Here is a 288358-nt window from a genome sequence, read left to right as displayed (position 1 = left end):
TAAGTTCATTTGAAACAATCTACATCACCAGTCTTTTGAAGAAAGCAAAACTTTACTGACCAACCAGCATGGAAACAAGGGTATACCCAAAAATCTGTCTCCTTGAATAAGGGTCTGGGAAAACTTTTTTTTTAGACTTATTTATTTTTATTGTAAAGGCAGATTTACTGAGAGAGGGAGATACAGAGAGAAAGATCTTCGATCTGCTGGCTAACTCCACAAAGGGCCACAATGGACAGAGTTGAGCCAATCCGAAGCCAGTAGCTAGGAGCTTCTTTCAGGTCGCTCATGCAGGAGCAAGGTACCAAGGCTTTGGGCTGGCCTCTGCTGCTCCCCCAGGTCACAGCAGGAAGCTGGATGGGGAAATGGGGAAGCCAGGACACAAACCGGTGTCCATATGGGATCCTGATGCATTCAAGGTGAGGATTTAGCCACCGAGTGATCACATGGGCCCTGGGGAGACTCTAATGGAATCGTCAAAGAAAAGTTAGGGCATCAATCACTGAATGGCAATTTGCTTGCTGGGGCGTCCTGCAGGATCCTATATGTGATGGCATGAGCAAGTGTGCAGATAATGAGTGCTTTCCCAAAGCTGTCCAGCTCAGGTTCCAATTTTTTGTTTTGTGGATCTATGGGCACAATTTTTCTTTCCTGTGATATCTGCAGGCCACAGTCGTCCTTGGTGTGCATGTGTGACTCCATTGATTAGCCTCTGTTTGTCTAACACTGATATAGATCAGTGTGGTGGTAAAGTTCATGAAAACAACTTACTTAACAGTAATAAACTTTATTAGCTAGAGTTACAGAGAGAAAGGGAGATACAGAAAGAAAGATTTTCTATCAGCTGTTTCATTCCCCAAATGGCTGGAAGAGCTGGGACTAGGCCAAAGCCAGGAATCCAGATCTCCATCCATGTGTTCCACAGGGCAGGCAAGGGTCGAAGGACCTGGGCCGTCCTCTGATACTTCCCCAGATGCACTAGCAGGGAGCTAGATCAGAAGTAGAGAAGCTGGGACTCAACCTGGCACTCATAAAACGATGCCAGCACCACAGGTGGCAGCTTAGCCTGTAATGCCAAAACACTTATACCCAGTTAACTTTTTTGGGGGGGGGGGCTGGAATCTGTCATTAAAGAATAGAGTAAGAGAGCCAACCTGGTAGTGAGCCTACTCCTATGATACTAGCATCCTATATGGGTATTGAATCTAGTCCTGGCTGCTCCACTATGATCCAATTCCCTGCTTAAGGCCCAGGAAAGAAGCAGAAGTTGACTCAAATCCTTGGAATCCTGCACTTATCTGAAAGATCCAAAAGAAGCTCCAGGCTCCTGACCTCAAATCAGCTCAGCTCAAACCAATGCAACTATTTAAGGACTGAATCAGTGGATGGAAGGCCTCTCTTTCTCTCCTTTCTCTCTCTCTCTGTCTCTTTCTCTCTGTAACTTTACCTTTCAAATAAAAGTCAATACATAGTTAGATAAAACGAATCTTTAAAAAAACAGAATAGTATAAGGAGGTTTGTGGGAAGGAATGAGAAGATGCAAGCAAGAAGCATTCTGAGTCTTGAGGGTGCCAGGAAGAGCCATGACTAAAGGGTAAACAGCAGTTTCAAAGCTCATCTTTACAGCAAGCTATTGTTTTCAAAGTCTAGAGGCCTTATTAGCTATGATTAGAAGACTAAAACCAACCCCATTTTAAGATATTTCCTGGCAAAGCCAAACTTCTTTGAAAGGGAAACATTTTTTTCTGCAGTCATCCATTCAAAGTGGTTCCATCCACTGGAATCAAATTTATAGCTCCTTATTAGCCTAATAGTTCTTGCCACAATTTCCTCATCCAGAAGGTGGGATAAGTAATAATAGCACCTAACCTCAGGGTTTGAGAAACAGCAGGATTTGCATCTGGCACGTGAATCATTAATCGGAGCAGAGACAACTTCGTTTATGTCCAGGATGCTCTGTTAGAACAGACTACAGTTTCTAACTGCTTCTCGCCTCCCATGTGAGTCCGAGGGTACTCATGCCAGTGAAAAGCAAGTAAACAAAAATGCAAAAGGAGAAAATGAGAGTAAAACCTGTAACAAAGAAATCTAAGGATGATGCACATGAAAGCTGGTCTTTCGAAGGCGTTTCACTGATCATGTCCATTAGCTCCTCCATCCCTAAAACCTGAAGCTTGAATGTGCCTTATTCTAGTTGAGAACAGGAAAGGAGGGGAATGGCTTTCTCTCTCTAGGTGAAGTCCTCTTACACCCAGCCCCCTGACAGTCCACACAGCTGCAAAAGTAATGTAATTCTCCCAGGCATCACGGACACTTTTCTTTGTACATCTCTATTTTTAAAAATGTTTTTGCCTTTAAGTTTTTATCTTTTCATTTTTTAAATATATTTAATTTTGAATTTTAAATTATGTGGTACAATTTCATATAGGCTGGGGTTCCTCCCCACAACCTCCCACACCCCGTCAGATTTTTCCCATTTTGTTACAATAGTGTAGTCTTTCGTAAGGAATCATAATTCTATTGTTCTCTTATTTGAAACTTCAAATAAGAGATCTTTTCGTTTTTTATAAAACAATATTCATGGAGAAGCATATCATTTCACTAATGATCAGGCAAAAAAATCTTTAAATGTATTTCCATTCCCCAGAGATGCTCTTTACTAATACTTCAATGCATGCCCACATATCTGTCTGTCTATCTATCTATCTATCTATCTACCTATTTATATTATACCTTAATAGAAGAAATTGAAATTGTTACTCTACTTGAATTCATATAGTCACTTTTTCTGTAGTAATTTAACATCATGGTACCCTGCCATATTGTACTTTACTACTTTGGTACATTAAATCTACTACATGATTCCTACCAGATTTATTGTTTGAGATAGCCTATATATTTTAATGTTATATTGATTGTCATTTATTGCTATTTTTAAAATATTTTGTCAGGCACATTAGTGCATATGAGTGGACTGTCATGTGATGTTTCCATATGTATGCCTGGTGTAATGTCCATATCAGAGTAAAACAAGGCTTGTATTGTTCACAGACAATAAGGCACTTGAAAGGAAGCAAGCATACAAAGTCAGCTTCACTGGGAGCCTTTAATGATAATGATTAAGTGTAACTTATACTTTCTGAGAACACTGCTTTTATATACCCTTCACAAGCCAATGCTAGTATGACCATTTCAGAAAACTTCCTGTTAATTACTGCTAATTCATTCCCAATTAATGTCGACTGTGCAAAAATTTCACCCAAACCTTGACTTCCAGGATGTTTTGATGAACAGTTTGCTGCCCTGTCTGAACAGCAGCCTCCTTATCTCATTCCTTACATCTGCATTAAAAAAAAAAACACCACGCCACGGGACCAGCCAGTCTTTATGTGTGAGTCATGAATTGCAGAGCAGGCACACAGGACTTTTGTGCGAGAAGCTGGTGCTTCTGCCTGCTGCAGCTCTCAACTTCGTCTGAGCTAAGGCATCCCCCACAGCCAGTCTATTTTTTCTCTACTTTTCTCACACACCCCAATATGGGGGTACCTGCAGCAATGCCATGAGGGGTCTTCTTTTCACAGCAATTTGGATTCAAGTAAACAATCAAGAAAAATAAAGGTGTCAAGAAGGCCTGTTTTGGTCTCTCCTCCCACACACAGGCTAGGATCCATCACCTGCCGGGGGCTTTGACGTTCCCAGGAGAAGCAACTGATGCTGCATGCGACACAGAAGACAAATTTCCAAGAAGAGCCTAGTGGCCTGAGTCTCTTTTCTGTTTGGCTCTGTGCAGCCTGCAAGTGGAAAGGCAGGGGCTAGTCCTAGGGGACAACAAAGGTCACTATTGAAAGGAGTTTGCCTGTCAGTGACTCTCATAGCTTTCACGGGCCCTGGCCCTCTCATTCCCCTTTGCACCACTTGGTTTGGTGGATAATGCTGCAGTTCTTCTCTTCACAATGTCAACCTTGCTTGCTTCCTTCTCTTTTGATCAGCCACACTTGGTACACACTGAACTTTTTTCTCTTCCCTCAAAGTTGCCAGCTGCCAAACCAATGTCTGCAAAGTAGTGCAAGGCATGCAATTTTTTATGCACCAGAAGTATCAAAGTAAGACTATCATGCCTATTCCTCTGTATATTTTCAGGATCTCACACAAACAAAAATTTCTGAGGAAGAGCTGTCCCTCCTTTTTTAAGCTCTTCTTTATTTTAACAAATAATACCTTTGCCCTCTTACCAGCTGTCACTCCCCAGGAGATCATCCCCAAAGCCACATTTCTGATTTTAAGGGAATTATTTTTACTTAAGACTGGTCCGTATGCAACAATAAAAGCTGTTAAGAATCTAATTTTGACATTGTTTAAAAGTTTCCCTTACAGTTTTTCCAAAAAAAAAAAAAAAAAACCCAAACTTGCTTGTAAATGCCAGTAACTTGTAAATGCCAGGTTACAAGATTGCTTGCCTGAACGTGCTGCTAATCCACTTCACAATCTTAAGGAGCCCAAATTCCTGTGGGGTCCTCGGGACTATCCCACATCACGGAGCCACTGCGGTAGACCAACCTTTGAAAGCACCAGCAGAAAGCAATGAAACAAGATATAATTGCCTCACCTAGATATAGGTAAACAAGATAGATTATTGTAGGTTTTTTTCTTGATTATTTGCATAATCGCAGTACTCTTTTGATGCAGTTTGCCAGCAGTGTTTGGCTTCTGGCCATCTAAGTTGCTGTTATAAAAATCTAGAAACAGTAAAACACATTGGTCCAGTTATTTTAAAATCCAACCTTAGTTACTATTGGCCTAAAAGAGAACTTTCTGAATAAACATTAAATCCATTCCTATCATTTTCATCTCTGTATCCTAGAAAAGAAAATAGTTTGATTTGCTATGCTCCTTCTAGCTGAGAGAGAAACGAAACCATTCTCATTCAAGGTCATTGCTTATGCTATCCTTCAGAGATATTGCAAAACAGACTAGGAAAGGTGAGCTGGTGAAAGATGAGAAGAGTACAACTACATTATTGCTATAGCCCCCTCAGCACCAGCTGGAGGTCAGGAGGGTGCAGAGAGGCAAAGCTTACCTGCGCCAGGGGAAGGGTGGAGGTGGTAGAGGCCGACTTCTCCCCACAGCAAAGTGTGTGTATTGGAGGAGGAACACGAACTCTGTTGTATGTCAGTGATTGCTCAATTTGTTTACTTGGTAACTCTCTTATTTCTGCTGCTGCTGCTGCTCTTTGTTCTTTGGTAAAGATGGATGATCCAGCAGAACAAATCTTTGTCTCTTATGAGCTCATCTGCTCCTGCAGCCTGGGCCACACCTGTAATTATAATTGAGGCCCACTGCTTGGGATGCTGTAATCCTTTCTAGTGAAACCGATTGTGCTCACAAACTAAGTTGCTCACCTAAGAGACAAAGCCTGAATTAATAGAATCAGCTTCATTAGTCAATTTCATAATCGATTGCAATCCCTTTCATTGGTGATTGAGATGCAGGAGGTTAAGAATGTCAGTAATATGGAGGCATCTCTGCATGTTCAAGGGAACAGTGACATTAATAAACTGTAACTGGGACACTCTTGGCAAGTATAATGAGGTAAGACTTTCTGCAGAAGATAGTTGGAGAGATAAAAAGATTGCAGAAGTTAGACTGCTGAAGTACTCTGTGGATGTGGCAAAGAGAATCCACATGGAAACACAACAAATAACTCCTAAGAGATGGCCTTAACAAATAATTGGGTGTTGACTTTCTTTTGACGACATCTTTCTTATCAGATGTGTTTGTTTCAGCCTTAATAGACTGTGCTGCTAAAATAACTCAGCAAGATAAATAGTCTGCCATGAAGGAGAAATCCAAAGGTTTTACAAAACACTGTCGTTTAGATGAGAAGCTATAACACAGAACTGTCTTATTTCAATTATACTGAGGTGTAGTGACACATAGACCTTAAAAAGTAGCAGAATGCCTTCCCCTGTTCCTCCAAGGAGGCATTTTTCTCTTTGATGCAATGTTCTGTCTTAGATACTTAATAAAGAGAAGGAATTTTGATGACTGGGTTTACATGCAATTCAGTTATCTATCCCCTACTTCTGCTCTCCAACTAGGAGGAATATGCTTTTTAATCCCCAGGAAGCAGATAAGATTCCCAATCACCACCAACATGGTTTAACATCTAAAATCTGAGACCACACACCAGAGTCATCAATTCATCAATTGTATTTCAGTCAGACAAATAATATAGTCCATTTTAGTGGCAGGTCAGCTTGTAATCCTACTGTAAGTTTTAAGATAAACCGCAAGTTTTGCTCTATTAAATCAAATAAAAAAGTTCAACTTGAAAAGTAAAATAAACTAGAAAGAATAAGTTTGCACAAAATGTTTTTAGGCCTTGGATACAAAAGTGGCACGTACTGATTTGATTTTTCTTTGGAAAGTCCTCTTTTAGTCCAACAGTGAATTATGATGGATTTTAGGCTAATTGGAAAAACATGCTCTACTTTTTGACTTCCTGATTTTTATAAAAAACAATTTATAGGACTTTTATAAAAACAAAATTGAAATAAATGAGAAACTAAACAAGAATAAAAAACAATAAAGGCTTCAGTGTATCAGTGGGCCCATATTCATCTTAGGAAAAACACTTCTGGATGGAGTGAGTACATTTCACAAAGTATGTATTCAAGAAAGGGAAGTTGTTGTTAACACAAGGCCTGAAAATCCCTGGGAAAGGATCCAAGCAAGAATTTTACATTTAGCAGTCAACATTGCATCATAGCTTCAAACAGTGACTCTCCAGGTGTTGTCACTGGACAAGCAGCATCACTTGAGAGCTTAATGGAAATGCACATTTTGGGGCCACACTTAAGGATGTCTACTCATGCAAGCTGTAACCCTGCAATCTCTGTCTTAACAAGTGCTTTAGACAATTCCATTGCTCACTACAGTTCAAGGACCACTGGCATAGGTTAGTAAAATAGCCTCCTGTCTCACTATTTCTTCCATGTGTATTTCCCACAAATCAACTATCCCATAGGCTCTGGAATGCCCTTTAAAAATACTGCTGTATAAAAGATGTCAACTAACTTCCTTACAGTGCTTGAAATTCCCCACATCTGTTGAACCAGGATATTTATTATGTTCAAACCCTTCACCCACTGGTCCCTGATTAGCTAGATCCACAGCTGTATCTCTCGTTAATACTCCTGATCACTTCACTTTCCCTTACCCAACAACCTATTTTCATGCGCAGGTGCACAGACAACTTACACATCCGTGTAGCTCAAGTCATTCTGAGATCCTTGCACTTCTGCCCATTCACTGTGGTCTCCTTTTTAAGTCTAGGCTCTACAAGTTGTTCTCCAAAATGCCTTCTCCCTTCCTACCCACTCACTCTTTCCCACCTATGTTGTTCTGAATGACTTCTCCTCCTTCCAATATTCATGTCTGTTCTCATTTCTTCTATTCGAAAAAGCTTTCCCCTTGAGCCTGGACCAAGATCCTTTTTCAGGTGTTTCTGCAGAATAGTCTGTTTCTGTCATTGTAGTCATCATCCAAAGTTATAATTACTTCCTTATATTTTACCCCTACTGAACTATAATCCTTTGGATGGGAGTGACTGTGCCTTATAGTCTTGAAACCCCAACATCTAACATAGGCCTTGGTGCACAAGGAGATTTTAGTACATCTGTGTTGAGTGAATGAGTCCCTTGGTACTACAACTACAAACGAGCATAATTGGGTCCAGACAGGAAAAAGTGGCCAGTTCTTCAGACTCAAGGACAATTTAATCCAGATAGTCTTATTTCCAGTAGTTCTGGAGATTTTGCCAACCTGACTCTGATCATATGTCATTTATCTTAAGACAGTGTGGCATATCACTCAGCACATTGCTGCATGATTTTTTTTATTCCTCAATGGCCTGCATGGTTCTTGTGATTCTGGTTAGATGTCAACTTTGTTGGCCTGAAAAGACTAATGAGGGCACTAAATCAGGGCCCCCAAATAGAAAGATCATCTCCTAGTGACTGAGAATGTGGGCTCTGGTCTCAAGTGTCAACAAATGTTGCCTTCCCCATGCTGTGACATGGAAGCCTCAATTTCTTCATGCACAATGCAGTAGAAAATAATGCTCCTTAACTCACAGCCCAGCTGCGGAGACTACAGAAAGGCATGGGTTAGCACAATGGACCGTAGATTGCTTGCCACTCAGCAAAAAAACAAAAGAATAGTGTAATTCAGCAACCTGTTCCAGCAGGAACCAGGCATACAAAAAGTCAAAGTGCAAGCTATTAGCTGCATTTAGCTATGATTTGACGAAAGGGCATTGTTTCTCAAATATGCTGTATTGATTTCATATAAAAACACACATGGTAAAGTATAGATCCAATAATTCAATTTTAGCCTAGTGACCCTTTAATCTAAGTTGTCTTTAACAATAACACATCAGTATATTTTAAATCCTCCCCCTTCCCTTTGCTTTTTTTGGGAACATTGGGCCCCCTATTTTCATTTTGGATTCTTAAATGCCTTAAGAACCTTTTTCTTTTTAGCATACAAATATTTTTAAGAGAATATGACAGGCATTTTCAATTAATATTAAAGCTCTTCCTGCTTAATTAACTTGTGTTCAGCTCTGTATCTCACTCTGCAAACTTTGGAATGATGTATATATTAAGGCCTCCTTTAGAATCATTCAAAGTGCTACATCCAGTCAGCTTTGTGAGGCAGAGTGAGAAAAGAACAGTCATTCAATGAAGAATGAAGTTGAATTTTTCAATTTTTCTTAGATGATCATGTTAGGTATGTTGTTTAAAAGGAAAGCAAAGGGGCATCATTGAGCTAGGGCTGGACACATGGAGCTTAAGCGACCATTTATACAATGACCTTTCCTACAGATGACACTTTGCTTTTTTTAAATTTTCCTTGACTTCTAAAATATAGTTTGTACAAAGCTCAGGAAAGGTAATGAAATCCATGGATTTCAGGAAGGTGAAAATATGAAAAAATTCTGAGTCAATTAAGACATGATCATTGAGTAAATAAAATCCAGCTCCTTTCAAACAGCAAACAGTTGGCCAATTGGATTATAAAATGTGTTAAGCATTTGTTGACTGTACTTCATTGATGTTGAAAAACAAAACGAAAGCTAGAGTGACAGAGAGGGTGCTCCCTTCCACAGATTCACTCCCCATCTGGCTATTTGTGGGCACAATAGTCAAGGAGAACTGAAGCAGAATCCAGAAGCTAGGACCCCAATCCTAGTCTCCTGCATGAGTGGCAAGAACACAATCTCTTCAGCTGTCATCTGCTGCCTCCCACAGTGCACATTAACAGAAAGCTAGAAAACAGAGCCAGAACTAACACTCAGGTACTCCATTCTGGGCTGTAGGCCTCCCAGTAGCATCCTAACTGCTGTACCAAATATTAACACAGCTATACCTCATCCCTAAGGCTATTCAGGGTGTAGATAGAAATCAGTTCAAAACATTCTTTATTGAGTTCACATTTTAAGGTACAAAATATGATTCTAACGGTTAACAGCTGGAAGAAGTTATTTCACCTCTCTCTAAGCCTTAGTTTCATGGTCTGTGAAATTGTACATCTTCCCTGGGGTCTGCAAATGAAATGAGATGCTAGTAAAAAAAATTTTTTTTAAAAAAAGAAAGGGTTATTTAGTACCTGATTCTCAGGGCTCAGTAAAATTAGCTGCTGTCTTGCAAAGCCAGTGTAGCACGTCTTGCTTTTTTGGGGGGCGGGAGGTGGGCGGGTAGAAGTTGACTGTTCCCATTGCATTGTGTGGCCCTCAAAGAATTGAGAAAATACGGACATGCCCCTGTGAGCGCGCACACACACACCTTTTCACCTGCTCTTAAAATTCTGGCAGAAGCTAAATACAAGAGGCTGTAATTATTTGTAGTTAGCAGTGGTTCTTTTCACACAGGAAGTGCCTTGATCCATTCTGGAGACAATTGGGTCTGAACTCAGTTGAGATGGGGCAGCAATTAAGGTTCTGTGAAACATACTATGCCCTTGAGAGAAGAATGATTGAAGATGTGTTTTTCTCTTACATCACACATTGCTGTAAAACCACAGCACGCCTCTTCATCTCCCCATTTTCTTTACCCTTTCCTTTCTGTCTCCATTGCACACCCCGTGCTCCTGGCCAAAACATCTCTGTATCTGAGTCTTTGCTGTTCTCCCTCACAGCATTCCAAGCCACTTATTTCTCCTTTTCATGTTTTGCTTCCTTCCCATTTCACTACTAGCATCTCATTCTCAGAAACCATTCCTATAAAATGTTTTTAAGAAATCCCAGTGATGTGTATTTTATGTTCCACATACATTGAACTGATTTGGCCAATTAAACTGTCACCAGCACAGTGCTATAAGCTGATGCACAGCAAGAGTGAAGCTAGAGAAGGATTAACTCAGTTCTTTGCGAAGCAGAGGGATTTGAGGAAGGCTGTTTAGAACATGAAAATGAGCTTGAAGGTGAGATTATCGAAGTCTCAAAAAAAATGAAGGATAAGAGCAGATAGAAAATAGATTTGTTCATTCTGTCCTGGAAATTGAGTATTAATGCATTTTCCTTTGTGCCTGAAGGGAATAGTCTTAATAAAAACTAAAGAAGGCATACTGTTGTAAACTTATGTGACAAATTGTCCTACAGGGTTCTATAGACTAGATATAAAAGTCCTCCAAGAAAGGATTGGATATGCTATGGGTGGTGGATTACATTAAATTATCCTTCTTTGCTCAGTCTCTGTGTTGCTCTGAGGAGTAAGTTGTAGATCACTCTTCCTTCAGAGTTGTGTTATCAGCTCCAGGAATACATGGAGCTGTGCATTTTTTGTTTCATGCATTTCTTTGGAAATATAAACATTGTGAGTCCAAAGTTACACAGTTATGTTACTTCATGTAGAGTAGTGATAGGCTAAAAGCTGTGTTACTTCATGTAGAATAATGATAAGATAGGAAATAATCGTAGAGGTGTGTACTCTAAGCTGTTGTCATCACTACTGTGTAGATGTCATTCAACTTGACTCATCATGCCAGAATTCTGTATGCTTTACATTGCTTCTTTGAAAGTCATAACCAATGTGTTGTCTGGTCAGATTCTCTGCAGAAAGTTCTTCTGTCTTTAAGAAAGGGCACATTTCAAAGTGACAATCATATGAATGTAACGAATCCAGGTATGACTCCTGATACAGCAGGAATTATAAACAACAGCAGTTCAACAGCGAACGTACCCACATGTGAATGCTTCTGAATGTGCCACTCTCTGTAGAATTTTCTTCCTTAAAGATTTATTTATTTGAAAGTTGGAGTGACAAAGAGAGGGAGAAACAGAGGAAAAAAAACAAAAGATCTTCTGCCCACTGGTGCATTCCCCAAGCCTTTCAGGTCTCCCACGTTGGTGGCAGAAGCAGAGGTGCTAGGCCAGCTTCCAGTTCCTTCCAGGGCACATTATCAGGAGACTGGAACAAAAGTGGAGCAGCCAGAACTCAACTGGCACTTTGATAGGAGATGCCAGCATCGCAGACGAAGGTTTAACCCAGTGCTAGTCCCAGCTGTTTTTTCTCTTATGCACACACATATATTCAAACATGCCAGACCAAAGGAAGATTGTACAGTGCTGATTTATTTTTTAATCATAATTTTTGAAATCAGCACTCTTTATATGTGGATTTAAAGAAAAAGCCTGGGTCAATGTTTAGGAAGTTAAGTGAACCCTGATCTTTGCTTCTATTTCCTTCCTCATATTAGATGAACCAGACTTGCATCCTTGAGTACACAAAACAGCAGAATTAGGGGAGGATTACTAAAATTGGTTGCTAGTCTACATGTCTTATATGTTTATTAGACTTCAGAAATTTTCACATATCTATTATAATTTCCCCCTGATGATATCAAGTTTGACATATAATTTTTAAACCACAAATGTCTTATTTGGGTTTTGGCATTTTTCCCCCAGGGAAAAAATAAATTTTTCTGTGTTTTTCTTGAATAAGATATGGGGTAGTTGATTTGTGAGTGCAGAACAAATAGACCATCAGAAGGATTTAAAGCTCTCTTACAAAGATAATATGGACATGGGAAAGAACTTCAAGCTTTTTTGGGTTTATTTAGAACCTTTTGTCCAAAGACCCAAGATAAAATGCTAGCTATGTTTATTTGAAAGAAACCAAATTGTGTGCTAAGCAGTTATTCTTTACTTTTTTGAATTATTGAATTAGATACTTTTTTCCTCCTTAAAAGTATATAAAAATCAACTGCTATATAATTTTCTTTGTATAAAGGATCCAAAAGTAGGAAAAACGTTAACGTTTGTAGCCTGTGCCCAGGAACAAGATTGTGTCTCTTAGGAAAAAACACCCCTTTCAAATGAAACATGAGTCAGGTCATGCTCACCTGATTAGGACTGCCCCTAGCATGGTAAGAGTTCACATTTCTGCCTCCAGAAGTTGAGGCTTTGAAGCACTACAAGATAGGGTAAGTCAGCCCTGAAGCAGGTTAAGTGTTCAGAGACTTTCAGCAACCCAATTTACAGGCTCATAAGTTGATATCAGCATTTGTATTCACCAGTCATTGCATATAGCACACACAATTTTGGTGAACATTTTTGAATGATAGAGAGATCAGGAAAGACAATTGTTTGAAAGAGAACTATACTTTTGGCAGAAATTACAGAATCTGACTGGAGCCTGAATTAATGAATTCAGACATTTGTCTTCCAAATGCCTGGGACAGTGGAGCCAACAAAAAGCATTCTCAGAAAACAGAAGAGTTTCCTGGTCCCCACAATTACAACCATCCAGACCACTGTGGCTCATCTGGCTGCACTTAATGGGACAAGGAAGCTATTTAGCAATGACACAAAGAAGTCAATATTAGCATGTCTTCTAAGGTCCCATGGCTCAGGTTAGGGATTGTGCTGTCTTTCTGTCTGGATTCATTTTCTGGAGCTATTATCAAGATGATTTCAGCTACCTTCATTTGGTTTCCAGGTTTCTTCCCTGACAACTCTTTTCTTACCTGAATTCTGACCAACTCACAGCTGCGGTTCTCATCTGTAGGTGCTACATTTTCTTCTGATTCAAGACTGGGTATTCAATCCCAGCAAAGGAGGAGTAGATCAAGTTTCTGAGTACTGAAAGAACTAAATCTTGACTGTTCTGCTTCTCATCTTCTTTCCTGGCTTTTAGTATTACAACTAATGATTCCAATAAATTACACATGATACAAAAACCAAACTAAACAAAATTAGTGAAAACTAAAGCACAGACATTAATATATAGTGATTATTAGTAATTTTTGTGGAAAGGGACCAGTTTTTTTTTAAGATTTTTTAATTGACAAGTTGGATATACAGAGAGGAGGAGAGACAGAGAGGAAGATCTTCCATCCACCGATTCACTCCCCAAGTGACTGCAATGATTGGAGCTGAACCAATCAGAAGCCAGGATCCAGGAGCCTCTTCCAGGTCTCCCTTGCAAGTGCAGGGTACCAAGCCACTGGGCCATCCTTAACTGCTTTCCCAGGGTACAGGCAGGAAGCTGGATGGGAAGCAGGGCTGCCAGGATTAAAACTGGTGCCCATATTGGATCCTGGCATGTGCAAGGCATGACTTTAACTGCTAGGCTACTGCACTGAGCCCCTAAGGAACAGTTCCAATGCCTTTATTTTTCTGCCAATGTGTTTCAATAGTTTCCTATGGGATCCTTCTGGAGTCAATATATTCCCAAAATAGCTCAAAAGATGCGTCTTTGGAGGTGACAATTTAATCAATGGATTGTATATCACCTTCTTTATGTAAATATTTAGATAGCCTGGTGTCCATAAACAATTAGAGTCCATATGTGGTATCTTACCAAAGTACCATGAAACAAGGAAGAGTTTAATAAAGATCCAAAATGATGACTTATTTTTGAAGAAATATGAGAATCCACGTACCTCTGAAGTCTCATGGAAGTGTACTCTCCTGTTCAGTTTCTGAAGATAGCCTTGTCAGTGAGCTTTTGTCTGTTTTACCCTTGCAGAATTGTATAAGAAATAAAACCTAATCCACCACAATCAAAAGCAACTACTGATATTTTCAGAGCTGTTTTATCTCTGTTGTGTCAGTAACTGCATTTGAATCTCAGTAGCCTGCCAAAACTGAGAACAGTTGATTCTCAGACCACTTTATCTGCTGAAACACATCATTAAAGAGAGTGTATTTGGTCATTTATCTATGTTTTTGCATCGCTTCCTTCTCAACCCTCAAGGAGAAATAAAGTGAAGTATTTAAGAGCAGTATTGAACAATATTTGAGATTCTCTTCACATCTTACGCAATACTAAGTTTGAGTCAAAACTCTGAACTAACTTGGTCTTGACCATATGTGACTGAGTCCTTACAATGCTTCAATTGATAACCTACGATGTGAATCAGCGGAGCAGTTGCAGGGGTGGTGTCATTATCAATATGGTTTTCCAAATCACATGTTCAGTGAGGCAAAAGAAGTCTAAATGACATGTCGTAGTGGAAGAAAGCATGTGGGTGTGATAAGACCAAGGGAAGCAGTTAGATGCCATTTTGTGATCTGGAAATGACAGAGAAAATTACACAAAGTTAGCACTTTGGAAAGACAAGTAGTGTTGGGGCTGAATCTTTTGGAGAAAGGAATGTTGTTCTCTTACATAAGGCAGAAATACCAAGGAATGAAGGTGCAAGCTCTGTCATGTGACTTGGCAGGAAGAAAAAGCTATCATTTAATATTCATTCTGCAGTGCACACAATTTAAACACAAGGCATTATCATCTTCATCAGTAGTACATTTTCACACAGTTCACATGACCCATGAAAGTTTCCCTAATTAAGGAACAGGCCTTCCATCCTACACATCCTGTCTGAAACAGATATTACAGTCTGAGATAGAGAGGTTTCCACAAACACAGTCATCTCTGAGTGCACACGTTCTTATTTTTAACTCTTAAATTCCTGAGAACAGGGTGAGATCACCCATGGTAATATGATCACAAACTGGAAAAAAAATACTGAAGTCAAAAGAAACGTCAACTTTAGGAGATTCCAGTGAAATAGGCACAAAAAGTGACTGGCTAACTTCCAAGGACAGCAGTGCTTGTGTCCCCTGGCTCCAGAACACTGCCCCTGGCCATCACCACAGCTATTCCCAAGACACAGATGTTAACATCAATTTATCTAACAAATGTTAATTATATGTCTGCAATATAATCTTTGGGTCAGGGTTTGGCTTAGTGTATTCTCTGGTCCCATATCTGAGTTCTTCAGTTTGAGTCCTTGCTCCAGTGCCAACTCCATCTCCCTGCTAAAGCAGAACCTGGACGGCAGCAATGATGGTTCAGTGAATTGATCTCTGCCACCGCTGTAAGATTCCCAACTGATTTCTCAGCTCCAGACTCTTGTCCAGGTGCAGTCCCAACCATCGCAGGTAATGAAGAATGAACCAGCAAACGGGAACTTTGTCCATGTATTTTCCTTCTCCCTCTTGTGTCAAGTGAGTAAATAAGTAAATTACAAAATTTTAAAAATGCAGTTCCTGCCAGGAGGTTGCTTATTTCCAGCTGGGGGTGGGGTGGGGCATGCAAGCAGAGAAGCAATTACAGCAGAGGATGGAGCAGTGTCGGTGGTGACCCTTCTTAGTTATAACTGCTGAAGGCCCAAACTCAGTGCTGAGTTTTTCAGGTGAGGGATGAAAAGAGCGGGGGCCATCCCAGATAGTGGAGGAACAGGCTGTGCAAAAGGGCAGACAGTACGGAAACTCTGGAAATGAAAACAGTGCTATGTAGGAGGACACTGGGAGACTCCCTCAGAGGGGCAAGGGAATAAGGCTGCTCTGGTAGGACTAGTCGTTTAAAGACGAGTTACATAGATTGAAACAACACCCTCATTTCATGATTAGGGAGACTCACTAATGTAAAAATGACAGCTATTCACAAATTAACCTGGAGGTGTAATGCAAATTCAATTAAAACTGATTTTTGTTGTTGTTCTTTATTGTTAGGTTGCACTGTGGAAGTGATGAGTTGACTCTGATGTCCAGTGGCAAACGTGGTCCAGCATAGCTTAAACACAATAGGAAAGTACACAGGCAACAAGCTTGGGCTGGATATGGGGATTTATTGTAAAGCCACAGACATACAGCCCTTAACATCCATAACAGGTCAGGTGCAAGGGCTGTTAACAGCTCATTTCCTCACTTTGCCGGTGGGTGTCAACTCAAATGCCACCTTAGTGGTGAGGGGTCTTTCTGAAAATAACAGCATCTGCTTCCTTGGTGCCCACCATTGTCCTACTCTGCTTCTCTGTTCTAGCTTCTCCTTAGCAACCTGTAGCCCTTGACTCCCTACTGATTTTACTCTCATATATCTATGATGTCTCCCTCCTATGGGAAGAGCTATACAAAGGCAGGAATTTTTTATGGTTCTCATCATTCACTGCTGTGTCCTCAGGATACAGAACTTCACGTGTTAAATAAATTAGTATTCAAGTTTTTCTTCGTGTAAATCAATGAATGCCACAGTTTAGAATGCTCAGAAACAGATGCATGCATATAAGGATGTCCAGTATGTGACCACGGGGCCATAAAAGTCAGTAGAGAAAGGATATATTTAGTCAATGAAGAATTTTCCCTTTGTTCAGGCTCTCTATCTCCTAAATTTGCCCATCATTGAAAACAACAATATAAAAAGGATACAAATTTGCATCACAAAATGGAATAGTAGTTCTCCATGTTGATCTTTAAGAAGTCTTTTCTTATGGAGACAGGTACAAAAACATTAATGAAATTTTACCCATAACATGAAATACTGGGAACAATTCATATATACATGTTTTGCAGATATGGAAATGAATTTTGATGGTCTTTCAGAGGGAAATTCTGCCACAGGGCCAACAAGATGATCTGCTGTATGTGTCCATGTGGATGAACCTAGATTGTAGTGACAAGTGAGGGAAGCAAATCACATATTGATGCAAACAATGTATATAAAATTCAAACCCAAGCAAATTAGAAAACTACGTTCCCTAAAGATGTGAAGTGCCAAGAAAATGAACAGTTAAAACCATGATTGAACCTAAAAATTCATACAGTTGATACATCTGGCTGAGATAGTATGGCCATAAAGACAAACTTTGAAATGCTTATTTTGCAAAAGTTTCACTTTTGGGGTTTGGGGAATTTTTATAAAAGAAAAGATTGAAATTCTTTTTTTAAAGGTTTATTCATTATTGGACAGGCAGATTTACAGAGAAAAGGAGAGATAGAAAGATCCTCCTTCTACTAGTTCACTCCCCAACTGGTCATAACTGCCAGAGCTGTGCTGAGCTGATTTGAAGCCAAGAGCCAGGAGCTTCTTGCATATCTCCCATGTGGGTTCAGGGTCCCAAGGTTTTGGGCTATCTTCTACTGCTTTCCCAGGCCATAAGCATGCAGCTAACTGAATGGGAAATGGTGTACCTGGGACAAACCAGTGCCCTTATGGGATCTCATTGCTTGCAGGTAAAGGGTTAGCCAGTTGAGCCATTGTGCGTGGTCCCAAAATAGAAATTCTTAAATTCTCTTTCTTTGAGACATTTCTTCCTATCAAAGACCAAATAAGCAACAACAAATAGGAAAATACATGATGTAGTTCGTAGGGTATGTGTGTGTGTGTATGTGTGTGTGTGTGTGTAAGCTTCCAAAATGTGGGATGTGCCACATTCTTTACAAATTTTCTAAATAGATTGGCAAAGCCTGTTCTCCATAGAGGGACTCAATTAACTCCTGATGCCAATGTTCAGAGGTTAAAATGACTTTGCTCTCCAAGTTGTAATTGTGTAACAGTTGCTTCTAACGGAAATTGATGTGATCATGTCTGCCTAGCAGGAAATTAAGCAGATAAGTGGTCAGGCCATTCCACCATCACCCGCGAGCCCTAACGCCTCAGTACCTATCCTTGTGCATCTGGTCCTACATTTGACTCTAGAGCGTCGTGTTTTGTTTTAGAATCATTTAATGTAATCACCACATATTCTTTTGGTATTTGTAAATATTAATGTTTGAGTATTTTTAAATATTTAAGTTTTTAAGACACCTAAGGAAAGAAATATTTTTACAAGGCCTGGAATGTGAACTTTATCGGTTAAAAGATAATAACGGTAAAAACAGCAAGAAGTATTCAAATAACGGAAGCGACAACCAAATGCACTTAAAATTATTTAGTAGGAGACATGAATCTGTACCCACTGAACACATTTATAACCATTGATGCTTTCAGAGAAGTCCCTTTCCTTTCTTTATTTGAAAAGGGAAAACTTTCAGTCCATAAAAGCAGGACAGTCATAATTAAACTCCATAAAATTCAGGGAGCACAATTGTCATGTTTAAGTCATATAAAATTTTTACTGGGTAGCTTGTGTTGAGAAGGATCTGAAAACAAATGTAAATTACAATTACATTCTACTTTGTCAACCCTCCTATAAGAAAGAAAGTCTAACATGCATGGATTGTATATAGGCTTAGGAAATTAAAATTTGTATTTTGAATGTACGCAGCAAACTTTTGAAAGGCCTTTGAAGAGTGTATGTTATGGAGTAAAATTCTAAAAATGTTGAATTCAGATTCTCTCCAAGACGCTGTGATGTCTTGAATGGGTAATTTTACTTGTTCAAACTCAGTTTCCTCATCCAGGTTGCCGGCTAATAGCGTATGCTACATTCCATATTTTGACTTCGCTCTTCACTAACACATGCTATTTAAACATGCAACGCAAGTACTCAGGATCTTGGTTCTGGAGAGCTAGACTTTTGAAACGGTTGAAAGAAGTAAATTAGAGAGCCAATATTTATTTTTCTCATAGACATCTACTGGTTAATTGACCCATTTTCTGCCTAACGACTAAATAATCCTGGGCACATTCATTCCCCATTGTGGTCTCTTTCTTTTTGAAGGATGAGCGTTAACCACATTGGCCTGTGTCGGGGTGACAATTGTTTACAGAACTGCCGAGGTCACACTCCACCAGTGAGCCTGTGAAAAAAGATGATCTCTTATCAATCAGCGGGAGATGTTTACGTGCCTGCTTCCTTTGGGGAGAACTGCTGGAGATGAAACAGAACTCAACCAAAAATACAGGCTTTTTCCTTTCACAACTGCCACAGTTTGTTTGCTTTTCGGGTTGTTTGTTATGCTTCCTTTCCCCTTCTAGCTTTCGTAAAGAGTTTTGAATACAAGAACTTCCCCGGTAAGTGGGCTATCTGATGGGCTGAGGACCCTTTAAGACCAGTTTGGGGTTTTTTGTTGTTGTTGTTTTAAGCGGTGAGAAGTGATGTAATGCTGAATGGTTTTTAAATGATTTTTGTTTTTTTTTTGGTCAATTGAGAACACTTTTGGAGAATTATTGCTAACTTTAAGACACCTTTTAAAGGTATCATTACAGAGTTAAGAAGATATCCGATCATTATAAAAACCATCTCATTTTTGATAAAAATGAATCCTATTGCTAGAATATTTCCCTTTCCTTACAGGTTTGACTGACCATGGTAATTGATCTAACATCTGTTAAGATCACTTGTTTTATGAAATAATAGATTATCAAATAGCAGGACCATAAAAGAGAGATGATTGCCTTTCAATGTGCACCATATGGCCCAATTCAGCACTAACGTAGGGAACACCACATGCTCGGTAAACAGTGGGTGCAATATAGCTTGTGTTAACAAGGGTGGGTTTCTGTGGAGTAGTGAAAGAGCAAAGTCATATAATGATGAAATTTAGCCTCACAAAGATGAAACTAATATCCTTAGCCATTTATTGTAAAGGAACTAAATCTTTTCAAATTAAACTCATGATGGATTTTAATCACTTAGCTAATGTTAGTAAATGATTATGCCTCAAGCCATTATAATAATTATCATTATGAACCAAAGTCTGTTTCAAATGCTTAGATTTAATTCAGTAGTCAAGGCCCATTAAAACTCATGTCACCTGCAGCAGAATTTAAAAGATGCACATATTTCACATAACTGTTTGAAAATTAACAGACGCTAAGACGGCTGTGGAAAAATACACAAGGAAAGTAAGCAGTTGGCCACAGCGCCACCAAGTGACCAACCTCATAATTTCACGTATAATCAAAGATTAAATACGCAAGGAAAATATATTACTGCTGATTACTGACTTATACTGAGTCTCAGAATTCTAAGAGGTCAACTTGCAATACTCTACAGCTGCAACATTAATCTGGTGAAGAGTTGGCTATTTGAAGAATTTGAACCATAAGTGAAGATAAGATATTTTCAAATGTAAAAATCAGTTATGCTTAATTAATACTGAAAGAATTGGCCGGTAAACACAGCATCATGTCTTCTCCAAGAACAAAGTATGAGCAAAAGTGAAAATTATAGTATAAAACTTCTTAACCATCTATCTTATAAGCTGGAGACTTTGTTGTCTATCCTCTTCATGTGTCACGTTTCAAGTTGATTTACAGAGATGTCAGGGGCAAGTGCTGATTAAAATGGCCCATTAAAGGAAAGTACTGTCTCTGGCACCTGACCACAGCGTGTGGCTAATACAGACCCTGAGAGCTAATGGCAATGGCTTAAGTGGACGGGCTGGTGCTAACCAGAGACAGCTGGGGCCAGTGCTCAGTTTCTGCTGAGCAAATGCGGATTGAACCCCCAGATGAGATATTTGCTTCTCTTGCTCTTGGTCTGTCTCTTCTCTCACCAAATAAATAAATTTTTTTGAACTCTGTAAAATGTTTGAATCATCCTGGATGACTTCTAAAATCACTTCCCAGGCCAGAAATCCTATGTCTAGAATAACTTCAAATAATGTGGCTCAATAAATTTTGTGCAAAGCTATGCACCAAAATATTTGTACAAAAGATTATACTATAGTTTGACAGTCTAAGCAAAGCATTGTAAATGATGTTTTTTAAAAAGCAGTAAAATATACAGGATTTGTATAAATCCAAAAAAAAATTGGAAACAATTCTTACTAATAACGGTTAGATCATTTATTTATTCACACATTTATTATGTGTGTTTTGCTTTGCAACTATACGTCAGGCATCGTGCTAAATTCTAGGTATTAACATATCATAGGAACAATTCTCCAAGAGAAGGTATGTCATAACAGAAGGCACTCAGAATTACTTGTGAGAAGCTAAAAGAGGTAAGGGTTAAAAGAGGATGAAAAATTAAACATTTTCAGGGAATATGCAAAACCATGTAAGTCTATAAGCTAAAGTAGTTGACCCCCCCTTTGTAACCTTTTTTTTTTTTTGGAATGCTATTTTCATTTTGAAGCTGAGCATCTTGAAACTAAAAAGCAACTAATCAACAAAAGTGACTAAGGGAATGACATGTTTGAATGACTAATGGAGAAAACTAGAGAGGAGCTAAATATAGACCCTCTGGCTGTGTACTGACCAAACCAGGACTAAAAATAGAAAGTTATTGTGGGAGCTGCTATTGTTTCCCAGTGCACAAGCAGATAGCCATGGGAGTGAACAATAAGATGGAGTTAGGAAGAGGAACATTTAGACAATATCAGGATAAAAGCTTCCTGGCATGAAATAATTAGATTAATCACCACTAACAGGAAACGTTAAAAGATTTATTTGTTGCTGAGTAGGGAGTCCACCAACAGGCTCACAGGTGGATACTGGGAGCTGACCAGGAGGGTAATACTTCTCAATCCCTCATTTGACACTCTACTGAGGATAGAAATGGCAGAGTAACAGCAGGGAGTGGTCAAAGGAATGCTGGTGTGTTCACCGTGAAATATGAACATGGGTTACAGAGTTTTTGTATTCCCAAACTATTCATTTAGACCACTTTCTTTAGTTGATTTTTGCTTCTTTCCTATTGAATTCAATCAAAGGGCTGAATAAGTATAAAACTCTACTTTCCTGAGAAAACAACCAGATTCCAATCTTGATTCATTAACTAAAAATATACAAGAGATTATTTAGATTTTTGTTTATTTTTCTTTCAAAGGTAGAGTTAGAGAGATCTTCTATCTGCTGGTTTACTCCCCAAATGACCTCAGCAGCCAGAGTTGAGCTGATCCAAAGCCAGGAGCTAGAGTTCCATCCAGGTCTCCCACCTGGATATAGGGTCCAAGGACCTGAGCCACCCTCTGCTGCTTCCCCAGGCTGTAAGCAGAGAGCTAGATCAGAAGTGGAGCATCCAGGACTTGAACTCACATGGGATGGCAGTGCCATAGACATAAGAATTAGCCTGGTGTACCACTGCACTGGCCTCAGGAGAGGTTATTTAAAAGAACATTAATATTTGTCACATGTAATAATTTCAAATGTCTGGTTCTCTATGCTGAAATAGGGATATTGTGCAAAAAAAAAAAAAAAAGCTTGTTTACCAAGGTGAATTAGCACCAAAGTGAGTGATTTTTGCTGACCTGTCTACCCTCTCGAGTTTCACAGCTGTCATTCTAGGGAGTCAGACTGTGTCGTGACTGAGCTGGACAGGAGCGACCCTCCATCAGTGCAGTCTTGCCTCTGTTCGGCCACGACACTGAATCTCACTGAGACACTGAGACTCTTCTGGTGCCTTTTTTAAAAAAGGGCAAGAAGAAAAAAATTTCCACTGTTGCAACAGCTGTGCTTTGAGTTCTGTGACTTGAGGGGGCTGGAGTGCAGTTGTACTTGACTTGTAACTTCTGCCCTACAGTTTGGACTTTGGCTGTTTTAGTTATATGACTCCGGCTTGACCACATGCAGTGTTCCCAGGCTGATAATTGGACACATTTTGTTGAAGGAAGGGTTCCCAGTATTTTTGCCCTCCTCGCCTAGCCGATGGCTAGGATTCTGATGTTGACTCACAGAACTTTACACTAATCTGTGCTTTGATCTATGGAGAAAATTTTAAAAGCTGACTAAGTGATTCAAGCTTAAGCTATTCAGCCCTGCTGACCCAGAAACTCTATTTTCCAAAACTGTGCCTCAGTATTTGTTAAGCAAAAGCCAATCTATTTTTCTTCGGTCATTCCAAGCATAAATGCATCATTACAATAACAATTATATCGATGTTGAGTAATAACATCGCATTTTAAATTGTCACTTAGGCAACTTTATGAGTAGGGAATTTCTTAAGCAACTTTTCTTTTGTGTGTGTGCAAAGAATCAAGGTAGCAAGATTTTGTTTTGGTTTGGTTTAGTATGAGGGGTTGGAAATACAGATTCTAGAATAATCATAAAAGTGATATATCCAGTGGGTTTGCCAACGCATTATCCACCATAGCTTATTATGTGCACTGTATAATTTTCCTGCATAAGTAAATTATTGTTATTTCTTTTAAATAACAGCTGGCATTCACAGTTTCCCTTCATCTGTAATTTAGAAATTTTGATCAACAGACAGGTTAATAGATGGTCTTTCTTGATGAGTTATAATTAAAGTACCAAGTGCTTACTTACGTTCAGAAATAGATTGCCTTAAAATACACCTGTGCATATGCCGCACAGGGCCTCATGTGACTTCAATAGCTGAAACGACCTATAATAAAAAGTTGCAATTTCAGCCTATGGTAGATTACAAATACCAACAGCTGATACAATTAGTCCACGATTTACACAGAAATATCAACTCAATCTCACCCTTTTTCTCAATTACTTCCAGAAAATAAGCTGATATAGAAAACCGGTTAACTTCATTGCTTACATTGTCCTTAGTAATGTGCTTTTCATTTTCAAAACACGTGACAGAAGAATGAGTGATGTACTGTGCGGTGTCTCTTCTAGCCATACGTCCCACTCCTGGTCATTGCCCATAATGAGATAGACTTTCTCTAACTCTAGCTACCTTAGCAATCCATACCCAAGGTCAACTGAATTACACCAAATTGCATGAACCCAAAGAGAATTCTTAAAGCCACATGATTATCTGTGTTTCATACAATAATAGATTCCTTAGAAGCCAAAAGATTTATAAGCAGATCTTAAGTCTGTATCATAGAATCTCAGTTATTTTAGAAATTGTAATTTAATTATACCCAGTTTTGTTAATAACAGCTTTTCACACAATAGGTAGTTATGTGAAATTACCGTTTTTATAAGTCAAAAATGTCAAATGTTGGAAACTTTATGAGATTTCATTGTACAAAACCCAGGTTATATCGAGATGTTTCATTAAACTCAGCAATGTGATAGACATTTTATTAGACATTTTTTATTAAATTAGATATTTATAAAACCTCCCCAGACAGTTATTATTGTTCCTATTATGGAGGAGGAAGTGATAAATCAAACACCTGCTGCTCCTCAGTGATGTTGGGGAATGTCTGTAAGATGTTCCTGAATTCTAGGATTCTCTTGTCAGACACACCACTGGTGTCTAACACAAATGGCCAGATACCACTGTCACCCACACACATATATACTGTAGCCCATACATTTATTTTATATACTTTGTTGTAAAGCTTTTGTTCTGTTTAATAAAAAAAATCTACATGCGTATAATTTATACTCCGTTTTGATGTGCTCTTGGAAATTTCAGAACAGTTCAATTGTTCAAATATGTACCAGTCTTTTCCATATTTAAATCATGTGTTACCTTTTGTCAGCTGTGACCACTCTTACCCACTTTATTATAACAGTTTCTTCTGAGGTTTTTCTGTCACAAAAAGTACAGCAAGGATGTCTCCTAACTACAGAATATGGCTTCAGCTATCTACTTTTCTAGGAGGAATTGCAATATAAAAAGAGTGAGAAAGACATTTGTGCAAGCTAGAATAGGGCTTTGGTGCATGTTTGTTTTTTTAAAGATATGGTTATTTTTATTGTAACGGTAGATTTACAGAGCAAAAGAGAGACAAAGATCTTCCACTGGCTCACTCCCCAGGTAGCCATAATGGCTGGAGCTGAACCGGTCCAAAGGCAGGAGCCAGGAGCTTCTTGTGGGTTTCCCGCTTGGGTCCAGGGTCCCAAGACTTTGGGCCATCCCTTGTTTTCCCAGGCCACAGGCTGGGAGCTGGAGGGAAAGTGCAGAGGGGACACAAACCATTGCCCATATAGGAAAGCAGCGGATGCAAGGTGAGGATTTAGTCAAGCCCAGTGCATGTTTTTTAATTTTGATTGAATGAATGAATACATGCATGAAATTAAAAATATATACCTTTTGCTATCAAATGTGTCATCATGGTATGGGATGTGTGTTTGTCTTGTTTATTGATAACAACATGTAATTCTAGTCGATGAAGAATAGAAATATGTGACTTTTTATTACATCATGAATAGATAGGTCCTAAACTGAGGGAACCATATGACTTAGTACCAAACTATGATGGATTTGATAAGAGGGAGCAAATTGAAAGTGGACACTAATGTCATTATACACTCCATTTTTTTTTTAAGATTTATTTTATTTGTACTGGAAAGTGAGATAGAGAGGAGAGACAGTAGGAGCGTCAGTCCATTGATTCACTCCTCAAGCAGCCACAACAACTGGAGCTGAGTTGATCTGAAGCCAGGAGCCTGAGGCTTCTTCTGGGTCTCCCACTTGGATCCAGGGTCCCAGGACTTTGGGCCATTCCCATCTGCTTTTTTCAGGCCACAAGCAGGGAGCTGGATGGGAAGCAGGGCTGCTGAAATTAGAACCAGTCTCCATATGGGATCCCGGTGTGTGCAAGCAAGGACTGTAGCTGTTAGGCTAATGCGCCAGGCCCAGATTATAGACTTCGATGGTTTGAATATTAGCTTGGGTGTCCCCTCCAAAATCCTAAATCTTATTATTATTATTATTATTATTTCATTTTATGACACAGTTCCATAGGCTTTTGGATTCTCCCAAACCCTCCCCACATATTGAATTCCTCCATATTGTTAGAGTAGTACAGTTCATAACCAGTCATAATTCCAACATTGCGGGCATGGACCATGCAGAGCGTCCAGCATCTTATTGTCCAGATAAATTTAACAGTTTCATTGGGAGACCATTCTTGGTCTGAAAGTAGAGCTGGCAGAAAATCATCCCCTCCGATGAAAAGCCACTACACAAATTCAACAGGAAGAGATATGGAAATGAACAACATCATGAAGTTAATTGACATAGTATTGAGTGACCAATACGTTGGAAAATGCAAGTTCTTTTTTTTTGTTATTATTATGTTTTTATTGGAAAGGCGGATATACAGAGAGGAGAGACAGAGAGGAAGATCTTCCGTCCGATGATTCACTCCCCAAGTGAGCTCAACGGCCGATGCTATGCCGATCCGAAGCCAGGAGCCTCTTCCGGGTCTCCCACGCGGGTGCAGGGTCCCAGAGCTTTGGGCCGTCCTCTGCTGCTTTCCCAGGCCACAGGCAGGGAGCTGGAAGGGAAGCGGGGCTGCCGGGATAGAACCAGCGCCCATATGGGATCCCGGGCATGCAAGGCGAGGACCTTTAACCACTTGCGCCACTGTGCCGGGCCCGGAAAATGCAAGTTCTTAACCACATCTTATAACTACTTTCTTGACATCTCAATTTTAGTTTATACATAACCAGCTGCTATAAACCTTAAAATGGTTATAGGGTACTATTCAGCTGTCTCGCGTCTTTTTTCATATTTATATTTAGCAGTTTATAGTATTCAAGCATGATTTTTACTGAACTTTGCGAATTTTAGGATCGTCCATACAGGCTTATAACTCTAACAAGCCATATGTTAACGTCTGAGGAGCAGAGCAGTTTTAGGAGGGGTGTGCAGAGAAATCGTCAATACCTTAATGAGGAGTAACTGATCTTTGTTTCCTACCTATTAAGGTATATGAGAGTCCAAGCTGACTTTTCCTGTCTGTCCTAAGCTTTCCTTATTGGTCTCTGTCTGACTATCTGATCTGGTTTTGGGGGCTCTAGAGTGACCCTGATGGTCATTGCAAGAGAGGGTGGGGCGCCAAAGTTGGAACTAAGTAAGAACCAGAGAAAGCTCCTCTCCTGAGTCCTGAAGGAAGTTTACTGTTCTTCTGTTTCTGAGGACTGCTCTTCTGTTTCTGAGGACTGCTCAGCCAAAAGCCCAAATCTTAAAGGCTTGGTCTCCAGTGTCTATGTCATTGACATGAAAATGATATTAGCTTGATATAATTATGATGTTTATAGAGCCCCATGATCAAATCATTATGGCTTTATAAGGAAAGGCAAAGACAGTTACATACGTTTTGCCAAGTGATGTCTAGCATCACCTTAGGATTCTCAACAGAAATCATTAGTGGATGCTGAATTAGTGGGGTCCCACAGTCTTGAACTCTGAAACCTCCAAAATGACGAGTTGAAAACAGATTTTCTCCATAAATTTTGCTATTTCCAGGTATGTTGAAGTAGTACAAAAATAAATACCGAGATTCCTGAGCAGTGATTAATTGTTATGGGCTTAGAAGGAAAATGACTACAAAATTAGATGCCAAGAGGTCTAATGAGAAGCATGTAGGAACATTTGGGAGTGAAACAAAATGTTAAGTTTTGCATTAACGCATTTATGGCATGAGAACCTATCTACCTTTGGAGATATACTCAGTAGCTAAATGCAGGAAAGGAATTGCCAGGGTGATGGAGTAGAAACAGTGACAGTGAGGAAGGCTGTGTATGCAGCCATCAGCATGGACTCTTATTTACAAGGCCACTACAACTACTGTTGTCTCTATTTCAGATTTATTCATTTTTATTAGAAATACGGATTTATGGAGAGAAGGAGATACAGAGAAAATGATCTTCCATTCACTGGATCACTCCCCAAGTGGCCACAAAACCAATCAGAAGCCAGGAGCCAGGAGCTTATTCTGGGTCTCCCATATGGATGCAGGATCCCAAGGCTTTGGGCCATCCTCTACTGCCTTTCCAGGGCACAAACAGGGAGCTGGAAGGGAATTGGAGCAACTGGGATGCAAATCAAAGCCTATGTGCTCCAGTAAGTGCAAGGTGAGGATTTAGCTACTGAGTCATCGCACCAGGCTCTGCTGTCTCTGGTGCAACACAGAGCCTCTAGCATGCTAATTTTTTTTTTTTTTACAAGCCCGAGTGACCACTTCATGGTAGACTGGCTACACAATGCACCATCTATCCTAGAAAGGCAAACCGTTTATTATTACAAGGATCAATGCATATTTCAGCTATAGGTTTAATTTTTCTACCTACAGACATTCAGCCAGCTTTTTCATTTGGGAATTATGGAATGCCTTGTTCCATGGGCATGGATGCTAGGCAACTTAGCATCCAACCAGGAGGACCATTTCAAAGAAAAGAAGGAGTACATTCTGAATCTATGATCTGTGGCTATGGCATCCACTGATCTGTCAACCCACATCAGGCAGCAAGCCTCTGAGCGTGCTGTCATAACCCTCCAAAGTCAAGTCATAGTTACGGTTTCATCTCATAGGTAATCCTTTGTAAGCATAGAGCTTCATTCTTCAGGATTCTTTATATACATTAATATCAGAGGGTTTTTCTTGGAACTGTCTTCCTGTTAGAAAAAATCACATGGAGCTTGGAACCAAGAATTAGAAGCAAGATGGATCCCACATATAATCCCTCTCTGTGACATATTCCCACAACTCTGACATTTTGTAAGGTTGAAAGTACTGAACTTCAAAGAGATGATGTTCTTTTCAGGAAAGAGGGAAAAATAATCCCATTGAATTGTCTGATTGCTACCACAGCATTTGGAATCTTTGTGTCCATGCATCAGCAAGGCAGAGAAAGAGTAAACATACTGGGATGATAATTTACCTCTTGGAAGAGTAGGTAAGGCTGATGTTACACAGCAAGGCCAGTAAAAACTGTATTTGGAACTCAGGAGATCTGCCTGGAAAACTCCGATGCCTCCTTGCCCGCTCTGATTGTTACAAGTAGGCAGCAATGTAGCTTGAGAAACATGACTGTTAAAGACTCAAACATGTTAGAAAGAAAGATCAGAAAACACCATGAGGTGAAGTACTTCTGCATGCCAGGCCGGTAACTGAGAAGACAGGAAATTTAGAATGTGTGAAGGAAAATCTTTCTCAGGTGGATGTGAAAGCATTAAATAACAGATCGGTTGTAAAAGCACACTCAAATCTTTATCATTATTTATTACTTTCCGTTCCCATTCAAACTCCTTGTAAACCATAAACCTTTCCTTGATAAACTTTTTTCCAATTTGTCACAATAAAGATAAGCTTCCATTACAACTTTTTCTTTACTTTGAATGTGATGTTCCTATCATTCTGTGTGTGTTCTGTAAGCTCAATTCTGCATACTTATCTGATAATATCGAAGCTACTTTCCTGTTCTCATTCTCTTTTCCATCTGCCAAAATTCATGCTTTCTTTCATATTTAACATCTTCCAAAGGGAAGATATCATAACTATTTTGATGTGTCTAATCAGTTGTCGATACAATTAAGTGCATGGTGCATTCTTTAAAAGATAAATCAGACGAGATTGGGCGCGTTCAAGGTGGTATAGCCGTAGACTCTTTAAAAGATAAAACTGACAACTTGTATTGAAGTTAAAATATTTGCTCGCCCTGTTCCTGGACTTGCTCTTTCTGTGAAACCACCCCCCCCAGTATAAAATAATAATTCCTACCCAAAAATATCAGAGTTGGATATCTGATTAACTTTGTCCAGTTTTTGTATGCACAAATGTCATAGGCCCTTGGGAGCAGAGGTGTTAAGACTTTTTATATGGTTCACCATTTCTCTTTTCCCATTCCAATGTTCCAAATAAGGATTGTTCTTTCCAATGTAGACATCTGTGGAAAAGACCATGGCAAATATGTAATGTGTAAAGTAAATTGCTCATTACTGAGAAGAGCTACTGGGCTTCCTGCTACCACTGTATACCTAAGTCCATTGAAACTGACTGCTACAATCATAAAAGTACAATGTTTACCTGAACTGGTCAATATTAAATATTGTTGTTAGTCCACAACTTGGATGTATAAGAAAGCATTCAGGCCGGCACTGTGCATAGTGGGTTAATGCCTTAGCCTTCAGCATCAGCATCTCATATGGTGCTACCTCAATCCGGGCTGCTCTACTTCTAATTTCTAATCCAGCTCCCTGCTTATAGCCTGGAAAAGCAGCAGAAGAGGGCTCAAGTCCTTGGTCTCCTGCACCCGCATGGGAGATCTGGAAGAAGCTCCTGGCTCCTGGCTTCAGGTCAGCAAACTTCAGCTGTTAAGGCTATTTGGGGAATCAATTAGTGGATGGAATGTGTGTGTTGTGTGGGGGAGGGGGGGTGTATTCTCTGTAACTCTGCCTTTCAAGTCTGAAGCTGGAAGCCAGAGCTTCTTTTGGGTCGTGTGTGTGTGTGTGTGTGTGTGTGTGTGTGTGTGTGTGTGTGTGTGTTCTCTGTAACTCTGCCTTTCAAGTCTGAAGCTGGAAGCCAGAGCTTCTTTTGGGTCTCCCATGTGGGTAGCAGGTAGCTAAATACTTGGGTCATCCTCTGCTGCTTTCCCAGGCCATTCTTAGAGTGCTGGATTAAAGTGGATCAGCTGGGACTCAAACAGGATACAAGTGCCAGAGGAAGCAGTCTTACTGACTGTGCCACAGTCAGTTCCTGTGACTTTTATTTTTTTAATTTAAAATATTCTTGTAATTTCTATTATTTTACAATTTTCTGCAAAATGAAGCTAAAATTAAACATATGGTTTCTTAAAGAAAATTTCATTTGTTGCCATGTATTTTCTCTATGTAACATCTGGTTATTTAGAACATCTGCATAATCAACATTTTTTCAACTTTTCCACTGGTTGTTTGGCAAATTTGAAGAAAATATTTCTGTTCTAAATCTAATTCCTATTATGTAACACCATTCTAATAACATGTTTACTAATATTTCTGTCGTCCTGCTATTTTACCAAATAAAATATGGTATTATTTTGGTGCAAAAAAATAAATTATTCAATTTGATCATATACTCCCAGATACAACTCTGGGAACTAAAATTTGGGGGAGTTCTTTCTTCTAGCACTCAGTCTATTTCAGGAGCCATTAGCAATAGTATGTATCAGTACAATCACTCCACATTCAAAAGCTTGTGGTTTGTATGCCCTTTATATTAGATAAGAGAATTCTATTCTTTGGCCAGATGTTGATGTAGTCCAGTGGCATCTGCATTTGGGGTAAAGGAGGATATTCTGTTGCACCCTTGAGGCTATGGAACATGGAGATAGGCATCATAATCATCCTTTTCAGAAACTCCACAGGGCTTAGTTACATGTTTTCCCCTTGTCAACATCTGTCAAGAACCACACGTCAATTACTACTCCATCCTTTTTCAGGTAATAAAGAAATAGAAAATGCCCCCAAAGAATAGTCCTTATCTTCCCAATAGTATGCCTCAGGACTTTGCTTTTCAATCTAAAGCTAATATTTTTGTCATTATCTACTTAGACAGATCTTGGCAAAAAGAGAGGTTTAAGTGGAAGAAAAAGAAGTTACTTCTAGTACAGCAAACCTATGCATGTTTCTGGATATGAAATACAAAGAAAGACAGGGTAAATTTAACCAAGCAATTTCATTTGCACAGGAATTATGCCTGTGTTTTACTAACAAGATCACTCGATTGTATATTTATATTCAATTGCATTTTTATGCACACCTGATTTTATCATTTTTCATCTTACTTATTGGCTAGTATGTGTGTGTGTATTTCTGTGTGCGTGCATATACACTTTATATTGCAAAAATCCCATACTAACAATTAAACAGTGATGTCACTCTCTATAGTGTGTGAAGAAAATAGAATAATCATGCCTAGTTGTAAGGCCCATAGATGTCTTTACTTCAAAAAAGCTCAGTAAGAGCAAAGATACTTCTATGTATGCACTAAGCAATTTCATTTTCTTATAAGAGATAGCCAACAAAATGGACCAAGGTCTTATTTATGCATGAACTTTCCATAGTATTGTTGATTTTATATACAAGGTTAAGTGATCATTAGCTTCAAATTCCAAGTACAAAACGTGGCATTACTTCCAGACTCAAATCAACAGAAAGGCTTTGTATTTCAACTCAGACAGCTAGTTGAGCATCTTACATTAGATGAGTACAGAAGTAAAACTCTCATAAAGACAGGCAGGTGTGTTGTTATGGTTACTCTGGAATGTGAAAAAAACTGGAAAGAATTATGTAACAGATTTTACTTGTGTGGAGCCTAAAATACCCTGAGGGTCTGTGTTCTGTCAATAGAATTCCAGTTAAATTCAACATGTTACAGTTAATTCCCTGGCAGTAAATCCCAACTTTTGAGACATATGTACAGAATGGTTGTAGCTGCCCCAATACAGGGCTTAAAATAGTAATAACTAGTATTTCTCAAGGGTTAACCAGCTGTTTCTCTGTTCTATGTGGCATTAGCTGTAGTCGCTTGTGAAGGGCTACCCAAGTGGTGACTAGGCTGTCTGAAAGATCCAAGAAAACCTCTCCTACATCCTCCTGGCACTATCAGCTGTAGTTCATAATCCTCTTTCATATGGCTTTTCCTCTCCTTGATTTTTCCACCTGAATGACTTATTCATTGAGTCTCTTTATAAAGGTTAGTTTGCATTCCCTTAACAGCACAAGTGCTGCATCCAAAAGGTAGAACACAGAGGTTAGCTTCAGAACCAGCTCAACATCACTTCTATACCACATTCTTTAAGATTAATAGTTTTTAATTTCTATCATTTATTTAAAAACCAGGCTTAAACAGAGGAACCAGGAAAAGATGGAGAAGACAGACAGAAACAAATTTTCCATCTACTAATTCACTACTCCAATGTCCACTACAGACAGAGCTGTGCCAGACCAAAGCCAGCAAACTGGGACTACTCCTGGGTCTCCCATGTGAGTACAGGAGCCCAAGCACTTGGACCATCTGCTGCTGCTTTTCAAGTCACATTAACAGGAAGACAGCAGGTGGTGGAGCATGTACTATTAACCAGTCATTACCAGGGCATCTCAATCTGTTGTACAAGAAACTGTACAGAAAATATACAGGTAATAGAAGAAAGACTGTAATAAGACTCATGTTCCTGAGATAGACTGAAAGTGCAAGGCAGTGTCCAGCTGTGTATGAGACATGAACCTGCAGCCATTAGCTTCTCTTTAGCAGGAACTGCCCATCAATCTTGTCTGTAGGATGGGATGCTGTGCTTGTGAAAAGAAGTAACCAGGCAAAGCCGGGCCTCAGTTTGCCCTTTTCAGTGTGATTCACTACCTAAATCCTGACTCCTGTGTTAGCAGTATCCTACACTTAGTTAGCCAGGAGCCGCCTTGTAGTGTTACCTTGTTTATAGTCATTATTTCGCTCACTGTCTAGAAACATCATCATCATGAAAAGTAGTATTCATCAAGCAGTTATTATATGCTAGGCAGTAGGTTAACCACTTTATCTCATTTAATCCTCTCGGTCACAAATTTAATTGAATTATTTATCTCTACTTTAAAAACAAAGAAAAAAACTGAGGTTAAAAAAAAATTCTAAGTAATTTACTGTGTTTCCATAACAGAGAGGTGAGCTTTGAACCCAAGCTAATTCCACAATGTGCTTGGAGTGCACGAGCCATAAGGAAATCTCCCAACACCTGATCTACAGACGGTACATGGGCTGATAGCAGTAAGGACGGTGGATTGCAACCCAAGAAACATTTGTGTCAGGCTCTCAGAGTGTCTTGGCCTCTAGTTGCTGTCAGGAGACAGTGCTCCTGAGCCGCAACAGCACTGAGAAGTCTCAGGCTAGGCAGCAGGCAACAAAAAGTGTAATTCTCAACTTCGTACACATATATTTCAAATTTTTGCTTCTATTGATTTTACTTGAAAAAAGGATAGAGGAAAAGGGAGACATTGTAGAGCAAGAGAGAAAGAGTGTGAGAGCGAGAGCAAAACCTTTCATCCACTGAATTGGATGCCAAATGACCACAAAAGGGAAGTGTGAGCCAGGCCACATCCAGGGCCCAGGAGCTCTGTCCTGCGCTCCCAAATGGCTGGCAAGAACCGAAGCACTTGGGTTATCACTTTCTGCCTCCTAGCATGTGTTAGCAGGTTGCTAGATTGGAGGTAGAGTGGCTTGGACTTGAATCAGGCATTCGGATATGTGACTTGAGCGTCCCAAATGACTGAACTGCTGTGAAAATGCCCATGCCACAAATATGTTTTAGGGGATTTTTTCTTTATTACAGCTTTCTTATTAAAAAAAAAAAGCTGTAAAGACACTAATATGAGAGTTGACTTTTATACTGCCTGCCTACAAATGCACAAATAAGGAACAACCTCTGAGTAAGTACCGCGTTACAGCGGGCTTACTTTACCTGGGATACGCTCTGACTCCTGAATATTGACAAGCCATGCACACAGCCATTTTCTACAAGTCCCCTAAGAAAGGACATCATAATGGGCCAGTAAAGAAGCCCCTACAAAAGGTTTAGAGAAAGTGTGTGATATTTTCTAGACTTTTAGGCGCTAAAGGGCATATACATATGAAAATGTTGCAAACAATATGCATACATGGTTTACAAAAATGAGTGTACATTTTTCTTCCTGATGGAGACTTGGAGCTTCCCCTTTTGCTGAGCATTCAGCCAAAGTCTGTCCCTTGCTCTAGGCTTTCCAAGTGTCATAGAAACTCCTTTACCATTTCCAGCAACCCAGTACTTATGTCTAACCAGTGATTTTTCAGAAGTTACCATCATAGAGCACTGGCTTAGCAAAATCAGTAATATAAACAAAGAATGTAGTTTGGAATGTTATTTGTATGTGAATACTCACTTCAATTGTACATAATAATTTTAAATGTAGTTTGGCGTCTTAATCTTTGCATCAATTTTTATTGTTACTATTCTCTCATTCAGTTCAAGAGTCAATGTACAAGTGTTACAACTAAATGTAACAAACTTATCCCTGAAGAAAGAGAAAACCAACTCAGCTCACAAGGTCATATAGGTGGAAAACAACAGCGTTCATGGGCAAAGTAGGATTGGGGTCAGGTCACTCAAAATATTTTCAATTTCTAACCCAAACAATGAAAAGCTTTATAAAGGTGATGCTAGAAAAACCAATACTATTCCTCGTACACAGCACACCGTTTAAAAATGTTATGCGACTAACAATGAAATATCATTTTATTAATAGGACCTGGCAAACAATATCAAAAGAAATAAGAAAAAAATATATTTTAAAAACCCTAAAACTAGCTTATAAGAGGGAATGTGAAGACACAGACTGTTACCCAGATAGGATCCCAGTGCATACAAGGAAAGGAATTTAGCCACTAGGTTACTGTGTTGGACCCATAAATCTTTTTTAAAAGATGATTTGAAGATGCTGGCATTGTAGTATACTGGGTTCAGCCTCTACCTGAGATGCTTGCCTCTCGTATGGGTACCTCAGCTGCTCCACTTCTGATTTGATCCCTGCTAATATGCCTAGAGAAGCAGCACAGGATGGCTCAGGTGCTTGGGCTCCTGCATCCTTTGGAAGACCTGGAAGAAGTTCAGGGCTCCTGGCTTCAGCCTGGTACAGCCTGGTTTTGGCTATCAGGGGCGTGAATCATAAGATAGAAGATCTCTCTCTTCTTCCTCCTCCTCTTCCTCTTTCTGTAACTGTGCCTTTCAAATAAATAAAAAATAAATCTAAAAAACATCATTTGAGAGGTAGAGAGATCAATCTTCCTTTTGCTGGTTCACTGTCCAGTTGTACAACTTAGAGTTGAGTCAGGGCTGAAGCTGAAAACCCAGAACTCCATTCAGGTCTCCCAAATGGGTGGCCAGAACCCAGGTATTGGAGCCATCAACTGCTGTCTTCAGGGTCCAAATTGGCAGGAAGCTGGATGAGAATTAGAGAAGAGACTTAAACCCAGGCATTTTAATATGGGCTAATAACATGATTTTTAGGAGAGAATTGAATAGCCAGTAAACTTTGTTATCAAGTGATAATTTTGAGCCAGTAGATATTTAGAGAAATTTAATTACGTGAGATATAATTATTGATAGAATGAAGAAGTTTATAAAGAAATGTGCTGTACCCTTAAATGGTTGACTCCTCTATCAACGGTGATCATTTGCTTAGAATTATCAATAGGCAATAGTTACTGAGATATTTTTTCTGTATTTTTCTGTATCAATTTTTCCTGTATTCTTCTGTCAAATTCTAGAATAAGTTTCATATTTTTTTAAATAAAGGGTGATAATATTTCACATTTATGTCCCTGGAGTTTCTATTTAGATGATGATATTTGTTTATGACTTTAAACCCAACTCACTGTTGACTTTAGTACTCAGCTATATCATGGATTTGTTTTTCCTCTATCCTTTAATTAAGGAAACAAGATAATTTCTTAGGGACGATACCACATGATTTCAAACATTTGACATTTGTGTTGTCTGCTATGATAGTGACTGTCTGCATGCGATTATTTAAATTTAGCACTGTGTTTCTTCAGTCACACATTGATACTTTAGGTGCTCCAGAACCCCTTGTGACGACAGCTCTGTTTACCATACCTTTAGTGGCCATGACTTCAGTGTGCTCAAGCACACTCCAACTGCCTGTATTTCCATTTCTTTGACTAAGGCCCTTTTTGCAAGTTACTGCAAGCCCTTCCACCTGTAAGTGCACAGTCCCAGAGAATTAACACTCAACAATTTTCAGAACTTGGTATAAAAACCACGCAGCTCCCCAGCCCTCAGGTGGAAAACCTCTGAGTTTACTGTCTTGGCAGCATTGTTTGTAGGGGGTACATGGCTCGATGGTGCACCTCAAGTGTGTGATCTTGCCTTTAACCTGTCACTTTTAGCAGCTCACCTGTGTTTACATACATCTTCAAATAAACCTCTTTCAGTAGATTCTTCGTTTCAGCTTCTGGTTTGAGAAAATCTACATTGAGGCATAAGAGAGGAAGTAATAAGAGGGTTACAAGAATAAAGATAACCGATATTTACATGAGTCTATCATTAGATCATGAACTAGTGGGGAACTAGGATTGGGCCCTTTCCATTTCCAGGGCCTAGCACACACAAACCCCTTAGTGAGTATTACACCTAACAGCATCTCACACATTTTGTTTCTTTGGTATTCCGTAGCTCCTATTTGTAGTTGTCACGGGCATTTTTCAGTCAAGGAAACTAAATATTGACTTGCCTATTGACCTCTTAGTGGCCATCGGCTTTGCCTGCCTCAGGTAAACCTTACAGGGCCATGTTTTTTTGCACCCATTTCTGCCTAATGGAACAGGGGTGTGTTCTTTGTTTCTGTTCCTGCTCAGAATTCTGAGTATTAATCTTAATTGCAGCAAACCTGGTCCTTTATTATCAGGTTTGATCTCATGGTGACTTTTTTAGTGTTCCACCCATCATATAAGGGAGTCCCACCTTCTCTCAACCTCACCTTCTGAGGTCTCAAGACCCAAGCTATCAGATCCTGGTGGGGACTTCCTAGCCCACCGCATCTCAGGGATCACTTCAGGGCATGCACACTGCCCTCAGTTCTAAACCTTGTGCTCTTTGAATCTTCTGCCAAGAATATTAGCTTCTTCGTTGATAGGAATTTTATTTCATGTCTGTGCACTAAGGGATGTTTCCTGTTCCAGAGACAGTGTGAGGGTTTGAACAAGCTGGTTGGATGTAGAGAAGAAGTGCCCAAGTTAGAATTTATTCTCCTAGCCTTATAAACTTAGCCAATAAACTTAAACTTTTTTAAGTTTATTGATGTGAGACTTCAATAAACTTAGATTTCGTATGCTTTAGTCTCTCGGTTTGTAGATTAGATACTGAAAGTACCCAGCCATAAGAAAAAGTATCCACGGTCAGTAATAAGAATTGAATGTATCATGTAAAGCATTCAGCAAATGGCCAATGCATAGTTATCATGAGATACTATTGGCTACACCTCTGTAAGTTCACTCCCACCCCCGAGAAGCCCAGCGTGGGCTTTAGAAAATCCAAACCATTACTGACAGTGGCCTGGATCCTCCTTTAGCTACAGTGGAATATATGTTTGTGTGAGATCTCTAACCGAATGGAAAGGAACACCAGATCTTAAGATTTCTCAACCCAAAGCATACATTTTTTAATGAAAGAAATCTGAGAAGAAAGCCCATGTGCAACTGGGGCTGCTGCAAGTTTGCGGCAAGCATTTCTCTCCCAGTAAAAGCCAAGCTGCCTATCGCTCATGGATCACAGGCTGTGCTGAATGTTCACTGTAAGTTCGACTGTGTATCCTGGCTGGAGTGGGTAGTTGTATTATCATACACACATGTGCACACACATTTTTGTGGACAAACTCGGCTCGAGAAAAAAGGGGGTTCATTCAAATGGAGTAAGGAGTTTTTTAATAAAAATTATTGAGGGAGCTCTGTTCTTATATGATTGGTTAAGGGTTTAATTTTTTATTTATAATCTTTTATTGTGAGAGTAAAGATTGAATAAATCGATGACTACATTTCCTGAAATAAAAATTTGGATCTATAATTTGTCAAATGATTTTTCTCTTGACTTTGATATGTTTATATTTTTAAAGTATTATAAATGCATGCATTCATTTCCATTTGACTATACATCTTACTAATCATCAGTGAAGAACATGCAAAAATGAAGTTGGAAATACCTGAGGAATCTGAGTGCAAGCAGAAACCCTGGAGTGAAGCTGTCTTAACATCCTTAATACCCTGAAGTTTTTTCCCTGGCCAAGTTTATTTTCCAGGTCACAGAAATTTTCAAGCTGGAAGGGTTTCTAAGGTTTTTTCTGTGTCTTGTGATAAGCCAGTCCTTGTGAGGACAGTTTTGGTCATACAAGTGGAATAGGAAGACACATTGTTTGCAGCTTCTTAATAAGGAACAAGATGGAGTCAGACTGCTTAGCGTTCTGTATGACTGGTTCGTTTGTAACCATTTAACAGACTGTCCCGAAGATGGCGCCATGAGCTTAACTATGTTACAGACTGTATCATTCTGCGATACTTTCTGGAAACACCACAGTGCCTAACAGTTCCACAGACTTGCACAGAAAGTTGTGTAAGGAATGTTGCCTTGAAATTACATTCCAGGATAAAAGTATAAGGATCAAATGAAGTCACCAAAGAAATAATCTGATTATATGATCTTTAAATTAGAGAAAATACAAAATTAGAGAAAAACAGAGCGAATGAAATTTTGACTTAGTCCCGTAGCATGTTCTGGACGTTCAAGTCCAGCTCTGACCTAATTCCTTCTCACTTGTTCTCTGCAGTCAAAGGCACCAGTGTTCAAGCTGTCTTAGTTAAAAACTCGAGTGGCAGCTTTGATCCTTCCTTTTATTTTAACCTTCCCCACCTGTGAAACCCACATCCACACATATCCTATCTATTCTGCTCCCAAACGTCTTGACTGTGGCCATGTCTCTCCATTCCCACTACTGCCACTAACTCCAAAAGCACACTCGCTCCTTGCTGCACCATGCAGGATGCATTAGCAGTGTCCCCTGTACCAAGTCGGCTTCCTTTCAGTCTGCTCTCCATCCTTGGTGTAGAATTGTGTTTCACAAGGACAGACCAAATCATTCAACCCCTACTTACAGTCTTCTATAGCTCCTTCATGTTCTCAGGTAACATTCAAACTCTCGCATAGCCTACAATAGTTTTATAATCTGCTCTCCTTCTCCACACTTCTCTGCTCTTATGTTACAGCACTATCTCACTTGCTTGTTTTTTTTTTTTTTACCTTTATCATAAGATGTCTTTTCAATGTTTGCAATGTTCACCCCATTAAGAACCGCTTATCCTTTATAATCCTCTTTTTGTCCCTGGAGTCAGCTGCAGCCTCCCCACAGCCAGCATGTCCACCACACTATTTCCGTCTAACTAACCAGTGTCCACTTTGTATTCCTCAGCATGAATATTGTCTCCTCGTGAATGGAGACTCCAGAGAGCATCAGGAGCCATCACTCTGATTCCATAGTGCTTTATACTTTCATAATTTTAACTATTATTTTATTATAATTACATTTTGTTCTTTTCCTTGTATTAGTTTTGTGAAGGTAGGGACATGCCTGTTCTTACATCACACTGTTACAGTGGGCTACAAGGCTTTGTAGGGTCTGCACCCCTTTATATACCTTCCTGCATTTAGCACCTGCAACTCTCTTTCATTTCTTTTCTGCAGCCTCCTTGCTTGTTCTTAGCACTTCCTTGCTGTAGATTGGTGTCTATACTGCCCCTTTAACTTAACAAGCACTATCCCACCTCGAGGTCTTGGCACTTACCACTCCTTCTGGTAAGGATGTAACTCCCCAGTTTCTATGTGACTGTCTCCCTTACCTGCTTCACATTTTTATTAAAATGCTGCATTTGCCATGGAGTCTTTTCAGGTCATTCCATTTCCCCATTCCACATCTATCCCTGTCTCTGCTTTATTTCACTCCTGAAATCTGAATACTCCCCAACATACTTTCACTGGTTTGTTGTCAGCCTGCATCCCTTGGAATGTTGGTGCCATGAGAGCTAGGATGTTGATTTCTTTGTAGTTACAGTTTCAGGTGGAATTATTCATCCTGATCCTGTTCTTATAACGCCATAGGATAATTCTTTTGGTCTTTTTCTATACAAATAGATTTGAATTTATGGGTAGAGGGAATTTATCTGCACCTAGAAAGTCCCCCTCTCCTTGATTATTGCAGCCCTATGTCAATAATTAGTCCATTGTTTTTGGAAGAGGAAGGGACTCAGAAATGAGAAGTGAAAATACATTTTCCTGTGAAAATATAAAAGCAAAAATTTAATTAGGGTCCTTGAGTGTCATCTGATTACAAATAAATTTCTTGAATACTAAGAAATCAGTTTTTATGAAGCCAGAGCTACCAGTCTCTCTCTCTCTCATTCTCTCTGTCTCTCCCCTGCCTCTCTCCTCTTTCTTCCTCCCTTTCTCCTTACCTTCCTTCATTTCTTCCTTCCTTCCTTCCTTCCTTCCTTTCTTCCTTCCTTCCTTCTTTTTTCCTTTCTTTTTTTCTTTTATTTTCTCTTTTCTTCTCTTTTCTTTTCTAAGTCATAACCTGGAAAGCACTTAGAGTGATGCTCTCTTTACCTTTCTGGGGTTTGTTGAGATTCCTACTCACCCCAGAGAATTCACTTAAGTTTCTGGGAAAATTTTTATACTGAGCCAGCACAGCTGCCTGGCAGTATAACTTGCATGATCATTTGGGTAGGGATGTAAGGTTTCTAGAGCCAACCCAGCCAAAGCATTTATATGGAGCCCCATTTCTCAATCAGAAAATAAAGAGGAAGAAGCATGTTAAATGACTGGGTGGATCTTCCGTAAAATCCAAATACCTTACAGTAATAATTCCAGAAGAAAACATCATTCAACCTCACAATAAGTAAAATTAATATACAGTTCATGATTTTTTTCAGGGTGTTTAATTCAACCTCAGTTTTCAGAATAACAAAATGAGCACAAATACCATGTTTAATTTCAAACTATTGTGTTAGAACTGTAAGCACAGTTTCTGTGTGACTATATAATATACTGTTTCAGAGAAAACTGATAGTGATCATTTATAATGCAGAATATAAGTGAAAGTAAATCTGGGACAGGCTCAAGGGAGGGAGAGGAAGTTAGGTAGTAAACACCAAACAAGAGTTAGCTAGTATAAACAAAACAAGAGTTAAATTGAAAGAATAAGTTGCTAGCATTACACATGAAGTGGAAAAAACTACATTTCACAAAATCCTACTAGGTATTATAAAGATTTAAAAAAAGAAATAGGCTCCAGTCCTGCAACTAAGAAGAGAAAATTATGATTTTCATTTTAGTCAGTATACATTTGTACAACTATTGAAATGTGTAGTGTAGCCCATAACTATGTATAACTATTGCAAATTAAAAAGTTGAAAACAGAAAAAAAAATCCACAGAAAAACCAAAAGTCAAACAGTTTGACTTACTGTCCAAAAGTATGAACTGATTGAAACCACATTTCTTAAAATGTATACCCCTGAATGCACCTGTGTGATCAAATATATTGATTTCTATATAAGAGAAAACTAAACAAGCTTTGTTATTGTGGTGAGAAACAATCTACTGCAGGTTATGAGCTACTCTGGATATGTTCTTCCTGGCACAGTGCAAGACCCCATACTCTCTTTGTATGGGAAATTTCATGTGGTTGTATTTGCAGCACTGTGCAAAGCCTTACAGTAAGCAAACTCAGAGAATGATGTAGTATCCCTCGTGGTCAAGAGAAACCTTGCATGAAAAGAGGGGGATTTTGCAATCTTGAAGGCGAGTTTCTTGATTGTCACACAAATCCATTGCAAGCATAGCATCCACTAGGTTCTGTCTAAATCTCCCTGTGGGTAGTAGATGGCAAAAGGTAAGAATGATGCCCATACTACTTGCTCTGTAAATAAAGTTCTTTGTCTCTGACCCAGGAGTTTCATGTGATCTGGCATCCTCTACAAGGTGACAGACTACATTGTTAGTTTACCAGACCCTTCACATACGATAGAAATTTTTAGGGCTGTCATTATGATAAAATCATTGTGAATTTCCCAGGGAAATGACATGGCAAAAAAAAGGCCCCTGCTAAAATCCAAAAGGGTTAACTGGAGGTGTTACACGTCTATTGCTATTTAACACATTTTAATACAGCTTATGAGAGAGAGATTGAGGCTTCCATGGAAGGCAGTGGGATAGGAAAAGTCCTAGGATCAGGTGAGGCAAAACTGAAGCACTGCAGTGATGTATTGCTTCTGTCTCTATTTTCCTTTCCAAACAGTAACTGGGGGGCAGGATTAGATATAAAATGTGTTGAAACATGCTTGTCTTTTACCCCTCTCTTCTCCCTTTAGTAATTTCCTCGATCTGAACTAGATCATAAAATTCTCATTCTTACAGAGTAGATAAAAATTGAAATATCAAAGTTTGTTTTAAAGGAGGCTTGTGTCAGCATCATTTTGGGCTGATAGATTGCATGGTGGCTTTGTTTTGTTTTGGTTTTTTATCTTTATTTCCCTTTGGAGGTTGTAAACCAGGATAAGCAGGGTGTTGCACCACAGTCTTGTATGAGAGAACTTCAGACCTCTCTGGAAATGCATATTATGAAGGCTTAAAATTTTTGCACAAGACTAAACATCTTTGAATTGCATTTTTTTCACAAATGTTTTGAAATCACTGAGTATCTTCTGACTTTGTATAATTTTGGCCTTATAGGTCTGTTGTTGTTATATTATTTTTTTCTTTCAATAATTTTTATGAGCTGAAAATGAAGAGATTTGCAGTAATTATAGCCTTGGTAATCCTTACAATTTTGACAGTTCCTGCTTTAAAACAATATATATTCTATTGTTCTTACTACAAGCTCCTTTTCACAGTTGCTTGACTGACACATGTTACCATTTGGGAAAAGTTATTCAGAGAGAATATACTAACAGCTTATGAATTTACTTTCTATTTTAAAAAAAAGTTTTGTATACTCAGCATGCAGGGAATTGTGCTACAAGGAACTGAAATTTTCCGTTAAAAACGTTGTAACCCTAAGATGTTGCAATGTGTTCTATAGATAGTAGGTTTTATATCACAGAGAGAGAACAGCCACCACGTTAATCCTATAATAATGTTTCAAACATCACTATGCCAGATGGGCTATCAGAATAAATATGTGAGATGTTTTTAAAAAGCCAATTAATTTTTTATGGGTTTCATACACAGATCTAAGAATATGTATTCTCTCTTCAACAAGATAGAACTGAACAACCACTTTTCAGTTCTTATGTCACGTTTAGGGCGATTTTCATTCGTAGGCAGCCTTTGACAAGCCCAAGGAAATCACAGTCCTGAAGACAGGCAGCTCATCAGATGTTGTCTCAGGGGTCTGCTAGGATCTGAGTCATCTGGCCACAGAAGTTGTTCTTCAGCATAATCCTCTTCTGGATTTCTGGGTGGCAAACGTTCCCTCTCAATAAGAAGTAAACTTCACTTCCTATAGGTTATCTAGTTAATCAAAAACAAAAGTCGCAGGAAATAAGACTGTGAGGAATTTTCAACTCTGATTACAGGTGTGGTGCTCTTTTAGCTCCACATCATTTATTTCACAAATACACACATCTTTCCAGGAGTTCAACAGCATTTTCTGGCCTGAATATAGCATAAATAAATCAATGTCTTGACACTGGACCTAAGTCCCTCACTGAAAAATTATTCCAAAGACACAACTATATTCATTTTATCTTAAAAAAATTTTTCAGAGTTTTCACTGAAAGTCTTTCCACTGAAACAGAGGCAGTAAACTACTTCAGTGGTGGATAGTTTTCATTTCTTTGATTGTTTTTTGTTTTCAAGGATTACTCTTTTTTGAAGAAGGAAAATTTATTTTTAGTTCACTCAGAATAAAGAATTAGTTGCAAAGGCAAGAGCCATTCTTCATGTACCACTAAAGTTGCAGTTTTATAGCATCATGTGCCTTGTGTTGAAGGCAAGTTAGCATGTATAACAATTCTTTCTTGCCAGTGCCCAAGGCTGCTGGAAATACCATAAGTCATGCAAGCACACTGGTTAGCTTGAAAAAATTGAATCAGGTTCTGCCTCCCCTCATGGCTCAACTCTTTCACCGTTTTTAAGATGTCTCCATTTTATCCCATGGCCTTCCTGGCTTTGATGACATGTTTTGTCTCAGATGCTATTGAATGCTCACTTAGAACTAATTGGAACTTACCATTGCATCGTGTGTGCTGTTCAGACATTCAACTGGCAGTACCTGATTTCATTTCAGAGCTCTCTGCCTATTTACATAGGAGAGGGCTTTAATGACCAATGGAAATCATTGTATGCACACCCTAGCTCCCTGACATTCAAGTGCAACAATTTTGAGTGATGAATTCTATAATGGCACTATGGTTTCTCCAGAAGTATGAAGCACCAGATGTCCATAATAAATTACTTTGAACACGTCTTTCATAAACTTAATTCACTTTCATAGGTCACTTCTCCACTCACTATCTTTGTTTCTTGTGATACCATCTCAAACAACCGCTTGCACTTTTAGCCTAGGGTTTGCTTTCCAAAAATCCAAACCGAGATGCTCCCACTGCTTTCAGCCTACGTTCGAGTGGTGCCATATGTAGAAGTGGGCATATACAAATCTTGCCTTGCAGGATCCAAGGTCATCAGAACGACAACCAGGAGCCCTGAGTGGTCCACAGAAACAGAAGAACAGTAAACTTCCTTCAGGACTAGGGAGAGGAGCTTTCTCTGGTCCTTGCCTGGTTCCAACTTTGGATCCCCACCCTCTCTCACAATGACCATCAGGGTAGCTCCAGAACCCCCTCAAAACAAACAAACAAACAAACAAACAAAAATCTAGAACAGATAGAGAACAACAAGGAAGGCTTGGAATCAGACAGGAAACGGTCAGCGGGTATGCACTTATAACTCACTGGGTGGGACACAAAGATTAGTTACTCCTCACTAAGGTATTGAAGATTTCTCTGCACACCCCTCCTAAAACTGTTCACCTAAACTGTTGACATATGTCTTGTTAGAGTTATAGAGTTAGACTGCCCGAAAACAGCCAGGTTCAGCAAAATCATGCTTCAACGCTATAAACTGCTAAATACTAAAATTAAAATAGGCATGAGACAGCTGAATAGTAATCTATAGCCATTTTAAGGTGTATAGAACCTGGTTGTATATGAACTAATAATTGAAATGTAAATGTAGAAGTCACAGGATGTGGTTAAGAACTTGCATTCTTTTTTTTTCTCTCTCTTTTAACATGTTAGTTACTCAATACTATGTCAACTAATTCCATAACGTTATAAATTGTTACTGATATAATGTCGGGGCTTTTAATTGATCGGGATGATACTCTGTCGGCTCTAACTTCAGACCAGAGATGGTCTCCCCAAGAAATCGTTGAACTTATCTGGACAATAAGATGCTGGACTTTATGCTTGGTATATGCTTGCAACGAAAGAATCTGAACTGAATTTGAACTGTGGTAATGCAACAAGGTAGAGGAATCCACCCTGAGGGGAGGATTTAGGGAGGGGTAGGGGGAATCCCAGTGCCTATAAAACTGTGTCACATAATGCAATGTAATCACTAAAAAAAATTTTTTTTAAAAAAAAGAAGTGGGCATATAGCCTAGTAATATACCAGGGTTTGATTCCAGGTACCAGCTCAACTTTCCACCTTCCTGTTTACAGACCTGAGAGAAAGCAGCAGGGGGCTTAAGAAGATGGTAGGTTTCTGTCACCTTCCTGGAAAACTTGATTACATTTTCAACTCCTGGTTCTGACTTTGACCCAGTTTGGTAATTTGTGAAACCAGTGATAGGAGTGCTCCATGTGTATGTGTGTCTATGCCTTTTAAATAAAAATAGATAGCTCTTTTGAAATTGTAATAAACTAGACAAATAGATAACTCCAAATGTACTTTTTGAGTTAAAGTTTGGAATTATCTATCATATTTTTATTTAAATGGCATAATCTCATATTCAATACACAGTTGTCTTATTGTATCTTTCTATCTAAGTGTATTAATGTCAATGTACTAGTAACCCGCGAATCGGTGTCTTCAGAGCATAGGTCTCTCTCAAGTAGACCTCAGTATATCAGGGTGTTTACTTGTTGTCTGAATATACCCACACCCACCAAGTTGAGCAATCTTTAGCACAACCAACTTCTTATTTACTCTTTCCTACTCCTTGGTTTCAACGTACTATTTACTCAATTACTTAGGTAAGAAACCAGTTAACTATCCTCATTTAATCCACTATCAAATGTTTTCAGCTGCCATTGATAAGCAACTGGATTTACAGCAACTTTAGTATTGTTTTGGGCCCATCACAATAGCCTAGTGGCTAAATCCTCACCTTGCATCCACCAGGATCCCTTATAGGAGCCAGTTCATATCCCAGTTGCTCCCTCCCCTTCAAGGCTCCTGCTTGTGGCCTGGGAATGCAGTAGAGGATGGCCCAAAACTTTGAGACCCTGCACCCAGATGGGAGATCTGAAAGATGCTCCTGGCTCCTGACTCCTGGCTTCAGGTGGGTTCAGCTCTGGCCAGGCTCAGTCCCCAATGTTAAGTGTACTTGGGGAGTAAATCAGAGGATGGAAGATCTTTCTGTGCCTCTTCTCTCTGTATATCTGCCTTTACAATAAAAATAAATAGATCTTACATACATTGCTTTACTTATCTCATTTCACAAGTGATTTTGAGGTAAGTAGTTATGTTGTTGATTCATTAGCCTAAAAATATTCAATAATATTTCCACAATTCACCTGATGTTCCCCAATGCCATCCAGACAAAGCTGCATCATGTTCAATACAATACTAGAAGTCTTAGCAAGAACTATTGGGTAACAGAAAGAAATAAAATGCACTGAAATTAGAAAGAAGGCAAAAAAAATAATATCCATGTTTATAGATGATGTGATTTTATATGTAAACTAACCTAAACACTGCAACAAAAAAAATGTTGACATCAGTAAAATTACAGAATATGAGATCACCATTTACAAACTCAATTTTTATACACCAATATTGTATGAGTTATTTAATCTGTGTTTTATGATTTTCATTATGGAGCCCTTTCATTTTTTGGTTAAGTTTATTCCTACATAGTCAGTATTTTAGCTGTTGTGAAATTGTTTCCTTAATTTTCCTCTTATCAGGATCACTATTGTATATTTTCTGAGCAAACAGAAGCAAAGAGTTCCAAGGCACCAATAACAAAGTGATGACAAAAAAAGAGAAATCTCAGTAACCCTTGCTTGATCAGTACACATTGTATGCAGGTGTTGAAATCTCATGCTCTATTGCCAGAAATATGTACAATTGTTTTACATCAAAACATTTTTTAGTGTTTTTAAAAGGTGAAGTTTTAAAAGAATATTTTCATATTGCTGTTAATCACAGTAGTGGGAAATCGTAGCTTCTCTAAACATCTATAACACAAAAGCAAACAAGCAATGGCAAAACAAGGCCAGTAAGAGTATGGACTCTGGATTTGTCCATTGAAAGCATGCCCTTTGTATTCCTCCATCCCTAATACACACACATGCCTACATATAGCCTCACTCCTCAAGGTCAGCAGTGTGACCTAGTTAATTAACAAATTTCTTCTTATGTTTCATATGGATCATGATAATGCAGAACTCAAGATTTTTATTATTACAAAGATCAAAATAGTTAATTCTCATAATTCTAACTTAGTGCATAGATTGATTCCTGGCACATGGTGAACTTGGTTTTTAAAATAAATAAATAAATAAATAAATAAGGCAACTGTATTTTCTGTCCCTGTGGAACAAATATTCTAGGTCAGTGCTGTCTAATAGAAATATAAGGTGAGCCAAATATGTAATTAAAATTTTTAGCTGTGCTTGCATTGTAAATAAAATCAATGTTGATAATGTATTTAAATATACTTTAAGATATCATTTAAGTAGCCTAGAATTATTAAAAAGATTATGTTTGCTACTTCTCCCGAATCCTGAGCATCCTTTATTCTTACAACACCTATCAATTCAGAGACTTAAACTTCATTTGTACTCTATCTAGATTTAATAAATTCACAGTTAAAAGAGTGGTAGCCAAGTTGTCCAATTCTATAATATTAGATATAATAATTGATTCGGATATTAGTTTTAAAGTTAAATGTAATACAAGCAAACAGAATTACTAGTTCATTTTCTTGGTGACACTAGTTATATTACAGGGCTAAAGAATTAAATATTGGCTAGCCAAGGAGTCGAGGTTACAGACAGTTACAGAGTGTGGATACATGCTACACTTGAACAGGGGTGGAAGTACTTGCTAGGGAGCCTCACCCAGATTGGCAGAGAAAGAGTACCAAGAACCTTTTCTTGGAAAAATTGGATTGGAAGTAGAGTATCTGAGATTGAACCTGGCACCATGACATGCCAGCATCCCATGGATGTGGGAAAATGTCCACTCCAGTGACTCCGTGTCTGAATATATATACTCAAAAGAATTTGAAAGCTGAATCTTGAGGAAATTTTTGTTCAGCAGGCTTCATATTAAACTGTGGAAGTAACCAATGGACAAAATAATGAATAAGCAAATTGTTACGTGTATATACAATGGAATATTATACACTTTTAAGAAAGAAAATTTAGTCATGTGTTCTAACTTAGATGAAACCTGTGGACATTAGGCTAAGTGAAATAAACCAATGACAAAAAGATAGTATTGCTGATTCCACTCATGTGATATATCTTGAATAGACTAATTCATAGTGACAGAGGAAAGAATCCTGGCTGTCTGGGCCTAGGAGAAGGGGAAATGGGGAGTTACTGTTTTAGGAATACAGAATTGCAGCTTTGCAATATGAAAAGTATTCTGGAGATGAATACTGGTGAAAGTTGTAGAACAACATGAATACATTTCATATTGTTGAATTATGCATTTAAATAGCTAATATGATACATATGAATTTTAGCAGAATCTCAAAACCATTGGCTGGGTATCAAATTAAAAGAGGTAGTGCTGTGACACAGACAGGATATATAGATGGGAGCTGATATGGGATAGGAGAAAAATGGACAGGGAAATGTGTTGATTTCAATGATATTGGGGTACAATTAATGACAATTTCAATTTGATTCAGTCAAGTGAGGGAGAGTCAGAAACAGTTTACATTTGTGTGAACAACTGGAATGTGATGACATTCAATGAGTTAAAGGAGCCTTGGAATTGGCAGTAGTTCAGGGTTGGGGAAGAAGAGGTTACCTTCACACACAATGACTTTGACCTCATGGATGTCCTTGCAGGAATGATAGGGGAATTCTCCAGTAAGGAGATGGGAATACAGTCGTGAGTTCTGCAGACAGGTCTTGGGACCACTCTTGCAATGGAGGGAGTGGGTGATCACCAAGGCGTACCATGAATGTTTCTAATTTGTCTGCCAGCACATTCGCTTTAATTTCTCTTGAGTAGTTTATATTTACCTACCAGTTGTCTGTGTGATGTGGAGGAACTCCACAGAAATCTGCTCCCAAGATAGAAATGTGTCATCCAGGTCTACATACCACAGAAGATCACATATGCCTGATCACTGAGACTAGGGTGTAAGAGGTGTCAGCTTAAAGGAGTAAAATAAGCACTGATGTAGCAACCTGTCCCACAACTACTTACTTAAAAATACCACTCAGCTCAATCTCGTTGGAATAAACCCTAGGAAAATAAGAGACCAGAGTCATCAAAGCAATGCAGCCACCAAGAGCACAAGCACCGCAGGAAATCACTACGTACCTCCTGAGAAGAAACCCAACTCGTGGATTTGCAATAAAGAAAAATAGAATTTTTTTATAATGCTTATGCCCTGATTTCAACCATGTCTGAAGCAAGATCAAACACTGGACATTTTAATTATGTGGTCCAATTGAGTGCCTTTTTTTGAACTGTCAGTTTCAACTGAGTTTTCTCCATTGCCATCGTAATGAATATAAGTAGGTTTGGCTTTGCATGATACCACAGAACCATAAAATGACTTGGCAAATTGAATCAATGTAGCATTATCTTGATGGTCTGTGGGGGAAAAATGTACCTTAAAATTTTTATCACAACATTAAAATTTTCTTATTACTGGAAAATGAAAAAAAGCAATAAAGCTGGCACTTATTTCAATGAAATTAAAAACATTAGACAATGAATATTGAAGTGTTTTATTCTGAAGTTGGCATTGCAGTTCAGTGTGTTAAGCCACCACTTGAGACAGGAGCCCATATTGAAGTCACAGTTTAAATCCTGGATGCTTCACATCCCTGCTAATGCACCCAGCAAGGCAATGGAGGATGGCCAAGTTCCAGGGCCTCTGAAACCCATCTGGGAGACCAGGATTGTTCCTTGGCTCCTGTTGTTGGCCTTACCTAATCCCATGTACTGTGGGTTTTTGGGGAGTGAATCAGTGCAGATATTCTCTCTCTCTCTCTCTCTCTCCTCTTTCTCTCCCTCCCTCCCTCCCTCCCTATCTCTGTATGTATATGTGTGTGTGTGTGTGTCCCTGTCTCTGATTTTCCGCCTTTTAAGTAAATGCTTTTTTGAAATAAAGTATTTTATTCTTTAAAAGTTTCAAAAGTAGTTTTAACATGCTTTGTGAACCTATTGTGTAACCCAAACCGAGTATGCTTCTTTCCAACGTCTTGCTGAATTATCACACTTTGTTCTGAGTTTGAATACACTTCCAGCATTTTGTCTTTTGTCGTTTATATGCTCTGAAATATTAAGATTCCCCTTTAATTTGAATTTTTCCTGTGAATACCACTTTCTCAGGGACATCTTCCCCATTTTTGTCACAACTACTTTTTTCCTTTATGTTGATGAGTTTGCCTTTATGAAATTTCTGTGACTGCTGTCTAGAGTATTTTAAATAATGACAGTGTCAACACTCCCAGTCAGATACTTGTTTAATTCCATTTATATTTAATTCAAATTCTGCAAAATCATGTCAACTTCTAAAACACTAAAATCAATTCTAGTTGGCAGTGAGATATTCTTCGGTCTTTGTCTTACCCATTTTCTGTTGCCATAGGAGAATACCTGAGGCTGAGTAACTTATAAAGAAGTCTGCGGCCTACTGTTCTGGAGACTGGGAATTCCAACATCAAGGCTCCCATATTTCACGATGGTTATGTTGCTGTGCTATGTCACCCCTTGGTAAAGGCAGAACAAGAGTGCTATAAACTAAGAGATGTAACTTGTAGCCTCAAGCCATATTTATGGGTATAGTTAACATCTATATATTTTGTGTAACACCCAAATCAAGGTAAGCCATTAAGTATTAACCACTTGTTGTGATAGAAACATCCAAGATATCTTCTTCTAGCTTTTGTTTTTAGGAATATATAGAGAGGACATGATAATTTTCTATCTTCACCCAACTGTTTAAGCCGTTTTATAATAGGCATTAAACTATTCTCAACAGTGGGTTTCTTCTGACTGTGATGTTTTGCTAGCCAAGAGAAGAGACATTACATTTGCACTTTCCATTTGCTTTTTAAAATTTCAGACAAAATGAATATATTATGAAATTCACCATTTTCTTTTTCTAAAGATTTATTTATTTTATTTAAAAGAGCTGCAAGTAAGGATGGGGGAGAGAAAGAGAAATTTTCCATCTGCCAGGTCAGTCCTCAAATAGTAGCAATGGTCAGGGTTGGACCAAGCTGAAGCCAGGAGCCTGGAACTCCGTCTGGATCTTCCATCCCACAGGAAACTAGATTGGAAGTGAAGCAACCAAGACTCTAACTGTTACGCATATGGGATCCCAGTGTTGCAGATAGTGACTTAAGAGCCATAACACTGACCCCTGAAATTCACCATGAGTTTTTAGTATACAAGAGATCTTCAAAAAGTTCTTGGAGGGCCCAGTGTGATGGCTCAGTGGCTCAATCCTTGCCTTGCATGCACCTGGATCCCTTATGGGTGCTAGTTCTTGTCCAAACTGCTCCACTTCCCATCCAACTCCATTCTTGGGGTCTGGGAAAGCAATACAGAATGGTCCAAAGCATTGAAACCCTGCACTCATGGGGAAGACCCAGAAGAAGTTTCTGGTTTCAGCTCAACTCAGCTCTGGCTGTGGTGATCATTTGGGGAATGAACCAACAGACGAAAGATCTTTCTGTGTCTCTTTCTTTCTATAAATCTATCTTGCCAATAAAAATAAATCTTTTTAAAAAGTTCATGGAAAATATGTATTATAAGAAAAATGAATAGGCCTCAACAATTGAATAAAAAAAAAGCATCATTGAGCTCATTTTTTCTATGAACTTTTTGAAAAATCATTATATTTAATAAGGCTATGTGACCATTACCGTTATCCAATTCTGTAATATTATGATCACCCACTAAATTAACCTTATGCAGTGGTAGCATAGCACTTAAACTGTCGCCAAAGATGCCAGTATCACGTGTGTGCTGGAATGAGTTCCTGCTACTCCACTTCACATGCACCTCCCTATTAATGCACTTGGGAAAGCACGAGAGCATGGCCCTAGTACCTGAGCCCATGCCATCCACATGCAAAACTTGTGTGAAGTTCCAGGTCCTTGGCTTCAGTCCTGCACTGTCCCAGTACTTGAGACCTTTTTGAATTGACCACTGGACAGAACATCTCTCTCTCTCTTTCTCCCTCTCTCTCTTTCTCTCCTGGTTTCTCTCCTCTCTGTAATTCTGCCTTTCAAATAAAACAAGCAAATCTTTAAAAACGAACAAAAAACAACCTATACTCTCAATCTGCTTATCCAACCACTAATCTATAATTTGTCTTTATGATTTTAACTATCTGGTTTCCTCATTCTTTTGTAAGTGAAATCATGCAGTATTTACTTTCTGTGACTAGCTTTTCTCACTTAGCATTGTTGGAGCGTATGTCTCAATTTCTTTCCTTTTTATGGCTGAATAATATCTAAATGTGTCAATATGACATTTACAAAATATGGACAAATGTCTTATTTCTACTTTGAAGATGAATACTGCTACCATGAACAGGTTTTGTGTGAATCTATATTTTTACTCTGTTTTTGAAAATATACCTGGCGGTGAAATCACTCAGTCGTATGGAGAGTCTGCCCTTTTGGGATACTGCAGAACGGTCCCCACATTGGTTCCACGGTGTTGGTATTATTTCATAGTCTCATCAGCAATGTGTGATGATGCTTTACGTTTTGCCCCCCAAAATTTTATCTATGAAACTTTCCTCTCATATCATTCTACTTGTTTAATTTTCTTGCTCTAGTTAATATAGCACACTTCTTCCCTGTATCTCTGACTTTTTTATTCCACATTTGTTAAAATTATCTTCTAGCTCTATGAGCAATACATTTTCTTCATAGTGCAAATGAATTGGGATTTCTTTATCCTACACTATTTAGACTTTTTTGAGCTATGTGTGGAACAATTCACTCAGCTAGGCAGGATTTATTCAAACTGTTAGGTCTTTCATGTTTCAAGTAACTTATATAGTATGTTTTTAGAACAATGATTTTATTTACCCTCCATCCTGCACCACTCCAATTTTTGTTACTATAGTTAAATACTAGTGGCTGGGTAACTTTATAAACAAGTATGATTTACTTCAGCTTATGGGCTCTGGAAGTGAAAAGTCTAGAGACCTCATCTGGTGATGATCTTGCTACAAAGTCCATAGGTGACACATAGTTTTATATGGCAAGAGAGGGTGAGCATGCATGTCTGTGGTTTTTCTCCTGCTTGTTATAAAATCACCAGAATTAAATCATGGGGTTCTACTCAATTAATCCTGATTACCGCCCACTGGTCCCACATTTTTAAAAAAGATTTATTTATTTTTATTGCAAAGTCAGATATCCAGAGAAGAGGAGAGACAGAGAGGAAGATCATCCATCCAATGATTCACTCCCCAAGTGACCACAATGGCCAGTGCTGTGCCAATCCGAAGCCAGGAGCCAGAAACCTCCTCCAGGTCTCCCACGTGGGTGGAGGGTCCCAAGGCTTTTGGCCATCCTCGACTACTTTCCCAGGCCACAAGCAGAGAGCTGGATGGGAAGTGGAGCTGCCGGGATTAGAATCGGCACCCATATGGATTCCAAGTATGTTCAAGGCAAGGACTTTAGCCGCTAGGCCACCGTGTTGAGCCCCACAGGTCCCACATTTAAAAACTAGTTAGATTTTTTTCTATTCTATTAATACTATTACCAGGATTTTAAATTGTATCATTTTGGGATAACAAGCCATATTAAAATCACATCATTTCCCTCTTCAATTAAATTTATTAAATCAAATTACAAAAATTTTAGATGAAAATGCCACATAATCATCTCAGTCAGAAGTGCATAAAATGAAGAAAATTGCTTTTACTTTGGAAGAAGTATCTTAATTCCTTCCAATTTAATGGATCCTCAGAACCTTTAGGACCCTATGTTTTTCTTAGGTTTACTTCTTACCCCTTGAAAGTGATGGACTTTCTATGTGCAACAAGAAGGTCTACCATTTCCTAGTTCAGTATCTGTCAATATAATGCCTTTAATTCAGTGGACATGGCCCAGTGTGGTAGCCTAGCATCTAAAATCCTCACCTTGCATGCACCGGGTTCCCAAATGGGCACTGGTTCTAGTCCCAGCAGCACTGCTTTCCATCCAACTCCCTGCTTGTGGCCTGGGAAAGCAGCCAAGGACAGCCCAAATCCTTGGGACCCGGCAGCCATGTGGGATACCCAGAAGAGGCTTTGGGTTCCTGGCTTCAGATCAGCACAGCACTGGCCATTGTGGCCATTTGGGGAGTGAATCACAGACAGAAGATCGTCCTCTCTGGCTCTCCTCCTTTCTGTGTATATCTGACTTTCCAATAAAAACAAATAAATGTTTTAAAAACAGCAGGGATAATTGGACAACAAAAAGGGCAGAGAAAGTGTCACCAGTGCCAAAACAAAAAATTTACAGGGAGGAGTATGTAATAAGTTGAGAGACCACAGAAAACACCCGGGTCTATTTCATAATCTTGTCAACACTGGTTTAATCTGTCTCATCAAATAAAACTGTTTCGAAGAGGAAAAAAAGCAGCTGTGTAGAGGGTCCTATAGTAACCAATAGTGAGGAAAGAATTTTACCCACATCAGGCAGCTGTTTGTGTCTGGTGTCACCAATTCTCTTCTTTCAGAAAAAGTTCTTATTTGTATTTTAGGGAGTTACAAGAGAAGGTGGGGGTGAGAGAGAGAGAGAGAGAGATCTTCAATCTGTTGGTCCATTGCCCAGATGTCTGCAAATGCCAGAGCTGAGCTGATTAGAAGCCAGGAGCCAGGAGCTTCTTCTGGATTTCCCATGTGGATGCAGGGTCCCCAGGAAATGAACTGTCCTCTACTGCTTTCCTGGGCCACAAGTAGGCAGGTGAATGAAAAGTAGTGGGGGCCTCAAACTGGCACCTCTACGGGATGCTGGTCATGGATGGAGACTATGCCAAGGCAGTGACCCTGACAGATTCTGCTCTTATGACAGGTTGATAGAAGTGGTCAATTTCACCCTGCAATGGCTTCAGTTGTTGGCATTTCTCCCCTCTGCGCTTTTGTGATACTTTTCTCCCAGGACCAACTTGCTTGCCCAGGCAGAGGATAAATCAATGAGTGTGGTTAAGAGAAAGGTCTCAGAATATCAGACCATCTCATCAAGGAGTGTATATCTCAGGAGGAGAATATATGGGATATTATTCAATAACTGGGGAAATTATTTTTAAACATCTAGTGTTTTTGCAAGCAGATCTTTTGTTATATCATTTTCTGCAAAATGCCTGAAGCCACAAAATTTTTGTGCCACATATGTTTGTGTGTGTGTAACTATTTATGTTTATTTATTATTAGTCTAACCTCATCATGAGATTGTTCTGTTTGGGCACCAAAAGTGGCTTGTCACTGAGTGAAAGTAATTTCCCATGGCAGGTGCTCTCAGCAGGTGGCTGTTCATGGTACCTGCATAAGAGAGGTAAACTTAGGCAGAGATTTTATTTTAATATGAAATCTGTTACTTCAGCCTGAGCCACCAGTGGGTGATGTGCCAACATTCATGTCTGCAGCATGATTTATTATGTGAAAATACCACAGAACTAATCAGTGGAGTTACTAATTAATACAAATCTGCATTTTTTGCATAAGCAATTAGTGCAAGGAGAGAGCAGTGAAAGAGGAAGTTCAACTCCTTTAATCTCAGAGCCTATTCAAGCGGAAAGACACACCAGGGCCAAACTCTGAGATCTACATTTGAAATTTTCCCACTTTGATTAGTTAAAGACATAAAAGGTCACGTTATCAATATTTAATTCAAGTGGAAATGCATTTTTTAAAAAGGAAAGAAAACATTTTATTGAAAGAAGGTGAGGCTCTAGGGGGTGTGTTTTTTGAATAAAAATCAAGTGCATTTTCCATGATAGTCAAGTCTGAAAAATACTTGGTAAGTATTTTGTTAATAATAATGACATTTAAAAATTACAACGTGCATGTGTGTGAAGGGGCACACTGCATTTTCTAATATGTTCACATTGCCAGGCAAACTTCCTCTTCTCAGTCACCTCTCTACTAGATTTTTTTTCCCTATATATTTTGGATGTCATGCTTTTATGTCATTTTAAAATTTGGTGTGATTTAGACAATTATGTGTCTCAACAAATGTGAGAAAATAGTTATTTTTAATTTCCACAGGCATTTTTTTTCCACTTGAGAGAAATTGTGTAGGTGTAGAATAAGTTGATAGGATAATAAATGATGGGGAAAGATTTATATTCTCAGCGCAAGTTATGTTCCATCAAATAAAAGCAAATTAAAAGCATCATAGAGACATTTTATTTCTGTGAACAACCAATAATTCACTTTGGTTTTGATATTTTGTGTCAAATAAATGCAAATGTTAGACTAATGGCTATGTTTTTTAAGCTAGTCAATGCGTGTTTCTTAACCTTTTTTCTGACTCAATTTATTTTAAGCTCTTCTCCCATCCCTAAATCTAGACATTCAATTGTCCCGGGCATTTATTTTGAAAAGGAAACTAAGTAGATGCAGGCATAACATGGTTTTACTACTGAATGTTCAAACATGGTTTCCAATACTTTTAGGAAAGAAACTGGACCGGAGTAAGCTAACACTACTCAGACTTGATGCTGAATTCAGGGCGAGCGAGTGGGAGTTGTCCACGGTGCTGATACCGTGAAGTGGCTGCTTGCATTTGTGACTCGCTTCTGTTCTATCCTTGCCTTTGGGAACAGCGGCAGGGTTTTCTCTACAACCCCTGCAGCTGCCATTGTTCAGGCACCGCTCAGGAGCCATGGATGTAAGTAAGCTCTCCACTCTCGTGGTTACACCCAGCTACCAGGGATTTTTGTTTATTTCTTTCTGTTAAGCATAGGCTGGCAAACACCGGGTGCTTGCCAGTTCCAGTCCCCTTAAACCAGAAGCTGTTCTTCAGTCCCCTAGAAACAGGTACACACCCTCTGTTTGTGCTCCTCCCATCCACTCACTCAGGCCCACTGTTACACATTCAAGCATACACACGCTCACACACTCATTTACAGGTTCCTGTCCACGTGCACACTAACACTTATTCACAGTCTCATGCACGCTTACACACTCAGACCCACATGTCCTTGTGCACTCAAGCACAATCACTTGCACACTACCATCTGTGCACACGGGGCTAGTTGGCACACAAGGCCTTGGGCAATCGTGCCCATGACCCCAGGTCGGTGAGCATTCTCCCACTACGTGGAGTTTGTTGTTGCTTCTGCATGCTGTGTGTTTTAAGCTAAGTCTATCCTGATAGGGAATCTAAACGAAATCCCTAGGCAAAGGCGCCAGGAGGGAAGCCACCAAGGCCTCCTGGGGGCAAGAGAATGTAAATAATAAATAAAAGGGCCCAGGCAGGCCAAGCTGGGGCAGCCAGGCACTAAATCATTCTACAAATCACAGCCGCGTCGTGCTGCTTCCAATAGCTCTAAGCGATTTGTGGGGCTGGGGGTTGAAATCAATTTTTTTTTCGTTCTCTCGCAGGTGCAATATGAATCAATTATCTTAATTAAGATTATGCCGCAAGCCCAGGAGATTTGGGGTAGACGGGTTTTGTGCTCGGGGCGATGGCGAGGCATTTTAATAGCGTTTCTTTTGCTTCTGGCTTCCCCCTGCCGCCCGCCTGTCGAGACTGGGAGCTGCAGTCTCTGGCCAGGACCTGAGAGTCCAACCTCCCAGGAGCCCCGCACCTTGCCAGCGGGCTGTGTTCTTAACTCCTGGGTCTCCTAAGTGACTCCAGCTACTGAGTTTAACAGGGACCCACAATTTTCAACCTTGGGCTCTGTAGCCCCTGCGCCATGCGATCTGGCGGTTACTCCAGCACCCGTCCCCACCCTGGCCTCCCGTGCCTGGAACGCGCCCAGGCCGGGTGGGGCGGGCCGGAGCAGGGGGGACCTTTCAGGGCGGGGTAGGACGCTGGCACCGCCGGAGGTCTGTGGGGCCGTCCTGGCCACACTTGATCCTTCCATTGAACTGCAAAAACTCGCTCTGCGAGAGCAAGCATCTGCTTTTCTGAGAAACAGGTCACTGCCGGGGACGCCAGCCTGGCCCCTGCTCTTATCTAGGCCCAGAGAATGCACCGTCTTCTCCCCCACCCCCCTGCAACCAATGCCGCCAGCCACACGCTTCCCACTCCCTACAACCAGGACACACGCCGCCTCCCCCCACCCTCTCCTCGCGTCCCCTCCCTCCTCCTCTGCCCCGCACAGGCCACGCTCTCTCTGTCCCCAGCCCGGCCACGCGCCCCTCGTGCCCCCTCCCCGCAGGCGCTCCGGCTGCCGCTGTAACGGTCAGGACGCTCGGCCCGCGCCACGCGCTCGGAGCGGGGACCCGAGGGGCGGAGGGGGGCGGGGACGGCAGATTTGGGGCATTGCTCGAGGGCAGTGAGTCATGAAAGCGGCTTTTGTTGCCTGCGCGTGCGGTTCGCGTGCCGCTCGGCAGCCTGCAGCGCCCAGTGGGGACCTGAACTGAAGGAGCACAGCTAACTCGCAGCGTGGGCAGAGGAAAGAGAACTTAGGAAACGAGGTGGCGCCGGGGCAGTTAGGGGTGGAGGGGCGAGGAGGAGGAAGAGGGGGAGGATGCAACCAGCCAAGCAGAGTTGAGAAAATGAGGAAGGTGGGCAAGGCGATGCTGCGCGGCCGGACCGACAGAGACCGTCCCTAACGCCGTGGCCCGCTTAGTCGTTCAGCTGTCTTCTCGCAGCATTTCGCCCTCCTGCCTCAGTTTTCCGATCCACTTTCTGGCCTCCTTCTCCCTCCCTCGCACCCAACACATAAAGCATCTTTATCCCAGCTGGGTTTTGATCTTCCCTCTTCCAGGTCTTAATACCTGGCCTTGACTTCCCCCAGCCCCACCAACGCTTGCTAAATGCATGGTCCCCCTTCTCCATGCAGAGGCGGGTCCACAGTCAGGCGCAGGGGGCCGAGAAACCCCAGGAGAACCACAGTGGATCCGAACCCCGGTCCAATCCCTGGAAACACTGAGAGAAGCTTATTCCTTTGTACAAATCCCCAGGCCTGAGCGTTAAGATTCGTGGTCGGATTAGAGGTGAATTTATCAGAGGGAGAGGGAGGAAACAGATGTAATAATTCCTGCACTTGACACATTTGAATCTCATCTGGCAGAACACCAGGGCTTTTCTCTTGCCTGGGGAACATCTGGCTCTTCCACAGTTCTTCTGTAGTCCACAGGATGTCAGAAGCCAAGGACGTTTTTGCTTCCCAAACCAGGGTGGGGGTGGAAGGATGGGAGAGGTGACTTGCTGTTGAGATCTCAAGCCCCAGTTGGGTCTTTGGGACAACTAGAGATCTCTCTCCTTGGTTACCCCAAGTATCCCCTCCAGAAAGCCCCCAACTGAACTGCCCATCCCCCCGGGCACCCTGTGCTGGGTCATGGAGAGCCACAGCTCAGAGCAGGCCTTGCCATCTGCATCCTGGGCTCTGCACTCTCCTGACCAGCCCCGTAGGTAGGTATGTCCCTCAAGAGTTAACCAGGCACTGAAGAAAGGAGCAGCCTGGCAATGAACATTGGAACCAGGCTCCTGGGGGAAGCTTTGGTAATGCTTCTGCCCTGAAAACTCAGACTGCTTTCTGCTTGGCTTCGGCCACTGGGTGGGTCACACAGCTCCTTCCTTTTGGATTTGTGCTGGATCGGAAAAACGACTTTGCAGCCTCCCGTAAACTGTAGATCTTGTTAAAAATTTTCAATCCTAGCCCCTTCTCAAACTCACCCTGACACTGTTTGCAAACTCTGGGGACCAGTGTTGGGCAACTGCCTATCAGTATGTAATTCAACTAGATGACATTCATTGCAAAGGGCTTTGGGATTAGCAGGGAATAGGAAGATAATGGAGGATTAGGGGAAATGCTGCAGAAGAGTGCAGGAGGAGGCAAGGCCAACTTCTTTCTTCTTATGTGTCATTGTAGAACATGCCTTACTTGGAAAGAATTAAAGAGTCTCTGTTTAGTCACAAATGTGGCTCTTAGGGCACTAGCTGACATTTGACCGTGTTCTTAGTGCTTGAGTTCTGAGGTGGAGGTCCCTGTCAAGTCAGAGGCTTGGAGGCTTGAAGCAGGTGAAGCCACCAGTCCTTTTCAGGGGATGCCTTTCTTAGGGAGGGAAAAGACCCATTCAGCACAGGTCAGTTGCATGTTCTCTTTGAGGGACCTTGCCTGCACCAAGTCCCTCTTTTCAGAGTACAGATTGGAGACCAAGGAGACATCAGGGTGTTCCTTGGACTGGTAGGGTGAAGGCACCCAGGAGCCTTAGCTAAAAGGCAGAGCTCAAGCATTAGAAACGCCCCTGGCTACCATGGCAGAATCAAAGAGCACTAAAGTTGGGATCCAGTAGGAACTAGGTCACTTTTTACCCTAAGATCCCTGGAGTGGTGGTGGAGGCAAACAGAATGAGCAGTTCTCCAGGGACAAGGTGCCCCTAGCTGAGGGTCAGGGCACCGGTGTGTGAACAGATGGTTGGGAGTGGAGTGGTAGGTATACCATTTTTATGCTGGATGGGTTGTAATGGTGTGATCTGCTTAAAGAAACTGAGGAGTCAGTCTCAATGCTGTGTTCTGTTCTTATATGTCACATCTTTGCCTGGAGGTGCTGATGGAGATTAGAAGCCACTCCTTGGCGCCAAAGTGCAAAGCTTTTGCCAAGGGGGAAGAAGCCTGGAGATGAGAGGGCAGGGAGCCCTGATGCCCAGAGACCAGTGCCAGGGCGAGAAATCGAAAGGAGCCAGGACTCCTCTCGGCGCCCCTCAGCACCGCCCTCCCGCCCCGCTTCTGCCCCTCTCACCGGAGCCAACGCAGAGCACTTGCTTTAACCTAGACCCAATCTTCCCTAGGTTTCTCTCTCCTTTCCTTCAAGTTTCCCCACCCCCCACAACCCCGTGCCCCCCTCTCCCTTCTGCCGCCTGAAAGGGTTAATCTCTCCTGCGGGTAAAAACAGGTCCGCGGAGTCTCTAACTGGCGACAGATGGGCCACTTTCTTCTGGCCACAAAGGGGCCGGAATGGAGCGCTCCGCGGCATACAAATGGGCAGGTCACGTGCTTCCCGGCTCTTGGCTGGACCGGGAAGACCATATGGCGCATGCCGGGGAGGAAGGAGAAGGGGCGGGGGAGGGGTGAGGGTGGGGGTTGAGGGGAGGGATTGACAGAGGAGGGCGGGAGAAGAGCCTGGCTGAGCGGGAGCTGGGAGAGGAGAGGTGGGCAGAGGGAGCGCGCAGCTTGGGCGCGTGCGCAATGCCCGGTGCGGGGGACCTGCTCTGGGCTCAGCCGGTGGCCCCGCCCGCGCTCAGCATCACTATCTCCGCTATATAACCTGGGCACCCGCGCGGCCGGGACAGGAGGAATTCGCCCGCGCAGAAGACGCTGCTTCCAGGGGCCCGAGGGTTATGAGACCGTCACCGCTCAGGATCTACTAACAGGTAATTTCAAGCCTTTGCTTTTTTGCCCGAGAGTCAACCGAAGTGATTGAGGAGCCAGTGCACCCACAGACCCCGTGTGTGAGCCGTTGGGAGCGTGTCTGTGCGTGTTAAAACCAGGATCCCTCCTCGGAATTACTCCCCAAATATTTATACACAAAGGGTCTTAGCACTCAGTACTGCTTGAGGCTTTCTCGTTTAAAAATTTTAAAACGTTGTTTAGAGTTATTTCAGATAGTGTGAGAGCTTCTAGAATTTTTGTTTTTTGTCTAAATACACAGAAACTACGACACACCCTTTGGCTAATGATGATTTTAAAGTCCTAAGAGCAAATAGCTGCTTCACTTTCTTACTTGCGGGGGGGCGGGGAGAGGCAGCTAATCTTTCCGAGATTAATTTTGTGTAAATGTATTTTACGTATATTCACAGTCTAGCTTTCCCCCCTGTATTTGAAGAGCCTTGAATACCTTGATTATATTAACCCCGAGAAAAATCAATCTGGTTTGGAAACAGAGTCGTTAAAAGTGGTAGGAGGAAGGAGGGAGCGGAGAAAGAGGGACCAACTTCTGCTACCTGTTACTGGTCCAGGGGCGGCCAAACCCCCAGCAGATACTGCCGGAGCCAGAAATTCAGTTGCTTGACTAAAGGCTTTTTATTTTCCTTATTGGAAGCTGGCAACTTCGCCATTGCCAATCGCTGACCATTGCAATTACTCAATCTTTTAAAGGAAGGTTTGAGGAGAACTTTGAAAAGCCCCAATAAAGAGTGGGCGGCCCTTTCAATGGGTTGTTTATTAGAGAGGAGCTATCCGCACCTGATCCCCAGCGCATGGAGAGCGCTCGGCGCCTCGCCCCAAGCCTTCTCAGCCCAGCTAGCGCTTTTGTACTAGGTGAAAACTCCGTGGAGGGTGAGCCAGAGGAAGCTAGAAAAGCAGGGCGCCGGAGGACTGGGAAACTCCTGCGGGTTTCTGTGACCAAGCGTTTCATTGAGCGACTTGGTGCGCAGTGGTTTTCCCTTCCATCTATTTGCGCCTCAGTCACAATCCTCTTAAAAATCCGCTGCCACTGTTAAATTGCGTAATGACGCTTTACCTTAAACTGCTAAGTACCCAGAAAACTGGGGCAGAGATGGGAGCACGCTGATTTTTTCAAATTCATCATTTCCTTTTTTTTCTGAAGTTGTGACTTTGACCGCATGCAGATAATGGAGTCGTGAAAGTACACTCAGATCCATACACAACCGTGCCATCAGCACAGCCAGATTAGCTACCAGGATACACACACCTGCGAGAGCAGTGTCCATACACTCATTTGCAAGCTCCCATCCTCACCCTGCAACCTCATCCTGGTTCCTTTCCTGCTTACCAGAGGGGGCACACGCACTGCTATTAAGCACTGTGTAGCACTTTGTTCCCAGAGGCATTTCTCTGGTAACGAACGGGTACTTCTCTCATCACACGCCTTTGTACCGGGGGAGAGAATGGGAGCTAAAAGTATGGCTTTTGAGTGCATTTTCTCTCTCTCTCTTTTTTCTTTCTGTTTGCTCTTCTCCCTTGTTGAATGTAGGAAACCAAGACATGACCAAATCGTTTAGCGAGAGTGGGCTGATGGGGGAACCTCAGCCCCAAGGACCTCCAAGCTGGACAGACGAATGTCTCAGTTCTCAGGATGAGGAGCACGAGACAGACAAGAAGGAGGAGGAGCTCGAAGCCATGAACGCAGAGGAGGACTCGCTAAGGAATGGGGGAGAGGAGGAGGAGGAGGACGAGGACCTGGAAGAGGAGGAAGAGGAGGAGGAGGAAGACGACGATCAAAAGCCCAAGAGGCGCGGACCGAAAAAGAAGAAGATGACGAAGGCGCGCCTGGAGCGTTTTAAACTGAGGCGCATGAAGGCCAACGCCCGGGAGCGGAACCGTATGCACGGGCTGAACGCGGCTCTGGACAACCTGCGCAAGGTGGTGCCCTGCTACTCCAAAACGCAGAAGCTGTCCAAAATCGAGACACTGCGCTTGGCCAAGAACTACATCTGGGCTCTGTCCGAGATCCTGCGCTCAGGCAAAAGCCCTGACCTGGTCTCCTTTGTACAGACGCTCTGCAAGGGCTTATCTCAGCCCACCACCAACCTGGTTGCAGGCTGTTTGCAGCTCAATCCTCGGACATTTCTGCCTGAACAGAACCAGGACATGCCCCCGCATCTGCCGACAGCCAGTGCTTCCTTCCCGGTGCACCCCTACTCCTACCAGTCTCCCGGGCTACCCAGCCCGCCCTACGGTACCATGGACAGCTCCCACGTCTTCCACGTCAAACCTCCGCCGCACGCCTACAGCGCAGCTCTGGAGCCCTTCTTTGAAAACCCCCTGACTGATTGCACCAGCCCTTCCTTCGACGGTCCTCTCAGTCCCCCACTCAGCATCAATGGCAACTTCTCTTTCAAACACGAACCGTCCGCCGAGTTTGAAAAAAATTATGCCTTTACCATGCACTATCCTGCAGCCGCCCTGGCAGGGGCCCAAAGCCACGGATCAGTCTTCTCGGGAACCACTGCCCCTCGCTGCGAGATCCCCATAGACAATATTATGTCCTTCGATAGCCATTCACATCATGAGCGAGTCATGAGTGCCCAGCTCAATGCCATCTTTCACGATTAAAGGCACATCAGTTTCACCATTCCCAGGAAAAGAACCCACTGTTCTCACAGTGACTGTTGTGTTTACAAAAGGCAGCCCTTTGGGTATTACTGCTGCAAAGTGCAAATGCTCCAAGCTTCAAGTGATATATGTATTTATTGTAACTGCCTTTGGAAGAAACAGGGGATCAAAATTCCTGTTCACCTTATGTATTATTTTCTATAGCTCTTCTATTACAAATAATACTGAGACAGTAAAAGTTTAAAAAAAAATGCACCACAAATTTGGTGTAGCTGTATTCAGATCATATTAATTATCTGATCCGGATAACAAAATCACAAGCAATAATTAGGATCTATGCAATTTTTAAACTAGTAATGGGCCAATTAAAATATATATAAATATATATTTTTCAACCAGCATTTTACTACTTGTTACCTTTCCCATGCTGAATTATTTTGTTGTGATTTTGTACAGAATTTTTAATGACTTTTTATAATGTGGATTTCCTATTTTAAAACCATGCAGCTTCATCAATTTTTATACATATCAGAAAAGTAGAATTATATCTAATTTATACAAAATAATTTAACTAATTTAAACCAGCAAAAAAGTGCTTAGAAAGTTATTGCGTTGCCTTAGCACTTCTTTCTTCTCTAATTGTAAAAAAGAAAATTGCACAATTTGAGCAATTCATCTCACTTTAAAGTCTTTTCTTCTTGCTAAAATGAAAACTAGATCCAGAGCTCTCATGAGAATGAAAAAAAAATAAGAGATACATTCCCCATCTAAACATATCAGCTCAATACACTACTTGCACAAACTTGTATATAAATATTAGAGATAAATGCCAACATACCCTTCTTGAAATCAAAAGCTGCTTGACTATCACATACAATTTGCACTGTTTCTTTTTCATCTTTTACTCCTTTGCATCCCATGATTTTACAAAGAATCTGAAGCTATTGTTGTTTCCAGAAAATATAAATGCATGATTTTATTCATAGTCATACAAATTGTGGTTTATCATATGTTCATGTAATAAATCTGAGCCTAAATCTAACCAGGTTGTTAATGTTGGGCGTTTATACCTATCGTAGTCAATTAGTACAGTAGCTTAAATACATTCAAACCATTTGAATCATGATTAGAACAATAGCTATTGCATGTAAAATGCAGTTCCGAATAAGTGCTGTTTGAGATGTGATGCTGGTACCACTGGAATCGATCTGTACTGTAATCTTGTTTGTAATCTTGTATATGATAATGTAATGCACAATTTAGAAAACACTCATCCAGTTGCAATAAAATAGTATTGAAATCAGAGTAGTTGTGGCCTTTCTTTTTAGGGTGATTTCTTTTAAAGTTTGAATTATTCCTGGGGGGAATAGTTACTGACTGGATTTAAAAAAAAAAGAGAGAGAAAGAAAGAAACTAAGCACTCTTGCGGTGTAAAATTTAAAAAGTGTCCGTTAGCATATGCTCTGGTCTTTTCACCTTGCTTTGAGTCACCAGGTCCTTGTAAATCATTGTAGGATCTGAGAGTTCATTATTTGGTGCAGGAGCTTTGCTGGGGCAGGGTTGGGGGTGGCAATGCTGATAATTACGTTTTTGTTTTTTGAGTGGCTTCACTCCCAGGATATTTCCTTTCTACCTATTTTTAATGATTATATGTTTTATTTTTTGACAGTATTATTTTACTTAATTATTAACAACACTTAACCAAATGCTCTAACTTCGCTTGTCCACACAGAAATACATATAAAAGCTTTACCCTTTTCTTAGTGCTTGATTACCTGTACAGTTTCATGAACTGAACAGGTCTTTCTTGAAAATGAGTACTGTCTCAAAGAGAAAGTTACATGACTTAAAACACAAGAAGGAAAATATCTGAAGACACCAAGGAGTGGCATCTTCTAATGGTTCAATGAGTGTCTTGAGATAATTACAATCTTTTATTTCAGAAAGGGGTAATGAATTATTTGTACTTTAGAATGCATATTTCCTTTGGGATAGTGTTTTATTGCTTCATAACTACAATTCATTTGGAAAACTTTGATAATTCCAAACACCTTTAAGTCCATTTCTCTTCTGAGAAATGACTGACAGGATTCCTAGGGAGTAACTTCCTGGTTCTTGTGCCCTGGCTCTACTGTAGTGCTCTGATTTATGTCATTAGTTACTCCATTGTTCCTTCTCTGGTTCAGATGCCACATTTGGTGACAACCCCCCTTCCCAAGCTCGTTCCTTTAATCTCCTTCTCATTGGTGATTTAGGGGTTCCAGAAAGCTGACCTCATTTAGCAAGCTGCTCCAGAAAAATGTGAGTAATCTAATGGACGGGAACAATTAGCCATACTAATAACGTTGCCAATGGGGCAACCATCAAGCTGTGACAGCAGCAGTAAGGAATATTCCAATGTTAAACAAATGTTTGAGTGCAGTTTCGAATACATCATTTTAAAATGTTTTCTGTCAGGTTTCCTCATATGACAGAAACACTTTGAAGTTATTTGCAACTTTATCCAAAATGCGGCAGTCTCATTCCAAGTGAATCAGAGTTGTTATTTTGAAATCAAGCTGTTGCTTCCTGTATCATGGATTGTTCTCACTGTTTGTACTTTAGAAAATGTAATACTGATAGAATATCCAAATCCTACCAGCCTTCACGCACAAGACACCTTAAGTGAACAAACGTATCTGGTTTCTGTTAAAAAGTTTTATTTCACCCATTAGGAAAATTAGACAGCTCCTTGCATCTAAAATCCTTGCAGAAGTGGACAAAAGAAAGGCATTTCCAGATTTTCAGCTCTTTAAACAGCAAACAGGAAAATTTGGACTGCATTTTTTTTATATATGGGAGAAATGGATACTGAAAGTTAAGTTTAACTTTTTTGGCCACCTAACCCATATAACTTCATTTTAAAATCTAGGATTCTTTCAGTGAGTCAAGGAGTAACTCGCATGCCACCATCTTTTATTCAAAGGCAGGCACAGATGTTCCTTCTGCAGGGGAGGTTTTAATTTATGAAAATTATATTGTTTATGCATGAATGAACTGCATGCACTCTGCATAACACATAGCACTTCCATCTGATCAGAGAAATACCACAGAACCAGTGCCAGTGTCAGAAACATATTCTACAAATTTACTCACTTAAATGTTTAATGAATATTTGGAAGGCATATTGAAACCATAAGAAACATTTTAAATTCTCTTTTTTTGCTTTAGGAATTATTTATTGTATTTAGAAAGAGACTCAGAGTCTCTAAAATCATTTAATGCTCATATCTAGCTAATAAGAAAATGTTTTACTAAATGAAGCTTAACCAAAAATAAGAAATGCTGGCATTTTAGCTTTATTGGGGAACTCCTTCTTATAGTTTTGTGATATGACACTTGTTACTAGTAATATTTAGGGTCCTATGTGCTTCTTTGTCTTGAAAAATTAGTATTTCTCATAAGCAAGATACTTATTTATTTAATGTGAAAATCCTTTGTATAGTTGTTTACAGAGGCAGCTGGAATTTAAAATCAGCAGAGAGTTTTCTAGTTGGAATTGAAATCTGGCTCAGTATTGTAAATGCCGTATAATTCCTTTTGCTTAGGGACAGTGTTTATAACTTAGATTTCACTTATCTTACTGATTACGATTATGTAGTATCATCTAATTTTACTCCTTGAAAGACAGTAGCATACAAGGCAAAATAGAGGGTTATGCGACCTTTTGAATGCCCTACTAATGTTAGTTTTATAAGTGCAGAAAAATGACATTTGGAACAAAATTTTTCTTTTAAATAATTAATCCCAAATTTCATTATGCTTTCAACAGCTGAAAGTCTATACAGCCTTACAAAATTAATGCATTTTTCTGAACAAGACTAGCAATTACTAAAATGATACTTGGGTCATTAGCTAACAGTTTGAGCCAAGCTGTTTTAGTTCTATAATTATACAAGAAATTTAAAGCGAAAATATCTATTAAGCCAATTAATACAACTACAATTCAAACCATTGGCTGATTTTGTCCTAATGGGAAATGTAAAATAGCAAAGCTGTTTCTTAAATGACACTAAAACCTCTTCTTTTTCTGTCCATCCACTACCACTTATTTCCTGAAAACCGTCTAAATAAAACCTCTGATTCCAGGGTCTGATTAAGGATAAAAGTGCCAATGTGACATCTTGTGGAACACCAGGACTGAGAACTCTTGTTACCATTGCAAAGAGGCTTTCTGGCATTGGATGCCCAGTGATTTGTATGGTGGCATGATCATTGGCTCCTGGCAAGGCATGATGTTTCAGAGGACACTATTGTCAAAACCATCCAACTAGAAGTCAGCAGTATATGACTGAAAAGTTGAGATCATCTGCTTTCCTCTGACAGGAAGAATCCCATGCTATCCCTTCACATACACCAACTCTTGGTTCAGTGGCTCTGTGGAATTAGGTTTGTAGCCAAACTAGTGGCATCCACACGTCAAGGTCACTGTCTCCAGAGACTATTGGTTCAGCTGCTAATTTTAAGATGCCCTAAAGTGTGGAAGAGTTTGTAAAGGTTGTATTTAATCTTAAGATATGTTAAGTGTGGGTTTGACTATCTAAACACGATTCTCATCTTTACGCAGCTAATTTGGATGCGGATGGTTAAGGAAAACAGTTCCCTTTACGGGGAGAAGAATGAAGAGATGAATCTGGTTATGCAAGGTGGAAAATAGAGAATATAAGAATGTAATAAGAAATTAAGCTTAGCCTAGCATGTGTAAGGTAATCTGGTAATTTACTTTGCTGGAAAGCAAATCTTGCTTTATACCTTTATAACTAAGGACAGCCAGTCAGAAAGATGTTTTTTTTTTTTTCCACACCCTTATCAAGTCAGTGCTAAGTGCTTTTCATCCATTTACATGCTACATTATCAAAACAACTACATGTCTTATAGACCGGGAGACTTAGGATGCTGAGACATTAGACATTTGCATTCCTGACTTCTCTTCATTCAGGCTCTTTTCCCAATGTCCTTTTCTCAAAAAAAAAAAAAAACACAGTTTCAGCCTCCTGACAAAGTAACAACCGCCCTTAGTCCCATCCTAGTCAGCGAAATTATAATGCCTTTCCCCTTCTTCAGAATATATATCCAGGTAGCCTTATCTTGCACATTAAGTTCTTCTGTCTATTTTAAAAGAGTCTGCTCCCTGCCTAGAACAGGAACCTACTACATTTTATTGTTGCTGTTTCTCTGGGTGCTTAAAAGGCCTACAAGATTCTCAGTAAATATTAACTTTCCAAGGGAATCAAGCCATAGTAGGCTTACTGCCTTGACCACTGTGCTGTATATCAACTCAGCTAAGAGTGAAGAGGATCATAAATGGTCTCCACATCCCAGGGATATCAGTCAGCCCTGTGAAATGATAACAATCGAACCTAATGATGCTGCATGGCAACAAATTCCCCTCCCTTAGGATGAGCATGGATTTTCAATCCCATCCTTTTTGATGATATCATTTGGTTAAATATGAATTAAAATTGTAATAAAAGAAAATCTAACATGTTGCAGGCTATTTCCAAACCGTGTTTGTTTGCTTGTTTGTTTTTTTTTTAACATTTATTAAGAGCTCTCTTGCCTATTCTCCATTCTTTCAGCAATTGTTCATGTTCTATTTTTGGTATTAAAAATTACTTCATCTGATACTTGGTGTTTTAAAATATTTGACGTTTAAACTAAGTAGATTAATGTTTTTCATCAGTGTTCTCAATGACGACAGTTAAGAGAGAACCACTTCCGTGACGTCAATGAAGAGATGTTACGTTGCTTACCAAATGTAATTCTCTGCGACTGGTGTCACTAACAATTATGATACTTGTCTCATCAAAGCAGGGAATTATAAATTGATAAACTGTGGTAGGTTGCAAGTAGATGACTAAGTAGAGTGCTCATCCAAGAATAGAAAGGATAATAAAGGATTTCATAAAGAAGATTCAGAAATACATTGCCTGTCGGTGTTAACAAATAACAGTATAAATATTTTATACAGCCACTGATTAATCAGTAAGCAATTATAAAAATGTATATAAATGATAGTTAGAACTATATAGTCAAATTCATGACAATATTTCTTCACTGAAAGTATTTCTTGGTTAACAGCATTAAGGGTATTTATTTTGATATTTTTAAATCCCTTAGCAAGATTTTTGTATAAACCATGTTTTTGTATATACATATTTGTATTATGTTGAGTAGTATCACTTTTCCCAGCTGGGCCATCATCTCCTGCTTTCCCAACTACATAAGCAGGGAGTGGGAGTACAGTGGAGCAGCTGGGCTTGGAACAGGAATTCCTATGGAATGCCAGCATCATAAGTGGTGGATTAACAAACTATGTCGGCTACAATGCCGGCTCCAATTGCTTAGAATATTAAATTTAATAAAAAGTATCAAAAGTCAACTAGTATTTATTCTTTGTGTAAATATACCAAAGTTGATATCAGTGGCAGCTTGTACAAGAATACTTTAAAAGTTTGTAGATAAAGTAAAATGAAAGAAACTTTGCATTTGTTGTGGAAACGTTTTTGAAATCCACTCATATTTTAATGGAATATACATTTTTATGAACTTTTGAAGTCTCGTTATCTGCATGAATTTCATTTTTTGCACCATTATAATTTTTGTAATTATAACATCTTGAGGTATCTTTTTATACCAGTTAAACTCAAGCTTTGAGGGAAAAGGCAGTTTCCTTGATTTCACTAATGTTTACTTAACCCACACTGTTAGAAAATGTAAAATTACACAATCTTTTTTTTTTTAATTACTATGGTTTAGATGTCATAACTTCTAAAATGAAGTGACTTCTAAACCCCCATCCCTGTTTTTGGGTTACTAAAGCTTCTAGCCCCTACTCTCATTTTCAGTCTGAAGTTCAGAGACCAAGTCTTCAGCTTTGAGTAAAGATGTAAAGCTGATTATCTGACTGCTTTGACTGCTTTAAATGCAAGTTGCTATCTCCTCTAATAGAATTCAATTAAGATAAATTTTGGTTTTAGTAATGTCTTACATTCTATCTGGTGTTCAGTCTTTTCTGTCTGCTTTTTTTTTGTATTTGAGAGACACAGAGAGAACAAGAGACAGACAGATATAGAAAGAACAATTAACTATTTGGTTCACCCCTTGAATGCCCCAAATCAGAACCAGTAGTCAGAGAACGGCATCCAGGTCTCCCACGTAAGTGGCAGAGACCCAATTACTTGTGCTGTCACCACACCTCACAGTGCTTGCATTAGTGGAAAGCTGCCATTAAGGAGCCAGATGGGCACTGTGATGTGGGACTTGGTCAAGCTGTTTTAACTACTCATCTAAATGTCTGTCCTTGATTTCTTTTTGGCTACCTGCACAGCCTCGCTCCTTTATGCATGAGCAAGAGGTGTATCTCTTTTCTCTGAATAAAACACATACACATACATATGAACACCATAATTATATTTCTTTTTTGCCTGATGAAGGTGTTACTTTATTCATGTAAAGTTTTACATAAGGAGGCTTCAGATAAAGAGAAATTTCCCTTTTTTCTAATATGGGAAATATTGACATAGATATGTGCTCATCTGAAAATGTAGCATATTTGCAGACCATTGGGGTCTGGAATATATATGGCAGCCAGCTGATTATTAGAGGATAATGGGGTAGAGGGATACACACACTTACACTAAAGCAGAGTGAAGAAAAGGAGAGGACTTCTTTCTTGCATTTTTTCATTTTTTAATGTTTGTATTTTAAGATTTTAATTTTTGTTAGTTTCTAACAGATTTAATGTAGTTTGTAGAAATAATTCCAAGATTATGATATTCCTTTCCTCCCTCCCTGCCTCTCTCACTTCCCCTTTTTCTTACATTACATTTTTTTTTTTTTGAGTTTTCAGGTGAGATTGCTTCTTAGGTTGCCCTTATGTCTCCTATATTTTCAAGAAATAGGAATCAGAGTGAAGAAAGAGAATCTTGGGGGTAAGGATCAAAAACTGAAAGAATTTTATTCTTACCATATTCTTTTTTTTTTTTTTTTAGGAAAGTGGAAGCATGTTGATTTTCTAAGTGAGAAAAGCTGAAGAATATTGATGACTTAGAATGGCTTTTTCTGTGGATACACAAAGGAAACTCATCAGGGTAACCAATATTGTAACAGCAGAGTTTATAGGACCAGGCAAAGTCAAGAGGCCGTGATATAGAAATACTCCATTGAAGCCTCAGTCTATCAATTTCAGTAGCAAACTCTCGGCGACCCACACCTCACAGTGGGCACAGCAGTCTGATCTGATATTTTAAGGCATTTGAAGTGATGTGAAGGTGCTGATCGGAGAGCGGTTGAAGTGGTATACAGTGGAGGCCAAGAAAGTGGTGTGAATCCATCTGGCAGCTGGACATACATAGTCCCCAATAATTCTGCAGCCACCTGAGAGATAGCAAAAATAACTCATGAGCTTGTGAAACTGGCTAAGGAAATTTTTGGCTGAATTTTCTAAGTACTAATAGGGTTTCTTAGACATAGAACTTTGGGTTTAATAAGAAAAGTTGTGAGTAAGCATAATCTAGAGAAGCTGTAGTGAGCCTTGCATAGCCTCCCTTCCTGGAAAAAGTGTTGTGGAAGCAAGCAATGGGCTTAAAGCACAGGAGAATGCACTGTTTGCCTTTCAATATGCCTTGATGTCAAGCCCCATCAAAGAGCACAGCTAAAATCAAAGATTACCTGGACAAAAATGCTTCCAAAACACTATCAGCATACACTACTATAAGCTGACTTGGTCTCAGTTAAAAGAGGCTGGTCTTAAACAGATTTGTGGAAATGGCTATTGGAAGATACACTAGTTTATAGGCATTTGCGTATTTATATTACACATACACTATGTTTTAAAAATTCTGTTACTCCTCTATTCTCTGATACAGTACTTCTAACACTGCTAGGGAGCATGCAACTAGCGGAAAGTTGCAAAGTCCTTGATTTCTTATTGACCTCAAGTGAGATGAGCCAAGCAAGGAACATCCTGACTCAACCTGTATTTTAAAAAGAATAACAATTTTGTTTGGTGGAGACACAGATGAGATAAAAAGAAGTTCTTTCATTTGTAGCTTCATTGCCCAAATGTCTTTAATGGCCAGCACTGGCCAGGCTGAAGGCAGAAAATCCAACAGTCAAGAACTCAACTTGGGTCTCCCATGTGCTGGGCAGGTGCTCAAGTAGGTAAGCCATCACTTGTTGCTGCCAAACGTGAGCATTAGCTGAAGCTGGATCAAAAAGAAGGAGCTAGGACTTGAACGGGACATCTTGACAGGGATGCAGGTGCCTAAGGAACTTCTTCAATGCTATGCTAAATGTTGGTCCCTTGGAACTCTTTTGTGTAATTAAATCTTGTTTTATGACAACTGATAGTTATACAGGGTGTGGAATATAGACTCTGAAGTGGCCCCAAGTGGCATTAGACAATCAAGTGGAAGTCAGAGACTGCAAGTGTTGTGTTGGGCACTCTGATGTCTTTGAGAAAGAAGCCTGAGCAAGTGAGCTGTTTTCAGCAGTGAGAAGGGTCATTGCCTCCTTTGCATAATACTTTCCTCCCATAGCTTTAATAGAGATGACATATGCATATAATGTACTAAATGAGGACATATTTCTTACTCAAATTGTATCATTTGTGTGGCCACACTGCGATTCTACAATACAGCATTGCTAGCAGTTACCCTGAAAATCTCTTTGGTGTCTCAGCGATTTGCCTTTCAGTTTACGATGCTCAGAACCTAGCTAAAGAGGCACTTTAAAAACTGGAGGGAAGGTAAAGAGGGTGGGCTCTCCTTTTTTCCATGGGTCAGTTCTCATCCCTTCTAGCAGAAATAAGAGAGATCATGCCTGGTTAGATTGTCCTAGAACATAGCGGAGCCATGCATCTTAAACAGAGCTTCAATTGGAGTATGAAAAACTGGTATGTGAGGAAATTTGATATTCTGGCTTGGTGGGATTCTAGGATTTGTACTATTTTTTTCTGTCATTATTGTAGGGACATATGGCCTTCTACCTTTCTAAGCAGCAGAAGCCAGAGTGGCAGGAACATTTTGACCAAATATCCGCTCAGCATGCAAGCAAAACAGTCAGCCCTCTCCCATGTTGTCAATGTGCCCATTTAGCATCAGACAAAACTGAGAGGTGGACAAGACTAAAACCCACTTAAATTCAGAATATATCTTGACCTGAAGAAAAAGGATATGGCCTGTTGTCATAAATTTTTCTTTTATTGTTACTCATGACACATAATAAAATTTAATTTGATTTTGCATTTAACATATGTGTTGACATCTATCATATTAAAAGTTCTGCTTTAAGCATTAGACATAAAGCCATAAAGAAACCAAAACAAAAAGCCAGAAATAAACCAATAAATCAGCCAAATACTTTTACATAGTGGAAAGAGCAATGAAAAACAACAAATGAGTATGTATCAACTTTCGGTTGGTTAGACATAGAAGACCTTCTGAGAAGCTGATATGGGTGTTGCCAGGAATGGAAAGGGTCCAGCGGAGCCTGCCACAATAGCAGAGGCCCGGAAGGAAGGTAAACTTGGTTTAACTAAGGAAAAGAGAAGGCCAGTGTGGTAGAAAAAAAAATAGCGTAAGTGGGGAGAAGAAAAAAAAAGATAAATGATGGAGGTTGAGCAGCTGAGTGGGAATGAGGTCACACAGAATCTCACAGGGGTGGTGAGAATTGGATTTTAATCCACTTGTGGTGATTCTTAATACAAACTGTTTTTGCTGAAGCTTGAGAAACAGCCTGACTGAGGATAACTTGTACCGCATAACCACTCAACTGTTGTCACACAAACTTCACCCTTCAGAGCTGGAGAGACTTTGGGAGAGGCTTGAGGCACCAGTGAAGAAGCAAGGGAAAGCAGAGATCTCTGTTTTCCAGCTGCACAGGCACAGCCTAGGATGAGGGTAGCTCTAAGAACAGGCCTTGCAGAACCAATGGGCAGGATTTGCCAGGAAATTGCCTGGGAGGTGGGAGACAAAGTAGATAAGCATGGCAGGAAGAGTCAAGATGGCACATTTGTTCCATTGGTAACATTGTGGAATAAGTTTCTGACTTTAAAATCACAAATTTGGTTTTAGGCTTGTAACTAGACAGTCAAGTAACAATGTTGATCAGGCAGTTGTGTGAGGACAACTGGTAAAAGTTGAAGAGGGGGAACGCGACTCTCATTGTCTCCATCTTCAAGACATCTCAAGGCCAAGGTTGTGACAGCTTGACCTGTCTGAAGCTTGAGAAATGGCAAATTGACCTTGAGCATGAGTGTCAAGCAGTAACCATTGCCTTAGCCTGTCTGCCCTGGCGTATCAGCTGGCCCTTAACACGCCAGTGAGCGCTGATGGCACTGAATGCCTGACAGCTGTGGATGCAGGCTGCAAGCTGCAGCCAGCGGCAGGACGGCCGCTCCTTCCTTCCCACCAGGGGACACATTTACCACTGACGAGTGCTGAGCACAGCCACCCGGAAGCCGGAAGCCGGCATGGAGTTCAGCAGCAGCTGGGCTTCTGCTCCCGCAAACGGCTACCTGGGACCACAACACACCTTCTTCCACTGTGGAAATGTATCTGTTTTCAGAGCACTGAGGGTGCAGAGTTCCAGGTGAGCCGGCAGCCTGGGGCTTTGGGTCTGGCAGGGAGGCCTGCAAACCGGCTGAGTGCGTGGAGAAGCTGCCGTTGCAGTTAGCCCACCTCACCTGCGCTGTGGCCAGGGACGAGAACGGAGGCAGTGGCTGCCTGTCTGACAGAACTGTGTGGCAAACGGGACACTGCAACTAGGACGGAAACGCCAGGCGTTTATTTCCTGCTTCAACTCAGTTTTCTCCTTATAATTATCATGACCTGATACAAAACCTTCTCACTTCTTTCTTTACTCCTATTTCTACATTTGCCCAGCTCCTCCATCGCAAAGTGGCAGCTCCCTGCTCGGAACAGGAATCCTCAGTATTGGCTAAACACAGAGATTACTTGTGAAACTTGTAGTCTGGACTTCTGGGTTTAACCCCAGGGGTTCAACTTAATTGCCTGCAGGTGTGGCCCAGCGGGTGCCTTTTGAAAGATTCCCAGGTGACTCTAATGAGACCTCTGGTCTCCAGGTGTTGCCAGCTTTCCAAATTAGCCAACAGTTAAATTCAGGAAGCCCAGCTGTCGAGAGACAAGCAGCCTGGAACACGGAACGCGCCCCGGCGCTCTCCTTGCAGCAAACTCTGTTGGAGAACAAGCCTTCTGGGGAGCCACCTCTGGAAAGGTAGGGCCCTCCGTCAGGCCTGGCGGGGCACTGGGCTTTAGTACCGGACGTCTCAGGTCTAAACGTGTACAAACAGAGGCTTCTGTCGGGCGGTTTGGGGAGCCCAGGGCCCACTCCCCAGGGCCCGCAAACCAGCCTGACTGCGTTCCTTTCCTTGGGAGGCCCCGGTAAGGAAGCAGGACCACGCAGGCTTCAGCAACACACAGTGCGTTCAGCGCCCGGGCTAGCTCCCTGAAATGAAGCTTCCATGGGTCTTCCTGGACGGACCTGCCACCCCCCACCTCCCTCCCGTCAGTAAGCGGCTGAGGCGCGAGGCTGCAGGCCCCGAGTGTGGGTCTAGGTCAGGACGAGGTCAGGACACTCCGGCCTGCCCGCCCCGCCTCCCTCCTGGGCCTCTGCCCGGCCGTCGTTGCTGTGGCAACGCTGGACGCAGCCCGGGCCCTGGCCGCCGCCGTCGCCTCCCCTCGCTCTTTCCAAGCTCTCTCCCTAGTTCCAGCTCTCCAGCTTGAGGCTTCGCTATGCTGCGGAGGCCGCGCAGGAGCCGGGTGAACGCCTGGGAGGGCGGCCGGGAGGAAGAGGCGCGTCCGCGGCAGAGGGAGGAGCGGGTTCTGCTGCGAGGCATCTTCGAGATCCACAGGGGCAGCTGCGACGTGGTGCTGAGCGAGAGGGCCCTGAGGTGGCGGCCCATTCAGCCCGAGCGCCCGGCGGGTGAGTGCAGGGCTCCGGCGCTTTGGCCTTCCGGCCCCGGGGTGCCTTTCTCTCTGCACCCAGCACCCGCTCCCCCGGCTCCTGCCCAACTAAGTCGCCGTGCTCCTCCTGGGCTTCGCTGCCCGGGCCCCTCTGACTCTCCAGGCAAAGGTCTCTCCCTCAGTGTCCTGAAAGAAAAACTTGACACCAAAGGTAGCTTTAAAAAGCAGGGAGGTCTCCTGTGCCTCAGTTCAAGGTTTTTTTTGTTTGTTTTGCCATCAGCTTTGTTGGTCTGCTCACTGTAGTTGCAGGACAGAGTATGCCTACGCTTGGGTTCTGAACCCAACCCTTTCTTGCTGGCTTCTGAAAATCTAGCCCAGTGCTCTGGCATCTCTGCCAACTCAAATTTTTTGCTGTTGTCTGGAATGAAGGCTGCTTCCGGCTAAAAACTCCTGACTTTTGCTGGTAATTCCAGAATATTGGATCGCAAGTTTCTAATAGATCATGCTGCTCCTTACCTTGTCGTTTGATTAGCTTGCACTTTTAATTACCGTTATAAGTTACAAGAGCCGTGTGAATTTCAGGTCCTTTAGTCTGGAACACAGCCTCCTTTAAACACTAACTTATGAAACTGAAAACTTTCCTGTACTCTTAGACGAGATTATTAACAGTGTCTTGCAAAAAAAAGTTTCTTTTTCAGACTAACAAGGGGGAAACGAACTGGCCAGACCAAGGGCTGCTGTGACTGTGAAGTCCGCTGTGTTGCACGAGTTGGCATAGCTAGACGTTAGTAGGGAAGTATGTTCTTGAATATTTGTGCTTAAAAGCTAGGCTTATGGATATAGAATAAGTCTTACTTTTTCAAAAACCCATTTCCTTGAAAGCAAGGTCAGAGAAGCAGAGAGAGATTCTCTACCCACTGGTTCACTCCCCAAATGGCCACACAGGCCAGAGCTGAGCAGAAAGCCATATGCCAGGGAACTGCTCCTGGGTCTCCCACACAGGTAGCTCGGGCCTGGGGTCTATGGCCTATGGAGTCATGCCATCTGCTACTGCCTTCCCAGGTTCATTAACATGGAGCTGGATAAGCACTGGAACTGCTGGGACACAAACCATTGCACATATGTGATGCCACTACAGGCCATGGCTTACCTCATAGTGTTCCAGTGGTGGCCCCTGTTAATTCTTCACCCCACCCCCACCCCCATTTGCTTGAAAAGCAGAGTTGGAGGTCGGGCGAGATCCCTCTTGCATGTGCTGGCTCACCCCTTGGTGGTCTTTGAGTGAGTCAGGCGGAAGGCGGAAATCTCCATCAGGGTCTCCAGGGTGTGGGGAAGGGTCCCAGGGTATGGGCCAGCTGCTGCTGCTTTCCCGGGTGCACTAACAGGAAGCCTGAGCAACAGGGGAGCAGCTGCGACTTACGTGCACGCAGCAGATTAATTCCTTACATCACAGTTATGGCCCTAGTCTGTTCATTTTTAAATCAGTTTGCACTACAGGAATGGCATTGAGGAATAGAATTAAAATTAGTCCGAGGAGCCCACTTGACCACCAACAAGCTGAAGTATTAAAGAATTAAAATGACACTGTGAAATGAGAGGTCATGCAAATGAATGTTGCAAAGCTGTTACATGAAAATAAGAATAGAACTTTTTCTTTTCTTTTAGACAACTATTAGAATTTTGTAATTCTAGGGATTCAAAGCATTTTGGGCCTCTAAAAGTACAGGTGCAATATACTAGCAGCTTACTACTTATACAAAAAATCAAGAAATGTTTGACCTCGATAAAGTGAGTCAGAAAAGAGGAGGTCTTATGAGATATTTTTGAATGTGAGAAATACACTCTGCTGTTGACTCAACTTCGATGTGACTCATGAAAGATGAAATTGGGCCAGAGAGTGGAGGAGGACCAAATCAAGGGAAAAACATGATGTGGTAGCAAGCAGGGGCAGTGAGGGAAACCACGTGTGGAACTGGTTGACAGGTGACTGATGGCCCGGGAAAGAGTGGAGGAGGACGACGACCATTAAATCAGAGTTAGGAGATACTTGCAAGAACACTCAGTTTGAAAATTTAAAAATATGAATTGTTCCCTCGGGAACAAAATGCCGTGGGAACTGTCCTCAGTTTTCCGTCTTGAGAAATGAGCAGAGACATTGTACATTGATGTACATTTGATGGTCTCCTTTGGCAGAATAGATGAGCATTGTAATTGTGGTTCTCTTTATTGGGTTCAGGGGTGACTTGGAATAAATGTTACCCATTTAGGCTTTGGAAAAAAGCCTGCAAATCAAGATGGGAAGTCTAGGGGGTTATTTACAACATTCATGCGGGAGTGGGCTGTTGGCCTGTGTTCTATCACAAGTTCTAAGACCAGGTTCCTGATAATAACAGACCCTAGGAGGCAGTAGGTGGAGGCTTAAGGACTTAGGTACTTGAATACTTAGGGGTACCACCTACCTCTAAGGAATATATGGATTGAGGTCAGAACTTCTGGCTTTAGCTTGGCCCAGCTTCTATATTTAACTCTGGCTAGGACCTGGCATGGTAGCTTAGTGACTAAAGTCCTTGCCTTACATGTACCGGGATCACATATGGGTGCCAGTTTATGTGCTGGCTGCCCTACTCTCCGTCCAGCTCCTTGCTTGTGGGTTGGGAAAGCAGTAGAGTACGGTCAATGCCTTAGGACCCCACACCCACGTGGGAGACCCAGAAGAAGCTCCTGGCTTTGGATTGGCTCCATTCCAGCCATTGTAGCCACCTAGGGAGTGAACCAGTGGTTGAAGACCTTTCTCTCGCTCCCATAAAAAAAAAAAACCTCTTTCCAATAAAAAAAAGAATAAATACTAAACAGAGCAAAAAACAGAACTCTGTCTATATCACAATGTCCATTTTCATCCCAAGTCTTGACTTTGGTGATGATCGTTTTGTAATCCCTGCTGAAACTTCAGACTTTGTAGACCTCTTGCATTTCAGGGACTTTGATCAGCCTCCTAATGCAAGCTGCCACCCACGGCCACAGCAGAGATGCTTGCTAGCCAATTCAGTTCTTTTCCCTAGCCTTGTCTCACTCCCTAGCAATTTGTCTCATTTGTTATACCCTTTCTTGGATTTCTAGCTGTATCCTCTACCAGATCTTTCATTTTAGCATGGTGCTAAGTTTTGCACATTTGTATCTTACAGTCCCCAGCCTTGATCCTGTATGCTTCTTGCTTGAGCTGCTATTCCTGTTTTCTCACTTTCTCTGATAAGCTCCTAGGAAAATTGATTTACTCTCACTGCTTCTGTTCATTTACCTCTTAATTATTCCTCACCCATCTGAGACCTGGCTTTGTTCCTTCTCTCTGATCAAACCGGGAAAAGGTTAGCAGCAACCATCTAATTGCCCAATCGAGTGAGAAACTTCAGCTTTCACCTTTTTAGATTTCCTTGTCAGTTGTCTTTGACTCTGCTGCCTTGCTGCCTTGATTTCTGCTCCCATCTAATTTAAGAGTTTCCTTTATTTTGTTTCATGTGCTGTCTGGTCAATACCAGTCACTGGTCTCATTTACTGCCATTTATTTTAGGAATCTCACAACTTGTTATCTCCAAGAAAAGCAATTTTTTTTTCTTGCTCCTTAGATTAATTACAGGGTTTACATTTCATATTGTGGTTATGAAACTGACTAGAGAATTGTCAAAATACTTAGCTTTTTTTGTATAGATATTTGTAAGTTATGATGCCATAGTTGAATTGAGAGCTGTGGTTCCTTTAGTGCATGTTGGGTAGATTGTAAAATCCCATACATCTGTAGTAAACACTTTGGCATAACAGGTGGAGGAGTGATAATGAAGCTATGTGGAGTATTAATAAACCGTGATTCTAACGGTAAGCCCCTAGCCTCATTGTCTTGCACTCACTCTACTACTTAAAGTTTGATTTATTTCCAAGGCAGAGTGACACAAAGTCAGGGAGGGAGAAGCAGAGAAAGACCTTCTATGTACTATTCTGATCCCCAAATGCCTGCAAAGTCTGGCCTGGCCAAGTCTGTGAGCTAGGAATGGGTCTCCTATGTGGAAGAGTCATCTGCCTGCCAGGTGCATTAGCAGGAGGACTGATTGGAAGCAGAAATGTGATTTTACCTCTAGCAAAGACACGGGATGTGGGCATCCATAACCGTGTGTTAACTGCATGAAAACACCCACCACAATGCTATGTATTTTTTTAACAAGAGAAACACAAGTTAATCACCATGCATATTTCACATACAAAGATACTTTTAAAAATTCATGGAAATTGAATTCGAAGAAGTAGATTTGGGTGTAGAATGCTTCCCATTTCATGCATATGAGGACTCAGGCTTATAGTATCTGCATACTATACTATAGATTATACTATAGATTATAAATAATCTATGCATGGAGTCTGTGAAGTGAAGTGAGCGGTTCTTCTAGAAGGATTTTTGAGTTTCAGCTGGTTAGCATTTTTTACTAACATGAGTGAATTCTTAGAAATGGCAAGAAGCCAGGCAGTGGGTGTTCTGTCACCTGAGAGGTGCTGGGTTGTGCCTGGAGACATTTCTGGTTCTCACTGCGAGCATACCCACCACTGGACTCTAGTGGATGAGGCAAGCATGGGGCTAATTTTCCTATGAAGCACAGAACAGCGCCTCCTGCCCCAATACACACACCCCACAGTTATCTTTTTGAAACACAAATTGGGACATTCTCTTGTTCAAATCCATCCAACAATACTCTGTATTTTTTGGATAATGTATTCAAAAGTCCTTCATAATGCTTAGCACATCCCTTGGCCCTATTACCTGTCCCATCCCAGACATCCAAATATTTCTGTGATTTCTGAAGGTAGAGCAAATGCTTTACTACCTTAAAATTCTCACACTTGCACGTTCACCGTTGACCTAGCTCTGCCTGGATCTGGTTCTCCTGCTCTTGCTCTTCTGATAATCAGCTGGTAGAATATAGCCCTTGTGGTGGAGCAATCCAGTTGGTTTGCCACACTGCTTCTTTCTTCATGTCTTAAGAACAATGCCTTGCATTTAGCAGACACTGAAGGAAGATTCTGGAACTCAGTTTTGGGCCATGACATGTTGGCTCCCAGGGTGTACATTAGCAGGAAGCTGGAATTGGAAGTGGAGCCAGGGCTCAGATCATGCACTCTGATAAGGAGTGTGAGCGTCCTGAGCGGAACCTTTATCAAATACCTGCTGCTTTGTACTGTTTGTCAGTCCCGTGTTTTGTTGCACTGGTATTGTCTCTTCAACTCAGGTGCTACAACGCCTCCAGCTTTCTTTTTGTTCATGGTTGTTTAGCTATTCAGGATCTTGAGTTCCTTAGCTCTTGTGACTGTGTCTTCGCACATAAATGGTTTTTCAAATGGATGTATTTGTGGAGTGGTGACACTCCATTACCTTCTTGCTGTTTCAGTTACTGTTGATCATTCACCAACCCTGACTACTTTGGTAAATATTTCAGATTTTCTTTGCTTTGAATTTTGGGAATTATTTTTAAATTTTGTGAAGGATGCCATTGGCACATGGGTGCCATTTCAAGTATTTTGATGGGGATTACTTTTGGTAGTATGAACATTTAATAATCATCCTATCACTATGGGAGGCCATTTCCTTTTTGGTGATTTGAGCTTCAGTTGCTTCCGTTAGTGCTTTTAAATTTTCATTGTACAAATCTTTCATATCCTTGGTTCAAGTTAAATGGAGCCTCATACTGATAGCTGTTGTGAATGAGATTGCTCCTATAGTTTCTGTAGTCATTGCTGATGCATGCAATGCTATTTTTGTGTGTTGGTTTTTTGTATCTTATAACTATACTGGATTTGTTTCAGTTTTAGTAGTCTTGGAGTTTTTTCAAAAGCAGAACATATATTTTCTTCCAGTGGTTCACTCCCAATTGGCCACAACAACCAGGGCTAACCAGGCTGGAACTGTGTCTGGGACTCCCATGGGGTGGCAGGGTCACAAGTACTTGACTCATCATCCTTCTCCAGGCATGTTAACAGGGAGCTGGATTGAGAGTGGAGTAGGCTTGATATCTGGTGGCTATCAGTGATTTGACGTTGCAGGTGGTTGTTTAACTTATTGCAATACAGTGCTGACTCCTTGTTTTCAGTTTCAAATCAACAATGTCATCTGAAAATAGAGATAATTTGACTTCCTCACTTGATGTTTGTGTGCTTTTTCTCTCTTGCCTGATTTCTCTCGCTTTACTTTTAGTACTTGAGAGGAGTAAGAGGAGACTTCTGTATTTGGGTCCAGATCTTAGAAAAAATACCTTCACTTTTCCTGCACTCAATAAGATGTGGGCTGTGCGTTTGTCATATAGAGGCATAAAAGGAACAGGGCTCCAAATGATAAAGACTGAATCAGGATGTTAAAAACCACAAATGGCTGTGGAATTTTATTGAATGCTTTCTCTTTATTTAAATGAGAGTGGTTTTTATCCTTCATTCTGTTGATGTAACTTTTGTTGATTGAGATATCCCCATGTCTCTGGAGAAATCCCACTTTTCATGAAATTTGGTCATAATGTGCTCTTGGATTGAATTTGCTAGTGTTCTGTTAGGAATGTATGTGCTTACGTTCATCAGGGAGATTTGTGGATAGTTCTTTGTGTCCATGTCTGGTTTTGCTATCAAGGTAATGACATCATGGATTGCATATGAAAGGTTTTTTTTTTTTTTTTTTTTACCTTTTAAGGTTTTTGGAATAGTTTGAGAATTGGTGTTCTTTCCAAGTTAGAATTTAGCCTAGTAATAGTGCTTGATTTTCTGCGTCTGGATGTTTGCTTTTTGAAGCTGTGTTTCTCCTGTAAAACTCATTACTGGTCTCCCAGGTTTTATCTGTCTTCAGTTTTACTAAGTTGTATGTGTTCACAAATTTATATTTCTAGTTTTTTTTTAAGATTTATTTATTTATTGGAAAGATATACAGAGAGGAGGAGAGACAGAGAGGAAGATCTTCTGTCTGATGATTTACTCCCCAAGTGAGCGCAATGGCCAGTACTGCGCCAATCCGAAGCCAGCAGCCAGGAACTTCTTCCGGGTCTCCCACAGGGGTGCAGGGTTCCAAAACTTTGGGCCGTCCTTGACTGCTTTCCCAGGCCACAAGCAGGGAGCTGGATGGGAAGTGGAGCTGCCAGGATTAGAACTGGCGCCCATATGGGATCCTGGTGCATTCAAGGTGAGGACTTTGGCCACTAGGCCATGTTGCCAGGCCCCCTATCTAGTGTTTTTGAAGATTGAGCTTTGTAGAGGCCAGTTCTGTGCTGTAGTAAGCTAAGCCTCCACCTGTAACACCGGAATCCCACATGGGTGCCATTTCAAGTGCTAGTTACTCTCTGCTTAAGACCTGGGGAAGCAGTGTCTGGGTGACTCAAGTCCTTAGGACCCTATACCTGCGAGGGAGGCCTGGAAGAAGCTCCTGGCTTTGAATTGGCTGGCTGTGGCTACTTGGGGAGTGAACCAGTAGACAGAAGATTTCTCTTCTAACTCAGATAAAAATAAGTATTTTGAAAAAGGTTGTTTTATGTAATAAACACTTTTCCAAAAGATGTCTGTTTAGTAAGCTTTTGGCCTTAGCTCTTGATGTAGTGTGGTTTCACTATATCTTGTTCCATTGCAGCTGATGGCCATGGCAGCAGGGCTGTCCTCACAGACCCAGCAGGGACATGTGGCTCTTGATGGTGGCCTAATAATAGTGCTAGGTTTTCAGTAGTGTCAGTCCTCAGTCTGTGGTTCCTGGAGTCATGGAGGGGTCAGGTCACTGGGATTTCCATGGCACCAGGCCCAGGTTTCTCTGTAACACTCTGCTCCCCACCTGTTTTTCTCTCAGCTCCCTTCATAATGTGCTTCCATGAATTGGAGGAAGGGAATGAGCAGTCCTGTAATCTCCAAAGCCACAAGGCTATACTGCATCCAAAGGTCACAGCCTTCCATGGCTGGTGCAGCCTACGAGTAGGGTCAAGGCCCACAGTATCTGCTGCTGAAATAGGCTGTGGCTTAATGCTGCTGCAACCAATTGTAGGTGATGCCAGCCAAGGTTGAAGTCCAATGGCAGACCATGGGCCTGACATTGTCACTGAGTCAAATCCAGACGCTCTGTACACAGATAATGTTGTGGGGCACAAACCTTCATGAGCTGCACAGTGTACTGCCAACCAGGCACTGGGTTTTGGGATGCAATCCCATGCCCATTGTATTCCCCACCTCTCCAATGGCTGGGGTGTTTCATCTTGCTGTGTGTTCAGGGCTGGGGAAGGGAAGCAAATGGTGGTTTGACTGCTCAGGCTGACACTAATCTCAGCCACTGGGCCCTGAGACTTCTTGTGGAGTTATACCACATGAAGTCACATAGGCCAAAGCGTGAGTCTGTTCTACTAGTGAGGTATTGATTCAGTTAGAAGTGATTATGTCCACGTGGGATCAAGTCCTGCCTAAATGCTCAACTGAGGTTAAAGGCTCTTTGAGCCTCAGTGGGCACATGCAGGCCAAGGTAAAGCCCTAAGTTTACATCCTTTCCCTGATTCTGAGCATTAGGAATATTGCTCTGAGGGTGTGAGGTTAGAAGAGTTTGCAGGAGGCTTACTCCAGACTGCCTGGATGAAGTGGCCTCAAAGCCTCTGTTTTAGGGACTTGTCTCAGAGAATAGGGTGTGGGGTCCTGTCTGACAGTAGATTGGACTATATCTTTATTGCCTTCTCTCTAAAATTGACTTCCCAATAAAACAAATAAATCTTAAAACATTGTTTTGAAAGGCAGAGTTAAAGAAGCATAAGGAGAGATGGAGAGGGAAAGAGTTCTTCATCCATTGGCTTATTCTCCAAAATGTCTTCACTAGCCAGTGCTAGGCCAAGTCAAAGCCAGGAACCAGGAGCTTCATCCTGACCTTGCGGGTAGAGACCCCCAAACATTTTGGCCATCTTCGACCTGCGTCTGAGGTACATATTGTAAAGCTGACTAGGAAATGGAGCATCTGAAATTGCATCAACCAGTGGGAAATCAGAATCCGTATATCTTGCATATTGAGTAACTACTATATTCGTGAGGGTGAAGCAGGAATATAGGGATAGTGGAGTACTTGGAGGATTAATAATAGAGCAACAGATGCCACCATTTTTAATTACAAAAGGGAAAATTGAAAGAGCGAGTAGCTCAGTCTGTATTCTGAAGCTATGTGGAGATCACTAAATGGGAACTGTGGCCTTTGTCTTATGTTGGCTGACTTTCTCAACCAATCGTACAAGAGAAGAGGCAAAAACTGCTTTATCGAAGCCCTCTCTTTTCTGGTTGATAACTGCACAAAGCCACTGGATGAGCTAGAGCTATGTGTTATTCCAGAATTCTAAATTATAGCCATTTCACTTGTGGAGCCACATGCAAGCTTATGCATGTTAATAGAAGATAGTTGTCAAAGTATCTGAATCCAAGGAGGTTATCAGAATCCTGAGAAAATAAGAGGAATTAGGTGACTTTTTTTTGAGGTTAAATGGGACAGGACAGACAATCAAGAGTTGGGGACCTGCCAAAGTAGAACAGGTCAAGTGGAGTACCCAACATGGGCAGCCCCTTCAAGCTGCTAGGGACTTCCTAGGAAGGGCCAAGAAAGGATAAAGAAATCTCAGAGGACATAAGCAAATACTACAGTCCAGTTGATATGTTTCATGATTAAGTTATTAACCTCAGCTCCTGCTGTTACTGCTCCAGGTATCCTCCAAATTCAATATTTTTAAATGCATCATTGCATGTTGGCATTTAAAATTATTTTTTAAAGATATATTTTCCATTTGAAATGGAGAGTTAGAGAGCTTCCACCCACTATTTACTCCCCAAATGGCTGCAACAGCCGAGGCTGGGCCAATCTGAAGCCAGGGATCTGGAGCCTCTTCCAGGTACCTCCCGTTGGTGGTGGGATCCAAGAACATCATCCATCTTCTGCCTTCCCAGGCACATTGGCAGGGAACCAGATTGCAAGTGGAGCAGCCAGGTCTTGAACTAGCACCCAGATGAGGTGCTAAGGTTGCAGCTAGAGCTTTCCGTGCCACAATGCCTGCTCCTGTTTTAAATCTTCACCAGAAACAAACTTCTAGGGTATTGTTTGCCAAGTGCTAAGCTTTCATTTGTAATGCTAGACTGAAGAAGCAATGAAAGCATTTTTGTTTATCCCTAAAGCCAGTTCTCTTGATGATTATGTGTGACCTGATATGCTCTTTTCTTCATCCCATAAAGGAAAACTGCTGGGAGAGAGTAAGTAATAGGCGGGATTAGGCAATATAATCTCACCTTTTAGTGCATTTAAGAATAATCAATGATCTCTGTGGCAAATGTCAAAGGTGCAAATGGTATCATGTTGGGAACATGTGTCTCTTCTGCCTCGGTCCTTTAGGTGACCACCCTGTGGGGAGTGACAAATACAGTACACATTTTTGTGCAGATGATTTTATGAAACATAAGTCTCACAAAAATTGTCACTATGGCTATGTGACACTCACTCTAACATGCTTTTTTCATTACAAATACATGCTGATTATGACTGGTTTCATAAAACAGGTTTTGTTTCCCAATGGAAAAAACTTTTTAATGATGAACATAAGGACTAGTTTATCATTTTTTTTAATGTTTGTTTTACTTTACTGTATCTATTGAATTCTTGAGCAAATATTTAAAAAAATTCTTATTCTGTAATTTGAAGAGTTCTAATGATCATTTAGAACCATTTTCATACCCATATTGTGAATTTGTATAATCTGAGACACTAAGTTCAAATTTTTCAAGAGGCTATTCCCACCATTAGTGTGGGTTCAGCTGAATTGTAGTGGTGAGCAGAAAATCTGGGAATGCTGGGTTCCAAAATGATGTCCTGAGAATGCTTGCTAGCATCGGAAGAGAATGCAAATTATTCTCTTGAATTCAAAGTTATATGAACACATGTTGATGGAAATTTAGCAAGATAAAAGATAATGTGAAAAAATGTGAAAATGAGGGGAAAAGCAATTTAAAAACAACAGTGATTATGCAGGACTTAGTGGAGTGGGCATATTCTAGGTATTAATCTGCCTAAGCTGTTTGGGAACAGATGTAGGTGAAACAGATACGTGGTGTTCTGTTGTATGCATCCACAGTGAGACATCTGTCAGTGGACCGTGTGGCCAGGGCTAATGGAAGCAGGGGTTAAACCCCAAAATGACCTATTGCTTGTGTGAATTATTGAAGAACTAATTACTTGGGAAAACATGATGCTTTGATTCATCAGTCTGCACAGTGAGAATAAAACGGCTCTTTTAAACTTTTGCTGGTGTGCTCTGAAGCTGTCAGATGAGAAGGGAATTTTAAAAGATGGGTGTGAAGATTCAAGTTCACTTGGTATCTGCTTAGTTTTTAATGTTTTGCATCTGCCATCTGCTTGGAGCTTTTTAAAGTGTTTTGATGAATCTCTTAACCTATCGTAAGTATTCTCAAAGATTTCAGTTTTTTATTAACAAAAATCGATCTCCACAGAGAAACAAATGCTGAGTGACTTGTCCGGAGCAGACTGTGCAGTATGGCTTCTTAGTGCGGTGGGGGCTGCTCGGATCTGAACTCTCCAGTACAGTTGTCCTCACCTGCACGTGACTATTGAACAGCAGAAACAGAGCTAGTATGGGCTGAGAAAGTGAATTTTTGATGGTATTTAATTTTTAATTTAATTACCATTTGTGGCTTGTAGCAACTGCATTCTGCAATGCAACTCTAATACGTCCACAGACGAGAAATGATTATTTGCTTCATTCCCAGGCATTATGATTTCTTTATTCAATTGGAAGGCAGAGTTACAAAGAGTAAGAGACGAAGATCAGTTGATTCCTTTCTCACAGGACTGCTGCTGGTTCACTTCCAACATGACTACAATTGCCAGTGTTTGGCTGTGATGAACCTAGGAGCCGCCTCCAGCAATCCCATGTGGGTGGCAAAGGCCCAGGTACATGGACCACTTTCTGCTGCTTTTTTAGATGTATTACTAGGGAGCTGGATCAGAGGTGGAACAGCAGGACTCATGCTGACATACTTTTGACTGTGCAGGCTGCAGCTTAACCCAGTGTGCCACAGCACTGGCCTGCAGAGGCTTTAGTTCTGTGATTTCCATGTAAAGAAAGTTTTCGGGCCCAGCGGCATGGCCTAGCGGCTAACGTCCTTACCTTGAATGCCCCAGGATCCAATATGGGTGCCGGTTCTAATCCTGGCAGCTCCACTTCCCATCCAGCTCCCTGCTTGTGGCCTGGGAAGGCAGTCGAGGACAGCCAAAGTTTTGGAACCCTGTACCCGTGTGGGAGACCCAGAAGAGGTTCCTGGCTGCTGGCTTCGGATTGGCATAGCATCGGCCATTGCGGTCACTTGGGGAGTGAATCATCGGATGGAAGATCTTCCTCTCTGTCTCTCCTTCTCTCTGTATATCTGACTTTCCAATAGATAAATCTTTTAAAAAAAAAAGGTATAAATGAAATATAAATGATTTTTTTAAAGTTTTCAAAAACCAGATACCAGCATAAAACTGATCAGGTCATGTAATTTCATGATAACTACTCTAAAAATACCAAAGTGATGGAACTTTGAGGGGAGGGTTGTAAGGATTTTTACAAATTATTCTTGAATTTTGAATTTTATGGTACCATTCCATAGGGCCTGGGATTTTCCTATGACAGAACTCTTGAACATAGTTTTCACACACACACACAAAATGTGTTTGAGAGCTAATTACATATCCAAGTCTAGGTCTCTTCTAAGGAAATAATTTTGTTCCTCACGGTTATTTTGACTTATCATTTGAGCTGAAGTTTGATGACTGAGATGGGAAGAGTGAGACAGCTGGTGACGCAGATAGGGATGCATGAGGCAGAGGTCCTTCCCTCTGATTCATTCTCCCAATTCCAGTGATGGGCAGAACTGAATGTGCAGAAGGCATAGGTCAGGAATACAGCCCAAGCCTTTCAATGGGTGGTGGGGACCCAGCTACTTGGACCATTAACACTGCCTCCCAGGGTCTGTATTAGCCGGAAGCAATAGTGAGATGCCAAGGCTGGGATCAAAAAGCAAGTCCTCTGATGTGTGGTGCAGGCATCTTAACCAGTGTTTTAAATACCAGGTTAAATACCTACCCCAGATAACCTGTTTATTAAATAGATGCTCATATTTGTTTCCTTTCCCTCTCCTCTCTCTTCCCGTCTTGTCAGGCCCTTTGGGGCTGGAACTGGCACTGACCCAGAAAGCTCTTTGTGGGAGTGAGGAACAAGCTCTCAGAAGCCAAGGGACATGCAAATGAGAATCAACTGGACTGGGCCAGTGTCTCTGGCCAGTAAGCCAGAGAAGGTGAGCCAGAGGGGACTGTTCAAAGCAAGAGTTCCTGAAGTAAATCACAGAAGAGTAAAGCTGATGAAACTGAGGGATCAGATACAGAGAACAGCATAGCGATCATGTGTATGTGAAGTCCACGCTGCCTAGAATGCTAGACTGGGCATTTTGTAGGTGGGAGTGTGGTCTCGTTGTCTGTGCATCTCATTGTCACTGCATCTGTGTGGTCTCAGGACCAGAAACTCTCAACAGAAGGTTAGTGTTTGTTAGCTCACCTAGCTGTAACTTGACTTAGGGTATTAGATTACATTTCAGACATGGGCAAATCTGCAAATATCACCAGTCCTTAGAGACTTTAGATTTACCATTTCAACAATGGTGTTAGTGTACACTGAGCGAGTTGGCTCTGTGCACATACATAGGTGGCGAGCAAAGGGATGGGACTCTAAATGGACACAGCTCTTTGTATGTTCTTGTGTTTTCCAAAATTAGTATGTGATGACCGGGACGTACAAGAGAAGGAAAGAAGGGGAATGGATTTGAAGGGCATAAAACCTTGTGCTAACTTTGGGCATAGGAACACAGTTGAAGGTCCTAGTGTAATGAGGGACTGAATCCAGAAGTTGGCAAGCAGGCCGCTATCCTCAGAACAAAATATAATTGGTAAGCTTTAATTTCTACCTCCATTCCATGCTCCCATGTCCTTGGCATAGAACTGTGAACTTATGATAGGCCAAAGTAAAGTCCAAAAGAAGGTACCAGCTGGCCGCAGCTACTCCTGTGCATGTTTCAAAACTTTAATCATTGACAGTTTTTGAACTGGCATTGCTGCTATACTACAGTTCCCAGGGCTTGGTTAAAAATGGTGAATAGTTGCTGTTTCCTCCTCCAGGTGCTGTGCTAAGTACCTATCTTGTTTAGTCTTCCCAAATAAGACCATGTAGTCTCAAGAATTGGCATTCTTCAAGCACAGAGGTGTTAAATAATGGTCAGGGCGTGGAGTTGTTGGTATTCAAAGCCAAGCAGTCTGACTCAAGTCTCCCAGTTTACCCATTAGGTTACACTGTGTCCTCCAGCAATCAAGAGCTCCCACCCAAGACTTTGAAAGTCTGAGTTAGTGAAAGCAAAACACCATGGTCCCGACCAAAGTCAAAATCTTAAACAATAGCAACTCACTTTTTTCACACTTTTAAGGTAGTTCCACCCTAGAGAGCTTACTCCATTTTCCTGGCTATTTTCAGTTTGTGAGTAAATGAAAGCAGGAGAGACAAATGGGAGTTATAAATGAGTGCTTTGTAAAACTATTCTAAACACCACCAAAATACCCAAATGTGGAAGTAATAAAATGATAAGCCTCCATGTGCATCCCTGAAAGGGGTGAGGCGCCATATATCACCTCACTGAGTTTAAACAGCTTTCAAATTATGGTCGGTCTCCTGTCACCTGTGCCCTATGCATTTTCCTTCTCCAGGAAAAATTGGGAGCAATTCCTAGGGGCATCTCAATCCATGTCTAAGTATCTCGGTATATGTCCTGCAGAGAAAAAGATTTAAAATATGCAATCACTGTATCTTCTAATTTAAAGGAATCCTTTATATCTTTAAATATCCAGTTAGTGTTTAGATATTCTGTTTCTTTTTAAAATAGAAGTCAATATGGAATAAGGTTTTTGTTGTGGTTGAATGCTATTTTAAATTTTTTAATCTACCATTTTTCTGTTTTTTCTTTAATTGTAGAATAAGCAGATTTTTTGGCCATAGTTCACCTATTATAATATAAAATCTTCAGGGTAAATATTTGTGCAAGAAAGGAGAAAGAAGCAAGTTGTGCAGATATGGCCTCTGGCATGGGGTGTCTGTCTGATACTTGCATAGGGAATGCAACAGGCCAGAGAAGAGAGACTAATACTGTGATGCACAGATCAGTGACGTCTGTGTTTGCCCAGGTCAGAGGCTGGGAGAGAGGACTGTCAGACTTAGGGCGTGGGCATCCCAACCACTACATCAAGGACCAAATCCTGATGTATTTTATTTTTAAAACACAAACAAGCATATACACATACAATTTTCATTACCATATTCCTACTTACCTTTTGAAATTCATGGCAGAGTAATATAAGTCATTTTTGTACCTTGGTTGTTTTTAAGCAAACAATATCCCTATCTTTCCCCAACACTATGTGGTGAGAATCCTCAGGTCCTTGAATATGTGTGCTACAAACTATTGTATGCCATCGTTTCCTAAGCCAGCTCTGTGTTAAAGGGTGTGAATTCTTTCTAGTCAGGTCTTCAGTTTGCAAATTGGTGTGGTGAAAAAATGTGTCCTTCTGTATTCTTCCAGTGTTTCTGGTACAAATTCTAGAAATGAGGTCGTTGAGTTAAAGAATAAATATCTGTATGATTTAGCTTCCTATTGTCAAATTCTCTCACAAGGGTTGTATTTTGCTTTTCTGTCATGGTTGTACAAGATTTTCTAAAGACTTCTTGAAAGAGTATATTATCAACCACTTTTTTTTAGCCTGATAGTTTTGGGAAAGGATAAATCAGGATAGTTTTAATCATTGAATTATTTTGATCTCTAGGTCAGTTCTCGTAACATTTGGGAAGAACTAATGTTCTGTGATCTGTAGTAGATGGGGAAGCTACTATAAGTGTGACATAGTTTGTGCCTCAAGGTTTTCATGATCTATGGAAAGACACGAGGAATAGCTACATGAACTACTGTTGTGATTGAATTATTACTGGGTGTTATAAGTTTCCATGGAAATAATGACTAAGAGTGATTCTGCTTCATGTGCAGAGCATGAAAAAAATGGAAGATATAGAAACGATTGAGGATATATGTAAATGTGATTCTTGGAGCTTGTTGAATTAACAAAGAATTAATGTGAGTAACCCACATTATTTTAGGGCAGTAGAATCTCAAGGTGAGAGTGTTTGGGTCTATTTGGAAAGTAAAAACCCAGTCTATGTGTAAACATTCATGTAGAGGAGGTGACAGCACTTGGTGACTAGTTAACAGTCCGTCCAGGGACTTGAATGTGCCATACTGGAAAGTTGGTGTCCCAATATGGGTTGAATTTTATGGGTAGAAAAGTTTAGATGCTATTGAAGATGATGGTGTTATATGTATATGTATGTATGTATGTATACCATAAGAGAGGATGGTGAAGACCAAGTTTTAGAAGGTAATAAAGGGGGCCAAGTGAGTTAAACCTTAGGGCTTGGATGGACGGACTTCCTGACAGCATGGCAGCTTTTGGGGGCGTCTGAGCCAGGTCGGACTCAGTGTTTAGGGCCCTAGTCCCAGCCAATGCTGCCAAGCAATGGTGAATATGAGGCTTGCCTGGGCCCAAGACTTCTCTTCCTTCACAGTAGATACACTGTGAGGGGATCGCAATATCTTGCATCCCTGGCTCTGCCCACTGCCACCATCTTGGGTGGGGACAGGTGAGTTCGACCTCAGGGTTTAGATGAATGGGCCTCTGGGTAGCATGAGGCTGCTGGGGGCATCTGAACCAGATAGGACTCAATGCTTGGGGCCCTACTCCCAGCCACTGCTCCTAAGAAGTGGGTGAATCGGGGGCTTGTGGCTGGAAATCTTGAGGGAATGGAATTACTGCCTAGGGACTTCTGTGGAAGGGCCACTGTCTGTGTAGGTGAGGAATGAATACTGAGGGACTCCCAATGACAGGTCCACTGTACTTGCAGTTAAGTGAGGGATCTGAGACCTGGTGGTTTGGAGGGGGAGAGACCAGAAGATCTGTATAAGTCAGACTGATGCGCTAGCCCACATGTGCATCCTAAGTAGGGCTTGTTAGCATGGAACATTGCAGACTACCACATGAAAGCTAGGGCTGGGGGCCCTGTCTAGCAGGACTAGATGCCAGTACCAGACTGAATGTCAGAACAGGAAATGGGCAACATTAGGCAGTGTCATGTCACTAACCAGCACATGAGAGAACCAGATCTTGGGGTAGATTTTGTGGGGGTATGTGGGTCAAGCCCTGTGGAAATACAAGTCCCACTAGTTAGCTCAAGAGTTAGGGTGGGGATGGGCTGAGCTAGGTGTGACCATGGAATCTGCCATACTCACAGGTACAGGAACTGAGAATAGTCTGGGCAGATCCAGGCTGCAACACCCACATTTGCATCCTAAAACAGGGTGTTGGGTGAGCTGGACCACAACATTCACCAGCTCACATAAGACCAAGATGGAGGGGCAGGCTATACCAGGTAAGGGCCAAGCAGCTGCTGACATATGTGATATCTGGGTCTGGGAGTGGGCCAAGTGGAGGAATTTGGGAAATTCCTCTAATGAGTCATAGCTTCTGCTGGTGAGCACGTGGTCCAGGCTTGGGGGTCAGGCAACCTGAGCAAGATAGCTCCAACTGATGGCCAATGTGTGGTTGGTTTTGGAAGGGGGCAAACTGGGCAGGGTGAGCAAAACGTAGCTCACTGGCAAATGCAGAAACAAGGCTGAAGCACAGGTCATGCTGGGCCAGACTGTCATACCTACTGGTTTGCATGAGGCAGGAATGGGAACATACTGAAGCAGGGCCAGGTTCCAGCACCCACCAGCAAGAGGTGGGAATTGGGGTAGGCCGGGTCAGGCAGACTATAGAATGCAAATGCAAAGGCCAGGACAGGTGAGGGACTATGCTAAGCTGGGTCAGAGCAACCACTGGCACATACAAGTTCTGTGGCTGGGAACATGCCTGGATGGGTAGCAAAGGGGAGAACCTGGCTGGGTTGTGGTTCCCACTGGTGAGTACAAAGGCCAAAGGGGGAGCTGCTGTCTAGTCTTGGCATGGCTGCAGTGTCCCTTGGCACAAATGTAGACTGGATCTGGGGTGTGCCAGACTGGGCCAGACTCTAGCACCCAGGGTAGGTGTAGGACAGGCTACGCTAGTTCTCTTTCCCTGCTGAACCATGTGTGAGCTGTATCTTGGTGTGGACCAGGCTAGGCTGGTCTGTAACACCCAACAGTAAAAACTGGAATGGGTGAAGGCCAGTCAGGAAGGCCACTGTTCCTGCTATGACAGGAGGTGGAGTAAGTAGGGCTGGCCCATGGACCCGCCAATGGGCATGAGATCTGGGTTTGGGAAAGGTTCTGATGGCGGAGGTTGGGGAACTCCTCTGTCAGGATACAATCCCTGCAGGTGAGTGCAAGAACCACAATATGGAGCAGCCCAGATCAGGCTGGGGAATGGTACCTGTCCTGGTATACATTTGGTGCAGGTTGGTGCAAACCAGGCTGGGCCAGTTCATATCACCTGCTGGCAAATCCAAGCATCAGAATGGAGTATGGGTCAGGGTGAGTTGGGTCACAACACAACCCAGTTCATATGAGGGCCAGGACTGGGTGCCAGCAGGGCTAGGCTAGGCTGTAGCCCCCACCAGCATGAGCTGGAACTGGGGGTGGGCCCGGTCTGGCCAAACTACAGCACGCACTGGAAAATGCTCAGGTGAGGCAGGCAATGCCAGCCTGGGCTGCAGCAACCAACCAGCACACGTGAGACCAAGGGGAGAGGGAGTGAAGTTGGTGGAGGGGCTGAGGGGCTCCCTTGCTGGACCACCACTCTCACTGGAGAGCATGAGTAGGGACTGGGGCAGACCAGGCTGGGCAGGGCTACAGTACCTGTTGGCCTCGTGTAAGCTGGATTAGGAAAATTCCAGGCTGGGTTGATTGTTCCTTCTGGTGCATGCATAAGTCAGAATGGGTGTGGGTTGATTGACAGATGCTGGCTGGGGCAAATTCTGTCAAGTTAAATTGCAGAACTACCTGGAGAGTACAAGATCTGGGAATTGGAGTGGGCCCAGTAGGGAAACAGTGAGCCCCTCCCTTTTGGGTTGCCACTCCCACTGGAGAGCAGGAGAACCAGGACTGGGGCAGGCATGACTAGATAGTGACACCCACCAGCATGTGTGTGGGCTAGATAGTGGGGTTGCTTGGGTCAAACTAGGCTTCATTGCCCATTGATATGTATGAGAACTGAATGGGATGTGGGACAGACTGGACCAGTCTGCTGTACGGGAACCAGAGAATGGGGCAAGCCTGGTGGGGATTCTTGTGGGTCACTCTGACTAGGCAGCTGCTCCTGCTGATGTACATGAAGACAGTGTGTGTGGTGGGCAAGATTGGACTGGGCTTGTGTAGAAGACACAGTTCTGGAGGCAGAACTGACCTAGCAATTTCAGTTACCAGCATGTGCATAAGCTAATTGATTGGGGTGACAGACTGTGCCAGATCCTGTATTAGCAAGCACACATAAAAATCAGGTCTGGGATCATCTCAGATGAAGGTTCTTTGGTGATCCCACCAATTAATTCAAGCCGTACAGGAAATTCCAGGTTGCATGGTCTGACCATGGAGTGCAAGTGTCAGAACTAGGCCTCCTCAGTGGCTTAGAGTAGCAGACAGTATATCCAGGTGCACGTGGAGGACCTGACAGTAATTGGAACCTCCAGAGGATACCTGGTATCATAACAGAGGATGCAGGACAGAACAAAATGATCGACTACCCCAGCCAAGTGCTGGCAGTGAATATCTGGGCAAACGGAGACCATAAGGTGAACTGTGTCAACCAGTGGATTCTGGTGGGATTCGATCAAGCTTGGAGTGGCGAGATCAGCAGTAATTCAGAAGTGTTGAGCCTTCAAAACCTCTTGAGCAGAACCTTAGGAGCATGTGCCACATGGGGAACCTGGGGTGGTGTCAAATGGCTGTCCTCCATCCTAGGGTGCAGAGGCGTTTGGGAGGCTGGATGTGGCTTCTTCCCTTATTTCCCTCCTTCACCCAAATACAGGAAGGAAAAAAAAGTGAGTGATGAAATGGTGATTTCACCCACGTTTCTGTAGCCCTTGACCCTTACCACCCTAATCGACTATGTAAAAATCATCAAAAAATAAATATACTTAGTGAAGAAAAAAGATAATCAAGGCAGCATGATACCTTATAATAGGCTTCACCATGAGGGGCTCAATGGGATGACAATATCCTGAAAGACACAGGAGGTAATGCACTAAGAAGGAGAAGGGGAATATGGGACTAGATGTAAGATAGGTTATCAAAGATAGAGTTTAAAGAATATGTAGTTTAAGAGGCGAAAAGGATGATCTTGAGATTTTTGCCTTGGATAATGGAGTGATTAATGGACACCGCTAAATTTCTCAAACAATATGTTTTTTTTCCTTGAATGCATTTTGCCAAGCCATAGCATCTAATGTTTCAGGGATTAGCAAGTATCCAAACAGAAAAAAGATGGCTTGGCAATAAAATGCATGAACTGGAGAAATTGCTCCTGAAGGACTTGTAACTTGAGATCTGTGTGTCCTGTGAGCCTTGAATGTTTTCCTTCTCTGTCCCTGTACCTGTTCATACTAGTCAGAAGATACTTAAAAATAACCATGGCTTAAAGTTTTCTATTTGCAGACATACTCATTATATGTTGGTAAATTTTTACATCTTCATATTGTTTAAGAATTACTGGGATGTAAGAGTTTGTGAAATAGTAATTTGGTAATATATCCATTTTTGGCTTGTAGAAGGGAATTTTATATCTTTTTAAATTTAGAACAAGCTCTTAAAATCTCCATGTTGGTATTTTTTTCATGTAATAAAAGTATCTATGCCAGTTTAGAGTTCTAAATTTGCTAAATGTAACAAACACACAATTCAAAGCCTTTTGGTGTCCATCTGTGCAGGAAGTATAATCAATAAAATGGAGCAGCTGTTAGTATGTATTGGATCCCTTACATGTTTTCATGTTTTGAAAATGTGAAGAGATAAGAGTATGTTTTGTTGGGGTTTTCATCATACAGATAAAAAGTTATTGCAGTTAAAATGTGTTACCATCCACCAAGGTTGTAAAAACTCCATAAATAGCCCACTTAGCTTAGAATAGTAGCTCATCTACATACTTACATAAATTCATTTAAATGCACTGAAATAACATGTATTTCTCATATATTTGATTAATAAACTTTTTCTAAAAGTATTTTCATTGCTTAAAAGCTAGCATTTTAAAATATTTTGAGAAAGGGTATGCTTTGATACCCCAGCTCCTGAACTGAAGACAGATATATTTCCCATATAATTTGAATGTTTTGCATTGTTACCAAATCTAATCTGCTGTTGGTAGCATTTTGGAAACAAGGAAACACCTTGCAGATGAACGTGATTTTCTTGAACTCTTCTTGGCACTGGAATTTGAAGTCTCATCTCACTGCTGTTTTTCCGAGTGAAGATTCTGTAAATTAAAATCCTAATACATTTTCAAATTTAACTTAAAGAACTTGAATTTCAGTGATTACTCTGTTAAGCTGTGGAGTGCTTTGGGGTTTGCTCCAAGACCTTTGTCAATGTTGTTTGAATAGCATTTTTTCATGTTCATGGATCCCTTTTGGATAATATAACCAGTTCTAAAGGAATATTCTAGAAGAACTCAGCCTTCTAATAATGGAAATGATAATACACTACATTATTGTAATGCTCCAACTGTTAACTACATCTTAAGTACTGGGTATAAAACTCCAGGTCAAAGTGATTGATTTTTAAAGTGAAGAATTCTTGTCAGTATCCTAAGCAAACTAAATATTATCATGAGCTTTCTGAATAAGTAATGGTCACCATTTTTGTTTGTTTCAGTTAGAATGGAGAAGTCTAAAAGCCCTGCTGGCGATCCCTGGGAATACTTTTATGGTCTTATTTGGTTAGTATTCTGCCTGTATATTGCACCAACAAAGTCAGTTAACTGAAAACTCTGAAAATCTACTGTTAAATAACAATATGTGTAGACATAACATTCTAACTTGATTTTTGTTCACCTTAGTGAAAGCTTGGTCATTATTACTACCGATGCTCTTTTGTCTGCACATACTGTTGAAACATAATGTGTTGTGCATTTGATCCAGATATTACCATATTGCCATAAGGACTTGCTGTTATTTTAGACACCAGCCGATTCTGTGATAGTGTCAGATTTCTTTAACATATGCTTATGTTTTTGTACGAATGACCCTTAGAAACATCTGTTAGTTTTGTGGTGGTATCTACTGTTTCATTTTTAGAATTTGACATGTTAGTCAGTTTTTCATGAATTTACATTTCACTGGAATAGGTTTCCTTTCTGTTTTGCTGCTATTGATACTAATAAAATTGACTCAGCACTTTGTAATATGATTCCGAGAGAAACTGAATCTAAGTTTTAAAAGTTCTTTTTCATGAGTGTTTTTTGAAATTTTTGCCATTGGTTTGTATTCTAAGTTGGAAGAGGGTCATCTAGGATCCATACTTTTCATTTGCTTTCATTCTGACTGGTTTTTAAGTTGCTCTTGGGACTTGCCAGGCTCCTGTGTTGCCTGTGGTGTGCTGCTCGCTGCTTCATGCCTGTGCTTACTGTGGTCATTCTGTCTCTTCAGTATCAAGGGTTTTCAGCATCATCAAATTTTTTCTACTTTGTCCTTTTCTTTTTAGAAACAGTTATTTATTCAAAGTAATATCATTTAAAATATTTAAAACTTTGAGCATCAATACATGGAAAAACAAAAACTTCCTTGGAATAGCAGTATCTGCAGTGTTCTCCAGTAGAAAAGGTGTAGAATCTCTGTACTTTCTATTTTAGTACAGGACATTATCAATAACCTTTCATATTACATATATGCTCGGTAATATAAATCCAGTAAAGTAAATATATATAGAGAGTTATAGCTTTTAATTGCAGGATATTGCTGTATAAAGATAATTACTAGAGCAATCAGCTTTTATTTTCTGTTCTGCTTTCTGTGCATCACTGTTGGTCTCCCTCAGACGGGAAGCAAGTCGTCATTGACCTCTCCCTGCACGCTCAGTTGCCCTGGCTGCTGTTAGTTCCTGTTGTCCCGTGGGTGAATGATGTCATTAGGACAACCTTTTGTCCTCTTGCTTGGCACCAGTTGGCTGACACTTAGTTGAGTCGCTTGTGACTTAGGTACTGTGTATCTCTGGTGGCTCAGTGTTGGCCTCTCTGAGATCTGTGCACCTTCTGCTACAAAATTGAATTGTGCCAGAGGTGGTGCAATAACTGAAAGCTTTCCTTTCAGTGACAGAACCCAAACAAAGCTATCCTGACTGCTGAAGCAGCTCTTTATTTAGACCTGAAATAGGAGATCCAGGAGCTTGGCTGTCCCCAGAGAAGGAAGGATTTCCTACAGCCTTCTGGACCCTCAAGGGCAACCATCTGAGTGGGTTGGGGGACTGGATCCAAAGGGCAAATGTAATTTCCCTATATTTTGATTTAGTTTCCCTCTATGTACAGTTAGAGTAAGGCAAAAAAAGGGAATTTCACAGTGACTTTTCTTACAGTGTAGAGTAGCCCACTCACATTGCGTTTGCGTCTCCCCAACCCCTCTAGCCCTTGACCAGAGTACATGAAAACATTCATGAAGAATCTGCAGAAACTGGGTATGCCTGTAGTAACGTTCAAAGTGTGAAAGGCTATACAGCAGCTTTTGCTTGATACCACTATCCGCTTTGTAACACAGCGAAGTTGATCTGTACAGTTATGAGAGTGGGTGGAGGGGAATAGTAAGAAATAAATTTTCATTAACTTTCTGTTGCCTAGTATGATACCCTGAACAGGTGCAGCTGTAATTGTTTACCTGATGCTCTTTTTGAGAAGTTAATTATATCATGGGAAATGGAAGAATAGCAAAATTAATTTGTTTGAACATTCTTTAGGAAATCTTGTATGCATGTTCACTAGAGAAACATTGCATTTTTTCCTTAAAGGACAAAGGCTTTGTTTTGTTTTTTAATAAGACATACTCTTTCTAATTAAAATAAAATCCCAGTGTTAAAGGATTACTATTGTAAATAATTGGATTTCATTCCTTTGTTTCTCTGATGCCTATTTATGAGAATAAATCTCATGGCATCTGAGGATAACAAATAGTTCCAAATTAAAAAGTTCCCTTAACACCAAACAGCAGTAATGCATTATAAAGTTTATGGATGACAACATATGAAATCCATGACCTCACATCACTTTATCTTAAATTTGTGAAACACAAAGATAAACAAAATAGTAAACCATACTAGAACCTGCAGAAGCACTCGTTTAAAATGAAGTATTCCATTACAATATTTAAAATACAAATAAACTCATCACTTACATAGTTTTATTTAATCTTGTAAAAAAAATGCTAAGTACTACCTCTCATCTCTCTTTGCTGAAGTGGCTTATTAATATCTAAAAGTGGTTAGGTAAAATCAAAGGGGGACAGGAAAGTGTAAATGTTCCTCATTCTGTATTTGGAGAAACTTGGAGAATAAACTGTCTTGTTCCCTTCCCTCTGCGTGCCCCTCCCCCACCATACTTCAGAGCCCTTTTAGAGACTCTTAAATCACCCCCCAGCCTAGAAATAACAAACATCAGGGGAAAGTTAAGAGGGGAAGGGGTATTTAGCTGGAGGCAAAGCCTTGCTCCATATGGATCCTTTCTGGACCTCCGAGCTCCTCACATCAGACCCGAGCTCCCAGGGAAGAGGCCTTGCTGCTGGCAGTGTTAGCAGGTGGAGGAGGAGGAGGAGGTGGAGAGGTAGTTGAATAGCCATTTTACCAATCAATTTTTTTTTGCTGAACTTTGATGAATTTTTCACATAGATTCTTTTTCTCAGCTGTTCCTGGACTAGTCTTGACCTTTTACTTTGCAGGTATAACTATGCTGGCTTTTCTTGGATTTGGAAGCTTAATGAGGTGCTGGTGCTTTAGTTCTAGTACAAGACTTGAAAAGATAAGTGAAAATTTGGGAGCAAAATTACCAAGGCCTTCTGGGATTTCTAACTTAATGCTCAGGCGGGTGGTATGAGAAATATAAATGGTACTTTCAAATCGTACACAGTATTTCCAACTTCCTTCATCTGTCTACCTGTATCACATTGCATCTCTTGCTATCTTGATGAATTCCCATCTAAAAAAAAATCAGTGGCCTCATAATGCAAGTCTAGTGTTCTAATTGATAGCAAATGAAGTATTCAAAAAAGTGTTTTAATGTGCTTTTGGCATGATACATTTTTTCATTTGTGGAGACACTGGGCTATAGAAAAAGGGAAAGATCACTTTCTCTTATAAGATTTATATTTTTTAGTGTAAGATCAGATCTACAGAGAGAAGCAACAGAAACAATTTCTATCCACTGGTTCACTTTCCAAGTAACTGACACAGTTGGAGCAGAGCCAGTTGAAAGCCATGAACCAGGAGCTTCTACTGTGTCTCCCACGCGGGTGCGGGGTCTGAGGTTTTGGGCCATCCTTGACTGCTTTGCCAGGCCACAAGCAGGGAGCTGGATGGGAAGTGAAGCACGCAGGACACAAACCAAGGACCATATGGGGTCCTGGTGAGTGTAAGGTGAGGATTCAACCACTAGGTTACTGCACTGGGCCCTGTTACTCTTAATATGGTAATAATCAATGAAAAAAATTCAGAGATGATAAATAAATGTAAGAATGAAGATAAATTGAGGAATGATGTCTTAGATTCAAAGGACTGTGAGAGCATAAAATCACACTTTGGGTAGATTAAGGAGCAGAAATCTATTTCCTTACCATTCCAGAAGCTGTAAGTCCAAGTTGGAAGTGACATTAGCACTGATGCTCAGTGACCCCTCCCGACATGTGGAAAGCTGCCTTCTTGTCAACAAGGCCTTTTCATCGTGACTGTGTGGAGTAATGCCCCTCGTGTCTGTTTCTATTTTTGATAAAGACACCCATTTTGTCTGAAGAGGGCTCCACCCTTAAGACCTCATTCAAGCTTCCATTACCTGTTGGGAGGCCCTACCTTCACATAGTCTCACTGAGCTTTGGAGCCTCAACATAGGAATTTGGGAGAAGAAACTTCAGCCCTGAAAAGGAGGATTTGATAGAGTACTCCTTTAATTCAATGTCTTTCAACATCCTAAGTGGGTTTTATTATCCTCAAATTCTTGTAAAAAGCAAGGAGAGACTTTTTTTGATACATTCGTCAATGCTTAGTTAGTCACCTAAAACACTAAGTAATACAAACTGTTAAAATAGTCAAGTACTAGACAATATTAAGACAGTTTGGAAAGATGAGTTATACTTGACAATTTAAGTAACCTTTGTCAACTCAGTTTCTTTGGAATTTGGTCCATCTAGGCAGTCTAAATATAGCAAAACCTTTTAGTTACAAGGATGAAAGAAATACAAGTGGTTTTCACGCAGGTCATGAAGGATGTGTACTACGAAAACTCATAAATGTTAGCATTACTGTTTCCAAGTAAACTTTTCTTTGAATTTGCCTTGCAGTCGCCTAACAGTGGCAAGATCAGCTTTAAAGTTAGCGAAATGCATTTGAATATCACCAAATAATAACAGCATCATCGTGCATTTGTCCTTCCAAAGTTCCCAGGAAGTGTGGTGAACTCTTTAGCTCCCAGTTTTAAATCTTGTTTATAACCACATTAAGCCCTATTTTCTCTCTAAGCTTTCCTCACTTTTATTAAGTGCCTTTTCTTTTACATTTTGTTACTCAAATTGATTTTTATTTCATATTTACTAGTAAATCTTACTAATAAAAACCTTGTATATAAAGGAAGTGTTTGGAACTATCGGGTTGCTGGGAGCAACCATAAAAGGTCACACAAAGAAGTGATTTCGATTGATATTTCTCCACAAGTCCAAACAACTTGTTTCTTGTGCAATTAGAACACTGACCTACATTCAACGGCAATACTGTCTTATCTGCTATCTAAATCCACTGTTCCACGGAAGGGTAAAATATAGAAAATAGGCCATGGATATCACTTTCTCTGTTGTCCTTAGCCACCAGTATTCACCACCTTGATCAAACACTCTGTTCGTGAAAGGTTATTGATACAGAAAATTGATTGAGAATCTTGTACACAATCATAGCACAATATTTTTTTGAATTATATAGTTACAATCTTGAAAAACAGCCAGACAAAAAAGACATAAAATGGGATGCCAATTGGTTAATTTCACCTGGAAATAAGCAGATTTGCTTTTAGTAAGAGTTGCTTTAAAAAAAGAGTGTTTTGGTTTTTATTACTTCAGTCATTCCCCTTAAAGTATATGTAGAAGTGTGTCCTTATCTGAGCGTTGCAGGGCTCTGAAAATGCAAAGCAACAGATGTTAGACCCAGCATAATTAAAGGTATCCTGGAAACACATCTTTATAGAGTGTGATCTGTACTTGGGGAAACAAAAATTTGGCAAACAAAGGGCGTTAAGTTGCTGATGTCAGCAGTAATTACACTGGCTAGGATGTAATAATATTGTGTAGGCGGTAACTGCATGAATGTACTAGAGGAAAAATACAATTTTATGATACATTAAAAGACAAATGAACTTGTATAAACTTCAGCTCATTTGTTCCCCTGAAAAGCAGAAAAATCTTGGTTTCATTTTTTGAGAGTTCCTTAAATAGCTTTTTGGAAGAAATATCTAGGATTCTAAATCCAGAACTGTCACTACTGAGGCTTTTGTCCATATTCTCTGTAAGCTATTGCACTTGTGAAAATTTTGTGCATATGAAAATACAACATGTTTAACAAAGGAACCAATCCTTGATCTTCAAATATAACAATAACTTGCTGAAACAAATTGGCCTTTTTAAAATCCAATTACTGTACCACAAACTAGAATACAGCAATTACTTCTGTAATATTTAATCTCTTCCTTGAGTCTTTATTAAAGCTACACTTTTCTCAGAATAGATGAAGCCAAGTGGAGCTACTGAAATCCTCATTGATGAAGAATTATTTAGAACTTATTTTTTTTTATTCAACAGGGTTTTATTAAATCTGTGCTATAAAAGAGACTTTATTCCAAACGTTGGTATATAGTCTTAACACAAAAACGAGTCCAGAAGCTCTGCCTTCATTCTGGTGGGAGAATACTGTCCATAACAGATAAGTGATACAAAAAGCATGTTTGCATTTAAAGAATGCTGTGATCTATAGATGGAGTCTAGAGTTTCTGAACATATGTGGTTATTCCCTGGTTTGAACAATGGTACAACATGTGATTTTCAGGAAAGCATGGAGCTTTTGAACACTGAAATCTAATGCGTCTTTCAAGTTGCAATTAAAAGTAAGATTGTTTTAATTGGAAATGTAGATTTACAGAGAGGAGGAGAGACAGAAACTAAGATCTTCTGTCCGATGATTCACTCCCCAAGTGACCACAGCAGTTGGAGCTGAGCCAATCCAAAGCCAGGAGCCTGAACCTTTGCCAGGTCTCCCACGGGGGTGCAGGATCCAAGCCTTTGGGCTGTCCTTGACTGCTTTCCCAGGACATAAGTACGGAGCTGGAAGGAAAGCTGGGATGCTGGGATTAGAACCAGCGTCCATATAGTATCCTGGTTCATTTCAAGGCAAGAACTTTAGCTGCTAGGCCACCACACTGGGCCTGGAACTTGTGTTGAGAAACATTGTGAAAATTTTTCAACAGGTAGTCATAAAATTGTGAATGTAATTAGACAAGTTTCTTTTTTAAAATGCTATTTAAATTTGTTTTTCATGATACAGTTTTTTGGGCATAGGGATTGCGCACCTGCTCTCCCCCACACCCGCACACTTTCCCCCATATTACAGTAGTATAGTCCTTTAGCAACAGTTACAAGTTTTTAACTGCTACTTATTTGAGTACATCATGGCATTGTAGATACAGGCAGTGGTAGAAAATTTATTATCAAAAAGTCAAGATATATTCAACAATTTAATTGCAAATCCTCTTTTTATTCAGGAGTAGGGATCCATATATCAATGTATCGTCACTTGTTGGTATACTAGTCTCCATTGCAGTTCATCTATGAAATGTGTATATACTTGTTTACCTGTTTTGTATTTTGCATGAAGGTTACCTTATATAGGACAGCATATTACTCATTCTTTTGGGACTGATTTATTTCACCGAGCATAAAATGGTCTCCAGTTGGGACAATATTATTGTAAATGGTAGAATTTTATTCCCTTTAGTGGCTGTGTAATATTCCATAGAATAGATATGCCACAGTTCCTTTATTCATTCTTTTGTTGGACGTCTGAGCTGTTGCCATGTCTTTGCTATTATGGAGTGTGGGGCATATTGTGGAGGGGTGCAGGTTGCTTTCTCTTATGCAGATTTCATTTCCTTTAGATGTGTCTCCAGGAATGGGATAGCTAGGTCATACTGTAGATCAGTTTTTGGTTTCTAGCACTCTCTATACTGACTTCCATTGGGGCTGTTCTAGACTGCACTCCTGCCATTAGTGGGGTAGGTAACCTTTCTTCTCCTTCTTGCCAGCAGGTGGTGTTAGTAGATTCCCAGATATAGACCAATGTCACTGGAGTTTGGTGGAACTCCAATGTGGTTTTTATTTACATTTCCCTAATAGCTAGGGAGCTTGAGCCTTTTTACATAAGTCTATTAGACATTTGACTTTGTCCTTATGAAAATGACTGCTCATATCATTCACCCATTTCTTCACAAGATTGGTTGTTTTGCTGTCATTGAGTTTCTGACATCCTGGATGTCAGTCCCCTTTCTGTTGTGTAGCAAAGATTTTTCCTGTCCTAAGCTTTGTAGTTTGATATGGTCCCATTGGTTTCTTTTGGTTTTGATTGCCTGTGCTTTTCGTGACTTTTCTGAGTCTTTACCAATACCTCTATCTTGTGCAGTGATTCTTCTGTTTTTTGTCTACAAACTGTTACTGTGGCATAATTTTCACATCTGCTGAGATGACAGATAAGAAGAAGGACACATTGCAGGCTTGGCGTGCTCTCCCCACGTCTAGTACTCCGCACTCAGAGTAGGGCTGCATATCCAACGCTCCTCTCCAGTCATGGAGAGTGAGGATGTTACCTTCCTTGTTGGCACACTTGGTGTATCTCCAAAACAAAACCAAGCATCCAAAGAAAAACCACCAGGTGACCAGGCTCACACTACATAATCATTGGCACTCATCATAAACAAAGCTATCCCACCTCAGAATGGAATAAAAGAAGAGCTTTGCATATACAGGCAAATAAATCCTTCTAGGGTGACTACAAATGAATATTGCTGTGCTTCCCAAAATGTTTGAGGAACTACAGGATATGTTTGAATAAAGGTGTGTGCCTAAGGTAAGGTTGAATTAGCTTCTGGACAATTCCCTCTTACATCAAGTGTGTCTTCCCGTTTTCTGTTTCTCTGTTTCCATTATTAACCTATGACTTATTAATTTATTAGTAGATCCTTTTTACTAAGGGGGGTTTCCTTGTGTGCTTTGGGGAAGTACTCAGCACTTTCCCTTTTGTGAAGCAGTAATTTGGAAATAAAAATCCAGTGAAGATCTAAACTCTGGCTAGCTCCTCCTGTGCCTCCATTCCCTGATACACTGAACTACTACAGGGAGGGGAAAAAAAAAAGCTACATCTAATCCTTAAATCCTCAGTATTTAGGTCAGAAAACACCAGGCATGAACTAAGTACTCAAATGTTGAAGCTGTATATAGATTATTAAAGATACTTCTCTTGCCTCCACAACTTATCAAGCAGAATGATCTCCAAATCGCCAGAAAACTGGGAACAAGGATGGGGAAAAGTGTGAATTCTGTAAAAATGAAAACGCCAGTTGCTTTCACGTTCTGATTCTCTGTTGAAAGCTAGGGGAGATGAAATGGCTGCCTGTCCATGAGGGTGAATGTAGACCTGGTGCTGGCTGCAGATGGTGGCTGTTGGCTGGAAATCAGAGGATGACCTCAGTGGTAGTTAGGCAGCTCATCTGTATCTCCATTCCTTGATGTATGGAAGGATTCCATCTCTCATACTTGGAGGCTGCTTTTTTTTTTTTCATTGTAGTATCATCAATAAGTATGAGAAAGTCTTTGGCTCTCCTTTCTGAAATATGCAAAAACATAGTTCATCTGTTACTCTGATTGGAAAATTCAGTCCTCTCAACAGGGTTATTAGAATAAAAACATGTTTGGTTTAGGAGAGAAGAGGCAGGCCAGTCTCTCACAGAGCTACCCTGGGGATGTACAAAGTGGCCTTTGAATTTGGGCACATGGTACCTGATCAGCCATTAAAGGGAGCTTCCACATAGTTGAGGATATCAAAAACAAGTTATGCTTTATTATCTATTTTTTTTTTTAGACAGAAGATTCACCTAGAGGAGAGACAGAAAGATATTATATCTTCTGGCTCACTCCTCAAGGGGCTGCAACAGTGCGAGCTGAGCTGATCTGAAGCCAGAAGCCAGATGCCTCCTCTGGCTCTCTCAGGTGGTGCAGGGATTCAAGACTTTGTACCATCCTATACTGCTTTCCCAGGCTATAAGAGAGTTAGATGGGAAGTGGGACATCAGGGACATGGACTGGTGCACATAAGGGATGCTGGCACTTTTGCCAAGGATTACTAAGTTAAGTTATTGTACTGACACCTTGAGGATTGTCCTGTGCTTTGTAAGGCTTCTGTTTTGTTAATCTTAATGGCACTTCAACGACAAGCAGTAATATAAATAATAAAATAAAACAATGTCACCATAGTTTCTCTCTTTAGTTTTCATTCTTGATAGATTTTGATATGGTTGCTCATTGCTATTTCAAGGTCTCTTTCAGTGTTTGGTTTTGTTTCTTAACTCTAGTTTCCCATTTTCAGCATTCAGGCAAGCATTATGAAAAGTGGAAACAGGAGAGTTACACAGCAGTAAAATAAGGTACAAGTTAAGGCTTCCTTTTCCAAAATGCTTAGACTCAATAATATTTCATGATGTGAGATTCTTGGTGTTTGGAATTATTATATACATCTTACATCTTAAGCATCTCTGATACTAAAATCCAAAGTGATCTGAAATTCTTTTAAAATATTTTAGAATTTAATTATTGAGTTAGGGATGCTCAATATGTGATAGAGTAGTAGATCTTAATATCATGGAGATTGAATAGAATTTGGTCTTTGCCATTTTGTGAGTAATGAGGACAAGCTTCTTAAACTCCAAGCTTTTCTTTTCTTTCAGTCTGTATAGTGAGATATTTAATAACAGTATTCAGTTTGGGGTTTTTTTTTGCAATACTTCTGAATGATTTAATTTTTTTGCATTTTATTATTATTATCATTTTATGATGCAATTCCATAGGCTCCTGGCATTTCCCTTCTCCCCTCCCCAATTCCTACCCCCACCTAGTTCCTCTATATCATTACTAAAATAAAGTTCTTCATACTCAGTCATATGTCCATCATTGCGGGCATGGACAATGGCAGAGAGTCCAGCATCCTATTGTCAAGATATAGTGAACAGTTTCATTGTGAGTTTATCTTTGTCTGGAAGTAGAAATGCATACTATACTGCATCCTCACATCTGGATGTTAGTCTCCATTTCACAGCTACTGTACATCCCCTTAAATGAAAAGTAATAATACAAAATCAACAATAAAAAGAAAAATAGAAATTTATAATGCTATGAAGTTAAATGACATGTACTAGATATGACAGTCTCCATTACACAGCTACTATATATCCCCTTAAATGAAGAGCCACAAAGCAAAATCAACATCAGGGAGAAAAAAAGAAATTAACAACACCATGTAGTTAAATAACATGCTACTAAATGATGTGTAGCTGAAGAAATGGAAATCAAGAACCTTCTTGAAGAAAATGATGCTACTGTATGATCTATGAGTCATTGAATGATTTAATCAGTGTTTTTTTTTTTAAAGATTTATTTTTATTATTTTTTTATTGGAAAGGCGGAAAGACAGAGAGGAAGATCCTCCATCGGTTGATTCACTCCACAAGTGAGCCCAACGGCCAATGCTATGCCGATCCAAAGCCAGGAGCCTCTTCTGGGTCTCCCACACGGGTGCAGGGTCCCAAAGCCTTGGGCCGTCCTCAACTGCTTTCCAGGCCACAGGCAGGGAGCTGGAAGGGAAGCGGGGCTGCTGGGATTAGAACCAGCGCCCATATGGGATCCCGGGCGTGCAAGGCAAGGATCTTAACCACTTGCGCCACAGCGCCAGGCCCCAGAAAGTGTTTTTTTAAGAGATGAAACTAGCAGAAAATTCTATGCAATATAGTTTCCGCTGATTTTTGTTGAAGTGTGTCTCCTCTAGACAAACAGATGTTGTTTTTTTTTTTAAAGATTGGTTTATTTTTATTGCAAAGTCTGATATACAGAGAGGAGGAGAGACAGAGAGGAAGATCTTCCATCCGATGATTCACTCCCCAAGTGACCGCAACAGCTGGTGCTGCTTCGATCCAAAGCCAGAAACCAGGAACCTCTTCCAGGTCTCCCACGAGGGTGCAGGGTCCCAAGCCTTGGGCCATCCTCGATTGCCTTCCCAGGCCACAAGCAGGGAGCTGGATGGGAAGTGGAGCTGCTGGGATTAGAACCGGTGCCCACATGGGATCCTGGCGCATTCAAGGCAAGGACATTAGCCACTAGGCCGTGCCGCTGGGCCAGTCAGTATTATTTTCCTGTGGGACCAGTGCAATCCATGGAATTCAGTAAATTCTTGCGAGCTCAGCACTTGCGCAGTTCACTATTGTCCCCTGCAGTCTCAAACTTTTGCCACAGTGTGCAAAATGACGCCTGATGTTCCACTACTAGAGTTCTTGATCTGCTGGTCATCAGATCTGAAGACTACCCAGACCTGACATGGGTGGAACCTGTAGAATACCACGTTGCTGCAGTTTACTGAGTCAGAAATGAGTTCACTCCCAGCTCAGCATATGCTCAGTCCACTCCCTTGCCTTTGCCTCCTTATGCAAAATGGTGCCCAATTCAGCTCTGGAGGGCTGACTGGGCTGTGAAATCCACTCTGTTCTCGTGATGTCTGTCTGAGATTTGCTGCTCTGTCTCTGCTCTTGAACAAATCAGACAGACCAGCAGAATGGTTTGCCTGGGTTCACCTCCCAAGCTCCCAGTGAAGATCCTTTCTCACTTGGCTGCTGGTGGAGTTCGAATTGCTGTTAGCTGAATGTTGCTGGAGTATCAGCCACTGCAATCACACCGTTGTGTCTGCTGCTTTCCTGTGTCTGTCAGTCTCCAGGTACCCCTCTGCTGTTGTTCTGTCGTTTCCTATTTCCTGTAATGTGTCCTTTCTGCTTCATCCTGATTAAATGTTTTTTCGTCCATTTAAACGTGTCCTTACCCTATTCCGCCACCTTGATTTTACAGTATCCAGTTCATAGTAGCATGAACATTCACTGAAAAAGTAACCTACACCTATATTATGTGGAACAGAATTTGCGCCTCTTATTGTAGCATATAGAGCTGAAAAACAGGTTAAACAGTATAGAATTTTTTTTTCAAGAAGACAAGTTTGTTTCATTCACTAGTTCTCTAAATCCTGCAATATTTTCATTGAATAGGGGCTCAACAAATGTGTTTTAGTGAATTGTCTAATCTCACTTGAGGAATGTGCTATCAAGTTCAAGTAGTAAGGCATTTCTGTCAAGTTTGACAAAAGGACACAAACATAAGCCCTTGTAATGTCACATTCATTGTGCTGTCTGGAAATGTCATCTTCTCAGTATTTATTTCACCTAGTAAATACCTAGGAGGATAAACTTTGATAACCCAAAATCTTGGAATGAAATATTAGCATTCTTATTAAAATCATTGCCATAGCACTATTTACAGACAAGGATATCAGAAGTATTTGTTGCTATGTAACTGTTGGAATTAAGAAAATCTTTGCAAGATATTTCCATATTCACTTCATGAACCATTCTTTGAAATTTTTTACTTAATTTTTTGAGTGACAGTAAAAAAACAAAGCTTTATTTCACTTTTATTTTAAAATCAGACTTAGAGAGGAGAGACAAAGAGGAAGATCCTCCATCTGTTGACCCACCGCCCAAGTGGCCGCCATGGTTGGAGCTGAGCCAATCTGAAGCCAGGAGCCCGGTGCTTGCTCTGGGAATCCCTCAGCTCACCATTCTGCCTGTTTCTCACTCATTCATTCATTTTTTTTTCTTTTTAAGGATTTAGTTTATCTACTTGAACATCAGTCTTCTTTTCTCATTCTTTTCATCTGCTGGTTACTCCTCTATGGCTGGAACAACCAGGGCTGGGCTGGGTTGAGCTGAAGCCAAGAGCTTGGAACTCCATCTAGGTCTTCCACAAAGATGGATTAGACCCGAACACTTGGTCCATCTTCTGCTGCTTTCCCAGGCGTGTTAGGAGGAGTGAAGCCAGAAATGGATCAGCTGGGACTTAAGCTGGCACTTCAGCATGGGATGCCCATGTTACAGATAATGGCTTAGCCCACTGAACCACAACTCTGGCACCTTTTGCTCTTTGCTGAACTGCTTATGATCAGGTGTTTGACTTACATACCTCCACAGCTCCCTTATGAAGGCCAGTCCTCATCTGACTTGACCCATTTGTAGAATCACAGTTAATGTCACTGTGCTCCTTTGTAGCTGTTTCTTTGTTTATCGTCTAGGATGCCATTGCTTTAGTCTTCGTTCTCCTGTATTGGGCTGCTTACTCAGAACCTTCTCTAACCTACCCTCATTTATCCTTGTCTGACCTCCTATTGTCTGTCTCTATTCTCTGGTTGCACCTCCTCTAGTTTATTTAAAATACTATCTAAATCTGTGACTTCCAGTTTTTTGTCTAGTTTATACATCTAATATGCATTCCAGATCTAAGTCAAACTAATTGCTTAATTATCAACTTTTATCTACCTTAGCATATTCTATATGTTCATAACTATTCAAAGTTAATATCTGCACCTGAAAATGTGCACCCTGTATGATTTGTGCGTCTCAATTTGTTGGAACTTGTAACTTATGCAAAACCAGTTGGAGTCCTGCTAGATTCCATACTCTATCCAATTCACAGAAAAATTTTGTTGCCTCTTGGTAGAAATAGGTACACAATTGAGCACCGTTGCTGCTACCACCTTGCTGGTAGACAGTATCATGTCATGTGAAGTAGTGCATTTGCGTTTTATCTGGCAGTAACCATGCTTATCATCAGCCTATTTGACTTCATGTGGAAACGGGCAGGGGGGGGTGGGGGGGTTGTGGGGTTTGGGTTGGGGGGGTGTAGGTGGGGGGGGGGGTGGGGGGGAGAGTGTGGGGGGGGTGTGGTTGGGGGTGGGGGGGGGGGGGGGGGGGGGGGGGGTGGGGGGGGGGTTGGGGGGGGGATGGGGGGGGGGGGGGGGGGGGGGGGGGGGTTGGGGGGGTGGGGTGGGGGGGGGGGGTGGGGGGTGGGGGGGTGGGGTGGGGGGGGGTGGGGGGGGGGGGGGGAGGGGTTGGGTGGGGGGGGGGGGGTGGGGGGGGGGGGGGGGGGGGTGGGGGGGTTGGGGGGTGGTGGGGGAGGGGGGTGGGTGGGGTTGGGGGGGGGGGGGGGGGGGGTGGGGGTGGGGGGGGGGGGGGGTGGGGGGGGGGGGGGTGGTGGGGGGGGGTGGGGTGGGGGGGGTGGGGGGGGGGGGTTGGGGGGGTGGTGTGTGGTGGTGTTGTGGGGGTTGGTGGGGGGTGGGGGGGGAGGGGGTGTGGGGTGGGTGGTTGGGGTGGGGAGGGTTGGGGGTAGGGGGGGGGGTGTGTTGTTTGGGGTGTGGGGGTGTGGGGTGTTGGTGTGGGGGGTGGGGTGGGTGGGGGTGGGGGGTGTGGGGGGGTGGGGGGGGGGTGGTGGGTGGGTGTGGTGGGGGGTGGGGTTGGTGGGGGGGGGTGGGGGGGGGGTGTGTGGGTTGTTTGGTTGGGGGTGGTTGTGTGGTGGGGTGGGTGGTTGGGGGGTTGGGGGGGGTGTGGGGTGGGTTTTTGGGGTGGGGGTGTTTGTGTTGGGTGGGGGTTGGGGGGGGGTTGGGGGTGGGGGGGGGGGGTTGGGGGGGTTGGGGGGGGGGGTGGGGTTTTGTGGGGTTTGGGGGGTGGGGGGGGGGGGGGGGGGGGGGGGGTTGTTGGGTGTTGGTTGATGGGGGGGTGTTTGGGGTTTGTGTAGTTGTTGATAGGGTATATTATTTTAGGAGTAGATTTGATTTGGTTATGTTTTAGTTACAATTAAAAAACTATTAGAAGAAGCAATGGACTTTAAATACCTTTTCACTCAGATATGTGTTACATGGAAGACATTGTGACCAGTTTAAGAATAGGTAACCTTTATTGGAAACAAAGTACCATTTGATTAGTATGTTTAACACAATGTGCTAGAAATCAATGGATGAATGCTCTGCTGACACAAAACTATAGTGTCTGAGAGACTAACTGGCCTGTGTTTCACTGATCTGCTATTGATTTTGCATGTAATGTTAAGTCCCGTTTTAGAGGTGACTGAGTCCTCTTTTGGATCACATTATAACAACTACTCTAATATAATTCAATTTTTAAAATTTAAATAGTTTTAAATGTTCCATATAGAATTTATTGGAAATAAATAGTGGAAAATCTATCACCTGGAATTTTTAACTTCTTTTCCATAGAAAAGAACTTACCTTTCAAAATGAGTCATAATCTCCACATGTGGGAGAGTTAGGCTTGGGTGGTAACTGCTGTAGTTACAGATCCTTGGGTAATTCTCCATTGAGAAATAGATTGTGTACTTGCAGAAGTCAGGTGGTGTTCTCTGCTTGAGAGCTAGCAGTGCACAGTTGTTTAAGCTGTTCCTGTTTTTACGGGATGGTGATGAGTTAATGCTTTTAATCAATGGATTTTTCATTTAGGAGAACACTTTAAAATGTTGATTATAAGACAATGAGAAAAATGGAAATAGTATTCTATTTGTTACTTTAAAAACTTGACACCAGTCTTTTGCCTGAAATTCTCCAGGCTTATTTTTTCATTCCACATTATAGGAGTAACTTTTTTTGAAAAATTTTTTTGGAGAGTAATTTATTATGATGGTGATACTTTTCTTCTGTAAGATAGTGCAGTTTTAAATACAAGTATATTTTTGCTTGTATCCTTAACATTAGCAAGCATGCCACTAAGTAGTGGGTATTTTGGAAAATTTTGATATCTAACTGCAATGGCTTTTGTTCAGTGCTCCTATTAAGTGAAATAAAAATGGATGCAGCTCCTGCCACAGAGGCACAGGTGGACATCTCGGTTGCAAGCCCCATGCGGTGTGACACATGGCATAGCCCAACATGGGAGCAAAGAGCATGCAGCTTGAGCTAAGAGTCATTTTATGTTGACTTACTGTAGATTGTTTTTCTGTGGAACAACCATTATTCAAGATATTTATATAATCATGTTTCCTGTTTTTAAATATTATAATTTCTTAAAAATAGTCAAGACCTGATGAGTAGATCCTATTTAGAAATCAGAGTTCTCCCATCCTGCCCTCGCTATCTATATAAATTGTATTTTTACTCTGTCCTCTATAATGTTGGCACCCTGTGCATATTAGATGTAATCAGGGCTGAAAGGAAACTTGAATCCATCTGGAAGCAATAAACTTTTCTAAAAGACTGCACAGTGTTATTTAATCCTGTGACTTCTTACTGTGAGTGAAATTAAGGTTTGATGCAGTTGTGTCACATCGGATTGATATCAAATTTATCTTTCAAAAAAAAACCTGACAGTAGTATTAACACACAGGAGAAAAGGTGGCTTGCTGTAATCCTGAAAGGTATTTTTTGTTGATGACAATCTACGTAGTGTACCCACGTACACAGAACACTTTAGAATGTTTGCTTTCTCTAAAAGCTTCACGCTACCAGACTAGAGTTTCTTAGCTTCATTTTAAAATTTATCCTCTTATTCAATGCTGGGTGGTAAAAATCATGTTGTGGTACAAATCATGGAGAAGTCATTTTAAAATTATTTAAGTTGAGAATGTGATTATATAACTTAAAGTGCATAGAATGCCAAGATGAAAACATTAAGTTTATTTAAATAATTCAGTTATTGAAAGCTTTTTTCATGCCCAAAATGACTTTCTCTAGTTTCTGCTCCAAAATGGATTAAAAATTTTTGTATTACTTCAAGTAATGGTCATCATATTTTGTGACTAGGAGCTCAAATTACTTACTAGTATAATTTATAAAGTGTGCTTGTTTAATAAGGTTTAAGTTTTTATTAAATTGCATTTTTATTTTTTATGCTTTACCCTAGTCCAACTGAAAAGAATTGAAATTTGGAAAATGTGCCCATCTTAATGATGTTTTTGTAATTTTTCTTTATTTTTATTGGATTTTCTTAACTAGTGTTCTCCATGCAAATACCACATTAGAACCAAGCGTGTTTGTCCACAATATGCTTTTAATAGTGAAAATAAAATAGAATAATATTCCATGTGTATTTTGAATATTAAAAATAAACATGAATTTTTTTCTTGAATGTTAGTAAGTTGGAATTCTTAATCACAAGCCGTAATAATTTTTTTTTTAACTTTACCTCTATCTCAGTCAACCTGTACCAGAAAATACTCAGCAAATAAATAAAAGTTTATGCATGTATTTGAGAATACTGGAAATATTTGTGTTGTAGTTAACTTTTGCATGTTCAGAGGGTGAAGCTTTTGGGGATTAATTTCAATTTTTCACCCACAATAAACCCATGCACCTGTTGCTGGAATCTGGAAGGTGGGCCAAGTTCAAGTTTTCTGGAAGCTGATTAGATTGTTTGCAGATTTATTTTTTTCTTAAAGTTTATGTAATGTATGTAATTCTAAAGGCAGAATTAGAAATGTACCATCCACTGGTTCATTCCCCAAATGGCTGCAATAACCATGGCCTTGGCAGGTCTGAATCCAGGAACTATTTTCAGACGTCCCACATGGGTGCAGGGCCCCAAACACTTGAGACATCTTCTGCAGCTTTTCCAGGAGCATTAGCAGTGAGTTGGGTTGGAAGTGGAGTAGCAGCAGGCAGTAGCTCTTGCTGCTACACCACATTGCCAGCCAGCCCTCCAGTCCTTTTCTGAACTTTAAGGATTTTGGCTGCTCCGATAAGCCACTTGCTGGTGTTAGAGACAGTCTTCCTCAATTAAACAATACTACTTTACTCTCTAAGGTAATGATTTCTCTCCCTTTCAACAATATAGCTGGCCTGTGATGAAATTAAATATGCAGAACATTGAATAGTTACTGTGAATACTTTTATGTCTTATGATAAAATAGTAGTACTGGGGGAGATCTGGATGCAGTGGTATGAAAGTGAGCCTTTTAGTGGCTCTGCATGGTAGGACACTATGGAGGGCAGTTAAGGTTACATTTTATTTTCCCCATGACTATTGTGAAGCAATAGGAAAACTATATCCAAAGACAATGTACCAGTTGACGGCTCAGTGTAGGTGTAAGTCTCCTTAATGTCGTCAGAAGAAAAGTGTCAATATGTCGGCTTGGACTGTAGGATATAAGGGCCTTTCCTGAGCAGTAGTCCTGTTCTCAGGCATTTTCCTTGGACCCTAGCAATAAAAGCCATCATCGTAGCTTAGATTTAGACGTACATTCCCACAGCAGTAAGTTCCAGATCCCAAACATTAAGCCTACTTTATTATCCTTTGTTCCCATTGACATAATTGCCCATGGAAGTTACCGCCAATTAATCTAGCAATTTAATATACAGAAGTCCCTTTAATATGGTTGGTGTCCCAATATGTTCAATGAAAGAAATGAAATTTTTGATGCCGCTCAAACTACATCAGTCTCTTAATCCCTCTCTCCAGAAACTGTTTTCAACCCACTAGTTACCATGGAAAATACGTAATTTAGGCTCTTAAGATTTTCAAAGGCTTTTGGGCTTTCATTTTCAGGTAAATTAAGACTTTGTTACCTGTAAGTAAATGTCAGCTGAGTCACACTGAGCCTTATGCGTTCATAGGTATTGACAAATGAAGGATCTTTCTTGGAAGAATGACGCAATGTGCTTTGACAATGGGTTAATGTTTGAAAAGATGGAGACAAGAAGTCTGTCTGTTTGCTTGGAAATGAAGGAGCAAAGGTTCAGAGTAGAAATGGACACAGTGTGATTAAGATACTATCTGATAGATGGTAAATATGGTCAGTAGCAAACTTTTATTGGAAGTGTAGACTGTGCTTAAAGCATGAAGCTTGGTGCTGGGATACAGAGGTGAGCGTTGACTGATGACGTTATGTTTAAGTAAACTGAAAAGCTAGAGAAAGGAGAAGCAATTGCCATATTTGTAAGGCTCATAAGGCTTGTACATAAACATCATTTGGCATGATGCTTGAACTGTATAATTTCACAGATAAGTATAACAGTTACCGATTGCATCCATTTGTAATATGAAAGACAGGACTTAATTCTTTTTAAAAAATGTTTATTTTTATTGTAAAGTCAGATATACAAAGAGGAGGAGAGACAGAGAGGAAGATCTTCCATCTGATGATTCACTCCCCAAGCTGCCGCAATGGCTGAAACTGAGCCAATCCAAAGCCCGCAGCCAGGGGTTTCTTCTAGGTCTCCCACACGGGTGCAGAGTACGAAGGCTTTGGGCCGTCCTTGACTGCTTTCCCGGGCCACAAGCAGGGAGCTGGATGGGAAGTGGGAGTGCTGGGATTAGAACTGGTACCCATATGGGAACCCAGTGCATGCAAGGTGAGGACTTCAGTTACTAGGCTATTGCGCAGGGCCCTTAATTCCTTTTTTTATGACTGAGCAGTAATCCATTGCATGTCAGTATAAAATCAGTTTTCTATCCAGGCATCAGTCAGTGGACATCTGGCTTGCTTGCACATTCTAATCACAGAGTTCAGCTCCTGTGAATACGGGGGTACAGATGATTCTTCATATGCTCATTTACTTTTGTTTATATAGCAATAATTTTACAATTTACCTCATAAAAGTATTGTTTTTACAAAGAACAGTAAATTAGAAACTTTACCCTGGAATCCCAATTATAGGCAATCCTATTATCTTAAATTTTCTTGATATTTATGTTCTGAATATCTTGTTCTTAATTTTTCCTCAATTTCTATCAATCAAAAAGTTAGGTGTATAACTATAGTTTTCTTTAATAAAGACAAATATTTGAGAAACTGGCAAATATTCATTTCAAGATTAAGATTAAGCAACCAGCTTCCTCACCAGTTTCGAACGTGTGGTCACAGAGGCCAGCATAAATGGCGAAGCAGGCTAAGCCCCTACTTGTAGCATTTGTATCGCATATGGGCACTAGTACATATCTTGATCATTTCACTTTTAATCTGTTTATGGCCTGGGAAGGCAGCAGGGGATGGCTCAAATTCTTGGACCCTGCACCCATGTAGGAGACCAAAAGGTGTTTTGGATCCTGGATTCGGATTGGCTCAGCTCTGGCCTTGTGGCCATCTGGGGTGTGAACCAGTGGATGAAACTTGGTTTCTTTCTCCACCTCTTCCCCCTTAGTCTTTTTCTCCTTCCTCTCTATAAAGCTGTCTTTCAAATAAAAATAATCAGGTTTTAGATAAAGGTTCTTTAATTTGCTTCAATTAAATAACAACACTCTGTTTTTAAAATCTCTAGCCAAGTAGATTTCTTATTAGAGAAGATTAGCAAATACATAGAAGGCAGTTCTGTTTTTTTAGTAGAGGTGATGATGGTTCTTATCCTCACATCATTTGAGTAGCAGCTAAACTAGCTCTTTTTCATGAAATCTCATTTTAAGCTCAAAAGATCAACTAACAAGACAGACTCAGGTAATCGGTCATGACTATTCAGCAACATTCTCTGAAAAATGAGCAAAGTGAGCCACTCGAGGAAAGCCACTCAGTGTTGTCAATGACTACTTCAAACTTTTAGCCAAAATTAGGATTTCATGAAATTTGCAATAGTCATAGCTTGGCAGCTTCCCAAACTTCAAGAATGTTCTGGTAAGAACGGCAGTGATGTTATTATATCTAAGCTTGTCAAAGATGTTTCATGAAATGTTTCAATATTTGGAGGTTTTGTAAAATTGTAGTGCGATATAAGCACAACCATCTACGGAAAGTGCCAGATAGACTGACACAGTTTCAAATAGTCAACTACACAATGCATCCATTTCAGATTCTCCATTACAACTAGCCTTTGAAAGAGTAGTACTTTAGGTGAGTATTGTTGCCCAGGGGGATAGACTGCCACCTGAGGCAGCAGAATCCAAAGTTATTGCTGATTTTGATCCATTCTGCTCTGCTTCCTTTCTAATGTGCCTTGGAAAGCAACAGGACACGACCCAGATACTTGATTCCCTATGTCCATCTTACTGGAGATCTGGATTGGGTCCCTGTTCCTACCCCAGCCATTGTGACCATTTGGGAATGAAATAGGTAGAAAATTTCACTATTCTCTCCCAAACTGTCTTTTAAGTAAATATATAAACCTTTGAAAAAAAAATATGCTTTGTTGTAATATTAACACAATATTAGCAATTATTATAAAATATTATGAAAAGACTTTTACAATTACATTATCCACATGAAATAATTTCCCTTATGTGCTTCAATCACAATAACATATTTACAGTAGACAACAGAAGTAATCAGATTTTGGTTGTCTTTTATTAACTCCTTAAGTTTAAGTGATAGCAAAAACATGAAATAGAAAAATGTTACTTTTGTTGGTCTTAAAATTAGCTGTTATTGATGTCACTGTAAATGATAGGTGTTTAGCTATTCCTTTGAATGCTCAATACACTTATATTTCAAAACTCAAACCGAGAATGATTAAGCTTTGAAAGCTTCATGAGTTCATTTTGAATTTGATGCAAAATGCCTTTGTATTCCAAGGCATTTTAAATTATTAGAGTTTCTGAGCATTTCACATGTGCTGAGAACACATATGTAGAAATTCAGTATTTAGATTTTTTTGACAAAATGTGATATTGGAGTATTGTATTGAAAATTTCTTTTGGTTTCTGTTTGGCCTCTGAACATAAGTTGAAAATTTCTGGGTTCTTTTATTAGACAGCAGGGCCATTTGTTCATTGTTGTTCTTGACATGAAAATGTGTTTGGCAAGTTGAGCTGTTCCTCAAACATGTTCTGATTGAGAATAGTATACTTTGTGATGGATCTTCAGCCTCCTACAGAAGGAACGCTATTTGTTTAAACCCCAGTTTAATCTAATCATTAACAATTAAATTGTATTTTCTTACAATTAAACTGTATTCAAATTTATTGGTCCCTTGCTTCACTGATTTATCTCAGTATGTGGTATATTCAAACAGAATTTTGTATTTTTAATTAGAGGATTAGATAAGTAATTCTAAAGAGCCAAAAAAAATTTGTTAGACATCACATTATGTAACCATCTCCTATACCATAAATGTTTGTGTGCCCCGTGTGTGGGGACCATCTCTCAGGCAATCTTGTTTTTCTCAGGCAGTGTTTTTCGAAGTGGACATGTGCAGAAACTGTGAGCACAATTAGCGCCAAGTAGATAAACCCAGCTCTAATCCTGTTTACGGTCTACATCAGGCAGATGTGCCAGGATTGATTTGGACAAGCCCTGGGCTTACAGTAATATTTTTAAAAGTGCCACTCACCATTCTATTTTTGTTAAACCTTTGCCAAATATTCTTAAGTATCGCTGGTTCTGTTCTTCTGGTTAACTATTGCAACTTACTTTAAGCAGACCCTGCTTTGATCTCATGGTGACAGGGTAACCTGCCAGGGGAGGTTATCTTCATTCCCTGTAATTAAATTGACTTTTTCCCCCCAAGAAAACACAACAATAGGAAATGGGTGCTGAATTAAATAAATAGCATGATATCCAATAGACTTACACTTAAATCCCTTGCAAGAACAGATGGTCCCCGGTATCTTGGTAAATACTGTGAGAGGACAGTTAGTGTTCTGAAACAACTAGGTATGACCGATATGATACTAATCAACCAATAGATTGCAAATAATAAACCACATGTCAGCAACCAAAATTATGTTTTATAAGGATTCGGTTCTTAACATCTCGAAAGTGTGCACCTTTAGGTTTTAAATGTTTACTTACACCAAATCATCAATTCATGAATCAAGTTTTGTATTATTTTTAACAACAGAGCTATATGTTAATATCAAGGCAAAATTAAAGTTCTATCTAATTCCCAAGTTCTATTTAAGTCCCAAGTTGATGGTGATGGGACTTTTTAGACTCCAATTTCGATGTACTGTGTGTAAGCTTACATGAGGAAATGTGACTTTTCATGTGATTATAAAAACTGTAGTTTCTCCTTGCAGCAGAAATATACAGGAAGTGCCTAGAATGGGAATCAGCAAGGATCTTGTAGGAGAAAATTTAAGCAGAGATGTAAGACCTAACAGTATTTTCACCAATTATTAGTTTATAAACAAAACATCATACATTAAAAGTTATATTTTGTGATTCATATGGGGAATAAAATGATTTAATGACTTTTACAAAAGGATGTGGATAAACAGTCTATTTTTTAGGTCTTTGTGTGCAAGGTGGCTTGTTTCTTCCCTTGATAGTCCCGCTGCTCATCAACATTTGTATACTGAGGGTATTCGGAGCATTCATGTTTCGAAGTAAGGAGTGAAGGAGAAATGACACCCTTCTTGTCTCGGGTGATCCCACCCTCAGTGAAGGTGGCTAAAGGCTTGCCACTGACAGACATTCAGCCTTCACACTCTCAAGTCCAGGAGGCCACTACGCCGCAGAGCAAGCTGCTCTGCTGGGCTGTAAGAATGTCCAAATCCAAGACAGAGAGAAGCACTGCCTTGTCTGATCAATTAAACAGTATGTGAACACTTTGAACTCCTCGTTGAAGGCTGGAGTTCACGGAGTATGAATGGATTTAAGACCATACAGAGTGAGAAAATAGTCTTAAGTAATCAATTATTCACCTGTCTTCATATATGTTGGATTCATCAATCAGGTGAATTTTGTTATTAGAACTGTACAGATTGTGCTAACATGTAAGGTTGGCATTGCTGAAATTTAAAATAGAGGTATTTCTTTTCTGGTTTTGTTTGTTTGTTTGAGAGTTCCTATGTAACGTGCTGGCCCCAGATTTATATTGTTTCTCTGAAAATTGAGTGTTGAAGAATGTTTATTGTCACAAATTGTGAAAACTATCCTCATTTAGTTTCAAACAAAAACCAAGCATTTGTTCAACATCGATAGTTCTCTGATGTTTTTACTAGAGGTGCCAGGAAGAAGCTGACAAAGGAATACCTCAGTTTCTCACTTGTGAGCAAATGCAGAAAAGCCTGGAAGGCTCTGCAGGGAAAGTGGGGGACACTGCTAAGATGTTCCCCTTTCGGTACTCCTGGTTGTGGTACTCTGCATTTCCATCTCCTTGAAATCCACCTTGGTTGCTGAAAAAAATACTCCTCAGTTAACCAACATTATTTGCTGTCTTGCTGTTTTCCTAAAGACCACAAACAGAACTATGACTCACTGCTTTAGGTTTGGTCATAGCTCATCTATTGTTTCCTATTTGAATACATCTAAAAACAGAATGTTTTCCGTGTAGAAGCCAGTAAGGTTGATCTAGTACAGACAGTAGGATGGTGGTTGCCGGGGCTGGGGGAGGAACAGACAATGGAGAGATGTTGATCAGGCAGCACAAAGTTTTGTTAGCATAAAATAAGCTCTGTATTTATGGTAACTATAGTTAATGATAAGTACTTGGAAATTGCTAAGAGATTAGATTGTAAGGATTCTCAGCACAAAAAGGCATGTATGATTATGTATTCATTAGCTTCATTCAATCTGTTCATGTACATACATATATACCAAAATACTGTGATAATATCATGCATGGGTTTTATTTTCTAGGATACCATAATAAAGCTAAGAAAATGATAAAGGTGAAATGAAGTATTCTGGAAAGAAAAACTGAATTTGGTTGGGATTGGAGGATATACTACCAGTTTATCTTCCAAGGGGAAGCACAATGGAAAATTTTTAAAAAGTAACTCTTCATTATCACTTACAAAATGGATGTTTGACTAACTACCTTTGCTTTTTAGATTATTTTTTAAAAACCTTATCAAACAGATCAAAGGGGGCATTAACTTTGAATTCCATTTTCAGAGTAGTATAAATTAGGAACTCAAACTACTGACAAACTTACTATGTTCTCATGTTCCTATTTATATTGCATATACAATATATCACACACATCATTTATGCAACAGTAATGAAATCTGTACTGTTTTGCATACCTTTCTTAGAATTCTGCATCTTAGTTGCTGAATAGAATTCCATTATGTGAGTATACTCCCCTTTACAGAAGTAAATTTTATTTTACCAGTTCTTATCGCATATTTAGGCTATATCCAAGTTTCAGTCAAGTAATGCTTGGATACATTTTAGATTAATTGTACATTATTCTTTACTACTTTTGGGTTAAATTAATGGAAGTAAATTGTTGAGTGAACCAGAAATGGTTTAAAACATTTTCCTTTATCTGTTTTTAGAAATTATAAAATATAATGCTGATTATAAGGAATATTAAGGATGTATAAGAAAAATTTAATCTTATATTCCTTACCCAACAGCTTTTATTTGTTACCCAATGTTAACCTTGCTGTGTATTTTCCATTTGGATTTTTCTTTTCATCTTTATTAATAAAAGTGGGATGAAACTTGAGATTATTTTGTAACTTTGCTTATTTTCCTACTTTTACCTGTAAGCATGACTATCTTTACAGACCAGCAGGCAGCGATTTCATTTGCCCATTTGTAAACTACAGAAGACAACTATGATTTATTTAAGCATTCCCCAGTGGAAGAGTCTGAATATTGCTTGAAATATTTCTGCTGTGATAAATATTGCTGCAATTAACATTTTGAAACCTTCTGATGCGTAGTCTCAAGTTGTTATCCAGCAGTTAGCATCTTGCATTCCCACTAGCAATGGGTCAGCTTCCCTTTGGCTGCACCGTCACTGAGCATTTTTGATCTCATGCCAGTGTGAAAGGCAAAAAATGGCATCTTGTTGTTTTAATTTGCATTCCTTTGATTACTAATTAGGTTGAACTTTTTAATATGTTCATTTGTTGATTTGCATTTCTTCTTTTGTGACATGCCTGAGTCTTTTATGTACTTTTCTGTGTGAGCTCCTTTTCCCTGATGGAATGGGTTACATAACTGTTATGTTATAAATATCTCTGACCATTTGCCCTTTGCTTGAGGTTTCTCTTTATTAAGTCTTTAAGACTTTATAGGCATTAAACAATTTTTATATTAAGTATGTATGCCTTCACTGTCAGTCTTAGAGCTTTCTTACCTGTTAAGCAAATTTCTTTTTAATAGAAATATTGCTGTATGTTATGAGATAGGACCCTGCATACAAAAGATGAACAAGGCTACATTACTCTTTGCTATTTCTCATTGAAATTAGATCACACCATTACATTAGTGAATTTTCAGGCACATGTAAATATTTTACTAATGCAGTTATTTCTGTTAACCATACTTTCACAAAATGTATTTAGTAGGCCATGTACTCTGTCTCATTTCTTTCAGAATTAGATTATTTAGTGTAATATGTCATTTTAATGCTTTATGAATAATTTCATCAGATTGCTTATACCTTCACAAGATTAAAGAAAACACCATTTAGATATTGGCTAAAGTTGGATTTTAATCATTTTGTTGTGACAATAGCAGCATGGAAGATAAGCAGTCATGGAACTTTTGTATTTCTGTTAATCTTTGTCTTTCAGCTCCATACCCCTCACATGACCACAGCATCATTGGGTTAAATTTAGTCATAGGTACAATACATTAATAGGTATTGGAATTTATCTTCTTTATGCTTTTTAGATACAGATATTTGTAACTAGATTTAAAAAATTTTTTTTTACTGAAAAATCAGATTTACAGGGACAAAGATTTTCATCTGCTAGTTTATTCCTCAACAGTTGAGTGCAACAGCTGGAGCTGAGCTGATCCTAAGCCAGGAGCCGGGAGCCAGGAACTTCTTTTGGGTCTCCCATGTGGTTGCAGGGTCCCAAGGCTTTGGGCTATTTCCTACTCTTTTCCTAGGCCACAAGCTGGATGGGAAGTGGAGCAGCTGGGTTGTGAACCAGCACCTATGAGGGATCCTTGCATGTACGAGGCAAGGATTTTAGTCACCATGCCACCATTCCGTGCCATGTTACTAGCTGCTTTATGGCATAGTTTTGATATGTTTGCTGATTCTAAGATGATTCTTTTGGGTTTCCAAACATATATCACCCTCTCCTCCTACTACTACTTAGCATCTGTGCTTGATTTTCCTTATATTTTGGATAGAATGTCTAGAATAATTTGAAATAGGGTTGTAATAGATATCCTTGTCTCTTTTCTGTAAATTTCATCTGGTTTGCACGAAGTGTGAGATTGACCATTGGCCTAACATCTTTAATATGCACTTATAAAAGAGAGCTTGAATTTTAGTAGTCATTGATTTGCTAATTAAAATTTACACATTTAGATTGGTTAGATAGGAATAAATTCTAGTGTTCTACATTGCAGTTGGGTGACTAGTTAATGAGGGTCTGTTGTAGGTTTCAAAAAAGGATTTTCAGGGTTTCCAACCAAGAAATGAATGTTTGAAGTGATGCACTGGCTAATACTATACTTTGATAATTCATGTTATACGTACATGAAAACACTGTATCCTATTTATGTGTACAATTATATCAACTTTAAAAAAATCAAATTAGAATGGTATTGTGCACAACACCCGGAAAAGGGTCAGATAATGGCCCCAATGCTTGGTGCGTGGACACTTGTCACTAAGGTGAGAGACTGTGGCCCGGCCCTGAGCACTGGCTATTTGGGCAGTGAGCCAATGGCTTAAAGATATTGTTGTCATTCTGCCTCCCCCACAGTTCTTTCCTTGTCTCCATCTCTGTTATTCTGCCTTTAAAGTAAGTAGAATAAATCTTTAACATGTAATACAGGACCTGAAGTAGACTGTTTGCATTTCTCATTTTTTATTTCCCACTTTTACTTTTCCTTAAATGGCTATTTGGTTTTTCCCTTCCACTCTTACCTTCCTTTCCCTCTCCTCCTCTTCTTTCCTACACTCTTACTTTTCATTTGTTCAACTACATTAAGATAAACAAAAACATACATGTGATGTGATCCAGGAAGCAGTATTTCAGGATTATTCTGGAAGTTATTTCTAGCATAGATTATAGCTGCATAAAACTATGCTATAACAAGCTTATAGCCACATGCTTCCTCACAAATCAACACCCTCTGACAAATATACACAGTTTTCACGATTAATAGGCGGATCATAATTGATAACCAAAGACACTTATTGTACATCAGTCTCAGGGACCAGTAAGTCCCTCTTGACATTTCTTTGCTTCTGGTTCATGTGACCATGCAGAGCAGAAACTGATATCCCTGGTACTCATTTTTTCAGTGAGCCAGTCCAGTTTGTGACTTTTACTAAATAATAGCAGCCTGTTGGATGACCAGTGTTTCATATCACAAGCTGTATCCAACTTCCATTCCTCTTTCAACATTAATACAGTATGATTTCATTCCTTCAGGGGTTGCTTCTTCCTCCCCAGAATTAGAATCTTGGTCTCATGAATTTTTTCTCTTCTAATTTAAAAATACTTAAAAATTTATTTTATGATACAGTCCCATAGGCTCTGGGATTTCTTCTCTCCCCATTTCCAATTTCCATCTCCTCACTATTTCCCCCAAACTATTACAATAGCATACTCCTTCAACAGCCATGAGGCCATCTTTCTGCTATTTAAGTATATCCTGACATTGTAGATAGAGGTAGTGGCAGTGAGTCCAGCGGCCTATTGTCAAGATGCATTCAACAGTTTCGTTGGGAATCCATCTTTGCTTTGGAAGTAGAGATTTATACTGTGTTGTATCTTCACATCTTGATGTATAGTCCCCATTCTATGTTTCCTCTAGCTGACTGTGTGTCTCTTCTAATACATCAGTTTTTCTTCTGTTGTTGGCAGATGATGGGACATTGTTTTCAAGTTGCATGTCTTTTTAAATGACGATATTTATAAAAGGTGAACAAATTTTAGGTATTTCATGGTACAAACTTACAAGCGTAGTGATACCTCCCACTCTGTCTTCTCTCCCACTTGCCTTGCCCTTTCCTTCCATATTTAAAATTTTTTACAATGACATACTTTCAGTTCACAAACGCTTAAGTAATAAACCCAACAATTAGTAAGTAGAAAAGTGCTGTCCCTCAAAAATATTGATAAAATTTGTAAACTATTAAATCTCAGAATACCAATTTCACCCACATAGATTATGTATTTTTGTACTCTGTGTATTAGTTGCATCAGATCAGGAAAAAACATAGGATATTTGTTTGGGACAGGTTTATTTCACTAAGCTTACTAATTTGCAGTTGGATTTATTTAGCTATACAAGATAGGATTTCATTTTTTATGGCTGAGTAGTACTATATAGTTTATATATAACCATGTTTTCTTTACCCAGTCATTTGTTGACAGAAATTTGGGTTGATTTCACATTTTATCTATTGTGAAATGAGCTGCTATAAGCATGGGAGCAGAGATACTCTGATATGCTGATGTCATTTCATTTGGATAAATTCCCAGGAATGGTATGTCTGGGACATATTGTAGATTGATTTTCAGATCTCTGAGGAATACCCACAACTGTGTTTCATAATGGTTGTACTGGTTTACATTTCCACCAACAGTATATTAGGATACCTTCCCCATGTCCTTGGCAGCATTTGTTATTTTTTGATTTTCAAATAATAGCAAAATTGGGGAGAGGTGAAACCTCATTATGCTCATTGCAGTTTCTATTTGTGTTTCCCTGATGCCTAGTGATAATGGGCATTTTTCCATGTGTTTGTTGCCATTTGTGGTTCATCTTTTGAAAAACACCTGTTCATATCCTTTGCCCATTCCTTAACTGGGTTCTGTTGTTGAGTTGCTTGTGTTCTCGCTGGGTCCTGGACATTAACTCTGTGTCGGTTATTTAAGTTGCAAATATTTTCTCCCATTCTTTTGGTTGCTTCTTCACATTGCTGATGCTTTTCTTTGCACTACAGAAATTTCTTAGCTTGATCTAACCAATTTGTTTATTTTTGCTTTCATTGCCTGTAACACATGCGTGTTTTCCAAGAATTCTTCGCCTAGGCTAATGTCTTGCAGAGTCTCCGATGTTTTCCTCTACTAATTCAATGGTATCAAATCACAGATTTAGATCTTTGATCCAATTTGAGCATAAATGAGGGATGGGTACAAGATCTCCGTGCTCTCTTCAAACAAGTGACTAAGTTTGGTTTCCCTGTGCTGTGTGTAACTGCCTACAAACTTTTAGTTTCTATTGCATTGTTCTTTTAAGAGAAACAAGACTCCCAGAAGAATCCAGTTGAGCTTGAATTTTTGTGGAGCTAAAAGAAAGAAGGGCTGTTTTTATTTTTTTTTTATTTTTTTTTTATTATTTTTTTAATTGGAAAGGCGGATATACAGAGAGGAGAGACAGAGAGGAAGATCTTCTGTCCGATGATTCACTCCCCAAGTGAGCGCAACGGGCCGATACTATGCCGATCCGAAGCCAGGAGCCTCTTCAGGGTCTCCCACGCGGGTGCAGGTTCCCAAAGCTTTGGGCTGTCCTCTGCTGCTTTCCCAGGCCACAGGCAGGGAGCTGGAAGAGAAGCGGGGCTGCCGGGATTAGAACCGGCGCCCATATGGGATCCCGGGCGTGCAAGGCGAGGACCTTTAACCACTTGCGCCACCGCGCCGGGCCCAAGAAGGGCTGTTTTTAAAGAAAGCTGTAGATTGTAACAAAGAAGCCATATTGGGGGAACTGTTACTAGTCAGCCAACCACAATTTTCAGTGTTAAAAGGGAAACAAAAGCTTACAGGACAATTCATGAAATTACGAATAAGAAAGATTTGGGGGCTTTATTTCTTATTTACACATTTATGATACAATGTTGTTGGTTAACCATGTTGTTTTTTTTTGTTTTAGGTGATGCCAAGTTGAATTTGCAATGTAAAGAAGAATTTATTGAACTTAAGAACATATTCTCTGTGAAACTGAAACGGCGTCTTTGTATTAAACAACCAGGAAGTGGCACTTTACTAGGCATCACACTTTTCATCTGCTTGAAAAAGGGACGAAATAAATTAAAGAATTCTGCACTTGATCTTATTAATTTAAGTGAAGATCATTGTGATGTGTGGTTTAGACAGCTCAAGAAAATTTTGGCAGGTGAGTACTCCCTATGGGAAAATTTAATAGCCTTATTTATGTCACTTATTAATCTAAACAGATTATGTTTATGATTAAAAACTATTGGTGATGTTGAAGTAGATGGCTTGTAATTCTAATTTAATGAGTGTGTTTTTTTTTATGAGATGGGGTTTAACCTTGCCATACGCTTTTTTCATGATATGGTTCTATAGGTACAGAGATTCCCTCCTTCACCTTTTTCCCCTGCCCCCACAGTTTTCACCATATTATTACAGTCCTTTAACAGTCACAGGTCCAACATTCTGTTTAGTGTATCATGGCATTGTAGGTAGACAGTCTGGTATCCTATTGCCAAAGTATATCTGACAGTTTCATTAGATGGGGTCCTTTTATTTGGTAATAGAGATTCATACTGAAATGTATCTCTATTTCCCAGCTGTTCTCCATTATACAGTTCATGTATGAAAATACATATATATATATATATATACTTACCTGTCATTGGCATGATCCCATTTTCTCTCTTCACTCAGCTAATGTGATATATTACTTTGATTTCCATTTTCACCTATTGCCCTCTATGGATAAATCTGGCTTTATCATTATATACAATCTTTTGAATATATTGTTGAGTTCTAATACTGAGTTTTTGCACCAATATTCATACAGTAAGCTGATTTGTGTTCTTGTGTTTTGTAGTGTTTTCTAGTTTAGACACAGTAGTAATTCTGTCATCAAAAGAATGATTTAGGAAGTAGATCTTTAGTGACCACTTTCATAAACTTGGGAGATCTGAAATGACATAGTTTTGAAGTTAGTTCACTTGTGAGTCTTATTTGGAAGTAGGTTTTCTGTTGTTTCTCTTGGGCTAACTTAGAATTTTTCCATCCACATTAGTGACAACTGTGTATGTTGAGTATTTTGAGAAGAAGAATTTTTTTTTTAAATTTTGTCAATCTTTACATAGTTAATTTGGGCAAAAAGGGTCAAGGGCTACAGGAAAGTGGGTAAGACTATTATTTCCATATTGTTTCCTTCATATATCTGAGGTAGAGGGGGATATTGAGGGAGAAGCCCCACCCTGTTTCCCACCCACCCCAAGTCCCGCATGTGGGGCATGCTCCGAGATACTCGTTGACGTGGTTTCAATAGGTCACCAGTTTTGAAATTGCTGCCAATCTTGCCTCTCCAAACATGATGAGGTTGTTGAAAGATCCATTAATTGACATTGTCCATCATAGCATATCTATTTGCCTGGTATTTTGTTGCCAACCTATAGCTGAGGTGGTTGGTTAACTTGTTCCATCTTCTGTCCCTTCATGGTTTGGGTTCTGAGTCTGGCATTTCACTTGGGGAGATCACCAAAGAAACTTCATCTGAGATGTTCCCAGGCCAGATACTTGTATGCACCAGCAAGCACAGGGCCCAGCCCAGTCCATCACCCGGTCAGCTGGTAGTTGCAATTGCTGGGTTGGTTCTGTTTTCAGCCCCGCCTTCTACTGGAACCAATGGGTGTTGCAGTCCAGCCTGGTTCTGCACAGCACATACTCGGTCTTCACCGAAACCAGTGGGAGCTGCATCCTGATGAGAGCGGCCCACAATAACCCCCACCAGGCCCACCCCCTACCCTGGTTTGCCAATATGTGTGGCAGACCAGTCCAATCTGTCCCACATCCCCCCGACTCTCGTACATGGCAAATGGCATTGAAGCTTGGATCCATCTAACCAGCTCAACAGTCAAGCCTTCGCGGGTGTGGTTGAGTGCCTCTCTGTCTAGCCACCTCAGCCCCTGTCCTAGTTCTCGTGCCCTCCCGTGAGAGTGGTAACCCAAGAGGGGGGAACCCACTATTTCCCTCCCAGGTCTCTCCCGGATTGTTCACTTTCCAGGTGGTTCTGCAGTTTAACTTGACAGGATTAGCCCCAGCGCCAGTTTCTGCCAGCTGATGCTACGGCTATGCCCAAACAGCCCTCTCCCATTCTAATTGTAGGTTGCACCCATAGGAACAATCCACCTATCCTGGGTTTTACCTGATCTAGTCCACATGAGGCGCACAGGTGTTGTGGGCCTGCTTAGTCTGGTCTGCCCCCATCCCAGTCCATGCTCTCCAGTGGGAGAAGCTGTCCAGCAGGGGAACCACCCCCAATGACATTTTAACAATTAAGGTGCATAACTGGTTTGGGGGAGTTACAGAGAAATCTCTCAAACTTCGGTGATGGGTACTTATTCTTTGTGCTCTATCTAACAGGGTATGTGTGAGTCTTTGATGTCCTATCTTTCTTTATTGTTCTCTGCTTATCTATTCCTATTTGTGTGTGTGTGTGTGTATGTGTGTGTGTGTGTGTGTGTGTGGGTGTGTTGAGGGGGAGGAGATTCTGGGGCAACCTTGTTGGTCATTAATGATAATCTTCTTTGGGTTTGTGATTTATGCTCTGCTAGTTGAAAGTTTTTAAAGCTGTATTTAGTCTAAGGTTAATAGTACAGAAAAGAACATGCTTATCAGATTCCATTCCTTGTGAATTCAATGCAAATTAAATCTCTAAATCATGGTTTGCATTCTGTGCAGTAAATAACATAAATGCAATTGCAAGGCAATTTGGATTTCTAGACTTTATACAGTATGGATTTTGATTTGAGGGCTTTTTTTTTTGCCTCATGGGTTTGTAGATCAGGCTTACTTTTCTTTTAGCTCATTTCTTCCTAACGGCCTCATTGATTGGATGGCAGCAGTTGCTATAATAGATGATAAAATAGCATGGCAGAGAATAAAGATAATTACCAAATGCAGAGTAATTAGAACCTTCCAGGTCGAGTATCACTAATCAAGAAGATGACCCACACTGCTCAAGGGCAGCCAGCCAATAAGACTCTGCCCATGTAAGACTTGCATGGTCTATAAAACAAAAATGTACCATTTGGGTCTGGAGTGGTGGCCTAGTAGCCAAAATCCACGCTTTGCTTGCACTGGGGTCCCATATGGGCACCAGTTCTAATCCCAGCAACTCCATTTCGCATCCAGTTTCCTGCTTTTGGCCAGGGAAAGCAGTTGAGGACAGCCCAATGGCTTGGGACCCTACCACCTGCATGGGAGACCTGGAAGAAGTTCCTGGCTCCTGGCTCCAGATTGGCGCAGCACTGGCCGTTGTGCTCACTTGGGAAGTGAATCATCGGACGGAAGATCTTCCTCTCTCTTTCCTTCTTTCTGTATATCTGACTTTGCAATAAAAATAGATAAATCTTTTTTAAAAAAATGCACCATTTGAGAAAGTAAAGCTCTGGCACTGAAGCTCTGAAGAAATGTTCTTCCCTGGGGATGAGGAAAGCGCATTTCTTTTCTTTTTTTTTTTTAATTTGATATATTTTTTATTGGAAAGGCAGATATTTGGAGAGAAAGAAATACAGAGAGAAAGATCCTTTATCTGTTGGTTCACTCCCCAAGTGGCTGCAACGGCTGGTGCTGAGTTGATCTGAAGTCAGGAGCCCTCAGGAACTTGTTCTGGGTCTCCCACGTGGATACAAGGTCCCAAGGTCCTGGGCCATCCTCTAGGAAAGCAGCGTTCTAACTGCATCTAACCTGTGAAACTCTACAAATAAGCAGAGAACACGAATAGCAAAGCTGACATTCAGTACAAGCAACTTGACAAGCGTAGAGGGTCTTGTCCGAGAACAAAACACTGTCAAAATATTTTTATGAAATTTCAGTTTAAGTTTAAAAACTTAGTTATATTGACATTACAAACTAAACCTTTTAAAGTCTGAGTCATTATTAAAGATGATTACCTATTCACAGATAATAATATGCCTTTTACTCACTGCCACACAGAGATGTCATAAATGTCTTATAGTTTCTTAAATACTTGTTCTTGGCAACCATTTTAAATGAACAGAATTATCATGTAATTGTTTTCAATAAAAGTTGCTCATAAATACATAGTCTAACAATTTTCCCTGTCATAACATTTGTTTTTACAAACTAAAACATACACGTATTTTACTAACTACTGAAGTTGAGTTAAAAAAACATGTTGGAGTTGGCATTGTGGCATAGCAATTAAAGCTACTGCCTGCAGGTGAACATCCGATATGGACATCAGATTGATTCCTGGCTACTCTGCTTCTTATCCAGCTACCTTCTAAATCCATGGGAAAGCAGCAGGTGGCAGCCCAAGTGTTTGGGCTCCTGTATCCATGTGGGAGACCAGAAGCAGCTCATGGCTTCAACCTAGCGCAATTCTGGCTATTGCAGCCATTTGGGGAATGAACTAGCAAATGGAAATCCCTGCTTCACTCCTTGCCTCCCTCCCTTTACCTTCCAAATAAATCTTCTTAATAATATATTTCTAAGTTAATGGTGTTTTAAAAAATATTCCTTGATTTTTTTTTTATCACTTTCTGAGCTGGATATTCAGAAAAAGTAGATTCTGTTGTATTCTTAGTAACCAGTAGCACCATTTAGTTCTTTGAAGGACATACATGTTTTACTAAATTTTTAATTTTACTCCATCCATTTGGTTCTCTCCTAAAATGTCTACTTGCATGCATTTAAAACTGATATGCTTAGTAAAGGAATAGTGGAAGCAATTGTTTTCTTGAATATAGCATATTAGTTCAAAATTTTGAGCCATTTCCATTCCAGTGTGGCAGTGTGAAAAATTCACTGTGTGTAAGGCGCTGTGGACACAACAAGCCACATCATTAGGCTGCCAAGAATTTAGCATCATAGAACTGAGAAGTTGTATGATAGTGTGACGGCTCATTTGGCTAATCCTCCCCCCAAAGTGCTGAGATCCCATATGCATGCTGATTTGTTTCCAGGCTGGTCTACTTCCCATCCAGCTCCTTGCTTGTGGCCTGGGAAATTAGTGTAGGGTGGCCCAAAGCCGTGAGACCCTACATCTGTGTGGGAGATGTGGGAGAAGCTCCTGGCCTCAGATCAGCGCAGTCCAGGCTATTGCAGCCATTTGGGGAGTGAACCAGCAGATGGAAGATCTTAGTCTTTGCTATCCGTAAATCAGCCTTTCCAATTAAAATAAACCTTAAAAGAAAATTTAAAATGATGTTGCAAGTGAGAAAGCAAAATCTTTGAATAACTGCAGATCATCAAAAAGGATGGTATTTTTTGAGACACATGCAATATAAATTTCATTTTTGGAATATTTACCCTTATTAGCAATTTCTTTTTCACTAAAAATTAAGAGGTTCTGATTAAGTAGATCTAAACAGGCTGCAGAAACTGGTTTCTTTTAGAAATATCTTTAGTGATTCTAATGTGTTGCCAAATTCAAGAACAATGACTGTTAAATATTCAGGTAAAACAATTGGGTTTCATGAACATAATTAGAATACAGCATTCCACAATCACCAAATATCCTTGCATGGATTAATTGTGGGTTTCAGCATATTCTTTTGTATTAAAGGTTAATCAATCCTTATTTCTGAATCATTTAAAGTTTACACTTACTTTCAAGTTTCTGTTAAAAGCCCGGTATAGGGTTCCTTCCGAACTTGTTTTTCTTCTAACATCAGTTCCAATTTGGTCACTAGCTTTTCAACTGATATCAAGTAGAGTTAAGGCTGCAGACACTTCCTGTTTATTCTTGGGATGAGTGACTTCAGCTAGTCTTCCCAAGGGGTTGGGAATGCTACAGTGTTGGCCATTGTAGCATCTCTGTTCCAAGGAGAATATTATATTTTGCTTGTAATCAGTGTTATTCATATTGAAAGACAACTGGCACATAGAATAATGATGGTCCTTCAGTTACTGGCAGAGAATTTTGAGAACAGGAGATAAGTAGTATGCTATTTTGGGGGGTCTCTTTATTTTATGATACAGTGAAGTACTTCTTTTTATTATCGTTTTACGATACAGTTCCATAGGCCCTGGGATTTCCCTTGCCCCCCCCCCCCAATTCCCTCTCCCTCACTGAGTTCCCCTGTTTCATTACTGTAGTGTGGTTCTTCATACATTGTCATATGTCCATCACTGCGGGCATGGACAGGTTGCAAATCCTTTTCCTGGGGAAAAGTGCCTTCCATTGTGTAACTAAACATCTTTGGGGAAACAGTTTAGGTGGGCATTGTCAGATTTTATGTGGTTATAATGAAGTACTAAGTAGACTGTAAATGTTTCTGGTAAATGCTGAATTAAGATTGCTTGCTGTTAAATAAATTAATATTTCTTTATTGAATTATAGTGAAGTCATTATTTAAAAAAATTAATCCTAATGATAATAGCTGACATTTGTTAAGCATTTATAGCATGTCAGATACTTCTGTAAGCAAATTTTATCTCATTAAATCCTCATAAGAGCACCAGGAACAAACTGAATTTTGTATAAAAAACTGAAGTTACTTATGGCTGAGTGTGTGTGTGTGTGTGTGTGTGTGTGAGAGAGAGAGAGAGAGAGTGTGTTGAGGAATTAAAATAATACAGCACTTAGAAAACAGTGAATTCTAATTTTAGTTTGGCTTATCCAGTAAGTACAATCCACTTCAGGATAGTGTCTCATCATATTTCAGGGTTTGCCCCTACTCTTCTAGAAAGAGCATATGAGTTAGAATTCATGCTCTGGTCCCAAACTTCTGTGGACTCGCTCCAAGCCTCTCTAGCACCCACCAGAGGTTTGATCTTAGATGAAAACTAGTTTTTGTTTTTGTTTATCTTTAAAGAAATCCACTTTATTTCAGAAAAGCTTTAAGTTTGCAAAACAAAAACTGTAAATAATACAAAGCATTCCCACAGGCCCTTCAACCTTGTCACAATGAATCACATCCAGAAGAGACAAAGAGACAAACAGATCATCTATTCTCTCCTTCACAACCCTGAGTGGCTGCAACAGCCAGGGCTAAGTAAGGCACCCACATTACAGCTATTTGAGGGCCAGCCATCAATGTGGGAGATATGGGTGCCTTACTTAGCCCTGACCTGTTTATCTCTTTGTCTCTTCTGTTAGTGAATTCTAACTCACATGCTCTTTCTAGAAGAGTAGGGGCAAACCCTGAAATATGATGAGACACTATCCTGAAGTGGATTGTACTTATTGTGGTAGGTGAGTGTCTATCCTGAGAAAAGCACTTGAAACACTGGTTAGGAAATACTTACATCTTGTTTGAAGATTCTGTCTCCAGTATTCATTTCTTAACATTTTGATCAGAGCTCCAGCCTCTTGAAATAGGCAACACAGAGAAAGAATTCTTATCTGTGTCGTATTCCCTGAGATCTTCCAGTTATCTAAGGGCTAACTGGACTTGCATGTTAAGATGGCAAGTCCCAAAGGAAGTTTTAAAACTTTGATTTTGTGATTGATGATTAGGTTTTGCTGCTTAGCATATTTTCCCAAGCCACACACACACACACACACACACACACACACACACACACACAAACTGAAAGTTGAATCTAGTTCTAAAATAAGAGTGTAATGGAATCTCACTTAATTTTTTCTGTGGAAATAAATGAAGTAAGAAGTAATAAAGCAGCATCCTCACAGTATGCGTAAGTAGGGAATACATAACTTTTCATGATATTCAAGAACTTGTTGTTAAGCCCTCTGGCATTCATTAGACTACCATTAATGGTAATGAAATTTTGTGGTATTTATGTACATCGTTTATGGGGGGAGTTGTAATCTCCTGTATATATTTGCTGATGGAGGTAGATATTTGGAAATTTGCAATGGCAAACTGCTGAAGCTTGGAGGCAATGCTTGAGAATCAACCATTTTTACCCACTAACATCACTGAAAGTAAGGAAATCTATTTTTAGTTAGCTTTTTAAAAAATGTCAAGTAGAAAATAGTAGTTTTCACAGAGTTCATTTTCTCTTTTTTTAAATTATTACTTCATTTTATGACACAGTTCCATAGGCTCTTGGATTCCCCCAAGCCCTCCCCACATATTTAAATTCCTCTATATTGTACAGTAGTATAGTTCATAATTCCATCATTGCGGGCATGGACCATGCAGAGTGTCCAGCATCTTACTGTCCAGATAAATTTAACAGTTTCATTGGGAGACTATTCTTGGTCTGAAAGTAAAGCTGGCAGAAAATCATCCCCTCCAATGAAAAGCCACTATACAAATTCAAGAACAGGAAGAGATACGGAAATTAACAACATCATGAAGTTAATTGACATAGTATTGAGTGACCAATACATTAGAAAATGCAAGTTCCTAACCACATCCTATAACTGCTTTCTTGACATCTCAATTTTAGTTTATACATAACCAGCTGCTATAAACCTTAAAATGGTTATAGGGTACTATTCAGCTGTCTCGCATCTTTTTTCATATTTATATTTAGCAGTTTATAGTATTCAAGCATGATTTTTACTGAACTTTGCGAATTTTAGGATAGTCCATACAGGCTTATAACTCTAACAAGCCATATGTTAACGTCTGAGGAGCAGAGCAGTTTTAGGAGGGGTATACAGAGAAATTGCCAATACCTTAATGAGGAGTAACTGATCTTTGTTTTCTACCTATTAAGGTATATGGGAGTCCAAGCTGAATTTTCCTGTCTGTCCTAAGCTTTCCTTATTGGTCTCTGTCTGACTATCTGATCTGGTTTTGGGGGCTCTAGAGTGACCCTGATGGTCATTGCAAGAGAGGGTGGGGCGCCAAAGTTGTAACTAAGTAAGGACCAGAGAAAGCTCCTCTCCTGAGTCCCAAAGGAAGTTTACTGTTCTTCTGTTTCTGAGGACTGCTCAGGGCTCCTGGGTGTTGTTCTGATGACATTAGACCCTGTGAGGAGGGTTCTGGGCTTCTTCCATCCCAAGTGGGAGATCCGATAGGGAATGGTTGACCTCAGAATTCTTAGCCTATGAGGGCACTACAATTCCCTGTGATCTCCTTGACAGTTGTGATATAGTCCTTAGTGCCCATACTGATAGTCCTTAGTAAGGTACCCGGAGTCTCCGGGGTTAGGATACAAGCCTCCTCCTGTTCCACTCTGGGGTCCCCTCCTGTCCTGTGCATATCACCACCTGTTGAAAGGCTGTCAGGATCGCAATTGGATCCCACCGTATGTCTTTTCTCTTTTTACTTTGTCTTCTTTTAATGAAATGACAAGAGATGGGAAAGAGGAAGGCCATTATGGCAGGGTTCCTGGGTCTTTCATAACACAATGACAAGCTGTGCACTCTGTTCCCACTGCTTTTCACCTGCCAGTTCTTGGAGTAGCAAATCTAACAACTTCCTTCTGACTACATGGCACCCCTGCTTAGTTACTCAGTCAAATTCTGTTTGAAGTTCAAGGCCTGGGCGAAAAAATAAAATAAAATAACAAAACTGCAATTGTGACTGAACCATACATGGAGACCCCTACCTTTGACTTCCGATTGTGCATCATGTGGGGTGGTGAGCTACTAGGCTGTAGGCTGTTTTAAACAGGGGTTGTCACGTGTTTGGAATAGTGTTTTACATATAATAAATGCTTAACAGAAATTCATTAGAACTTTTTATGTCTAATGATGCATAGAGTGCCTGACCAGTAATTGCTGGCAAGCTGAATATATTGTGTCAGGCATTGTCCTTGTTGCTCTTGGCATACAGCAACTCATTTTATCTTTATTGCAACACTTTGAATGTGGCCAAGTCTTTTTTGTTCTTACATGGTTAAGGAAACAACTTGGAGATCGACTTGCCCTGGTTTAGGCAGTTATAAACTGGGAGAGGAAGATTTCACATCCTCATTTTTTAAGTTAAAAACCTACATGGGTTTCCATTCTACCACATTGTCTCCTATCAGAATATTTAAATCCTTAACTTTTAAAGGAAACTGTTAGTATGCATTTTTTTGAAAGACAGGAAATAAGTATGTCATGTAGTCAGAATTATCATTGTTTATACAGTGATGTTTATACATTTTGGGAAGTCTGAAGCATTAGAGAAGATTCTATCAGTGGGTCATGCAGATGGAAGACTTTGAAGAATCTGGTGGAATTAGCCAGGAAGACCATCTGATGCTGGACTCTTGATATTCAGCAAGGGGCAGCATTCCTCTAAAATGTAAGGGGATGGCAGTAGTGATAGGCATAGCGCAAACCGGTGTCCACTTTAACCCCTGCTTTTCTTTCTAGGAATAGTGTCATAGATGAAATATCTATATATTATCTGACTATCATACCAGAAATTAAGATTTGCTCTTTGTAATATGTAACAAATGAAAGACTCAAACCCAAACTTTGCAAGGTGTTGTTTTCAGACTTTTAAAAATGCCCCTCACCAACATTAGAAAGTCAGATTGGGATGGTGGCACAGCCCAGCTGGTTCGGAGGGATGACCGCCCTAGACTTCAGTGGTTAGGAACAATATATATTTTTTATTTCAATAAATAGGGAAAACTGTATGTATTGCATTTGTGAACTAACATATGTAAAAGATGGGATTTTTATTGACAGGATGTGGTTTGGTTCCTGGACTTGCTGTTTGCTAGTGATGTGCCTTCATATCTTCCTTTGGTCTTTGATGTGTTTGTAAAATGCAGTTGTTATTCTTAGTCTTGATAGGTTATCAAGACTCTTAAACTTCTATTAAAAAAAAACACACAGATCTTCAACCAAGGGGACTTGTAACTGCTACCTAACAATGCTGTCAGCTTTTGTTGAGTTTCTTTGGGATGTGTGCCCCTACACTGCTATGCTCTTCATTAAATGTCATCTTACAGAGGGCTGGGTGGGCGGTACTGCCTATTTACTAACAGTTCATCGCTATGATCACTGTCATCATAATCAAGATTTTTTGGTGTGCCAGGGAACATATTATGTATTTGAAGTATGCCAACTGATAATTTTTACAGTATTCCTGAGACAAGTACTTTTACTGCTTCAGGCTGGGAGGAGGACTTGAAGGGGTGCAGAGTTTGCACAAGTTCACACAGCTGTCAAGGCGTGGAACTGGCACTCGGAGCTGGGCCATCTGGTTCCAGTGGAGTTGTTCTTCACCAGCTATATTCTCTCAACACCTAGAGAGTTGGAAGGCAGATTTCATAGTCTGAAGTGCTGCTGCAAAGAAAATCTAATGTCACCCGGATATTGTTTTATTAGCTGCTGGTTTTGAGATAACAAATTGTGCCATCTTCATAACTCTCACTTGGTTGTATATATAATTATACATTAACTGTAAATACTCAGTGTTGGTTCTCAGTATAATAGTTTATAGTTAATTCTTACGTAATTTGTCTTTTATGTGTTTGAGGGCTGGATGGTTTCAGGATATTGATTCTTTTTTAAGATTTATTTTTATTGGAAAGTCAGATATACAGAGAGGAGGAGAGACAGAAAGGAAGATCTTCCATCCATTGATTCGTTCCCCAAGTGGCCACAATGGCCGGAACTATGCCGATCCAAAGCCAGGAGGCTGGAGCCTTTTCCGGGTCTCCCACGTGGGTGCAGGGTCCCAAGGCTTTGGACTGTCCTCAACTGCTTTCCTGGGTCACAAGCAGGGAGCTGGATGGGAGGTGGAGCTGCTGGGATTAGAATCAGTGCCCATATGGGATCCCGGTGCGTGCAAGGCGAGGACTTTAGTTGCTAGGCCACCGTGCTAAGGGCGATATTGTTTCATTTTGGAATTTAGTTAAACAGCAATTATAAGCTTGGTTCATGTTAACATTTCATAGTTGATGCCATTTTTATGTACTGGACTGTTACATCCATGGGTACGAATTGAAAATGTCATGCTTATTTGAGGGCTGCCAGACCCCCAAAAGAAGATGGTCAGAATTTTTTGAAATAAAATAAGCTGAGTAAGGAAAATGACATCTCAGTGTTTTATGCATTGGTGGACATGAGTGTCTGGAAATAAAATGAAGCATAAGATTTAGATAGAAAGATACGGAGTTTTCTTGTAACACAAGGTGAAATTGAATTTTCTCTGTGAAAATATTTTGAATCCCCTTAAAACTGCCTTCTGTGGTTTTTCATTCTGGTTATATAAGTATTATAGCATTGTTTAAATTTCATCACAGTAAGGTATTCCACTCACATTGTATGCCTTCCATGCACCAGTCCTGGAATCGGTCATTTTTCTAAGAATTCTTTCCCTTTTAGGGAAACTGACAAAATAAGCAGGATTTAGCAGCTGGGTTTACTCATTGCTTATGGGATATTATAACTTCTAGAAGCTTGGAAGAGACAGGGTTAAGGCGATTTATTAGAACTTTTCAATTTATATGCATATATGTAATTCCTAATGATACAATAATACATGTAACCATATTTTCAATTTGATGTACAAAAATCAATTTCACAGTATCAATAGAATAGTATTAATCACTGTGAAGAATAAGCCAATTGAGTTAAAGATTTGCTGACAGTTCTTTATTTGGCCTTCAGGACCGGATATATATTTCAAGTACTGTGCTAACAATTACTGGATTAATTTCTCCTTCTTGCCATGGTTATGCCATTCATTTGAATACAACTGACCTTATTTCCTTTTTTATTCATTTTCTTCATTTGACCTATCATTTTCATGATACATAATTTTAACACCTAAGACATGTTTCCGTAAGAAGAAAAGTTTTCAATATTTTGTCTCTTCTCTCTTGCTATAGGAAACTAATGTGTTGGTATGGTTTCTCTTTACAGTTATCACCTTTTTTTGCGTAGCTAAAATTTTGTTCATAAAGTAACGCAATATAAATCTTTTTGTAAACTTTAATGCAAGGTTGCTTCAAGTTAATGGAAAAATTCACATGAAAGAAGTTCATTGTGATACAAAATGTAAAGCTCATTCATGGTTTTTCAATGTGTGTGAGTACAAATAGCGTTGCACTGAATAATTTTGTGCCTGTTGGTTCTTGAAGTGAATTTTGAGAAGTGGATTTCGGCCTTAGAGTGCTTACACAGCTTGGGTAGATGTTGACAAGTTCTCTTCCATGGAATTTATACCATTTTCCTGTTTAGCAGCAATGTATGAAAGCTTGCGTTTCTGCATACCATCACTAACAGATGGTATTTTCATGCTTTAGAATGTTTCCAACATGAATGGCAAGAAATGGTATGTTAAGATAGTTTGAATTTGCATTTAAAATATGGGTAAACTTGAGCATTTTTTCTGTTTATGGTCATTTTTAATCATAATTTGGCTGCATGTCACTTGACTACTGCTTTGTGGTCATTTTGTTCTTTTTTTTTACCCCAATTTTTTTTACACTCTTTTCCCTGGATTGTCAAGGGCCAGTGAGAGCTCACGGCGTGCTGCTGGATTTGTGATACTTTCCAAGGCACAGGCCCCTCTGGAGTGAACTGATTACAGGGTGCCCTGTCTTTCAATTTTAACTTTCTTTGTTTTATATTTCAAAATAGATGTGAACATTTTCCTGTGATAGAAGTAGTAGTACTTTTTCTTCCAATACATACTTTTTTTTAAAAAAAAACTTAGAGTTGTAGTTTTTTTCATGAAAATTTTTATTTCAAAACTTTTGCATGGTTGTATTTACACTTTTTATTATTGCGTCTGCTTTTTGAGTCACACTAGAAAAGCTTTATGAGTTTATAGAAAAGATTGATTTTCATACTTCTATAGTTTAATTTTAGACCACATGTTCATTTAGGGTTAATTTGGTCGGTGACATGAGGTATTGATTTTACGTTTAGCAATTTTGTACCCTTTGTGCCAAAGATCTATCTTTGTCCCAGAAAGAATGAGAAAAAAGACTGAAGGAATGAATGTAAAACCTGAAACTGTGAAACTATTAGAAGAAAAATTAGGGAAAAAGCTCCATGCACTTTGACTGGACCATCATTTTCTTTAGAAATGAACGCAATAGCACAGGCAGCAAAAGCAGAAATAGACACAGGATTGCATCACATTGCAAACTTCTGTATCACAGTGGAAGCAATAAAAAAAAAGTGAAGAGATAAAGAATAGGAAAAGACTTTCTTCTTATATATATACATTTTTACTTTTTATTTAAAGATTTATTTTTTTTTATTGGAAAGGCGGATATATAGAGAGGAGGAGAGACAGAGAGAGGAACATCTTCCATTTGATGGTGCAGGGTCCCAAGGTTTTGGGCTGTCCTCGACTGCTTTCCCGGACCACAAGCATTGAGCTGGAAGGGAAGCAGGGCTGCCGGGGATTAGAACCTGCATCCATATGGGATCCCAGCGTGTGCAAGGTGAGGACGTTCAACCACTCTGCTATCGCGCTGGGCCCTAATTTTTATTTTAATGATGTTTACACTGGTGATCAGAGTGGGAAGGACAGAGGATTAGGGAAAAGTGGGTGTGATCATTGTTTCCAAATTTTCTATTTCTTCTTACTGTGTCTAGGGGAAGGAGGGGAGATGAGGGGAGAAGACACACCCAGCCTTTCAATGGCCCCAGTACCTGGGGATAGGGAATGGCCACCTGATATAAACCCAGGGTCCTGATGTGTTGTAGTGCACATGCCAAGGGTTCTGCCCAGGTGGTTTTAATAGTTCTGATATGCTGTTGATCTGGCCATCGAGGGTGAGGGACCATTCCAATGTCCATTGGCTGACACAATCAACCTTACAGTCTCCATTCATCCCAATTTTTGCTGTCATTATTTGCCTGGGGGGGTTGCTCTGTTCTCCTTCTGCTATGCTACTGGATATTCTCTGCAGGCTCCAATGGGCTGCCATATCTCCATGTGTATCCGGGCCTGCCATCCAGTGTTCCATCTTTTCCACTAAGGGGTTGAGTTTTCATAGGCAGGCCTAAGAAACCCGGACCAGGCAACCCAGACCCTGCTGGACACTCCTCTCCCACCCCCCAGGGCTCATGACCCAGCACCCACCATGCAGGCAGGCCCAAGTACCCAAGCCAGGAGACCTGGGCCTTGCCAGTCCCCCTGCAGCTGGGGCTCATGGATCTGGACCCCACTGTGCTTCAGACTGGCATGGCTTGCCTTACCTTGGCTCTACCAGTGGGTGCTTCAGCCTGGGTCTGTCCAGCCTACCCCAATCCCAGCTCTTGCTGCTGGGTATTTCAGCCTAGTCCAGTCCAGCCAGCACCCAGTCCTGGTCCTAATGTGGTGGCATGACCTGCATCCTATCCTGGTTCTCCCATCTGCCAGTGGATATTTCCGAACTGGCCCAGCCTGGTCCGCTCCCAGTCCTGACTCACATGTATGCTGGTGGGTATTGTAACCTGATGTGGTCTGAGCTGCTTCTTGCCTTGGTTGATAAGCTTACCTGTAGGGACTGTGTCCTGGCAGTGGAGTTCCCCAAGCTTCTCTATCAGATCTCCTAGTGGCAGATTTCCTGCACATCAGTGGGACCTTGGCCTAGGTTGACTTTGTCTACCTCTCGTCCTGGCAGGAATGGTATCCTTGCCAAACTGGCCCGCATCCAATCCAGTCCTTACTGTTGGGTGTTACAGCCCAGCCATTACCTGGTCCACTCCCAGACACAGCTCTCACATGATTCACTGGGAGCCGAGATCTAAACCAGACCATTCTATACCCACCCTGGCTCTCACAAGTCCCAGTGCGTACTAGCCCAGTATGCAGTCCTTAGACACAGTCCATGTCCATGCGGAAGGAGATTGCAGCCATGTCCAGCCCAGCCTACTGACCACATTCCAACTCTTGTGCTCAGTGGTGTGAACCCTAAACTAGCTGGGGCATCCCCTTACCTCCCCAGCCAGGCCTGTTCCCAGACACAGATCTTGCACATGCCAGCAGATATTGCAGTTTCACAGTGGTGAACCCACATACCCACCCCCCAATGTAGTGTGCCTCCAGACCTGATCTCTCACATATTGATTAGTGTCATGACCCAGCCTAACTTTATCCACTCCCTGTTTTGACTCACTGGTGAGTACTGTGATCTAGTCCTGCCAGGTAATCCCCAAGCCCTAGGCTTAGTGTGTGTCAGTGAAAAGTATTCAGTGATGTTTTATGCTAAGTACCCCAGCTCAGGTCTCCTATGTGTGCTGGTACTTCAGTCTGAACTTTAGAGGACTTTTCCTTCCCCCCTCCACACCACTTGATCTTAGCACCCTTGCTTACCTGCGAGTACAGTGGCCTTGCCTATGGAGGTCCTGCGACATGAATCCGCAGGTTCCCACTTACCCTCACTTGTGCCACCCTCTCACACCCCCTGTGAGCTCACACCTGCAAGTCCTCACAGTATGCCTCTGGGTGGCCTGAGGACTTTGACAGGCACCACTGGCACCCAGGCAAGTCCAATCCAGGGTTACCTCTACCACCACCAGGTGCTGAGTCAAGACTCCCCTTGGCGGGCCCCATTCAGGGTCACCTGCTGCAGGGTGCTCAGAGTCAAGAGGACTCCAGGCAGGCCCCATATGAAGTCACCCATTACCACCACCATGGGGTGGAAAAATCTTTCATAAACCACGTGTTTATTTTGGCTTTCTCCTAAGATGACAAATGGTCTATAGGTGTGTGTAAAAGGATACTTTACATCCCTAGACGGCTGTGTATTGAAACCACAGCAAGATATAAACATACTTATTAGAATGGCTGTTATCCTAAACAAGAAAAAGGAAGTGTTGATGATAATGTGAAATGAACATAAACTAGGACAGCCTTTATGGAAAACATTGTGGAAGTACCTCAAAACGTTACACAACTGCCAAATCATACAGCAATCCATGTTAAGACTAGTTCCCCTGATAGCTTGTTTTGCGGTGTCTTGTGGTTTACCTTTGTAGGTATTTTCAAAATATACTTTATTATGAACATATGTGTTGAAACTTCCTATTTTTTTTTTTTTACTGAATACATTTGTTAGAAAGAACTTACATCTTGATAGTAGTTAGGTCTCATCAAGCAAAATCAAGGGACGGTTGGCATTTGGCTGTATTTTTATGTCTCGTTTTCTTAAAGCTTTTTCATGTACAATATAATTAGTACTTGTTAAACTTATTCATAAATATTTTACTATTTTGGCATTTTGCTATTTCAAGTGAAAATTTTTCTCAAGATTTATAGTTGCAGTTATGTAAGTTAAGACTGAGTTTTGCTTTTGATATACTGCATCGCGGGTGAGATTTCTTTTTATTGTTTGAAATTATCATTGATTATCTAGAATTTTCTGAGTACACTCTTCCTATCATCTATAAATAGAGATAATAGTCATGACAACATATTGTTATCCACCTAGCTGTTAAGCCATAAAAAAGATGAAATACTGTTATTTGTAACAACATAGATTGAATTGAAGGTCATTATTTAAAGTGAAATAAAACCACTGCAGAAGAAAAATACTATGGGATCTCACTCAAGAGGAATCTAGGAGCCGGTTATAATTACACAAGTTGGGTATGTAAGAGCAGTTACTAAAATTCTGGTGTTCAGTAGAATGACTGTAGATAATGTTTTTCCATAAATTCTGGAAGAAAAGACTTTATTTCCATTATGGAGAAATAAGAACCAATTGAATACACAGATGTTTTACTGTAATTGGACATTAAGCAATCTAAACATGAACTTAAACTTCCCATGGCACCCGATAAATACATGTCATTTTTATGTGTCATTTCAAAATAGCTTCTTTTTAAATGCATAACTTTTTCTGAAATTAGTGGTTTTGTTCAAACCTCTAACAAAATGAAAAATATTGTGATGGCATTAGAAATCTTTGCATTATTCCTGCAAATAACTGCAAATGCCCTAGTGTTTCCCTATTGAGTCAATGCTTTGATAAGTTTGGGCCATCTACCCATCGATCCATATAATCTACAACCCTTTCTATTGTTCTTAGAATTATCCTTCTATCCCTACCCGGAGGAATGTGTGCTGAGTGTTAACAATTGCTGTGCTTTGAGATCTCCATTTGGTTGTGAATCAATGCTGTCCTTGCTCCGTTAAGACTTAGGGTTTTTCCCTTTATTTTCTGTGTTACATAACAAGCTGCAGAGCATTGGGGCAGTGTGTTCTGTAAAAGCTGGAATACATCTCTGAAATCATCTCTGCCTAGAGTTTTTATGTTGGTACATTTCTTTAAAAATCTTCTATTTTATGAAAGTTGGTCTTTTAAAGCTTTTTAGTTATTATTAATTGAAAGGCAGCACAGAAAGAAAGGAAGACACACAGAGACAGGTCTTCCACTTGCTAGTTGATTATCCAAGTAGATGCAACAGTTGGGACTGAGCCTGGCCAAAGCCAGAAGAGAGGAACTTCATTCTATTATCCCACAAGGGTGACAAGGGCCAAATATGAGGACCGGCATTTTCTGCTTTTTCAGGGACATTAGCAGTAAGCAGGATTAGAGCTGGAACAGCTGGAACTAGGCACAGTGTTCATGTGTGATGCCAGCATTGAAGGTGGTGGTTTGACACACCATGACATAACACTGTTCCATGTTTTTTTAGAATTTTTTATATTTTATTTTAATTGTTTTTTAAGATTTATTATTACAAACTTAAATATACAGAGAGGGGGAGAGACAGAGAGGAAGATCTTCCGTCCAATGATTCACTCCCCAAGTGAGCTGCAACGGCCGGTGCTGTGCCCATCTGAAGCTGGGAACCAGGAACTTCTTCCGGGTCTCCCACACGGGTGCAGGGTTCCAAAGCTTTGGGCCGTCCTCCACTGCTTTCCCAGACCACAAGCAGAGAGCTGGACTTCTTTTTCTCAATCTGGTTTATTTCATTTAACATAGTTACCTCCAGTTCCATCTATTTCAGTGCCAACCTCAATGCTTATTTTTTACGGCTAAGTAATATTCCATCCAGTCATTGGTGGACATTGACTGCATGTCTTGGCTGTGGTGAATAGTACTGCAGAGCTGAGATTTCCTTCAGGCGTGTATTCAGAAGTAGAATGCCTGCTTCAAATGATAGATCTGTCCTTATTTGAGGAACCTCCATCTGTTCTCCACAAATGCTGCACAAATTTGTCTTCCTCTTCTCCACATGCACACCATCATTTTTTTCTGATCCTTTTGATAATAGCCATTTTAACTAAGGTGAGATGATGGCTTTTTTTTTTCATTGTCCCAGTGGCTAGTAATATGAAGACTTTTTTTAACATTTTGTCAGCCATTTGTATTCCTTCATTTGAGAAATAGATGTTCAGGCCTTTTGCTGTCTTGGTTACACTAGCTCTGAACTGTGTCTTGAGTTCAGGTCTTGTGATGCCTCCAGCTTGTACTTTTTGCTGCAGGTTGCTTTGGCTGCTCATGATCTTCTGTGCTTCCATGTGGAATTTTCAAATTGTGTTTGTATTTTTGTGAAGTCTGTTCTGAATATTTCGATAAGGATGGTACAGAGTCAATAAGTTGTATTAGATGGTACAAGTTTTCTAGCAATATTAATTCTAATCCTTGAATATGGGAGCTCTTCAGTTGGACTCATTTCCATCTCACTTCTCCTTCACACATTGCCCAAGCATCAGTGTTTGTTCATGTCTTGGTTTTAGAAGATCTGTAGCTGTCTTTGTTTTTCTTTTATCTCATTGAATACTTCCAAATGCCTATCTTTAAGATGAGGTATTCTGTTTCTGCTTGATCTTCTCCATTATTCAAGGTTCTTGACAGTATTTTTATTTAATGTACTGAAGTCCTCATTTCCACGATTTCTGCTTGATGCTTTTCAAGATCACTATCCCTTTGCTGAATTTCCTCTTCACTATCATTTATGGTTTTGCTGAGTTCTTTGTATCTCTTCAAACATCTATTTGCCGAATTCTTTATATTTTCTTGTGTATGTTCTCTTACCTCTTTGAACTTTTTTTTTGCTGGATTCTTATAAGACTTTTTAAAAAAAATCTATAGTGTGTTATTACATCATCACCGTGTCAGTTTCTAGGCTGTCCTGACTTCAATTTCAATTTTTTGGTATAGTTTCGTTGTATATTTTTCTAGTGTAGTCTGTGCTGCCCAAAATGGGGCCATTTCTCTCATTCCTAGCAGAGCTGCATGAGTCCTAGTGTGATGAATGGAATTGCGGGAATACTGTTCCAGAGTTTTGGAAGATTTCTTGTGACTTCTTTGACAGGGGTATGATCATACTTCCTGTGACATCAGTCCAAAGTCCAGTGGAGTTGCATGTATTCTTGCCCTAGTGTTTTATCTGATATCTTGCTATACAATTACCTTGTCATCCTGCAAGCAGAGAATGATTCTCTCAATGTTGTGCTACAGGATTTAGGGCATTGGGGAATAGACGTAAGTGTGGGTGAGTGAATTCTCTGGCTGTTAATATCACAATACTAGATCACATCTGGTTCTCATAGCCTGATAAGGTCCATGCATCACAAAGGTATGCATAAGGCTCAGTTGCTATAGGTGCTAACTGCTTTTGTGTAATTGTTGTCAAGGCAACTTCAGACATCCACAGTTGATGCTTGCTGGAATATCAGCCCAGTAAGCTGGGGTCATGGATCTCCACTTGGCACCAGGGCAGACCCAAAGGTTCCATCTGCATAAACTGGTGTGGAGACAAGGGACTGATAGGATCTGCTGGTAGACGATCTTACCAGCCCCGGTCCTGAGTTCCTGGGACTAGTTCTGTACTTACTTTTGTATCCTATCTCCTTGTGGCTGGAATTTTGGTCCTGTTAGCTTAGATTAGGGTAGGGATGGTGTAGGGCCATGGCCAAGAAAGGTCCAGTTGTAGATCCTGACCTGGGGATTTTAGAGTGTTGGTTTTTTAGTCTAAGCTCTTGACTTGATTCCCTTTCCTTAAGCTAAGCAGAAGGATTCTCTTTGCAAAACTTACTACTCGTAGATGGAGGGAAAGGCAACATGATCAACTTTGTTTCCGGATGCTGTGCTCTTTCATCTGGGTTTTATTTTGCTTTGTCTTATTTTGTTGCTACTAGTTTCTCGGGGCGGGGGAGGGTGTGGGGCTGGGCAGGAGTCTTAGACATCACCTTGCTTTGAGCTCTGGATTTCTCTCTCCCTTTTCTTCCTTCCTTCTTTCCCCACCTCTCTGCTCTCCTCTGTCCTCCCACCTGGTTCTTTTCTCCTCCCTCTTTTTCTCTTCTCCCCCACTTTGTTTTTCCCCCTCTCCCTTTCCTCCCCTCTGGATCCTCTCCTCCCCTCTTCTTCCTTTCATTTCTCCTAACTTGGCAAATGGCTTTCAATATTCTTTCTGTCCACGGGTCACAACATTACTCATTGATATTCATTGTTTAATCTCTGTTTCCCTTTTCTGCCTTTTTTTTCATAATGTTTGGTTTATTGTTTTGTTGCCAATTCTTTGATTTAGAAATTTATTTTCACTCTTTCCTATTTATTCATGCGGATATTAAGGGCCCTGAGTTTTTCTATTGGCTACTGTTTCAAGTATATTTCATAGATTGTGATGTGAAATATTTTCATTATCATTTTTTATTTTCCTTTTCACCCAGAAATCCTTAGTTAAATTTTTAAAAATTTCTGAGATCCTTTTATTTAGGTCATTGACTTATAGTCTGTGTAATATGATCAAATGATCATTGTTTTGTGAATATTGCATGGAAATAAGATAAATTATAATATCTCTTAAGTTCTGGTTTTTTCCTGTTTTAAGTATTTTTTTTTTAATGCATTCATGCATGTGTAAACTTTTTCAAAGATTTATATTACTTGAAAGAGAGAGGGTAAGGCAGAGATCTTTTGTCTGATTCACTCTCCAAAAGGTCACACCTGCTGGATCTGGGCCTGACCAGAGCCAGGAAGTAGGAGCTTCTTCGCATCTAACACATGTGTGCGAGGAACCAAGGCCTTGGTCTGCCCTCTGCTTATTTCCCAGGCCATTAACAGGGAGCTGTTAATTAGAAATGGAACAGCAGGTATATGAAGTAGCACCTATATGGGATGTTGGCACCATCATACCAGTCCCCCACATTTAATCTGTAGCATGTTATATCGTGTTCTTCGTTTTTAATTTATGAAGCTGTATCTTTATTCAATGTACTTTACACATTTATGATTTAGACTATAACTTAAACAAGAATATATAAAACATGGAATAGACATTGCGGTATAGCAAGTTAAGCCCAAACAAGGTGTGTCCATTTTTTTTTCCTTTTTAATTTTTTTAATATTTTGACAATCTTTACGTAGTTAATTAGGGTAAAAAAGGTTCAAGGACTACAGGAAAAGAGGGTAAGACTATCATTTTTTCCATATTGTTTCCTTCATGTTTAAAGGGGGATATTAAGGGAGAAGGCCCACCCAATTTCACACCTCCCCAGGTCCCGGATGTAGGATATGCTCTGAGGTTCCTGCTCAGGTGGTTTTGATATTTCAACTGTTATGAATCACTGCCAGTCTTGCCACTCTAAGCACTATGAGGTCAAGGAGGAATCCACTGATTGACATACTCCATCATAGACTCTCTGTTTGCCCCGAATTTCGTTGCCAAGATATAGCTGAGATGGTTGATTGACCTGTTCTGTCTTCTCTCTTTTCTTGGTTAGGGTTCTGAGTCCAGCATTTTGGTTGGGGAAATCTCCAAAGAAACTTTGAGGTGTTCTCAGACCAGATTCTTGTATGTACTAGCAAGTACAGGGGCTGGCACTGTCCATCACCCCGATCATCTGGTGGTTGCAATTGCTGGGTTGGTTCTGTTTTCACTCCCGACTTCCACTGGAACCGATGGGTGTTGCAGTCCAGCCTGGTTCTGCCCAGCACATACTTGGCTCTCACATAAACCAGTGGGAGCTGCAGCCTAGTTGGAGTGACCCACAATAACCCCCACCAGGCCCACCCCCTACCCTGGTTTGCCAGTATGTGTAGCAGTGATCCAGTCTGTCCCACACCCCTTTCCACCCCAGTGGGTGTCCTAGTTTTATGCCCTCCCGTGGAAGTGGTAACCCAAGAGGGAGGAACCCACTTTTTCCCTCCCAGGCTTCTTCCACTCCCAGATTATGCACTCTCCAGGTAGTTCTGTGGTTTGAGTTGATAGAACTAGCCCGCAGTGCTGGCTTCTGCCAGCTGATGCTGTGGCTAAGCCCAAACGACCCTCACCCACTCTAATTTTGTTTGCACTGGTAGGAATAGTCTTGTGCTTACCTGTTGGGTCTGTTTCCTGCCAGAGGATTCGCTCAGGCTCCTGTATCAGAACCTCTCCCAATGCCAGGTTTCACGCTTACCAGTGGGTCCATGAGCCAGCCCTACTCAGTCCAACTCCTGTCATAGCAGGAACAGTAGCTTTTCCTGACTGGCCTTCGACCCAAACTGGTTCTTGCTGTTGGATATTTCAGCCCAGTCATGGCTCGTCCATACCCACATATGGCTCACACATGGCTCAGTAGGGGGTTGAGACCTTGCCTAGTCCATCGTACATCTATCCCGGTCCTCCAGGACACCAGAGGGTGTTGGGGTCTGGCCTAGCTCGCTGCATACAATCCCAGTCCACACTTCTGCCAAGGGAGACTACAAATGTTTCCCGACCAGAACGCAGCCCCCATTCCAGGTCACACACCCACTGGTGGGAACCTCAACCTAGCTAGGATTGTCCCCTTGGCTCCCCAACTGGGCCTGTTCCCAGCCATAGATCACTTGCATGCCAGTGCTTGCCCTGACTCAGCTTGGCACAGCCCCTCACCTGTCCTGACCTCTGCCTTAGACACTGTGGCTTAGCATCCCTGGCTCATGTGGACCAGTAGGTACAAGAGCCTAGCTCGGCATGACCTGTGCTCCATCCTGGTCTCTAGTTTTGCTTGTGGGCTAAGGTTTGCTCAGTCCTACCTGATCTACCCTGTTCCATTACCAATTGACATATTTGCCAGCTGCTGGAGCTACTTTTCCCAGCTTGTCCGACCCCCCAGATCTGGACCAAATGTTCACCAGCGGGAGCTATGACTCACCAGGGGAGTTTCCCAAGTTCCTCCACGTAATCCACTGCCAGATCCAGTTCTCATACATGCCATTGGGTTTAGGCCAGTGCCCAGTGCAATCTGGCCTTCCATTTGGACTTGTATGAGCTGGTGAACATTGCAGCCCGGCCCACCCCACACCCTATTCAGGATGCACATTTGGGTGCTGCTGCCCTGACTAGTCCAGACTATTGGGAGTTCCTTTACCTGTGATTGATGTTAGGCCCCTTGGTCACACCTAGCTTAGTCCATCACCACTCCAACTCTTGAGCTAACCAGTGGGGCTAGAATTTTCACAGGATGTGGCCCACACATCCCTCACAGAATTCACCCCTGGTTATGGTTCTTGAGTGCTGGTTAATGTAATGGCTTGCTTAATGTGACCCTTCTCCTGATCCATCATCATGACAGGTAACATGATATAATTATACCGGACAAGCCCGAAGCATAGATTCTGCATGGACTGGTATTTGGTGATCAGCATTGTTCAGTGATTACAAGTTTTACAAAGGAAGAGTTACTGCCAATGGGAATCTTTATGAATGCTTCACATCCTAGAAGCACAATGAGTTCAACCTGGAGCTAACTAAGCAGCAACTCAAAGAAACAAAACTCCAAAGCTCCCTGGCCTTGCGGCCAGCAGGCGGAGCCTGGCACCAAATGGCAGACTGGCCACCCGGGGACAGCTCACCACATGCACATGGTGGCTGTCGTCTGGGATCCAGGCATGAGATGCCCTGTCTTGAGACCCAGCAGTCAAGTTTAAATTCCCAGGCCCAATATCGCGCCCCTCTGAAAAACAGGGTGTGTCCATCTTGTACCAGAATTCTAGTTGGAGTTCTGGCTACTCTGCTTCAGCTTCATGCAAATGCATCTGGGAGACAAAAGTTGCCTGTCTTGTGTACCTCCCTTCCTGCCAAAAAACATGCTAAGCTATGATAGATTTCCTGGCTCTCAGTTTCCAGGGGACCTAGCCCTGGCTTTTTTTTTAAATTTAAATTTAGATTTTTCATGATACAGTTCCTTAGGCTCAGTGATCTCTCCTTGCACCCCTCCTCCACTCCCTACTGCTTCCCCTATATTATAAGCATAGTATAGTCCTTCAACAATTATAAGTGCATCATTCTGCTATTCATGTGTATCATGCTATTGTAGGTATAGACTGTGGTAGAATTGTCAAGATACATGTAACAGTTTCTTAACAAGCATTTGAGGGAGTGTTACAAGTGGGTGACATGTGTCATGTCTTTCTCCCTTTCTCTCACATCCCTCTATCCTTCTTTCTCTCCCTCCCCTTTCTTGCTTTAGCTTTTCAATAGATGAAATCAAGACAAATACTTTGAATTAAACATAGAACAATATTTTGCTGAGATCTTTAAGAATATGGCAGCATTATGGAGCAGGTGTTTAGCCTAGCAGTTAAAATATCTGTGTCTCTTATTGGAGTGCCTGGGTTTGACTTTGTGCTGTGGTTCCTGGCTCCAGCTCCTTGGAGGAGGGCACAGTAGTTCTTACAGTGCAACTGAGTAATGTGGATTGCTTCTTGCCGCTGACTTTGGCTTGGTCCAGATCCAGCCATTTCAGGCCTTTGGGAAAGGAACCAGCAGGTGGAACCTTGTTCTTTCTCATTCTCTCTTGCTTTCCCTCCTTCCCCCGCTCTGTCGAACAAATATATTTTTTAACACACATGACAGTGCTAATCCTATCTATCTATCTATCTATCTATCTATCTATCTATCTATCTATCTATCTAATGATTAAAGAGTATGTAATGTAACAACATAAATATATTTTAAAATGTGTTAATATCGGCAAAATAGGAAAGTACCGATATGTTTAGGATTTTTTATTGCTAATTTCATCATGATCAGTTTAAAAATATTGATGTAAAAATACATTATCTTTTGTTCGTATGAGTATAAAAACAATCGTTCATTGATAAATGAGTTTAAATTTTTTCTGCAATTCACGTTTAACATTTTATGGTACATGAGTTTTCCGCCAATTTTTAATTTTTATACCAGAATATATGGTCTTAGAGTGTGTGGGGGGACAGCCAGAATGTATGTATGTGTTGGACGATGTTGATGTGATATAGGTAACTCAAAATTTTCTTCAAAAAGAGTGTCAGTTACTTGTATTAAAGTACATTTTGCGAAAGTTTCTTGATAAAATCATTAAATTAAAACATTGATAAAATTGTGTCTAATTTGTTTCTGAGGAACTAAACTTCTAATAAATTGTCTCATGGAATTGAAGTTAATCATATTTAAATGTTGATTGTTTTAATTGATCTTTAACTTTTTGAGTAGCAAATATTACTTCTCCAGCCTGGATTTTCTGTAGTAGAATGTTATAGCAGCCCAATATTCCAGAAGAAATAAAAGCTGATTGTATAAGGATTTTAAAAAATGGTAACAATAAATGGAGCATGTATTAGTTTTTTTTTTGTCTTGAAGTCTGCTGTTCGCAATGCTTATTCAATCTTTCTACTAATTGCCATTTAGTCAGTTTCTGTAGAAGTAGATTTATTTACATTGGCAGATTGCATATGAATTTAGCAGTTACAGGTCTTTTTTTTTGCTTTAATTTGATTTTGGGATTAGAATTATTTTAATGTGTGTGAAGATCACAACTCTAAGATTTTTTTGTTACTAAAATGAAATTGATGTATTTTTGTACAAATTAAAATATCTACAGCTGTACAGGGAAGAAAGGTTTTAGCTGTTATATGCGAAAGGCTTTTACCATTGTTACACATTAACTTGGCAGAGTTTAATATTAATAGCTCCTTACAACTATACTTAGATTTCTTTCCCATGATTTGATTTTATCTTTGCATCAGTTTCATTTCTTTTCTATGTAAAACAGTTGTGAATGTAGAAGAAGCTATGACCAGTTGTTCCTGGGCTCTTAACTTGGATGAACACCATCCATTTCCATCGTGCTGCACTCAAGACAGCACAGATGTGAGTCTGGGAGTGGCGTCCCTGCCGCGCTCAGGAGCCTTTGTTTGGAGAACACCCTGATTAACCCCCACCCTTCATGGTTCATTGACTCACTGATAGATCAAGTTTAAACTAGTACATATTAGCACATTTGTTACTAACAGAAGAACAGTTGGCCATTCTGTTTTACATTGCTGATTCATTGCAAACTGGCATGCTAAAAAGGTCTGTACTCTAGGGTATAAATTGAGAGGTTACCAACACATTTGAGAACCAAATCCATTGCATACTAATATAGAATATTATTAATATACCTGTGTTTTAATCTTGGATTATGTACTTGAGAGGTTTACACTGCTGTCAGTTCCGAATAAATGACAATTATTGCTTTGAAATTCATTGTTCCAAGGATTTCAGGAGATTTAGGAGAATGAAAATAGTTTCATATTAAATAACATTTTATGATTTGATGAGACAACGGCAAGGCCCCAAGTGTCTGATGCTTTGTGTGTTTGCATTTAAAACGTGTTTTTCGTAATACTCCCTGTAGCTAGTGCTTTTACATAAATCTTCACTAGTGTTATATTTCTGTATCACACGGAAATTCTTTTGATTTGGTCAAGACAGCTGAAATGCACATGTGTATTTCTAATAGAAAAATAAAAGTATTGAACTTCCCATTCTTTGTTACCTTTGTAACCTAGTTGTCACGGTGTTTGAAGGCTTCTTAACTGGTAGAATTCTCTGCATGACAGACAGGTTTACTAAATAATTCGGCAGGTTCAACTGGTGAATTTTGTCTTGGCTTCATGCTTACTACAGGTGCCGTCCTTGTGGCCACCTGTTTCTTCGCGTTTTCCTTTCTTTGTCAGATGATGAAGCACCAGTGCCCAGTGAGGCTGAGGGACAGCGCTCTGAGTCCAAGCTGAGGACAAGACAATTGAGGTTACTTCTCAAAAGAAGCTTCGCTCATGGAGAGCAAAGGCTGCATGTAGGTGCAAGGTCCACAGGCTGATCTTTGTTACAACTAATGATTAGCTTCTGGAAGGCAAACTGAAGTTCAAAGAAAAAGGGACAATATTTAAAGCTGATGTAAATGACATTTAGAGAAGACTTTGTGCCAGCTCTTAGATACTATTTTTCTGCTTTGTTTGCAGATATAGAGACTAAGTTGTTCGTTTAAAAAAAGAGAAGCTGAGCTTGACAGCAATAAGGTTTTTAGCTAAATTCCATGCTAAAGGTTTCTCCCAAAGGATTGAGATGCCTATCACAGTACATATTTTTGATAAATCTTTCATTCTTTATTATTTAACTTATCTTTTTTAGTAATCAATATAAGTAGTTGCAATTTTGAACTTATTTCTACCAAAGCAAAGTGCTTTTTTAATCGAAGCAGTTGATACTGTATTATCATTTATTTAATCTTTAAGAACATTAACTCCATACATGTGTTCCTTAGACATATGCTCTGTGCAAACCAGGAACCAGCAAATATAGCAAAGTCACAAAGTTGACCTCAAGTAATTTAATTCACGTGGTAGTGGAGAAATTGAAACAATTCAGAGAAGTGTATTTCTATTCAAATTGTAGATAATTCACTGAGCGGTACTTTGGAACATGTAGTTTTCTTTCTTTCTTTTTGGAACATGTTGTTTTCAATAAATTTTGTACCTAACAGTTTTAATGAGCATTGATTATCCTTGCCTGAATCAGTGTCAGCAATATGAAGACTTTCTAATTCAATCATTTAATCAAAATTATCAGTATTATTAAATGGGATGTTGCTTTTGCAACTGGATTTCTTTGGATAAGCAAAAATACAGAAAATACATGAAAAAAGGGGGGGGGCAAGAGGAATGGTTAGTTTGTTATTTCAGGTTACCGGTTTTCAGAATTAGGTTCCAAAAAGCTTCTGATCTAAGTTTGTGGAAGGATGAAGTTGGTGTTGAATGAAGTGTGGAAGGTGGAAAGTTGTTAGATGATGTGCTAGGAAAAACCAGATTTTCACCTTTGAGTGCACTGAGTTTGAGATGTCTGAGACACTTTTGACTTTTAATATTAAGAAGACCAACACTGTCAGGAAACACACACACACACACACACACACACACACACACACACACACACACACACAAGATTAGCATTGCAAAATAATTTACACATGTTGAGTGTATTTCAGTTTAATAAAGCAATATTCTAGCTATTCAGAGAAAGATGATTTAGATAATACTATTAAAGAGCAATAGAAGAATCCAACACATTGAGTTTATTAGAGACCTACACCTACAGTCATTGCTTTTTTTTTCTCTTATTTGTCCTCATGAAGTATTTTTTATGGGTTAGTACACTGATGGGAATGAAAGGAATATAGTTTGGAGATGGTTTTAGATGTGTAACAAAATAAATTGTTGAGGCATTGCAGTCACACTAGAAATGTTCTAAAAATGAGCAAGGGCAGGAACTTCAGACAGTTGGTACCAGTCATTGAATGATGTCCAGGCAAGAGGTTATGAACTTAGGCAAATAAATAATTGGGAGCTGGGACAACAAGATTGATGACAAGGAATTATTGAGATAAATAGTACATGCTCACAAAGTACAGAATATGAGATTCAAGTTTTGCATAAATGCTCAACAGAGAGAATACAGTTGAGAGCAGCACAATTGAAAAGCCAACTCCCGGCCTGCATAATTGTTGTATTAAACCAAGGGGCATTAGTGCAGGGGTAGGAGAAATATGATTTCACTGACAAGCATTTCTCATCCAGTTGATTGTGCTATCAGCAAGTACTCTGCTGGCAAACAGGCTAGGCTGGATCCTGTGTATGGCACCCTGTTTCAGGGAATCCAGCCAACCACCTGGTGGCACGTTGGCCCATTGAATCCTATCCATTAGGAAAGGTGGTTTGTCCTTGCTGCTATGAATGCTTATCTTAGACATGGATTTATACATTTTCAACCTATCATATTTCTGCCAGTGCTACTTACTGCCTTAACTAAAAGTCCTATTCAATAATTATATATCCTACACACCATTGCTTTCCACGAGGGACTGACTGTATCATTTTTCATTCTAGCTGGGAGCGAAAACCTTGAGCTAGTAGTTTAAGTTCCATAAACTGGGTATAGGGATGTATGAATTAAGGACTGAAATTAGGTAGGTTGTTTCTTTCCTTCTGCCTCTGTTCCTCAACTCTGAAGTTTTATTATGAGGGAAGAAAACCTTCCTCATAATTTAATTTAATTGGGTATTTAGAATGACCTGAGTATATTACTGAACTTTGTATATAGATAGTACATAACATACATGTGAATATGAGTGAGTGAACAGATGAGAAAAATGAAGTAGTGTGGCAAGGGAGATCAATTCTATTCATTTTACCAATACAGCATCACTCTGGTAGAAGGACTACCTATGTAATGCAGGAAGCATCAGGAGTGCCCTGTAACATCAGGATAAAATAAGTTATTAGGTAGCTTAGGGAATGAAAAATGGTTCCACTGACTGATGAAGACATAGAAAATTTACATATGTTTGTTGCCACCAGAGAAAATTTTTGTAATCCTAAGGAGTACTAAACTTATATTTACTAATAGCTTATTAGTAAATGATTTACATTTACTTGTATTTACTAGTTAATTTACTAATAATATTTAATAATGATGTATCAGTAACATTAGTGACTATACCTGGTTTTTGCAGAAAGTGTTTTTCTATCCCCATATTACAGATGAGAAATTTGGACAAATATTAGGAAAGGTGAGCAATACAAAGATTAATAATTGATAATGGCTAAATTCCATACCTAGTGTCCTGGTGAACTAAATTGAATTTTAGGCATACAAAAGAATACTAGGCAGTTTTGAGCAGGATCAGATGTAGTATTAAAGAATCACTAAAATGTAGTAAAAAGAAAAAGCAAAATAGAATAATATGTAGGAAACCTGCCACATGAAATGCCACAGAATATACATGGAATTTTTTAATGCACAAAATATTTCTAGAGGATTCTTTGAAGTCATATCAGTTGTTCTTCAAGAAGGAAACCATCAGAAGTCAGGGAATGTGCTGAACAAGGAAATTCTGAGTTCTGCACTGTGTGTGTGTATTAACAGCATAGGAAAGAATTCAGTATGTGATTATCTAATGCAGATAATTGGGGGCAAACATTTAGCTTGGCAGTTAAGACTTACACATCTTACCATGGAGTTCCTTGGTTCAATATCTGGCTCTGGCTTATGACTCTGATTTCCTTCTAGTGCAGATGTTGGGAAGCAACAATAATGGGTCAAGCAATTAATTCCTTGTCACCCATGTGGATTCCCTGGATTGAGTGAAAATTTCATGTGGACATTCTGAAGAGCAAAGCAATTTTATGAGAATTCCCACTCTTGTTGAGTCGGTTGGCATTTCATAGAGATTAAAGTTTTTAAAAGTACATATAATTTACATTGAAGTCCGTTGGTGTTTCAGATAGACCTAGGTTTAGATCCTAGCACTTTCCAAACTGTTGTGAAGGATGAGATGTTGGAGCTCTTCAGATCTGGGGGATGCTGCTGCTTCTGAAGCTTTGACATTGGCTACAATAAAGCAAGTCCAATTGTGGATTGTGCTGCTGTGAACATACATTGCAGTTCGCTCTCTCAAATGTAGATTTGATTTCATTTAGATATATTCCTAGGGGTGGCGTGGCTGGGTCATAATGCAGATCAGTTTTCAGTTGTCTGAGTACTCTCCATACGGACTTTGACAGTGTTTGTGCTAGTCCACACTCCCACCAACAGCAAAGTAGGCTACGAAGACACGATGCTATTGTGATAACATGGGGTCAGATGGTGGGAGGGGAAAAACGGGATGGGAGAGGGGAAGGATGAACCTATGTCTACAAATCTGTATTATGAAAATAGCAAATTAACAAAAGACAATAAAGAAAATGTCATTGGGGGCAAGGGTTGCTCACCTACCACCTTCACACTCAATAACTCTAATGGCTAAAATCGTTTCTTACCCCTTTCACACCACTCTCAATGCCTAAGATTCTGTCCTACTCTTTTCCTGCTTCTCCCAATCTGACACTATCTTGTCCTCTCCATCTGGAATGGGTAATCTGTTCTTAACAAAACCTATAGCTTCAGCCATTTACCCAGCATTTCTTCTCATGCTCCTATTTTGGTAGCCAGACATAGCTTCCCATAATGTTCTCTCCAGTGATAGCTGCTTTCTCTGCCGTATGATTCGAGTATTATCCCACGAGCTTATGGAAATAATTTCAAGTCTTCCATTTCACTGCTGTTTGGAGATCATTTTTTGTTTTGTCTTAATCCTTTGCATCAAAGCTCAAAGCATCAGGTGCTTCTAGCCACTCCTGTATAGTGAGATTCTTTAATAATCCTTGAAGACTTGAATTCCTATCTCACACTTTGTGCAAACACTGCCTTGCAACTCTATACATTTCTGCTTTCAGATGTTCTCTTAGGTTGTAGTCTTGTATCCTTCAAAAATCTTGACCCAAACTTACCTCATCCACATTTTCCCTTAGTGTATTTATAGAACAGTGGTTCTGCAAGTGTGGTTCTTAGACCCACAGCAGCATCTGATAACCTATGGTAAGTGTGAGCTCTTGAAGCCCACTTAAGATTGCTGAAACCAAGTATCTGGATTTTATGCCCAGAAGCAGTGTTTTTTCAGAGTCTAAGGCAGTTCTAATGATTATGATCATTAATCAGATCTTATGGTCATCATCAATAACTCTTGATCTTGTTTTCAATTATCCTGTCTTCAACCTATTGCCATAAATCTTCCTAGTTCACTTGATCTATTAACCCAACTCCCAAGATTCTTCAACCCCAGCGAGACCATAATTAGAGATCATGCTACTTTCAGGAAAACCCTTTATTTAAGAAGTGTATAAGAAGTGGTTGCCAAATGCAAAAGGCACCAGAAGCAGAAGAAAAAGACAAACAATCCAGAATTGCATAGAATTTTACTCAGTAGGGACCTGTGTTGGGTGGCTGCAAGATGAGAGGACCACTAACATCTCAGGGCTAAAGATGGTTTATACGCAAAGACAGTTAAGGTAGTTTATGTCTAACCAGTGTGTGTATACATCCCCCAGAACACACCAGGTGTTAGGTAAGAGACATTGTGGGAGTTGGTGCCTGACATGGCATGTTGGGCAGGTTATCTTAACTTTTTATGTTATAGGAGAAGGGTTAACTGTCAGGATCACCTATATGGGAATAGTGTGTCTATGTACCAAAATGACAGCAGTCAGGTCATGCTGGACCTCTACACAGCTTCTCCTCTCACTGTACCTGGTCACACTCTTTGCTACTCCTTGACTCTGCTCTTTCATGTCCCATATTAAAAAACAAAAACACAGATTAATTCCACCTTTAAAATCCAGAAGCTAACTTTTTTCAGAATCCCAGCACAAGCACACTCATTTCTTACTTGGAATATTGCGAGGGTTTTGAGGTTTGTCAGACCTTGGCCCTAGCTTCATCTAGTTTCTATACAGTTATCAGAATGATGGTTTAACACCTATGATGATGTTGCTATGTAAATCAACATTCACGGCATTTCTGCTACTCAACGAAACCCAGCATCCTTTGAAAATGCCTGTAAGACTCTGGATGATCTGAGAAAGCCTTTTTCAGGATTGCCCTCCCCCGCCTCACACCTACCTTTTTCACTACTGAGTTCATTCCTGTCTTTACAACGTATCATAACTTTGCCTTTTATAAACTCACTTCTTTATTTTTGGCTACTGTAATCTGAATGAAAGCTTCGTAATGACAGAGGCTACTCTTGGGTACTAAGTGAAAGAATTTCTATAACTGGACCTGCAACAAAGCAGGAATGTAGTTCTTTGGAAATAAATGAATATAAGTAGGAAGAGGAAAAAATATAAGTAGAACTTTTATAATAACACGATCCTTCCTTGGTCTGCCCTTGTTTGACAAATAGGTAGGCTGTTCTGAAAATGTACTGGGCTTTGTAAACTCTATCTGGATATTTAATCTGTCTCTAGGTTGTTGGGATTTGGAGCTTTTTTTTTTTTTGGTCTCTGTCCTATTTTAATAAAAATAAGCTTTGGATTTACCTTTTTAGTCCTTCCTTATTAAAGGCTAGCACTATTGTCCTTTATGATATTTTGTTTTGACCTGAACCAGACTCGCAGATTGCATTGAATTGCTATCTCCTTTAAAGGGTTCAACCTTTGGTAATTACAGTAATGAAAAGAGCTTGGGTTTAATATGTAAATACTTTGTCCTCAACTGACTATCACTAGATGGTTTAAGCATGCAGTCCTGAATCTTGTAGCAGCTTGAATATGATGATTTTCTCACTGTATGATGTCTTCTGTTTTTAATAATTATTATTTTATAGAACATGTTTTTTCCTTTGTGCCTTTTGCTTAATGTCAGTGTTACTCATGGTGTTTAAAAATTCAGAATAGTACTTTCCTATCATTATATTAGCTTTTTACATTTGACCAGGATTGATTTGTGTGGAAGTCTCAGGATACTGGGTTTTTATTAGATTTTTGGTACAAAAGATATGCCAAAACAGATTGCAAGGCAAATGGAATAAAGTAGAAACAAACCAACCAGCGAGATGAATTTTGCCTGTGATGAACAAAGGTGCCAATGAGCAGGTTTGGTGAAACTTTGGAGAAAACTTTGGAAAAGTGGCGATGGGGATGAAGTGGAAAGGAAAGAAAAAAAAAACTGCCTGAACAAGGAAAGACCTGATTTGGCTTTAAACAATAATAATACATAGAGGCTGCACCATCATGAGGTGTTTGAAAGAGACCATAATAGCCACCTGGATTTTCATAGCTTCATGCATTTGCTCAAATTGTTCTTACTGCCCAGTTTTATCTCCTGTGTCCTTCACTAGCTGTTTTGAGGAAGGGATGGGAGGAGATTCTGGGTGCTGAAAATCCCATGAGCCCAAATTCCCACTTTAGTAATTTCTTCTTGAAATTGTATCCAGATCCTAATAAAACTAACCATCCTTCTAACTGTACCCAGCACTCTTTCTGTGCCTGCTAAGTTTATACCACTCTATACTGCTTTGTGCTTTTCTTGGGTATTTGTGGTCTCTCTGTTCCTCTCCTAAAGCAAGGGCCTTAGCCCCATCACTTTGCCCTTCCCAATTTTTAGCACAAATATTCAATACAGGTTTCCTGAAGAGGGGCAGGAGAGAAACGGAGGGAGAAGGGAAGGAGTTGGGCTGGGGAGGCGTCTCAGAGTCATTCCAAAGGCTCCAGGCTGGATTCCAGGCAGTAAAGAACGGTGGTGGCGGCTTTTTAAACAGTGTGTTGCTGTCCAAACTGTGGTGCTAGAGCATGCAGCAGAAGGGTGAGAGAAGAGCAAAGGTTCACCCTGTGGCATGGCCATAGAAATTGGACCGTTCACTAGAACCTAGGCGGGGGAGAAGGCACTGAGCATGGTTTTGAAGTATTGAGCCAGGGTTACTGAGAGGCTGGCAGGAGCTTCTTCCCAAACAGACAGACCTGCACAGTTTTACAGGCAATGTTTAAATATTCAGCATGGCTGCAGGTGCTTCTCTAACTCTTCCTGAATTCAAAAACATATGTGCAATGGATTTTGTTCAGTGTGTTGAGAAATGAAATGTTGTCTCACTTGAGGTATAAAAATACTGACTTGGTGCAATGGATATTTCACATTTGCAACTAGTCATGGTTTTATTAGAAGTGGGCATCAGTAACTGCTTCGGCAGTTACTAACGGCAGTAACTAACGGCTCTCTGAGAGCAGTTTGTCGAAAGAGAAATTGTTGTCAGCTTCCCTTTGGCTTCTTTGTCCCTGCTGCCCCTTCCTAACAACTGAAAATTTGCTTTGCACCTGCTCCAACTGGGTCCTGAGCGATAAGCATCTTGTAAGCCCAGGAAATTGTAGTATCAAATCTCAGCCCCAACTGTGAAGCAGTGCTATCAGCGAGTCCCTGCTGAGAGACCTCGCTTTCCCGAGCCCCAGGAGAGGAGTCCTTTCTCCCCTGGCCTCGTTTCAGCTTTGAACTCTGACCTAAACCATCTTTTTAGTTACCACCATGCCTTGTCCTGGGTGCTGTCTTCAGCTCGTCCAGGCTTGCTCTTCTGCCCTGAATTCATCAGCAGGTCAGACTTTGGAAGCCCTGGGGTCATGGGGGTACCCATTTTGAATAATAAGCATGTTTATCTAAAGAGAAATGTACCCATCTATTTGTTACAGTCTCTTGTGCTTCCCCTTCCCCCGCCCCAAGAACAAAGTGCTAAAGGAACATCAGATTTTTTTTTTTGGATTTAGTGTATATATGTAATTTCTGCCTCATTACTGCAGAGTTGCTTTCGTTAAATCTTCCTTCATAAATAAAGTGCTTTATTACAAATCACTTATGTTAAATAGGATATATCTATATTATGTTGGAAAAGCAGGAATGTTTGAAATAAAACTAGTGAACACTAAATACATGTGTATAACATCCTGACAGACATGCGAGTCATTTGAAAAGGAAACGAAAACTTGCCGACCATGTGCTGTAGCCTTTGTTTTCTTTTTAGGCTTTTCCAACAGACCGAAGTCATTACAAATACTCCTCAACCCTCAGAGGCACAGGAAAGGAGCTGCCCAGGTTTATTACGAGAAGGTTGAACCTCTCTTGAAGCTTGCAGGAATAAAGACTGAGGTAACAGGTAAGTCAGTTCCAGAAAAAAATGTTTTCAGCAGACGACTGTGCAGAAGCAGGATCCGCTGAATTTGCTCTTAATCCAAACATGGAAAATGGTTAGTACTGTGCAAAGCCTTGCTATGCACACCTGCACTTTACTCATCCAGCTCCAGGGTTATAAACTCATTTTTCTGTTTCATTTTGTTTGGTTAAAATCATGTCATTTTTTTAAAGTGCCCATGTTTCCTTTTTACATCTTTTTAAGAGTAACCTTTAAGGCAAGATAAAAAAAAACAATACACTGTATATTTTCATTGAAATGTTTGCAATTTCTATGTTCTTCTGTAGTTTGGCAAGTAGTTGGTTTTTCACATACACATAGTTGAGGTCTTTCTGTGGAATCCTTCATTAGACTGTTTTTGTTCTGACTCTGACCCCTACTGGTTAGGTCAAAGCTAAGCACTTGATTACTGATTTAGATGGACTTAGCCAAAAGCTTAAAAGTATTGTCTAAAATAAGATATGTTGATTACATAGAAGGAAAGTAGATAATTAATAAGGCTAATAGATCAGAAATGCCCTTTTAAATTGAATTTGGCGACCAAGTTCCTTGGCGTGTTTGGGGCTGTTCTTCATTCTCCCCCTCCCCCTTCCAGGTCATGAAGGGAAAGAGTTAAATCTGCTAAGAATATAACTGTTCTAGTTTTTTTTCCTGTGTAGATTTACTTATACTATTGTAAAGTTGCAGTAAATTTTCACTGATGGAAAATCCTACATAGGAAACCTACTGACAGATCTGGTATTGTTCAACTATAGGCAAGGTCTCGAGTTCCACAGAGTAAGAAAGATGACTGGGGCTCACACGTGGGTGTTAGTTCTTCAAGAAAAGGCAAGCTTTGTGGAAGAGTCAGTTATCCCCACATAGACATCTACCACATCCAAGAAAACCAACAGCAGGAGGAATTTCCAAACTGAAATAATATTAAGGACATTAGCCTTTGGTGTTGGTGATTTTTACCATACTTAGACTAATTCATGATTGAGCGAAAAGATACAGACATATTATTCATTCTTGCAGAGAATTTCTAAAGATGAGGAATTGTTTGAGATTAGGATGTGACAAAAGTTGAATGAATATGTTGGCAAACTCAGTAACGTAATTTTGTGCTGTTGATTTAATATGTGAGTGCTACAACACAGTTTCCGAGGGTTGTTATTACATATCATTCAGAATCTCTCACAGACTACGTGCTTGGTGTTAACTACTGTGCAAAACACAGGATGAATAAACTGTCATACCTACTTGAGTGACATTTGCTATATATAATGTATTGAAATAAATATTTGAAACTGAATATTACAAAGTTGTGTGTGTATAGAGAAGAACTCTGGCACCTCTGAAGGTGCTATTATGTTCAATCAAAGATTTAAAAATAGCATCTGGACTGGACGTTTTTTAATGCAAAAGTTCAGGAATGAAGGCCAGCCTGTGTGAACAAGTAGAGAATACATGTGTTAAACCTGCAATACTTTGTGAATTGGTTTCATTGCCTTGCTCTAGCTTCTTCAGTTTCTCCTTGCTCTTAAATATGGCTTTCTGTCAGCATAAAGTAGTTTCTAGTGATTTGGATTTTTTTAATTCATGTCCAGAGGGATGTGAAGAGCTTGTGTATGTAAAGGCCTAGCGTGCTTCAGTTCTGAAAATGGGTTAAAATGTTTTTTCACTTTGTGCATCTGTGCCCATTCTGGAACTATCATTCTCCTATTCATCAAGACCTTCCTGGGGGCAGAGGGTAGACTCGTTCTTCTAAAGACACTGGAACTACACGTAGGTTCTGATGAGAAGGGGAAGGGCAAAATAACTTCCAGGATGGCTCCTAATAATGTATGCCATAGGAAGCTTGAGTTCAGATCATGGGTGGATCTCTGTATTAAACTCAGTGGTTTAATCATCATGCACTGATACACAGTCTGGATTTTTTTTAATTACAGTGTGAATATCTGGTTTAGTTGAAATGTCTCTACCAGTAGAATAGAGACTAAAAAGGAAGAGAGATTAGACAAAGGCAATTGGTGGATGAGGACTGAACTGAGATAGGAAATGATGGCAATGTTATTGCCTTCCTAAAACAATTGTACTGAAGAGGGAAAAGACACAGTCTTTGTTTCTGAATTTGTAAATGTTGTTGAATGTTACCTTTGGGTGCTCATAGACAAAAACAGAGCAAACTGGAATTACAGTTGTGTGGATTATTAGATGCCTAATGCGCCTCCTACAGGTGAAGCTATACAATTACATCTTTTCCATTTAAAATGATTGCAATTTGATATTAAACGTAAAAAATGTTTCCTATTTTGTATGAAGAACTGGATACACATGCGGATACTTGAATAGCTTTAATCTTTTGTGATTTAAAATAGCATATGTACATGACTATTTATTGTATATTTTAGAGATTTGTTTCTTGTTTGAAAAGCAGATTTTTGCAGAGAGAAGGAGAAACGGGCACCTTCCAACTGATGATTAACTCTTCAAATGGCTGCAGTGCCAGAGCTCAGTTGATCCAAGGCTGGGGACCAGGAGCTTCTTCCCAGATTTCCATGTGGCTGCAGGAGCCCAAGATCTTGGGCTACCTCCCACTGCCTTTCCAGGCTGTCAACAGATTGTTGGATTAGAACTGGAGCAGCCTGGACATGATCTGGCACCTATATTGGGATGCCAGCTCTAACAGATAAATTAGATTCTATGCCACCATGCCAGTCCTGACTTCATATGTTGTAAACTACCATAGAAACAGTCATGATGCTATTAGCCTCTTTTACATATAATTATGTAGTATATTATAATTCACACCCAGAAAGAAAAAAAACTTACATGAAATAATGAAGCAGAAACAGAACCTATCTTTTGCATACCCAGTGTGGCAATTGTTTTAACATATCCTGTGTGCACTGATGAGTCCAAATGGAATATGAATTATATATTGTGTAAGTCCTTTTAAAATTTGTTTAGATTTTTATTTGCAAGGAAAAGAGAGTGAGAGAGAACCAGTGAGTGTTAGAGTTCTACTCAACCCCCAACTGTCTGTTCAGTTCCTGAAATGCCTTCCAATGGCCTGGGCTGGCCAAGGGCCAGAGCTGAGAAATGAGAGTGCAATCCGTGTCTCCATGTGATGTAATTCCTTGAATCTTTTTTCATTGCTTCCAATAGTCTACACTGGTAAGAATGTGGAGTCAGGAGTTGGATCTGGGAGGGTGAACCTAGCTATTAACATGGGATATATGGTCTCACACCACTTAACGCAATACATTCTTTGCGGTAAATACTTCATTAGAAAATAGTTCTGTATAGGACTGAACTGATTTATGATGTGAAAAATTATAATTAGATAATACACAATACAAAGTAACATTTTCCATACACTTATTTTAAAATAGATTTCACCGCATTAACAAAAATATATTTACTTTTTGTTTTGACTTACGCCAAAATCCTGTATCTGAATGTAGACAAGCTTTGTTTTCAGTATTCGAGTGCAAGTTTCATGTCCCCATCTGCTACCATCCCCAATGGATTACTTTATTTAATAGCATCAGAAAAATTTATGGAAAAATCTGGCAAGAATTGCTATTTTTCTGCTAACATATTGGTATAGAAATCAAAGAAGAAAATGAGTGTTAAGCCCATGGCTCTCTGTATCATTTCCTTCTCTTGTTTCCACAATACAAGCAGACTCTAGAGATTGTCCTGTTGAAGGTGTCATAAATAATTTGAGGGGTGGTAGATTTGTAATGTAATTCATACAACAACAATCTGGAAAAGGCAGCGTGAAGATCAGACTGAAGAGCATGGTTGGTATCCTCAGTGCAGTGGGCCCGGCTGTGGCGCTCCCTGGGGTGAGCAGGTAGCCTTGGCTTGCTGCTGTCAGTGGGAAGTGTTTTTGGATTTGCTTATGTTGAATTCAGAATCATGAGACCAGTTAGAAAAGTCACTTGCTCTGTGCTGAATTCTAAAACTGTGCCTCTTTTCGGCTGATTCAGGGTCTTCTAACTTGTTTATGTGGAGCATTGGGTGTAATAATAAATCCACCTGCCCCATTGGCCAAATGCCTTTGTGCTGTGCGTAAGCTGTACACACGGAGAACTTCGGCCGCCAGTCATTTTGCTGTACTAGAGTTAGTGCTGTCTTTTGTAGTAACACAAGTCTAAACATGACCCACCTACTGAGTGAGTCATTGAGGGGGCACTGTGACCTTGTGGATTAAGCTTCTGCCTCCAGCAGTTGAAAAAAAAGTGAAATGAGTGCTTGAGATATGTGGAGGCAGATGTGCTGTGTGTCCTTGTTCTCCTCTGTGTGATAGGCACATCCGTCTCCTGCGGCTACCTTTTGTATTAACGAAGTTGTTAGATCTCATTATGGTCATTATCTTCACGTTAAATATGCTTCTCTAGGTATAACCTTGATCCCTGCCAGCTTGGAGAGTATGAAAGTCCCTGATCACCAAATAATTTTGTCTCCTGGGCAGAACTGACAAGGAAGTATGATTTGTTATCATCCTGCTCTTTCTTTGCCTTCTAGGGTCATACTTTTAACTTTTGAAAATTTTACCAAGTCTTTTTGTATTGTTGCTGCTTGTAGCTCTGCTTAGGAACTGCTTCTTGTCACTGTTGATCTTATCAAGCAGCAAACTGGGCAAGCTGATGAAGCTGAGCCACAGAAGACGGCAATAGCCTAAGGCAATTCTCTTCCAGTGTTACCTGCCTTTCAGTAAAAACCTACATGGTAAATATTCATGCATCGTATCTTGCTGGAGAGATTTCTAGGTGCAAAGTTTCTTTTATTTTCCTTTAAGTAACAGTATATGATTAAGATGGTTAATTATCTTTCCAATACTCAGTGATTTGGAGAATCGGATACTTCTTGGGGACAGGGAAGAGGCATCAATGGCGTTTAAAGCAAAGCAATGACATGATTAAATATGTTTGAACAAGATGTTTCTGGGTGGACTGGGTAAGACATGGGAGGAGAATCGAAAAGCATATGCATAAAAAATAAGAGTTAGGGATACTGCCGCCTAATTCAAAGACAGGAGCAACTGGCCATGGCCCTGGAGTGATTACAGGATATAGAAAAGAAAGTTAAGTTAGAAAGAAAGCATTTCTTGTTTGGGGACAGGGAGTGGTGAAAAGGAAAAAGAACAATAGGTTTGAAAGTGGACATGATGGATTTCATTTTAAGATTCCTAAGGTTGAAGCACTTGCAGGACAGGAAAGGCAGTGACATCTCAGTACCCTGTCCTGCAAGAGAATTTGATCATCAGGCTGAGAAATGATTAAACTTGTCCAATTCTAATCTCATCTGACTTGATTTCACACCGTTGTCTCGTTAGCATTCTTTCTCAGCATCAACACATCACTCTCTTGTCTTACTTTCCTGAAGAAGTCCTGAAGAGTAGAAATTATACTCCAAAATCCGTACATTTTGAAGGCTCCAAATATTCTATAACATATGTATAAAGATTGGCAATCCTATAAGAAAAGGCAAATACGTGAAAGAAGAGATTACATTACATGACAATTGCCCTTGCCATTTTTTCCTGATAGCGATTTGGAGTGAGTTGCTTTGAATCTTTCTGTGATTACAGAGTGCGTGGGGATCTATGACACGCTTTTTTTTCTTTCAAGTGTGTCTAAATAGTAGTCGTGATCACTTCTTTTCCTTGTTGTTTTACTTCCTGATCACTTCCTGTTACTTCATAATTTGTAATTATTACTGTCTATCTCCAAAATGAAAACTCCTTGAGTCATACTTTTATTCACTTTCCTCATTTTGCTTCTGTGTTGTATAGGTTTGAATAGAATTTAATCTTTTTTTTCCTTGTTAGTGATTTATTTAACATTTGCAATATCACTTTAGAAAATAGCTTGCTTGGAGAGTTTGTGTTAGTGTTTATTCAGATTCTATGTACAGTATCAAAAGTAGACAATCGTGTTTCCTAGGCAAAAATAACATTCGCCCAGCTTTTTAAAAAAATGATTTATTTTTATTGGAAAGTCCGATTAGAGAAAGGAGAAACAGAGAGGAAGATCTTCCGTCCAATGATTCATTCCCCAAGTAGCTACAATGGTCGGAGCTGAGCCAATCTGAAGCCAGCAGCCAGGGGTTTCTTCTAGGTCTCTTCACACAGGTGCAGGATCCCAAGGCTCTGGGCCATCCTCTACTGCTTTCCCAGGCCACAAGCAGGAAGCTGAATGGGAAGCATGGCTGCCGGGGATTAGAACCGGTACCATATGGGAATCCTGACATGTGCAAGGTGAGGACTTTAGCCACTAGGCTACCACACTGGGCCCTGACTCAGCTTTTTTATAGCTAATTTTCTATTAGATTTAAAAAACTTGACCAAAATAAAGTGTGGCATGAAAGTAAGACTTGCTGATTCTTAGCTTATGTATTTCTTTACCATGTCAATTATTTTAATTTGTTCATGTAAGATGTCTTCTTCTTTATTACTTGCCATGGTTAGTGAATGATCAGCACACAGTTTAATTATAGCCTTCCAAATTTATTAATATTTTATATTTGGTTTTATTACAGCTTTTTAAAATTAGAATTTGATGTAGAGAAGTTTAATTCATTGTGGATGTCAAAGCATTTTCAGTAAGTCTTGGGAGAATTACTGTATCACACTCCTGGACACAGAATGATTCCTTAAGACATCAATATTAATAATTTTTAACAATATCTAAAAACATTGTAAGAAAAGCTTGAACCATGCTGGCACCTGGGATAGACAGGCATAAAAGATTAATGTAATCTTGCATACAATGATGCACATTTTTACACAACAAATCCATCTGCAATGTCATGTCAGTCAGCAGAGGTCTTTGATGGGTGGATACAGCTGGGCTCTCTTCTGGCAGAGCTGCTCTAGAAAATGCTAAATGTGGTTGTGATGCTTCATGCCATCTGCAGTGTGCCCATTGATCCTGTCTTCCTTGGCATGGACAATGCTGCACAGGGCACCGGTGACTGTGGAGAGAGCAATACGGAGTGACAGATTGATTTCCTTTGAGGACCCAGGCTCTGGTGGGCCTGCGTGCCACCCTCCTCCTCAGGTCTGGCTCTCCTGCTATTGGTGTTGGCTTTCCTTGTTCTGTTCTCATCCAGCTCCTCTTCATGCTAGTCAAGCCGTTCCTGACACACTCTCTGGTATATAAATCCTACACTAACATTTCAACAAATTTATTCACGTCCAGGTTTCAAAGTGATTTGCCATTGACTGTTACATGCCAATTAATATGCTGTATTTTCAAGATACTACTCCTAAGGTTCTAATTTAAAGGAAATTTATCTTATTTAAGGAATACCAGACAGACACCCAGATAAACTCTCCAGCCACTATGTGTGGGTTATTCCCGTAGGACTTAGAGCAAATACTGTCAATTTACCTTTTATATAAAGATAAAAATCGCAATATGTAACTAATAGTTAAATCTCTTTTCATGATTATAAATATTCAAGAGTAAATATTGTCTTATGACCTGATATGTTAATCATGTTTTTGCCAAAGTTTGAGAAGTATGCATCACAATTTAAAACTTCCCTTGTTCGTGTACTTATTTTTAACAGTAACGGAACATGAAGGGCATGCTTTGTCGCTGCTGCAGAAGTGTGAGCTCCAGGGATTGGATGGGTAGGTTATATTTTTAATACATGTATATTACTTACCTTATTAGTAAATGCTCTTTTTAAATTTTATCTACATATTTTGGTCATATATTTAACTATTTGTGCGGTTATCATGTTTGCATCTATAATTTTTAATTTGAACATTGTGCCTCAGATTAAGCTGCCATTTGAGATGCCCCCATCTTGCATTGCAGTGATGACTTGAGTCCCAGCTATTCTGCTTCTCATCTCGTTTCCTGCTCCTATACCTGGGAAGGCGGCAGATGGTGGCCCAAGAGGTGGGCCCCTTCCGCTCATGTGGCAGACCTGGTTGGGATTCCTGGCTCCTGATTTTGGCCTGGTTCAGCCCTAAGTGTTACAGTCATTTGTGGAGTCAATTAGCTGATAGAAGATGTGTTATTTTCTTTCTCTCCATCCCTTTGTCCCCATTTTTGCCTTCAAATATAGACATAGATGTTTAAAAATACCTCATTCTTGGGTGTGCCACTGCGGCAGGATTGGCAAAGCATCTGCCTGTGATGCTGCATCCCCTTTAGGTTCCTGTTCATGTTGTGGTCGATCCACTTATAATCCAGCTCCCTGCGAATGGCCTCGGAAAAGCAGTGGAAGCGGTGGGAGCTTGTATTCATGTGGGAGACGTGGATGAGACTCCTTACTCCTAGTTTCAGCCTGACCTCGTCCTGGCCATTGCAGCCATCTGGGGAGTGAACAGTGGATAGATGGAGATGACAGGATTATCTCTGTGTCACTCTTTTAAATAAACAAAAAATAGACTTTTCAAATGAATGAAGTATTACTCCCAAATTTGATTCTATATTCATGGAACTACAGAATTTTTTTTTTAAGATTTATTTTATTTTTTTTTATTGGAAAGCCGGATATACAGAGAGGAGAGACAGACAGGAAGATCTTCCATCAGATGATTCACTCCCCAAGTGAGCGCAACGGCCGATGCTATGCCTATCTGAAGCCAGGAGCGTCTTCGGGGTCTCCCACGCGGGTGCAGGGTCCCAAAGCTTTGGGCCGTCCTCGACTGCTTTCCCGGGCCACAGGCAGGGAGCTGGAAGGGAAGCGGGGCCGCCGGGATAGAACCGGCGCCCATATGGGATTCCCGGGTGTGCAAGGCGAGGACTTTAACCACTTGCGCCACCACGCTGGGCCCGAAATTACAGAATTCTTAATTCATGACCTCACCACATGAATGTATAGAAAGGCACTGATAAAAGATACTGTATGAGTCTTAGTGTAATGATGAGTACATATGAAGAGTGGGGCCCGGTGGCGTGGCCTAGCAGCTAAAGTCCTCGCCTTGAACATGCTGGCATCCCATATGGACACCGGTTCTAATCCCAGCAGCTCCACTTCCCATCCAGCTCCCTGCTTGTGGCCTGGGAAAGCAGTCGAGGATGGCCCAAAGCCTTTGGACTCTGCACCATGTGGGAGACCTGGAAGAAGTTCCTGGCTCCTGGCTTTGGATCGGCAATAGCATTGGCCATTGCGGTCACTTGGGGAATGAATCATTGGATGGAAGATCTCTCTCACTGTCTCTTCTCCTCTCTTTATATCTGACTTTCCAATAAAAAAAAATAAAATCTTTTAAAAAAACACAAAAACATATGAATAGTGATTTTTTTTTTTACCACAGTAAGCTTACATTTTCATTCTATTTTCTGCAAACATTTTTAAAGATTTGTTTCTTTTTGAAAGTCAGAGTTACAGAGGAAGAAGGAAAGGCAGACCTTCCACCTGCTGGTTCACTCCCCAAATGGCTAATAATGGCTGGAGCAGGGATGGTTTGAAGTGAGGAGCTTCTTCCATGTTTACGCACGTGGGTGGGGGACCCAAGGTCTTGGGCCTTCCCAGGCCATTAGCGGGGAGATGCATTGGAAGTGGAGACCCTGGAACTTGAATTGGTGCCCTTATTAATGCTGATGCCACAGATGGAAACTTAGCTTGTTATGCCAAGGAGCCGGACACATCTGTGTAGTTCTTAATGATTTGATCCTATTTTGGAAATGTATTATTAGTGTTATTAGTTAACCAATTATTTGATAGTGATCAACTGGAGTACGCACATAACAGCAAGAATATTTTCAGAATTAATAAAATGCTCATTTGAATTCTCTCCTGGAATCTAGTGACAACTTGATAGTTGTGTTATTTGTGGTAGCTGTTGGAAATGCTATCTGCAGTACCTTTTGGGGAGTGTGTAATGATTGTTCAGTGGCCACACAGGCACTAGAAAGAAGACGGCTGGCATAAACATAACAGCCGATTAAAAACGCTGGTGAATTGATTTGCTAGAATCCTGGACTAATGTGTAAGACTAAAGCTTAATATTCCTTTAGGGAAGGTGTTTTTGTTTGCTTGCTTTCAAGAGTGAATGTTTGAGAGTTTAAAAATGTGGCAAGTAAGTGAACTGCTTGTGTAACTTGATGGACAGAGAGCAACAAACGGCCCTTCATTAAGGTTAAAAAAATTGTATTTTCACCAGAGTGTAAGGCTTTTATTACCACTACTCCCCCCAGCATTTTTGGAATATCTTATTGAAGGTAATGAGGCAAGCTGAAGGAAACATTTGGCAAGATTTTTAGAACATGCTTTTGTTTTTTTTTAATGAGAAAAATCAAGCCAGCAGGGAAGAAAGTTTGGTAAGTGATGCATGGTTTTGCGGAAGGAAATTCGAGAGGAGAAACTCTAGATTGAGATTCTATGTAAGTGTTGGGATCAAGAGCATGAAGTAGATGATTATTTCAGAACTTGGTATTTAGAGGTAGACAGAGCATTAATGTGCTACATTCAGGATGTTATCTGCAGGTGTCAGTTTAAGAGAGTCATGCGCACCAGCTGGCTGCCTTACTGTATTGAACACACTTGCAAGCAAGAGCTCCTGGATACTTGAGAGTAGCTGCACTGGAATAAATCCTGGATGGGAAGTGGAGCTGCCGGGATTAGAACCGACACCCATATGGGTTCCGGGTGTGTTCAAGGCAAGGGCTATAGCCGCTAGGCCACAGCCCCAAGCCCATTACTTTATTTTTAGTGTTAATTTGTATGAGTTTCAACACAAAATGTGTATCATGGAATTTCAAAGGTGTTTTGTTGGAGCGCATGCCCTTAGAAAGGCCATCTCTACCAACTCCAGTGAATGAGTGAACACACACGATATTGTGAGTGGAGCATAGATTCCAGGATGGGAAGTTGCGATCCTATGTATGTAGCAGTTTTTATTAATTTGATGATTTTGGGAATCACTTCACTGTCCTCTAGATGACGTGATTTCAGCATATAGACATGCCAGATGAAAGTCACACTTTAGTTTACAGAATGTTTCAAAATGGTGGCCCTTGAAATCAAACAGGAAAGGTTCCTGTAAGGGCTGGATAAAGAGGGGCTCATGTAGAATTCTAAAGATTGAACAGGAAAGAATTAACTCATGATCATACACGTCATTTGTTTCCAACAATTACTCCTTTTCTTTGCAAGAGTATGTTGTAAACTTTCAGGATCAGTCCATATTATCCCAAATCAAAGGTTACTTGGGCCATGTCCTAAGTCTCTATTAGATAGAAGGAACCTCAATTGCCTTAGCTATTAGACTCAGGTCCTGACATCATTGAGGTGAGGGGACTAGGCTTTGGAAGGAAAATGGAGGGAATTGAAGCAGACATCATTTGACACTGGTCCGTACTTTTAGTGGTTTCATAAGTTTGGAAAACCCCTGCTGATTGGGCAGTTTTTGCTTGGCAAGATTCTTCAACGTATCAAATGCTGTTCACTAGTGTTTACAAGGTAGGAGCATCACCTTAGAATCCATTTGTGGATGCTCTAGAAAAATCCTGTGTGTTCCTGGCAGCTTTCCCACGTGATGTGAGGGGCCATAACCAGGAAAGTCCGGCACCTTTGGACCGAGCAAGCTCTGCCAAGCTGCTGGGCCTGTGATAGCCTCCTGTGGCACTTGCTATCAATAATGTGAAATCCTCCCGTGTTGGTTAAACTGATAACATTTTCATGTTGAAGACTATTATATATTTAAAATAGGAATTATGAAAAATTCTATTTTATGTATTACTTTTGTACAATTATTCCCATCCACATACTCCTCCTACCATGGGGATTAAAAATAGTAACATTACCTTGTAAGACCACAGAGTAGTAACCACAAAATTTAGAAGTGCCCTTTTAGTAATCATGTCAGAGATAAAGACCAGGTCAGTTTGCAATGACTACTTTTATGTACTCATGATAATTAGCCTTAAATCAAAGCTACATATCTTACACGGTTTTTATGGCTGTGTTTTTAGTGCTTTAATGAAAATTAGAATTTTATGGTGTTGGCTCATGTTAAGTGAATTACAGAGATGAAATATTAATACAAACTGAGGGTGATGTGTTTTCGGCTATTATCAGAACAGAGTAGTTGTATGAATTTATATATTAAAATGTTTTGTCGCCTCTAATTTGTTTGAAAATATGTTGTGGTTCTGGGTATTATAAGTTCTGCCTGTGCTATGCTTATGTATTTTCACCCACTGGTATACACTGAAGGCATATATGAATACACAAAGAGATCATAGCTGATTCATAAAATATTGTGAGTTTGGTATTTCACTAGTCTATGATTTGGGAGTTTGTCATTATTTTGGTTATTTTCTGTCTTTTCCAGCATCATTTGTGTGGGTGGAGATGGATTTGTTAGTGAAGTTGCCCATGCCTTGCTTCTTAGAGCCCAGAAGAATGCTGGGAGGGAAGCAGATGGACTCCTGAGCCCAGTCAGAGCCCAGCTTCCACTTGGCTGGATACCAACAGGCAAGTGGCTGACCACAGCATTGCTCAGTGGACCCTTCCCACCTCTCCTTTTCCTAGATGCTATAACACCGAGTTGAACATGCAGAATTTGAGTGTGGAAGATCCAGGCTTGACTCTTCTGTTATCTCGATAAGTAGATATGAAACTTAGAAAAATAGAGCTCAAAGAAATTAAGTGACTTATTCAAATATGTAAAACAGAGAACATAATATTCAACTTCATTGCAAAATTGTAATACTAAATTACATGGTATATACAAAGGGTTTACCATATAATTAAACCATCAATGCATGTAATTATTGCTCTACCACCACACAGAAGTTGCACATCAATGGTTACTCCAGTCAAGTTGTAGACAATTTGAAGCCAAAATAATTATTTCTGGCTAAAAAGAGGTTCAGAGAGGCGCAGGGTCAGCTAATAGGTGAGCTTCTCATCTGCCAGGCTATGTATCTTTTTATCCAGTTATCTGTACCCAGGAGCTAAAATAGAATGGGACAGTTATTTATAAGATTAAGTGAATGAATGTAAAAATGCTTTACATAATAAGTAACTCTTGAACTAGTGCTTACAGTGGGTAAGATCTGGCTAGAAAAGATGGGAATTAGTTAATTTCTTGGCTGCAAAAATAATAGAGTGAATGTTAAAAGGCAAAATCTGAATGTTTGAGCTGAAGACTCCTGCATGCCACAGCAATGGATCTGAATCATTTTATAAGCAGTTGGGAACCACACCCATTGTATCATTATGTGATACAACTCATTCATTTCAAGTTATTATATACATAAGAATAGGAAAATTGATTTTTTATTCATTTGAAAGTGCCAGGTATTTCTGAAAGAGAAGCAAAATGATCATTTTCTCTATAAAAATGGGGGAAAAATGCATATGTTGTGAAAACCAGCATTCTATTGGAGAATGTTAATGTACTTTGGAGTTTATTATGTTTGTTTATGGTGTTAAACTGCTGACAACCAACAAAAGATATTCAGGAGCCCTTGCAGAGAGTAATGTGTCCCATAAGTGAAAAAAGGCAAAAGGAGAGAGTTATTGGGATTTAGCCTGATCATTATTGGGCATATAGAAAAATCTATAGTGGTTGCTAAGCAGAAGAAAAAAAAAAATAACATCCCCTAAAAAAGAAAAAAAGATCCATTTTAGGGCCATCTTTTCATGCCACTTTATGTATTTGGTGTCATTTTTGTTATAGTGGCTGTTACAACTGATCTGTCCAACATCTTTGAGTGTGGTTGTACTGAGGTCACCGTGTTTTTTCATTAGCACTTAGAATTCCTCGTGGTGGGTCTCAGGACGGGGCGTCTCATGCCTGGATCCCAGACGACAGCCACCATGTGCATTTGGTGAGCTGTCCCCGGGTGGCCAGTGCGCCATTCGGTGCCAGGCTCCGCCTGCTGGCCGCAAGGCCAGGGAGCTCTGGGGTTTTGTTTCTTTAAGTCGCTGCTTAGTTAGCTCCAGGTTGAACTCATTGTGCTTCTAGGATGTGAAGCATTCATAAAGATTCCCATTGGCAGTAACTCTTCCTTTGTAAAACTTGTAATCACTGGCAGTAACTCTTCCTTTGTAAAACTTGTAATCACTGGCAGTAACTCTTCCTTTGTAAAACTTGTAATCACTGAACAGTGCTGACCACTAAATACCAGTCCATGCAGAATCTTTGGCTTCAGGCTGGTCCTGTATAGTTATATCATGTTACCTGACATGATGATGGATCAGGAGAAGGGTCACATTAAGCAAGCCATTACATTAACCAGCACTGAAGAACCATAACCGGGGGTAAATTCTGTGAGGGATGTGTGGGCCACATCGTGTGAAAATTCTAGCCCCACTGGTTAGCTCAAGAGTTGGAGTGGTGATGGACTAAGCCAGGTGTGACCAAGGAGCCTGCCATCAATCACAGGTAAAGGAACTCCCAATAGTCTGGACTAGTCAGGGCAGCAGCACCCAAATGTGCATCCTGAATAGGGTGTGGGGTGGGCCGGGCTGCAACATTCACCAGCTCATGCAAGGCCAAATGGAAGGCCAGATTGCGCTGGGCACTGGCCTAAACCCAATGGCATGTATGAGAACTGGATGTGGGAGTGGATTACGTGGAGGAACTTGGGAAACTCCCCTGGCGAGTCATAGCTCCCGCTGGTGAACATGTGGTCGAGACCTGGGGGTCGGACAAGCTGGGAAAAGTAGCTCCAGCAGCTGGCAAATACGTCAATTGGTAATGGAACAGGGTAGATCAGGTAGGACTGAGCAAACCTTAGCCCACAAGCAAAACTAGAGACTAGGACGGAGCACAGGTCATGACGAGCTAGGCTCTTGTACCTACTGGTCCACATGAGCCAGGGACGCTAAGCTACAGTGTCTAAGGCAGAGGTCAGGACAGGTGAGGGGCTGTGCCAAGCTGAGTATCTATGGCTGGGAACAGGCCCAGTTGGGGAGCCAAGGGGACAATCCTAGCTAGGTTGAGGTTCCCACCAGTGGGTGTGTGACCTGGACTGGGGGTTGCGTTCTGATCTGGAAACGGTTGTAGTCTCCCTTGGCACAAGTGTGGACTGGGATTGGATGCACCGAGCCAGGCCAGACCCCAACACCCTCTGGTGTCCTGGAGGACCGGGATAGATGTGCGATGGACTAGGCAAGGTCTCAATCCCCTACTGAGCCATGTGTGAGCCATATATGTGCATAGACGAGCCATGACTGGGCTGAAATATCCAACAACAAGAACCAGTTTGGGTCGAAGGCCAGTCAGGAAAAGAAAGCCATTGTTCCTGCTATGACAGGAGTTGGACTGAGTAGGGCTGGCTCATGGACCCACTGGTAAGTGTGAAACCTGGCATTGGGAGAGGTTCTGATAGAGGAGCCTGGGCAACTCCTCCGACAGGACACAGACCCTGCAGATAAGTGCAAGAAACATGATAGGAAACAGTCCAGAACAGGCCATGGAAAGTTACCCACTGGCATACAATTGGCAGGGGTCGGGGGAAGTCCAGCCTGAATCTGTCCATGTCATCCACTGGCAAATCCAAGCACCAGAACAGTGTGGGTCGAGTCAGGTGTGGTCGCAACAGAGACAAGTGCACAATACGGAATGCCAAGGTGAGGTCGCCTGTACCGGTAGGGACCACAGTGCCCAACCAGCACGTGTGAGAACAAGGAAGGGAGGGGGCAAAACCGGCAGGGGAATAAGGGAGGGTTCCTTTGCTGGACAGCTACTCCTGCTGGAGAGCGTGGGCTGGGATGGGGGCAGACCAGACTAGGCAGGGCTACAATACCTGTGCACCTCATGTGGCCTAGATGAGGGAAAAGCCGGGCTGGCGTATTATTCCTACTGGTGCAAACAAAATTAGAGTGGGTGAGGGTTGTTTGGGCTTAGCCACAGCATCAGCTGGCAGAAGCTGGCACTGGGGCTAGTTCTATCAACTCAAACCACAGGACTATCTGGAGAGTGCATAATCTGAGAGTGGGAGAGGCCTGGGAGGGAAATAGTGGGCTCCTCCCTCTTGGGAAACCACTTCCACGGGAGGGCATAAAACTAGGACACCCACTGGGGTGGAAAGGGGTGTGGGACAGACTGGATCACTGCTACACATACTGGCAAACCAGGGTAGGGGGTGGTGGGCCTGGTGGGGGTTATTGTGGGTCACTCCAACTAGGCTGCAGCTCCCACTGGTTTATGTGAGGGCCAAGTATGTGCTGGGCAGAATCAGGCTGGACTGCAACACCCATCGGTTCCAGTGGAAGTCGGGAGTGAAAACAGAACCAACCCAGCAATTGCAACCACCAGATGATCGGGGTGATGGACGGTGCCAGGCCCTGTACTTGCTAGTACATACAAGAATCTGGTCTGAGAACACTTCAAAGTTTCTTTGGAGATCTCCACAACCAAAATGCTGGACTCAGAACCCTAACCAAGAAAAGAGAGGAGACAGAACAGGTCAACCAACCATCTCAGCTATATCTTGGCAACGAAATTCGGGACAAACAGAGACTCTATGATGGAGTATGTCAATCAGTGGATTCTTCAAGGACCTCATAGTGCTTGGAGTGTCAAGATTGGAAGCGATTCATAACAGTTGAAATATCAAAGCCACCTGAACAGGAACCTCAGAGCATACCCTACATCCGGGACCTGGGGAGGGTGTGAAATTGGGTGGGCCTTCTCCCTTAATACCCCCCCTATAAACATGAAGGAAACTATATGGAAAAAATGATAGTCTTACCCACTTTCCTGTAGCCCTTGAACCTTTTCACCCTAATTAACTACGTAAAGATTGTCAATAAAAAAAAATAAAGAATTCCTCGTGTTGGTCATGAATGGCTGTGTAGCAAAAGTGGAAGGACGGCTGTCCCCAGAAGCAGGCACTTGATATACAGTGGGCTACACAAACTGGCATTTACTCTTACCTTGGTAATATTTGAGATTTTAAAGGAATAGCACTGAATTTTAAAGCTGTTATGCTTCTGAAGCACATTTCTGATTTTTCTAAAACATATTCACTGGGTATTTGCCATTTTCTTTCTTTTTTTTTTTTGGCAGGAGGTCCAACATGCTGCCAAAATTCTGGTTGTTGGGTATTTCATCTTGCTGATGTCACGTAGTAAGAGGAGAGTGTTATGGTGGGATGTATTGCATGTTGAGGACTCTGTGCCTGGTCAGGACATGTGATAGAAAATAGGAAAAAGAGGTAGGTTAGAGGTTTCTGTGTTGAACTGCTTGCCTCCTGGAGATAAACATCCCAGAGGGAGAGAGTTTAGCAAATTACTCCACAGAGCCAACAGACTAAGCTGCTGAATTATGGTCAGAGTCAAAGGGATCAGATGTGGCGAAGCCGGTATTTGAACTGCTGGGCATTAGGAATGCTGTTTGTTGCTATGGGAACTAGTGCTAAGGAACTACAGAGACTTCGATTAAAAGTGGGGTGGGGAGAGAGGAACACCCGAGAGGACATAAAAATAAAAAAAGCAATCCAGTATTGTAAAACAAGACTCAATCCACATACCGATGGCTCTGAACCATATATTGCTACAGAGTTCACAAAAATAAATCTATGCTTTCCAATTAATTTGAGGAAAATAAAATATTGCTGAGGGACTGTTAATTTCTATATTTCAGGCAAAGAACCAAAGTGTAGGTGCCATTTTCATGAGAATTTTAGCTATGCTTGACTAGGAAGTCATTACATCACATTTATCTGTTTGGATGTGGGCGACATTAACAGCCTTATGAATATTCATGGTGTCTGGTTAATTAAGTTAATTGTTCTACAGAAGTGCTTGCACTTCCAAGGACAATTTTTTTTTTCCTCCCTGATTTCTGCCTGGTATTCCATCAGTGATGCTTTCCATGAATTGCTACTTCTGCCCTTACCTTTGGTATTTAGCAATTTTTAGCATGGCTTGGAGAGGGGTGCTAGGCATAGTTACTGGTATTAAAAAGGAAAAATAACTTCCTGAGCTAAGTAGCATGTTTTCTTTGAGGTTTGGAATTTGGAGCTTTTGTGAAACACTGACCTTTCACCAGTATTATGTGTGTGTAGGATGTTTTTACTGGCATGAAGACATCTTTTTAAAAATAGATTCATTTCCTGAAACAAGATAGTATTCTCTTTTCAGATTTTTCTGAACCAAAAAAAAAAAAAGCCAGGATAATCTAGATTTATAATTACTTGGTAGTCTTTCTTACACACTTTCCTCTCGAGGGTAATGAATCATGTTGAACAGGTAATGTAATTATTCATGAGCAGTATGTGACTCAAAAAATGTCTTACTTCTGAGCAAACCATTATCACTGTCAGGCTCTATAGCACAGCAGTTGGAAAACCTGAGAGAACATGAGAAAAGGCCATCTCAGTCATCATAAAAGGGTTTGTGTTTGGGCATACTTCAGACCGCTGGCAAGCGAATGGCCTTTATTTTCTTGAGTCATGATGTGTGCCATTCTCTATTGCACATGACAACATTACATTCTGTTTTTAATAGCCTTTCTGGAGGAATGCTTTTATGGTCTCCTCCTAATTAACCATGGTAATGGAGGCAGTGTATTTCATGGGGTACTGTAATTCATTGATAATCTTAAATATCTCTCTCTAATTACATGGCCTCCTCCAAAACCTTTAGCGTGAATTTGATTGGGAAGCAAAATGAATGATTTGTTTCCCCCCTCTCTCTCCTACCTCTTGCAGGTGAATTAGTGATTAGATGACTAACCAGCAGCCAGCAGAGTCAAAAGATGATTGGAAAGGTCTTGGTAAAGATCCGTGGAGTACCAGAGTCCTAGCTCTCAAATTTTCAAGTGCATGTGAATCACCTTGAGAACTTGGTCAACACAGATACCCTTTCCGTGTATGTTAGGATTATGTGAGCTGGAAGTAGAACTCAGGAATCTGCATTTTTAGTAAGCACCCAGGGATTACTGTTGGTGCTAGGTCATTAATCATATATTGCAGGCAAACATCTCACTCAAACTATGCATATTTGTATGTCACCCAGGAATCTAGAATCATCCAGAAGTATAGAAGCTACTGAGACTCAGGTGGTACTTTAAACTTCTTTTTAGTTGAACTTATCTCGATTAATTACTGGTTTAAACACTAATTGTTCATTTTATTTAGAAAGAGAGGGGAATCTCCCACCTTGTAGCATCCCCTGGCCATCTCTTGGACATCTCCTGCAAGGGCAGTAGGGTCCCAAGTGCTTGACTATCATCCCCTGCTTTCCTGGGTGTCTTAGCAAGGAGCTGATTGGTAGTAGGCCAACTGGAACTGCAACCAGCACTGTGATGTGAAATGCCAGCATTTTAGGCCGTGCTCAACTCAGTCTTCCACAACACTGGCCCCCTTTTAAATCAAAGGTAACGTTTTTTTTCTTGCTGTTTTATGTGTCTCTTGTGTGCTCTTTTAAATTGTTATTTTATAAATATTTTCTCCAATTTTCATTGTATTGTTTTTTCATTGTGTGTTGTTTTTTCTATGGTGTGGGGCCTTTTAGTTTGAGGCAGCTTTGTATGTCTATTTTTGTTTTCTACACAAGTTTTGGATTTATAATACAATAATTGTGGGGCGGGTACTGTTCATAAAGCCTGAAATGCTGGCATCGTTTATGGGAATTGATTGCAGTCTGGCTGCTGCCCTTGTAGTCCCTCTTCCTGCAAATGTGCCTTAGAGAGCAGCAGTGGATGGCCTGAATGCTTTGGCACTGGCACCCAGTGGAGAGTGGAAGATTTTAATACAAATCAAGTTGTTTGCCTTTGGCTTTGCATAGCCACAGCTGTTGCAGTCAAATGGAAAATATTTTCTCCATTCCCCCTTTCAAATAAATACATAGGTATTTTTTCTAAAAAAAAAAAAAAGAAAGAAAAGAAAGAAAGAGTTGCACCCCAGACTCATGGCAGGGACGCTTTTCCATATATTTTTCTTCATTAGTTTTACAGCTTTGGGTCTTGTGTATTATGTGAAATAAGCACCTGATCTCATTCTTGTGTACGTGCAAATCTAGTTCTTGCCAAGTCTTGGTGGTTTTTGTTTTTGGCACTTTTCTAGAAAAGGGGTTTATTATAAGTTCTGGAGACTACTTCTGTGTTCTATCGCGTTGGTCTTTGTGTCTGTTTTTCTGTCAGCACCATGAGCATTGGTTGCTACAATTTTGTAGCAGATTTTGAAGTCAGGTGCGGATACATCCAGCTGTGCTGTTTGTTCACCATTGCTTTGGCTACTTCTTGTTTTTGTGGTTCAATTCAAATTTTAGATCTTTTTGTTTATGTAACGAGCCATTAAAATTTTGATAGGGATTGCATCAACTGAATAGATTGCTTTGCACAGTACAGACCTTTTAACAATATAAATTCTTCCAAGCCATGATTGTAGGATATTCTGTTTGTGTCATGTTCCATTTCTTTCAGCAACATCTTCAGTGTACAAGTCTTTCACCTTGTTTGTTAAATTTACTTCCTTGGTATTTTGTAGTAGCTATAGAATACGGGATTCTTGTCATGGTCCTTGTTCTGGATGCTTTATTGTGAATACATGGAAATGCTACTCCTTTGTTTCCAGTTCAATACCTTTTGTTTATGTCTCTTGCCTGATTCTCCTGGCAAGGACTTCAAACATCATGTTGAAGAACATGACAAGAGTGGGCGTCATTGTCTGATTCTTGATGACAGAATTTTCTTAAGCACACAGGTGTTGTTATTCCACTTGACCTTGTGCTGTGTTATGACTAACAAAGGTCAGAAAGTAACTTGATTTTTGGTGAATTGGTTGGAACCTGTTTACCAACTGATAAAGGTGAACTTTTCTTTGGATAATTGTTAGAAGTCTTGTTTCATTAGTCATTAGAATGTATTAATTAATTATTAAGCAATGCTTAGAAATGCACCAAATAATTATCTTAGTGATATCATAGATGATGCTATTGAGCGATCCCAGCTTCTCCAACTAAGTACCTAAGTACCCATCAGCACAAAGTGACAGGTGCTACTAAAAACAAAATCCTGAGGAGTCACTGTTGCTTCTGTTAGAACATACTACACTCATGCTTATATAGCTTTTGGCAATTACTGGAGTTGTCTCCCGCATTTTATGGGAGAAAAATCATAGTTTGACTTACTGCCTATTAATAACTTTGAACCCTAATGTGCTAATATAACTGTCAAGAAATGGTGAGATTGGCTGGCTGGTATTGTCATATTCTGAAGTACAAATTTCTCTAAAGATTTTAGTTAATGTAAGTGTTCAAGAGCTCTTTGTATATATGCTGCCAAAAAAAAAAAAAAAACCATCCATGTGCATCCTAAACTATCCTAATGATGGTAAAAAATCAGAAAGAGTGTCTCATGCAAATTTTTCATGTCATAGAAAATAACATGAAATTAAACAATTTATTCATTTTGGAGACCGTTTTTCTATCAGACCATACAAAGGGAGTTCCATGTGCTTGAGAGTTGTCACTAAAATTTAGTAAATGCACTTAGGGCATGCCATTTGCATTTCACAGGATTGCATGTTCTTTCTTCTTCTATTGTATGGATTTTGTCTTACTGCATATCCGTCTCACTTTCCAGAACACTCTTCGATCATGCAAGGTATATAGAGTACACTTTGATACAGCTAGCATTTTGCGATAGAAAATAGATAAGCAGGATTAAAAACAATCGTAAGAAGCTAACACGAACAATTCGATAATTTTTAAGTTAATCAATGATTCCTCAGATACTCCTGCAAGCATTTGTGCATTTAGGCTGTGAACTGAAAATTAGTCTGCTAATGTTTGAATCCACTTTTCTAATTTTACGAACCTCTGTTATTCTTCTGCACATTTCAGTGATAGTGATCGAAGACACAGACATTAACTTGAAATGTATGCCTCACTGATGGCACATGATTTTAAATTGCTTTGGCAGGATCAAACAATGTGTTGGTACATTCTCTTTGTGGACTCCCTCACGTGGTTACTGCAACTTTGCGCATTATCATGGGTAAGATTTCTTCCAAAGAAAGTTATGTTTTATAAGGAAGTTATTCTTTTTTATTTAAAAGGGCAATTTTGTTTCTCTACCCTAAGAAAAAGTGATATCTTTGTCTCAAGGTTTTGATAAAATGTCAAGTAGGTAGGACTACGTTATTTGAAGGGCCCATCTTTTCAAAATACTTGCTTTGTAAAGAACAGTAAATAAAGTCTTGGTATAATCTTGCTTAAAAAATCCTGTCATGTAGCAGGTGTTTGGTGCATGTGCTCAGCTCTTGCTGGGGGTGGCTACATGCCCCTGCCAAGGGCACTGGCTGGAGTCCTGACCCTGTTCTCCATCTGAGCCTCCTGCTGAGGCACACCCTCAGTGCTGTGGGCAAGCAGTGGGAGGGAGATGCTTGATGACTATATCTTTCAACAAATTTTTTTAAAAATAAAAAATACATAATTCAAAATCATAATTTTTAACAGATCAAAAAAATTGTGCCTATTTAAATATATCTGATATTGCTTTTTGTACCAAGATTCTAAACTTGACTTGGTACTAAAAGAAAATGCAAAGTAAAAGGTAAACACATCTTCCCGTGCACATTCACACGTTTATTATCCAGTTGTTAGAAAGCATACAGGCTCAGGGAAGTGTAGTGAAAACTACTATTTACTTTGCACGTGTTCTGTAGTGTCACTTCCTTAGCCATGCTTTGTATGAGATAGCAAGTTTTAAGCCTTACTATTCCATGTTTCTTTACTTAGTGTCTGAAACAGTTACAAATGAACTTTGTAAGCGTTGCAGATAGAGAGATGAAGAGAAAGTAAGGATACTCATAACTGTATATAGTACCTGGATGTACTCTCCTGTAAGTAAACAAATACGCTGTGTGTGTCTGTAGTTTTGACACCTGGCTGTGCTGTACTCATTGCCTGACTAACGTTCAACGTGATGTTCAAGGAGACCTCCGACCCGCTGATGTCTGCACCTTTAGTACCACGGGCAAACTTCTGCGCTTTGGGTTCTCAGCCACGTTCGGCTTTGGTGGAAGAACTTTGGCACTGGCAGAAAAGTATCAATGGATGTCCCCCAACCAACGAAGAGATTTTGCTGTAATTAAGGCACTGGCAAAACTCAAGTAAATACTTACCTTCAAACAAAAATTCTGTATCGTAAGGCCAGTGAAGAGTAATAACACATTTCTTTATTATTTCAGGCTGGAGGACTGTGAAATATCATTTTTGACATTTGACAGTTCTCAGGATATACAAGAAAGGTAAGAAGGAACTCAATGTAACATAGAAACCAGTATCTTTTCTTCAAACTGTAACACATTTTTATATGAACAATTTTTCTGACTTCCTGTCTTTGGTTATTTTTCTAACGTGAGTACTAATAAAGCCTGTAGGATCATGATCTCCAGCAGATTTTGGTACGTGTATAGTTTGAGTTATATCTTCAGAAACAACCACTCACTCATTCACCTATATACCCAATATCTGTACATTTGTTAATTCAATGCCTATTTGTGTGCCTGTTATAATACCAGATGCTTCACATACAACAGTGAATTCAAAGTAAGCAAAAAGTATGAGCAGTTTTGTCCCTCATGAGAATTTGAGTCCAGTGTGAAGCACAGATACTAATCACAGCCACACTAAAGAATGGTTATATTCTCTTTAATTTTTTTTTTTAAATTGGGTCCAACACAGTGGCATAGCAGGCTAAACTGCTGCCTGTGGTGCTGGCATCCCATATGGTTCCTGTTTTGTATCCCAGCTGCTCCATTTATAATCCAGCTTCCTGCTTGTTGCCTGTAAACAATGGAGGATGGCTCAAGTTCTTAGGCCCCAACATCCACATGGGAGGCTCAGTGAAGTTCTTGGCTTCACACTGGCAAAGCTCCAGCATGTGGTCATTTGTATGTGGTCACCCTCTGTCCTTCTCTCTTTAACTCTGCTTTGCAATAAAAACAGTAAGGTAAAAAATTTAAATAGTTGTAATAATACTAAGCTACATTTAAATGAAGCAGCATATTAACAGTAACTACAATGTTCATTTATTTTTATTGTCTAAGAAACTAACATTTATACATATATATAAAATGCTGGATTCTCTAATTTTCTCATATTGAATAGGTGCTTCTTTTGTTGGTGTGACATGTTTTGTTGGTTTGCTTTCTTTCAGGAGGGAACAAGGCTCTCGAGAATCTGGTAGGTCCAAGAGTATCCCCGAGAGGACCGGTTCTGTTGACCTTGAGCTGTGGTGAGGCATCATAACTGTTCACTTTAATTACTTTCAGACTATAATGACCAATGGCAAACGATCCAAGGGCAATTCTTGAATGTCAGCATTATGGCAACGCCCTGTTTGTGTTCAGTGGAACCTAACCACAGGTTAGTGTGTTTACTGAATCATCGATCCTTGTCTCTAAATGAAAATTTCTTGTTTAATTCCAAACTGGCGCTTAGCTAGCTAGAAGCTTGGAGACAAGTAGTCTGTCTAGCGATTTCTCATTGCCATGGGTTGAGAACCATTGTGGAACTGCAAAAAAAAGATCAGAGAATCACTGCTGTTTTCAGTTTTGGTGTGGTTAAATAACACTTCCTGGGTTTCAGTGACCCCTTGTTCAGTTATTCCAACATAAATACACTCTGTGTGTGTGTGTGTGTGTGTGTGTGTGTGTGTGTGTGTGTGTGTGTGTGTGTGTGTGTGTGTGTTTTCTCTGCCCAGATTCAACTGGAAAACATTGAGACTTTTATGGCTCTTTTAACTGTAGAATGTAGATCTCTTGCTCGTTCTCATTAAGCAAATGGTGATTGTTGATCTGGCAATATTTGTCTTCCAGTTGTGAGATACAGTACACTGAATAGTTTCTCTAGAATTGGAATAAAATTGTGGCCAAGCCCTTTGGCAGATTTTAACATTTTAGTGATTCGTTTCTGCTTCTGTGCCTAGTTTTTCACCAACTTACATTTCGCCAATGTAAAGGTTTTAATCTCTCTCCATGTCAACTAACCTGAAGGTGGTGGGCAGGGATCTAACGCCGTCTGCTGCAAGGAGCTCATGTGTGATGATCATTTTGTTTCTCTGTGGCTTTGAGAACATCACTCGAACCTCAGACTGTCCTTTCCTGGTACATAAAATTATTGAATGACAAGATAATCTCTAAGGTCACTTCCAGCTCTAACTTGATCTTGCACAATATGTAAACAGCTCCTTTTTATGTCAGTGTTAGCTTTGAGAATAATGTCATATTGCATGGAGATCAATCTAGGCATCATTTGCCTACATTTCTGCAAACTGCTTTTTAAAGCTAGATGCAGTTACAAATGAGCTGTTTGAGTACTGTATCACTCCCCTGAGTTTTCATTCTCTTGTGTGAAACGGTTATGCAGGATGAAAATGTTCAGTCATTTAAGTGTTTGTGGCAGCATTTGCTCATTCCATTTTTATCCAATAAGGACATTTTGATTTCTTGTCTGATGTCATTTTGTTTCCTGTTTATATACCAATAAATCACACTTTAGAATTTAGAAAATGCTGGTCTATGTGTTATAGCATTTGTACATATTAACTGTTTCTGTAATCTTTCATAATTGCACTGGATTTAAATGCTCTTGATCTGTGAGTATTATGCACAATGGCTCATTTTTTTTTAAAGCCCTGAAATGAGAGCTTGTGGGAAGGAAAATGGTGAAATGAGAACACTAAGGCCAAAGTCCCCATTCTTAAGATATACATAAGCAATGTCTTGCCATGATATTTTATCTAGTACTTCTAGTAAATATTGAACTTGTTAAAAGAAATAATATGGACTGATTTCTGATGAAGCCTTTTAGTAAATGCCTTAATGTCAAAGACAAATATTCAATTTTAGAATAAACAATGGAGGTATGGCTCTAATAATTGCGCGGGACACATCTCGGCCAGAATTTATAAAGCATTTGAAGAGATACGCCAGTTCAAAAAATCAGGTATAGTAAGTTCTTTTTGTTCCTTAATTCTGCAGCTATTAATCATGGAGATGCTGCAAGGGTTGGCATCATTTTCTTTGTAATGTGTTAACCTATTAAAAAATGTGTATTCAGGAATTTGAAAGGCAGCCTTAGTCAGAATGTCTATTTTGGAGATATAGCAGTTTATGCACTTTGATTTTGGCATTTGATTACAGATCTCCCTGCATTTATAGATTGAGATAGATCACTTATATGTATTTAAAGCACACTTTTAGATAGATACTAGTTATTGAATGTTTACTACATGCTGTCTGCAGATTTTGGATGCAGTTATTCGCAACTAATCCTGGAATTATGTGAAGTTCTTGAACTGCTGAGGCTTAGATTGTGTAGATGTGGTGTTAGACCCAGAGTATCACACATTCTTATCCTATAACGTGGGAGCTGGACGTAGTTAGAAGGTAACAGGTGAGGAGGGAAAGGGCAAATCGAGCATGGATTTGCAGTGGAATCTCCCCATGTAACTGCCTGTCTACAAGACTCACATCTCTGCTTTGGTGTCGCTTAAACCTGTACTGGGCAGTCTTTGAGAAAGAGTTCTTTTCTGCATTTGCTTAACAACTGTTTAAGCTGGGAGCTCTTAATGTAGGGACTCAAAGAACCAGGCAGATGGCATCATATAATCCATGTGTGGCTCAGTTTTTTATTCTGTACAAACTGAAAATCTGTGCCTTAGTTTTTACATATGTTAAGTAAGGAAATTGGAGAAATACTACTATTTACTGCTAAAGTTTTACATTTGTGCAGAGGTTTAGTGGTGAAGACACTCCTTGCTTGCTAGCCTCCTATAGGAGAGCCTGGGTTGGGGTTCTGGCTCCAGTTCAAGTCGGAACTTTCTGGGAGGCAGTAGGTGATGCCTCCAACTCTGGCCATTCATTCAGGCATCGTGGGTACAGTTTCTGTCTCCTGTCTTTGGCTGTGACAGGTGTTTGGAGAGTGAACCAGTGGATGGTTCAGACGCTCATTCTGTCTCTCACATGAGAAAACAAATTACATTATTCACTGATGCTTAGATGGAGGAAGGAAAAAGCACTATGAAGACAGAGTAGTTCAAAGAGCTCAAGTAAAACTTTAACATGGATTTTAGCACAGTTTTGAAGTCCTGCATTGCTTTTTACAATGTTGATTTTGAGTTTTTGAGTACTTTCGTCTGCTTAATTTGCAAAAAAATGCCATTTCTCAAAATTAATAAGTAGCTATTATGCATTTCCATGAAAGTTATTTCATTACTAGGCAAATGAAAGATACAACTTGAACATTCTAAAAAGGTTGCTAAGAAAACATGATGATCTTGAAACTTATGCTCATTCATATATATATATATACACACATATATGAATATACATGATACAATTCCATAGGCTCTGGGATTTCCCTTACCCTAAGTCCTCCCCCTGCCCTGCCACCATGGCTGATTTCCTTTATATTATTACAATAGTATAGTCCTTTATATGCAGCCCTAAGTCCATCATTCTGCTGTTTAAGTATAGTGGCAGACACTCCAGCATTCTACTGTCAAGATATATTTAATAGTTTCATTGGGAGCCCATCTTTGATTTGAAAGCAGATATGCATACATTTGTATCTTCACATAATAGTCTCTATTACAGTTACATAAAATTTAAAAATTTACAATGCCATTAAGTTAAATAACATGCTACTGAATGACCAATGTGGTATTGAAGAAGTAAAAAGGAAAATTTTCTCCAAGAAAGTTTTTTCTGAGAAAGGAAACTATTTTGCAGAAATGAAAATCAAAACCCATGCATTGTAACAAAAACAGTACTGAAAGGGCTATTGGTCTTATATTTTGCATGAAGGTTATTAGAACATAAGATATTTGTCCTTTTGGGATTGACTTATTTCACTGGTCTCTAGTTGGGAGCATTTGGTTTCAAATGGTGTTATTTCATTCTTTTTAATATGCCCATTCTTAACTGGGGATGAGGCAAGCAAATACGCGTGTGGAAACAAGTGATTTGCTTTTTCCTCAGGATGTACTTTTGAGTTTACCCTCATAAGTTTTGACCCAGGTTCTTCTGCATTAAATTCCAATTGGGAAAACATTAAGTAGGCAATTTTTCATACATATGAACTGTCTTAAGACAGGAATTCCAGCCATTAGAGCTAGCTGAACCAAGAAAGCTTGAGGAAAGAATCCTCCTTCGTAGCAAACTGAGCATCTCTGAACTTAGAGTTATGAAGTTACGAATGTCAGCATGTGGGTAAATATTTGTGAGAAAAGACATAGTGAAATGTGCCTGGCAACAGTTAAATGAAACACAAATATTTGCATTTATTTTATGTAGTTCAATTTTCCATTTGTTGAGACTTACATTGTTCAAGAAGTAAAAGTTTGTCCGAAGAACACTACGAGTGGAAGTAACACAGAGGAGGAGGAGAAATCTTGTAGAATTGCTTCAGAAGAACATTTCCCTTGGAATGTAGATGGCGATTTATTGTGGGTTACATCAACAGTCCATGTTAGGTAAGTATTGTGATTTTATTGCTTTATTTATATTGATTTGTTCACACAACTCACAGTATAATGAAAGCCCTCTTTTTTTTTTCAACATAACCAACGGGTTGCTTTGCATTGAAAAAAATCAATAAATCAGAGCCCTTTCAATAAACCAAATCCCAATTTAAATGTATTTACCAATTCTTAGGTAGAGCTATAGTATTTTTCTTTTGGTTGTAAGTTTCTGCTTTGGTATGCTAAATTATTGTACTGTGTAAACTGTCTTTATACAGATACTGAGTCTGGGAAAAACAGTCTGCTTATTTTATACAGTTTTACTTAAATAATAATATCTGACATCCAATTTAGGGGCAAACACATTCTCAGAGCATTTATGACTCCGTGGGTAAAGGCATACTTCCAATGGCACCAGATGGGTGTTCTGTAGGCAAACTGTTTCACAGAGGCAATGAAGAGAACTTCTGAGCAATGTATCATTGTGTGCCACTCATTCTGATATGTGAATGCATCTCTATAAAAAACTGCACTGATTATAAATTGTTCATATTTTCTTTATAGATTGCATCCAGGACTTATCAGTCTTTATGGAAGCACCATGGAAGAGATGAGTGATCCTAAAATTACATTGTAATTGTTTAGTTTCCACATTCCTTTTATAATGAGGGAATATGGTTATGCTTTCTATTGATGCAATTTTTTTCTAAAAGAATTTTTTGATATTACTAAAGCTAAAAAATGGAAAAATTCAAATCGTGTTTTTAAGCTGCTTATTGGAACTCAGCATAAACATTTCATGAATGCAGGCAGCAGTGTTTAGCCTGGATAATGCATTCTTTGCCTTTCAGGATTTGTGCTTAATAAATTGTGACATTAAGTTTCCTATAGGCTGATAGACAGGATGCATGGGGATACTTTTAACTCCTTTTTCAGTATAATCAGGGCAGTTAACGCAGAGACACTGGATTTCTAAATCATAGGACTAGCTAATAGAATTTTTCCAAAATGTTGACAAGACTACTTACCAAAAGGCAATTAGGCAACACAGCTTGCAGACTGTGCAGTTCAGCTAGTGGCTGTGTGTCCCCTGTAACTGAGCAATCATAGCTCTTAATGCAAGAACCACTTTACGCTGAAATGTTTCATCCATGACTTCATTCCCGCGAAAGAGCTCTTTTTGTACAAGACACATTCATGTTTTATTATAACAGTTGATTTCTGTTGATAACTCTTGAAATCTGAAGAGGGGCCCAGTGAGTCACAGGGACCTCATATAAAGAAATTTTTGCCCTCTAATTTGATTACTTTTAACAGATGTTTAAAATTTGACCACAGCTTTTTTGTTTTTAACACATATACAGTTAAGTTCTACAGTCATCAGTAGCTATAATATATGAAATAAATATTACATTTCCATTTGCAAATAAAGTATTAAAAGACATATTAAAATCCCAGTGGAACATCACTCTCAAGACTACTTGAGCTGTCACATTTACTATAGAGAAGTTAAATTGATGCTTTTCAGTTACCTGTGAATTTCGTCTATCCACTTCCATAGAGAAAGCTTTCATAGATCTTATCAAAACGCTTGAAAAGAAAGTAATATCAAAACATACTGACCACCTCTTTTGCACAGCTTCAACCTTTAAAATCATCATTGAGGTAAACTTTTTCATGTTTTTGACATCAGTGTGTAATGGCTAAAGTGCAAGAGTAATTTCTCTTGTTTAGAATATAAATTAGAATAGTATAAACTGACTTTAAAAATTTTCCTGGGAACTCTTGGATAAAGTTGTGCTACACAGGAGACTATTGGATTTTAAGCTATTATTAAAATGCAAGTACACAGAAAGACGGCAGGGAAAAACCCATAGCTTGATAAACAGGAATTGCCCAGAAGTCACCATGCAAAACTCATCAGTGTCTAAGTTCATTCTGAAGTTTGCTCCTCAGGCCTATGATATCCATAGACTTCTGAATAAAGGAATTGTTGGCACAAGTTTCTCAGGACATATTACATATAAGTCTGTAAAGATGAAACCAGTTTGCTGATGATGTAATCCTTACAAATTAGAAAAATTGAGAACAATCCTTTGAAATAAACTCTTTAAAAAGATTTAGACGGTTTCCAACAAGTCTAATGGAGGGATGTATTGAGACGAATCACTACCCATCCAGCAGGGCTGATCAAGGTAAGCACATAGGGCTAATAATTCCTTAAAAGGAAGATAATTGAGTCACTTTATCTTCCAGGATTTGCTTTTCTTGAATAAGCTGAACATTTTAGTGTTTTTCTACCTTCTTGACAGCAGGCAGATTATCTGTATATACTCACACTTTTGCAGTTTTCTTTCAATCATTGCTTGGATATTGTTTCCTGTTGCATGAAGACAATGTCACAAAGTCATGAGCGAAAAGTACTAGGAAGAAGCTTGAATCAAATTCATGTTTTGTTGTAAACAGTGCCTTTTAGAGTCTTTTCAAAATAAGTTAATCGTCATTATTGCTTTTGCTGGTGACATAACTCCAACTGTCTCTTCTAGTTTCTTCTTGGAGGATAGATTTGTATTGTCTCTTAAAGAAGCCAGCCTGAAAACACCATTACAGAATCATTAGTGATGTCTGAGGTTGAAACACTAGCTAACCCCTCAGCACTATTTCCCAAATGATGGCCTGTGTAATCCCAATCATGAGAGCTCTGAAAGATGTAACCAATAAAAGTAAGTCAACACATTTTTGCATACCTTAGTTTGTCTCCAAATTAACGCTGGACTTTTAAATGTTAAATTCACCCAAATATTGATACTACTAGATCTGAAACACTTTGAGTATTACCAATGAGATTAGTATTGTGTTATCGAGGACTGATTCAGCATTACAGTGCTGAATGATGATTTGACAGACAGAAGGTGACTTTGGAAAAATAAAGATGGTATTGTAAGTACGTTAAAGTCTTACCTTCCACATGACATATGAAATCAATAGAAGTACTAGAAGTCCAAGTAGCAAACTACTGGAAATAACCACTATATTGAAGTGACGTATGGGTCTTTGATGATGTAGTCCTTCTAATAAAACCTATACAAATCAAGCAAAAATAAAGAACCACCGATTTAGGAATTTGCTGACATTTTCTCAGAAACCCCTCTGTAGTCTTGTGTGTCAGAACTGGTCCCCATCAGTCTCCTGCCAACACCACACAGGAAAGGCTACTAGCAAATGCTTCACTCAGTAAGCTTCCTTCCATCAATCCTTTTTTCTTTTCATGGCTGCAAAAATCACTTCCCACAAGAGCAGTGTCATTTTGTCCCAGAGATGAGAGGAAATGACAACAGTAAGTGAAATATTGATGGCCTTGCATGATGTGATCAGATGTGCCCATCATGAAGTTCCTCCCAACATTTCCCCCCTACAGTGGAAGGGTGATCTTACATGCGCAACATTCTCATCCTTGTTTAGTTCAATAACTTTTGGATGTGGCTCTGGAAAAGCTGTGGCTCTTATTTCAAACTTGAGTGCTGAAGTCTCATCCTGTATAATAAAATAAAAATCAATGACTTGTGAACTAAATCCAAAAGAGCTTTACACGCCTTAGGGAAGTTTTTACTGTTTCTTTCCAAATTCCTTTTGCCTTGAAGTGCCAGGCAAAGATTGCTTGGGCTTGAAGAGATGCTCTTGGTATTAACAAATGTGGCATCATTTCTTTGAAACTTATTGAGTATGGCTACTTTACAGATAATTATTAAACATCTCATAAGTTACCGACATAATGTCTCTTGAATATTAAATAAATTTTAGCCTTAAATACTCCCTTAACTTTTGTAGATTTACCATTTACTGAAGGAACTTTGTAATACAGATTCAATGAAAGTTGGAGATCTGTAGATAGAACACTTAGGATTTATTAATAAACACATTGAGGGGGGCAGGAAAAAGAATAGATTATTTTGCCTGAATCCTATGGGCCCCAAATTTCATAAATACTGTATAAAAGCTCACATAAGAGTTTCATCTAGATCCAGAGAACATGATACTTAGCAGGAAGGATTTTAGGAGATGCAAGTGCATATAGCAAGTCACTTTAATTTCTAGCACAGTTGAAACTAAAAACTGTAGTTGCTTTTACAGTGGATTTTTCTCATGACTGCCATATGATAATCTCAAACCCTCCCCTTCAAATTTCTTGGCCGTACTAAGCACTTGTAGAAACCATCTTGGTTCCTTCCATATCTTTGCTATTGTTAATATGAGGCAGAACTGTTTTTCAAATGAATTTTCAAAAGAGGTATGTGGAACATGTTTGAGAAAGGGTAGTCTTTTCAGGGAATGGTGCTGGTAAGACTGGACCCTCGTCTTTAGAAGAATGAGATCCCGGACTCTCACCACAGACAAAAACCAGCTGAGGATGCATCAATCATAAAGTTGTTAGAGAAAGTAATCCAAGACAGTGGTATGGTTTCTTGGTTAGTATCAGGGAACAGATCTATACAAATAAGGCTGAAGAAATCACAAAGACAGGAACTGGAGAGACACTCAGCAGTGGGGGAGGACTGTAACTGCAATCTACTTATCAAAGCATAATGTTGTAGCAATGTGTCAGCAACTCAAACATCAACAATCGAAAAACCATCAGTTAAGGCATGGGCAAAGGACCTGACTAGACAGCTCTACAAATGTCCAACAAATCAGTGGGAAGAAAATGCTCTGCATCAGCAGTCATGAGGGCACTGTAAATTGAAACCACAATGAAGCAGAACACCTCACCCAGAGTCAGAATGGAAGAGATGGTAGAGCAAGGCAACTGTTAAACTAGTGCAGCCACTAAACAGAACACTATGGAGATTGCCTCAAAGTTTAAATACAAGTGCCATATGGTCCAGCAATCGCAGAGCTGGGTATATATAGCCAAAACATGTAAAATCATCCAAAATAGAGAACCCATCAAGGTATTCTTCATCAGACTAAATTAGGATAAAGAAAATATATGTGCATCGTAGAATACTATTCAAGTAATATAAAATTCTGTCCTTTGCCGCAAAGTGCATGGAATTAGAAGCTAGGTTGAATAATGACAAATAAACCTACTTATATTCTATAGTCTGTTTCAATCTTAACTATCATGAATTACTCAAGTCACACCCTTGGTACATGTAGATAGCTGAGATCTATAAATAGAATTTGAGTTTCACAACAAAATTTCATTCATAGCTTATTTGTCAAATGATTACATACCAACTAATCTCTATAAAAGGCATGAATTAACAAATCAAAGTCGTTAACACGTCTTAGACTTACCATTTCTAAAATAGATGGTCGGCCTTCCAACTGAATGTGAACACTGGCTTCCTTTCCACTGTCCATTCTCCCAAAATTACACAAAACACTTAAACAGTGTGGATCTGCTTTTATGCAAAACTTAAAGAAATACATATGTTATGTGAGAATTTCCAACACTTAAACAGCATTCTACATTGAATCTTGAGTGGCATTTATAAAATTGTGGAAGCATGGAATTAAACATCTGCTTTCCTTAGTGGCATTTAAATATCTTGCTTTCAACAAAACAAATGTTTATTTTGAAAATCATAATTGAAACAAAGTAAACTGGAGCATGTGTTCTCATCATTCTTACAAACTTAACCTTCTAGGATAGAATTTAAAAGATTCCTAATTAGTGTTTTGCTAGGTTACATATTCTGGGTTATAGGAGAACTTGGATCATTTGAAGGTGCTGATTGCTTCCCTCATTTCACATCTTAACAAATTTATAGATGGAATGAAAATTGATTCATGCTGCCCAGGTGAACGCCTAGGCATTCTGCATGATAGTTGTTAAAGAACATTTGTTAGAATTACTTTCATATGTAAAAATAAACTTCTAAATAAATGCATCTGTTTTCTTATAAGATGTGTTTTTCATGAACGTTTGAGACCTTCGATTTAAGCCTGACTCAGTTAAGCCTCCAATCATAACTGCTAACACTGAAGAGAAACGCCCGTCACTGTATCCCTCCCACCCATCCTCTACAACTTCAATCTATTGACTTGTGGTCTTAAGTGTCTCACTACTTTTCTGTTCCAAAGTACAATGGAAACAACAAACTTACCAACAGCCTCTTGTCCGTCTTTGACAAGAACTTGAATATGCCTTTCAAGGTCTCCACGGCACCCTTTGCCTGTTCTAATGCACACTCCCTTGGATAGGTTTCAAAGTAGCATTCTCCAGTAGTGGGCTATAAAGATGGTAAGAGAAATCTTTCAGTATGAGGAAGCACACACAAAGCATGGTTTTAAAAGTCCCAATTGCTTATCTTTTCTAAAATCTATCAAGGATAGATTGCATTTCTTTTAAGGCATAAGACACATCAAATAAAGTTGTTCCACTGTGCAAATTCTTCGAAAGGTTTATTGGAAATAGACTAACTCTCTGCAGCCAAAACAGAAATGCAGCAAAGTTATCGAGGATTTGAATATATCTCCTAGGCTCAAAAATGAGCCTCTTTGTGGAAATATTAAGAAAAGTTGAACATTGGCATGAATAAGTTAAACCATATGCAACAAATTTAATATTCATATAAAATATTGAAACTATTGCTCAGCCCTCCTTCATACATTTCTTGTGGGCAAGAAACCCCCTTGGTTTCAAGGAGACAAAAGCAAGCCTGATGTAATGAACACAAAACTATCACTTCTTAAATGGTTTCCACATTGCTTCATTTTCAAAACCTGTAATTGTCATCTTCTAATAGCAGATTCAAGATTTATGGGGAGCTACTGCCATGCATGTATGTCACATTTTAATGTATCCTAAAAGTATACAATACAGATAGAGGGACATAGTTCTGTTATTGCATATGTCAAATACCGAATACAGTCCCACTGTATTTCTACAATGTATATTCAGTAAGTGCTTAATGACTGCATAGCTTCCAATAACTGATTTAAGAGAAATCTCCATGCTTGCAAGATTTTGCAACATGGTTTGCGTTTCTTTTAATAGTTCAGGCACACTTAATGAAGGTCTCATAAGAGGAACACTTTTTTTTTTTACCTGCACATCCAAAATGTTGAACAGCTTATTGGTTTGAGGTATAAAAGAATTCGGTACCATTATTTCCATGCTAACATTTGGAGCCACGCCAATGCCAGTATTAATAACCTGGTAAGGCAAGGTTGAAAAAAAGCAGTTTTCAGTGATTTTCATAATAAATATGAGGTCAGAATTCACTGAGCTTGTAGGTGACCCATGGCACTCCTGAAAACATTTGTAATGTTGGAATTTTGTAGTTGACAGCCGAACAGTGGAGGCAAAACACCCATAAGTCAGAATTTTAAAAGTGCCATAATTTTTAATTCTGTTCACAAGCTGTATTCCTTTTTGGCATGGTTAGTTTCTTCTAGAAGAGCCTCAAGAATGATACATCAAGCAATATTCATTATATATTCTTAAAATAGCAGTGGTCTTCTTAACTCTCCTGAGAAATAGGCTAATATTTACCAGCAAAGAAAAATTTTTGTAATGTTCCCAAGATGAAAGTTACAAAGTTTCAAAAGTTTTGACTTCCAAATCCTTTGTGTTACAATCCCTCCACATCAACCAGATAGTTTCAAACTCTTCAAAAAACAGAGTATCACCGAATTCTAGTAACACAGGTTGAGCACCTCTCATTTAAAAGGAGTCATGTTGGTTTAACAAGTATTTGGGCACGAATTATGTTTTTGGATTTTGAAACCCTTCAAAATGAGAAACACATATTTTTACTCCCAAGCATTCTGAATGAGAAATACTTAGCCTCTTTTTTAAAATGCACAGGGGATATTTTGTTAGTGTTGATAAACTTGTATACTGTACAGCTCTGAAAAAGAGGATCAGGCAGAATTTATCCCAAGTTCTTAAGCATAAAACCAATATAGTGAGTCCAGAAAGGCATATACCACAGAACCTGAATGGAAAAGGATGATGGGCAAACTTGCAATGATCTTCTGGATGTCATAGAAAGGGTGCTACAGCAGGGAAGTACAGGGCAGATACAGAGGGAAATAGCGCAGTTTCCTAATTGTACCTAACGGTGCCCAGTACTACTGACAACATCTTCCATATACCAGTCCTATGCAGTGTAAGTTACTTATTATGAACCAAGCCAGTTCACCTAATAACATCTAAGCCTCCAAGAACACATACACAGACTTTACTAAGCGATATAAATTTCTGCAACCCCAGTCATGCCATGGTTCATTAATTAAAACATATTAGCTAATTACTAAACCGTAAGTTAGTAGACTTTGTGACATTCAACTTGGTTTGTTTTACTTTATCACAGGACAAACCACCATTTAAAACACACACTTTCTTTACTTGGCAACGTTTGGGCTTTTACAAAGTTTGAATGAGAACTAGGGCGCAAGTATTCTGATGTAGCATGCTAAGCTTCTGTCTGTGATGCTGGCATCCCACATGGGCTCTGTGTGGAGTCCTGACTGCTTCACTTTCAATCCAGCTCTCTGCTGTAGTGCCTGAGAATGCAGCAGAAAATGGATCAAGTGTTTGGGCCCCTGCACCCACTTGGGAGATTCAGATGAAGCTCCTGGCTTTGCCATGGCTGTTGTGGCCTTTTGAGGAGGGAATTAGCAGCTGGAACATTCTTTCCTCCTCTCTCTGTAACTGTCTCAAAAATTAAGATAAGAATTCACGGGCTTAAAAATTGTTTCCCTTGGTCTATCCTATTTTCTGTGTACTTCTCTATCAGATTCAGCTGAACACTCAATTTTGCCTCTTTTTTGTCCCTGTTCCTGGAAGCTCTTTGCCACTTATCCTGTTGGGAAAGGCAAGGCAGATGGGAGCAGAAGCAGAAGAGCTGGAGAGGAAAACATTTGCAGTCCAGGGCAACAGCCCTTTCCAGACAGGGGTCACTGAGGCTGAGGGATGCTGCAGGTGTAAGATGTCCCTGGGAAACAATGCAATGACAACATCCTTTCTGGTTGTCCCAAACATCACCATAAGCCAGTTCACTTACGTGGAATGTGAGGTTCATTTTCTCAGTCATGCATGTTTCATGCTCATTTTCTTCACTTGAACCATACACAAATGAAGTTGGGTTGACAAACCTGGTTAAAACACACACAGAAATGTGATTACCTAGCTTATCTAATGAGGTGATATTAACAGTGCCCATTTTTAAATTATAGCATTTTTTTTAGCATTACCATGCAATACTTTGTTTTTAACCTGAAAATTTTAAAAATGCAATTTGGGGAACATTTGCCATGACCTGGCTCACAACCATCTGTTCTCAATGATAACTCCTTTATATCTTACCCAACTTGCCTTGTTTATTTTGCAGATCCCTTCAATGAGCTATGCAAATCTGACAAAGATGAGATCAATATTTAGCTTTTCTTTAGGACTCTTATGTCTTCAGAATTATCTAACCCATTTCTAAGTTACTTCTTTCCATTCCCCAGTCCCTGCATGTTATTTGTAAAGAATCATAAAACTGGAGAACAATTCAAGTTGATATATCTTTTGCTAGGATACAAGTTTGATTAGCCATACAGAACACCTTAAGAAGTTTGTGGAAAAAATTGAAAAAAGTTTGTGGCCAGTGTTGTGGTACAATGGGTTACACTGCCAGCTATAATGCTGATGTTCCATTTCAAATCCCAACTGCTCCATTTCCAATCCAGCTCCTTGGTAATGCACTTGGGAAAGAGGAAGATGACCTAAGTGCTTGGGCTACTGACACCCACTTGGATGGAGTTCTAGGTTCTTGCTTTCCAACTAGCCTACTCCAGCTGCTGAGGGCATCTGCGGAGTAAGAGTAGATGGAAAATCACTCTAACTTTCCTCCTCTAACTCTGCCTTTCAAACAGATAAATACATAAATCTTTTTTTTTAAAAGATCAGTCATTAAAATATTTGGAAACTCAAGAGACTTTCTCAGAATATGAGATTCTACTTACCTTTAAATCCCATCTATTCCCCATGAACATTTGTTTAGAAGTATTCTAATATGCACGATCAGAAATGAATGTTTTCCTCAGGGAAATTCCTACTCCACTAGTTTCTCATATTTAGCAGTACCAAATGAGAAACTCATTAAACAAGAATGGAATTAGAAATATTCAGGTGTAATTTAGGCAGTTAAGAAGAAGAGAACACTGCTTGCCCACAATAAGGTGATATGAATACTGGGGTGGGGGGCAGTGGGGCATGAGGGCACCAGGCATTAGCCAATGTATGAGGGCTGGCAATGTAAACCATTGAGAGCCAGAACACAGGCAATCAACTGCCTTTTCCTATTGAAGTGAGTTCCTACATTCTGAATGGCCTCCTTTTTATCTCTACTTATCTCACGAACCTGATAACTCCATAACTTTCAGAGGATGATATTTTAGGCTTATAGTTGTATAAACGGTTTACATAGAGAACAGTAAGGAAGCCTCACCAATCTGGTTCTGAGTCTTATCAAGTGCTATACAAATGAATTTTAAAACAAAAACTACTAGCTTAAATATATTCCATTGAAATAATTAAAAGATCATCTCCTTCAATTCTCCACTTAGCGCCCCTCTAGCATTATAAGAAAGCAATGTGTTGGCAACAAAGCTGTAGTCCATGAACTCTGCCATCTCGAAGCCTGTAAGAATGGAACACACATGCCCTGGAAACATCTCTCTCACCTCTCAGTCCATTTGCAACTTAGGTAGATGTAGGTTCTGGAAAGCAATGATATGGCCAAGGCCACGTCTTTTAGCTTCACACTGCTATACACACACCAGGTACTCCCTAACCCTGGGAGGTCTTGCTTTGCACCACCTACAACTTAAAGGCTGAGCAGTGCCTGGTACAAGCTTACTTAGATTCCTCCAGTTAAGAAATTGGCTACTGCATTGGTGACAATTGTAGACTGGCTTACAATATTGAACAACTAAGCTAGGAACTGCAAGAGTGAGGCAACTGCTAAGAGGTTAGAAACAGTACCCTTTTTATTTTATATTAAATATGGCTTTGTCATTAATGTAGGCAGTAACAGAACTGACAATGAACTCTAAAATTTATGGAGGGCCTTTTACCTACTTACCCATGAGCAGTTAGCATAACTTCATACCTAAGAGGTATTACTAAAGTCACTTTGTTTTGCTTTAAAGTGTCCGTTTCCCCTTCATTTTTACTACAAAAAAGAAAAGAATAAAATTCTGTTAGAAATCAGGCAGAGGGATCATCTTTGGAGAGAAAACTTATTATAGCCTGTGGATATCAAACGTTCTTAGAGGTTAGTTTATATAGCACTTTCTAGAGAGGAGGAATAAGAGTGGATATTTTAGAAAGAAATCATTAGGACAGGGTTAACAAGAATCTGTCATTGTTTACGTTTGTCATTTGCTTTACATGCTAGATAGAATAGAATTGGGTCTGCTGTGTTTTGCTTCTGATTCTTCATTGTAAATGATGCAAAAACACAGCTCTGCTGTTCTTAAAGGCCCTACCCCCACAGCCACAGGACCGCATTTCCTCTAGTACAATTATTTTATTCCACAGTGAAATGTACCATGTGGCATGCACTGAGATGTTGACATCCTCTTCTGCCCTGCTGAGCGAGCTCACATCTAGGAGGAAGCTGATCTCCATCTGTAACACACAGACAGAAAGCTCTATTTTTAAATCGCCGACAATACAATTTTATAATGTAAATGTTAGTTTTTCTTAATAGCTTATGTTCGCTGGAATGAACGTAGGATGAAATGACCCTACAGGACATGGTCGTCTTCTTCTGGCAGGAAAAACACAGTTAGCCATGGCATAACACAAGCAGCATTTCGAGACAAAGCCAATTCCGGGTGTGAAGACAGGCAGCACCAGGCTGTCAACATGAGAAATGCTTTCACAACTCGAGTGAGGACTCTTGCCAAAACACACCTTTTTGTAGAGCAGAGGTAACATGCCTGGCAGATAGAAGCTCCTGGCTTGGAGTGGGAGGGTGTGGAGGAAGGGCGAGGAGAGGAGCAGGATTCTGACTGACACATTCACGTGCCTGTCTTGGCATATGCATGTGTCCCCCCCCCCACCCCACTTTTTTCAAATAGCAAACACTGCCAAGAATATAAAGCTCAAAGATTTCAAGCCCAATTGGTTTAGCTTTCATTTCATCATGTAACTATGTACTCCAAGTCACAAAAAATTATACTTTTGCATGCAACATGAAAAGAGTGGAGAATAGAATAAAATACACCCAGCTAGCAAACCAAAACCTCAACTGCTCCCCACTTACCCTGGACAGATGATCTACATATATATAACCAACGCTGCAGTCAAGTTTTACTAGGCCGGAACTTTCTGTGACTTCACAGTTTATTTGTTTTTCTTCCTAAAAGTAAACAAACAAAAAAACCCTTAGTTTGTTTTTTAATCGAAGAATTAGTTTGTAACTTACATTTAAAAGGATGGTTTTTAAACAGAAGATCATTCCAGAAGAATTTACTCTCCTAGAAAAGAACTCGGTTTACTTTTAGGGAAAACAGACATAAATAAATAATATGTGAAGATATGTGTATATCCTAACATTCCTAGACATTCTACATAAAAACTTCCTTTACTTTTGCTTTTCTTTCATCTTGCAAAGTCTAATTCCTTGAAAAATCATGAGGCAAGGAACAGCAAAATATTTCCTTGGCCCTCTTCAGTCTCATAAGACTGTGTTTGAGGCATGTAATTACAATAACTAATCACAATTGATATGTTTTAGAAACATATTGCTTGAATACCCCCCTTACTTCCTTGTACAGGCTCCTGATATCCCCCGAGAAAGGGGTTAAATTTGTCAGAGGCCAAAGTCCTCTCTCAAATGCCCTCAGTGTGAAGAGGTGAACCCCATACCAGAGCAGAGTCAATGTGCGAACATATACTGAAACTTTTCTCAAGTCAACCTTGTAATGATCCTGCTAATGAACCTGACACCTCCTAGCTGAGGCACACAAGTAAGAAAAGGCCTCCAACTGCACCATACCCTTGTTAGCAAAAGCGATTGTCTCAATCCTGGCCTCAGTTCAAGATGTTGGAACTTGTGGAAAATTCCTGGTTTCGATGTGCTGCAAGTCTTATAGGAGGAAAGATGTGAATGTGAACTTAAAATGAAGAGCAGTGAGTGGCAGGCCGGCATGGACAAACACTATTGCAAAGACCCCAGCATGTCACACCACCAGCCTGTGGCGGTAAAAAGGTGATACCCTCCATCCCTGTCCCCCACCCCCCATTCTCTCCTCCTGGCCCTGGGAAGTAAGAACCAGCTGCCTTGGCAACTAGGTCCCCAGGGAACTTGCCGATTTGAGCAGCACAAGGAGCCTGATTAACCTAAATCAGACTCAGATCCAGTCATTTATATCCCAAATCAGTGAAGTGAATTCTATCATTTACTCTTTCAAAACTGAAGTAAAATACTCCACAGTATCACACTAGCATGCTTACAGCACTCACCAGGTCTAAAATCCTAATGAAGTACAGTCCCACGGGCAGGTGGATGTGCAGGGTTGTCCCATAAGCATCATCTCCAGCATTAAACAATGACACATTCAACATTAATGTCTTCATGCTCCCAACAGCAAGGTAGGTCTTATTTTCATGTGGCCTAAAAACAGTTCAAGAGTAACATTTAATATTTACCTCTTTAAGAAGAAAAAACTTCCAACTTCATATGTATGTGTATCTTTTTGACATAAAATATTAACTCAGAAATGCCCCTGTAGAAACGAGCTTATGCAAGCGATTTAAGTCCATATTAAAAAGAACTTGGGTTTCTCATATTTCAGATAAATCCAGTCAACTATTAACTAAAACAAATTTGGCTTTTTCATTAATTATAACCACATCACCTTTGTTGTTTTCCTTCTTTTCTGGTTTACCTTCTGCAATTTTTGACATTTTCCTCATTATTTCACAGGGAAAAGCACTTTTTAAACATCTGCTTCCAGGCCAGCATCATAAGGTTTAGCTACCAGCTGTGATGCTGGCATCCCTTTTGAACACCAGATTAGGTCCTGACTGCTCCCCCTCTGATCCAGCTCCCGGTTAATATACCTGGGAAAGCAGGGAGACCACCATGAAGCATCTGGTTCCCAGTTTCAGCCTGGCCCAGCCCTGGCTGCTTTAGCTATTTGGGGAATGTGAATGAACCAGCAGATGGAAGATCTTTCTTTCCCTCCTTCTATTTCTAAATTTGCCTTTGAAATAAATCTTGAAAAAATGTATTTCCTTCCATTGCTTGAATAGGCATGGTGCTAGTTTCTGCCCAATCCAAAGGGTGCAAATGGGGGAACTGGGAGAGAAGGAGAATGAAGATGAAAATTTTAGCCAAAGTAAGGAAGTGAAAGCTAACATTCCCAGTGAGTGGTGGCACTAAAACCTAAGGCATGTTGGTTAGCCACCGATACCAATAAATATGCCAAACTAAAAATGGAATTGCAGGCTACAGGCATTTGGCCTGACATTTAAGACTTCTGTTAAGATTCCTGTGATCCATATCAGAGCCCCGGCTCTGTTTCCTATTCTAGCTTCCTGACAATGCACAAACAGGATAGTGGCAAGTGATGGTTCAAATACTTGGTTTCTGCTACTCATACAGGAAAGCTAGCTTGAGTTCCTGGCTTTGGACTGGCTCAGGTGTGTTAGCCATTTGGATACTGAACATGGAGATGAGCATTCTCTGTCCCTGCATCAATAAGACAAAACTCTTGGGACGGCAGAAAAATACTACACTATCCTAGAAACTGTTAAGAGAAGGGTGCTGCAAAACCAGTTGTAGGAGTCAATTCAAGTCCTGGCACTGAGATCCACTCATTGGATAGGAGGTGACACTCTTTATTTCAAAAACTTGGCTTACCCCATCAGGACTAACAACTATTCATTGACGATATGGGGTATGCACACCCCATGAAATTCTCAGAGCATATAAGTATGATGGATTTGAAGCTTTAAGAACTTATTCATAGGCTACTGTTAGAATGTTCTAACACCATAAGGAAATTCTAAATTTCTTTATAGACCATATTGTTTTCCCAAGGGAGGGTTATGATAGTTAAAACCAAGGAATCTCAGTTATAGAATGTTAGGATTTGGTAAATTTTCCCTGAAGACAGTAAGTCTTGAAAATTTAGAAAAATTAGTTCCAACTACAGAAAAATGTGACCCACAGTGAAATATCAGCTGATAGTCATAACCGTCAAGCAAAGTGCTCATCTAAACTTTTAGAATTCTACAAGTTTCTTTAATAATGCTAAATGGTGCCATTATGATCAATATTTTACTGGACCATTTGTGTTTGAATAAACTCTTACTGGACATATTAAACATAAAATGGATGTTTAATATTTATAGATTGAAGAAAAGGGATAGACAGCATAGAATTTAACATGCCTCAAACGTTCTGCTTTTAAGCATTACCTACACATGCATAAATGGTTATAATCAAAAGTTCCTGTACAACAGATCAGGTGCTATGTTCATTGTGCCCTAATAAAAGACTTCATTTCTGTTTTATAGAAGACAATGACAGATTAGTGAATAAATATAAACAGGGATTGTAAACACATAGGAAACATTACAAACCAAGCACTCTGGAGGAATAACTTATATCTGAAGGTAGTAAAGAGATTATTGTTTGCTTTTCTATTTGGACTATTTGGATTGGTTATTCCAACAATGTCTAAAATAGTGTGACATGTTTTATAATTGAACCTAGCTAACTTGGATTACAACCACTTAGATTTTCTGCCTGAAGTCTTCTCCTGTCCTGCAATCCAGTCTTCATACCACCACAGGATTGTTTTCAAGAATGCATGCAAGGTGCCGCATGCCTTTTTAGCTCCCTTCAGTGTCTTGCAGGTATTCAGTGGCTTAGCGCAGCATCCAAGGCTCTCGAAGAGAGCTGATCCTTGACTCACTGCTTGATTCATTCCTCATGCTTACCTACAAACAGGTGTCTAAACACACCAGGATATTCTGTGTGTCACTTTAAGCTATCCCACCTGCTTTTGACATCATCTCTCCATGCATCTGACTACCTTGTACTGGATCCTGGAGGCTGAGTTGAAGCTTCAGTAATTCTTAGTCTACTCACTCATGTCCTCTGTGTTGCACTGTTTTTCCCCTAAGCAGAGCAGGTGCTGGCTTCTCCCTCCCTAACGCACACAAGGAGTCCCTGCAACGCGATATTTTCTTACATGGTCTTACATGGCTTCTCTCAGCACTGCAGGGAAGATACTAGATAAGTACTATAATGGTTTTCTGAGAGCCTAGCAAGAGTTGGTGTCCAAGATGTTGGTACCTATGTGTGTATATGGATCAAACATAAAGTGGTTTGGTTTATACCTAATGAACATATAAATAAAATAAAATGCAAGAAATTACTAGGAAAATTTTGCTAGCTCCAAGTTCATGAAATCAACAGTATAAATTCTGACAAATTATAGCTTTATAACTATGTTTACCTAATATTCATATTCTAATATTTCATTACCAGAAATACATAGCTCTACCACATTCATATGATTTTTAAGCTACCCCCACTCACAATGTAATATTTTAGTGGTGATACACTTGTTGCAGTGGCTTGTAATGCCATTATCACAGAGTCATGGAAAAAACATCACCACTGCAAGGCATGTGGCTTCTTAGAAACCATTAGATTTTAGAACCGCACAATGTGTACACAAAATGAAAAATTTTGACTATCCCAACTTTTTAAAAAATATATAGTTCTAAGAAATTGTATAGTCCACCTTATAGTTATTAATTCCTCCTGTCAACATGGTTTTTCCATTATATATAGAAATCAAAGTATAGCTTGTGTAGAGAAAGCAAACATGCTATGTACACAGCTCGATGATTTTAATAAACTGACTACATGCATAATTCACGTACTTAGATCAAGAAAAAATATCATCAGCGCCACAGAAAACCCCATTTCTTCTAGTCGTTGCCTCAACTCGTTGATTTCTTAATATATAAGTTGGTTTTGCCTAATTTCATACTCAAATGTGATCATAGGATATTTCATCCTTGAGTATCTCCTGTGTATGGCTTTTATTTAAAATGTGAGTATAATCTACAATGATACATGCAGTTGTGAGTCTTTTGGTAAATATGTATCTATTGTATCTATATCATTTTAACTACATGCATCCATATATGTATATCTTTCCAGGAGTAGATTCTTATGGTTTGCTACACAAGGATTAATTTCTTAAAATCTATTGTCTATCTTATAGCTTAAGATAGTTAATAAAATATATTTCAAGAATAAAATATACTATTAGGCACTTTTTTATACAATAAGAAGATAAAGACATACTGCAGCATTTCCAAATAAAAACACAATATTACAGAGAACTGATCCACAAAACATTGTCCACAGTCTTTTTCATGTGTCTGCCTGTATTTATAACTAAAGTTTTATCAGAACACAGCCATGTTCTATTTCGGTCTACAGTGGAAGAGATAATAGAGTTGAGTTTTCATACAGACCTCTGTCCTATAAAAGCTAAAATTTACAATCAGTTCTTTCAAATAAAAAGTGTATTGGTTTCTGTTATAGGATAATCTGATTGAGTATAGTTTGAAAAGAATACACAACACATTCTTACTGGACTTAATCAACATCCAGTCTATACTATTCTAACACAAGCTCCATTATTTGAATGGCATAACAGTCATTATCCTCACATTCCTATCAGTATCAGAGAAAGGGATAGCTTAGATCTTATAACTCCTTACTGCACCAAAAATAGAGAAAGATGAAGTATACCTTCTGTGGTACTATCACCTCTGGTTTCTGCTCATTGGATTTGAAAAGTTAGATGATACCAGGAGGATGTGTAATAACTAATAAAGCAACAAGCACAATATTATTTTAAGGTGGAGTTCGATTGATTGTACACCATCTTGACATCTTAGAGAATGGTTGTAATTTACTCATTTCTATGCAGTAAACCTTTGGATTAGATAATTACATGTTTGGTGACACATGTTAAACAGGAAAGAAAAAAAAATGTGTGGGGATAAAGCCATCCTACATTCCTCCCACTGTTCCATCATGTTATAAGTAAAGGCACATAGAAATGTTTAAGAATAAACTTCAGATACATATTAAAGTTTAATTAACACTTGTAGAAGAGCTGTGTAGAAATAGACATTTATAAAATATTCTGGCTTGTAACCAAAGCATTAGTCACTGAACACCTTTGGGAAAGAACTTGGCACTTGGACAAGCAACAGAAGGTGAAAGCAGTGCATAAACAGCTAGGTTCCAAAACAACAGTAAATTAAAAGAGGAACACAATGTTCACATTTCAGCAGTAAGACTTGGGGTATATTTTCCTTTTTAAAGCTATTTTGCCACGTTACCATAGCTACAACTCAACTCTTTTGACAATATACAACTTACTGTGTCTTGATTCATTAACAAGATGATGTCAGGGAAATACCCAGAAGCTCTTCATGTGAGACAGATAAAGGACCAGGTGCACATCTGGACGTGCTACAAGACTGAACGACAGCTTTCTCCAGGATTCATAGTTCATTCTTCATTAAAATATGCATAACGCAGGCTTGAAATTTACAAAGCCATCTACAATTCATGTAACTTAAAGGACAGTGTGCATGCAGAATCATAACTTAATAAGGAAACAACAGATAAACAATGCATGCCAGCATGAAGGCTGTATGTTTGTCCTAAGTCAACGATAACATTTTATTCTAAAATAAATGCTCAGTAAGTCTTAGCATAATGAATTTGGCCTTACTAACATGAATTAGAGCTTAACAGCTAACTTATTTTTAATCAAGATACCAGAACAAAATATAAACTGATGATGATACTTTCCTATGTCAAGCATATGGCTTATTCATTTGGTGAAAGAACGGTCTGTAGCACCAAAATGTATCCCTTATTTTCTTACTACTGGCTTCAGGAAAAATGGCAAGTTGGAAGTTCTTGCCTTAGAACAGATCAGTAATCTGACAAGTATGATATTATTGACTAGAACCTGATTCACTGAAATAAAAGTAAGAACAGATGAAGTTGGACTGAAGGTTTGAATGAGTAATTAGCATGATTCAGGACATTAAAGTATAAAGCTCATTGGCAGCTGAATAGTAATCTATAGCCATTTTGAAATATCTATGAAGAAGTCACAGGATGTAGTTAAGAACCTGCACTTTCCTATTAACATATTGTTAATCAATACCATGTCAATTAATGCCATAAGGTTGTAAATGGTTGTTGATGTTATGTCGGGGCTTTTAATTGATTGGGATGATACTTTGCCGGCTTTACCTTCAGACCAGAGATGGTCTCCCCATGAAATCGTTGAAACCACTAGGATAATAAGATGCTGGACTTTATGCTTGGTAAATACTTTCAATGAAAGAACCTCAACTGAATTTGAACTGTGGTAATGCAGCAAGGTGGAGAAATCCACCATGGGGAGAAGGTTTGGGGAGGGGTGGGGGGAATCCCAGTGCCCATAACACTGTGTCACATAATGCAAAGCAATTAATAATAAAAAAAGTATAAAGGTCATCTTCCCACTCTGAAGTATGTTAGTAGGGACACATATGCCTACTGCATGCATTTTTACAATGGGCAGTCTTGGTAAGCGGGTTCTGTGGTTGACAACACAGTGGTACATGTTGCTCATGGTTCACTGTCTGACAAAAATTGATCTCTCTTCTTAGATGCTAACAGAACCATGGATTGTTCAGGCAGTAAGCAGTATTCCCTTGATGGTGCATAAGACAAACCTGTAATCCACCATAAGGGTGGGAATCATGGATCTGACATGATCAGGATGAATCCGATCTCATTCAACCATGATTGACTCAAGGCTGAGAAGATGACACTGATGTGGTTTATCTGAGAACATCTAATGTGGTATTTCCTGTCCTGGACAGGCAACCTTAAAAAATACTATCATATTTTCATATTTCTTTTTACTTTTCTGTATCTATATTGTGACCATGAGGAAAAAGCAAAAAAAAAAAAAAAAGGAATGATAACCATCCATTTCCAATCTTTGGTACCTGTTCACTAAACCTATAACCATGTTTTCCCCTCCAGATTGTCTATTATGCAAAATAATTAAATTTATTTGTTTTTAACCCATTTTATGTATTTCTTCGTTGCGATCCAAAGGGGTCCTGAGGGCTGGTGTTTTGACCCAGCAGGTTGACATCAGCATCCCATATTGCAGTGGTGTTTCAACTCTCAGCTACTCTGCTTCCAATCCTTCCCTGTCAATGCCTCTGGGAAGGCAGAAGATGAAACTCGAGTATTTAGGTCCTGCCACTGATGTGGGACATCTGTACAGAGTTCAAAATTCCTAGCTCCAGGTTTCAGCCTGCCCTACCCTTGGCCCTTCAGCCATCTTGGATGCAAATCAGCAAACTGAAAATATGGAAGATATCTCCCTTCCCATTTTCTCTATTCTTCTCCCTCCTTCGGTAGCTCTAGCCCTCTCCCCCTTTTGAACCGATTAAGTGCATTTAAAAAAAATATTTAAGTATTTTCATTTAAAAAGCAGATTTACAGAGACAAAGGCAGAGAAAGATCTTCCATCAAATGATTCACTCCCCCAATGGCCACAATGGCCAGTTGATCTGAGTTGATCTGAAGCTAGGAGCCAGGAGCTTCTTCCAAGTCTCCTATGTAGGTGCAAGGTCCCAAAGCTTTGGGCCATCCTCTGCTGTTTTCCTAGGTCACAAGCAGGGAACTAGAATGGAAGTGAAGCAGCCAGGGCACAAACCGGCACCTATATGGGATGCCAACACCTGAAGGGGGAGAATTAGCCAGTTAAGCCATTGCAAGTGGCACTAGGGCATCTTTTCAAGTGATTCTTAGCTGGCATGAAACCAATTGTTCAGGAGATGGCTGCATCACACACCTGAAAGCACGACAGAATAGAGGCTATGTCATTACTGTCAGTATTCCACGTGGATGATTTTAAACTGCCTATCTCATAGATGATCACTACTATCATAATTGTAAGCTCAATCAAACCATATTTATTCACATGTATTTTACAGTGGAAGTCTATCTGAATGTAGCTTATTGCCCTCAGAATTTAGAGATTCAGTAGGAAGCCTTGACTTAATGAAAAGATGATACAGAGTGAATAAGCACTGTTCAGTGTGATGGCAGTGGTTTATTACTGCAGTCTTCAGAAACCCATGCTTTTTGCTGGGTAAATAAATAGGCCTAAATCAGATTTGTAACTTTGGGACACATAAATACTATTAGTGTCAGTGGAGTTTTAACTGGGAGAATGTCTAGAATATATGGTTGCAATGTGCTGACTGTTACTGAGAAGGCATTCAGAACACCTACGTGGGAGAGATGTATTTTTGTCTGACAGAATGTAATTCACTGAAACTGCCAGATAAATTGACTGAAACATTCACTGTGGATCAAAAAGGTTAAGAGGAGGAGTTTTCATGCCCAGGTTCCTCAAATAGTACGTTTCCTAATGAACGTACTACTTAACATTCAAACCACACAAGACTGAACTACTTACTAAGTAGCATTTTCAGAACATACAATACATATGCAGAACAATGCTTAGACTTTTGTTTGTATTTTGTGGCCAAATTTACAGATTGCTATGATGGTCTATAAATGTTTCAAAAATATTGTACAGTAGTGGTACACGTAAGCCATTGGCTCTTGTATTCCAAGAGCCAAAATGGATGCCTGAAACCACAGATAGCATCAAATCCTATAGATATGATATTCTTCCTATCTGTGCATACCCAAAATGTTTTACCTTATGAATTAGGCACAGCCAGATTATCCACAACTTATAAGAAAATAGAACAGCTGTAACAAGCTGTCTTAAAACATCATTCCTTCTAAATTTGGGAGCTGCAAGAATATTTGAACATAGTCCAAGTTACCATGATCTGGTAACCGAGATGTCCAGTAAGTAAGAGTCAGGAAGTGACTGCCTGGGTGGTCAACACAGGGTGGATACACTGGACAAAGGGATGGATTATGTCCTGGGTGCAACAGAATAGGCCTGTGTAAGATTTCATCACATTCCAGAATGGCATGCTGTTTAAACTTTAACAATTTCTTCTTTATAGAACTTCCCATTTAATGGTTTCACAGACTATAGTTCATAACAGGCAACTAAATTCACGGAAAGTGAAGGCATGATTAGAGGTGGACTACAGTATAAAAGATAGTACCAACTGTGACCAAAAGTTTGCGTGTGCCAAGTGATGAACTGAGTATGGCCTTTTGCTTATTTTAAAATGAACAAAGAGGCTTACAGAGGTTATAAAGGCCATTCAGGTAGCAAATGACAATACAGATTTCAAACCACACTGTTTGACCTCAAAGCTGTTGCTCCTGGCCACCACATATTGGTTCTCAGGTTTTAATGTCCTAAGAACTTGAAACTTTAATAAATGTGAGTATTTCTAACGTGATTCCCATTCATTCTGATTTGGATGCTTAGGGACCCAGGAATATGTATTTCTATCAGACATTCTGCATGTCTCATAAAGATGGCTCAGAATTCATACCTTGCAAAAACACTGCCTAACACCATGTGGGCTAGCACTCAAAATCAGAATGAGCATGAGCTGACAAAAATATTGGGATTTCAAGTTAAAAGTACAAAGTAGGTAAGTTTTTGTTGTGCGGAAACAAGCAAAGAGGAAAGCTGAATCATTAAATTCAATTAAAATGCCCATATCATACTTGTATAAGCTGTAATTTAAATTTTCAGGAAAAGAAGCATTTTTAATAATGTTTTCATATAAATCCTAATGTTCTATTTTCTCACAGGACAGGGAGTTTGCAATTAGGGGTGACAAATGTGACAGCAGTGCATCATTTAAGAAAATGAAAGCATTGCAGTATGAAACTTAGAGAAAACACCCCCCCCCAAGTCTTATTAGAAGTCATTGATGGCAGAATCACCAAGGAAACTAAGCATTTTAAGAAGCAGATAAATACAAAAAAATGAAAGACATAAATTACTCAACTAATGCATTCCCAGTGGAACCACACTACATGGTGAGATTCAAAGTAGACAATATTCAATGTCTTGGGATTATTCTAGCTGTCACTCCAGATAATAGAAACATAAAGTTCAACGATCAGCCCTAGAGATTACAGTTCCTTGGCCCTCAACTCTGGGAGTTCAAGTATATTGGCAGGCATTGCCCAAGATGAAAACAATTGATTTATTCCTTTTCTACATGTAATTCTTGTCTAATAGGATATGGAATAGTGTAGGTCAACCTTTTCATTCATTCCTCCTGGAGGTTCCCTATCACAGCTGGCAGAGTAACTGCTTTGAATCTTTTCCATTCCTTTCAATTTCCTACACATATGCTTGTCCCCATCAAGCACTGTGTATGAACTTGCTTTGTTTACCCTAGTCATCCATGAATCCTCCACATTTCCCTTCCTTCCATATTATGCCAAGCACCATCTTTTTTTCTGACACAAGCCAACATTGATGCAAAATACAGATCTATTGTAAACAAGTATATCCATAGATTCTCATAGGTGAACTGTGTCATAGAGACCAGAATACTAGGGAGTGAAGATACATCGTGGTAGGCTTTTCTACTCCCAAAAAGAAGGAGGACTCCCAATGACATAGTGAAATAAACCTTGACAATATGATACTAGACTTCCTATGTTTGTCAATACCCACAACACCATGACACACTTAGATAGCAGAATGTTAAAACTTGTAACTGTTAGTAAGTACTATACCACTGTAATGGGGGCTGGGAGCGGGAGGGGAAAATGAGGAGGGAGAAAAGGGAAGGGAAAGGGGGAGTCCCTATATCTATAACATTGTATCATGAAAAATATTAATTTTTTTAGTGTCAAGCATCTTTTTACAGCTCTTTAGCTCAAGATAAACACCATTTTTTCTTTAAGCCTAACTCCTGCAACCTTTGAGACTGACCCCATTACCTATGTCTTCTTAGAGACTCCCGTTCCATTCTCAGCAACCTCTATCAGTCACCTGCACTGTTCCAGTCTTTGTGAGGCATCAGGAATGCAAATACAGCAAGACATGAAGTTGTTGTGCAGCATTTTCTATCAGCTTGGAGAAAGACACTCAAGAAAGGTGAATACATGTGCAATGGGGCCCGTGGCAGCTAAAGTTTAAGTACTAGAGATGAAGGAATTTCCTCTGGGAAATTGCTTAGATTTAAAAGATAATTAAAAGTTAATCAAGTAGAGGAGTAGAAGTGAAAAGCTATAGAAGCTCAAGGGAGAACTGCCACTGATGGAAAAATGCTCTTGGGAATTGTGAGAAACAACCCAGAGGATTTCTGATTTTAAGTCTAAAATGAGCAGCTGAAGTGTTGTTACCAGATGCATGTGTTAGAGACAGCTCACTCTGGAAACAAACATGGTAAAAGGATTAGAATAATGCAAATGTCTTAAGTCAGCAGTGCAATAAGCAGGAGCTCAGGGCTTCAGGTCGTGCGTGCTTTGGAACAATAGTGGTGGCAATAGAGCAATATGATGAGTGAGAACTACATTTAAGTCATTAAAACTGCAGAGCTTAAGAACTGATCAAAAATGTGGAATAAGAAAAAGAGAAGAACCTATGCTTCGGCTTTGACAACAAACTAATGGCTGTGTGATACTGGATAGTGACTAGTAAGACTGAGTCTATGGGGTGCCCTAGAGGACATGTGCAGTATGCAACTGATTTGTGGGTGTGACACTTCAACAGGTGAGATCATAGCTGTAGGCAAGATTTCCCAGGGAAAATATTGTAGTGAAAGGGAGAGCTGAGAGAAGAGCACTTATGAAGCCAAAATCAAAGGCCTGCAAAGATAAATTGAGTAGGAAGAGCTGGAGAAGTAGAAGAATGGGAAAGAATGGCATTACTGAGATGAAAGGAAAAGATGTTCAACGACGTGGACAGCTGTTGAATGCGTTAGAGAACAGTTCAAGTAAAAATTGAAAGGCACCCTGTAGGATGTAAGCTGAAAGAATTCTTTTTCTGCCTCACACTATACTTCCTTATGATTTAATGAATTATGCTTGGTAAATATATAAGAATTCTTCAGTTGAATTTGCTTGTTTTCAATGCATTCTCCTTCGTTTTATCATAAACCCTGCACTGTGATTTCTATAATAAATTTTGCCAGTGGTAAACTTCTTCACTTCCACCAATCACATTTCATGTCAGTTTCCTAGACTTTTGCCTCATTCATTAGTATGTGTAATCTCTCCACATAATTATATAGTATTTTGTCATTATTTTATATTCCCCTTTGGCTATTTAACCCAACTTTCTTCTCTTAATCTTCTGAAGATACCTGTTCACCCTGCTAAAGGGACTGCTTATTCTTAAGCTTTTAAAACAAAATTGTCCCCAATATTTGATTCATAATTCTTTAATCTGGGAAATTCGCATGTCTAGCCCCTGTGAAATCTCACATCTCACTTGTGTACAAGAACTTCTAATTGCAATCACAAGTGAGATTTTCAAATGGACATCTCAACAGACATTTCAACAAATTCAACATGCCCAATGCTGAACTCGCCTCCCTATATCCTGACCTTCCAAAAGTAGTGTCCTGTTTTCTAACCTTGTCACGTACAGATCTTCCCTCATTTCACTTCCCACACACAATCAACCCTCAACCCGCAGTGTGCATGCTTTCTCTTGGGTCCTCACTGTCACAGCTTCCCTCTGTTACCTCAATTAGAATATGAGAATAGGAGTCTTCAAAAATCCACAGAAACTTAACACTATTTTTAGAAACCTGCCTAGACTTTATGTTAGAGTGATCCTTTAACTGCTGAATTCCCATCATGTAGAGGATCTAGAGAAATAAGTTCCCATGGTTTACTTCCTGTGATGACAACAATCAACACTGAATGGCCACTTTGTAACACATTCAGTTCTTAGCACTTTACATAGTTTTCCCTTTTGCTATTTCCCTTGAGTTTAAAACAGCAAGTTTGTTTATTCTGATTCAAATGGTCCATTTACGGGTTGCACATTAGTCTGAGTGATACAACCAGTTTCCCAAGTGACAAGAAACTTGTAGAATAAAAGCTCATTTTGCCACAAACACTTCTAGCAAGCGCTCATACATGTCTAACGTATAACAATGACAATCCAATGCATGACTAAAATTTGAAATACCTTCTTAGTTATCAATGAAATATTAAGATACATTTCCTAAAGGCTTAGAGATCATATAATCTCATTGTTTGAAAAGTGGTAATCTCTGAAAGCATACTTTTCACTTCCATTAGAATACTGCATTCTTTCCAGTTGTTTAAATGCTGCTGCCCTTAAGAATTAGTTTTCAAGTATTTGGTCTTTGGATTCCACAAGCAAATGCCAAAAGAACAACAGAGAATACTGTACTTACTTAAAAAAGCCAATTTTTGCAGAAACCTGTAAATCAGCAGTACAATTTTCATGGGCACAAAACCTTGCAAAGTTTATCTGGAAAAAAAAATGAAATTATTTTAAAATTTTAGTTCAATACACAGACATACTTTACTAAATATTTGTCAAGCATAAGTAAAATATAATACATTGACTTAACAACTCCTGCTCAAGGGCTCAATCTGAGAATTAGTAAGTTCAAATGGTGTAATTGTAACAGTGCAGAAATCAAGTTCTTCTAACAGGACATTTTAAAACTTAAAATTGAACATGATTTTAAGATAACAGTAAAAAGTTGAATGAAAGGCACCTGACAGATAACTGGAGAACATTAACCACCAAGTCGTTCTTCATCAAGATCCTCTCAGTTTTCCTTTTTAACTTACAAACAGGCATAGAATCAGTTTTGGCAAACGATACATTGAGACTTTCATTGAAATTACACTATTTAAAGTTTTCAAAAAAAAATTTAAAAAAAGTTTTCTCCCTCCTTATCCCAGATACCAAACAAGAAAAAGAGAGGGAAAGAATGTGGAAACAGTGATGTTACCCACTTTTCTGTAGCCCTTGACACTCTGTGCCCTAATCAACTATGTAAAGATCTGTCAAAATAAAATATGAACAAAATTTTAAAAATTATACTACGTAAAGTTTTAAATGTTTTATCTTGAGGAACTTTGAACATGATTAAATGGTAATCTTGCTATGAAAGGAATTCCAGAATTTAACTCTTGAATGTTTTCATAAGAGCCACAGATACATGGGAAGTATGTAGGTACATGGGAATGCTCAAAGAAAACATCAGGAGAGAAGAGAAGATGACAGGAATAGGTGATAAGAGGGAGAGAAAGAAAAGTTTAGAGGAACCAGGCACAGGGAGAGGAGAACACTGTCAAAGAGCATGCCAGCCCAGGAAGGGCTGCACTGGGGGAGGACCTTCAACCCACCTGCACAGGAAGGGCTGCACTGGGGGAGGACCTTCAACCCACCTGCTCAGGAAGGGCTGCACTGGGGGAGGACCTTCACAACCCACCTGCCCAGGAAGGGCCCATGCCTGGGGGAGGACCTTCAACCCACCTGCTCAGGAAGGGCTGCACTGGGGGAGGACCTTCAACCCACCTGCACAGGAAGGGCTGCACTGGGGGAGGACCTTCAACCCACCCGCCCAGGAAGGGCTGCACTGGGGGAGGACCTTCAACCCACCTGCACAGGAAGGGCTGCGCTGGGGGAGGACCTTCAACCCACCTGCACAGGAAGGGCTGCGCTGGGGGAGGACCTTCAACCCACCTGCCCAGGAAGGGCTGCACTGGGGGAGGACCTTCAACCCACCTGCACAGGAAGGGCTGCGCTGGGGGAGGACCTTCAACCCACCCGCCCAGGAAGGGCTGCACTGGGGGAGGACCTTCAACCCACCTGCACAGGAAGGGCTGCGCTGGGGGAGGACCTTCAACCCACCTGCTCAGGAAGGGCTGCACTGGGGGAGGACCTTCACAACCCACCTGCCCAGGAAGGCTGCACTGGGGGAGGACCTTCAACCCACCTGCCCAGGAAGGGCTGCACTGGGGGAGGACCTTCACAACCCACCTGCTCAGGAAGGGCCCACGCCTGGGGGAGGACCTTCAACCCACCTGCCCAGGAAGGGCCCACGCCTGCGGGAGGACCTTCAACCCACCTGCTCAGGAAGGGCTGCACTGGGGGAGGACCTTCAACCCACCTGCCCAGGAAGGGCCCATGCCTGGGGGAGGACCTTCAACCCACCTGCCCAGGAAGGGCCCACGCCTGGTGAGGACCTTCAACCCACCTGCACAGGAAGGGCTCGCTGGGGGAGGACCTTCAACCCACCTGCCCAGGATTAAGGAAGTACATGTTTTTTTCTGCCATGCAGGTTATTCCAAGAGTCAAAATGCCAGCCAACTTTTGGCTTGTATAGTTGTAATACTGATTCTTTCAATAATGATATTTACAGTATCAAATGCATGCAGAAATAGCTGATAATGAAAACTAAAAGTTTTAACAGAAGAATGAAAAAAAACTGACTTACATTATATGATACAACCATGATGTGATTGTAAATAAATAAAACCTAGAAAGGAAATCTGACAGGCAAGGCAGTGAATCCATGGACAGGGTGAGTGAGCAGGAGAACCAAATGAGACTAAGGAAGATAAACTAGGCACACAGGTTAACAGTAAGTAGTTGACTCATGAATGCAGGTTAGTTCTACTATTTCTCTCTAGTACTGGATTTTCTGTCCTGGCAAGGAAAAAATTAATGTTTTGCATATATGGGAACAACCAGAGTGGATAACTGCATATTTGAAAGTATTCAGTTCAGTATCTTATTGGGAATATCAAAATTAAGACAAATGGAAAACAAGACATATCATGAATCTGTTTTCATAAAAAATCATAATTATGAAAAAAGAATTCAGACATACAACCCTTTTCTTTAGAATTATGTCTTTTTAGAAAATGTTTTGAGTAAAGGAAAATATTCCTACCTTTTTTTTAAGAATGTCTTTTTCTTTCTTCTGCTGAAGAATTGGCTGAAGTGGTGGGAATTCCTCTGCACTTTGTTTAGCGATGACGTGCTGCCCAAGGCGGTAGGCGGCTTCAATGTGAACTGGAGTTAGGATGTCCCGCACATCTTTCTACAGGAATGAAATACCAGAATTATGGAAAAAAAATAAACATTCAAATAAAACGATATAGGAATACCTATTTTCTTGTGTAAGGCCAAACCAGCAAATGGAAGCCAAAACAATTCTATATTTTTCTTCTAAGTTATTTTACAGAATAAACATGAACACTCTTGCACCTTGCAAACACATTCATGTATCTTATGAAAAGCATAAGTAGAAGACTAAAACCTATACCCAATCCAGTAATATGAATGTCTACAATTGGGCTTGTTTCCTTGGTGCTGTTTTGTTTTTTTAAAAATAACTTATTTGATCCCAGCTTTTCATTATATTCACCTTATACATTATGTCAAAGTGCTAATTGATAGTGTTGTCTAACATTACACTAAACTTCTAGAAAAGTTAGTATCTCTGCTTATATTACTCGGAAGCTTTTTTTATTAATAAACTACCGCCTGGTTAAAAACCTAGCGAAAAGCTAGCCCCATTGTAAATTCTCTACCAGACTTATGAGTGACATGTTAGAAAGGTGTTTACTTTATGCATTTTATATCCTAGTGACTTTATTGAACTCTTACTAGTTGCTACAGTATGTTTCAGATTTGTTGCATTTCCATACTTCCAAAAATATTTTAATTTATTGATTTGGAATCCATCCTGCTGTGCATGACATTATTTTAAATGTAATATCTTAATTTCTACACAGTATTTATCATTCCTACTCTCATTTCTAGAAGTCTCATTAAATCATTCTATTTTTAAAATGTACCATCTTCTGCCATCTAGGAAACATTGTTTTAAAAGATTCATTTTATTTTTTGTACTAGAAAGTCAGATATACAAAGAGGAGGAGAGAGGAAAATCTTCCATCCACTGATCCCTAAGTAGTTGCAGTGGAGCTGTGCTGATCTGCAGCCAGGAGCTTCTCCTGGGTCTCCCACGTAGGTTCAGAGTCCCAAGGCCCTGGTCCATCCTCGACTGCCTTCCCAGGTAATAAGTGGGGAGCTGAATGGGAAGCAGGCCACCAGGATTAGAACCAGTGCACCAATGGGATCCCAGCACATGCAAGGAGAGAACTTTAGCCACTAGTCTACTGCATCAGGGCCCCTTTGCTTCAGATTCACCTTCTGTTAACACACACCCTGGGACATAGTGGCTAATGACTCAAATGCTTGGGTTCCTGCCGCTCCCGTGGAGACCCAGATTGAATTTCTATCTCCTGATTTTGGCCTGGCTCTGTTGCAGACAATTGGGAATGGACCAGCAGATGGAAGCTCGCTCTCTCTGCCTTTTAAATAAAATGGAAATGCATTTAACAATTTTAAAACGGACTCAATGAGGTATTCATTGGTCATTAAAGAAACCAATATGTTTTCAGCCATGCTAGCCTGTCTGAATTGTAATCTGTAGTTGAGGTTTCTATGTCATGACATCTTGTACATAACAGACATCACACTGAGCAAACTCAGTGGACCAGATCTCTTTGCACGTAGAGTTCTTGCAAGTTTAAATGTGGCTTACACATTATGTGCTACAAGCAAATGAAGAACTGCTCCTCATTAAAAGCTTGGTGGTAATACATAATCACACAGATCGCAGCTCTTTTACAATCTATAGTGACTCAAAAAATCAGTGAGGTAAATTAACATGACACATTCCACATATAAGACTGCATCTATTCTACAGCTATGCAAACCTAAAAAAGATAACTTTTTTTCTTTAAATTTGTGACATTATGTAAGTATGGGACTTAAAAGCAAGTGATCTGAAGGGGAAGTACATGTTCAAATCTTGGGCCGATTGCATATGACCTACATGACACCTGGCAAGTTACTGGTCTCTGGCTCGGTGAGCCCATCTGAAAATGGGAATAATGAGGATGATGGTGTTGATACTTGTCCCTGTTGTTGCTGAGGATTGGTGATATAATGGATAAAAATTTAGGTGACAAACACTTTGTGAATGTTGTTTCAAAATGTAGGTATTTAAGTCAGCCAAGGAATTTCTGAATATCTTTTTAAAAATAAATTCTAGTGAACATTTAGAAGGAATGGAACTGGATTGTGTCAAACTAATGAATAATAGAAAATTAAAGGTATTACATTTCTATTAATTAAATGTTAGCTGAAAGATTTGTAACATGATTTAGAGTTTCCAAGATCTCTCATTACTTTGCCATTTTTATAAAGATACGTTTATCAAATAACTTGATGATAATCAACTTCATGTGAAACCCTGACTGTTCAGGAATGCTGCAAATCAAGGCCCAGATCCCAAGTTACCAACTTGTGAAATCAGAACAGCTTGAAGCCCTGAGTATTACAATAGCAAACTTGATTAAATTATTCCCCAGGAGTAGGAGCTAGACAGCCACTGACAATTCCTCCACCTGTCCACTGTTTTAATTCTTCAACAAGCTTGAGTTGACCAAATCACATGTTATCTAATTCATACTAATTTTCTACAAGGTCTTCTCTACATCTGGTGTATATTACCTTCATTATTCTAATTAGCTTTTAATCATGCTTTCCTCACAATATACAAAATGCACACGCACTCTTGCAAAAGTGTATCAGACAGATATACACACTTATTTAATAGCTCTACCTAAGGACAAAAACTATAATATGTAAAATGCCCAGAAGTGACTAAGTATTTAGGAATGTAAAGATTTGCTTAAAATTTTCTTTTTTTTTTTCTTTTTATTGTTGCTTACATTGTATTATATGGTACAGTTTTATAGGCGCTGGGGATTCCCCCCACCCCTCCCATACCCCTCCCCCCATGGTGGATTCCTCCACCTTGTTGCATAACCATAGTTCAAGTTCAGTTGAGATTCATTGCTTGCAAACACATGCCTAGCATAAAGTTCAGCGTCTTATTGTCCAGATAAGTTCAGTGGCCTCTTGGGGAGACCTTCTATGGTCTGAAGATAGGTCTAACAGAGTAAAGATCCGGTCAGTTAAAAGCCCCAACAAGGCCTCAGTATCAATATACAACATTATGGAATTAATTGACATAGTATTGGGTAAACAATATGTTAAAAATAATGCAAATTCCATTCTTCAAAACATTTCATCTGGACAAGCATATGCTATCTACATTAAGAATAATGAACATTCCATGCCACATATTTATGGACAATTATCTTTAAAAAACATGTAAGAACCTGCAAATGAACACAAATTTCAAAATTACATTAATTCTCCCTTGTTGCTTGACATTCATGGAAACACATACTTCTGGCCAACTTCAAGATGAACTCTAGGAGGGCAGTATTGTCACAGAGCCATTAAGCTGCTGCCTGAGATGCCAGCTAGTGGAATGCTAGTTTGAGTTTCAGCTGCAATACCTCTAACCCAGTTTGCTGCTAATGCCCCTGGTTCAAGTGCACAGGATCCGGCCACTCATCTGGGAGAACTACAGTCCCTGGCTCATGGATTTGTCCTGATGCAGCCCTGACCATTGTGGACATTTGAGTGCACTGGTAGGTAGAAGATCTCTTTCGTGATCTCTGTCTATGTACTCTGACCTTCAAATAAAGGCATAATGCTTAGGGGGAAAAATACAGATGCATGTACTGAAAGTTTAAAAGGTGAAACAAAACCTTTATAAAATAGGGTATGAAGGCATGATGAACATTTACAGATATCTATTTGTGGATCTACTGCATACATGAAAGTTCTGAAAATATGGAGCTGAAGGCACCACCAAGTCTACAGCCCATAAATTCATACAGACACCGTGAAGGGTCAGTATGCCAACACATGCATGCCCAAGTGCAAAGGAGAAATGGCCACCTCATCTGTAGTTGAAAGGAGCTGGGCAGTCTCTCACATGAAAGAATTTCAAGCAAGAAATATGATCACATTTGTGTTTCTGAAGCACTTCCAGTGCCAGTGAGGAATTTGAGAAGCTACTTCCAAGGTATATCTTAGAACCTCACCTAGCACATCAAAAGAAGTTACAGTCATCTTATCCAGTAAGCTTGGTTTAGATAGTAAAGAAGTAACAAGCATCTACACCCAATTTCCCAAGAAAAGGCATATTCCTAAGACAGCTGTTCTAATCATTGTATCAACAGAACCCTTTAAGATTTTCCCTTACTGAAGGAACTCTTTAAATAATACTGAAGATATAGCATTCATTACTCTAAGTATATATTGAGTTTTTGTCTTACTAATGAATTGTGTTAGTGCTAAGAGTTTAAGAAAAAAAATATGCACAATATCCTACTTCCAAGACTCTGCAATAAAACATGTACGTAATCAATTTACCTCCAAAATATGTAATACAGAATATAATTTTCCTGCACTTGGATTTTCAGCAGAAACATATGTAAGTAGGTTCCAGTCTTAAAGTCTTATGTTTTATGATGACATGATGAACATTTACAGATATCTATTTATGGATCTACTGTGTACATGAAAGTTCTGAAAATATGGAACTGAGGGTACCCACCATACTTTTCATCCTCCCTTGTGCTCAAGTAACAGTAGGTACTTTGATGCAGACACTCTGTCAAGAGAAACTACAGAATATTATCCATCAAAGCCTTAAGGGAAAGAGAGAGTATTTGCCCATAGCAGTTAAGATGCCGTGGGATACCAGCATCCCATATGGAGCACTTGCATCCATTCCTGGCTCTGCTTCTGATTCAGCTTTTGATAAATGTACAGCAGGTGATGGCTGAAATATCTGGTTCCTTGCTACCCACGGAGAAATTCTGGATTGAATTCCAGGTTCCTGGATTTGGTTTGCACAACAAACTCTAGAAATTGGAAGAGCCAGCCAGCAGAGGGACGATACCTCTCTCTGTCTCTCTTTCTCCCCTTTCCAAGAAAATAAATCAAGAAACAAAACCTTATGGGGGGTCCAGCGGCATGGCCTAGTGGCTAAAAGTCCTCGCCTTGGATGCGCCAGGATCCTATATTGGTGCCGGTTCTAATCCCGGCAGCTCCACTTCCCATCCGGCTCTCTGCTTGTGGCATGAGAAAGCAGTTGAGGACGGCCTAAGGCTTTGGGACCCTGCACTCACGTGGGAGACCTGGAAGAGGTTCCTGGCTCCTGGCTCCAGATTGGCACAGCACTGGCTGTTGTGGTCACTTGGGGAGTGAATCATTGGATGGAGGATCTTCCTCTCTGTCTCTCCTCCTCTCTGTACATCTGACTTTGTGACAAAAAAATAAATAAATCTTAAAAAAAAACTTATAGGGAAGATTCAGGAATATTTCTAGAAATTTTTAAGTTTTGTTGAACTCAAAACAACTTTAAAGATACCTTTTGCCCTAAGAAATTTCCAAGCTCTGATAAACTCGTGTACTTGAATATAGCAAGATGCTCATTTTCATTTAGTTACTGGAAGGAACAAACATCACACAGGAAAAAAAATGATGCCTGAAAGATTTCAACAGATAAGATCTTTTAAGGCATAAAGTAATACTTATTGCCCTTCTGCCTCAAAAACCTTTGTGAGCACTCAAAAAAAAAAAAAAAATCTATCTTGTAGGTTCTGCTTTAGCAGAGCCCACACCCATTAACATTGCAACAGAACTAGTGCCTGACATCATAAGCTACAAGCCGGCCAGATACCCCTATCCCCCAAAACCAGAGTTAAAACCCCCTCCACCCACTCCAAACCCTAAACACAAAAAAACCCACTCAGAGCGCAACAAATAATCGTCCACCACCAAATCCTCCAACCCAATACCATACCCACATATAGCAACATAAAAACCCAACTACCCAAATCCTCCCATTCACCCCAAGCTAACCCCCCCACGAGACCACCCACTACCCACAACTGCCACCCCCCCCATAACCTATCATATCACCACCAACAATGACAACTCCCACCCCATCCACACCATACGCCACCTCAACCACACCCAACCACACCCATTCGCCTACATATATCCACTCCTCGCCAACATAAATATACACCCCCCAACCCAAACCATACCCCCTCAAAACACCCCAAACCCCCCTGAACCCATACCCCCCTCACCCACCGCACCCCAATACCCCCCTCATCACAATAAACCCCCAACACTAACATACACCCCAACCCTCCACCCCCTTTTCTACCCTCCATCCCAACACCCACCCATCCTTATCACCCTTATTTTCACCCGCTCGAACCTCCGCAACTACCCCCCCCCAACCTCACATACCCCGATACCCCACTCTTTTTTTCCCCGAAACACCACCACTCATAAAAACTCATCCCCCCCCCCCCAACATTAATAACCGTCACGCTTAAAATAAATTCGTCCCCACCCAACTCCACCCCATACACACCCCACCATCCCTCATACCCACATACCGTGTATCATTTTCCAACCCTTAAGTCAACAAAAAACTCCAATACCTGCCATAATCCCCCAACCACCGGTACCCCCCCAGACACAAATTCACCCACCAAGCAACAAACCTTCTCATCTCGTCCGACCCATCTGTCCACCACCATTTCCATCCCCACCACTAACACTCCCCCATTGCCATATTAGCTTATGACTCCTCCCCTCCCCAGGCATGCTGACCACTGTGCACCTTCTTTGTTACTGCCATGAGGAAGAGAGGAGGCGGGATTCAAGCTGCCATGCTGTGCTCTCAGACTGTAGAAGCATAGATGTGTTAACGGGCTCTACCGCCTTAAGCTACCACCCTGAAACAATGTACACCTTGCAGTCCCACTCCTTCCTCACGACGATTAGCGCCCCCTGTGGAACTCCAGGTTAGGGCAGCCACCTGCATGGTTATTACTCTCTCTTGCTTCTAAATGAAAACACTGGGACACTTTTAAAACAAAAGAGGTTCCAAACAAAAAACAAAAGAACTTAGGGAGGGAAATAAGATATTGGAGAAAGCATTTTCAGTGTTCCAGCTCTATGCAAGTTCCGGCATTAAGTGGCAGTGTTTAACATTCACAGTTTAGGGGCCAACACAGTACAGACTAATATCCCACTTGCTGCAGCAGAATCTCATATGGTCACTAGTTTTAGTCCTGGCTGCTAATGAGCTGGGAAAACAGAAGAGGATGACCCAAAGCTTGCACCCATGTGAGAGACCCAGAAGAAACTCCTGTGTGCCAGGGTCTGATCAATTAATCTTTCACTGCTGTGGCCATTTGGAGGGTGAGCCAGTGGACGGAAGATCGCTATTTCCCTCCCCTCTCTAAGTGTGGTGTTCAGGTCAAACAAACAGCACCCTACTACCATCAAAATAATGATAATGTCAAAAGTGTCCGAGAGAGAATACATAGAAATCTCTGAAAAATTACAATTTCTACTACACATGAGTCTGAACATGTACAATTTGGATGATTCATTAGTCAAAAGAAACATGCCAAAAAAAAAAAAATCTAGGACTAAACAAGCCAGATTGATTTGCTCTCATTTTTATGAACTCAGAATGTATTTTTCTGAACAATGAAATGTTGACCTTTCATTACCTTCAAAATGGTCTCAATATTTGTCTTTAAAATTTAAAAAATTCTAGTCAAATCACATCTAAGAAGAGTGAGAACAAAAGAGCTTCTTTAATCTCCAGTCTATAAGTAATGGCTGCATTAATATTCTCTCATCCTTTGGCTCTGAACAATCTGATGGCTTTACTCTAGTTTTGCCATACAAACCGTTCAGGGAAATGAGGGACTAGCACAGGGCTGTCAGCATCTAAAAGTGCTTTAGAATCTTGATGCTTGTTTGCATTTGCTTAGTGTAAGTATCTAAGGGAAAATTAAGCTCTAAGCTAAGGCTACTATTGGAAATCCCAGAAAGCGCTCCTGGGAATGGTTTAGCTTTTTTGTGACAACAGCTTTTCTGATGAAGTACACCATCCCCTAATGAAGAAGACCTGGCACTGCTGCATATGATCACATTTGACCGATGTGAGGAGCACGATGAGCCGTTTGGGAGTCAGTGTTTTAATAAAGGAAACATGAAATCGTCTGTGCTTTGGCAAGACATTCCCCAAACCATCGTGAGAGCTGTCGTGCTGGCCCAAAGATGATCCTCACCATGCTACAACCGTGCAACTTCCCACTGGCATCAGTGACAAAGCTGGCACATACAGCAGGATGTCGTCCAAGAGTACTCATGCGGGAGTCAGCTTCTTTGGATCCCACAAAAAACCAACCAACTTCCCTGCTCCCCCGAGTAACCAAGACTACTATGGGATGGAACTGAGCTCACCGGAGCTACTTAATGTGTTTAGTTCCAGGCCAACTGGATGATCAGGGACAGGAGAAGAGCAACTGCAGAAAGGAAACTGCAGCATAATAACAGTCAAAGGTGACACATGTGAAATAAAGATGAGGCCAAAAAAAAAGTGAACTTTAAATTACCCATCTGGGGACTGTCTCACACTTTGAAACAGCATATCAGTAACCTTTCCAAAACCACATTATAGAAAAAGATAAAACACAATAAACTTTCACTATTTTGGCAAAATTGCAGCTTGCATATTTATTAGTAAAAAATGTGCCTTACCCGCATAAATGCTTGATGTGTCCTACAGCTGCTAGCTTTGCTTGAAACTTGGATACTTCCCGTAATCACATCGGAAGTTCCATTGGAAGAAAAATAAAATCTTGATGGTGACTCTGCCTTTCTGTTCACATCCAAGCTCATGTTATAAAACAGAACTGCAAAAAAGCAAAATAAAAAATCAACTTAAACAATTACCTAAACAGTTACTTCATCTTACAGTCACAAAAGTTATAGACAATACTGGAAACATCAAACGTTGTTTATTAAACAACCTTTTAAAATTAACCTGGAATATGAAAGGGGAAAATTTACAATGTTAACTTCAAGAATTATTTTTATATGAAATAAAGGATGTAAAAGCTTCCCTATAGTTTTGTATTAGCAATACTACCATTTCATCATTTGCTTGATCCTCCTAAATGTAAATGGGCCTCCTAAATGGACTGGCACTGTGGTGAAGTAGGTTAAGCCTCTGCATGCCCATGTGGGTCTCCAATCAGGGTGGGGAGGGTTCAGGTACGGAAAAAGGTGGGTGGGAAAAATGTTCTCTTTTTTCCTCCTGTGTCTGCAGTGGGGGAGGAAGAGGAGGTCACTCCTTGCTGTCAATCTACATCTGGCACTCAGGGATAGGGGACCGTCCTTTGATGAAGCCTTAGAGACCCCAATGTGGGGAAGAATGTTCCAAGGGTGTTGCTTGAGAGGTTTTGATAGTTCTGAGACACTGCTAGCTTTGCTGTTTCAGGGATGAGAAAATCTTTTCCAGCACTATTGGCTGGTGTGTGCCCTCCAGCCCAGCTTCTGTGTATGTCAGCAGGCAGTAGGCATTGCTCTTTAGCCTAGTCCATGTCTCCTACATGGAAAGATGCCTTGTCCTGACTCAGTCATATCCCCTGGTTTCTCCCTTCTAAACCATTCTATCTTATCACCCCTGTTACCTGCAAGTACAGTGGCCTGCTTCATGGAAGAACCCAGAAGTCATTTCTCCCCTGCCAAACATGTACTCAGCTGTTCCTACTCTATTATGTCCACAAATCCCTTTCACTGCACAATCTGTAGCCTTTTCCCCAATTTTCTTCACCTAAGGGCCAGGATAGCATGTCCCTGCCCAGCATTCCCCACCTCCCAAACATATCTTGAAAAAAAATGAATAGCCAACTATGCTGGCACACTGGTATAGTTAATACAAATTCGGCATTAACAAGGCCCAGGATGCCCACCAGTTATTAACAGCTTTTCTGCCAGCAGTGTAACACTTGCCTAGGTACAAGGCAACTTTGGTAGTTGCCTATAGCTGGGGTAGTATCTTTTCTTTAAAAGTTTTGACATATAAAGTTGATGTGATAGTGGAGTGCACGTGTCAGAACTGGACCTCTTCGGCAGCTTAGACTGAGTAGATAGCTTGCCCAGATAAAGTCATATAAAGTCATGGTGTGGGCTGGAGGGAAGAGTCAGTTGGGTTGAGCTAGGCGTCAATGCCCATAGTTCAGAAGTACAGCTTGTATGGTTTGCACAGAGCTGTCTCTTCTGGAACAATACAGTTAAGAATTGCCCATGTGCCTCACTTCTGGCTTTGGCCATAGCCCAGCCCTGGCTACAACGAGGTTAGTGAAGTAAACCACTGGATGAGTGTACTCTGCCCTCTGTTTCTAAAATGAATGACAACATGTCTTCTGTCCACTCCCATACCCTGATTATTTATCATTGTTCTATGTTTTTGTTAGTGTCTAGTATAACTTTCTAGAGTTAAAGTGTGTTTAAAAATTTTAAAAAATAGACATTCTTTCAACAAACATCCCAGTAAGTGCAGCGAGTTTATTTCATGTGTGGCATACTAAAATTCACCTGTTAAAGAAAAATCTTCAAATCCACAAAAAGGTGTAATGTTTAAAGCAACCAAAGTGCCATCAGATCTTGCTAAGAAAGTGAGAACCAAATTATCTTCAAAGCAAGTTAATCTAGTCATCTGTTGAGATGTTGCTCATTTTATGGTGCACTACCTCGTAAGTGATATCTTAAAAATTTATGTAGTTCCTTGGGCAAGCACTGTGGTAGAATAAGCTAATGCAGCACTGGCATCCCATAGGGATGCTGACTCAAGTCCTAGCTGTTCTACTTCCCATCTAGCTTCCTGCATATGACCTGGTAAGGCAACAGAGCTTGGCTCAAGACCTTGTGACTTACATCTGAATGGGAGACCTGGAGAAAGCTCCTGGCTTCAGATCAGCTCAGCTCCAGTTGTTGTGGCCATTCAGAGAGTAAACCAGCTGATTAAAGATCTTTCTGTAAATCTGCCTTTCCAATAAAAATAAACCTTTTAAAAATATCACTAGCAGACAAACTGCCCTTGCATTTGAACATGTTTATTGTGTGAATGCTTTCCCTGAAGGAATTACGTTGAAAATTATACAGTAAACTTCTATAAAAATGCTATGATTACTTTTGGGTTTCATGTTTTGGCTTTTAATTATTTAAAACATTCTGATCACAATGCATTTGTTATTAAGCATCTGTTTTACTGAAAGGAAAATAAGCCCTATCTATTCCACACCGTCTTTCAGATAAGCCGTCAGGTTGTTGAAGGGTAATCCAACTCATGGAGCATACTTGTAATCTATTGCTTTTTAAATCAATAACTCAATGAAAGCTTCTCTCACACTCTCATCACTCACTACAGCTCTGGCCAGAAGTTTTCCTCTGTTTCACTGTAAGTTAATACAGCCTGAGACCTCTTTGACATACCACTAGTTTGATTCCCTTTATGATGTATGGGTATAGCAGCCTGTAAGGCAATGGATATAATCAACATGATAGGTCTTGCAGGGCTTATGACCTTTGTGAATAATTAATGTCCAAATGATAAATCCAGATATTCTACCCTCCTGCATGAGTTAGCTTCACTAGTTGCAGTAATAGTGCCTCATCTCTGGCAAACACTTTATTCTACTGCAACAAAAAAATCTGCACAAATCACGTATGTGATTTGAAATTAGTGAACAACTTTAGATGAGCCTTGTCACTGCTACTGATTCTATATGTTCGCTTCATATTTAGAAACTTTGTTGAGTTTATTTCTTAATTCAATAGTTCTTTACTGGCTACTTTGGGTTTTCTATATGTGGGAAGATTTTATTTGAAAACTGAAATTTTAATTTTCCTTTTTGTTATTTTGAGGAATTTCATCTTGCGTTGCCTGATTGTCCTGGGAAGGATTTCTAGTACTATACAGCCTAAAAGTGGTAAAAGTGGTAAAAGTGGGCATCCTTATTTTGCTCTGAGAAAGACTTCAGCTTTTCCCATTTCGGTGGAATGTTAGCTTTTTTTTTTTTTAACATTTTCAAATCAAATTGAGATACATTCCTTCAATGTCTGATCTGTTCAGAATTTACATCATAATGCGATGGCAAATTTTATTATATGTTTTTTCTGATCTATTGAAACCATCCTATGATTTTTAAGCTTTCACTGTATTTGAGGTGGCATGTTACACTTACAAATCAAATCAGCCTGTGTCAAACCATCTTTACATCCTGGGAAAAAATCCAAGTTGATCATGGTGAATATATTTAATGTGAGGTTGAATTGGGTCTGTAAGTGTTTTTATTACTTGGGAAATGAATATATCTTGAGGAAGTGAAATTTGCAGGAAATCAAGACTTGTATATTATTTATAGACATCAGAATCAGATAAACTTCTTTCATTATTCAAATAGAATAGAATACTGTGGAAAGAATCTTCTTCCTCTTAGACCTTCCTCTTAACTTACACTACCTCCAGATGTACAAGACCTCAGTGAAATAGAGGAAGTGTCTACACGTACTTTCTGTATGAAAATAATTTAGAGGAAGCTCCACTGTTTCTTCTTAAACTAACATAGCAAATGATCATCCAGTTTTGCTTCTTGCCATAACCTTTAAGCAACTACAGTGTCCTGATGTGTCCCAATCACTTGCAAAAACATCATAAAGATCCAGAAGGAGTGGCAGAATGAGAAGTATCAAGTAGCTTCTCTTACCAGCCCCTAAAGAAGATATTCATGATGAAAACACAAGGAGGATTCAAGAGGCTATCTTGGGGGCTGGTGGTGAACGGTCCATATGTTCTATCAGACATTCACTCTATGGGGCAACTTACCAATATAGCCTGGAACCTCTTTGCCTTTATATGAGAAACAAAGTGTCAGATCCATGCACACAGAAGACATTCCATTCTCAGTGCAGTCAAAGTTTGTTCTATTTATTGCCTCAGGGTGGTCTAAGGAAGCCTCAACAATCACTACAGGTCTCGTCCTAAGGAAAAAAAGAGTTGGTAATATCAATTGCAGCATTATTTTCCTTTAAGGAGACAGTTGTAATTGTCAATTCCCATTGACCAAGTAATTTTATGAATCTGCATTATTAAAAGCTTGATCCTATGCATTCACGTCCATTTAAATTTCTGTGCATAGATCAAAAGAAATTTCTTTACATGTCTAAAATATTGATGTTCTCTGATTTGTATAATTATGTCATGTCTGTGTAACATGAAGAAAAAAAATTAAATTTCAATAATGAATTATCACAATACCAAAACACCATTTAGGCCACTATCATTGCTGATTTTAAAATCTGCCTCCCATCATTTACAATTAAGCCTAGTTGTCACTAAGCAGTGAAACTGATCAGCCTTACCTTAGTAACACAGCAGAATTAGAGCGAAAAGCACCAACTGCCACATCTGGAAGATAAGAAACCACAACACAGATTAATGATCATCATTAGTCAGAGAGAATTACTTTTCAGCTATAAATTCTTCACTACATATCACCTTTGACTGTATCAAAATACTATTTACGGAAAATTAATTAGAAAGACAGTCTAACATGTCAGGAATCATTCTATATTTGCATGAATGCATTCATTTACAGTTTCACTCATTTACTTTTCTCATAAAGAAACTTTATGATAAAAATGCATACTATAAACTTACTAAATTAAAACTCATTTTTTTGGACTAGAAACATTCATCAAGAAATGTCTTGTCAATGGAAACAGAGAAGCAGCTTTTTATTATGACAAAAATTAAGCAACTAGCAGTGCAAAGAAAAGGAATTAATTGATCATTTCTGGCTCATTTTTGAAATGAAAACAGCTTTAAAAATGAAGCAAAAGGCGGCCCACATTGCGGCAGTGGGTTAACTCATTGTTTTTGTCTCTAGCATCCTACATCTGAGTGTGGCATGTCCCAGCTGTTCTTTAATTCTCTCCAATTAGAGATTGGCCAAAATGCTTGGGCTGACACTGCCCACTTGGATGGGAGTTCCTGGTTCCTGGTTCCATTTCAGCTGGCCCAGCCCTGGTCATTAGAAAAGTGAACCAACACAGAGCGGATTTCTCTGACTCTGTCTCTCCTTCCCTCTCATTCTGCTTTTCAAATAAATGAACTTAAAAATTGAAAGAAAAATGATGAGTAAATTAAAATCTGTCACACCAATTTTGAAGCCTTTCATACCACACTTCACAATAAAGAGTATCCAAAATAAAGCTGGTATGTAAACTTCATACTTACCTACATATCCATTATTATCTGCATCAATCTGACCTGATATAGATTGTCCAAACATACTTAATGATCTGCTGATTTGAAGTCCTTCAATTCTCTGAAAAACAAGTAATGAACACCTTACATCCCAGAGAAGCAATGATGGAACTACGTAGTGCACCTTCACATGCATGCCTGGCTCATCAACCATCAGCATGCATTTAAGCTCAACCTCTCTAAGAGACAGAGCCTTTTCCAGCTTTAAATGGAGAATTGAGATCTTTCTTATGACTGAAAAATAAAATATGCCTTTACTTTGTGAACCACGGAAACATCATGAAGTATAGATTTTTCTAGCCATCCTCACTCTTTCTTTCCAAATCTTTTTTCAGGCTCTGAAAAAAACCTTCTTAAACCAACATGAACAACAAATAATTTAGAAAACAACATGCCTAGATTCACTGAGCAAAGACTACTGCTTGGGCTTCTGATGAAAGCCAACTTATCCAGCCAGATTGGTTCCTGGCATTTAACGAGAACAACCATAGTTAGATAAATGCATCCAACTCCTTGCTTCTAATTTCATGTCCAAAAACTGATTTACAAATACCAGGCTACTATCCATGCTAAAAATAACCAGTATTTTTTTTTTACTAGATAAGTACATATCTTTAATGTCAAATATATAGAATTATTTGTACATTCTTTCCTGACCAAACCCAGTAATGTTTCCACAAAAACATTTAAAAAATCTTTTTCTCTCTGCATGTAGTCTTCTTTATATATACTGAAATGCTTGAATGTTTTTTCAAAATATAAAAGTGAAGGCAGAGTTAGATCAAGAAACTTTATTAAATTGCTATCATCTTACTGAAAGACACACAGAATATTCCAAGTGTTTGATCTCCCTGTGCAATCTGAATGAAATATGGGGCTTCAGCCACAGGGCAAGACATAGTTAATCAAATCCAAATGGGTTTGTTTGGATTGTATTGGCTATTACCTCAGAACAGATTTGATGAAATACAGAAGGAAATGTTACATAGGCTAAAGACAAGCTAGGGTAGAACTGAAGTCCAATCAATTTATGAAAAAAAAAAGTTTTGAAGAGATAATAACATTTACAGCAGACTAACAGACTCTTCACATTTCCCAACTAAAAGTAAAATCTTTACAAAACAGATACTCAAGGAAAAAAGTCTGCACAAATACTGTGAGTTTCAAAACTTACTTGTAAGTTTTGCCAGTACTACTCTTCAAAGTCGAAGAGCATCTTACCTGTGAGAAGGTTGGTGAGATTCCATCTACTCGGCCATTGTAAATGTAGATTGCACCTCGCAATTCATCCTCTTGTGGTGCTCCAATAGCAACATCTGTCCCCAAAATTAAATGGTGGGAAAGTAAGACATTTTTGATGCAAATGCTTTCTGGAAAACTAACCTTCATGATCCTTAATTCATATGAGATAGCACAAAGCTCCTTCTAATAGAAGAAACACCCAGCGCCCAAACCAAAAATTTACACAGAACTGCACAGAGCATTTTGCTCATGGAGCAAAGCAGAGTGAATGGGCATGAGGGACATCCTAAGACAACGGTCCAGGGAATTAGCCCACAGGGAGCTGAAGCCTGGCACCAGTTATGGCACTATACCTGGTTCAAAATCCAAGTCTGTTCTCCTCCAGTAGTATGGGATTATGACAAAACCTGCCCTTACATAAAAATTATAACTTAGATAAAGTGCGTAGAGGACCACTTTCATGACTTTGAGAGTTGCCTCAAATTAAGATATCAAGAGGGAAAAACATTCAAAAAAAGTTTGAAGAAATAAATATTTTGTCTATGAATTTGGGTATAATCATATATTTATGTGTTTTTATTCATTTTAATCAAACCTAAAGTGGTTTGTCTCCATGGCATTTAAAAATATTTTCTATTAAAAAAACCACTTTCTAACAATCTGGTAATTTTTCTGGTTGTTTCTATGGGATTAAAAACATCTACAATATTTGATAATGCTAAATACTATATAATTTTTAAAATACAAAATTATTTTGTTTTCATCTAAAAATAGTATAATGCCTGTAACTTATTTTGTTTAAATATACTAAGATAAGTTTCTCTTGAGTTGTGCAAGCTGTTTTAAATCTTTCTATATAGATATGCCACTCACGTATTCATGGTAAGTATTTAATCCATCTTGGAGGGATTCACAACATTAGCAACATAAAAAGGTGTACAGAGTCTCATGAAGAGAAACAGCAAATAGCAACTAGAGTAACAGCATCACAGGAAAGGAGGAAGAGCTGGAAATTAGGGAAGGTTTCTCATGGACAGTAAATATAATGATCATAAAACATCACAGGATCTCAGCGGACAGGGGAAATACAGCCCAGACAGAACAGTTCTATGCAAAAACAGTGGTGCAAGGGGCAGGATGGCATATGGCATGAAAGGCGAATGATGAGGAAGAAATGGACCCAGACTTATCCATAGGGATATAGGGAGAGTGACAGGAAGAGAAAGAGAAGAGTGGGAAAAGAGAAGTAAAAAGAAGGGGTGGAGAGAGAGGAGTGTCTCATAGTGAAGACTAGAGCAGCTGGCAAGGTCATTAATCAGGAGTAGGCTTATGTTTCAACCACATGTCTAAATCCATAGGAAATGGGATTCTATACCATGAATCCTGATAATACATTTTAAAAGTCTGTGCTATGGAGTATAAATACTAGACAATCCTAGAGTTCCAGATATTTGCTTAGTGATCCAAATTAAGCCAGAATATTTAGATGATACAGATTGGCTTTTCCAATTGAAATAGAGCAGAGATTCCAAAGAATCGGATTCAATGCAGAGGACATGTGGATATATCCATTGCTTGGTTATCTTACACAGAGATGAAAATTCTTGTCTCCTAGGATTACACTAAAATACATAATAATGTGCTTAGGTTCTTCCATTTCACTACAGCAATGAGAAAAAAACATATTTAAAGTCTGTATAAATCACGAAGTCACTTCTCATGCCTATACAGTTCAATTGAGGCAACATCATGCAGAACAGTCACTGGTCTACTGACAATCATTTCTACTTTTCATTTGAATCTTCTGTTTCATTCTGCTAGTATAAATCATAATAGGTATCAATCTATTCACAATGCTTTGGACATCAGTCAACATATAATATTTATAATGCAGACACTATGCAAGGGGCTTTACATATATATTTACTCATACAACTCTCACAACCAAAAAAACCAAACGTTTTGATTTTCACTTTATAGGTGATGAAACTAATTATAATCAGCTCAAGATCAGAGGTAGCACGGAGTGCAACATGGAACCCAGTTAGTTTTGCTCCAGAGCTTGTGTTCTCCATCAGAGTTCTGTAAAGCAGTGACACTAGAGGCTGTGCCTAAGGTCTTCCCTTCTTATCACCTGTTCCTGCTCTGGGTCAAAGAAGCACTCAATTAACAATGTGACAATATATCAATATTTAAGTGTACATAAGGTAATCATACGGCTTATGAATCAATCACAGAACATTTGGTTGTTCCATAACAGTACTTAAATGTTTAGTGTAGAACTAAGATGATAAACTAATCAGTAGTCTTGACAAATATATTTTACATAAGAAATGCAAAATTCTATCTGTTGATCATGCCTCTTAACTGGAAGTCCCATACATATCATCTTAACTACCCAATACACAACTTTCATTGTTTTGATGAGATTTTCACATTGACGAGTCTAATATAAGCAAATAGGGGTTCTGGAATTCACATCCTTCCAGACAGAGAAGAACCAAAACAACAAATAAAATATCTGAGGCTTTGGGGATTTCTTTCTTTCTTTTTTAGTTCTACTAATTTAAGAGGTAGAGTAGAGTGCTATCTTATGAGATGAAGGCCTAAGAAAGAACACTGGGACTCAGCAAGGGAAGAACAGGGACTAGGTAATACTGGGAGAATTGCCATGTCAATACAGAGAAAATAGCAAAGCACACTGTCACAGGATCCAGAGATGAGCAGGGAGAATTATGTGAATTTATTTTCCTCCACAATCTATTACTTCTATTTATTTGAGAGGCAGAGTTACAGAGTACACAGAGAGGAATAGAGGCAGAATGATCTTCTATTCACTGGTTTACTTCTTAAGTGACAGAAATGGTAGAGCAGGGTCAGGCTAAAACCAAGCACCCGTGACTCCATTCAAGTCTCCTAGAAGGACAGTAGAGGCCCAAGTACTTGAACCATTCTCTATTGCCTTTCCAGGCATATTAGTAGGAAGTAAATCAGAAGTGGAGCTGCTAGACTTGAATCAGAACTCATATGCAATGCCAACATCTCAAGCTGCAGCTTAAGCTGCTGCACCAGAAACTGGCCCCTGGAGTTTTTTCGTTTAATTTTTGTTCACAAGAGTTTTGCTTTACAGAAGAAATTTATGGTACCTATATCCTGCCCCACCCTGTATACACACAAGCTGAAGTGGTGTGAGCCATCTGGGGAAAGGGGCCACTGTCATGATTTGTGCTGCTCTAGAGGACAGGAGCATCTGCATTATTTTTATACCTAAGAACCTACTATCAGGAAAGACTATAGCCTCATGAACTCAAGCAGACATGGCAGCACAACTGCAACACCAGCACCTTAATTTATGTAATCGTTTGTACAGAAGACTGGTAGTGATTCAGCACGGTAGGAGAATTATGTCCCCAGAACTTTAGGAGAAAGGCACAAGCCCAGCAGACTTGGGGCCCATGTTTTCACCATGCCCAACCATGTGGGACAATGTTTCCAGCTATTGAGACTCTGCCCATACTGGGACTGCTGCCACAGGCTACTGGTAGACATAGGCAAGCCCACCAGCACATGCAGTGGTGCTCCTGCAGCCTTGGGTCTATTCCTACAGCTGTGGACACTGCCAAGACCCACAAAACCTCACTAGGACTGAGAACAAGTGTTCTAAGACTCCACTGCCACTCCCACCAGCTATAAGAGGAGGAGGAATGGGGAGACTTCACTGCAATGTCCACCTGGAACTAAATCCAAAGTAACCTAATACACTGACACCCAAAGATTTATCTTTAGGGAAAAGAAGTTAGAGAAAACTGATTCATCATATGTACGACTATAAACACAGGGGCACAAGAAGTATTAAAAAGTAAAAAAAACATTGTATTTCCAAAGGAGTATAGTAACCGTTTAGCATAGGAACCCTATAGGAAAAAAAATATTGGTCAAATTCCTAACATTAAATTCTAAAGAATAGTAAGAGAATAAAGTTTAATGCAATAAGGAAAATACATAACAAATTAAGGAAAATATTTGAAAAAAGAACTGAAACCTTAGAATCTAAAAGTTAGTCAAATAAATTAAATATTTAAAGCCTAAACAAAAGATTAATTCAGGCAGAAGAATGAATATATGAACTTGAAGAAAAATCTCATAGAATATGCTAAACAAAATATGACAAAACAAAGTAAAAAATAATGGACAGTCCCCATAACTTTGGGAGAAGAGAATATGAATATTCAAATTTTTGAAATCTCCAAAGAGGGAATAAAAAGGCTAACATCATATAACATCTATGTAGTGGAACAGCATTCTAAAGCTTCATCAATTCTGAGAAAAATTTGGATTTCTGGGAAAAAGAAGAGAGACCTATGTGACCACAATTAGACAAGAGTTGCTCACCGCAACATATTGTAATTAAACTCTCAAAAGTATAATCCACAGATTTCTAAAAATTCCATGATAAATGTGCCAAGTCATGAAAAAAGAACCTCCACTAGACTAACCACCTATTTCAACCGAAACCTCATTGACCAGGGTGAAACAAAATGATATGTTTTTTTTTTTGAAAGGCAAATTTCCAAGTGAGAAGACTGTACCCAACGAAGGAGAAGCAAACACTTTAAATAAAGACAAAAAAGAAGGGAAATTATTGCTATTAGACCAGTCTAACAAACGATACTTAAGATATTCTTAAATATCCGAAAACAAAACAAACTATGTCATGAAAATACATGAAAGTGGAAAACCCACAGAAGAGCAGCTACAGGCTCAAACTTCATCAATACAGCCAGTCACCAAACAAGAAAGAACAAGAGAGGAAGAATAAATGGTTCTGAAAAGAAACAGTAGAAAAATAGTGTAATGACTGAACTAAACTTATACTAACCTTGAATATAAATAGCTAATTTCCCCCATGAAAAGATACAGGATGACTGAATGCATCTATAAAACTTGATCTAACCATACTCTGCCTACCAGAAATTAGCTTTGAAACTACCAGTGAAGATTCACCTAGATCAATAGCGACAAATTAAAATATTCAATGCAAATGCAAAATCAAACAGTAGCTAGATATTTGAGGAAAAAACAATGTTCACTACTAATAAGCTACTAATTCCAAACAATTGTAAATATGCATGCACCTAATGCCAACTTTATGCCAAATTTAATGCCAAAATTTATAGAATAAACATTAATACCTCTAAATGAAGTGATTTACTGATACAGTAATGAGGGACTTTAGTACCCAACTTTTGTCTGGACAGATTACCCAATTAAAATCAACAAAGCATCAAACTATGCTACGGATTAACTGGGCTACAATGGGTCTGAGAGATGATTAAAGTGCGTTTCACCTAACAGTTACAGTATGCACAATCTTTTCACCAATCTGAGGGACATTAGCAAAGACCGTGCAGGAGGCCACAAAACTAATCCCAAATTCAAAACATGAACCATACCAGTTATCTTTTCTGATCATAATACAATAAAACTAGGATTACCATCAACAAAAAGTTTAGGAATTATGAAACCATATGGAGACAAAACAACATGCTTCAGACTGAAATAATTTTTAAGAATCAAAAGGGGAAATTTAAAAATGGAAACATGAAAAAGTATGAGGTAGAGTAATACTAAATGGGAAATTTAGGAAATAACCACTTATCCAACAATAAAGATTTGAAATTAGTATGCTTAAGATACATCTCAAAGATCTAGAAGATCAATAGCAAACCCAAAGCAAATTCATATTTGCAGGCAAAAAAAGCAAAGACCAGTGTAGAAATAAATGACATGTACACAAAGGAAGTAATGCAAAAGAACACTTAGAGATTTTCTTTTGGAAAAAGAAAAAGTAAATATTTCCAGCTAAACTAATTGAAAACAAAACAGAGACAGGAGAGACTGCAGCTATACGCCAACAAATTGGAAAATATTTAAGAAATGGACAATTTCCTGGGCACATATGATTTACCAAAATTGAACCATGAAGACATGGAAAATCTAAGCAAACTAATCATACGTGATGAGACTGAATCAATAACGTCTCACAACAAAGAGAAGCCCAGGACCAGATGGTCTCATTGTTGAACTCCAAACTTTGAAAGAAGATCAAATTTTCCCAAATTATGCCAAAAAGTTGAAAGGGAGGAAGCCCTTCCAAACGCACTGTACAAGGCCCACATAACTGATTTTATTACCAAAAAAGACAATATGATTTTACACATGAAAGAACCTAAATATTCAGCCAAGATATTTTAGAACAACTAATGAAGTCAGTAAAATTTCAGAATAAATTTAACTTATAAAAATCGTAAGATTTTTAGACAATAACCAACTTGCTGGGCAAGAATGTATAACAGAAATTCCATTCACAATAGCTACCAAGTTTACCTAGATATAAATGGAACCAATTATGGGTAGACCTCCAAAACAAAAATTACAATATTCTGATGAAAGACATTGAATAAACACAAATGAAAAGACCTCTCGTGTTCATGTGAACAGGAGAATATTGTCAGAAATGTCTACATAATACACTTAAATATCATGTGTAATATCTGAAAATGTCATTCACATTCCTCATGGAAATAGGGAAATAGTCCTCAAATTTACATGGAGGCACAAGGATCACCATGTAGCCACGGCAATTTTTTACAAATAGAACAAAGTAGGAAGTATTACAATACCCGATTTTAACATATACTATAGGGGGTAAGCATGTTGGCACAGTGCATAAAGCTGACACTGTCTTAACCCACCATGTGACAACACTAACCTTTCATTTTACAGTACCGAAAAAATTCAGAAATTATAGTATTTGTATACCAAATTATACTATTTTAGACTTTTTAAAAATTTGTTTGAGCAGCAGAGTGATGGCAGTGGGGTAGATCTTCCATCTGCTATTTCACAATGTCTCTCCCCACCACAAAGACTGTAACAGCCAGTGCTGGCTCAGGCCATTGTCAGGAGTGAGAAATTCCATTTTGGCATTCCACACGAGTGGCTGAGTCCCAAGCACCTTAAGCATCAGAAGCAGAGCAGCCAGGAGTCAAGCTGGCACTCTCATATGGGATGCTGACATAGGAACAGAGGCCTATCCAGCTGTGCAACACTGACCCCTCTGCTGTTAGACATTAAGAGGCTCATGTCAAGCACCAATTCAGTAACTTACTGTTTTGAAGAATAATGTACTTTATATATTTAAAGTAGACTTGAATATTTGTTTAAAAAATGAAACAAGAATTAAAGCACTCCAGCAGTTCAACTGTATTTAAATTATTTCAAAGGCACAGCAAGAGACTAAGAAAGAGAATTTTCACCCACTGGTTCAGTTCCCGAAATACCCACATTAGCCATGGCTGTGCCAGGTCGAAGCCAGAAGGCAGCAACTTATTCCGAGGCCCTTCCCTGGGTGGTGGGAACTCAAGTACTTGGGTAATCATATGATGTTTCCCAGTGTGTGTATTAGCAGGAAGCTGGATCAGAAGCAAAGACAGGACTGTGTCCATTACTTTCAGATAATGGGATGCAGGTGTCCCCAGCGTGGCTTCACCCATACACTACACTGCCCACTTTCACCCATCATTTATTTTTACTAACCAAGTAAACTTTAACCTAATAATAGTGTGTACTAATCGCCAATATCCATATTATGATGATACCATTCAGTTGGGGGTGGGTCACAGTAGTGTTTTTTTTTCTAGAAGCACATTCAAAGGATATAATGTACAATCTGTGACGAGAGCATCAACAAAATCGCGTATTTTGAACATCACCCTTTAATAACAAAACTAATGATCAATAGCAAAAGTCAAGTGCAAAACTATAAAAAGAAAAAAAAAACTTAGCCCTTCTGGTTCGATTTTCTATATACAAACAGCATGAAACTTCCACCATATTTTCTTCCATGAGCCATTCTAAAAGCATAACTCAAGTACTGAATTATGTCATTTTAGTTACCTTCAAAGCCATCATTGTCAATGTCACCAAGATTAACTATAGACTCTCCAAATCTTGCAGCATATTTGTCACTTCCAATGAGCTCTGTTTCCATTTCATTCATTACTGCTCCCTAGATAGAAAGGGAGAGGAAAGGTGTCATTATAACACATCCAGACAACTTTACACATGATTTGCTACTGTAATTGGATATAGATTTTTTCTATTGAGTCAAACAAGCTGGACAAACCGCAGACTGAGCATTAGCACACACATCCCAGTTTAATTCGATAAATATTTATTGAACATGTCAACACATGTAATAGTATGATTAGAGCTTGGAGGATATAAAAATGATCCAACTCATGATCCTTAGCTTTGAAAATTCAATAAATCATTTTGATAATTCAATTTAGCAAATATTTATCAAGCTCTTAAAGACAAGGCAATGGTCAGAGTCAACAGGGAGAGGGGACAACATAGTGTGTATGAAACACACTTTGCTTAAGAAATCCACTGTTATAGGGCAAGGCTTAGTGCAAACAAGTCTTAATAGGATGGGGGTCCTTCAAAAAGTTAATGGAAATGAGGTTAAAAGATTTTTTTCATATAAAACATCTATAAAATGCATGCATTTAAGGGGTATTCAAAAATTCCTAGTAAATATGTATCATGACAAAATTGCATAGATTTCAAGATTTTTTAATACCAAAATAAGCCAATATTTTTGTTTCAACTTCCATGAACTTACAAGAAAAGATTTATTTGAAATGGAAAGTGACAGGAAAAGGGCAGAAAGGAGGGAAAAGGAGGGAATGAAGCAACGAAGGGAGAGGAGAGGGAGAGAAGACAGAGATAGAAAAAAGGGGAGGAAGGAAAGAGGGAAAGAAAGAAGGGAAGAACGGAATAGGTAGATGGGTGTTTTCCATCCACTGGCTCACTCAACCAAATGGATCACACAGCCTGGCATGGCCAGGCTAAAGCCAGAAGTCTGGAATTTCATCCAGGTCTCCCTTGTGGGTGGCAAGAACTCAAGTACTTGAATGGTCAACTGTTGCCTTCCTAAATGTATTAACAAAAAATTGGACCAGAAGTGCAGTAGCTAGCACTCAAACCAAGTCAAACACTTCTGACAAGAAACTAGACAGGATTGCTGCTTATTGTAAATGAGTTCCTCTCTCCACCCTTTCATTCCTTTGTCCCCTTCCCTGAGAAGGTACACAAAAGACACCACTTCCACCATTGTCTTGGAGACCCTTCCTGTCAAAATGGCAGAAGATCTCTCAAGTAAATCTCACTTTGGCCATGGGGGTGGTGGGGGGAGCGCAAGTACTTTGAAATGATGTGCAGGCCATCCCAAGGAGTGGCTGAATTCCTTGTGCTACAACTGTGCAACAACTTTTGCAACATAAAACATTGCAATCTCAAGAAACAATGCAAGAATATTTGTGACAATCCAAAGAAATTTCTTAAGACAGCTAGCATACAACGTAATTACAGAAGGCTAGATATGCTTTGACATGTAGCAAAAACTATCAGTAAAATGCAAATTTCAAAGAATGTGGTATAGTAAATTATTTTTATTTAAATTTCAGTCATCAGGTGTACTATTTTGATTTCTAATGTCAATTTTCTTTTAATTTAATGAACAATAGAAAGCCATTGAAAGTTCTGAGCTGGTGAGTGGCATGACTGAAGCTCGTCTTTGGAAAATCATTTTAACGGCAATGGCATGTGTTTTGATAAACTGATTCTTTTGAAGTTGGAAGAAGAGTTACAATAAGACATGAAACAATGCTGTAATATTCACTGTTGCTTCTATTCCTCTTCACACACTAAGTACATCAGTCTCTTGGACTGAGGGGAAAAAAATGGTATATATTTCTCATAGATCTTTTCCCATTCTCAAATGTCCTAACATAAATTAACGCCAGTATTTCCAGAGCATTGACAAGATATGAGGAAAGAACAGGAGTGTAGCAGCACAGTGGGCAGAGCTCCATCACTGCCCTCCAAGCATAGCTCTGCTCCACAATCTTGTCTGAATTCTAGTCATACAATTGATTAATCAGTTCATTAATTAGTTCATACAAGTAACATATCCATTTTGGAATTTGTTATGCCAGGTTTATATCCTCATCAAAAATATATTCTACATAAATCATGCGGTTTCTCAACAGATCTTGTTTTTATTTTCAAAACAAGGAATTGAAAACATTTCACTCTATTTTTTACTTCTAGCAACAGCTTTTAGCTGAATAAGGACCTTAGGTAAGGTCTTAAATATGGACCATAACTGCAGAACTGTTAAAATATCCACTTTGAAGTTAGGTATATTATCGAATATAACTAAAAGAAATTTCAACTCAGAGACTGAATACATACAAGCTGTGAATGGATAATCTCTGTAATGTTTTATTTTATACTTATGTATTATCAAAAGAGGACAGCTGCCCATTCATCGTCATATCCCATTTGTAATGCATTTGTACAGGATTTTTATACAATTTTCAGCAACATTAAGTGCAGGAATATATGAACTTAAAACTTAGGAGTAAGAACCATTTCCGTGCTAATCACATTCCACAAACGGCTTCTAATGTGAAGGTGTGTAAACCTACCGAGCCTGAGTTGAGGTACACGAAGACTCTTCCTTCCTCCCTGATGGTGCTCTGCATGGGAGCCCCCACGAGTAAGTCTGAGAAGCCATCCGCATTGAGGTCCACCGCACAGACAGAAGCTCCAAAGTAGGAGCCGAGCTATCCCCAAACAAATGAGATCCAGTCATTGATAGCAAGGCACGGTTGCTTCCAGAAGCCCTCGCGGTACCAAGGGTAGAGACATATTACCTTTTTACCTTTCATTTCATGTAAGATGTTCAGTTCTTTGGCATCAATGCTGAATATGTATGCCTGTCATTGGAGGGAAAAAAATTAGACAAAGTTATATTGCTATAGAATTAAAAAAAAACTTCAGTTTGATCAAAACAGTTTTCAGAGCTTATGATTGCTCAAATAAAAACAACTCTTAAAGAGCAATACAGAAAATTTTGGGTCTGCTTTCCTTTAACATGTTTTACTTATAAAGCTTTTTTCTTTTCAGGAATTTTTAGTTTACTGATTCCATGAAGCAGACACAGAAAATGTTGCACCTGTCACTGTTCAAATGCAAGAGTAAGGAAAGAAAGAAAAAGAAAAACCTGACCAATGTCCACAGAATAATTTGTGAAAACCATAAGCAAATGTAACATTCTTTGAGTTTTATCACAAAATGTGTAGCTACCTCAATTATCTTTGAATAAAAGGTAACCAATAAATGTATTCCCTGAAAACATTCATATAGTTCTATTTTATAAACAATTTACTTCAAAGAAATGCTTTGTCTTTAGTCCTTGTCTTTAGTAAAAATTTTTTAAAGAAAATGACTGAAGTAATTAAACTACAGATCTTTTACAAATTCCATTAAATACAGCACATTACTGTTCATCTTGCGTTCTTTGGAATGTTTTTACTTCCTCTTTATTATTCTATTTTCTTATGCAGTTCATTTAGAATTTGGGAGAGAAATAAATATAAAAATGGAATCCTTACTTTTCCAATCTGTTCATGCTGAGGAGCTCCTCCAACTACTTCAGTGGTATGCTGGCTCCGGAAGTGTCCTGCTCCAACTGAGTACCCTTCAAGAAAAGAGCAGGTGTTTCACCTTTAATATTACATAAAATACATCAGGATTTTATTCAGAATTCAGAGACTGATTTCAAAATGACCCTACTAAGTACTTTTAATACTTAGCTTGGCAATACTTAAAATGGACCTCTTAGTGTAAGTCTGAAGCAGTTACGTTGTATGCATTATGAAGCTGTAGTTATGTGGTTTGTATTCTAAGTTCTAGAAATGGAAAGAAAAGGAGTCTTATATTCATTAGTTCCTGGAAAGCAGCAGTAATCAGCGTCTAGGATTATAATAAATACAGGGACTTCAAAATGTCCATAGGAAAGAGGAACTGGGCCAGGTGGTGAAGATGCTACTTGAGATGCCCAGAACTCATATCGGAATGTCCATAGCGGGCTGGTGTTTTGGCTTGGTTTCAATTCCAGCCCCCTGCTAATGTGCACCTTCAAAGGCAGAAAATGATGGGTCCAAATCGAATTCCTGCCTCCAGGCTTCAGTCTAACCCAAACCCTGGTTTTGTGGACATTTGAGAAGTAAACTGATGGCTAAGAACTGTTTGTCTCTTCATCCTTCAGATCAATGAAAATAAATTTTGAACAGAGTGATTTCTAAACATCAACTTTCTCCCTATCTTCCTATAATAATTTGATCACAAAAGTGATGTGATTTTATATTGCACCAAAGGTACAATATTGCATATTTCCTACAATACTTTAAGGTATCTTTCCAAAGAAAACTGGCAATTCCTTTTGTTTGGTGATGAGTTACTTCTGCTTGAATGAGAATATTGCTTGTTTAATTACTCCTAACAAGATACATTTGAAGCACACACAATTGAAACAAATCTGATTTTCTGAGAAACTACAGAGAAAGTGTTTCTTATAATGGGAAATAATGCCATTTTCAAATTTCTGTATAAGTACAGATGACAATTAATCCTGCTGCTGATTAATGAAACAATAAGGAAGAGGATCATGATGAACCAAAACCATTTAGCTCTGGGAACTATTCTAAGAACATAAAAGACAGAAGTCAACGAGGCATGTTCAGACTCCTAGGCTTCTCCATGTTATTTCTGAGCTAGAACGCTGCAGGCAGCGCCACGGCTGGTCAGTTGTTTCTTTTAGAAACTGTACTTACTTACACAGCTTTCATTGCATTAACTTGTGGAATACTTTCACAAAACCTCCTGGGAATGCAGGAAACACTGAGTAGGGGGTACCTATCTCATATTAAGTTGAATGCATATGATATAAGCAAGTATTTGCTAAAGTGAAGTACAAAGAGCAAAACTAAACCAGGAGTACTAATCTAAGACTATAGCCAATATTCAATATTGCAATCCTTTGTGAGTATAAGACTAAGTTAACATTTCACACATTTTATCCTTAAGAGACAGTTCTGGATTGGGTTGTTAACTGCTACTATCCATATAGGTCTTTTGAACATTTCCCTTATGGATAATCACTATGTCTATAAACAGAGATGATCAGTTTTATAGTACCTAAATAACTTCCAAATTTTACTTGATTGTATCTGTCTAAAAAAGCTTTGTATTTATTTGTAGTTATATTGTAGACAAAAAGAGAACCAGTCCAGTACGATGATCCTGGGGCTCCCATCACAATTAAATCCTGTAAGAAAACAAAAACAATTTATCATTCATTTAAAAGTTAGTCTCACCACTCCAAAACTCCTGCAGGTACACACCATTAAATAAAGTAACTGGTCCAGAGAAAACATTGTTATAGTCTATGAAATATGAGCTTCTTGCTTACTTAAATACCTATCAGAAAAAAGCCAACAAAGTGGTGAGTTTCTTTTAAAATATATAATCTCAGAGAAGAAACTCCAAAACACTTCAGATATCAGTGTATTTTTTTTAAATGAAGGCAGAGTCATTGCCACTATAGCAAGCTCTCAAGAAGAAGGCAGTATGGCTTCTATTAAAGAAGTTATACGTGGGGTAATTACAGAGATAATTATGTGCTACCAAAGAATAAAAGAGAGACAGATTTTATTTCAATTTGCAAAATCCTTTGAACAGTGACAGAACAATATTAGCTTAGGTTGAAAACGTAGGGAAGTGGAGGGGAAATGGAATTTGGAATATATCATAAAGAGGAATTTAGGAAACAAAGAAGGCTGGGATATGCAGGCTATTGCATAAGTTTAGATGGAAAATCTTTTATCTATCAAACCTACTTAATGTATTCCTATATATCTTAGTCCTAAACCTTAGAAGATCAATTGAAATAGAGAACATTAACTTTTTAATATAATAGTTATTATTTATATGAACTATTAGCCCAAAACTTGACATAGCATGATCTACATGAAGTTGGAAAACATACAAGACTTCACCACAGCATGTGAATAGGAACTGGAAGAAGTGGAGGTTGGCTATAACTGTGATATTCACAGTACTTCCTGGACAGGCAGAGAGAACAAATGAATTCAAGAAATACTCTGTTATTTAGGAGAATATCAAGTTTTGGCTCCAGTGCTGTAGCCTAGCAGCTAAAGTCCTTGCCTTGCCCCCATGGGGATCCCATATGGGCACTGATTCTAAGCCCAGTGGCCCTGCTTCCCATCCAGCTCCCTGCTTGTGGCCTGGGAAAGTAGTTGAGGACAACCTAAAGCCTTGGGAACCTGCACCCATGCAGGAGACCCTAAGAGGCTCCTGGCACTGGACTGGCTCAGCTCTGGACATCACAGCCACCTGGGGAGTGAATCAACAGACTGAAGATCTTCCTCTCTTTCTCTCCTCTTTTCTGTACATCTGACTTTCCAATTTCAAAATATTTTTTTTAAAAAAAGAGGATATTAACTTCATAAATCTACCAGTTATTGCTACTTTGATAAAAAAATGTAAGCTTGCATGCACCCTTATTCCCTGAATAGTTAAAATTAATACTTAGATATTTTCTATACCTGTTAAATAAAACAATTGTAGCTATTTTGATTTCTATTAAATTATTGGCAGAAATAATACTTTTTAGGAAATAGTTTAGCTCATTTTGTGCGCAATATTTACTCAAAATGCATCTAGAATATTAAGCAGTCATAATGCAAATTTAGGAAATATAATAAATATTGTATAATTTTTACTTCAAAGCTTGACATTAGACTTCTAAATAGTTATAAGTACTAAGGGTTTGGACTAATGTGGCAGTATACAGGCTACTCTTCAGCCTGTAGCACCAGCATTCCACTTGAGCACTGGTTGTTGTCCCAGTGCCCCACATCCAATCAAGTTCCCTAATAATAACCTGGGAAGGCAGCAGGGGATGGCCAAGGGCCTTGGGTCCCTGGATCCGCAGGACAGTCCTGGAAGAAGTTCCTGACTCCCAGCCTTACTGAAGAGCTCTCTCTGCTTCTCTAATTGCAGCTCTAACTTTCAACGAAAATAAGCCTCCTAAAAAATTGTGTTATTTATACATATATATAGCAACTGTTCATTAATTACCTGTGTGTAAAAACTAGATATCCCAGCTTGACATGATGCAAAGTTTTCTCCAAATTTTTTTACATAATCTAAAATGAAATATAAAAATAGTGAGTGCAACATAATACTACATGCATAAAAATACATTCATCTCACAGGGACGTTTTCTATTATACAGAAAGCGCATAAAGTCTGCTCCTGGCAAGTTTCCAGATAAATAGATGCTGTGAACTATAGTTCTCATGCTGTTCCCTACTGTTCATATGCTGTTCATTCTAGATTTACTCACAAAACTGCAATGTTGTTCCCACTGACCAACATTCCCTCAACACCGGACCTCTCACCATTCATGACCACCACCTTCCAACTGTTTCTACACGTTTAACTATCAGATTCTACTATGAACGTACTCCAAAAGTTTCTTAAAAATGAAATTAAAATAAACTTATTTTGGTGAAATTTTGAAAACCATGCAGCTTAATGCACATTTTTTCATGAACTTTTTGAAGATCCTCATGTGTGTAAATCAACTTTTCTTTTTACCCAAAATACCCTTTATTTCCATTTTCTATGAACATTTTGAAGATCCTCATATAAATGAGATCATCTATTTTTTTTCTGAATCTGGCATACTGCTTTAACATAATGTTCTCCAGGCTAATCTGTTGTCACAAATAACAGGATTTAATTTTAGAAAGGCAAATAAAAATGTTTTGAGCACCTAGGTATGTATGTGTGCAAATGTCTGTTACATACATCCCTCATAATTCCTTAGCCATTCACTTGTGGACAAACACTGAGGTCTTTCCCTCATTCTACAAATTATACCATAATGAACACTGACGTACAGGTAGCTCTACACGGTACTGATTTTAATGCTTTGAGCAGGTACCTAGAGGAGAGATGGCTACATCATACGTTTGTTCTGTTTTTAATTTTTTGTGTGATGACCTCACCAATTCACAGTCCTACCAGTATCCACACCCTCACCAACATTTGTTATCTCTTGCCTTTACAAGTTTGTTTTCATCCACTTGAAAAGCAACTGGAGAGAAATTGACCTTCTATTTGTTAGTCCACTTTCCAAATGTGTAATAGTCAGGGCAGCACTAGGCCTAAGTCCAGAGCTGGAAACTCAACCTGGAACTTCCCTGTGAGTGGCAAAGGCTCAAACTGTTGCGACCCAGAACACACGTTAGAAGGAAGTTGAAACTGGAAGCAGAGCCAGGTCTTGAACACAGGCGCTCCAATGGGGATGCTGATATCCAACTCTTTTTCAGAGGTAATATATTTATTTCTTTTTAATGTGAGATCTTCCATCTACTAGTTGGTTCCTAAAATGGCTACCCTAGGCCAGCACAAAGCTAGAAGCTACACCTCAGAATTCTATGGGTGCGGCAGAAGTCCATTCAGTTGGACAATCTGCCACTGCCTTTCCATGCACATCAGTGTTATGTCGTATCCAGAGCCGAGCAGTCAGGACTGGAAACAGCACTCCAGTACAGAATGGCAGCATTGTGAGCCTTGCCTATGCTGGTCACGCTTACCTACTTAAATCAAGTTATATGGATGTTTGTGTTTTGTTATCAAATTGCTGGATTGCTTTTATGTTTTGACTATTAACATTCTTATAGATACAAAGCCACCAAGCTTCTACAGAGCAAAGGAAACAAGCAACAGGCTGAAGGCACAAGCTTTGTGTCTTGTTGCGATTCTGCTCATTTAGTTTTGTCTTTGTCGTTTGAACCTTTGGTATAATTACTGAAAAGGAATAAAAAAACACATTGCTCAGGTCAACACTAAGGAGCTTCTCCCCTGTATTTTCTCCCAGCAATTTTCTAGATTTACGCCCTACATTTAAGTCTGTTCTACTTGAACTGACTTTCATGTATGATGTAAGGTAATGGCTTCACTAGTTTTCATTTATGTATGCGGTTTCTCCAATGACATTCATTGATGAGAGTATCCTTTTCTAGATTTCCCAGCTGAAAATCAGACTCACAATCCACAGACTGAAGAGCCACATGGAGCTGAGAGGCTCATCCACACAGCACCCACTCAAGGGAGTGCTCCAGGACAAACACAGCACCCACTCAAGGGAGTGCTCCAGGACAAACACAGCACCCACTCAAGGGAGTGCTCCAGGACAAAGCTCAGCTTCTTCTGGAGAACCTTGATAAAAATAATGTGAACCTCACCTACCTTTCAATTTTCCAACCATGAAACTTAAACAAGTGTTACATCAAACTCCAGGGAAGAAAGATTCCAATATTATTAGACTCAATGATTGAATTCAGGGGCCCACATTGTGGCACAATGGGTTAGGCTACCACCTGTAGAGCCAGGATCCCATACAGGACTTGGTTCAACTGCAAGCTGCTTCACCTTTGACCAAGCTCCCTGTTCATGTGCCTGCCAATGCAGCATTAAGATGGCCCAAGAACTGCTTTGGCCCCTTTTGTCACCCATGTGGGAGACACAGATGAAGTTTCTGACTCCAAGCCTCAGCCTGACCCACATCTGGCCTTTCCATCCACTTAAAGAGTAAATGAGAAAAAAAAAAAAGAAGTAAACCATCAGATGGAAAATTTCTCTTTCTCTAATTCTGCCTTTCAAATAAGTCTTTTAAGTTAAAAAATAATAATAAAAGAATTGAAATACTTGGCTAAAGTCTTACCAACTAAAAATTTTTCTTTGGATGATGGTCTCTTTGTGCAATTAGAAGAAATGGAAATTAGAATTCATAAATATTTATTAGTTCTCTAAAGGCACATTTTTTAGGATTTAAGTATTTATCTTACCATTTTAATTATTTTATGAATATTCACCTTTAACTTCAGTTGCTTATTTCCTTGCTCTATGCATGCTGATGTAACTTCTGCATGAATTTCCATGAAAGACATTTCAGAACATCAATGTGTTGTGATTTCAAGGAATACATAGGAATTGGAATACATACATGTATACATATATACGTATATGGGAAGGATTTACACACATACACACGTATATATGTATGTATGTATATATATGTAAGTATATATACAGCAATGGGAAGGCTTTACTTAAACTTACAGTTTGAACCCTCTGACTTCTCTTGGAATCAAAAGGTAATAAAATCCAAGCTAGTCTTTTTATTACTATTCAGACTTTTGGGTGTGACTTCTTGATTTCAAACGTCCATATTTTCTAGGCATTGCATTTAGATATACTAACTCAAAAATGAATTACAGCAATCTAAGGTAATTACCAGATTCTAGCACTATTGAGACAACTATATAGAATTTGTATTTCTGGAAAAAAAGGGCAGTTATGAAACATAATGCTACTGCAGTTTGAATAACAAAGGAAGGAAGATTTCAAGTAATTAAAAAGGAACATAGCTTCTTCGAATATCTGCCCCTATGACTGAACATACAAACCTGAGCAGCTATAAAGATATTCACTTATTGATCATAATCTAGTTAATACTGAAGACAGGCCTTACCTTGATAGCACGGAGCTATTCTTTTACTCAGTTCTGTTCGTAAATCAGAGGGCATTCCATAGCAAACACCAATAGGGAGCTTATTCTCAGTCTTCATGAAAAATATATTTTTCCATCGATGCCCACATGTCTGAACAAAAGGAGATCAAGTGATATAAAGGCTGCAGCCAGGATACACAATTTCATGACAGATCCATGACCCAATTCCAATACTTACCACGATGGATCCATTTTCTCCTGGCTGTCGAGAAAGTGTGACCCCCAGCCACTGATTATCTCTCTCCTCCAGGCAAGTCTTTCCACAAGGCTCTCCAATAGGGCTCCCTGCAGCAGTTAGAAATAATTCTATCATCAGTTATCTTGACAGCAATGTTACCCTACAAGAGCAGAGGAAATAAATGTGTGCATTCATCTACGGTGCTTCTCCTTCAACCATGCTTGCTTCGTCTTACACTCATTTGAGAGGAAATTGAATGCTCTGTGCCAATATCATTTTCCCGTTAGACAAAGTGATACTGTGTATAGAGATGAGAGTGAGGAAAGCCCAGGTAAAGCTGACAAGGGTAGTGCAAATTACTTTCCAACCAGTGTCCAATGCTTGGAAAAGAATTTGTTTTGTTTTTATTCAGCTAGCAATGTAAACAAGGTTCCCAGAGCACTTTTTAAAAGCTTTTTGGTACTGACACATTAAGAATAGAAATAGTACAATAAGGTCCTCAGCAATTAAGCCTTAGTTTATTGGAGCTGAAAGGCAATGGCTGAATGGCAATTAGCATCTAATAATGCCTACCATTTAAAACAGACTGCTGTGCATTTTACATCCAGTGGATTTGATTTGTGTTTTCAAAAAAGATAAAAAGACTTGGAAAACCAGATTGGTTCAGCAGTAAATAATAAACTTCACTAGGCACTTTGGCAACTGCATGAATAACCAGACCATTAAATAAAAGAAATGTAATGTAGTGCTTCTACACGGTACATGAGATTTTTCATAGTGAGTTTTTCTCATATTACATGACTTCCTTGTGTTAAGGCTATAATCTTAAGATTGATTTAAAAGGCAGCATTACAGAGATTTCTGGGGTGGAGACAGATCTTCCATCTGGTGGTTCACTCTCCAGATAGCTGTCTCCACCAGGGCCGAGCTTGGCCTAAGTCTGAGTCAAGGAGCTTCTTCCAGGCCTCTCTCATGTGGTTGCAGAGGCCAAGCACTGGGGCCATCATCTGCTGCTTTCTCAGGCACAGCAGCAGGAGGCGGGATCAGAAATGGAGAAGCCGAGACCCAAACCAGAATCCATGCGGGACACCAACATTGCCAACCATAACCTAACACGCTACACCACAATGCTGTCCCAAACAGCTGCAATCTGATTAAGATCCTCATGAAAGTGATTTCAAACAAATGATTTGGGGAAGAGTGAAACACGTTACTAAGATCCTTCTGCTATCCTATTTTCACTCAATTGACACTTGATAATTCTATTCCATCTGCGTGAATTCCACAGGCAGGCAGAGTGGCATTCGTATGATTGGATAAAGATGTGGACTTTTTAAACTAATTGTTGAGCACGGTTCACTAGATGTCATGTACTCATATCTTTGTGATAACTTCTCTAGTCATTTTGTCACCTCATGTAACCTAGACCCCTTCATACAACCACCTGGAAAAACAGAATACAGATACAGAGAAGGCATTTCACAAGCAAAGCTATTTGTACTATAATTGTTAGGCCAAAAAGATTTTAAGTAGAGGAGGATATTTACATATACTCTCCCCCCCCTTTTTTTTTCCTGTTCTCCCAAGATAGCTGAACAGAAAAACAAAAAATTCCCAACCCCTCCTCTCAGGTTCTGATTCAGTAGTTCGAGTGCCCCATGTGGTTCTTATGGTCAAAAATACTATCACGATGGAATGTCAAAAATATCAGGTCAGCTTCCTTGTAGAATAGAGACTACTCCCATGAACTGGAAATGACTTCCTGAAGGGCTAAACGCCAGGAGACCAAAGACAGGCATGGAATAAAACTGCTGAGGTTGATTTGCAAAGTCTGACAGTCAAAGAGGAGGCTAGGTGTGGGTGTTTGGCAGCAGAATTACAATGAGAGTTCACACATCAGCATCTACTTGGGTTCCAGCTCCTCCTCCTGCTTTCAGCTTCCTGCTAATGTGCAGCTTAGTAAGGAGCAGGTGACAGCTCAAGTAATTAGGTTCCTGTCCCCCATAAAGGAAACTTAGATTGTATTCCTGGTTCCTGGCTCCCAAGTCTGGCCCCATTTTTATTTGACTAGTGAACCAACATGGAAATTTTCTCTGCTGCTTTCTTAAAATTAAGAAAATAAAACGAGGGTCTTGACAGAGGAAGCAGGGAGTAATATGGGGGGGGTGTGTCAGGAGTAGAAATCATAGTGGGTGTGTAAAATGAACAGGATCTAATGCAGGGAGGAGCTAAAGTGGCCACACGATGCCAAAACAGCATGGCGAACACAAGTTTCATTGTGATGTAATTTTAACTTTTCACTAAGTTCACCTTTTAAAAAATGAGATTCACTGAACCCGAGGTTTGAGTTCTGATTATTTACTGCAATCGATATGTTGGCTTTTCTTTCTCCAAAAATATCAAAGTCTAAAATTACAGTCAACACTTCTTTAAGACAACTGAGTAGGAATAAACAGGTAAGAATGAAAGTCACATATTTAAAAATTTCTGCGTTAAAATGTAATGCTATTTAAAGGACATTTGCAGTGGGATTACAAAGAAGATCAATAAATTTACTACGGCAGCATTAACCACCCAAAAGTTCACAAATAACAAATACACAATACGTTACAACCACAAAACGCTATGGAAATTTCTTGATGAAGCTATCCAACAAGTTCTTAGGTACAAAACAGTGTTCTGTCACTGTCTGGCAGCTGAGCTGTGTAAGCTTTTTAACAAGGTCAGAAAATCTGCCAGCACGAAGCTGTTTTCTGCTTAATATTCCATGTTTCATTCAGTTCCGGCAGATGACACCACAATACCACAACACCATCGCTGCTTGGTTTTAGCTTCAGGTCATACTCTGCACAACTTTTCCCAGTGTGCTAACCCACGCTTCCCTCAGCCTCTGGAGACGACACACTGCTTCTGTCAGCTATTTCAGGATGAGCCCCATGTGGTCTGGCCGGAGTCCTGGGATTTAACTTCTATTATAGCTCACACTCCTCTTTCCTTTCTAAGCTGAAAATGACTCTGAACACAGAGCAAATAACCTTAGAGAATCCACAAAAAAAAAGAGATGTTTACCTAAGATAAATGTAGAAAAAGTTTTCCCAGGAGTACAGTGTTGTGGCCAACTGACCCCTGAGTAAAAAATTTTAAATAAAAACATGTGAGAGTGTGGGTAAAGGGTGGGAGGCAGCTTAATATCACTAAACATCCCCTTACTTGTTTCTTACTTCCTGGCTCCGAACTACAAATGCCTCCTAAAATACAAGATATCCTTTTTTTTTTTTTAAGACTACTTTAAAAAATTTTCTCTTGGAAAGGCAGATTTACAAAGAGAAGAAGAGACAGAAAGATCTCCTGCCTGCTGGTTTACTGCCTAAGTGGCCACAACTGAGCTAGAGCTGAGCTGATCCAAAGCCAGGAGCCAGAAGCTTTTTCCAGCTCTCCCATGTGGATGCAGGGTCCCAAGGCTTTGTGCCATCCTCTACTGCTTTCCCAGGACACAAACAGGGAGGCAGATGGGAAGTGGAGCAGACGGGACATGAACCAGCACCCATATGGGATCCTGGCACATGCAAGGAAGGAGGTGGCCTTTAGCCACTAGGCCACTGTGCCGGGCCCAATATACTAGATTTTTGACTCATGGTAAGCAATTCTCAAATATATCCTGTATTCTAGCTGCTAGTTAATCTGCTGGTGGGTAACAGATGATGCCCAGTATCAGCCACCAAAGACCTTAGACCTACCAGATAAGCTCACTTGAAGGAAATCAACACAGAATCAAAGATTTCCCTTTTAGGATTAACTATGCTTGTTTACGGACAAGCGCACTGGCCTATGCCCAAGTTTCATAAATAGTGATGCTATTCATCTTGACCAGGCCTCCATCTTCCTAGTCATCATCCCCAGTCCCAACACTCAGCCCAGAAATGTATGCTAAAGAGAGAAGGGGAGAGAAACAGAGCAATCCACATGTTTGGAGTATCCCCCTTCTGCTTGTGCAATTTCCTTCAATATGTATGTTCAAACAGATGACTACAAAGGCACAAAAAAAAATCATGAGAACAAAGTAATGAAACAAGTATTCTTCCAAAGAGACACACATGAAGCTTTACCAAAGAGCAAACAGACTCACACATCAGCGTGCTTCTCCTTTTACTTCTCAGCGCTGCTTACGTCACAAAGGTCACCTCAACACCTCCCATCACTCAGGGATTTTCAGTACCCAACACCAGATGCAACAGGTCCAAGCTGTCTAAGTCCTCACTTCTGCTCACAGTCATTTCTTAACACAGGGAACTTCCCCCTGCGTCTTTTTTGCTGCCCTCACAGTATGGACGGAGAGGCCAGGCCCTTCCTTACCTGCAGAGCAGCCCCGGGGCCCCTCCCACATCACATGGTTCTTGAACTGGAGAATCACCTGGATGAGTTTTAAATATGCATCGACACCTGTGCCTCACTCAGCTGCTCACATGGATGTGGTTTACCAGGATTCAGCACGTTTAAAGGCTTGCCAGGGAGTTGTAGTGTCAAGTTGGACTATGCTGCCCATGGTTATGTCTTTTTCTGGATTATATCCAACTGAGTAGAAAAAGCGTTCAGCCTTAAAAATAATGGCAATATCTTTTGTCTCTCTTGGTTTCAGCTTGATATTGAAATGCACTGTCAAATGTTAAGCAACTTTTCTTCATGTAGATATACAGTATTTCGAATTTGATCAAAAGTAATGATTACTAGAACTGTCAGGAAAATGCTAATTCTCATGAATGGCCCTGCCAAAATACAATAAACCCAGGTCATCTTTATATTTTATCCCAGTGTCATGCTTCAGTGACTTTTAGTCTGGTTCTCAACCCATCTCACACATTACTAACATGAACTTTCAGTAAAGCAAATCAGTTCTCATAATTGTGAAATACTTTACATGGTTTAACGTAAGAGGTCAACAGAAACTAACATGTGAAAATTTCTCATGGTTTCCTACAAGTAGAGTGACTAATTCTTAGCACAATTGAATGTATTTTCCCAATTAACATTATGTAAAAGCCACAGAAAGCTCTAAAGCTAAAAATTAAGCCCATATTTCATTGCTTTGGGTGAAAACCTATTACGTCAGTTATTTTTACCTACTTATTTTTGGTACTAAATACAAGTGCACATAATGTAAATAAAGGATGATTTTTTTTTGGCAAATGAATATGAAGGATATCAAAACAAAGACATTCCGATCTGTTCTTCTCTCCTTTTTGTTGTTATTCACAGCCTGGTTTTAGCATCCTTGCACCAAGTGCCAAAAGTATGGCTAGGACCTTGAAGGACCAAACGTTCAGCCTTGTATGTCTCCTCCCTGAGCACAGACCGAGTGGCTGACAGTGGCACTCACCGCTCAGAAGGGATTTGTACAAGGCAGGCAGGAACCGAGTATTTGTAGAGGAAGGGGATTTTGAAATATATTACACCACTAAACAAAAACAAACCAAAATCCTTTTCTAGACTGTGCAGTGCAAATTTTTTTACCCCACTCTCAGGAATGAGAACTCTAGTCAGCAGAGGAAGTCTTGCTATTGTTCTCCAACCTCTTCTCCCAAATACTTCTTCCTTAAGTTTAAAGATAATAACAGGTGATCTGTAGGGAAACAGGATGTTTGAGTTTGAAGCTTTTAACAAAATGTGGCTCGTAAGTGGGATGACTTAAGATTGAGATTTAGTGGGGCCTATGGGAGAGGCTCCTCTGAGGGATTTCTACAAGGAACCAGGGGTGAAGGGCTTTGGACACAGCCTGGCGGGGAAAACACACAAACATGAGTTCATGTTGATATCATCCTATTATTTTAAGGACCATACTGAAGAGATGCATAAGCTGCACAGGTATCATGGCATACCTGCTCCTCCATAAAATCCATGAGGTTCACTGTTGCTGGAGAGGCCTCAGCACACACATCAGATCCTTTTACCCCAACAGTTGTAGCAAAGGACTGCATTAGCAACTCTTGTTTATGGGTGATAAGACGCAGTCTTAAATAAGGCAGTTAGGGGTGGGCATTTGGCAGAGGCTTGACACACTGGCCTGCCGTATTGGTCTGTCTGGTGTTCAGTCTCTGCTCTGCATCTGATTGTAGCTGGCCACTAATGTACACCTGGGAAAGCAAGTGCTGTCTCAGTACCTGGGATTTTGACACCTGCACACGAGCCCTGGACTGAGTTGAACACTCCTGGTTTTGGTCTGGCCTGGTCATGACTGTTAGACTTTTTGGGGAGTGAACCCGCAAATAGGAGATACTCATTTTCTGCATTTCATTGAAATAGGTGAATAAATAAAAACTATTTTTTTTAAAAAAAGGAATCAAATGACATGATCAAACCCACATAAAACAGACTGGAAAATAGAAATATTGGAATCAAGAAAAATGCTTTGCATCTTTAGTTGCTAAAGTTTCTTCCTTCTGCCATAGAAGCCCTACCTGTTACAGATGTACGAATTAATGGGAATTGAAAGTGTGTAAAATTGTCAGTCTGACCACAGCTGTAGTGTCAGTTTTCTAGTATTCTAAAGGAAAAAAAAAATGGCATTTACTTAGTCTGTCTTGCCCTGACCTTTTCTTCCACCTAGAACAGTTCCTGGGATTTTGCCTTTTTTTCTTTTTAAATACCAAAGAGAAAGGTCAGACTCAAGATTCATCTTTCCACCATAACATTTGTTTGGTGGGGAAAGGCAGCCTGTGGTCTGGGGAACCTGGGACTTTTAGATGCAGTGAAACGTCTGGTTTTTCTGCCTTGCGTCATTGTGCTGTGGCTTCCCCATCATGGTAGACATCTGACCGGTGCACTCAGCCTGACTTTATGATCACTAAGACAAAAACATGAACTTACCTCATCTTTCAAAACTCCTGACACATCTGTAAGTCCACGAAAATTTAGAAGATCCTTTTCTCAATTACTTTTTTAAAAGTTGTAGTGCATTGTAAGAGGAATCTTACAAGTTTCAAACTGAGCCAGCCTACTGTGAAATTTATCCTAGCTCTGGAAACTCAATGTCTCTAGTTTATTGTTGTGCTAATTTATTCAAGATATTTTATAGAAGCAATTTTTAACTGCCGAGTCAAAATGATTTTAGATTCTTTCACTTACACACATTAATAAAAAAATGAATAAGATTTAAAGGGACCAAATTAATTGAATATGCCAATATCATAAAAACTACCCTGTAGATTCATGTAGGATTACAGAAATTTATACCTGTATGTATATACTGCCTGGAATCTAGTAGTTGTTCAATAAATGGCAAACACTTCTACTGTGCAAGGTACCAACCTATGTTGATCCAGGCTTATCCAGCAGAGGGCACTCCTGGTACTATGAAATTTGATCGGTAGCCTTTGGGTCTTTAAGTGGTTCCTTCACTTTGTATTTATCAAACCCTAGATCCATTATACTTTTAATGTATTAATCATGTTCTATTACCACACATAAATAAGTAAGCATAGTGATGGCAGTGTGTCCTAAGAGTAACAGTGATATTTCGAAATTTAATACTAGCATAAGTAATTTTGTGCAGTGAGCAGTAAAACACAGAACTTTAGAGGTGACACACGATGTGAAAGTAGTGAATTTCCCAGATCTTCCTCCCAGCCTGTCCGGTCGCTAACAAGAGTTAAAACAATAAGCATCAAAATTACAAAGCTATTCTCAAAATAGCTTATTTTGAGAAAATAGATTTTAGTATCACTTCCAGACTGGTTTATCCAAATCTGATAAGCACAAATAATCACTATCACTTCATATATAATAATAGGCCTGAAAATGTGAACTATTTCTGTCCTCTGTTCTATTCTGTTCCATTCCTTTCCAGAAGGGAATCCAACACATGGGCCAGTGTCCCTAGGCAGTAGTGACAAGCTCTGGAGTTGAATTTCCTAAAGTTGATCCTTATTATTATTAGTATTATTAGTAGTAGTAGGTCTTAGAACACTATAAAAGCAGGTTACTATGAACTTGATTCTAGGTTCAGAGTTTGCCAGGAATCTTACTACACTTGATTTTCACCAAAAGGCCTAGAAGCAATCTGCCAGGAATCTTACTCCTTCAAAATCCTACCGAAAATCGAAACATCCCTTTAATAACTAGAGCAAAGACAAAAATGTATACCAACTGACATTCTTGGTGAGCATAACTTAGAACAAATTTTCTAATAATTATGATACGCTTACCATCTACCAAGCACACTGTTTACACACGTGATCACCTGTATTAACTGACTTAATTTAAGACATCCCCAATGAGATGTATATTATTATTATTACCACAATTTTACAGATGGGGAATCTAAAACAAAAGAGAGGAACTAAGTACTCACTATCAGAAGTAGGGGAGGGAGGGAGGGAGGGTTCAAACTCATACCATCAACTACCACCCTGATGTGCTTCATAAAATTTGGCAAAAAGCTTATGGATAATGTGTATTAACTTCAAAAAGCATGACGTTTGGGCCCAGCATGGTAGCTTAGCAGCTAAAGTTCTTGCCTTGCACGCACCAGGATCCCATATGGGTGCCAGTTCTAATCCCAGCAGCCTCACTTCCCATCCAGCTTCCTGCTTGTGACCTGGGAAAACAGTTGAGGACAGCCCAAAGCCTTTGGACTTTGCACCAGTGCGGGAGACCCAGAAGAGGTTCCAGGCTCCTGGCTTCAGATTAGCGCTGTTCTGCCTGCAGCGGCCAAATGGGGAGTGAATCAACAGACGAAAGATCTTCCTCTCTGTCTCCCCTTCTCTCTGTATATCTGATTTTCCAGTAAAGATAAATCTTAAAAGAAAGCAGGAAGTTAAAAAGAAAATTTTGCACCAAAGTTCTGATCCTTAAATTCCATTTTCTACAAAATTTTTGAAATTGTCTTTATCCAATAGTTTGTCTTTAGTGTATTCCTCTTATCAGTATCCAAATATTGGCATTAGTTCTAATTGGATAGCTCATTTGTTATTAAAAATTGTTAAAGTCCTATTTTCAAAGTCAGCCATCAGCCAGGCCCAGAGTAGGTCCGCAGTTTAGACTGCTTGTCATGAGTACATGGATTCTTTAGAACCCAAAGTGAACACAACGTTACAATAATGCTGTGGAATGCAGCAAATCTCAGATCTTACAGAAACCTGAGAAATCATTCATTTTATTCTTATGATATCCAGTCATTAAACTCATTAGAACTGGTTCTAGCACTCCAGTTTCACCCCATTGGAAAACCTTCTCTTAACACAGATAATTTCTTCTCACTATTGAGTCTTTTTAAGTTCTATGTTCTTATACAAAAAAGTAACAGACAGGGATAAAAACTGAAAAAGGGTGGAGATATTTCTATCCACTGATTCTCTCTCAACAGTTGGGGCTGGGCCAGGCTGAAACTAAGAGCCAGAAACTCTATCGTGGTCTCTCACTTGGGGGCAGGAGTCCAAGTACTTGAACCAGCATCTGTTCTCTCACAGGTGAACTGCATGCCCACCCTATATCATAGCATGAGAACTATCCATTGCCTGTCTTTCATTTGGAAGCTTCATCCATGTCTTATTCTACTTTGTGTTTTTATTACATAGCCTAAGCAATCAATAAAAATGTTTTAAGGAAGACCCCAGTTAAAAGAGTTGTCAAAATTTGGTATCAGTTCTCCTTTCAGATCTGCAATCTAGCTGTAGAGTGAACACAGGTCTTACTAAGCTTAGTAATCAGCCGATTCCCTCTAAGCCCAAGGAGACTCTAGTTCTTTCACTGCTTTGATACCCTAGCAAATTTTACTACAAACAACCACTCAGCTCTTCTCAAAACACTCACTGTTTGATTTTTATAACATCACCCTGACACAATTCTCTTTCTGCCCTCCAGTCTTACCTTTCTGCTCCAGTGCTTCTCAACAATTGAGGAATACTGGAATCAATGAAAGATCCCAGAAAATTCCCAATTTCCTCTGGCTTTTTTGGGCAGGTGGTCTTGGGGTGGGGGAAGCCATCTGAGAGGGTATCTCAAAGTTTTGCAGAAGTATTTAAGTTTCAGCCAGAGTTGAGCAGCAGTATTTTAAGCAATTCTGAAGTTGTAGGAATCCACCCTTCCTCCAATCTTTTCAGAGTTCCCAGGTTGAAGTCATTCATGTCTATGACTTTAAATATCATCTCTCTGGCAAATCTAACCTCTAAATTGCAATTCCTAAAATGGCTCCTGCCCACCAGATCCATAAAACCAACTGACTACTATCTCTTTACTTCTGTGTCTCACTGAAACTCACCTCTTGCCAGAAGACCGGTTGCACTAGCCTTTCCCAGGGCTGAACATAACCATCCATGCAACAGCTTAGGTCACTTACTCACACATTGCCTTCATTAAAGCATTACCAAATGCGGCTGAATCTGCTAGAGAGCTGAAGTTTCTGTGCTTTCTCCATCCCTACTGGCACTGTCCTAGGATGGATCCTTATCATCCTTTAGTGCAAGTCACAACAAAATCCTACAACCATCTTGCCATCTTCAGTCCTGATTCACTGATATCCAAGCATTCACTAGCCTAAACCTTTAAGAATCTGGCAAACACAAACTTGACCGTACTAACTCTCATCCAGGTGTAAAGAAGTTAGGACAAATTCATACTTACAAAGTTGCACTCCCTTCTTCTCCCTGCACACTGTCTACTTCAGATTCTAGTTTTGCTGCACTTATTTCTTTCCTACCTTATCAAAGGCACATGTTCTCACACACCAGAGCTTCCTCATTGCAATCTGCCTTGTGGGCAAACGTTCCCATGACCTCTTCCTCTGGAAAACACTTGAACATTATCTAATTCTCCACTTGTACATGAATTCCTCAGGAAGACATTACCTTTAACTTTCTTCAGATTGGGTCTCCTCACCATCCGTTCCCATAATACTCTCACCTACAGTCTTGCTTACTGCAAGCAGTGAAGATGCCGCTTGTCTTGACTGCATCCCATGTAAGAGTGCCCGGGTTTGCGTTCTGACTCCTCCTCCCCATTCCAGCTTCCTGCTAACAGGCCACAGGTGATGGTTCAACTACTTGCACCTATCTAGGAGGCTTCGTTTGAGTTCTTACATCTCTAACTCGGCCCGGCTATTGGGAGCAGCTGGGAAGTTAATCAATACATGAGCAATCACTGCCTGCCTTTTATCCTTTCAAATAAATAAACAGAAATTCAAGAAGTAAAACCTAAGTATCATTGGGAGAAGAAACCTGGATTCTCATATATTTTTTAAGACTAAAAACAAATGAGTGAATGACAGAGTGACTTCAATGCACAATGGATAACCGTATCTGTCCCCAGCGCTGTTGCAAAGGGAAAGATTTCTTAGTCATTAGGAATATTGTGGCCAAGACAACTTAAGGCTGAAGATAAAACGTATTTCTACAACACCATCTCTTCCATTAGGCGAAAAGCATTCTCTTGAACATGAAGTTTAGAAAATTTCTGGAAACTGGGAAGTTTTTCTCCTAACCTAATATTCATTAGTGAAACTTTTGTCCTTGTTTCTCTGCATAAATAGCTCACATTCAGGAGAATTTATCAACATGACCAATCTACAACAAACTAAGAAACTCCTATCTTGATAGGCTACAACTTCTATCCTACAGCAAATAAAAAGAAAGTTACTACCAAGAACCTATTTAAAGTTTCAACAGTGAGATTTTGCCTTTTAATTCTAAGCCAGTAACTCCTGCAAATCAAGCAGAGTAAGGTAATCATTAATGATGCAGTGCTAATTAACTTAACCTTTTCCAAATAGGTTATATAATATAAGTCAGGTGGTGGCTAAGGTAATGTGATTTCCAGAGAGGAATTCGAAGAGGCCTAATGGAGAGTAATGTGATGGATCATTGGTGTTTCCAGTATGATAAAGAAAGGCATAGGCAGGGTCCAAAGGTCTCAACCCTCGAACACTGGGTCTAGGAAAGTGAAATGAAAGTCCCATTCCCTCAGGCACAGACACTGGGAAATCCCCTGTTAACTATGTAGCGTGTTTTTACAAATGGATTGTGTGTTTCCCTAATACAGTGCTACCCAATAGGCATATAAAGCAAGAATCAATAACATGTTCAGGTTTTTGTTACTAATATGCAAGAGCCACAAAGAAAGAAATGCAACAAAAGTTTACCAAATTGAAAGCATTATTTTATCGTGTAATCACTATTACTTTTAAATGTGTATTTCAAATGTAGTTAATACATTTAAAATCAATGATGATGTTTTGCTACTAGTATGTAACTCATATTACAGAACCACTCGTTGCAAACATTGGATGCATTAAGTAGTCACAAATAGTCACAAGGGGCTAGTATCTACAATATTGGACAGTATAAATGTGTAAATTCAGACTTTATTGTCTAGAATGCTGTGTGTGTGGCTGTATTCATGTGTGTAATGCTACAAATAGTAACTACAAAGTAATGAAAGCGCTGGGGTGGTTTTTAAATAATCATGTAGTATTTTTAAGATTAAATATTTTTATTTGAAAGAGAAGCAGCCACAGTCATCCTTCCTCAGCTGTTTCACTCTCAAAATGGCCACAAAAGCCCAAGGCTGGCCAGGCTGAGGTCAGGAACCTACAACTCAGTCCAATTGAATTCTTTTTTTTTTTTTTTTTTTAAAGATTTATTTTTATTATTTTTTCATTGGAAAGGCGGATATACAGAGAGAGGAGAGAGAGAGAGAGGAAGATCTTCCGTCCGATGATTCACTCCCCAAGTGAGCGCAACGGGCCGATACTATGCCGATCCGAAGCCAGGAGCCTCTTCCTGGTCTCCCGCACGGGTGCAGGTTCCCAAAGCTTTGGGCCGTCCTCCACTGCTTTCCCAGGCCACAAGCAGGGAGCTGGAAGGGAAGCGGGGCTGCCGGGATTAGAACCGGCGCCCATATGGGATCCCGGGGTTGCAAGGCGAGGACTTAACCACTTGCGCCACCGCGCCGGGCCCCCCAATTGAATTCTTAAAGGACTGACAGATGGACTTTGCCTCACTATGTTAACAGAGAGATTATTTGTGATGCCTTGATTCTAGAATCATCTGTGATCAAATCTCCCTTTAAAAAGTCTCAGCAGGGATTCAGTGCCTGGGTAGAAAAGTGAGAGTGGACAGGTGGAAAACAACACAACCTCTTCAGACACTCGTTCTTATGAGCAAGTCTGGGCCCAGCCCCTCCTGATAGGGCAGTTCTTTGGCTCGTACAGGAAACTACCAACCAAGTGAAAGAAGCGAAGCCTCTCAGGCTTGCCAGGAGGTACAAGTGACAGACTGTAAGTGCAAGGAAAGCACCTTGTGCTTTCCAGGCAACTTTGGTCACACCAACTCTGTAGGCAATTCACGCTGCTACGAGAGGTATCTCATTCCCCACACCCTAAACCCTGAGCACTCTAGATAAATGGGTACTAGCTGCTCACTTCTGATTAATGGCTACAGTGGGTTTAGACTGGCATCTGACTACATTATTCCCAGGGGTAAGAAGGGTGGAGACGACCATGAACCTCCTATTTTGAAGAAAGGAGTCTATCTGTCCCAACTGTTGATCTGACCTCTACAGAAAGCTCAAGACAAGTTTTTGTAGGTATCTTGAATCATATATGAGGTGGGAACTATTTTAAAAAGCATGTCCCTTTACATTCTTGAAAGCAATTACAGTTATAATTAAAAGAAGACACAGAACTGACATTGCAATTGTAGCTCAATATTTGGGTATTACAAAGTTTTTTGTTGGGTCAACAAAAAATACCTTTCATTGTATTTCATTTCTGCTATGATCTTTTAAATTACACAATCAACTTTTGGTTTACTCTATTACCTGTCTTTATTTATTAGCTGCTATCTGCTTATACAGATAATATCCAGATATAGACTTAAATAGTAAACAGCTAAGAACAAATAGTGTTATCTTTTTTGAACATCTATCAAGGGTCAATTACTGAACTATTTCCTGAACAGTTTAGTCACCCACATTTGAGAGTCATCATATTTAGAAGACTCTGTGTGTGTCTCCACGCACACATACTCCTGAAACTTCTTAAGATATGACCCTCAATATCACAAAACGGAAAATCCTGAAACATCCATGGTTGCCAAACTTACTGTTTTCAGGAATTATGTTACAGATTTTAACCCCCGTCTCTTGTTTTATGTCTCTGAACTACTTATTCTGAATTGTTTTATACATAATTTCTTCTGTCTGTAAGGAAGGCATGATGGATATTTAGAATGTTATATGACAAATAACTTCTGTCTACTCCTTTGCAAATAATACAGAGCTATCACTCAAGTTGGTGACTTTTTCACCAGTGGACTGACTAGGAATCTCATGTTCCTTCTTGAATTTCACCTCAGCCTCTTTATTTATCAGAAGTGTAAACATTAGAAATTGTCATTCTTAATTTTCTTACTAAATTGATGCGTAACTTTCATTGAACTTATTTTCATTTACCTAGTAACTATTCATTTAGTTCGTGCTTGTTACAATATTCATTTAGTTCATGCCTGTATATACTTTTCCAGTGATGTTTCAACAGTCAAACCCTAGATGTATCAAACATTGAAAGAATGTAGGTTTTCCTTCCATTGAAAGATATTGTTATCTTGAATTTTTACTATAATGATATCTTTCCAGTTCTACATGGACATCCAGAAATAGATCCAGAGTCCAGATGCGAAGGAGGTACTAAATATCAATAGTGGTAATATTGAATCGGACAGAACAACAGATATGAAACTGTTCCCCCTTAGGACTTTGCCACGATTTTCTAGCAGATCAAAGTTGACCTCAGAATGCCTTGTGGATTCTTAATCTACATTTTGAGATGGAGGATATTAAACAAAAGCTGGGACTTGCTCCATATACTGTAGACAAATCCTGGGCTTTGGTGGGCACTGTCTGAATAAAAACTAGAAATTCTATGATTGGGATTTAGCCTAGTGGCTAAGATGCCACATCCTCTGTCAGAGCTCCTGGGTTTATGGCTACCTCCTCACAGTGATGACCCAGTGGTTAGGTCGAGCCACCATGTGGGAGTCGTGGGGTGATGTTCCCTCCTTATTTCCCTCTGCATCTGCCTCTCAAATAGACAAGAAAATAAACAGCCCATTAAATGTACTCTATATGAAATCACTTAAATAAAGGAAACCAGCTTCATTGTTTGAGAAGCAATTTAAGGCAAACGGCACTGGAAAGAAAATGGAGTTTATTATGAAATGATTAGCTAACTTCAAGTCTTTTGTAGCAAAGAAAGATGAGAAATATGTACCAAGTGTAGCTTTTACATTTATAATTTACAGATGATACATCTGTAGAACAAATATTCGATCCTCCACTTAATTTTATCTGACTTGAACACATGCACACACAAAAACTTAAGACTGGCCTCAAGCAGACCACACTGACCAGTAGGAGTGAGGTCTCAGCTACCAGCCAATGTTTAAGTAACTGAAGAGAACAGATGTGTACTGACACTCCTCAAATATAAAGTAGATATAACATAAAATCATGACCCCGGGGGGTGCTTAAGACCAAAAAAAAAAAAAAAAAAGGAATGTATATAGCAGTGTGTAATAGTGTTCGGAGTAAGATAGGTCAAAATTAGTATTGGTTCCCCTTTTTCTTCCAGAGTTTGTAGAGCAGCAAATTTACTTTTGCCTTTGAACATGAAACTTCTCCCCTCCCCCAACAGTACATGTGTTGGGTGTTATCACAAAACTAACAAGAGACAACAAGAAACGGCTGTAAAAAGTATCCATTTAACAGAATTTTTGGAGAGGAAAACTGGTATCTATTAAGCCTAGCGTTAATTATATTAAGAATGAAGATGTCCGTGTTTTCCACATACTGTCATTTCACAATATCTATTCTAAGCAAAACTATACTATTCTCTCTTTTTTCTCTTAATGTCCTCAGTCCAACTGGCAGGATAAAAGATCAGTTCCAACTGCTACTCCTGATCTGCCCGTTAGCCTGAATTCTAATAAAGTTGATGTATCAAAGATAGAAAAAGTTCTTAAGTCTCAACTCTGTTGAATTCTGATCTTAACATGCTGAGACTTTGAAACGTGTTTTTGCGCAGGGGGACAGGGCGAGGTTTGAAGAGAAGGCGTCCCAAGAAACGCTTCTCTGCATATATATTTTTTTCACTGTCACAAGCAAAACATATTGGAAGAAAGGAGGCCAGTGATTTTAAAAACAAAAAGGGAAGATGGTGCACCTTCACTAAGAAGGGACAAGCAGCATGACTTTTCCCAGGACTTGCTCTGGAAGTGCTGTTCTCAAGATTGGAGGGTGCAGGATTGTCAGTGACCCCTGTTCCCGGATCCAACTCACCCAGCTGGAGTTGTTCGCACGTCTGGTCTGGATTGTTTCCGATCCTGCATTTGTAAATGGCACCAGGATTGACCACTGAAGCGTTGGTGAGCCAGTTGGCAGTGGGCGCCCCCACGACGAGCCTAAAGCGAGAAACGTGCCCTCAGGCATGAGCCCTACCGCCCACCTAGCTCCTGCTCTCAGCAGATGAGCAGTGGTCGTGGGGTAGCTTCCTTCATCTCCTCCACCCACCCCCACGTGCTCTGTCAGTCACCCCTACTGGCTGAGCTCCGGGCCATGGGCATCAGTGTCCCCCGGGATGGACACGCTTCCCTGGAGGTTCTCCAGCAAGCTGGTGGTAGCTGCATTTCCCCACTGCCTCCTCCGGAGGGAGGAAAGTTTTCATCCCATCAGGAACCCCTGGACTCCTTTCTCATGCGGCCCTTAGATGCCCTGAGCCACGCCACTCACCATCGGTTCGCCCCGTGGCTGTGCAGCGCCACCGAGTAGCCAAACAGCGTGTCCGGGGGGCCCTGGTACAGCAGCGCGCTCTCGGTGTCCACGTTGTAGGGGCGCCCGGTGGGGAGCCCCAGGCACAGCAACAGCATCACCGCAGCCCGGACACCGGCCCCTCGGGAACCGGGTCCACGCCTCGCTTCCCCAGCCATGCGCTGTCGGTGGGGAACATTCAACACCCAACGGCTGCTGCCCCCAGAGTTGCCCGGGACGCGACGGGTGGCCAGGGGTTAGAGCGCCCCAAGAGATGAGGCACGGCGTGTCCGGCGCCGGCGGGAGGGAGGGAAACGAGGAGGGAGGGAAGAAGGGAGGGAGGTAGGGCCGGCCCCGGGGAGGGAGGGGAAGTCGCAGGCCACGGGCGGGGCGATCGCCTGCAGCCCCGGGATGCCGCCCTGTCACGCGGGGGGCCCCCCACCCCGATTCTGCGGCTGGGAGGTGGCGGCGCGCTGGGGCCCGCGGCGCGGGCGGCTAGGTGGGGTCCTGGGCGTGGTGCAGAGGCGCGGGGCTCCTGCTCCCCCAGGAGCGGCTGTAGGGGGCGCTGAGGGACCTCGGCAGCGCACGCCCCGCGTCCCCACCGGGGCTGCCCAGCCCACCGAGCACCGAGCCGGTCCACGGGGCCCAGGGGTGTCCCCTTGGTACCGTGGTCCTGGCCCCTGCCTGCGCACGCCCCGCGGCCGGTCGTAACCTCGGGAACCCTACGCTGCGGCGGGAAACCGTGCAGTCCTGCGACCGCTTTGGTTAAACGCAGTATCTGAATTTGGAGGTGTAAGCAACCACCAGAGAAATTGACCCGAGGACCACAAAACACACACACTCACAGCCCTCCCTCCCCGCCACACACCCTCCCTGAAGGCGCCTGAGGAATGTTCTGGTTACCTATTCCCTTCACAACGAGCAGCCCTTGCTTGCCCACTTCCTCCCTCGGCACGCTTCCTCTTCACCCCTGCACTGGGGGGCAGCCATGAAGGCTGCTGCGGAGCCTTGAGGACACCCGGTCCCACACGTGCGCTCCGTGGCGGGCCTCAGCTGCCCTCGCACGTGTAGGCTTCAAGCTCCTCAGGGTCCCGCGAAAACGTGCTGGAGACCCACAACACAGGACTTGGACTCCCGGTGATACTCATTCTAAAACAATTCTGTCAGATGGGCCTCGAGTTTGTGTTTAATGTCCGTTTAGTTAGCTTTTTTTTTTTTTTTTTTTTTTGAGAGGAAATGCATCAGACACGGAAAGATCTGTGGACTCTGGGAGAGGGACTCCAGCCACGATCCACACTGGGACACGCCTGTGGGAGGTGCCATCTTGACCCCTGTGCCAAACTTCCATCCTGGCGTAGCTGGAGACAGCCGCACAGTTATTGAGCTATTTGTAGGGGATGTTGGTATCGCTACTTATTCTTGCTATATCTAAATATAATGCAAAAGAAGACTTTATGACATGATTTGTGTGGCAACAGCTCTGTGAAAATGGCACATGTTGAGACACACAATTAAAATATTTGCTCACTCATTCAGTATTCACTGGGACCTTCCTAGGCCCCAAAAATGCCAACACGGGACGGATTAAGTACACAGGAAAATTTTCAATCAAATGTCAGGTGACACCCTCGCTAATTAGACAGTTCCAGGGCCACTTGCAGAACAGGGCACGTTCCGGTGGGTTGGGCAGTTTGAGAGGAAAATCAGGGAGGTCTCTGTCAGAGCCAGGTAGAGGAACTGAAAGAAATTGCCTGGCTAGAGCATGTAACCACCGCCCCACATTGGTGCCTGAGGCTGATTGGCCAGGCAGATACACATGGTGAAGCCAAGTTAGCAATTTTACACTCCATTGGTTCTGATAGGAAGCTCCTGGAGACTTTTTCGTGGTCAACCCTGAGTTTCACAAGTGTGAAGGCAAGAGGGAGCACAGACAAATCCAATGGAGGGGTTTCCTCATTGACTGAGCAGGGAGAGTTGAGAGAAAAGTAGGTTCAGGAGTTATCTGAGAGAACCTGACAGGAGTGTTGATAACTATGAATGTGGGGCTGAAATAAAGAGGTTAACATGCAGATTTTGCATTTGACAGCTGGGTCTACATTGCTACCATTTGTTGGGAAAGGAAACTGAAAAAAAAAATGAGGATGTACGTGTGTGTGTGTGTGTGTGTGTGCATCTGCATGCACGTGTGTGTGTACACGTGCATGCAGATGGGGTACTAATGTGTCAGAGTTTAGGCATGTGGAGTTTGAGGTGTGTGTTCAGTTAGGATATTGCAGTAAAACCTAGTCCAATTTTTCCTCTCTTGTCAACAGACAAAATGAGCATTATTAACATTTTATTCATGGAAACAAAATTTAAGGCCAATTTGTGTGTGAGAAACAGGTGGTAAGAAAATGAAAGGGTTTCTAGAAAGGTAGGCATAAGTTCCCAAGGTGCATGGCCCTACTCTGTTGCCTTCTGCAGCTGTGCAAAGCATGTTTCCTTCCCAGAAGATCTATGTGTTGACTGCAACCCCAACGGTACAATGAGCTCTCACTGTTTTCATTCCCAAATATGGAGTTCCTCCAGTTTGCAGGAAGAAAAGCTCAGTTGAGACGTGGGAAGCAGGAATACTGAGGCCTGGGCCACACCCTTCAGTTATCAGCAAAGCCAAGTCACTGATCTGAACCCTTACCTTGCTTGTTCATATCTTTCATCAAAATTTTTCAATAGGAAACTTGCTCAGCACAGTTCTCTTCATAGCATAATTAAGATGAGTAAATGGCCAGCAAAGTCGTTCATGGAGGCAGATGCTAGTTTTCTGGATCATTACCATTCTTTCAAAGTAGCCATCCTAGATTATGAAAAAAAAAAAAATAAACCCTCTTTAAAACAAAGATGTAATTCATTGTGTATGTCTTTATGTACTATCTAAATACACATGTCCCCAGTTGATATTGCTAACCTGGAGCTTTCCACTGAGCTCCAGGTGTGTTTCCTCTATTGCCCAATGGTAGAACCTGTCTCCAGTCCATTCTTCTCTTTTATCTTTGCATTTTTGCCTTCCCATCCCAAGATGCCATGAGCTTATCTGGACTGTTTAATGATCTTTGCTTGGTCTCCCTTTGCCTCCTCTTTCTCATTACATAGAAGCTAACATTCTAAAATTCTAGAACAAACATGCACTGACTTCATTGCTTAACTCCTCCATTTTCGCTTTCCTATAATATCATAAACCCTTGGTGTGACCTAAATTGGACCTCTGATCAGTAGCATTGCCACTGGACACTCACCCTGGGTCATTTGCTTTTGTCAAATCAGCTTCTTTAACTTCCTTGTGAACACCACGGCCCTTCCATCCTCCAAGTCTTGATCATATTAAATATTTGTTTACCTGAAAGACAGAGGGACACAAAGGGATAGTCCCAGCTAACTCCTCAGATACTCCAGTAGCCACACATGGATAATCCACATCTCCCAAGTGTGTGGTATGATTCCAATGATTTGAGTCAGTATCCCTGCCTCCCAGGGTCTGTGTTAGCAGGAAACTCCAGAGCTGAGAATCTACGACACAGGCATCGTTTAACTCGAGTCCTAACCGTGATGTTAGACATCACTTGTTTCTGCTCAGACGTAGAGCCCCTGATTATCACATGAATCTTCTTTCTTTTCTTTCCTTCTCAGTTTAAATGTCTCCTCTTCCTTCTGCCCATCAACTGAAAATAAACCCACACCTTATTCTTTCAGTCCTGTTCATTCTCTTTAGAATGCTCAATTTAGAATCATAAGTTTTTAATTTTTTAAATTATGCTTTCCTCACTAGAATATGACAGCAGAAAATGTTTTCTGATTTTACTTATTTACTGCCTAGAAATATCAGGGGCTCAGGAAATGTTTTTTGAATGGTCCTCACATGAGTTGGACTTGCTACATCATTAATCTCAGAAACTGAGAGAAATGTGGGTGTTTACATGATTGGAGAGATTCATTACTGTGAGCAAAAAATAATGTGCTATATCCTTAGGCAGATGTAATGATAAATAAAAGTAGGTCCTGATTTCAAACAGTTTGTAATTTACTAAGGACAGTAAGCCACAGAGAACAAAGTAACACAGTCAAATATGAGTGTGATATGCAATGAAGAGAGAAGAGATTGCTGGTTGGCAGCAAAAGGTAGGAGCATGAAGAATAATCTTTAGGCCTAGGTTTGGTGAAATATAGGAAAGGAAGAAGAACAGAACAGATAACACTTTGGAATACATTTATATGATTCTCAGATGTAGGTAATATGGAGAAGCAAAACATGATGGGAATTTCTAGGCCAGGTAGCTATGGGGAAAAAAAAAATAAACCAAAAACCAGAAGGATGAATTAGAATAGGCCAACTGGGAGGGGTAGCAATGTTTTTATAATGCTAGCTGGGTTCTAGAAAGAAATTAGAAGTCTTGTTAGGGCATATTACCCAGATATGTCTAAAAAAAGGTTCATTTAAAAAAAAGGATTATTAAATATTCTAAATTATTCAAGTACGTTATAAGACATGCACAAAATGACAAACACAGAAGTTTACAATCTATTTGCCTCCATATTTCTAAGGCACTCCCTTAACACGCACACACATCATTGTTTCTTATATCATAAAACACTTACGATACACCTTGACAAAAATACAAAACTTTTTAAAAAATTTACTAAAATGGACATGAGGGCCAAAATGTTCCTTCTTGGGGCTGGCATGATGGTTTTCTGAAGTTCAGTTCTTAAGGAATCCAAATTAATGGATACTCTAAGGTCTACCACGTCAGCCAATAGATATTGGAAGGGTTCCCTCATCCTTCAAGTGGCGAGACTGACAGCACTTCAGAACTATCAAAGTCACTTGGACAGAGCTCTTGGAGCACGCGGCACTTCAGGACCCTGGGCTGATGCCACGTGGCTGTTTCCCCCTCTTTAGTTACAGGGTGGTTGGGAGGCCGGGTATGGCTTCTTCCATTGTCTCCCCTCTGCCCCCAGATACAGGAAGAAGAAATGGAAAAATTGAAAACAATGATCACACCCGCTTTTCCCTAACCCTGGATCTCTCCCACTCTGATCAACAATGTAAACATAATTAAAAATAAGAATTAAAAATTTACAAAAAGGAATTCAAATTAAGACAATAGAGAGTGTTTTTCCACAGTACTAAAACTCTCAGCAAGAAGTCAGAAGTCCCAGTGCTTTTATTCTGACATGTGAAGAGGTTTCAAAACTTCAGGGAAGGGTCAGTCTTATGGCACAGCACAACTGCTTCTAAGGCTAGCGTCCCATATCAAAACACCAGGTTAAGTAGCGGCTTTACCACTTCCAACCTAGCTCCATATTAATGTACCCAAAGAAAGCAGCAGATCACAGCTCGAGTACTGGGGCCCCTGGCACCCTTGGATGATACTCAGATGAAGTTCCCAGCTCCCCCTTTCAGCTTGGCCCAGCCATTTGAGAAATAATGCAGCAAGTGGAAGATCTCTCTGTTTGTTACTATCTTGCAAACAGATACGTCCGGGTTGTTTTTTCTTAAAAGTTCATGTAAATGGAATCAAAATATGTATCTATTAGTGACCTCAGTTGTGATGCAATGGGTTAACCCAGAGTTTGGGACAACCCCCATCCCATGTTGGAGTGCAAATGGAGTCCCAGTCTGGAACTCCGCTACTGCACCTCGGAAGCAGAAGATGATGGTTCAGGTACTTGAATTCCTGCCACACATGTGGATATTCAGATGAGATTCCAGGCTTCTGGCTTCAGCTTGATCCAGCTGTGTTGAGACCACTTAGAGAGTGAACCAGCAGGCAAAACACACTCTCTCTCACAACACACACAAACACACATACTTCTGACCTTTCAAATTAAATATTTAAATATAATAACACATTGTTACATGTTTAAAAGCCAAGCTTATTTTGGTGTCAAAATGTTGAAGCTCATGCACTTCCATGCCCTTTTGGAAGATTCTTCTCACACCATGAAATCAACTGTCTTGATGGTTTGAAATTAATATCTGGTGAGTTTGCTTCAAAGCAAACCTGAAACAGCGGGATTTCCTCAATTGTAAGACTCTAAAACCCACTGAAAAAATTATGTCAACAAGTCTCAGATCCTCCACCAGGCTATATTGGGAGGTTAAGGCAGTTATCCCAGGACTCCTCAAGCCTATAGGTTGCACATGTTGGCAAACTTGCAGGCATTGGAGAAGTCCACAGTAGAGTAAGACATTAAGGCATGGGTTCCTACACTGTCCACACAGGAGCAGCCAGGCACAGTTGACCCAAAAAGGAAGGGAAACAACGGCATCTGCCATAACAGCTGACAAAAGCCTTGGATGGTTTGTTAGTGCATTTGTAACTTGAATTTTATTCTAATATTCTAATAATTACTAATTTTCTCTTGTTGGATGGAGAAAGTGAATGGAACATAGTAGAGTGTATAATGCTTTAGATTTAACACATTAAATCTTGAGTTCAATTCTGTGAAATTTCTTTCTTTTTAAGATTTAATTAGTCTTATTGGAAAAGCAGATTTACAGAGAGAAGAAATACAAATAGAAAGATCTTCCATCTGCTGGTTCAACTCCCCAAAAGGCCACAATGCCCAGAGCTGAGCTGGTCTGAAGCCAGGAGCCAGGTGCTTCTTCTGGGTCTCCAACATGGGTGCAGGGTCTCAAGGCCTTGGGCTGTCCTTGACTGCTCTCCCAGATCACAAGCAGGAAGCTAGATGGAAAGTGGAGCATCCAGGATTTGAACCAGCACCCATATGGGATCTTAGTGCATGCATGGCGAGGACTTCAGCAACTAGACCAAGCACCCAGCCCAATTCTAATGACCTAATATTTATTTGTAGGTTAACTGTAAGTGTTCACTGACTGCCCCGTTTTGATGGGATAATACTGAGATTATACGGAGTAAATAGTAACTGTTTTCTTTCATCTTTCTTCTAAGTATCATCATTATAAACATATGATTTGGACATAAACTACCTACAGAATTAACAGCATATGAAGATCTGAAATCAAGACCAATGAGCATATGTTAAAGATTGTCCTGGCTAATGAACAACCACATTCTGTCTGTATTTGCAATGGTTACTCCTTCTTTAACCCATTTACTCAACATAAATTATTTGTTACTGAGAGACCCTACTTGTAGCATTGTTTTAAAAATCTGGGGATGCCATTCTTTAGGTGTGCCTGTCAATAGGGCCACGCAGCACTATTATTTTATTTTTTGTCCCTATTCAGTGCACAGACATGTATTAGCAGCTGATTTTTCTGCAGCACAACTGTGAGTGGTGTCATTTCCCTCCTCAAGAGTTTTATAATAGCTCTTTCTTCAACTCAACCTAATTAAACTAGAATTTGTTGCCTAGGGCATAATGCCCTGCATGGTTGGCCTCAAACTGATTTTTTTTCTACTCATCCCAAACATAGCCATTTTTCCCCCTTCCTCTCAGAATGTTCCCTTGGTTTGATAAATGAACAGATCAGGACATAACTGCAGTCCTAGCTAAACCAGTGGGTATCAAAGCCTGACAGAAATTCAACAGATGGAGAGCTTTCCTCTACCTGGGGTGCTTACAGCAATTTTTCTCAAACAGAAGAATAAGTTGGATAAATGCAAATTTTTGCCAGTATTTGCAAAATCCAGAAGCAACAGATACTTTCAAACTTTCTAAATCAAGTCTAATGCACATTTCAGTTCACAAGGCAAAACAATTGTTCCTCTTGTTACAGCAGAGAATGAACTTGTATGGAACATTTCTTCTCTCAGAGCACATAGTTATTCTATGACAACATTTATCTCCTAAGTAATTTGACCTGGGAGATTAGCTGTATATAGCGGAAGGATTTAACAGGTGGTCCATGCTTGCTTTCAAAGGTTCACAAGACATTCCCCCTTGCTCCATGATCAAAGGTTAGAATCCTGTAAAACTGCTGCAGCGACAGTAAAACATCTTGATTCTCCTGCACAGGACCTCATTTGGAAAAGCAGAGCTCCTAGGCATTTTGGAAAGGAATATGGTGAAAATCGCAAGCTTCATTTATTTTTAATAAGCTGATATCACATATTATTTTTGTCTGTCGGATCCAAACACGTTGAAAGATGTCAACTATAAAGATATCTTCTTTTCCCTCTTCTTATTTTGTTTGTTTTTATTTGAAAGACAAAGAGGATACAGTGATATTCAGAGAGATACAGATAGATAGAGAGGAGAGAGAGAAGAGGAGAGAGAAAGGAAAAGAGAAAAGCAGGCAATGAATTCTCCGTTTACTGACTCACTCCTTAAATGTCTGCAATTGCCAACGATGGGCCAGGCTGAAGCCAGAAGTCAGGAGCTCCATCAAGTTCTCTCACAAGGGTGGCATCATCTTCTACCACCGGGGATCCATATTTATCAACAAGAAACTGGATGAGAAGTGAAGGCTAGCACAGTGACATAGTGGTTAATGCTCTACCAGTTCATATCTTGGCTACTCCACTTCCAATCCAGCCTCCTGCTTATGGCCTGGGAAGGCAGTGAGGGATGGCTCAAGTTCTTGGGCCCCTGCATCCACATGGGAGAATCGGAAGTTGCTTGCTGTTAGCTTCCAATCAGCTCAGCTCTGCCTGTTGCTGCCATTTGCCAAGTGAACCACTGATAGAAGATACATCTCTGTGTGTCTCTTCTCTCTCTTTAAAATCTGCCTTTCAAGTAAAAATCAATCAATCAATCAATCAATCTTTTTAGAAAGAAGAAGTGGAGGTGTAACTAGAACCCAGGCATTTGAATATGCAGGCTCCCAAATGGTGGCCTAGTCTGTTGTGACACGATAACTCACCCCTATGTTCTTCATGACTAGCTAATCGTCTAAATGGAGAAATAAGATATGCAAAGAAATTTGAAACAAGAAACAGTTTCAAAGCAACTTACAAAATACAGCACAAAATGTTTCATGTAATGGTGTTTTCACAGTGAATGAAAGGAAGGGGAGAAAAAGGAAAATAAATTGAATCTTAAAAGTTATTGTTTTCCTTTCTTCCTTTTCCACCTTCCTCTCTTTATTAAATAAAATCAAAATGGAGTGTCATGCAGATTAGTGATTGTAAATCAGAAAACAGAGATGAGACTATGAGAGACCAAAATATCATCAGTAGGTAGAAGAGGTAGAGACTGTGCAATGAGGTGATGTGACTTTGTGAAAACACCAGAGAAGTAACTTAATGCACTACAGTTTTCTGAACCATCTAGAAGTCAGAAGAAACTACGAAAAAATACATATAACTAGCATTGGTAAAAACAGATAGCATCACCACAAATACAAAATTAATACCAGCTTTATCTCACGCCTATGCATTAGAAGACTAGGAGGAAGCTTGGCTATTTTATTTTTGGTTCACACTGAGAGTCAGCTTTGTTTATAAGAGTTGCATAGCATATTGACTTAGTAAATTTCCTCTGTGCACAGAAATAGACTGTTTTGACTGTGTGTTGTTCTTCAGGAAGTTGTTCAAATTATGAATAAAAGTTGAAAAATCTTCCAAGCCTACCCTTTTTGTGATTGTCCAACAGATTGATGATACTAATTTTTCTTAGTAGGGGAGCAGACTTGTGGCCAAGTCTGTTCACCTACCACCTGGGATTTTATATGAGCACAATTTGCTGTTCTGTAGGCTCCGTTTTTGATCCAGCTCCCTGCTAATGCACCTGAAAGGCAGTAGCAGACAGCCCAATTATGTGTGCCACTACCACTAACATGAAAGATCCAGGTTGAGTTCCAAGTTCCTGGCTTTAACCTTGACTACTCCAGCAATTGAGGCTGTTCAGCAGTTTGAACCAGAAAATGGAAGACTTCTCTGTCTCTCCTTACCTCTGTAACTGCCTTTCAAATAAATAAACAAATATTTTAAAATGTCTGTGTTAAGTTGTATTGATAACTCTTATTCTTTTCGTGATTCACAAGAAACTCTGGACACTTATTTAAAGCTAGTTTTAGAGACTAGATAAGGGTCTGAAATACCTAAAAATTTTAGTAAAATTTCCTTTACACCTTTAGTCTCTACAATGAAGGGTATTCAATTAAATTAATAGCTCTATCAAGAAGATGAGGTCATGCAAGTATTATGAGAATAATATGGATTGTGAATAAATTCAACATGTATAAGTCTATATATCTATGTCTCATCCCTCCTCTACATTCTCCTGACTTAACTATACACAAAATAGAAAAGTTCAATTTACTTTCTAGAACTTTTAGATAATACTTTTTTTGCAGTATTTTATAACCATCTTCCCCAAGAATAACTTCCCTTTGTACTCTCATATGTGCCTTCTCTTAAATAACTAAAAATAAATAAATTGCTGTTGTGTGGATCTTAAAAACGTATACAGAACCTTTCCCCAAGCTGCAGCAAAGCAGATATGAAGTAATCAACAGCAAGTCTTGGGACCTAGGAGCCTTCCAAGATGCTAAAAGAAATGAAAAATAATCCTGCAAAGCAGCCAATGCTGCATTGAGAACAACAAACATGCTGTGGAGATGTTTTTCACTATAAGCTAATCTGGGAATCATTTTTCTCATTAAAAAATGAGGAATTAATTTAGTGTTGCAATACTTGGGACAAATTTCAAAAAAGACACCTACACTGACCACAATCGGATCTGCCAGACAGAGAAAACGGGGAAGAAAGAGAACATTTCCAGAGCGGTACAGAACTGACTACAAATTACAGCATAATTGGAGAATACTGGGACATCTCCTAATGGAAACTGAGTCTTAAGCATTTGTACAGGGAAAGACTGAGGGGAGGGCATTTGCCCAGTAATTGAGATGATGTCCCTTATTGGAAAGCCTGCATCTGGTTCCCATCTGGTTCCTTATTCTAGCTTCCTGCTAATGCACACCTGGGAGACAGCAGTGATAGCTAAGTAAGTGGTTTCTTGTCGCCCATATGGAAAACACAGAGTGAGTTCCCAGCTTTGCTAGCTGAGGTGTTTGTGGCATGAACCAGTGCATATCATTTCTTATTCTCTTACTGTCCGTCTCCCCATCTATATTTTGTTTTCTGTCTCCCTGTTCATTAAATAAATAAAATAATTAAACAAGAGAAAAATATTGATTAGAATTTAAAATCTGCATTTATAATTAATAATCCTAATAAAAGAAGAAGTACTACCCTAGTTCCCGTTATTATGATACAAGAACACACTGGAGCATGTAGGAAAAGTAAGAGATTAAAATTAGTTTTGATCATATTTGTGAGGATTCTCTTGTCATATTTAAATGAAGATGATCACACTTTTGCAAAGAGAAATTCAAAATTATCATCAGAAGCCTACAGCCCAGCTTTTAAATATAGTATTATAAACCACAGTAGTCTGCATTTCTTCATGAATTTAATCAATCCTAGTCGATTCTTTTATTGCTAGTTAAAGTAGTGTCATACTGGTGTTAAGTATATGTAGAGTTCTGACCCAGAATCATCTCATTAAAAAATTAAAGTCAATATTCTGCTGTGCAAAATACATGTAAATTGAACATCAGGTAGTGCCATTTTACCATGGCTTATTCCTAGTGACTGATGTAAATTTACGATTATGGCTTTACATGCAATGATTGTTTGATCATTAGAAAACAATATTGGATTCAGTAGAATGATTTCTTTCATTTTAGAAATAAGTCACTTCCTTCCAAAATGTTAGGTGGATTATCAAAGCATTAACACTACATTCCAGACCTCATTGCATTTCTACTCAGAGAACAGATTGGCCTCTGTAAAGGACCAAAAATCAGTGGATGTCAGGTTTAAGGTCTCTGGAAATAGAAGAAAGGCAAAAATAGGGAACACATTAGACCATCTCAAATCTGAATTAAAGAAAAAACTAAGATTATTCCACTCAAACAAAGAGTAACAGGGAAGAAAGAAAACACAGCTGTTTCAGGAAACAGGTAGAAATGGACCAAATGGGAGCAGGTCCAAATGTTCTCAGGAAGTTTCTGTGAACAAGATTGGAATATTGATACCTTGCTCTGATAGGTTTTGGCGTCTGTTAGCTACGCAGATTGCCCAAGGAAGGATGGTCCAGTGTTAACAAGTGACTGAGCTATGATTCAAGGTCCACTCAGCTCTTCCAAGTGACTGTGTTATAGTACACATCTTCCACATATCTCAGCGACTATGGGATCTGTATACGGGAAAAGGAAGCTCAGTAACTGAAGCCC

The 288358-nt window shown here is 39.9% G+C and overlaps 3 protein-coding genes and 2 long non-coding RNA genes across 9 annotated transcripts; 2 read left to right on the top strand and 3 right to left on the bottom strand.

Moving 5' to 3' along the window:
* Nucleotides 1–62306: 62306 nt before the first annotated feature.
* NEUROD1 (neuronal differentiation 1) lies at nucleotides 62307–66337 on the top strand. Its single transcript, XM_040972128.1, has 2 exons — nucleotides 62307–62393; nucleotides 63956–66337. The coding sequence occupies exon 2, from the start codon at nucleotides 63967–63969 to the stop codon at nucleotides 65035–65037; it is 1071 nt and encodes a 356-aa protein (XP_040828062.1). The 5' UTR covers nucleotides 62307–62393; nucleotides 63956–63966; the 3' UTR covers nucleotides 65038–66337.
* Nucleotides 66338–77834: 11497 nt separating this feature from the next.
* On the top strand, nucleotides 77835–196840 carry CERKL (ceramide kinase like). 3 transcript variants are annotated; one of them, XM_040971814.1, is made up of 13 exons: nucleotides 77835–78024; nucleotides 131153–131395; nucleotides 167640–167771; nucleotides 175377–175440; nucleotides 180103–180245; nucleotides 189655–189729; nucleotides 190669–190846; nucleotides 190925–190984; nucleotides 191896–191921; nucleotides 192011–192104; nucleotides 193589–193685; nucleotides 196037–196215; nucleotides 196768–196840. In XM_040971814.1, exons 1-13 carry the CDS (start codon nucleotides 77835–77837, stop codon nucleotides 196838–196840), a joined length of 1554 nt encoding a protein of 517 aa, XP_040827748.1. The 3 variants fall into 3 exon arrangements, with proteins under 3 accessions (XP_040827748.1, XP_040827749.1, XP_040827750.1); XM_040971815.1 differs by lacking the exons at nucleotides 175377–175440; nucleotides 180103–180245; XM_040971816.1 differs by lacking the exons at nucleotides 167640–167771; nucleotides 175377–175440; nucleotides 180103–180245.
* Nucleotides 195999–276477, bottom strand: ITGA4 (integrin subunit alpha 4). 3 transcript variants are annotated; one of them, XM_040971812.1, is made up of 28 exons: nucleotides 276133–276477; nucleotides 275683–275804; nucleotides 259360–259466; nucleotides 259143–259272; nucleotides 255677–255744; nucleotides 253712–253841; nucleotides 252127–252212; nucleotides 251386–251448; nucleotides 251158–251295; nucleotides 248558–248669; nucleotides 240578–240672; nucleotides 239327–239417; nucleotides 238450–238495; nucleotides 237914–238068; nucleotides 233782–233936; nucleotides 225149–225298; nucleotides 222629–222705; nucleotides 209678–209828; nucleotides 208476–208571; nucleotides 207756–207835; nucleotides 207288–207377; nucleotides 205221–205311; nucleotides 203258–203365; nucleotides 202314–202439; nucleotides 201502–201621; nucleotides 199639–199737; nucleotides 199165–199284; nucleotides 195999–198795 (listed from the first exon to the last, which is right to left on the bottom strand). In XM_040971812.1, the coding sequence occupies exons 1-28, from the start codon at nucleotides 276327–276329 to the stop codon at nucleotides 198697–198699; spliced, it is 3102 nt and encodes a 1033-aa protein (XP_040827746.1). In that variant the 5' UTR covers nucleotides 276330–276477; the 3' UTR covers nucleotides 195999–198696. The 3 variants fall into 3 exon arrangements, 2 of the variants coding, with proteins under 2 accessions (XP_040827746.1, XP_040827747.1); XM_040971813.1 differs by lacking the exon at nucleotides 251158–251295; XR_005883016.1 differs by lacking the exons at nucleotides 195999–198795; nucleotides 199165–199284; nucleotides 199639–199737; ... (12 more) ...; nucleotides 238450–238495; nucleotides 239327–239417 and having other exon boundaries at nucleotides 240587–240672; nucleotides 251394–251448.
* LOC121150704 lies at nucleotides 223251–224245 on the bottom strand. Its single transcript, XR_005883018.1, has 3 exons — nucleotides 224209–224245; nucleotides 223682–223744; nucleotides 223251–223595 (listed from the first exon to the last, which is right to left on the bottom strand). It is a non-coding gene; the product is annotated as an uncharacterized LOC121150704 (long non-coding RNA).
* A 2116-nt stretch (nucleotides 276478–278593) lies between the features above and the next one.
* LOC121150922 lies at nucleotides 278594–279519 on the bottom strand. The gene is made up of 2 exons (XR_005883044.1): nucleotides 279423–279519; nucleotides 278594–278983 (listed from the first exon to the last, which is right to left on the bottom strand). It is a non-coding gene; the product is annotated as an uncharacterized LOC121150922 (long non-coding RNA).
* Nucleotides 279520–288358: the final 8839 nt, after the last annotated feature.

Source organism: Ochotona curzoniae, unplaced genomic scaffold, assembly GCF_017591425.1.
Source record: "Ochotona curzoniae isolate NIBS_2020 unplaced genomic scaffold, NIBS_Ocur_1.0 contig_2210, whole genome shotgun sequence".
In the NCBI taxonomy this organism is placed as follows: Eukaryota; Metazoa; Chordata; class Mammalia; order Lagomorpha; family Ochotonidae; genus Ochotona; species Ochotona curzoniae.
This window is presented reverse-complemented; position numbering and strand designations above follow the sequence as displayed.

Coding starts and splice junctions, on each gene's coding strand:
- NEUROD1 (XM_040972128.1), top strand. CDS start 63,967: ATGACCAAATCGTTTAGCGAGAGTGGGCTGATGGGGGAACCTCAGCCC.
- CERKL (XM_040971814.1), top strand. CDS start 77,835: ATGCTGCGGAGGCCGCGCAGGAGCCGGGTGAACGCCTGGGAGGGCGGC. Junction 78,025..131,152: donor TCAGCCCGAGCGCCCGGCGG/GTGAGTGCAGGG, acceptor TTTTTGTTTTAG/GTGATGCCAAGTTGAATTTG. Junction 192,105..193,588: donor TCAGTGGAACCTAACCACAG/GTTAGTGTGTTT, acceptor ATTCAATTTTAG/AATAAACAATGGAGGTATGG.
- ITGA4 (XM_040971812.1), bottom strand. CDS start 276,329: ATGGCTGGGGAAGCGAGGCGTGGACCCGGTTCCCGAGGGGCCGGTGTC. Junction 209,829..222,628: donor GCAAAAATTGGCTTTTTTAA/GTAAGTACAGTA, acceptor AACTGTTTTTAG/GCCACATGAAAATAAGACCT. Junction 207,378..207,755: donor ATCTCAGTGCATGCCACATG/GTACATTTCACT, acceptor TCTTTTTTGTAG/TAAAAATGAAGGGGAAACGG.